The 279,501-nt window shown below is 40.6% G+C and overlaps 27 protein-coding genes across 43 annotated transcripts in view; 11 read left to right on the top strand and 16 right to left on the bottom strand.

Annotated features, from left to right (window-relative positions):
- Positions 1-16,926, top strand: part of rasa3 (RAS p21 protein activator 3) — a 33,488-nt gene extending 16,562 nt beyond the window's left edge. The window contains exons 6-24 of one of the 2 annotated variants that reach the window (XM_027009387.2): positions 3,600-3,680; positions 3,910-3,982; positions 7,678-7,751; positions 8,081-8,185; positions 8,640-8,796; positions 9,017-9,165; positions 9,606-9,720; positions 9,825-9,899; positions 10,496-10,619; positions 11,197-11,303; positions 11,574-11,651; positions 12,026-12,103; positions 12,335-12,408; positions 13,379-13,485; positions 14,009-14,091; positions 14,568-14,776; positions 15,066-15,169; positions 15,261-15,444; positions 15,884-16,926. In XM_027009387.2, coding sequence (XP_026865188.2) covers positions 3,600-3,680; positions 3,910-3,982; positions 7,678-7,751; positions 8,081-8,185; positions 8,640-8,796; positions 9,017-9,165; positions 9,606-9,720; positions 9,825-9,899; positions 10,496-10,619; positions 11,197-11,303; positions 11,574-11,651; positions 12,026-12,103; positions 12,335-12,408; positions 13,379-13,485; positions 14,009-14,091; positions 14,568-14,776; positions 15,066-15,169; positions 15,261-15,444; positions 15,884-15,959 — 2,053 coding nt within the window. In that variant the 3' untranslated portion in view covers positions 15,960-16,926. Of the gene's footprint in view, positions 1-3,599; positions 3,681-3,909; positions 3,983-7,677; positions 7,752-8,080; positions 8,186-8,639; positions 8,797-9,016; positions 9,166-9,605; positions 9,721-9,824; positions 9,900-10,495; positions 10,620-11,196; positions 11,304-11,573; positions 11,652-12,025; positions 12,104-12,334; positions 12,409-13,378; positions 13,498-14,008; positions 14,092-14,567; positions 14,777-15,065; positions 15,170-15,260; positions 15,445-15,883 lie in introns of both variants that reach the window. The other variant, XM_027009382.2, reaches the window with a different exon arrangement.
- A 1,321-nt stretch (positions 16,927-18,247) lies between these two features.
- pros1 (protein S) lies at positions 18,248-28,608 on the top strand. 2 transcript variants are annotated; one of them, XM_027008993.2, is made up of 14 exons: positions 18,248-18,664; positions 19,416-19,573; positions 20,110-20,134; positions 20,562-20,645; positions 20,855-20,977; positions 21,300-21,425; positions 23,484-23,612; positions 24,427-24,670; positions 24,783-24,969; positions 25,423-25,587; positions 25,694-25,862; positions 26,220-26,356; positions 26,779-27,007; positions 27,834-28,608. In XM_027008993.2, exons 1-14 carry the CDS (start codon positions 18,586-18,588, stop codon positions 28,025-28,027), a joined length of 2,049 nt encoding a protein of 682 aa, XP_026864794.2. In that variant the 5' UTR covers positions 18,248-18,585; the 3' UTR covers positions 28,028-28,608. The 2 variants fall into 2 exon arrangements, with proteins under 2 accessions (XP_026864794.2, XP_035390545.1); XM_035534652.1 differs by having other exon boundaries at positions 18,571-19,573.
- A 91-nt stretch (positions 28,609-28,699) lies between these two features.
- gas6 (growth arrest-specific 6) lies at positions 28,700-41,219 on the top strand. Its single transcript, XM_027009006.2, has 15 exons — positions 28,700-29,863; positions 30,116-30,276; positions 32,476-32,500; positions 32,626-32,688; positions 33,573-33,695; positions 34,593-34,712; positions 35,293-35,418; positions 36,762-36,883; positions 37,081-37,199; positions 37,415-37,604; positions 37,748-37,912; positions 38,994-39,168; positions 39,333-39,475; positions 39,774-39,981; positions 40,221-41,219. The coding sequence occupies exons 1-15, from the start codon at positions 29,806-29,808 to the stop codon at positions 40,370-40,372; spliced, it is 1,950 nt and encodes a 649-aa protein (XP_026864807.2). The 5' UTR covers positions 28,700-29,805; the 3' UTR covers positions 40,373-41,219.
- A 600-nt stretch (positions 41,220-41,819) lies between these two features.
- LOC113577611 (transmembrane protein 255B) lies at positions 41,820-50,721 on the bottom strand. The gene is made up of 8 exons (XM_035535105.1): positions 50,470-50,721; positions 50,167-50,229; positions 45,329-45,418; positions 43,385-43,465; positions 42,786-42,871; positions 42,424-42,583; positions 42,150-42,299; positions 41,820-42,050 (listed from the first exon to the last, which is right to left on the bottom strand). The coding sequence occupies exons 1-8, from the start codon at positions 50,719-50,721 to the stop codon at positions 41,820-41,822; spliced, it is 1,113 nt and encodes a 370-aa protein (XP_035390998.1).
- A 1,640-nt stretch (positions 50,722-52,361) lies between these two features.
- Positions 52,362-70,104, bottom strand: cenpe (centromere protein E). The gene is given in 57 exon segments (XM_035535104.1): positions 52,362-52,670; positions 53,361-53,626; positions 53,769-53,862; positions 53,947-54,044; positions 54,185-54,297; positions 54,370-54,516; positions 54,822-55,025; positions 55,153-55,359; positions 55,943-56,158; positions 56,428-56,622; positions 56,816-56,932; positions 57,028-57,108; positions 57,233-57,388; positions 57,541-57,762; positions 57,862-57,978; positions 58,079-58,162; positions 58,393-58,485; positions 58,588-58,737; positions 58,851-59,063; positions 59,194-59,409; positions 59,493-59,711; positions 59,938-60,099; positions 60,223-60,303; positions 60,433-60,519; positions 60,620-60,838; positions 60,919-61,099; positions 61,101-61,210; positions 61,480-61,560; positions 61,657-61,729; positions 62,062-62,288; positions 62,434-62,592; positions 62,822-63,046; positions 63,176-63,471; positions 63,658-63,740; positions 63,742-63,808; positions 63,913-64,090; positions 64,198-64,329; positions 64,414-64,482; positions 64,632-64,706; positions 64,910-65,119; positions 65,459-65,506; positions 65,682-65,961; positions 66,303-66,405; positions 66,519-66,666; positions 66,758-66,910; positions 67,033-67,152; positions 67,248-67,377; positions 67,690-67,777; positions 67,919-67,970; positions 68,170-68,244; positions 68,324-68,391; positions 68,569-68,650; positions 68,754-68,873; positions 69,018-69,136; positions 69,246-69,335; positions 69,425-69,537; positions 70,036-70,104. Coding segments are annotated over 57 exon segments (7,893 nt in total). The 5' UTR covers positions 70,092-70,104; the 3' UTR covers positions 52,362-52,545.
- Positions 70,105-71,577: 1,473 nt separating this feature from the next.
- Positions 71,578-76,721, bottom strand: grk1a (G protein-coupled receptor kinase 1 a). The gene is made up of 7 exons (XM_027009970.2): positions 76,020-76,721; positions 74,228-74,355; positions 73,753-73,910; positions 73,431-73,514; positions 72,976-73,100; positions 72,103-72,304; positions 71,578-71,870 (listed from the first exon to the last, which is right to left on the bottom strand). Exons 1-7 carry the CDS (start codon positions 76,719-76,721, stop codon positions 71,578-71,580), a joined length of 1,692 nt encoding a protein of 563 aa, XP_026865771.1.
- A 932-nt stretch (positions 76,722-77,653) lies between these two features.
- Positions 77,654-80,026, top strand: LOC113577520 (potassium-transporting ATPase subunit beta). Its single transcript, XM_027010214.2, has 7 exons — positions 77,654-77,765; positions 78,713-78,841; positions 78,960-79,073; positions 79,205-79,410; positions 79,508-79,570; positions 79,673-79,762; positions 79,849-80,026. Exons 1-7 carry the CDS (start codon positions 77,654-77,656, stop codon positions 80,005-80,007), a joined length of 873 nt encoding a protein of 290 aa, XP_026866015.1. The 3' UTR covers positions 80,008-80,026.
- On the bottom strand, positions 80,019-90,849 carry tfdp1b (transcription factor Dp-1, b). Its single transcript, XM_027010200.2, has 12 exons — positions 90,651-90,849; positions 88,945-89,055; positions 87,779-87,845; positions 85,885-85,991; positions 84,440-84,567; positions 83,060-83,219; positions 82,797-82,943; positions 82,567-82,635; positions 82,302-82,453; positions 82,050-82,216; positions 81,612-81,666; positions 80,019-81,165 (listed from the first exon to the last, which is right to left on the bottom strand). Exons 2-12 carry the CDS (start codon positions 88,954-88,956, stop codon positions 81,018-81,020), a joined length of 1,212 nt encoding a protein of 403 aa, XP_026866001.2. The 5' UTR covers positions 88,957-89,055; positions 90,651-90,849; the 3' UTR covers positions 80,019-81,017.
- Positions 90,850-94,273: 3,424 nt separating this feature from the next.
- tmco3 (transmembrane and coiled-coil domains 3) lies at positions 94,274-104,630 on the bottom strand. Its single transcript, XM_027008949.2, has 13 exons — positions 104,548-104,630; positions 103,311-103,756; positions 102,368-102,547; positions 99,392-99,586; positions 99,108-99,236; positions 98,856-98,948; positions 97,646-97,832; positions 97,414-97,531; positions 96,818-97,013; positions 96,398-96,548; positions 95,769-95,848; positions 95,499-95,648; positions 94,274-95,123 (listed from the first exon to the last, which is right to left on the bottom strand). The coding sequence occupies exons 2-13, from the start codon at positions 103,734-103,736 to the stop codon at positions 95,010-95,012; spliced, it is 2,019 nt and encodes a 672-aa protein (XP_026864750.2). The 5' UTR covers positions 103,737-103,756; positions 104,548-104,630; the 3' UTR covers positions 94,274-95,009.
- A 40-nt stretch (positions 104,631-104,670) lies between these two features.
- On the top strand, positions 104,671-110,764 carry dcun1d2b (DCN1, defective in cullin neddylation 1, domain containing 2b). 3 transcript variants are annotated; one of them, XM_027008970.2, is made up of 7 exons: positions 104,671-104,759; positions 106,850-107,066; positions 107,673-107,841; positions 108,099-108,229; positions 108,599-108,681; positions 108,793-108,889; positions 109,123-110,764. In XM_027008970.2, exons 2-7 carry the CDS (start codon positions 106,892-106,894, stop codon positions 109,200-109,202), a joined length of 735 nt encoding a protein of 244 aa, XP_026864771.1. In that variant the 5' UTR covers positions 104,671-104,759; positions 106,850-106,891; the 3' UTR covers positions 109,203-110,764. The 3 variants fall into 3 exon arrangements, with proteins under 3 accessions (XP_026864771.1, XP_026864764.1, XP_026864782.1); XM_027008963.2 differs by lacking the exon at positions 104,671-104,759 and adding an exon at positions 105,593-105,655; XM_027008981.2 differs by lacking the exon at positions 104,671-104,759 and adding an exon at positions 105,666-106,073.
- A 549-nt stretch (positions 110,765-111,313) lies between these two features.
- adprhl1 (ADP-ribosylhydrolase like 1) lies at positions 111,314-121,885 on the top strand. Its single transcript, XM_027008938.2, has 8 exons — positions 111,314-111,759; positions 113,708-113,872; positions 114,003-114,128; positions 114,343-114,483; positions 116,548-116,675; positions 116,979-117,111; positions 117,269-117,434; positions 118,607-121,885. Exons 1-8 carry the CDS (start codon positions 111,546-111,548, stop codon positions 120,660-120,662), a joined length of 3,129 nt encoding a protein of 1,042 aa, XP_026864739.2. The 5' UTR covers positions 111,314-111,545; the 3' UTR covers positions 120,663-121,885.
- Positions 121,886-123,118: 1,233 nt separating this feature from the next.
- On the top strand, positions 123,119-135,603 carry grtp1a (growth hormone regulated TBC protein 1a). Of its 2 annotated transcripts, none has more exons than XM_027009176.2 (8): positions 123,119-124,275; positions 127,597-127,748; positions 128,238-128,396; positions 128,643-128,767; positions 130,759-130,855; positions 132,060-132,232; positions 132,459-132,644; positions 134,130-135,603. In XM_027009176.2, exons 1-8 carry the CDS (start codon positions 124,187-124,189, stop codon positions 134,220-134,222), a joined length of 1,074 nt encoding a protein of 357 aa, XP_026864977.1. In that variant the 5' UTR covers positions 123,119-124,186; the 3' UTR covers positions 134,223-135,603. The 2 variants fall into 2 exon arrangements, with proteins under 2 accessions (XP_026864977.1, XP_026864984.1); XM_027009183.2 differs by lacking the exon at positions 123,119-124,275 and adding an exon at positions 124,513-124,593.
- On the bottom strand, positions 135,392-142,858 carry lamp1a (lysosomal associated membrane protein 1a). Its single transcript, XM_027009162.2, has 9 exons — positions 142,517-142,858; positions 140,802-140,917; positions 140,041-140,257; positions 139,520-139,681; positions 139,048-139,250; positions 138,804-138,926; positions 138,657-138,723; positions 138,216-138,383; positions 135,392-137,561 (listed from the first exon to the last, which is right to left on the bottom strand). The coding sequence occupies exons 1-9, from the start codon at positions 142,566-142,568 to the stop codon at positions 137,422-137,424; spliced, it is 1,248 nt and encodes a 415-aa protein (XP_026864963.2). The 5' UTR covers positions 142,569-142,858; the 3' UTR covers positions 135,392-137,421.
- Positions 142,859-143,654: 796 nt separating this feature from the next.
- cul4a (cullin 4A) lies at positions 143,655-158,989 on the bottom strand. Of its 4 annotated transcripts, none has more exons than XM_027009696.2 (20): positions 158,374-158,989; positions 157,372-157,487; positions 155,557-155,660; positions 155,167-155,236; positions 154,820-154,893; positions 154,567-154,729; positions 154,292-154,387; positions 154,099-154,181; positions 152,277-152,344; positions 151,829-151,953; positions 151,374-151,566; positions 149,675-149,779; positions 149,390-149,500; positions 148,577-148,662; positions 148,028-148,135; positions 147,500-147,613; positions 147,259-147,364; positions 146,080-146,252; positions 145,667-145,819; positions 143,655-145,399 (listed from the first exon to the last, which is right to left on the bottom strand). In XM_027009696.2, exons 1-20 carry the CDS (start codon positions 158,510-158,512, stop codon positions 145,304-145,306), a joined length of 2,283 nt encoding a protein of 760 aa, XP_026865497.2. In that variant the 5' UTR covers positions 158,513-158,989; the 3' UTR covers positions 143,655-145,303. The 4 variants fall into 4 exon arrangements, with proteins under 4 accessions (XP_026865497.2, XP_026865515.2, XP_026865505.2 ...); XM_027009714.2 differs by having other exon boundaries at positions 151,835-151,953; XM_027009704.2 differs by having other exon boundaries at positions 154,298-154,387.
- Positions 158,990-160,156: 1,167 nt separating this feature from the next.
- On the top strand, positions 160,157-166,492 carry pcid2 (PCI domain containing 2). 2 transcript variants are annotated; one of them, XM_035534696.1, is made up of 15 exons: positions 160,157-160,238; positions 160,562-160,617; positions 160,733-160,822; positions 161,144-161,217; positions 161,505-161,570; positions 161,802-161,843; positions 161,970-162,024; positions 162,530-162,633; positions 163,277-163,352; positions 163,763-163,904; positions 164,063-164,160; positions 164,538-164,611; positions 164,713-164,838; positions 164,996-165,119; positions 165,698-166,492. In XM_035534696.1, exons 2-15 carry the CDS (start codon positions 160,582-160,584, stop codon positions 165,785-165,787), a joined length of 1,197 nt encoding a protein of 398 aa, XP_035390589.1. In that variant the 5' UTR covers positions 160,157-160,238; positions 160,562-160,581; the 3' UTR covers positions 165,788-166,492. The 2 variants fall into 2 exon arrangements, with proteins under 2 accessions (XP_035390589.1, XP_026864585.1); XM_027008784.2 differs by having other exon boundaries at positions 164,060-164,160.
- Positions 166,493-166,644: 152 nt separating this feature from the next.
- Positions 166,645-169,775, bottom strand: prozb (protein Z, vitamin K-dependent plasma glycoprotein b). The gene is made up of 8 exons (XM_027010351.2): positions 169,700-169,775; positions 168,735-168,898; positions 168,451-168,475; positions 168,238-168,351; positions 167,892-168,023; positions 167,530-167,642; positions 167,279-167,396; positions 166,645-167,198 (listed from the first exon to the last, which is right to left on the bottom strand). The coding sequence occupies exons 1-8, from the start codon at positions 169,773-169,775 to the stop codon at positions 166,660-166,662; spliced, it is 1,281 nt and encodes a 426-aa protein (XP_026866152.2). The 3' UTR covers positions 166,645-166,659.
- A 784-nt stretch (positions 169,776-170,559) lies between these two features.
- On the bottom strand, positions 170,560-174,008 carry f10 (coagulation factor X). Its single transcript, XM_027009881.2, has 8 exons — positions 173,927-174,008; positions 173,385-173,545; positions 173,232-173,256; positions 172,950-173,063; positions 172,701-172,832; positions 171,976-172,286; positions 171,505-171,622; positions 170,560-171,179 (listed from the first exon to the last, which is right to left on the bottom strand). Exons 1-8 carry the CDS (start codon positions 173,985-173,987, stop codon positions 170,560-170,562), a joined length of 1,542 nt encoding a protein of 513 aa, XP_026865682.2. The 5' UTR covers positions 173,988-174,008.
- A 641-nt stretch (positions 174,009-174,649) lies between these two features.
- f7i (coagulation factor VIIi) lies at positions 174,650-177,493 on the bottom strand. Its single transcript, XM_035535103.1, has 8 exons — positions 177,390-177,493; positions 177,118-177,281; positions 176,796-176,820; positions 176,432-176,545; positions 176,099-176,236; positions 175,842-175,942; positions 175,396-175,516; positions 174,650-175,305 (listed from the first exon to the last, which is right to left on the bottom strand). The coding sequence occupies exons 1-8, from the start codon at positions 177,448-177,450 to the stop codon at positions 174,650-174,652; spliced, it is 1,380 nt and encodes a 459-aa protein (XP_035390996.1). The 5' UTR covers positions 177,451-177,493.
- A 594-nt stretch (positions 177,494-178,087) lies between these two features.
- On the bottom strand, positions 178,088-181,058 carry f7 (coagulation factor VII). The gene is made up of 8 exons (XM_027010323.2): positions 180,998-181,058; positions 180,690-180,853; positions 180,351-180,375; positions 180,156-180,269; positions 179,579-179,719; positions 178,962-179,089; positions 178,765-178,885; positions 178,088-178,662 (listed from the first exon to the last, which is right to left on the bottom strand). Exons 1-8 carry the CDS (start codon positions 181,056-181,058, stop codon positions 178,088-178,090), a joined length of 1,329 nt encoding a protein of 442 aa, XP_026866124.2.
- A 223-nt stretch (positions 181,059-181,281) lies between these two features.
- On the bottom strand, positions 181,282-184,978 carry f7l (coagulation factor VII, like). The gene is made up of 8 exons (XM_027009869.2): positions 184,798-184,978; positions 183,295-183,464; positions 183,110-183,134; positions 182,907-183,020; positions 182,677-182,817; positions 182,478-182,569; positions 182,233-182,353; positions 181,282-182,036 (listed from the first exon to the last, which is right to left on the bottom strand). The coding sequence occupies exons 1-8, from the start codon at positions 184,877-184,879 to the stop codon at positions 181,489-181,491; spliced, it is 1,293 nt and encodes a 430-aa protein (XP_026865670.2). The 5' UTR covers positions 184,880-184,978; the 3' UTR covers positions 181,282-181,488.
- A 2,663-nt stretch (positions 184,979-187,641) lies between these two features.
- On the top strand, positions 187,642-193,332 carry setdb2 (SET domain bifurcated histone lysine methyltransferase 2). The gene is made up of 11 exons (XM_027009371.2): positions 187,642-188,184; positions 188,310-188,423; positions 188,826-188,921; positions 189,900-189,996; positions 190,093-190,914; positions 191,232-191,401; positions 191,520-191,758; positions 192,101-192,149; positions 192,245-192,426; positions 192,613-192,701; positions 192,936-193,332. The coding sequence occupies exons 1-11, from the start codon at positions 188,172-188,174 to the stop codon at positions 193,051-193,053; spliced, it is 1,989 nt and encodes a 662-aa protein (XP_026865172.2). The 5' UTR covers positions 187,642-188,171; the 3' UTR covers positions 193,054-193,332.
- Positions 193,333-193,472: 140 nt separating this feature from the next.
- LOC113576955 (late histone H2A.2.2) lies at positions 193,473-205,858 on the bottom strand. 3 transcript variants are annotated; one of them, XM_035535054.1, is made up of 2 exons: positions 205,852-205,858; positions 193,473-194,169 (listed from the first exon to the last, which is right to left on the bottom strand). In XM_035535054.1, the coding sequence occupies exon 2, from the start codon at positions 194,158-194,160 to the stop codon at positions 193,738-193,740; it is 423 nt and encodes a 140-aa protein (XP_035390947.1). In that variant the 5' UTR covers positions 194,161-194,169; positions 205,852-205,858; the 3' UTR covers positions 193,473-193,737. The 3 variants fall into 3 exon arrangements, with proteins under 3 accessions (XP_035390947.1, XP_026865154.2, XP_026865162.2); XM_027009353.2 differs by lacking the exon at positions 205,852-205,858 and adding an exon at positions 194,302-194,714 and having other exon boundaries at positions 193,473-194,174; XM_027009361.2 differs by lacking the exon at positions 205,852-205,858 and adding an exon at positions 194,302-194,714.
- creg1 (cellular repressor of E1A-stimulated genes 1) lies at positions 194,771-198,383 on the top strand. 2 transcript variants are annotated; one of them, XM_027009341.2, is made up of 4 exons: positions 194,772-195,105; positions 196,480-196,599; positions 197,156-197,354; positions 197,829-198,383. In XM_027009341.2, coding segments are annotated over exons 1-4 (594 nt in total). In that variant the 5' UTR covers positions 194,772-194,832; the 3' UTR covers positions 197,831-198,383. The 2 variants fall into 2 exon arrangements, with proteins under 2 accessions (XP_035390946.1, XP_026865142.2); XM_035535053.1 differs by having other exon boundaries at positions 194,771-195,105; positions 197,156-198,383.
- Positions 198,842-208,898, top strand: cd247 (CD247 molecule). Its single transcript, XM_027009779.2, has 8 exons — positions 198,842-199,105; positions 206,579-206,676; positions 207,084-207,128; positions 207,211-207,285; positions 207,515-207,544; positions 207,731-207,784; positions 207,979-208,002; positions 208,116-208,898. The coding sequence occupies exons 1-8, from the start codon at positions 199,042-199,044 to the stop codon at positions 208,182-208,184; spliced, it is 459 nt and encodes a 152-aa protein (XP_026865580.1). The 5' UTR covers positions 198,842-199,041; the 3' UTR covers positions 208,185-208,898.
- A 77-nt stretch (positions 208,899-208,975) lies between these two features.
- pou2f1a (POU class 2 homeobox 1a) lies at positions 208,976-225,113 on the bottom strand. Of its 4 annotated transcripts, none has more exons than XM_027009756.2 (14): positions 224,851-225,113; positions 219,907-219,972; positions 219,682-219,767; positions 216,894-217,067; positions 216,430-216,535; positions 215,792-215,883; positions 215,296-215,457; positions 215,060-215,201; positions 214,628-214,764; positions 214,122-214,307; positions 213,924-214,005; positions 212,920-213,223; positions 212,572-212,663; positions 208,976-212,445 (listed from the first exon to the last, which is right to left on the bottom strand). In XM_027009756.2, exons 1-14 carry the CDS (start codon positions 224,894-224,896, stop codon positions 212,165-212,167), a joined length of 1,956 nt encoding a protein of 651 aa, XP_026865557.2. In that variant the 5' UTR covers positions 224,897-225,113; the 3' UTR covers positions 208,976-212,164. The 4 variants fall into 4 exon arrangements, with proteins under 4 accessions (XP_026865557.2, XP_026865564.2, XP_035390944.1 ...); XM_027009763.2 differs by having other exon boundaries at positions 216,430-216,532; XM_035535051.1 differs by lacking the exon at positions 224,851-225,113 and adding an exon at positions 222,012-222,060.
- Positions 225,114-225,496: 383 nt separating this feature from the next.
- dusp27 (dual specificity phosphatase 27) lies at positions 225,497-232,583 on the bottom strand. 2 transcript variants are annotated; one of them, XM_027010086.2, is made up of 6 exons: positions 232,474-232,583; positions 231,336-231,465; positions 230,986-231,122; positions 230,495-230,726; positions 229,939-230,156; positions 225,497-228,763 (listed from the first exon to the last, which is right to left on the bottom strand). In XM_027010086.2, the coding sequence occupies exons 2-6, from the start codon at positions 231,443-231,445 to the stop codon at positions 225,999-226,001; spliced, it is 3,462 nt and encodes a 1,153-aa protein (XP_026865887.2). In that variant the 5' UTR covers positions 231,446-231,465; positions 232,474-232,583; the 3' UTR covers positions 225,497-225,998. The 2 variants fall into 2 exon arrangements, with proteins under 2 accessions (XP_026865887.2, XP_026865879.2); XM_027010078.2 differs by having other exon boundaries at positions 231,336-231,462.
- Positions 232,584-236,786: 4,203 nt separating this feature from the next.
- On the bottom strand, positions 236,787-251,880 carry LOC113577585 (growth hormone receptor-like). Its single transcript, XM_027010317.2, has 10 exons — positions 251,678-251,880; positions 244,828-244,938; positions 242,137-242,150; positions 241,474-241,603; positions 240,928-241,097; positions 240,442-240,620; positions 239,929-240,082; positions 239,469-239,556; positions 238,590-238,659; positions 236,787-237,452 (listed from the first exon to the last, which is right to left on the bottom strand). The coding sequence occupies exons 1-10, from the start codon at positions 251,878-251,880 to the stop codon at positions 236,787-236,789; spliced, it is 1,785 nt and encodes a 594-aa protein (XP_026866118.2).
- Positions 251,881-279,501: the final 27,621 nt, after the last annotated feature.

The raw sequence follows: 279,501 nt of genomic DNA, 5'->3' as shown, positions 1-279,501 counted from the left end.
TTTCTTTAATTTTGTAGCTCAAATTCATTTTCTTAATTCACAGCTTGTGTTGGTAGAGACACCCTGTATGTTTATGGGTGCAGTATTTAGCAGAGATAGATTTTTTTTTACAAGACAAATCCACCCTTTTTTTGTACAATGCCTTCCGAATGAGCTATTCTGAAGAGTGTAGGCCTTAACTTTAAAGCAGATCACTTAATGCAGATAACTAAAAATGGAAACGAGATTATCTCGCAAACAGAGCAAAACACAGCCAAACAGGATTGTTCTTTTGTAAAGCGCCTCTGCAAATCAGGCTGTCAGGTCAAATTTACTCAGTCGTGTTGGATCATCTCATACAAAAGGTCATGTGGTCTCTCCATGAGAGCAAAGAGAGAAAGTGTGAGAGAGAGAGAGAGAGAGAGAGAGAGAGAGAGAGAGAGAGTGTGTGCAAAAGAAACATTGAAGAATCGCTTCAGTTCTGCTGCTGCAGATAATGGTATATTTAGCATAATTCAGCCAAACTGTCCAATAGGACTCTGCCAAGGCCTGCATGCATTAGGGACAGTTTGATTGGCGTGGATGACAGGGCCAGGGGATGGCGTGCCTGGGCTTCCTTTAAAAATGGCAGTGAGTCAGTGTGCAGGCAGTTGTGTAAATTGTTTTTAGAAAAACAAAAGGGTTTTTAGATATCCATCTGTGAACATGGTGTGAAATAAGGCAAGAAAATGTTTGCGTGTAATAGATAAATGTCTAGGGCTGATTTTACATGTAGCATATTTTTGCATCTGAAGTCTCTCAACAACTGTTGTCTCTCAAGAACAAAATCAAAGAAAACTCAATGTCAATAAATGAGAACATTATATGACTGACAAATCAGCATAACTCAGTTGGACAGAGCTGTAAATATTAGCCAACCATACGGTTGGCTTTTTTTAAACCAAAAGTCTTGAGACGTGGATACCAAAGTAGCTATATGCTGCTTTAAGCTTTATAAGGTTTGCCATATGTCTGTTTATGAGAGTATCAGAGTTGTCTTGTACATATAACAAATGTGAACGTTTCAGCCTGTGCAGGGATAGCTCTGTGCATGTGACTGTATAGCTGCTTTTGTGTTTGTGTTTCCTGTTCGTGTGTGCATCTCTCCATATCTGCTGTGAAAGCATTAACAGATCTATGGCTGGCAAGTTTGCCCACACTAGAGCATTGTGGGTAACGAGCGTAGAGACACAGTGGAGCTCGCGGCAGAGCAGATGGACCTCTCATTCATGTCATTTGTTCGGCAGGACAGTCGGCTTATTGAAAAGGCTCAGGGCACGCTGGGCCACTGTATAGAAGTCGCCAGCAACACGTTACACTATATCACACTTACCGTTTGATTTAGCATAACAACAGCACTGCATGTCCTTCAGCGAAACTGTGTGTCATGGAATATTCTTTAGACATGCACCGAAACCATTTCCTTCCCTAAACATACAGCAGTCTCCACACATTGAACCATCTTTGAGAAGCAAGGGTCACCACCCATGCTCGCAAACAGGCACCATCTTGCAGAGGTTCGCTCCACTCCTAGTCCTCCACACCAGACTCATCGGATTATTAATTATTACAAATTAACGTTATAAATTATTAGTAATTGCGTAATTATTACTGTCGGATGTCCCGTGATGGCCACCACGATCAGGTGTAGCGTGGGGAACTTTGCGGGAAGGTGGTTCTCCGGGAGGCAGGCTACTGGACAGTGCTCCAGACCCATGGGGCAGGTGCGGGGTAAAGCTGGGCTGAGCTCGGTCCACCAGGCCCATGGAGGTGATAGGGGCCTTATATAAGCAGGCGTAGAACGCAGGAAGTGCACTGGTGTTATTGACATTATAAACCCTCTCTGTCTTTGCGAATGCTAAAAGCTTCACTCTCGCCCACGTCTCACCTTCTTCTTTGTTTGCTTTGTTTACAGGACTCTGTCTGTGGAAATATTAACGCGTGCCTTTTTGTATGTTTGTGTCCAAACCTGAGTCTCTCCTGGTTAAGCACGAATAAGAGAAGTGTGTGAACAGGCGTGTGAGTCACCCAGTTCTGTGTGTGAGTGTGTATGAGCTGTCAGGCCCGACTGGCGGGATATTGCACTTTGCGTAATGTGGTGTGATGATGTCACATAGCCCTCTGCGTGGGTGAGATTTGGCTACTGTCTGAAAACAACATAAGCTCTTTCATTGCCTGGGTACTGCATCAGCAAAGACTCTCTTATTGGCTAATGGCTTATTCTCTTTCATTCAATTTTCTTGTTTTTCCATGCCAGTCTTACATGTACGGCCTTTTTCTACTTGTGTTAAGTACACAGATTTCATAAACTTAAATGATTTTGTAAGGGGTCATTGACCAAGTTACAAGGTGCAAAATCATCAAAGTCTGGACTGATGCAAGTGATGTACTGTAATACACAATACATTTTCTAGTTGTGGGTTAATGAGATCAGGCAGACCAAGCATATTCATTGACTGAGCATACATTTAGCAGTGTTGGGTACAGTTTGGTTTTGAACAGCTGATTCAGGAAAGCTACTGGCTATGGTTTTACAGTGTAAGCATAGTGCATTGTTCAAGTGTGACAGTCCAGTCTTTATTCCTACCTGTGATGGACATGCAGGCAGTATGGGGTGTGTTTCTCATAGAGGGCTTTGTTATGGAACCTGGCGAGGTGCCAGATGGCTCAGTGCACAGTGTGTGTGTGTGAGATGACTCTTTGACAGAACAGCTTAGGGAAGCCCGGAAGACTGTTCACAGCTACATAGATAAAAATATATTTGCAAATGTTAGTAGAAACGTAGGTCAGTAGTAATGAGGAGGACTCAAGGTTCCTTTTTTATTGCTGTTTAATTAATAAACAAAGTCAATGGAGGTGGAACGGAAGTTTCAAAAATATAAACTCAAAGATCAAGGAATCAGTTTACATATTAATGATATAATGGATTTCTAAAATCAGATATACATATTTACATCCTTAACTTCTTTAAATAAGATATGTAGGGAGCAAAGTTGAGAGGATGTAAATTCAGGAAGTGTGACACTGGATCTCCCTGTAGTCTGTCTCAGTCTGGACTGTGTCTCAGTCTGGACTAGTGTAAATTCCAAATGTCTTAAGTTCCTCTAAGACTTGTGGGTCTGAATCTGATTGGCTCCAGGCTCCACTGCCCAGGCAGCAGGGTCCAAAAATAATTGGGTGACCAGGCTACGATGTGCCTGTCTGGTCAAAATGGCCACCATCTGTTTGTTTCCTTTGGATATGCAATGACTAATTGGGCAGTTAGCACAAACCTTTGGGTCGGCAAGCTGATGCTGACTGGGTTTTGCATCATATATTGGAGGAGATATTTCAGGTGCTTTCTGTCAGAGTTTACTGGTATTTCTTAAATACTACTCTACACAAACATAGCTGTCATGGCCTACCTTTCATCCAGTCTTTTTTATTCCCCAAAGGAGCTTCAAGTGTAATTTTTAGATTGCAAAACTGCTTTAACTATTTTACTATTTTAATTTCACTTGTAAAGCATCATTTAGTGCAGGTGCAGCACAGACTCCACGATTAACCTGACAACTGTCCACTGTCTCTTTTCTCTTGCCCAGAGTCTTGGAGTGTCAAGACCTTCCTATCGTCAATGGCCAGTGCGACCCATACGCTGCAGTCTCCTTACTGGGGCCTTCCAGGTAAAAAAAAAAAAAAAAAAGAAGATGCTGTCAGACCACCAAAAACTCAAATTGCAGAAGCATCACATTTTGTTAGGCTGGATTCACAGAGGCGATCATAAGTGGTTAATCCAAACCGATGGCCGTCTCGTCTGCTGGGACATGGGTGATGAGCGCATGCCGCATCACGGTTTGCCCTCTCTCTCTCTCACTCACTCTCCCTCCCTTCGGGATCTTTCTGGCCAAACAGGTCAGAAGCCAAGAAGACCAAGGTCAAACGGAAAACCAACAACCCTCAGTTCGACGAAGTGTTCTACTTTGAGGTAAGAACTTTCAGAAAAAAGAAAGGGGAAAAAAAATGGTATGCAAGCAGTTGTTCTTGGACAAATATTAACCACTAGAATCATTCTTACACTTGTGGGAAACAGAGCCTGAGATTTTAAGCATGGCCTTAAGATGCAGATTGTGTTGCACACAAGGGTGCTTGGGGCACTTAGGATCCTGTCAATAGGCCGGTGTTGATATGTGGACAGAAGACAAATTTTAGCCTGTGTCCCGCGTTTCTCAGCAAGGAGACCCCGCTGAGAACGTTGGAAACTGTTTAATCATGACACAGACGTGGAGGCTTGATGCAGGTGTGGTTGCGAACACTGTGCTGATCCTCTCAGTGGAACTGTAGCGGAACTAAAGTTTAGGTGCGCAGATGCTAGCTCTTACCAACGTTTCAGAGATTTGTCAGGGATTAGATGTCTCATTCTGAATCCGAGCCATAGCTTTTAACCCAAAGCTAACAGTTAGTTTTCCATTTCAAATGTGCCCACACCCTCATGGCTTCCTCAGGACAGACATAACAGTGTCTCCATACAATACAGAAACCAGACTGGGAGATACGGGTCTGTTTACAAACAAGCAAAATGAGCCAGGCTCGAGCGGTAGGCTTACACTGTTTTAACCTGATACCCACCTTCAACTTCAACACTTTGAAGGTCGGCGGTACGGATTGTGAGAAGCGATAAGTCGCGGTATACCGCAGTAAGAAAACCAGAAAACGAAAGAGCAGGAAAGAGGGGGAAGAAAAAGAAAAAGATATCCACACCCTTGCGCTTGCTCAGCGACGCTTTCGTTTCTGAGAAACCACAGCGCGGCTGTTGATGTTTGGACTCTCCAGGGAGTGTCGGCCCTGCGGCAGCCCCTGCCCCTGCAGCTGTGAGCGCTCCTGAGGGGAGACGGTAGCGTCTCGTCTACGGCCATGTGACAGCTCTCTGTTGGCTTTCGTTTCCTCCTCCTCTCCTCTGCACCGCCCCGTGTACTTTTGTCCCGGACAGAACGGTTTGATATCCCCCCCCATCGGCCCGCATGCACATACGCGCACACACACCAGTGGACGCGAGAAGACAAGGCCGTGATTGATTCAGATGCTGTGAGACATACAATCTGCTCAATTGATCTCTTCCCCCTCACAGTCATGCTCTTTCCCACACACAGGACAGGGTTCAGTGCACCACACACACACACACACACACACACACACACACACACACACACACACATGCATGTACACACACACGCACACACGCATGTACACACACGCACACACGCTCACAAACACACACGCACACACACGCACGCACACACACGCACACACACACACATACACACACGCACATACACACACGCACGCACACACACACATGCACACACACACATGCACACACACACACGCGCACACACACACACGCACACACACACACACGCACATACACACACGCACGCACACACACACACATGCACACACACACACGCACACACACACACGCGCGCACACACACACGCGCACACACACACACGCGCACACACACACACACACACACACACACACTGGACCCTGCAGCTCTTTGTCCTTCACAGTTAAACTGCTTTAATTATCCTGCCACATACATCACCACCAACTGCCAGAAGGATGTGAGATCCAAAGACATGACCTCCCGCAGTTGGTGACTGAGGAACTGAGTGACGTGCGTCTGAGATCCGTCTGATGCAGGCTTGCTTAATTAAACATAACATTTTTGGAATTGGGACTTTGGAGTTATGAATTATAGCCACTGTCATCATGCAAAATCTAGAACACTCGAGAAAACATTATATGTCGGTTCAAGTGTCATGTTGTGTATTGTTAGGATATTAAGATTGTAGATCAAAATGGACACATCTAAATCTTTCTTGCTTTAAAACGCAGTTTGGAACTTAGACTATTTTGGGTTTGTAAACAAAACTGAAATTAGAAAGTGAGTCCGAGCTACAATTCACTAAACTTAATATAAAACTACTAAACTTAATATGAGGCACCAGCTAATTAAGATATGAATAACCACCATGCTTCCTGATAGAAAAAAAAAAAAAAAAACACGTCACAAGAAATTTTATAAATCATGCAATAAATTTCATAAACTCATAAGGAGAAGTCAGAGTGTCTTGCAGCTTAGTTTTAAATTATATGGTCAACTGAAAAAATGCATACATTATGAAATACCCTGCTAGGTCAGCTACTTTGCTACTTCTTTAATTAGATGATAAGCTTACCAGAACACAAACTAGGTCTGATATTGCTCCTTAATTAAATAATCAGTTTAGTTTGTTCAAATGTTTTTTACTTCTGTTGAAATAACTATAGAAAGACAACTTTTAGACACAACTTGCACATGTGAGTCTGCTAATGAAATGCACCTGACTTCAGAAACAAAGATCAATTATCAGTTTAATGATTCATTTAGAGTCATCTAGGCGGAGATTGAGTTGGAGGACTCCAACAGAGCCTAAGGTGTCTTATAGCTTTCCAAGACCTTCTGCAGATCTCAGCAAATACAGCCTAGAATGGCTCAGAAAAGCCCTGCCCCATGGGGCTGAGGTTTCAGGGGTGACTGGGAACGTGTCGAAAGGGAAGAGACCCCGGGCAACCGGGGCTGGAGCTCCTAGACTGGCGTTCCATCCCTGAACGCTCTCCGTTGAGAGAACGGTAGTGCAGAGATAGCCATAGGATTCAGGAATTAGGAGAGAATTCGAATAAAGGTCCATAAAGCTAGGTTTATGCAAACGCATGCAAGGAGCCTCGTGTGGAAAGTTCAGCATGCCAGTAAATCAGCGGCTCTAAAAACGCCACATTCAACATTCACATGTGCGTCACCCAGACTGTTGTCTAAATTAATGGCTAATATTCACAGACCTAAAGTGCACTCCATCAATGACCATGCTACCTAATCAAAGAAAATTTTGATTGGTGTGCTGTGAGCATAATAACATTGAAACATCATAATTTCGTAATGTTTAAATTGAAATCCTTTCAGTGTTGCGCAATATGCCCAAGTCAGAAACCCAGACGTCTCTGTAGTTTCCACTATTGTCTGTGTCTCACTCACCAATGAGTCAGTAGTTACATTCACCCTCCATTCAAAAAACCAAATAACTGTTTTCCTAGCGTTGACAGCAGAAGCTAGGAGGGAAGTTGACTTCCTACGTCTCGCTCTCAACGCGTCTAACTATAGCAGGCTGACGTATCAAGAGCCATTGTGCTCTTTTCTTCACGGGAAATCTGTCTTGCCCCAGCAAGGCCCACTACAGGCATGGTCGATCCTGCTACACGGCTGTTTTTGGTGTCGTGTTGCCGTGGGGGGTGCCAGGCGCTGAAGGTCTGGGTCTGTTCATTCCTTCACGCATTTTCTCAAAGCAGCCAAAGCATGAGCCGTGATTCCTTCCCCTCCTGATCCTTTGGCCAGATGTGCCTACCTGGCTCGACCAGTTTCACCCTGTGTAATTATAAGCCTTCGTGTCAGGAAAGGAGAGGAACAGAAGCAACTCAATGGCGATAAAAGCAAACGATTAGTTTTTTAAAAGGAGCTTTTTAAAAGAATTTAACATAATTCAGAAGTATACTAATATAGTAAAGTATAACCATCGTATTGTGTGTGTATGTATGTGTCGTTTACATATTTTTAAGGAAGTAAAACATCTGTTACTCTTCCAGGTCACCAGGCCTCTCAGCTACACCAAACGGCAGTTTGATGTGGAGGAGGAGGATGTGGACAAGCTAGCTCTCAGGTGTGTATGTGTGTGTGTGTGTGTGTGTGTCTGTGCACGCACACATTTATCTAATATAGTGCATTTTAGTTCAAGAGATTACAATATATATCAATGAAAAGGGAAGACCAGCAAGGAAAAGGTCCTGATACTTTGTGTGTGCGTGTGTGTGTGTGCGCGTGTTTGTGTGTGTGTGTGTGTGTGTGTGTGTATACACAATACACAAACATACAATATTTCATTAGTGACATTATGTACTCACAGTTTAAACAGGCAGTAGGCATTTTGTCACTAGGGAAGGGTGTGTGAGCATGTGTGTAGGGTCTAACTTCTGTTTCTGTTTCCCTCAGGGTGGACCTTTGGAATGCCAGTAACCTGAAGTTTGGGGATGAGTTTTTAGGAGGCGTTCGGGTACCACTCAAGGTTTTGGGCCAGGCAGGGGTTCATGATGCATGGTAAATGTATAACTCACCTTTGTACACATACAGCAAAACAATGTCAAATAACAATTTTGGGCTTCATTCAGAACTATTAGGAACTGAAATGTTTCAGTTTTTCATGTTGTGTTGAATAAAGCCATTGTTAGTGATAGATACCTATACGTAAATAATTTAACGTCTCTCTCCCACTGTCTCTGCCTGTCTCTCTCCCACTGTCTCTGCCTGTCTCTCTCCCTCTGTCTCTGCCTGTCTCTCTCCCACTGTCTCTGCCTGTCTCTCTCCCTCTGTCTCTGCCTGTCTCTCTCCCTCTGTCTCTGTCTGTCTCTCTCCCACTGTCTCTGCCTGTCTCTCTCCCTCTGTCTCTGTCTGTCTCTCTCCCACTGTCTCTGCCTGTCTCTCTCCCTCTGTCTCTGCCTGTCTCTCTCCCTCTGTCTCTGTCCCTCTGTCTCTGTCCCTCTGTCTCACTCAGGTACTTCCTCCAGCCAAGGGACAATGGCAGCAAGTCTGTGAAGGCAGATGAGCTGGGCTCTTTAAGACTCAACATCGTTTACACGGAGGACCACGTATTCTCCTCAGAGCGCTACAACCCACTCACAGAGCTGCTGTTACACTCCGCACATGTGGAGGTGTGTGTGTGTGTGTGTGTGTGGTGGTGGGGTGTTTAGGGTTAAGGCGTGCTTGAAGCTGTTACTGACATGATCATTGATTGTAACGCTGGTACTCCTGTATCTTATCTAAACACAACTAATTAAGGGCTTCCTAAAACATCGGTAACACGTGGTTAAGCCATAATTCGTGCAGACACGTTTGTGTTTGTGGCGGTGACCAGGGTGTGTGTGTCTGCAGCCTGTCTCTGCCTCTGCGGCCCACGTCCTCGGGGAGGTGTGTCGGGAGAAGCAGGAGGCAGCCGTGCCGCTGGTCCATCTCTTCCTGCACTACGGCAAGATCGTGCCATTCGTCAGCGCAATCGCCAGCGCTGAGGTCAACCGCACGCAGTGAGTTCACACACACACACACACACAAATGCGCACAAGCATGTGCCCCAACACACACATGCATACGCATCCTTAGTCCCACACACACACACACACACACACACACACACACACACACACACATAAGCATGCATGCAGGTGTGCACACACACTTACAGCAAATAGTATACAAGCCCATTCAAAAAGTTGCATATAGCCTGGCTGGCTATGGTTACAGCAGGTACCAATAGCCCTTAATTATTTTCACCCAGTGTTTCATTATCAGATCACTCTGACGTACATGGTGGCTTTTGCATGTAGTCTGTTTTCAAGGGCACCTGAAGTCATCTCAGTATCGGGGTTTGTGGGGCTGGAGATCATACTTTGGTTTCAGTGGTACATTATTCATTTCAAAGTTGGCCCCGTTTTGCAGCAATACTGTCTTGCTTTTCCACTCACAGGGATCCCAACACGATATTCCGGGGCAATTCGCTGACGTCCAAATGCATCGACGAGACTATGAAGCTAGCAGGAATGCACTATCTCCAGGTCACTCTCAAACCCATCATTGATGAGGTGAGTGGTTCTCTGTGTAACCCTTGGCTTTTGAGTTAGTTCACTCTCTCCTGCACTTAGTCAGGTGGAATTTTTATTGAATGTGTGTGTGTGTGTGTGTGTAGATCTGCACTGAGCACAAGCCTTGTGAAATTGACCCAGTTAAGCTGAAGGAATCAGAGAATCTGGAGACCAACAGGGTGAGTCACACGTCTCTCTCACTCTGCATGATTATGAGAATGTGCGCGTGTGTGTGCGTGCGCGCGCGTGTGTCTGTGTGTGTGTGTGTGCGTGTGTATTCTGTCCATGTCTGTGCATACTCATTTGAGGTTAAGTGGGTAATAAACTGCACATGATCCTGGACTCTTATTTACTAACTCAGCGATAGCATATGCTAAGCAGACGGCTTGCTAGATACAGTTGTGCAGAAGTCAATGCTGGATGTCACAGAAGGCATTTTTCATTTCTGTTTTAATAACTGTTTACTTCACAATGTTAGCAATGTTCCAGCAGCACGTTTGTTTCAAGTTTCAAGTTTCAAGTTTGGTTTATTTGTCACATACATAGTCATACACAGTATAACTCGCAGTGAAATGGTTGAGAGTTCTCTGTCCAAAATGAGGAAAAAGAAAACATGGGTGTGTGTGTGTGTGTGTGTGTGTGTGTGTGTGTGTGTGTGTGCATGCATATATGAGTGCTTACGTGTGTGTGTGTGTGTGTGTGTGTGTGTGTGTGTGTGTATATGCATGTTTGTGTGTGCGTGTTAATTTGTGTCAATTTTTCCGGCCGTCCTCAGGAGAACTTGCGTCAGTACGTGGATCGCATCTTTAACGTCATCACTACCTCCGGTGTCAGGTGCCCCACCGTCATGTGCGACATCTTCTTCTCGCTCCGAGAGTCCGCCGCTACTCGTTTCCAGGGTAACCACTCACACATGCGTTGTGACCTTGAGCTAGGCAGAATGCTTCGAGGCATAAAACCAACCACCTTCATTTATTAGGTGCTCGTTGCGGTAACTGTTTCACCCTGACCTAGGTACAGTCCTACTGTATTTTTTACAGCATGCAAAGTTACTGTTTGAGTAGCAGAAGCTGAAACGTCATGAAAGGGCAGAGTCTTCTTAGAGCCGTTCAGTCAAACAAGGGCCATTGATATCTGTTCACGAGAAGTCTCCCAGGAGATTACCACTAAAGAGGGCTTTCACGGCCCCTCCTTCATCTCTTTGTTACTCTGCATTTCCTCCTGTGTTCTCATTCACCCTGGCATTCATCGGCATATAGCGTTTGAAAGCAGTGACAGATTTGCATTGTAGCGCACAGCGTCACCTGCTGGATATTGGTGCACACTGCAGTGAATATGCACAATGAACATTGGAAACATAGTGTGATAAGTGGGAAAGAGATTCATTGATAGATAATGCTAATAATAAAAAGGAGGTGGATGATAATGATGTGTGTGTGTCTGTGTGTGTGTGTGTGTGTGTACATGTCTTCATAGTGGACCAGGACGTCAGGTACACTGCAGTCAGCAGTTTCATTTTCCTGCGTTTCTTTGCTCCTGCAATCCTGTCCCCTAACCTCTTCCAGCTTAGACCACACCATCCGGTGAGTGTGCTCTCCAATTATTATACTAACACAACACTGACTATTTGCTCTGCTTTACAGATGGAACTTTACAAACAAAAACTTTACAAACAGAACTTTACAAATGGAACAGATGGAAACAAATGGAACTGGCAGAATGTACTTATTAGATAATGTCTCATAACTGGTACCAGTGTGCGAAGTGGGTGCATGCTTGCATGTGTTCGTGTGTGTTCATGCCGCCAAGTGTCCTTGAACGTTTCTCTCTCTCTCTCCGTTTTCTCTCCAAAGGATCCTTGCACATCACGCACTCTCACACTCATCTCCAAAACCATTCAAACCCTGGGAAGCCTCGCCAAGTCCAAATCTGTAAGTCAGGAGCAGACCATCTGTAGATGGTTTACTCTTCATTACATATTCCTGGAAAGCCCATGTGTGAATCAGGTCTAGAACACCTGATTCATCTTATCAGCTAATGATCATGAACTGAATCAGCTCTTCTTGACAGGTTTAATGAGAAGGTGTCAGATCAGGTTTAATAGGTTAAGGAGAACACAGCCTTGCAAGGCTCATGAGTGGCATTTGCTCATACAGATCAGGGTCTCCTTCCTGTCTTGCAGAGAAAATTGCCGTCATCGAAATGTCTCGCCTAAAGGATTTCAGCATGCTCAAAAAAGCATCTTGTAGGTCACTGAGTGCATGGAATGTGCCAACAACACCCTCACCTTGTCTCTGTTCTCCAGGCTAACTTCAAGGAGAACTACATGGCCGTGTTCTACGAGTACTTCAATGAGCAGAAGTACGCGGACGCTGTGAAAAACGTGAGTGTGTGCTGTCCCTGGGTTTTTTGGGACGTTTTTTTGTCTGTTACGCTGCCCAGACAAGGATGGCTCCCATTACCCAGTCCTCATCTCGCTCTTTAAGGGCATTTCATAAAGTTGTGTCAGCGTAGAGAAAACTGTGGTTTTCTCTTAAGAAACCCATAAACAACAGTTGTTAGCAGCAGCCGAGAGTTGTCTCACAGTGTGATCTATTGCTGTGTCTCTGCGCAGTTTCTCGATTTGATCTCCTCCTCTGGGAGGTGGGACCAGAAGAGCATCGAGACTCCGATCATGCTAAAGGAAGGGTGAGTGACGTGGAACCCCACCTCCATCTTCACTCCGGCACTTGTGTGGCCTGTTTCTTCCGGCTTCACAAAACCACGAGCATGATCCCTTAATCGCTGCATTTCTCTCAGACCAGTGTTTCTGGAATCTGAACACAAATTCACGCCTTTGCAACAGAAGAAACTTTTGTATGCTTGACTCTGACAGCTGTGTAATCTCGAACAGCTGGGCCCTGTGTGTTGCTGCAGTCTCTGCCGGTACGGACCCTTTCAGGCATCTTGTGCTTGTGCTTCTCTGCTATGCGCAGTAGTGTTGGACTCTGCGAGGGCCTGTTGTCCAGCCCTGTTGTCCTCTCTCTGGAGCATCTTCTAGCCCTTTCTGCACCTCTGAAATTTGTCAAGAGTAGAGAGCATATTGCAGTAGCAGATGGAAACAAGACCCGTGTTCGCTCTGTCCCGTGTTCATTCTGTCGTGTTGTGTTTTGGCCTTGGCCTGGTTTGTTTTTGATAGCCCCGCCTCCGTCTGGTTGCCATAGAAACTGACTTATTTGGTGTGGCATGGGCCAATCAGAGGATCATTCTGCAAGTCTATGAGAAGCTTAGCTACAGCACCGATTGGTCTTCAGAGTTGTACTGAAGTTCTCAAAACCATTTGCCTTAATATGTAATAAAGTTGTATTTTGGTGGACACTGTTTTTGAGACATTTAACCCACATCAAAACAACAAAGAAGAGAATGTGAAAGACAGAAATTAGTTTAAGAACAGTGCTTTTTAGGTGTAAGCAAGGCACAAATCAAGTTATTAAATGGAAGTAATGCTTGTTAAATGATTGCCATGTCATTTGTTTATTTATGCTAACGATCCCCAGAGGAGGAGCTCTTTACATTAGGAGGGCTTGGTAGTCATTTTACAGTATTGATTTTTCTGAAACATGCTCATTAACTCTGTGTTTTCTCATCTTCTCCCTCCTCTGCCTCTGTAACTCTGTAGATTTATGATCAAACGAGCACAGGGGAGGAATCGCTTTGGCATGAAGAACTTTAAGAAGCGATGGTTCCGCCTCACTAACCATGAGTTCACCTATCACAAAACCAAAGGTAACGCCAAAGGTTCGTCTGGGCTCTTACTCTGGGCTCTTATGCTTACTTACTTGTCTGGGCTTGTGGTAGCTCTCACAGTCCATGACAGCTTAGACAGTCTTTACATGTTTTGTTGTATTGTTTGTGGTTTCCACACATAATGCGTCTTGTTTTCTACTGGGTGTTTCTTGCATTTTGATGTATGTGTGTGTGCATGTGATTTTTCTGTTTGGCGATTTCACACTCCAGAAACGCTCCAAATGCACATGCTTGTAGTTAAATTCCATAGAGAATAATTAAGCAAAGATACAACAGATTCAATCCACTTCTTACCATGATATGCCTTGAAAAAATGTTATACTCACACTAATGCTGATTGAAAATGCAGTTCCTATATAATGCATATGTAAACCATGCATATATGCAGTCCATTTTAAAGCCCTGGCCACTATAGAATTCCTTTCCACATTAGTATGTACACTGACTTTAAATCTCCAGATTTGAATGGTACCTCTAATGTTGCTTTGTCCTTTGTGTTCAGGTGAAGCTGCTCTGTGCAGTATCCCTATTGAAAACATCCTGGCAGTGGAGAGATTAGAGGAGGAGTCTTTCAAGATGAAGAATGTAAAAGCAAATTATATACATTATACACACACACACACACACACACACACGGGTGATTGCATGTCAGCTCACTAAATGTCCAAAAATGCCCTCAGGCAACTAGTAACACATACTTCCTTGCCTATCCTTTGTTAAGTTGATACTTAACAGTTGATACTTAACAATATAATCCCCTGGCTGGTCCCAAATTAGGTATATTGAGCATTCAGGTTTGCAAAAGTTTGCTGAGTGTGTTTTATACAAAAAGTTTCAAAAGTATCAAAGTTTTATTTGTCAGGTACATAGTCATACACGGTATAACTCGCATGGTATAACTTTCTGTGTCTGCTCTGTCTGAGCTGAGGGGACACAGAGATACATACAGTATATGTATAATATTATATATATATATATATATATATATACACATACATACTGTAACCATGGTTATTCATACACTGCTAAAAAAATTAATGCTTTCTGTCTTTGTCCTGAAGATGTTCCAGGTCATCCAGCCAGAGAGGGCACTCTACATCCAGGCCAACAACTGCGTGGAAGCACGTGACTGGATCGACATCCTCACCAAGGTCAGCCAGTGCAACCGCAAGCGCCTGAGCACATACCACCCCTCAGCCTACCTCAACGGCCACTGGCTCTGCTGTAAGCAGTCCGTAGACTGCGCCCCTGGCTGCACGCCATGTACTGGGTGAGTTCGCACTGCCAGCCTGGGCTCACTCATCCCAAACCCACTGGAACTACAATTTGTTGAGCTACTGAATGGGCACATATCTTTAAAAAACGTTTTGTATCACTGCAGCAATTGTACTACTTCATGCTTCTTGCCTTTAGCTCTTGTTTTCTCTTGGAGAACCATTATAGATGTTATAGATTCGTTTAGTGCTCAGAGTCACGGATAGTGGTCATCTGCTGCCGATAAAAACGCTGGTATCGGTACTGCCCGCCATATCCTGTGCCGCTGTTGTGTGTCCATGCAGTGGCCTGCCAGCCAACATACAGCTGGACATCGATGGTGACCGCGAGACGGAGCGCATCTACTCGCTCTTCAGCACCTACATGTCCAAGCTGGTCAAGATGCAAGGTGAGCCCCACCGCGCGCGTGAGCCAAGATTAACCGCTAACGCCGTTAGCACTCGTTCGCTGACCCTCCCGCCTGTGTGTGCCCACTGCAGAGGCGTGCGGCAGCAAGTCTGTGTACGACGGGCCCGAGCAGGAGGAGTACTCGAGCTTCGTCATCGACGACCCGCAGCAAACTTACAAGACGCTAAAGCAGATCATCTCTGCTGTGCAGACACTGGAGCAGCAGCACGCCCAGTACAAGCGCGACAAGTTCCGGAAGACCAAGTATGGCAGCCAGTAAGTACCGCTTATGATGTTACATGTTGCAGTGTTACATGTTACAATGTCACATGTTACTCACAGATAACAGAGACGGGGTCAGAGGCTGGAGGTCAGATAATGCAGAGGTCTGAGGTTTAGTGCTTTACCCAGTTTACAGCAATTCCCTTAGTCCATCAGCTATTTACTGACCTCTTCATGAGCTGACTCAGGTGTGGAGGAGACAAGAAAACACTGAGCAGAGAAGGGACGTGGCCTTCAGGCAAAGTGCAGTTGGCCCCAGCAGTGCAGATGAGTTGGGACACACTCACTTTTAGCTGAACAAAATAACAAAATCCAAATCGGATAAAGGTAGGCAGCTGATTAGATTGACCTGAGTGATGGCCAGCTGGCCAAGATTGGCCAAGCATACCAAGACTGAACTACAAACTAACCTGTCGTTTCCCTGTTTGTGCAGGGAGCATCCAATTGGTGACAAGAGCTTCCAGTGCTATATCCGTCAACAATCAGAGAGCTCCACCTACTCGATCTGATTCTTCCCACTGCCACAATGCCCTTTTCTCTGCAATGACTATTCATCATTGACACAGTAAATCATGATTGAAAGAAAGAATTCGACAGAAGAGTGAGATTAAGCAAGAGTCTCACAGGAAGCTATACCACGTTCCTACGATGTACAGACTCGGTTAGCAGCCATGCACTTTAATTGTCACACATGCCCGGGTGACGCTGTAGCCCTGCCTTGTGGCACGTTGTAGAAAAGTTTGATGTTACCTTTGTTTATGAAATGACAAAAGAAGGAAAGAAGAAAAAGAAAGAGTTTATGCTCTCTTTTAAGTCTTTAGGACCAAACTACAGGTCTGAGAATATCTGCTTTTCACTTTGTGTTTTTCCATCAGTGGAAATCTCATTGGCGCATGCCTGTTGGTAAAGGCCTTGCACACAATCCCAGGTCAGGAAGCCCAAAGCCCGGCTGGTCTGAACTTTGCGATGCATGGCCACACCTTCATTGTTTTCAAATGAAGGTACATCTGTTAACTCGAGGTAATATTTTTTCTCACCTGCCAATATAAGTGTAGCCAGGGTATTGTGTAAAGTTCTCACGGAAAAAAAAAATAGCCCAAGATAAAACAAGCAGGGGATTAAATCTTCTGAACTGGGATAGCAATTGGGTCAGATATGTGATTGGGAGGACCTATCTGAATCAAATGTTACATGTAACCATTGTTTGTTTTTCTTTTAAACACAATGAGATTGTTTAAGAGACACTCGGATGTGATGTCATTGTTTTGTTTGTGAAATCAAGTCTTTACTTGCTTTTGGTCATCTGCACCTTTTGCATGTTCAGACTTGTTGCAGTATTGTTCCATACTTTTGTGAACATTCCTTAATGCAGATTCATCCACAGTGTGCAGCTCAGCCAAATATAAACCCAGCTGAAGGAGTATGGCACTGTGAGGACTATAGTTGTGTGTGTGTGTGTGTGTGTGTGTGTGTGTGTGTGTTATATATATATAAATAAATATATATATATATATATATATATATATATATATATATATATATATATATATATATGCCAAAATATCACATTCTTGAACCATTTTAGTAAAACAAAGTTGGAACTGGGAAAAGGTTCAGTATGCCTAGCTGGCTCCTGGCATGACACTAAACTAACGATCTCGCCACCAGAGATAAGACCAATTCCAAGCCACTTTTGTACAATGCCCCTTTCTTAAACCAAATTATTTGTACTGCTTAGATAGCTAAGTGGTGTCCTTTGGAAACAGACACTTGCCCTTTGGAAGCAGACTGCCACTTCCACCAATGCCAGACTTTTTTACATTTTTGTTGAATTTGATTTAATTTGATGTACTGTAAGGAATGCATTTTTAAGTACAAAGTGTACTGTGTGGGGGGAGGGGGGATTTGAAAACTGTGGGAAATAAGTGAGAATTTGTGTGGGAGTGATTGTGCATTGGTCAAACAGTCAAATGAGTGAAACATTGATGATTAATTTCTCATTTGAAAATTTCTCGCCTTTTAATGAACTGCCGTACACTTTAATGTTTCTGTTTCCTGTTACCATAAGTGTTCACTCACATTTCATTTTCATTTGTGACATTACAAGTGTTTTATCCATTTGTGTATGAGGTCTCAGAAATGTAATGATTTCACATTTTCCTGACAATTCATTCAGCAATGCATGTTTAGTATGAATATATTGTTTTAATATAAGTCTCACAATGTTTCTGTTGTCCACTCCAAAAAAGGTCCAGTATTTATTTTTATATCACAATAGAAAATTTTGTGGTTGAAATAATTTGATTCTAAAAGTCCAACTGTAGTGTCTTCAGACACACAGTATAAATGATGCAATAATTTCATGATCAGTTCATTTACCAATACCTGATCAGTTACAAATTATAATTGATAAATAACTCATCTAATCTATATTCTAACTTCAATAATTTTCTTCAAAGTGAAACCTTAAAAATGGAGAATAGTGTATTTTATATAGAGAGTATTATTACAAGTCAGATGTGTACAGGTCAAATGTGAAATGAGTTAAAAAATGGATCCAGGTTTTTTGTTTTTTGTTGAAATGAAGTCAATAACAATGAAACTTTGTCTGTGTTTTTATTGTTTCTCAGTGTTTGAATATTAACGCTGTTTTATGACACTGAAAACGTTTTACAAACGCTTTACAAAAGTTAAATGGACAATATCTTAAGGGGGGGGCGGCAGTGAAAACTAAATTGTTTGTGGCGGTTACGTCCTGTGCTGTGTGGTTGCGGGGGGAGGGCGGATAAAAGCTAAAATGCAAACAGTCCTTATTGGCCCTTTAACAGATCCTACTATAGATATGCAATTTAACTTAATGTACTTGGATCACAAACTAGGTTTCGTCAGAAACGCACGCAACCTCGGTTACAGTGTTTTGCGTAATAAGCCTGGGCTAGTGTAAATACAGGGTCAACAGCATGCAGGCTGCGCGCAGTAAGGCGCTTTGGGGCCGGACGTGACCCGTGCGCGACATTCCCTCTATCGGTCGTCTCCCAGCTCCTCTTGGCGAAGCAGCGACAACATTTTCAGGAAGAATAAAGTTCCTACACAGACCCGAACTCGGCTGCCAGGATTTACAAGTCTACCTTGAATATGTGGAGAAAGAACGCGGCGTTGCGCGAAACTCTCACCGGCCTCTTGCTGCTGGCTACGTTTTGCGATGCCCACCAATGTAAGTAGTAACCAGTAACCACAGGGAGTCACAGCACCGCACCGCACTGCACTGACTAAAACGAGCCCTCGCGGTGTTACAGACTCGTTCCACTTCCTTAGCAGATTTTTCTGGTTTGAACTCGATTCATATCTACGTAAAGTTGCACTGGATTCCACGTTTCCATGTCACCGTTTACCATCGAGACGTTGTCTTATGGGATTGTGAAGACCTAAATATTGGATATTCCTAAATAATATGAAACTATTTTATAATGCTGCAATATCACACAAAGTCGGTAAAGCATGGTCCATTTGCTATGCGATGTTAGTCTTTTGACGCAAAAACGTCGTTAAGTGCCACCATTATGGTTAAAGACCGCTAAACGTTTTTTTTGCGCGTTGGTGTTGCCAGTCCCGGCGTCGCCAGAAACTTCGCTGCTGTGGCTTAACTGAAAACCAGCACGTGGTGTCACGGTAAATCCCTGCGTAAACGGACGTGCTTAATCTGGTCAAACCTGTATGCAACTTTCTCCTTTTCTGTTTCATGTGCCTGTTTATTCCCTTGTTTCAGCTACAGTGAGATGCCGAAGATCATATCCCCTTCCCTATAAACCTGAAATTTTTATTCTCGCAAAAGCTTGCAATTTGTAATCGTATGCGAATCAATCTTAGTTCCGAAACCCAGTCCTTTTCTCCGTCAGACCAGCTGTTTTCTATACGTTTAAAAACAGCATCGTACTGTAAAAATAATCCCCCCGTGGTTTTTCGAGTCCTGGCGCAGAGCAAGGCATCACAGTTTCTAACGCGGCATCGCCGGGCAAACTCGTTGTTTGAAGAAAGAAAAAAGGGCAACTTGGAGAGAGAGTGCGTTGAAGAATTGTGCAGTAAAGAGGAGGCACGGGAGATCTTTGAGAACATCGCTGAAACAGTAAGTGGTGTTTCCATGGGTCTGGCGATGCTCTCATGAGTTTTGTTGTTTGCTGTTGTGATTTTGTTATTATATGTCTTGAATCCTAATGTATCGTAAAGTCTGCGATTTTATTGACTTCAGTGATGTGCAGTTTGTGTACAGCACGTCAGTGATTGCGCATTATCGATAAAACGCACTTTATCTCTGCCTTCAGATCAATGAACCGCTCCATGCTGATGACGCATTTTGTGCTATTTATGTGTGGTAAAGTCACGTGACTAGTTCTCTGGACAGTAGTGCAGAACATCAGAAAACAAGGGGCAAGAAACAGCTATAGGCCTATTTCCATCTTTCTTAAATTATGTTGGGTGACTTGGTTTAAAAAGTAAGTTGATTAACTCATTAACTTGTCAGGCTTGATTAACTTGTCAGGCTTTAAAAAAAACTCTTGGGGACCTTTAGTTTTTATATTATTGTAAAAGCTACAAAAAGCAAAAAACAAACAAACAAAAAAATCCAGTCTAATATAATGATATCTGACTTGTTTATTTTAGGACTACTTCTACCCAAAATATGTTGGTAAGTCATTATTTGTCTTTACATTAATCCTCAGTTTTCTCAAATTCTGAAGAATTATATCAGACCTACATCTTCATTATGATAGTTTAAATAGTCAATACTAGTCTCAGAAGGCCAATTCAGTTGCATTCTTAAATTCAGAAAAGTAATGTTACATAGTAGTCTGTACTCTCACTGTGTAAAGCCTTGCAGAAAGATTGTAAAATTAAATTGCAGAAACACTGAAAATCCTGATCACAATGTTTTTTAAACACTCCAGATGTTTCGCTGTGATTACATTACACTGTGGTTACAACATTACACATTAGCACAGGCTTTTCCTTTTATCCACTTACTGTGATGTCCTGATGCTCAATTCATTAACGATGCCACAGTTGAGCTCCTTTAGGTAAACCTGAATAGAAAAAACGACATCTTTGTGTTTTAGAGTGCCTGGGCTCTCATCGTGTAGGTATAACCAACTCGGGTGCTGATTCTGAGATTCTTCAGGACCTCCGCAGCTGTGTGAAAGGTCAGTCTTGTTCCTGGAACTGCCATGTCCTGTTGATATTGACAAAACATGGGCAATGAGATGAGACCCAAATCTGCTCCAGAGGGCCAAGCCATTAATGTATTTTGTGAGATCACTCTTGCCAACTAATAAGCCTTCAAAGTTTTGACATGCCATAAGAAGTGCTGGGCTTTTCGTTGGACTGAGATGTTCACGGGCGTTGTGTGCAGAAATCACGGACCAGTGCCAGCCTCTGCCCTGCCACAAACATGGGTATGAACGTTGCTTGGACGGCCATGCCACTTACACCTGCATGTGCAAGCCCGGCTGGACAGGCATGCACTGTGAAGAGGGTGCGTGGACCCTGGTCCCTGTCCCATCAATCACACAGTCACAACATAGACCCATGTGCATCAGTCAGTGTAAAGAGCCATGTTCCAGACTATAAACTCACAAATACCATACAATAGTAAAATTATGATTGCTAATTACCATAGATGGTAATAAAAAATTGGGGAGAAAAATATATAGATTCATATTGTATAAGATGTCTATTTAGATTTTTGGAGACTTGTTGTACAATTGGTAAGAATACATTCTGTTGGCCAATTTGGGTAACTAGAATTGTTGGTTAATCAAAGTGTAAATTTAGTTTGCTTTGTTGTTTTCTAACAGACATTAATGAGTGCGAAGATCCAGAGTTCCTCGCTGGTTGTAACCATAAGTGCTTTAACGTACCTGGGAGTTTTCGTTGCACATGTGAGGATGGGTTTTACCTGAAGGACAACATCCACTGTTTAGGTGAGACATCCCACATCTGGAAAGCACACAGATCTGAGAACAACACCAGAGCTGGTCAAACACGCCTCACACCCACAAAACTTATGTCCTTGAGCACTGTATTTTATTATAATCTCCCCTAAATTAAAGCTCAAATAAGCACTCCAGCAAAAAACCCTGGGACAAATTAGTGGTCATCCCAGCTAGGAATTTTATGTTGCAGGATTGTTCCTCTGAGGGCCTTTTTCTTGGTTATCAAAATATTCTATACAATATTCTTAGAATGTACCAGGTCAAATGTATTGAACATTGTGTCCAGTTTTTTATCATTGTATTTAGCATTGAACACTGTTTTGTTACCAAAATGTTCTACAAATATTGTTACAGTTGAAATTTTCCAAGATCGTTCAGTGACCAGTTATATAAAAAAAACTGTGTTAAATAGGCGTTCAAATAACAATGCAAGGAGATCAATAATAGTGTATAATGTTAGGCATGTTTTTGCAAATGTTCACTGTTATATTAGATTTTTTAATTTAGATAAGTGCTTTGTCATAATTGATAAGGATGATGTGACAGGTGCGGAGAGGGAGACAAGAGTGCGGAGTCTCTTTATTCTCCATAATAAGATAAACAAAGAAGTGCAGCGGTGAGATGGCCAAAGAGCAAACGCTAAAGCAAAGAGCTGGCAGTAACACTTGAGGTGCTGGGACGCACCACTAACACCTGGGTTGTCTAGTCACAGCAACGAGGAAACAGTGCGCAGCACTGGACAAGCATACTTGTGGGCTTAACCTGAAGAGAAACCAAAAGACAAATAAAGAACAGATGAAGGCAGTCAACAATCTGGGACTGGGAATGGGGAAGACACAGTGTGTGTGTGTGTGTGTGTGTGTGTGTGTGTGTGTGTGTGTGTGTGTGTGTGTGTGTGTGTTGGTTAATGTGTGGGTGGTCTTGGGTGTGTGTGTTTGGGTGTGTGAGTGGCAGTGGGCGTGTCCCTTGGGCTGGGTGCCTGGTGCACCATCACAGATCCTAGGATGAAAGTATAGTGAGGCAGCCTATTTGCAATGCATTTGGCCTAAAAGTTCTGTACATCCATGTATTGTCCATTTGTAGACTGCCCTTTAACTGCCCACTGGAATTCCTTTCTTTGTAGGTGTATGAAGTACTCATACTTCTTACTGGTCAGAATATCTTCGGTAAAAAGTATTCGTAAGCTGTAAATGGCGTAAACCATGTCCTTCACCCAGCTTTGGTGGAGCGCCTGATCCAGATTCAGTTGACTTCCCCCCTGTTTCATGCTGTCAGCCAGCTGGATCAGAGCCCCAGCAGCTGTTTCAGGAATGCTGGGATTTTTCCTGTAAGAGCAAAACACAACTCCAGCCGAGCTATGTGGCCACGCGTGTCAGGAGACCTGTTGAGATAAAAACATTTCCATCTCCATCACACACACGTGCAGACGCACCCCCACACCTACACTTCTATTATGTGGATGTTTTGTTCTCTCAGACCCCACTGTCCAGGGTAGCAGATTCAGTTTAAAAGTGGCTGATCTTTTGTTCTGTAAAATCCCTGTAAAAATCACATATTCCATATACAATACATAAACATGTAGCGGAGCTCTGATATACTTTACATAATGAAATTATAATAGCACATTAACATTGATATTCATATAAAAGCCTTTTCATATAGTATAGGATCTGTATGTAAAAAGGGCCATAATAATTATATATAACCAACATATAGAAACACATGGTCATATTATGTGTACAGACTTTTTGCATGAGTGCTGTAACAGTGTTTTCCAGTCCTTGACCTCCATTTGGCTGGGTGCCTCTTTGCTTTTACAGGAAACAGCCCTTTCGACATAATGTTGCCTGTTTACAGCTCAACATCTGAGAGACATTAATATGCGTTTGTGCGGGTCTGAGGCGCTGTTTATCATGTTTTGGTGGAAGAAATGTTTGCAGCCGAAGACTGAAGTCTCTGGAATGTGGGCAAACCCGGATGTGTCAGTAAGATTTTGAAATAATGAGAGTAGCCACATGTAGTGTCTAATCCTTATGTCACCTCCAGATATTAACGAGTGCAGACTTTACCCCAGCATCTGTAAGGAGCCGGCCAAATGTGTCAATACGCCAGGCGCGTATGAATGCCAGTGCCCCAAAGGATACAAGTATAACTTTACCTCCCATGAGTGCCAGGGTAAGAGAACACACACGCATATGCGCACACACAAACACAAAAAATGTTATGTAACAACTAATGTTTGGGTGAAACTCCTCACCTCTTATGCTCTGAATTCCCCTGTGGTCTCTTGGATAAATGTTTTCATGCTTCATGCTTCCCTGTCCTCTCTGCTCCTCCTGGTCTGCTGTACCTCCTTGGTTCTTTAGAAAAAGAGAGTCCAGCCTTCTAGTGCATAGCAGAAGCCACACAGAACTCCAGCCTAGGCCACCCGGGTTCCTCCCACCTTCTCCAGCTTAACATCACTTGAACCCTATACAGTCCACTGACGTCTGTGCCCATGAGCACTGGCAAATTTGCTATAGACCTTACATTAGTGGGCTTTCACTTCCATGCACATGCACTCCATTCACCACTAGAGGGCGCTATACGCCAGTTAACACTGCTTAAGCATCATGCATGTCAGAGCAGAACTCATTTTCTGGTCTTTTCTGGTGTTTACACTTTCAAACTGCATTACAAATATCACCTCAATGGATGACTCAAGTAGTGTATATAGACCAGCAGGCCCTATAAACAACACAGCATCATTGGGACCTTACCACTAAGGGACTGATATTTGCATGCGTAGCACAGCGTCGTGAATAAGACAGCTCATGACCAAGGTATTTTTTGAGATCACATAGCTAAAACTGCAAAATATACACACAGGAGAAGCAAACGAGCATAATATGGGTTAAACATAGTATTAAATTTGGCTCCGATTTGCAATGTATTCTTCCCTTCTCTGCTGTGGTGACTGAGCCCCGGCCTGTGTGCATGTGCTGGCCAGACCTGGACGAGTGTGAGCAGAACATCTGTGAGTTCGACTGCACTAACACACTGGGCAGCTACTCGTGCCAGTGCGACGGGCGTGTGGGCCTTAAGCTGTCCGCTGACGGGCACACGTGTGAGACCATCCCTGTGTGTGTGCCACTCTATGACCACAAGCACGGGGAGATGCTCTACCTGGGTGAGCAGTTCACCGGGGGGCCGGTCATCTACCTGCGCTTCCGCCTGCCTTTGGAGAACAGCCGGTGAGGGGAGGGCTCCACCCTAGGGCTGAGCCCGCTGTCTGAGCTTTAGACCAGGGTGGGTGTTGGGTCGGGTTGGGGCCAGTAAGCGTCTCCCTTTGTTTGCCATGTCCAGGTTTGCCGTGGAGTTTGACTTCCGGACGTTCGACCCGGAGGGCGTAATGCTGTACGCAGAGTCGCTGCAAGATTCGTGGTTCATGTTGGGCCTGAGGGGCGGCCGCATCGAGGTGCAGTTGAAGAACCAGCACTCTGTCAAGGTCACCAGCGGAGGCAGAGCCATCAACGACGGCCTATGGCACGTGGTGGGTGGTGACTCGGGTGATGCTCGTGCGTGTGTTTATGGGCTTATAAACAGCTTGTTTAACTAGAAAATAAAGTTTGACGTCCGTTGTTCAAAATTCTGCTCAGGTTTGTAAACTTCCTTGCTCTTGTACATATTTGATTCTTTATACATGGGTCACACAACTTTGGTAAGATGCAGAGCTTGTTAGAAATGTACCTAAAATATGCTCGAGCATGAAGGCAACAAAGTGAATTGGTAAATTAAACACATTCACGCAAATAATACTGTATATTTCAGAGATGTCAGTGCACGTAGTGCCCTGATCTTACATTATATACAGAGTAATAGACAGCGTAATAATTGCAGAAGTGCTGGTTATAAACAGCCCCACAGAAAGGGCCTGTTTTGGGGTTGAAGCTTAACCGTTTGGCTGTGGTCCGCTGTTTCTTCTCTGCCGTGCACTGATTCCCAGATCTCTGTGGAAGAGCTGGAGAAGAGTATCAGCGTGAAGCTCAGCAAGGAGGCGGTGCTGAGCATCAGCAGTCCGGGGAGCCTCTTCGGCACCACCAGCGGCAAGCTGGACACCAAGGTTTACATTGCTGGCTTGCCCAACCGTAACACCAGCCTCATCAAGCAGGTGCGTGTCTGCCCCAGCCGGAGCGCACACACGCGGACCACGGTTATCTCGCAGTGCACCTCACCTCAGTAAACGTGCACGCGCACGTGTGTGTGTGAAACTTCAGATCAACCCCAGGTTAGACGGCTGCATCCGTGGCTGGAATCTACTAAACCAGGGCACCTCCGGGGTGAAGGAGGTCATCCAAGAGAAGGAGAGCAAACACTGTTTCGTCTACGTGGAGAGGGGCTCCTTCTTCACGGGGGCTGGGCCTGCCTACTTCAACATCGACTACAGTGAGCGCCTGATGCCAATCCACGCAAATGATGTTAAAGTCGGCAAATGATGTTAAAGTCGGGACTGATCTCTTCAGTCCGACTTCAACACTCATACAGCTGCACTCACAAGCTTCCTGCATGGAAGCTGGTTTCCTTCTGAGTTTATTTTCATTATCCTATTTTGATTATCTGCTTATATACAATTCTGTGTAATTGTACATGTAATGATTTTTTTGATCCTGTAACAACATGTGTGCACATTATGTAGGTTTATACGGTTTAAATCAAGGTTTACCATGAAAAGTTGTAAATGCCTGAGGAAAAAGTGGCCCATGCCCCTGTCACTGTGCTGGGTTCATGTGTTTGTCTGCACAGGCAGAGATGGGCAGTGGACAGTGGATGTAGAGATGGGCATTCGTCCATCCAGCAGCACGGGTGTTCTGTTCACCCTTGTTACCAACAACACTGTGCCCCTCTCAGTCACCGTGGTAACTCAGGGCTCCATCGATGCAGTAAGCATAGTACATTGAAACCTCAACAGGAAAAACCGTATATATCATGACTTTGGTTATAAAGCATATTATTTCGTACATGATTATTGTCCCTTTTTGTTGTATGCCATTGACAAATATAGAGCTTAAACAATATGTATGTTTTAATATGATGGACCACATTTGTTAGATTAATCTTACTATCAAATGTATATATTGATTCTGTAACAAAGTACTGTATATGGGATATGTGTTTCTTATAGACCTTTGCACATGGGTAACCAACTCTTACACTTATGACTGTACGGCCTAAATGTTGCTCAAAGCCATGTGTAGTTCAGCACTTCTCCGTCAGTACACCCCTTCGTGAAGTTCCTTGGACACACACCTCCACACACACACACACACACACACACACACTTGGCTTCTCATCCCCATCTCAGGACCTGCAGGTGTTTTTGGACGGCATTCTCGTGGCGACGCTCCAGTCACTGATGCTGTGCTATCCGGAGCACTTGGTGGTGAGAATGCAAGTGACCGCGAACAGCCTCCAGCTCTCTGCCAACTCCTCCAAAGTGTCGTATGCCGATGCCGAGCTTCTGGGCCAGGCACTGGCTACGCTCAACACCACCATGCAGCAACCAGTGGACACCTACATCGGGGGACTGCCAGGTGGGTGGAGTGCTGCTGCTTACACTGCCTTCAATTCAGTCACTTGCTGTGTGGGGACGACCAGGCATAGCTAACACACACCAAGTCACCACACAGCACCGCGATTTGGAATGTAGAGAAACTGTGCAGAGACCATGGAAGCTGATTACTCGGGCTACTGACTCTAAAACACACCACTGTAAAAAAGAGAAGAAACAAAAGATGCACAGTTATGTTATGGTAAGTTTGTTAGCCATCCTCTTAAACCCCCTAGCAATGAATAGTTTCGGACCATTGAACCTCTGAAGGCTGAAACATGGTTTAAGGTAATTGTACACCTAGTAGATGCACATGCAAAACAGGTGCACCTTATATAGTGGCCAGTGAGCACAGGTGCAGCGTAGCTGTTTCTGAAAAGGTTGGTAGCAGGCAAATCCTTTTAGTCGACCTTAAGCAGCTCCCTGTCAGCACTAGTCCATCCTGAAGATGACATCTGCCGTTATTAATCCTTTGAAAGCTACTAAAAGAACTGGTCTGAACGTGATCATGACATCTTTTTAGTATATGCTTAATGAACACATGAAAGAAATATTTAAGAAAGAGAAAATATTTAAGACAAAGCTATTACTACCCATAGCCCTACCTACCACGGCAGAACCCGATGAGCTGTTGGAAAAGAGCTGAGTAGGCGGAATTAAGATCCTCATATCAGCATTTCCCGGAAATGGGAAACCGGGCCCTTTCACTGTGGATGTTTGTTTAAGCTTTTCTCTCCCCATCTGTTAAATGTGTAGCTTTCTGTCCGGCACTAAGAGGTGATCACTTGAGGTAATCCCTCTCTCCACAGATCTTCCTCTCTCCGCTACGCCAGTCTCAGCCTATTACCACGGCTGCATCATGGAGATCCGCGTGAACAAGCATCTGCTCGACTTTGACGAAGCCGTCAGCAAGCACAACAGCATCAAGTCTCACTCCTGCCCACCCGTGCATCCTCCCGAGCCCCCCGGCAGCGGGCCTGGTCCTGCCCCAGCCCGGAAGTGACGGGACCAGCACGGGCGCAGTGGAGAACGCCTGCGTACCTGCCCTTATTGCTGTCTGTCCGGTTGTGAGAGGAGATGGTAAAAGGGAGAGAGAGAAAAAGAAAGACAGACCCAAAAAGGGGGTCTGGAGTTTTCCCTCTTTTCCTTTTTGTGGATTTTATTACACATGCCATATTGAGAACCCTGTGAATATTAATGATACACGCTGTTATCCTGAAGCTGTTGAAGGGCATTTCCTTCTGTATATTTCCACTGTTTTAAAGAAATAGCAGTTGACGCAATATGGAGCTGAGCTCTGATTGGTTTAGAATATGTGTTCCGATTGGATGTACAGAATAAGACAGATCCAATTTAAGATTTCTTAAATAGGATCACCCAACTTTCTATTTTTAAACGAGATGAAGAATAGTCCTTTTTACACAGATCAGTGAGAACACAAAACTTAGTTGGCTAGAAGTGTTTACCATGTACTGTGTAAACAAACAAGTTTCTGTTGTGCGTTTTACAGGTTATAGTGGATTTAGTGGTAAAAATCTATTGTGAATTGTAATAAAGTACGAAAATCCAATGTTTCCAGAAAAATCAGTCTCTTCTGATTTAATTGGATACTGGGTGACAGGAGGCAACAGTAGAGTGATCTGCATACTGGAATTGCTTTTCTGCATCATGTTAATGATAGCATAGAACATAGAATGTTTCCCATTTTAGCCTTTACAATTATGCGTTATGCCCTTGTGTAATATTCATCTGAGAAACATTATAAAAATAAGGGGATGACTTAGCTGGTTGATTGAAATGTACCATACGAAGAACGGAAAATCATATAAGCTCAAAGGGAAGAGATTAAGCAGAGTACAGCATTTTGTCATGTACAGAAAAGTGGAATATGGCAGATGAATGATGCAGCATATCAAGGTGTTAGTGTGTTGCGTGTTGCTGAAATCGTGGGCCTGACTCATGCCTATGGCAATTCACGTGGCATTGATGTGTCTAAACGTTCATGCCAAGCGTTACCCAGGGGTCTCTCAGCAGAGACTCTAGGATTCAAGGGTCTGCATACTAGGACCTGACACAAAATATTAGACCTTTGGTCAAAGAACCTGGTTGTGCCTTACTCTGTCTCATCTCCTACCCTCCCCACCCCATCACCTCTGGATTCATATCGTTTAATTAAACATTTTAAATAAACCTCATTAGACCTATTGCACAATAAACCTAACACCACTGATCTATATTATGAAAACTATTTGTAATGTGTTATATCGGAACCCGCACCGACTATGGAAATTCTTGAGTCATCTTGTCTAATAAATCTAAAGATAAAACCTCATTAACACAGAGATAGAGTGATGGGCTTGGATATTTCTATGTTATTCATAATAACTTGGCTCATTAACGTGAAGCTTCCAGAGTACTGCAGCAATAACCGGACCGTGAGCTGGCGCTCACTGTTTTGCAGGGGAAATTTCTGCATTGGGAACTCCCTGTCGTCCGCGCTGCAGTTTTAACTTTCCACCAGTAAAAATCGTCGAATCTGCTGTTCGTGTTTTGGGGCAGGAGAGACGTGATGAGGGCAAACTAAGCCGAGAGAGCGGAGAGTGCCGAGCTCTGTCTGTGCCGTAGCGCTGGTGGTGTTGAGTGGCTGTGGTATGTGGCTGGGTCTGAATGTAGCGGTGTAGGAGACTCCCCCGCTGCGGAGGGAAAGCTTGCGCTGCGCGGTCGGTCGCTACGTCTGAGCCACAGAGGGTGAACTTTGCCGAGCTTGACGCAGAACCAAACATGCCACTCGCCTCGGGTTCCTTGTTGATCCTCATGTGCGTCGCCTGCTCGTCGGGGTGTAAGTACACAAATACTAGACATTTCAGATGTTGTGGTTGCTAGAATAATCTGAACGGAGGACTTTTCAAACAAATGGGAAGAACAGCAGCTAACATTAACAGCAAACTCTTCAGGACACTCGCGCACCAACCAGTCCAAAGAGTGGACCTCAGTAGTTGCTATTAACAGTTAGCTAGCTGGTGTACGCTTACTAATGTGCATTAGCTATATGCCTTAAGTGTTCTTTACCTGGACAAACCGTGTTTCGCAGTGTCCTTGTCGCCTGAGGAAGCTAACCAGTTTTTAAGAAGAAACAGAAGAGCGTACCAGGTTTTTGAAGAAACGAAACAAGGGCATTTGGAGAGAGAATGCGTAGAAGAGATATGCACCAAAGAGGAGGCAAGAGAAGTGTTTGAAAATGACCCTGAAACGGTAAACCTCAGCATCTTTTTTTCGCAATTCCCGTTTTATTGTGCTTAGTGAATTGACTCAGCAACCGCACACATGCTGCAAAGCTGTAGCGATACTATGGCAAAGTGTACACGGGACACGGCAAAAGTCACGGCAAACAGCTGTGTCGGTGCCTGCTCTCTCTGCTAGCCGCGAAGGACCTTCGGTAGGTCTGAGCTTGTGGCGATGACAGCCGTCGACCTTTCGCCCGAGCTGAGCACTTCATTCTTGGTGCCTCGTCTAAATTCAAACGGCGATTTTCTTTCGCCTGCAGTGCATGTGTTTTGCAGCAGAGTGAATGACACAACTTCCCGAAAGTCTGGATGATTTAACGATGCTGTTTTCTGTGTCCGAGCACTTGGCACTGAGGGACAGTGTCGTGTTTGTGTTGTAGCCTCTGGATGATCTGTGTGCAATTGCTTGGTGCGTATTGAAATATTTAGGAGTTCTCCCATGATCCATTTTGATCCTTTATGCACTTTCCCCTCAGTGTTTAAGACCTGTGAATAGCTGGATCTGAATTGCTGCTCCGCAGAGATCTGTAATACCCATCTTGCTTTCACTTTTTCAATTGTAATTGCCCAATCTCATAACAGACTTTTTAAAATGCTTGCGCTCATATGCGCAAAATGTAAGCCCCATAATCCAACTGCAATTAGAGCAAGGATTACTGCGACTTTTTTGCCTACTCGCAAGCAATGGAGACAGCTTGCGGTTTATTATAATTATCTTTAATAGTTCATTACTGTAGACTGAAAATGGCCTGTTTAGGAAGGAAAACAGTGATTTATGCAAATGAAACAAGTCTATAGTAATGATTATTGACATGAAAGAGACCAATGGTGGAGCAGTGATGAGTGCAGTGGATTGGAATGTGTTTTTAATCATAGATAAATGCCTGATGGGTGTCCCATGTGCTTATATCTGACGTGTTATTTGCCCTACACGTAAGAGTATTGTACCCAACATACAGATTAGGTAGAGAGTTCCTGAACGGACTGTTAAAGTAGTTCAGACATGGTTGTACTGTGATTAAAAGAAACCTTTGTATTTTTTTGGAACAAAGATAGATCCCTTTTGATCCAGTGAGGTGTCAGGGCTATTATTAGAATGCTTATAATCATATTTTAGAGGGTTTTGCATCAGTGGTCCCACCTGAGAACTAAATGAGAACATTGATTAGAAAGGCACAAGTGAAAGAAAAGGGAAAAAAAAAAACATGATTGGGTGGGACAGAGTTTCTCCTCTCTCATATTTCAGTGAACGGAGACGAGGGAAGCGGAGTGTGCAGCACAGGATGAGGATTAAAGTGGGTCCTCACCCTGTGAGGATGTGCTTGTGTGTGTAAGGCTACAACAGTTTACATACCTCGTGTTCACTGTGTTCGTGACTGTGTGTGTGTGTGTGTGTGCGCGCGCGCGTTTGTGTATGCCTGTCTGCGTGTGCATGCTTGTATGTGAGGAGGCGGGGTATTGCAACTCCTCGTGTGCATTATTAGTGGTGCATCCGTGCAGTCGACGCCTTACTTGCCGGTACTCTGACTCGGCATTTCCTTGGGAATGCAGCAAACGCGCAAGCCGAACGGTTGCCGGGAGACCGAGCGGTTGCCGCGTGGATGGAGAGTGCACCGGGTGATGTGCCCTCCCTGTCAGCTCACGCTGTTGTTTCAGCCGCTTTAGGACTGCAGTGCTCGTGCAGGTGCTGAAGAAAGTGCCGTTTTCCTCTCGCGGGATGGTAAATAGTCTGCGTCGAATTAATGACTCATGATGACAAAAGCTGACTTGGAAATTCACAGAAAGAGCCCCATGTAGAAATCAGGTCAACTGCACAGCATGCCACGCCCCACAGGCCTACAGATGTGTGTGTGTGGACTGGGTGGAATGATGACTGTCAGAGGCATTTTACACACTATAACTGGCTTGTTTTCTAAAGCAACACTGATAAGAGTCCCAACGTGTTGGAACAGGAGGAGGGTTAGATTAAAGCTAAAATACAGGGCATCACTGCACTATCACAGCATCGGGGCTGTTCACAAACTCATGTCAGAATTGTGGGTTTCGAGGTAGAATGATAAATATCCACAAATGTTAATAGGGAAATATTGGAAACATAAACTGTACTGTACTATTTAATTAATCGAGTCCTAGTTACCTAACTCACTCTTTCTTGGTACCTTTTCAGGATTACTTCTATCCCAAGTATTTGGGTAAGTCATGAAACACTGGCCATAATCTCTTCGCTCTTCCCAATGCAATGGACAGAACATGGTGTGTATTTACCACTTTCGACAGAGGATGTCATCACTTGAGAACCTTCCTTTTGTCTGTTTAGTCTGTGTGGAGAAGTTTGGAAGTGCAGGCAAGAAGAAGGAAGACCTGGTCACCTGTGTCCACAGTGAGTTGACATCGTGCGCCTCTCATTTCCACCCTCTCTCTGTCCGTGCCGTTCTCTGTTCCATCCGCTCTCTCGCTCGCTGGTTTATAAATAGCTAAACTGGAGAGCAGAGTTCTGCAGCTACAGCTGCAGTGCAGTGGCGCTGTGAACAGAGTGAAAGAGGCATTAGGAGGGAAGGGGAGGGGGGTGGGGGGGGTGGACCAGGAACACATGCAGAGGTCCTTGCCGGTTCCGCTGTCATTGACAGTCGGCGCCAGCGCAGCCTATCAGCTTGTGAGAAGATCAGCGGCAGTGTGTGTGTGTCAGCGGCACTCTGAATGAATACAGTCACGCGTGGTCTGCGTGTGACGCAAGCTCGCAGTGCTCGCGTGTGCTGGAGGCTCGTCCCTCGTCCCAGCCCGAGTGTTTCTGCTGAGTCAGAGGCAGCGACAGGCTGGCTCAGAATCATGAGCTCTGATTGGTTGGTTTTGTTCCAGCCTGGAATCCTGACTCAGAACAGAGGATGCTGTGAATTTGTAGTATCCTTTTCTCCCCCCACCCTCCATTTCCATCTCTCTCTCTCTCTCTCTCTCTCTCTCTCTCTCTCTTTCTCTCTTTTTCTTTCTCAATCCCTGCTCAGGCATGCCCAGGCTTATCTTTAAGAAATGAGCTGATGCAGTGTCAGTAGCACACCAGAGGCACTACAGATGTGTGTGAATGGAGTGATGAAACACAGTCCTTTAAGCACTGCACAAGCTTAAGACGCAGCTGCTGAGAGTGAAGGGCGGAAGAAAGCAGAGCACTAGACGCAGTTTGTTGTTTTCATCCAGTATTGCCTCAGCTGGATGACTTGATCTCAGCTCTGGCCTCTCTGTCTCTCTCATTCTCCCTCTCGGTCTGTTCAGACATTCCAGACCAGTGTTCACCCAATCCGTGCCATCACCTGGGGACGGTGCGCTGTGAGGACAAAAAGGGCGAATTCCACTGCCACTGTTTCACAGGATTTGCTGGCAACACATGCGAGAACGGTGAGAGTCACTAGTCTTCATTCTGAAAGGATGTCCAGCACATGATACAGTCAGTTACAGATATCCATAGAGAAGGTAAATCACCGTGCAGTGCAAGACTGCTGGCAGACATGAGTAATCCTATCTCGCACCTTAATGTGTAAATTAGAGATGTAGCTATGGTTTATTGGTGGGGAGGGCAACTGAAAGAAACTGCCTAATGCGGAGTGTCCTCTGATGTCCTCTGACTTGCATGACTGCACGTTTCCCTCGTCCTCTGGAAGGTGTCTCTTCTCTCCCACTCCCTTCTGTTGCTGCAAGCTAAAATAATGTAGCTTTTGTTAGCTGATTAACAATTCTCATGGTATTTGTAGTCCAGGCTGTAGTCCATAAGTTCATTTACCGAAAAGGTCGGCATGTTGGTTCATCGCGGTGGTCACACCTACCGGCACTGCAGAGTGACTTTCTCCCAGACACACACACAGAGGGAGAGAGAGAGAGAGAGAGAGAGAGAGAGAGGTGATTGTTCCACTGCAGTGCTTTTGCACACATCCACTGTGACTCATGCCTTCACCTACAACTATGGAATGACGAGCAAGATGAAAGGGTGGACAGAGCAGCTTTTCTAGTGCTGAGCATCACCTCACTATGCAGTCAGTCGTGTCTCAGATGTTTCATTAATATCACTGCAGGAGGTGTTTTCCTATACAGGTTCAACTGAGAGGAACATGTGAGACAGTCTGTACCAGCCTCAGGTCTCCCTAACACTGAGTTACTGTATTGCCATGCTTCCTTAAATCCCAACCCACAAACCTGGTCCAGTCGCAGTATGTTTGTTTAAACCTGATTTGTTCAGATAAGCCCTGCCCCTTTTAAGTGACTGGCTAACGTAGGTTTATGTTCTTCTCTTATTGGCAGATGTAAATGAGTGCAGTAATAAAAATGGAGGGTGTGATCATGAGTGCAGAAACACGATGGGAAGTTACCACTGCTCATGTCACGATGGTTTTACACTGTCCGGTCACCACAGGTGCCTAGGTACGTCAAAGGCAGTTTGGTCAGACCTGCCAGTCATAGTGATGTCTCTCTTCTCTGTAGTCTGCAATGATTGCATGCGCAACATGTGCTAGTCAAAACAATAGAGAGCAAATTAAACCTTCTGGGTACTTTTGGTCTGAAGTACTCAAACTGAAAATAAAAACTTTTCCAAGTTTTTATTCCCACACCCTGCTTTTTAATACATGCCCAAAACATATTTATAAATCAGTTTCCAAAAAGTATTTTTAATAAATTACATATCCAAGATAAATTTCAAGCATTTTCCCCAGATAAATTCAAATGTTCAAAGTGTTTATTCAGTCCAGATTTTTTTTTTTTTTTTTTTTTAGATTTCCTTACCCCTTGATCTTACATTTTAACCAAGAACCTGTAATACAGTAGACGGCCAGCATTAATACAGCTTTATTATGTGTGAAAGGTCATTTATGTGTGTTATGAATGCATCATAAATGAATCATAGACTAAAAGATGACATATTTATGACCTATCTGAATTATCCAGCTGTAAACTGCTAGGCTTGGCATCGTGACACCATTGCATATTCCTGACTCTGTTCCAGATTTTGATGAATGTACAGATATTCCTGACATATGTGGTACAGCACAGTGCAGGAACACAGTCGGGAGCTACGAGTGCCTTTGTGACTTGGGCTACGTCTATGACAACAAGACCAAAGCCTGCCTAGGTAAGTCAGAAGCACTACCTTTGCTAAATGCTAAGGACTAATGCCTTTAGATGTGGGCCTGCATACTTGTTGACACAAGTAATTGAATGTTAGGAATTCTGTCCGGGGTGTAGTGGTTTTTGCATCTTCAACACTGTTCATTTCCCTTTTGAGAAAAGTAGAATATCCAGAATAGGGGAAAGCCACCAACTTAATTCATGTCTTAACAGGCTCCTGGCTGTTCCCACACTCCCATGTGCAGGGTGGCAAAAACACAAAGCTCTTACACCAGCTTTCAGGGAACATAATAGGTTACGGTTTGATTATAGCCTCCATGAGGAAGGAGCAGGACGTGTTTTGAAAGTGTAAGGAGTCAGATCCTCCTGGCACAGGTATAAAAGTGCATGTTATGAGCACTAATCAGTCTTATTCATTGTTCCACACTGTGGGCTGCCAAAGAATCGCATAGTTCATCGTTCCCAAGCTGTGAAAAATTTCTTTGACCGCATATACGTTAGGCCTGCTTGAGGTGCTGTTGGCTTTTCCCTTTACTGTCGGCGCTCGTCTTTTGACCGTCTGCTCCCTTCCCATAATCACAAATCCAGTAAAACCAACCTAAATAAATCCAGTGACATGTATGAATAAGTTTTTCTTTTGCACACGTGTTGAAGATGAACTGCACCTTTGCTCATCCTTTTCAGTTCCGCGTATCCTTGTGTGCTGAAATATTCTACTCTTTTCAGTCTAAGCATTTGCTGCAGCAGCCATCACCATAATGAAATACCAAGCTCAGCATCTTAACAATTCTTTGGAGGGAGGCAGATGAGATACATGAGAACTAAATCTGAGATCTCATTTTGCAACCAAGCACATGATTATCTTTTAATGCCCTGTTCCCAACATGCAGGAAATAGACTCTGCATTTCTAAGGCATGTAAAGTTACTTTTACACTACACTAACAGACAAAAGGAACAATGCTGTGACCCATATAGCACAAATACATGCAAGTCTTACTCAAGGATTGCTGTTCATTTCTTCCAATCCTAAACATTGGTTTAAGGGTTGATGAGGTTACATTTTATCCCCAGTTTGCAAACAGAAAGCAAAGAGGCAAGTGTGTGTGTGTGTGTGTGTGTGTGTGTGTGTGTGTGTGTGTGTGTGTGTGTGTTAAACCTATTAATGTTAAAATGGTTTGTTTCTAAACAGTAAGCTATAACCCAAAGAGGTTATTTTGTTGGAAATGTGGAAAATCACAGTTTTGAATGATTAAGAACCATGTTTCAGGCTTGTCTACAAGCTTAGTGCCTGTTGTTGCTGTCTGGGTAAAGGGACTAATTTTATCGTTATTCTCACAATATAACAGATGTGGATGAGTGTGAGTTAGGCGTGTGCATGGAGGAGTGTGTTAACACGCCTGGGAGTTTCCACTGCTTCTGCGATGGCCGGCAGGGCAAGAAGCTCGGGCAAAACTTGAGCAGCTGTGAGGTAACGTTTAAGCTGATGTCATCATCTTGTATGACAAACCTTTACTATTGTGTACATTTACTTATACTCATAATATCTTCACAACAAAAATGGTGCTGTGACCCTGTAGGGAAAATGTGGTGTGTTCTATCCCCTTTATCTGCTTTTGTATTATTCGTAACTGTGTGTGCCTACTCTTATACACGCACCCTTTCTAGCCCATAGAGACTTGTTTTCCACTTGACATGAGGAGGAACTCTCGCTCCCTGTACCTGGGCCGCATGTTCAGTGGGACACCTGTGGTCAAGCTGCGATTCCGCCGCCGGGTTCACACTGGGTGAGCATCTTGACTCCATCAAATCTCCTGGAGTCCCCACGTATGGCTTCAAGCACGTTATGCAGACACACAGCACTTAAAGGTTGTTGGTTTTTTTTAAAGATGCTCTTATCTGCAGCACATGGAATAAGGCCAGTAGAGTGAAAAAAGCAAACCTATTACAAATAACTGTCCTGTATCTCCATTTAGTATTGACCGTCTCTTTTCCTACCCAGCTTCACGGCAGACTTTGACCTGAGGACGTACGACTCGGAAGGAGTCGTTTTCTTCGCGGGTGGTCACTTGAACAGCTCCTGGATCGTGCTGGCCGTCCGCCAAGGAAAGCTGGAGCTGCAGCTGAAATACGGAGCCGTGAGCCGCGTTACCAGCAGCGGACCACTGGTTAGTGACGGACAGTGGCATAAGGTAACTGCACACCGACGAGTTTGAGAGCGCCCGAGTTGGCTTAGGTGGCGTGGCCCAAATGCTGTATACTATGTATTGGGGCTATTCTAAACATAGTGGACAAATCTGTTGCTCCCACTTACATTTCTTCGACTGGCTTTCAGATCTCAGTGGAGGAGCAGGCACGGAGCCTGGTGATAAAGATCGACAGGGAGGCGGTAATGAAGATTGCGGTAAATGGAGATCTGTTTACTCTGAAGAAAGGCATGCATGAGCTCAACCTAACCGTGGGTGGGGCCCCCTTCAGAGAGGACGGACTGGTTAATAAGGTAATTGTCTAGATGTGAAGTTAGTCTGTTAAATTTATCTTTACCTTGTCTGTGTTTTGTTTTCCATCTCTGTTTCCTACTCCGTGTCTTATTTTAGTTACTGCTGCTTTATAGCTTGTGTTTTTTGTTTCTACCCAAGAATGTGGTATTCAAGACTGCCAGAGAATAAGCATACAAACTCCCTTCCAAAGTAAACAAAGCCATTTATAAGTGCAATCTAGAACAGCATGCTTCCTTCTGCTCAGACTACTGGCCTGAGATTAGAACACATGTACAGGCACTGAGGCATATGGCACCATTTGACATTCATCATTTACGCAGGTACACAAGCCCAGTTTACAGAAAGCCATCAGCAATGTGCGGTATCTCATGTAATTCACAAACATGGAAGACGGGTTCAAGCTCAGAATTTCACCCTTCGAGGCAGAGGCATCGAGCAGTTCTTTGGGAGGTGCTGCTCACTGTAACTGCGAGCACACTTACACCATTGCTCTTGGTGTTGGCGTTCCATAAGGCTGCCTCTGGTGGGCTGGACTCTGCCAGTAAGTCTGTGGTGTCCTGCCCAGTAGAGCCAGTGGTCAGGATCTGCTCAGCCTTTGCCACAGGGCCTTCTACTTACGGTTACCTCACATCAGACCAAAAAAATAATCAAATGTAAGCATGGCCAGCAGCAGGTGTGTGGATCAAGATTTTGGGTCCCGCACATGTTGTTCATTTCCATGGACACAAACTGGGACACAGCCGTGTGAACAGTTGTCTGACTGATTTGCCAGTAAGCCACTAATCTCCTATAACCAATTTTCTTCAGGAAGCTGTTTTTGTCTGCATGCATTTCCATTTGTTTTTGGTCAAACAAGTCAAATTCTGACCCATGGTCGTCCTGTAACAAAAGCTGTTTTGTAGCAGTAAAAAAAGTGTCCATTGCAGGGGAAATGTATACTTCCCCCCCCCCCCCCATGTTTGCACACTGCACCTCGCACTGTACCCAAGGTTTTTGGAAGCGTTTGGAGAACAGATTGCTCAGGCCTGGCCTCGTGTCTGACCAGGGTTCCTCCATGTGTCTTCTTTTATTGCACTCCAGTTGAACCCACGTCTAGACAGCTGCATGCGTGATTGGCACTGGCTGAGTGGCGAGGACATGTCCATCCAGGAGACCATCCGCTCCAACACACGCATGCAGTGCTACTCTAGCGAGGAGCGCGGCTCCTTCTACCCGGGTCAAGGGTTCGCCTACTTCAACCACAGCCATGGGGCAGGTGTGCACATGGAAGTTTGCTGATGTCGACTTAGATTAAACAAATATGTACCAGATTGGTAAAACTGACACAGGCACGTTCCAGTGTGGCTTTTTGTGGTTTATGCTGCTGGGTGCAGGGGGTGGGCCACACACTTGTCACTGACACCCCTCCTCCCCACACAGGCTACACGCAGGCTCTCAGAGTACAGTTGAGTCTACGGCCCGCCTCTAGCACGGGAGTTCTGTTTGCACTCGTCCGCCAGGACACCGTCCCTTTCTCTATCTCCCTTTCTGACTATCACACTGGGAGGAACGAACGGGCAGAGGTGAGTGTATTTTTGTGGCACTTGTACAGTCGAAACTTGTACAGTTTCTCAGCAGAGGCCTCTATTATTTGAGATTATCCAAGGGCATTGGGAAAACTGTAAGGCCTGGCTCTTTTTTGCTGTCAGAACAGAAGGAATATCTTATCACGCACCTGAGTTCATTCCATTCTGTATCTGGCTCCTTTTGTAATGGGAAGTTTGTGGGCCAGACCACACGGACAGGGCATGATATATGAGATACAAGTCCAAAGTGTCCTGAGAGCTTAAGGTTCATCTGACATCATCTCCCTCACGGCAGTACGTGCTGGTGTCTTTCGGTGACGTGATTGTGGCCAGCGCCACCATGCCCCTGTGCGACTCGAAGGTGCATATGGTGAGAGTGAGCGTATCTGGCAACAGCACAGTGCTTGAGGTGGATGGGCAGCCAGCTCTCTCTGAAACTCTGGAGCACCTGGAGCCTCTGGACCTCTCATCCTCATACAGCACCTTTATCGGAGGCATACCGGGTAAGGCTGAACTGAGATCAGTCCTGTGTGGTGTCTTTGTTTTTTTTTTTCCTTGCAGTGGCTGAGTGAAGAATAGAATTTGGATGAAGGTTGTGAGGCAGTGATGTAACTGAACTAAGTATTAAATTCTTACCGTGATGATGAAACTGTCATTTTAGTGAAGCAAGTTTTGTTGGTATGGTCTTCAGTTCAGTTGTGTACAATTTAGATTGAGGATAAACTTTGGCTCTTCTCTACAGATGTTTCTCTGGTGTCCACGCCGGTCTCAGCTTTCTACACAGGCTGCATGGACGTTATGGTTAATGGCCGCCTGTTAGACCTGGACGAGGCCCAGCACAAGCACAACGACATCCGCTCTCACGCCTGCCCTCTAGTGAACCCCCCAGCGTAAGAGGACCAAGACCAGTTTGAGGCCACAGCAGATGCAAAGGCCTCGTTTCTTGAACCTAGCTTAAGCTGACCGCTGGAACCAAAATGCCTTTGAAAGAAGACCTTTGAGTCAGAGTGAATTTTAGTTCAAGATTAAGCTTAATCTGGGTCTTTAGGGCTGTCACTACAACGCCTTACAGAGCCCCCATCCTCTCCACTAGAACAGTGCCCTAGTTACAGCAACACTTACACTTACCTTTCCATATACGAGTTCTGTTTTGTCAAATCGCCTCTGGTATTCTGCATAGCCACGACCATTCTGCATTCTCATTCTGCAGCACTGCCCCCCCCCCCAAATTACAATAGTCCCCCCTCCAACAGCAAACGTATACACAATCACAAACACTGTAACTGGTGTATTTATATTAGACTCACAGACACAGGAAATGTATACTTGCATTATAGACCCGAAAAAGCACTGCGCCCCACACACGCAAGCTACTGAGAAGAGAGTGCGCTGTAACATACTGTATATGTAAATATGAGTGTATATTGCTTTTTTTTAGGCAAAAGCAAAAGATCAAGACATCCAAGTACTTTAAGTTCTAGAATGAAAAGGTCTTTAGTCACCAAAGGCCTAGTAGGTGCTCCATGTCAGCGTCATTTTGATTTTGAGTTCTGTCCCTCATTTGTTTATTTGTTGTTTTTAATCTTCTGTATTATATATGAAGTCTGTTGTTTTGCTGTCTCTCTCTGCTGTGGGCTCCTGGTGTGTTCAGCTCATGGGGAGATCTTTAGTCTTCGCCGCCTAACTGGAGACTTGAGTGCTTTTTGGGGGATAAATAAAAATAAAGGAGGTTGTAATAATACCTTTTGAACTCTGTCCTACATTCACCGCTGAAGAATATCTGTTCAGGATTAGTGAGCAGCAGAGACAGCTAGGTTTCAGATTTTACTTCCAGTTTCTGTTCTGAAAAAACAATGTGGAGGAAGAGAATTCTGTTGGGATCACTCTGTATTTTGTCATGGTAATACTAGATAAAGGTCTTCTTCATGTTAATGTTCTTTTGTTATCTTAATTCTAATCCTGGATAATGTTTTAACAGGAAGCAACATTCCATAAGTTTTTAAAATGAAGAGAATGTTTTGAATAGCTTCCCTTTCGGACCAAAGACAACACCCGGTGTAATTAACAGATGAGTGTTGGTAATGGTTTCAGATCAGTCTGCAGTCAGCTAAGAACTGGACAGATGAGCAAGAATTCTGATAGACCTGCTCCTGTTATTAGATTCGTTATAGTTCTGATACATCTGTTCATACACTCACGAAACTACTCTAGTTTAGACCCTACTAAGAACTACAGATCCTCTTACTAGGAACTATTGTTCCCTTTCTAACATCCCAGAAAGATGTTGGAAGTGGAATGTTTTAGTGCTATCCTTTCATGAGGGAAGTGGCTGGCAGTCTTCTCAGCAAGCATAGGGTGGCGGCTTCTCAAAGGTTCCTAAAGCCTGTCCGTAGAGGGTGGGTGCGTTGGGCGTGAGCATGTAGCCACCGGGCTCCTGGCTAGCGGGCTGGGATGGAAGGGTGGGGTTGGCGCTGCCCTGGACGGGCAGCTGGCCCTCATCTGGGGGCGGCGACGACCCGGCCGCCTCGTGGCTGGACTGGGGGGCAGTGGGCCCTGCGTAGCTGCTGAGGTGCTGGAGGTGGAGAGAGAAAAGCACGGTTAAAAGTGGTATTCCTGGCTGCTTCGGGCCAGGGGTTGCGGGCTTCGAGGGGATCTCTGCCACCGACGTTACCTGCAGGGGCATTGGGTAGTTGGGGTAGGCAGGCAGGGCCTGGCCAGAAGGGCAGAGGCCCGTGTAGGTGATCATATGCTGGGTGGGGTTGTAGAGGATGTGAGGAGGAGGGGCTGGACTCGGAGACGTCTGGCTCTGAGTGGCTGGAGCCTGGGGGGGGGGGGCAGTGATGGCAGGAGATCAGCAGTGAGTGTGCTTTACACCAAGAAAGTAAAAAACAGACTGAATTTAAAAAAGGCACAAAGTTCTCTCTGTGGAAGGCAAAAGGTCTCACCAGATCTTTGAAGGCTCCAAGGATGGCAGTTGTGAAAATGCCCAGGAAGACTCCCAGTACGTTGAGCACCACGTTGGACCATAGCAGCCTGTACAGGTGCACCACGTCCCAGCAGCTATTCACACCCGTGAACGCATAGTACGGGGGGCGGTAGTCTGAGCTAGAGACGTGTACACACACACACACACACACACACACACACACACACACACTTGCTTTGCACGGTTTAACCTTATAATGGCCTCCTTTACTTGCCTCACAAAGTACAACGAAGCCATTACTAGCTCAAGAGCAATAATACGGGGCTTAATGTGGCAGCTCTGTTTTGGAAGGGAGCTATGGGGTGTAAGAACAGAGCTCACCTGTCGCAAGTGTATAAATCACAGCAGTAGCAGCTGTTGCTCCGCACCTTCATCTTGCAGTCTTGGCTATAGGACTGACACATGACCTGGAGGAGAGGGTGAAAGACAGGGAGACAGAAATTAGAAACAAGTTGAAAGTACATATTTTCCTTCTGTAATGATCTTAATCACTCCCTTTGGCACACCACAAATTAAGAACAATGGCAACTTTTTACCAGCAGAGGGCACCAAAGGGCCTGGTACGCAACAAAAAACCGCAGTGTCTACAGGTATAGAAATCGACCCCACACCATCTGATTTTAATAAGAACTCGACGCCCTTATGTGTAATTAGCAAAGCTAACAAAGTCAGTATTCTCTCTGTAAAGCCTGCAGAGACCATATCCCTTTACAGGTTTAGTGGAGGTGCCATGTTTTAGAGCACCGTTTCCCAATGCCACATGCTCTAACCCAGCTCCTAGGACGGTGGCACCAGACATTTTGTGCTGTGACTGGCTTGCTTCAGGGATCTGGGCTACAGCAAAACTGTGGCTCGTCCAGCGGGCCCTGAGGATGGGATTGGGAAACCCTTGTACATGATACATTCCGAGGGGTGCATACCTCAGTCTGGTAGTTGTCATACAGGTAGCCTGTGCCACTGGTATAGAACTTGCACCTGCCCTCCATCAGAGGCCTCTGGTCCTACAGCAGGAAGAGAGAGAGAAGAAAGAAGGAAGGAACAGTGCTGCCTTTAGAGGCTGAGAAAAGTGAACAACGGCGAGATGAATCAATTCCAATTCCTGCAATTAAACCTTTAATGGGCTTTTTGAAATATGGAATGTCTGGTCGTAAAGCGCAAAGCAAGCAATGCGCAGTCCAGTATGTGCTGAATGCAACTCCAATATGCTGTTTAAGTGAACATAAGAGCAACTAAGACTTTTTTATTGCATGTCTATGTGTGTGTGCATGAAAAGCAGGTGCATACACACATATGCACACACGCTTAACACTTTATTGCATTTATTGATCTAACGGCTTAAGCCTCTGTGTCTTCATTTAAGGAAAACATTCTGTTCAGGACCCAATGCTGCAGATATTACTTGACTCATAGTGGATATGATGTCGTATTCAATCTCTCTGAACCGAATAAAAATTGGAAATAGCCATTATTCATTCTAGGACTACCACCGTAAACCCATTTTTATTGATGTATATAAATCCAGTAAACCAGAAATGAATGAAGAAATGCAAGTAGCTGATAAAACCTGCTGACTAACATTAAGAGACCTCAAGCACTGGGGGAGAATAGATCTGCACTGCTCTCAGACACCACATTCACAATAACACAAGCCACAGTTTACGGCATTACACAGCAGATGGATAGGCTAAGACTAAAACTAGTGTTGGACTAAAGCACAGCTTCAACAGTAAACCTCCAGAGAAAAATCACTTCTGGTCCGACACGAAGTTTCTCCAAGTTAAGCTTTATCCATCACTGAGGACACATTTTTCTTATGAAGATTATTGGTGTGTGTATCCCACTGATGAAAAGCTAGCATAACACTGCCATCCATCTCTGGCCATGGTTGTCCGGTGCTGTCAGCACTGGTTTTAATGGGTCATAGAAGGTTTCTGAGATAAGTGTGGCTTACTGCTACGAATGGGCAAATGGCACGAAACTGGCATTACCCGGTAAGATGATCACCATCACTCCCTCAGTGAGAAGATGTAAAACCCACGTTTTTAAGCCCATGCTGTGAAAGTGTAGCGAGTAAACGGCTGAAATTCAGAACATCTACTGAGTAGACGCTGTTGTATTCCAGTCCCACTGTGTGTTGTGTTTGGTCGATATATTTGTAACTTTCATACATTTCAAATGTTCATAAATTTCATATAGTGGAAATAATGTCTATGAAAGTCTACTAAATGGACAGACCAAAAGTCATCAAGGGGGATCTGAGCTCAAAACTTTATTTAACTCTATTTACCAATCAGAGAGGGGTTATGATTGGCTTCTGTTCAGATAATTTTCAGAATGATTCATAGGTAAACTAGACTTAATTTTTTTTTCCTGTAAACACAACTTGGCCATAAAGTTATGGAATTACATGGCTCTTAAAACGATGTGGGGGGAAAAATGCTGACAGTTATTTTCTCATTATTGGGATTACTAAATAAACGTCTCAAGGACGTTATTTCAGGAGCCAGCTTGGGGAGGTTAAAGGGTAGCACACCATGACGGCTTCTATGGTGGTGCTCCAGACCGGCAGGAGTTACAGCTAGTGGGCTGCATGAGAGATGTATGAGACTGATCAGTCTGCAGTGATGTGCTGAAGAATGATGCACTGACATTAGTGTCACCCAGCCAGACACGATGGCATTCCAATTTGATTATATCCACAAAAGGAATCGCACCAGCGTGCCCCCCCCCCCCCCCCCCAGCACTGCGGTGACATAGGGAAGAGAGGGTAGAAAAGGTATGTGTGCGTGAGGTCTTGGAGTTTTTGCAGTTCTGTTTACCTACTGCATCATCACACAAGCAGGAAATTCCACTGCGCTACTCACAATGAACTCGGCAGCGATGATGCCATCCACAATGGCGCACAAGAAACAGGCGATTACTCCCAGGCTGATGAAGATGATGGAGGCTACCAGCTGAAAGAGAGCATGAGACATACAAAGAGACAGATTAGGGGCAGAACAGCAGAGCTAGAACTCATGATCTGTCCGGGCAATTCCGAAGTCTAGGTAATTGTAATTGTGCAAAGAATAAGACATCAAAGATTCTGTCGAACTAGGATACATTCATACAGGACCAAGCCCTCTCAGTTAGTTAAAGAAACCACAACCTAACAAACTCTTCTCAGAGGTCATCGGGTAGGCATCTAATCTCATTTCCCACTGCCAGACTCTACAAAAACACAATGGTGCTAGATATTGTATGAGCTTTATTGCATCACTACCAATCAAAGATGATAAACAGTGCTCAGTTAAACACCAGTTGTTGCACAGATGTTCCCTATGCAAGTCATTATGTCAGTCATGGCTGTAAGGAGCTGCATTCTTACCTAATACAACTATCGTGTCTCTCTGACCTAATACAAGCTATTATGCCTCATAACAACTCTCGTACAGTTACATTCATAACAACACTCGCTTGCTTCTCTTGCCAACTCCCTCTCCTTTGCTGGGTGATGACTAGAATGTGTGGATGTGCACCCAAGTAATAAAGTAAAATGTACAACCTTTCGAAAACCACGCCTGCCAACCCAGGGCTTTAGGGGCGATTTACGGTCCAGCAGACCAAAGGCAGCCTGAAGGTCAGCAGTCCCGCCAGGAAAGGGTAGTCTCATTCCGCCCAGTCCACGTCCCGTCAGTCTCGCTACCAGTACCCAGCCTGTGCATGTGCATTTCTCCAATCATCGCGTTTAACATGCACACTCCTTTGCTTGTTCGAACATTCCCTCACACAGTGCCGGGGCCCTTTTAACCAAGGGACACAAGTATCCTGGAAAAAGTGGCAACCTTCCAATCAGATGGAAAACTCCACGCATAAATTCCACCTCTCCCAAAATACTCTGGTCGGTTGGGAACTTTTAATCAAGAGTGGTTTGTAGTGTTAGATCATTAGCGGACGACGGACAGCCGTGCAGTAAGAGCCACTCATCCATCCTGCCAAATGGAAGACATTACGCACATGTGAGGAGGCATAAGATGAGCTAAAGGCCCAGATGTGGCCACTCCTGGTCCATCTGGTGACTTGCCAGGTGAGACATACACTATAATGGTGCCATGAAACCTGCTAATTCTATTGGAGGCAGTCGGGGGGGGGGGGGGGGGGGGGGGTATCTGCTATCAATGTGCAGACTGCATGAAGTGGGAGTTTTAAATCTCAGCGTGATCTATTAAATACCATAACCTGTGTTTACAAGGGGAAAAAAACTACTGATCAGGCTTAGACTACTTAGGTCTAACTGAGTGTATGCATTATCCACTGGTAAGACTTACTGCTGAGATAAACTAAGCTACGCATCTGAAAAACAAACCATGTGGAATACAACTCCATGTTTCCCGGTATTAAGATCAGGTCGGAAGATGCACCCAAAAGCTTACACCAGAAAACCAGCCTAGTCTGAGACATTAGCATTTGAGAATCTCTCTTGCCAAGGTAAACTGCAGGACATTACTAACACTCCAACACCGACGCAGTTGCCAGATGCCAGCAGACGCCATCGCAAGCAGTGTGCCGGCGATGCTAGCTGGGGTTCTCTCAGCCACTCGCTGCAGACCGTGATGATTTGGAGTCCAGCTGAAGCCCACTGGGCAGCTGGACCTCTAGGGCCAGTGAAGTTAATGAACAATTTTCAGTGGGGGCTGTTTGCCGTGTGCCTGGTGGAGCGGAAGCCAGCGAGGTCGGGGAGGAGGCCCCAGCAGCTGTCCAATAAAACACACACTCGCACTCCTCTCCTCTTAACCGACCTGATCCCAGGGCCCAGCCAATCAGAGTGCTCTGTTCCATCTGCAGACACTATAGAGGGCTGTAGAGTAAGAGGGAGGAAATGTTGCATAACTGTTTCTAACAGTCCAAGGGCAAACGGAGCCGAGCGGTCAAGTGATCGATTATCAGTGGTCGCAGGCACAATGAGAACTGAAGACGGGAGGCCGGGTTTGGACACCTGAAGAGAACATTGCTTTGGCCGCAGAGTGACCAAGAGGACGGGTAAGTGCTGGCATAAAACACAGCAGAGGACACACAAAAGGAAGCAGGGCTTATGGGAACTGGTACCGCCACAGATCTGAGGTCTGAGTGCAGCTCAGCAATAGTAGACGCCGGCTCCCAATCTTATACAAGTGAAATATATAACCATTAGCTGATGCGACATACAGTAGTGTGCATAAAGAACTTTCAAAGAACAGTGGTAAAAGGCATTTAGATCAATTGCTTATGAAAATGTTATCATCGGAGATTGCTCAAAAGAAGAGGGTCACTCTAGCAGCGGTACTTCTCATGGTTTTTTCTGCACCAAAACGGTGTAGAACACGACACTGCTTTAGTCTGCGTCTAATAGCAGCACGTTTCAAATAACTGACCCCATTAATGTTGTGAAGATGTTCGCAGTTAAGAATGGCTGTTCTTATGTCAGTAGCTAGTAGTTTGTAATGGGTAATCAATCCCAACACATTCAAGACAATTTTGGTATTTTGCCATTCATCATGATAAACTGTCCTCATCCTGATTTCTCTTAGTCTTAAACAAGTCTGACAGGCTCCTCTTTCAGCTGCGGCATTCTCTCCCCAGTAGTTTGAGGATGCCCATATCGTCTTCTTGAATCTATGGGTTCACTTCCTCCCCCCTGTAGAGGCTTCATGGGGCTCCAATATCTGGCTCCACTAGTGTCCATCACCTGTCACATGACACTGGTTACTGGGCAGTATTTTAATAGGGGTTATTGCAGGTTAATGTTTAAATCCTATTGCCACAAGGATAATTTGATTGTGTATGTGTGTGTGTGTGTGTGTGTGTGTATATAGCATAACATTGTGTAAAGGAATGCACGTGAGACTGGCTACATAAGCATGTTATACAGGAGTGAAGTACTGTGGATTGTATTTGTACATGCGAGAATGCTCAAGGGGGACTGTGGGATTTGGTTACGGACAATGCACCTGCGTGTGTGTGTGTGTGTGTGTGTGTGTGTGTGTGTGTGTGTGTGTGTGTGTGTGTGTGTGTATGGAGTGTATGCATGTACCAGCACCTCTGTCATTAAATTTTAAAAGGTGTCCTGGGATCAGTGCCGAGGAGGTGGGCAAAGAGATCAGGCCTTAAATCACACATAGTAGAGTCTCTCTAAGCTGCCACAGTTGGCAAGCCACCTTTCTGATGCCATCACAACACCAACAACCCTACTGTGGTGTGGGGTGCATCAGAGACTGTGGGCAACAGGGATTATTTAAATAACTTTTTATAAACAAAAAGCTTTTAAGTAAATATGGCAGCTTGAGTGCATCAGTGCAATGGTGCAACAGTGGAATAGTGCGCATTCGTGCGAGTGCGGGACCATGTGCACAACTGCCTAGTCTAAGGTTTGTGTTAGTTGAGAAAGAAGGATGACATGGTGATACAGCAATTCAGGTTACACCAAAGCCAGTCATCATTAATTAATAAATGACAACTCCAATTCTGTGGTGACTTCGAGAGGATGCTGTTGTTACAGCAAGAGTATATTCTGTCTGAGTATGGCTTCCAGCCAGCGGTTTGTCTTCGTTTCTACATGATACTCTCAGGAGGCTTGGTGTAGCACATTTTGTGGGAAAGCTACAGTAACACTGAGTTCTGACTCTCCTTTCCTAAATTAAGTGTTTTTTGCATCCAGCATCATGTACATATACAAAAATCCATGCCTGTTTACTTGAAGCCAAAACACTTGTCTACTTTTTAATATTTGTGAGTGGATGTAGCTAGAAGTGCATTTACCTTACATCAGAAGGTTCTATTCACCCGTGTTTGCTGGAAAAGCCTACTCAGAATCATCTCACTCAGAGGGGAGGCAACCACTGCAACCTGAGCATCAGTGTTTTCCAGGAAATCCAGCCATTCACCAATGCTAATGCAATTTGCTTTCTGTTCTTCCTAAGCCATCAGCCAATCACAGTGAATGTTACTAACTGCAATTCGTATCATACACCTGAAAAAGCGAGGCCCATTTAGCCACTAATTTTATTTGTCCTATACTTCTAGGTTAAAAAATGCCATCTGTTTGCAATAAGATCCCATCTTGTATTTTTGTGTGTAGCACAATCATTACAATCATCCTTCTCTAAAATAAACACAAGTGACAAATCAAATTGTGATTGGTCTTTGTGACTTTGCCTAAAACAGCTGGGTGTATGAGAAGGTTAGAGGGAATTACAGAGAGGAAACCACAAGATATCAATTAAACATTGTTCCCTATGACTACTTTTTGTTCCTGTCCCATCTGCCTTGTTTTTAGCTTACCTTATTTTGTAAATGAAATAAGAAAAACACTATCCTTTGGTTGCTAGACTAAGCCAAATAATTCAATTTCTAATTTTTAATACTTACTTCACAACAACCTACAATGCACATTTAATTTATGGCACAGCAATTGTGAAATTAAATCTATTGTAACAGTAATCCAAAAATCAATTATACACTTTATCATATATCATAATATATGAAGACAAAACTAATATACTGATTTGTTATTTCTATATATCTTATAAATGAGCCAATGTCATTAATATCAAGTCTAAATCATAAGATTTGTTGTCCTATCCATCACTGCAAAATACAGGAAAAATACATTTAACACCACAGAACACCACACTCAGCATCTAGGTTTTACTGCAGAGATCCAGAGCAGTGAAGAGTTGTTACTCACCAGGGGTTTGCGATTCTCCACTATATTAAGGCCAACAATGCCAAGGAATCCTCCAAAGCTCAACTGTGAAAAAATGGAACAGACGTTTCTCAGTTACAGACAGTCCATCTTAGGTCCCAATCTTCTCAACAGAGCCCCCTTTGCTAAATACAATAGAGAAAGATTGTCAAGCGCGTATATGAAGTTTGGCAGCCAGCCAGCTTTTAGTTTTGTTTTAAAAGAAGACAGACATGTCCATTAAACCGGTGAAACCGTACATAAAGCAATCGGGTTCGCCTCTTCCCCTTGGCATGAGGTACTTACTATGATACCAGGGTAGTATCCAGATACGTGAACGGTGGCAGTGCGAGTGTCAGACAGGAGACCGATCACCAGCACAACGGCGGACAGGCCAAGCAGAGCCACGGTGGACCACAGTGCTGTCCGACGCCGCTGAGCATACTGCACTGTGGGCAGACTCAAGGAAAACACACACGCAGCAGCAGCAGAAATGCCATGATGACCGACATGCAGTTTGATGCATGTTTTTGTTAACAGATTCTTCGTGTGGGTCATATCGCCACACCCGAGGTCTAGGCCAATTAACACGGGTCAGTGCACATATGCTGTACCATTACCATTACGAGCTCAACTTTGAAAAACAACTTTAAGACACTTTGCAGCACCTAATAAAAAAAAAAGGCTGTAAATCTAAGTTATGCTGCAGCACAACAAATCAGTGAGGTGTCAGCATCAGATTAATAACAGTTTCAAATGTATTCAGGTGCTGGGAATAAAACAAGGAGGCAACTATGATAGAAACATTCAACAAGATCATTCCTGTACAACTAAATTACACAGTTAATAATTTGTTTTTCCCTAGACAGGTATGAAGATATGAAAACTGCAATGCATCAAGAGAACATATCCATCCCGGACTATATCATTATTTTAAGTAGAAAAAGTATTATGTTGAAAAATTACTTGTATACACTATACATTAGACAGAATAATGACAAACAGAAATTGAGCCTCTTTCAAGAAACGAGTTATTTTTTAAAAGTATATATAGATAGTAGTCAGGTTCAGTTCAACACACGCGTACTAGTTTTCCTGAACTTAATGTGGTTGCAGTGGGGCTGCACATTGTAAGCCTAATTTTAAAGATTGCTATGAAGCGATGGACCGACAACCAAACAGATGACAATGTAGTGAACCATCAAAACGCACGGCTGACTCCAATGAAACGCAGACTAATCTGACTGACCTTTCAAGGACACATAACTGTTTAATAATAGTTGATTGAATAGCTTACGAACAATTTAAGACTAGATAACTCCAATAAAACATTAGTGCCAGTTTCTATCACTTAAAAATAAATAATTAATCCGTTTGATAGTCTATTAAGTGTCTACAATACTTCTGCGCTACTTACACACAGGGTCCACATCTGCGGTTGGTTGTACTGTTGGCGGCTGCATTTCAGTCGTTTTAACGTCCCAACGAGGCAAATTTCTAGACAAAACGTAGGCCGAAAACGGGTCTTGCTACAGTGCAATAGTTTCAGAGAGCTAGTGGACGTCGACACTGACGCGCAAATGGATATGGCGCTTCTCAGTTTCCATTGAACGCGTGCAGGTGCAGTGGTCAACCGGAGCTCGGGACTATCGTTTAACGCGCGGGCGCGACCTGTACCCGGGGGGTGGATTAAAGAAAAGGTTGTACGGTTGTGCCCCGGAACCCCCCCCCCACAAATTATGTTGCATTCGTGTTACTTTTTGCCCGATGTAAACGTTCCTTCTGGATCAATGGCTGCTATCTAGTCTCACTCTACCGCAAGTCTGTTTTCGGAGAGAACGTTACAATCAGTTATGTTGATGCAGGGTTGACTCAGAAAAACAGAACTAAATGTTTACATTTAACAGAACTAAATTAGATAAAATAATTTGGAGTTCACTCAGATTCACGTATTTAATGTTTTTCCTAAACTTTTATGACCCCTAAGCATTTTACTGTCTTGGTTCGCTGTAACATATCTTAATGAATTAGGAATAAGCACACGAAGTTTTTGATCCATTATTTGTACTTTTACTGTAACATGACTAACGTCAGATTAAAATATTAGCAAGAGTTGTAGTTGCTTACTGAGGTCCTGCAGTTTTATTTTAGGATAAAAGGACGCTGGAATTAATGCGTCATTTTTACGACGTCTCTGCTGAAAACTGATCAATTTAGTGACGTACTGTACAATAGAAAATTAGCAGAGAACAGTTTATTCCACATTGAAATATAAACAAGTCACATTTATAAAAATACAAGACTTAAGAATTTTAGTACACAAGACAAAAACTAAGGCAGGTTAAAATAACTGACATAACGGAAAGAAAAAAAGAAATCCAATCACTGCGTTGGACAGCCATTTGCATCCATATTGGTGTTGGCTTTCCGGGGAGAGGAGTTTGGAATATGCCACCAGTTGTCTTGGTTTGCCTCGTTAGAGCCAACAGCTGTGCTGGTGCTGGCATCTAAGAAAACACAAACGGATAACTCCAGATGATCGACAATATCTTCAACAGTAAATACAACTACAGGAGGGAGAGGGGGAACCTTTTGAAGGGCTTTATAATGACTAACAATCAAGTGCTGAAGCATCAGTGGTGATAGGATGAGGCTACAGTACAAAAAATTATTTTTATTTAAAAAAATTGTCTGGTCTGGTTGCAATTCAATCATTTTATTACTGCACCACACCTACATTGAGTGTGTTGTTAAATTACATGTCATGACCATGTTTCTGGGAAACCAAGGCCTGGTTATTTGAAAAAACAAAGGACTGTCCCCCTTCTCTGACTCTTATTCAACAGATCAGCTAGGCATCAAGCCCTTCATGTGAACAGAGAGTACTGTGCAAGACTGTGGAACTCAGCAGTGGAGTAAGACAACTATGCATTGGTGTGCAACCCAAGTGTGGTAGGGAAACTTCAGTGCAAAACCACGACCCTTCAATAAATGAATGACCGAATGAACATTTTCTTTTTCCCCTGAGCACAAAATATTACCCTCATCACTTTCAGAAGAATCCATAGCTAGTTCAGCTGGTATATGTGAAACATCTGATGAGAAAAAGGCAAAGTGACAAACCTGCAAATAACTATAACACTATTTTCAAAGGCCACAAGAGGAGGACCAGGATACACACCAAAGCAGCTACATACCAGGCATTGTTCCAAGGTTGGAGTTATCGAAGAACTGCTTAGGGCACTTGAGTGACATAGGCTCATCCCCGGCACGGATGTCAAAGAACTTGCTTTTCGGTGAGTCAAGGAAGGCTTTCTTGGGGGAGTTCACCTCACTTTCCACCAGTGGGGGCTGCCGCTTGGTTGGCGTGTGTGGGGTCTGGGGGGGGTCCTTCCTGCTTCCCCTCAGTTTGTAAGCCCTGTTCTTCCATTTAGTGATTTCTTCTTGTTGCTTGGTCAAAAGGCTGAAAATTAAAATTATTGTTGGTTGTTTGTTTGTTTTTTTTTAAACACTTTATTTCAAGAGTATACGTCATTGTTACTACAAACTAACTGAAGTGCAGCTATTAACTTTAGCATTCAACACAGATTCTATTCCAAGGTTACCTTTCAAAGTGTGCATTTTTCTTGTGAAGCTCCTCAATCGTTTTCTCTTTAAGGCAAGCAAGAGCTTTGGTCTGGGAGCCGTCACTCTCCATGACTGCAAAGAATAGTGATGGCATAGCAATTAGCTGCTTAACAGGCCCTTCAAATCAGCTTGGGAAGCTGTGTGAAGCACCCTTACATGAATACTCTTCCTCCTGCTGGGTTTTTCTGAGGGTCTCCTTCAGCTTGCGGATGACCTCTTCTCTGTGCTCCAGCATTGATTTTAACTGGGTTATTCTAGAACATGTTAGCAAAACAAATCAGCTGGCAGCTAACCTTAAGTTAGATCATTACATTTACCATTTCTCTGTTGGTTCAGTACACCAGCGTCGACGGAGGGTGAAATGGATGCAGTAAGAGAAAATATTGACCCTCACTCTTTTTCATGGCCTGTAGTTACGGCAACGTGATCCAGCTCCATCTTCACCAGTTTATCCTTCATGCCCTCCATTTCAGCAGCAGTAGGTGGCATCTTCATCTTTGCCAAGGCCTGGACGTTAAAAGAAAGGTTAACTGCATCATCTAACAGTAACAAATTTTTAAAACAGCAATTAACACCTACCTCAGATTCTTTCAATTTTGTCTGCAGGTTCTGAATAAGGACCTCCTTCTCCTTTAGATTTGAGCTCAGTTCTTCAAGCTTCTCAAGGTGTTTCTGGCTGGATTCATCTGCCTGGACCTTCAACTCCTCCATGTTCTGCTGGATCACCTAATGGGCACAATTATCTTGCTCAAAAGTCGTCATGTCTAATAACAGAAAAATTCAAGCATAAGAAAAACATTCCAGTGTGGTTTAGTTCTAAAATCAGTCTGACGAGAACAAATCAAAAGCTGCTTCTGCTATAAATCGCCTATGATCTCATTTGGCACAAAAAAGGCAGCATGTCTCCAGGGAAAATGTGGTCATTGTGGACTGGATGCTTAACTAAGTCATCAGTGCCAATAGATCAGAGTTTAAAAACAATGAAAAAAAAAGCAGATATTATACAAGTTAGAATTCATTCACAACATTACCTCCATCTGTTGTTGTGTCTGCTGCAGCTGAAGATGCAGACTCTGCTTCTCCAGCAGTAGTTCAGCCTCAATCTTGGGCCGGTGGGTGCTGTGTGGCGGCAGCAAGGCCAGGCTCTCCCTCTGCTCATCCCTGAGCTTCTGCTCTGACTCAGCCGAGGACGACCTCAGCACGGAAACCACAGCATCGTCCTGGTCCAACAGGCGCTGCAGGGTGAGAAGTCCTTCAGTCAGCAAATGGTATTATACATATGAACATTTCAAATCAAGTAGGAACATGCTTATGTAGATCTTCTGTCAGTCAAGCAAATTAGAACTGAAAGGCAGGCCATACTTGGCAGACTGCTCTCTGACGTTCGGCCAAAACTGTGCGGCGAGCAAGTTCCTGCTGCAAGAACTCGAGTATGGCTGTGGTGTCAGCAGTTCTGGCCAGGGCCCTGCCCTTATCAGCCACATGACTCCGTGCCTGATGTTCATCCGAGATGGTGAGTGCTTGCTCAGATACACGATCTTCCAGGACCACCAGAATATTGTTCATATTCTACCAATGACAGACATGTACAGACAACCTTGAAGCATGGCACAGTAAAGACTACAGAGAGGGACAGACAAGTATAAAAATGGTCTAGTTTCAAAGCACTAAAATTCTGATAATTGGCATCATCCAAAGTAATTTTACATGGTCAAAAAAGAGGCACGGTCAAGAGTTTTAGCTAAAGTGCTTTACTAACTGATATGATAATGTCAGTTCTCCACTGTCAAATTTCTCATCAGCAATAGCTCAGTCTTTCTAATTTAAGCATAAAACAAGCCACTTATAACTTGAACATCACATAACAGTTGCTGTTTTATTAGGATGCAGTGAGTCCATTTCATATGATGGTCAGCTAAACAGCACATTTAGCTTTTGTTCCAAGGTTTACAATACCCTGTGTTTACAATGAGCATTTTCTTTATTAGATAGAACATTCAGAGACATATTACCATTGTTCCATTAGCAAGATATCCACTGATGTCTATAAAGCTATGGACCCTTAGTATTGGGCAATTTTATTGATCAAGCTACATCCGTCACATTCTACCGGACTCGATCCATAGTGCAACAGACGTGCAGTTACACTCACCTGCAGATTCTGCTTGCGTCTTTCTAACAGCTCCAAGAGTCGCTGGTCCCAAAACTCTTGGAGGTCCTCCTGTAGCATATGGAGGGGCTGCAGGGGAGCCTGAGCTCGGCGAATCAACACATCCTGTAGTCTCCTCTCCTCAAAGGAGGCCACATCACTCTGAACTTGGAGCATAAAGTGGGCCTTATGGTGCTGTGCTGATCTCTTTAAGGTCATCTAAGGGAATTGAGAAAGAGGTATAATAAATACATTTAAAATGGATAAATTCCTTCTTTATATTGGCTGACTAGCTGCACCTTTGAGAAGAAAAAAAATCTTAGAAATATTAAATACACACCAAATCGGTAAGGAGTTATATATTAAAATACACACTAGTCGGTAAGGAGCTAAGGCTTACAGGATTCTTTCATTCAATTGGATAGGATCTGTTAATGGAGATGGTGACTACCATGTTATGGTTCAATTTGTTTGACACTGATTCTTACCGCAGTTCTCGCAAGAATGTCATTAAGCTGGATTGTTTTTTTTGAAAGATCAGCAAACACTGTTCTGTGGGATATCGGAACATATGGCAACAGCTGATAGATCAAAGTCCCTTCGTTGCAGTTGTGGCCATCATCTCCAAGATGATGTTTGAGGGTCGGATGGTCAATGATGCTCTGAAGCTTCATGAAACCAGTCTTAGGGAAGGGGTGTTAAAAATATACATAATTTGAATGAATCCAGTTTGTTGTATTTGAAAATATTCAAATAGCCTAGTATTGCCTAGAAACACTGATTCACACACATGTTGATACATCTAGCCACAGTGAAAACATTAATTGCTAAGCTAGTAGAGGTAAAAATAAACAAAATTAATTTGTGATTGCTTACTTTAATTTTCTCATTAAAAGATCTGATCTCAGAAACTGCTTTCAGTGCTCTTTGGTTAGAGGACACAGTGGCCTGTTCATTCACATTAGTGACTGTAGCATTTACGTCATGAAGAGACTGTAAGGAGGGTGGGAAACATTTATAAAAATAAAATCATCAAAACACAAACAAATTCATAACAGAATGAGACAAAAGAAGCTAATTATATAAACCTGGCTCAGAGAATTCACTTCAGATTCAAGAAGCATTTTTTGCTTTTCTAATCCTTGCACTTTTTCCTTTGTGTGCATCAACTGCAGAAAAAAAAGAAGAAAGCAAAACAATCCTCAAACCCTTTGACAAGGACTTAATAAATGAGGTGGCTTTTAAAAGAATCCAAAAAATATATATATAAAAAATGCAATGTTGCTTTTATACCTCCTCAGTTTTTATATCCAGTTCCCTCCTGAGTTGGTCACGCGCTTCTGTGACCCCTTTCAAAATCTCCAGGTGCTGCTCTGCATTAGTCTCTTCATCCTGTAGTTTGTCTTTGACACTGCCAAGACACTCGACCTCTTTAATCAACTGGTGTCTCTACAAATTGATAAACCCCATTTAAGAGAACAGAAAAGCTTTTCATAAGCAGCAAAGATGGGGGAAAGTAACCATTTTAAAAGAAAAGAAACAAAAATTCTTAACATAATCAATATACACAATTGTTAAAACAGTAAATCCATGTTCTTTACCATTTGTTCACTGTCCTTCAAATCAGTACTCAGCTTATCGCTTTCAGCTCTGGCATGCTCGAGCATCGCATGGAGTTTCTCGTTTTCTTCCTCAAGAGAAGTGAAGCGAGACTGAAGAGTCTGCAACTCTGTGCTGAGATACTTAGTTTCTGAGCTTTTTTCTGTCACAAGTTGATCCCTCAAGCCTCTCAAGGACAAAAGATCTTCATTCATTTGGCTCAACTATTGGGAGGAACAGTAAATAAAAATAAAAATAATGAATAGAACATTAATGCCAGTTTTTTTATTAGTGATTGTAGCACTGGCAAAAGCATGAACTACCTGTTGCTTAAGATGAGATTCCTTTTCAGCACTTTGGGTCATCAGGTCTGTGTTCTCTTTCTGCCTCTGCTTCAGCTCCTCCTTGGTGGAATGAAGCAGGTTTTGATAGGTTTTTGACTGAAACACAAGGAAGTGATCTTAATTCAGTCAGTCAGTCTTCATGGCTGAGGGTAAACACACCTAAATTGGGCAATCCCACTCATTTAGAAGGACTTACCATTTCAGCAGCCTCCTGGAGATCCTTTCTGAGCACTGTTCTCTCATTCCTCAAAGAGTCAATTTCCTCCCCGAGGGCCTGCATCTAAGGAGAAGCATAAGGAGAACATTTCACAAGAGTCGGACAAGAAAAAACTTAACGTGTTAACAGTTTTTTTCTGGTCTGACTCTTGTATCTGAACTCAAACAGCACCCACAAAAAGTATTGATCTCAGGGTGTAAGGATTTGACCTGGTATCTTGCTTTGTACCCAAGTTTACTTTTTAAATAAATAAATAAATAAATAAATAAATAAATAAAAATATTTCCACTGACTTGTTGAAGCTGAGCTTCTTGCAGTTCTCTAATGCCCTGTTGTTCTGAACCATGAAGTTTATTGTGCTTCATTTCACCCTGAACTTGAATGAGCTGGGGGGGGGGAGGCAGAGATAAAGACAGAAAAAGAGAATTTGAGTATGCATCATGTGGAAGTGAGGGCTACACTAATGCTACACTAATGCTTTACTATACCTCTCTTACACCTTGCAGTAGCTCCTGGAGGTGGTCTCCTTTTTCATTAACATCATCAGACAAAGCAGACCCATTAAAGATGCTGCATGAAGAAGCTTTCATTGACACATTGGCTGTCTGAGTACTCTGAAGATCCATCAACTGCTTCAGCTGTAAATGCAATGCAGTAAAAACAGCCGAGTTATCAACAATGTTAATGCTCTTCCTACAAGTACGGAGGCAAAACTTTACCATATAATTACTGAAAGCACTTGGTTCCTTACCGTCTCCTCCTTCTTATCCAGGTCTATCTTAAGTTGGTTCTTCTCCTCCCTCAGTCCCTGGAGGACCTGCAGAAGCTGGTCTCTCTCTTCAGTCAAACACGTGATGTTCACTTGAGGGCTCTCAAAGTCATGCATGCTGCATTTATCGTTTTCAGCCAAAAGACAATCCCTCTCAGCGAGAGCACACTGGACTTCTTCCCTCAGCTGCATCATCTGCAGTAGAGAGAGAGATCGATATTTAAAGCAACTGGAGTGTTCATTTCTATGCATTGGTCAAACAAAAAGCACTGAAATTTCTATTTTACACATACATGGACACAAGGAAAAAGCACACTAGACAGACCATGTCATCCTTCTCCTCAAGTTCTTTCTTCAGCTGGTTCTTCTCTTCTCTCAGACCCTGCAGTATCTCCAGAAGCTGGTCTCTCTCTTCACTGAGAGCATCGAGGTTGGACTGAACCATTTCCAGTGCACTGTTCTCCATATGGTTGGTTCTCACACACAAAAGCTGGCCTCTTTCAGTACATGCTGACTGAATCTCCCCTGTCAACTGCAAAACCTGCAAAGTCAACAGTGCAGTTAAGCATGCACTCATTCCACAATAATGAACAGCTTCACAAAAATGAACTCTCTGATTCTGACCAGGTCATCCTTCTCCTCCAGGTTTCTCTTTAGTTGGTTCTTCTCCTCTCTCAGTCGCTGCAGTATATCCAAGAGTTGGTCTCTCTCCTCAGTGAGTGAGGTGATGTTTGCATGAACCCTCTCCAGCTCTGCTTCATTTAGGTTATTTTGAGCATTCTCAGAGAGTAGTTTGTTCTTTTCATCACACACAGCCTGGAGGTCTTCACTTAACTGCTTAATCTGGTAGTAGTTGAAGAGATTAAGCATTAGATCTCAGGAGTCAGCAAGCAATATAATATTTTAATTGAATATACATATGTTGAATTGTTTTTTTTTTAATTAAATAAATAAATAAATAATAATAATAATAATAATAATAATAAATGAACACACCCAAATCTCCTGACTATTTTTGTAAACCACAAAAGGGTCACATTTACACTGCTTTGTATCAACACAAAAATACCTGAATTTTCAAATCTTCCAGAAGTACACCCTCATCACCATTACCAGGATGGCTGAGTTTGAACTCCAGTTGAACCCTCTGTGATTCTAGGTCATGTATTTTGTCCTGAAGCGCTTTTATATTCTCCAGTGCCCCTCTCAATTCAGCTTGATTTTCAATCATCTGCATCAAATTAAAACATAATAATATATAATAAAGCAATTAAATAGTAATAAAAGCTTCTTTTTTATCCTCCGGTCTAGGTAGAAATCCTATACATAAATTCATAAAATCATCATCATTTACCATCTCCACATTTTCCTGAAGATCTGTCTTCAACTGCTGGTTTTCCTCAGTCAGTGCTTCTAGTCGCTCCTCCAGCTGTTGCTGAATGGGATTAATAACAACCAAAACCTTTTAACATACATTTACATGTGCACACAGTCACCCAAACAGAGCCCACATCTCTTAAAGGACATACATGTATACTTTTCAAAACAGTTATTTCATACGCACTTGTTGAATAAGATTGGCTTGCACACAGGTAGTTGCTTGGTCCGAATTGTTCTCATTCTGCTTCAGTTTATCCTGGACCTGCATGAGCTGAACAACATGCATCTGTCAATTCTAAGTTCCACACAGATGCTACATTGTCTTCAGCCATTAAACCCCCCAGCTCACACCCACCCACACACCCACACACCATGTGGTTGCTCTCATCTAGCTCCCTCTTCAGGTGGCTTTGCTCTTTTCTCAGGGCTTGGACAGCCTCCTGAAGCTGGTTTCTCTCCTCGGTCAAGGAGTTAACAGGTGCACAAAGGCTGTCCCCCTCCGCAGGGTGGTAAGCTCCCAATGTCTTCTCAGACAGAAGCTTTTCTCTTTCACGACGAAGCGATTCAACCTCTTCAGCGAGCTGTGTTGACTATAGACAAAATCACAAACAATACATATGATTCGGCATTCCAAATTTATGAAGGGCCATATATAAACAACGAAACCCACCTTCTGGTTCACCTCGTCCAGTGATGCAAGCAGTTTGTTATTTTTCACTAAAAATTGCTCCATGTCAGCCTGGGTCTTTGTGAGCTGTTCAGTGATTTCTGTATGCTGCAGACTGAGCTGAGCCTCCTTCAGCTGTGACTCGACCATTTCACTCTCCATTTTGACAAGCTCTTCCTGGCCTTTTCAACCTCTTTTGCAATCTGGCATTTTCTTCAGTCAAAGTAGTTTGAGTAGTCAGCAGATGACCCTTCTCATCTTTTACAGCACAGAGTGCTTCTGTGAGCTCATCCACCTAAGAATAACCCATTGATGTGTAAAGTGCAAACCACAAACTCAAAGTGTGGTTCATTAAACAGTACATTTTACTTCTTAGCAAATGTAATTCAAGCTGTTTAACTTAAACAGAGCCATACTCAATTACCTGAACATCTGCACCTTCTACATTGTCTGCTTTCATAATATTACACAGAGGTTTTTTTTTAATAAGAAAAAGGCAAGAGACAACCTACAGGACAGTAGGTTCTACAGATAATGCAACATGTCTGAACTCTGGAAGCTCACCTTTTCAGACATGCCCTGAAGTTCTTTTCTCAGCTGGGCATTATCCTGCATCAATTCTTCAGTCTCCTTCAGATCCTGAATCTATATAGCAACAGAAAATTAAATTGATTTATATGCTCTATTCGTGTGTTCCAAATTGGATTCCCCACATCATGACTACAATACGATTTCACAGACCTTTTGAAGCTGAGACTCCTCCTCACTACTACTACCTGCACTTGGTAAGCTGCTCTGCCTGGAAGCAGGTGATCTGAAGGAAAATAAAAAATTAAAATAAAAATTAAAAAAAAGGGTGGGGGGGGGGGCATGTTTGTACCTTCAGCAAGGAACATTTATCAACAAGTCTTCCTGTGCCAAAGCTGGCTTTAGACATACAAATAAGTCGACATGTAAAGATCGAAGTATTACACTGAGCTCACGTTAGATTCTTCCGAGGTTCCACAGGGTTTGGAAAAGGGGGAGAAAAAAAAAAAAAAAAAAAAAGACACACACCACCTATTTAGAAACACTGAAAACCATTTGGAAACTGGAAAAAAATGCCAGGAATCAACCACCAACTGAGGAATTCACACCAGTTTGTACAAGTTCCACCAATCCCTTACCAGTTCATCTTTTTCTTCCATCTCTTTCTGCAGCTGGGCCCTTTCCTCTCTTAGGCTCTGCAGTGTCTCTTGAAGCTGTTCTCTTTCTACGGTTAGAGAGCCAATATCACACATCCTTTCCATCTCCTTGGTGTTACTAAGGGTCTTCTCAGAGAGAATGTCTCTCTCTGCACAGACAGACTGGAGTTCCTCCTTTAACTGCTTCACCTGGTACATAGATACAAATAGTCCACTTTCAGGCACTAGGAATATACCAACCGATACAATATTTAGTTAAATAAAAATAGTCACATGATGCAAATAGTGGATTGTGCAATTTTTAAATTCTCAGAGTAACTAGACAGAAAAGAACCTGAACGTGTAGATCCTCAACGAGGCTGTTATTGGTTCCATCGAAGTCAGAGAATTTGGACTCAAGTTGGGCTTTTTGCTCTTCTAGCTGAACGATTTGGTCTTGCTGCACTCTCACCTTCTCCAGAGCTGTCCTCAGTTCTTCCTGATTTTCAATCATCTGCATTGAGGAAAAAAAATCTTAAAATTAGGATTTACATTGCTTTTTACAAGTTATGAATCGTAAGGATTTTCAAGGATCATCAACTCCAAACAAGTAAAATACAATATACTGCACCCAGTCAAAACAATATTTAATATATCATGGTGTCCAATGCTTTATTATGATCAACAGTCTTAAGATCAGTAGCAGGAAAAACATATGCAGAGACCTACAAACAATAGCATACCATCTCCACATTTTCTTCCATATCTCTCTTTAGCTGATCTCGCTCTTCTTTCAATCCCTGGACGATATCCTGAAGCTCATCTCTCTCTTTATTTAAGCAGTCTACAAGTAAGCCGAAGATCTCTGGCAGATCATCTGTGCTATTCTGACCATCCACTGCTTCCTCAGACATACGGCCATCTCTTTCACGGTGAAGAGATTCAAGTTCTTCACCCAGCTGCACAGACTATAGGAAGACAGTCACATTTGATTACAAACTGGTAAACAATATTGAGACTTTGAGGATTTTACACAAATGGAGAATAAATACATTCTAAATAAATAATAAATAGAGCACACACAATAAGAAACAAACCATCTGGTTAGCTTCTGCCAGGCACTGCGAAGACTGTCATTTTCCTTTAAAAAAGTGTTCCAGATCCGTTTGGACCTTTCTGAGCTGGTTTGATGTGTCTTTGTGTTGTTGACTCAGCTGAGCCTCCCTGAGTTCTGCCTTTGACAAATCCTTTGCCATTTTAACAAAATCTTCCTTTGCTTTTTCAGACTCTTGTTCACCTCTCTGATGTTCCTTAGTGGAAAGGACCTGAGCAGAGAAGAGACGGTCCCTCTCCTCTCGAACAGAAGTCACCTCTGCAGTGAGCTCAGACACCTAAGTTAAAAATAAATCATTTTTCATAAAGCATTAAAGTGCATGAAAGTTTGTAGTTGACCAAATCACACAATATTCATTTTATACCAATAACCAACTTGCTGGATTAGCCTACGACAAAACGTATAAAATGTATTGTTATTTTTGCCATACATATCCCATTTAACTGCATGAATGGTTCTCACCTGTCCTCAACAAATCTCCAACTTGGGCAGGAAGAGCCTCCAAGGCTTTCATTTCCTCCATTTTCCTCTGCAAATCACTCTCATCCCCTGGCTCTCTCAAGCTCTTTCTTTAATTCATTAACAGTTTTCTCCAGCATCAGGTTGTCCATTACATCTGGGAAAAGACAAACAAAACTTGTGTGATTAATAAAAAAGGAATTACATCATAGACCTAAGATTTATTCTGTTGGATACACAATGTGAAGTACCAGCACCCACTTTTAGGAGTTTTGCCATCCAGAAGAGCAGTGAGCTTGGTGTTCTCATCAAAAGCAGAGAGCAGTTCTTTCTGAAGGTCAGCCTGCATTTTCTTAAAACGGGATTTCTCATTCTCAAGTTGGCTCCGCAGGCCTTTTACCTCACTCTCCATTCGGTTATACTCTGCAGTCAAAGTCACCTGATGTGTAGGAAAAACCATGCACTCAGATTTCAAAGAATAACTAAAAGAAGGATATCTGCAGGAATATGGAGAAAGGTTTGTTTTGAACTGGAGAAGATCCTTACGTCTCTCTCCTGGAGGGACATGTTCTCACTGCGCAGGAGAGCCCACTCCTTCCTGGTCTCCAAGCTAAGACCCTCTGCATCATCTAATGAACGCCGTAGCTGCGTTACCTCCTGGACTAGATCCTTACCATTCTGCAAAATTGTGACAACAAATTATTTAAATTCCAAAGTTACATTTGGAAAATCTTAAGCAACTTTCCATACATGTTCACAAACCATAGTCTGCAGTTCAGCAACCATGTCTTCTTTCTTTTTCAGCTGCATTGACATTAGCTCCAGGTCAGCCTAAAGTGCAAAAATAAAAAATAAATTATGGTTTGTCTAAAGGATTTAACTGTTTCATGCTGAACATTAAAGTGGTACCAGTTTCAATGTACCATGCAAGTTAAAAATAACTAGACAGAGATAAATAAATAATAAACAAACAAGCTTACCTTAAGCTTTCGGGTCAGATCTTCTGCATTTGCCGAGGCCATTTTTAGTTCAGAGATTTCAGCCTCCAACTCTTTCTGAAATATTAAAGGAGGCAAATGCTCAAAAGAGTAAAATAAAACAGATACTGCACTTGTATAGAAAGAGGTGATGCAGACATGCCAATGAAAGCAAAGAACACATTCTAAACACAGACCACATAGCAGTGAAAGTGTCCAAATACAGGTCAAGGAATGTAATGTAGTTAAAAAAAGGAAACAAATAAGTACGTGCTAAGGACCTCATAGTCTCTTTTGCTCTCTTGCTCTAGTTTCTCAAACTCATCTGCATCTTTCCTCTCCTCAGCGTCTCTCAGGAGTGACGCTTTGTCTTTTAGCAGTGAATCTGTATCTCTGACTAGTGCCACATTGTCCTGCTTTAGTCTCTCCATGTCTTCAGTAAGAAGCTCGAGGGTTTGTTTCAGCATGTCACATTCTGTAGCAATAGTTTCCTGTTCAGACACACACAGAGGAAAAAATAAATAAAAAATCAAAGTAAAATTAGTCTAAGACCAAATAAGAGGCGAGTTGCATGGTTTGGTCTGTTTGGATTTTGCAGTTGAATTGAGGGTCAGAAGCACAGATGCAGTCACACAGAGCATGTTGCAAATGGTGCGGTAGAAATAAGGCTACAGTCACAGAAACTCGCATTCAGAGCCTTGTAATGGAATACACTGGAAAGGACACACCCACCCCCACAATTTACAAAGATTCCAATAAACTTGCTCAAATAAGAGTCCTCTCTTGTTTCTTTACTTTATATTATTTTTCAACTTTGACAGACCACTCACCCTTTCAAAGCTCAGTCTCTCACAAAGTTGGATGGTCTGCCCAAGGTACTGTAGCAAAAAAAGGTTAGTCAGGTAATAGTTCAAATTTTGAAGAAAAGAAAAACGAGAAGGATATTTATTTAGTTACAAATGACACTCTGCTACATTACTGTGATGTATAATGTATAGGTTAAAAGCTACTGACAAAAGTTTACTTTGAAAGCCTATTCACAACTGGCTCTACCTCTTCACAAGCACTGTTGACCTTGTCCTGTCCTGAAGACTTTTCCAACTCTGCAACCTTCAGCTCCAGCGAAGAACACTTCTCCTCAGCTCTTTGCTTCTCTTGCACTTCCAGGTCTAGCTGCTGTTCCAGGCTCTGCAAGCGTTTTTCAACCTCGTCCATCTTTTTCTCCAGGGCCAAAGCTTTTGCCTCAGCGCTCTGCTTCCCCTGTGTCTCCATATCCAGCTGATGTTCCAGACATTCAATTTTGAACATCAGCTGTGTTGAGTCAGGGCAAACACTGAAAGGACAGGGGGGTGTGTTAGTTCTCAGCTGAAATCCTGTACTGAGGCAATGTGCACTAACACAACCAGTAAAGGGGTAACAAGTACCAAAATCAGTCTAACAGATTTGAGGTACTCTCGTTAAGGCTCTCTGATGTTTATTTAGTCAACTCTGAGCCTTCTTTTCTGCAATTGCTTATGTTTATTGGTGAAATGGTATGCTTGCGATGGGTGAAAGCTGCAATAATAAGCCCCACAACAGAAAAGGCAAAACAAATCCTTATATAAAGGCCTGGAAATTCACATTTCACAGGAACTTGGTGTTGAAACTGTTGCTGGGATGCCAAGAATTTCTCACCCCTCTGCAGAGCTACGCATTGTGACATTACTCTGGTTCATCTCCATATCAATGGAGGTATCCTCGGTTGTATTGTAAAAGCATCTGTCATAGTCATCCACGTCTATAAACACAAGACAAAAAAATACATAAATAAAAACACTACATTGGTAACGGTGTTAATTGTATACCACCTTATTTTTTAACATTTTATCATTTATATAGTAGAAATTCTACCTTCTATTTCCTCATTAACAGTACTGTCAGCTCTCCTCTTTTTGAAAAAGGACTCAGCAAAGCTCATCTCAGCATATCCTTGCTCTTCTTCCATTAACTTGGCTGAACTTAAGAGCTTTCCACCCCACGTCACCCTTCTCTTGGGAACCTTTGGATACAAAAAACAAGTGTCATCCCTGGTCATCGCCACTGAAAAACAAAAAGGGAAACAGTACTGAGAAATCCTCTAAAGTGCTTACCTTTTGAACTTGGACCACATTTGATGCTGTTACTAACAATTTTGTCAGGTTCCTAATTCTATCTGCTTGCTCTCTCTGGAGTTGATCCTTCTCTTGAAGGAGCTGACACAAGGTTTCCTTCTCGGTCTCGGTTGTTTGGGTGACTGAAGAAACCTGAAGAGACACAATAAATGAATACAACACCTAAAAACAAGCCTTCCTAGAGAATGGCAAATTTCTGTACTTGGGCAAAGAAGGAGAAAAGAACAAATATCAACAACAGAGATTTGACTTGCCTCCTGAAGGCGTCGCTTCAGGTCCACAATCTCATTACGATACCTTCTCAAAAGAGCACCATCATCTGAGACCTCTGTAACATGAGGGTCATTTTTCATACGCTTTGCTGCACTAGCAAACTATGAGAAAAGAGACACAAGCCATCACTTTCAACTGATTTCCAAGACCTCTTTTTAAAAAAGCATTACGTTAGTGAGTGTGCCTTTGAACCTACCTGTAAAGTGCTTAGAGTTTCATCTACAGTGACAGGGGTGATGGTGCAAATGATGACCGTTTTAGCATTGCCACCCAGAGAATTTTGAAGAATGCGGGTTAGTTTGCTGTCTCTGTAGTTTGTGAAACCCCTTTAGAATGAAATATTTGGATGTTTAAAGACAAAGAGAACTACTTAGATACTTATCTATTCTAATGTATCTTTTACTGTCTAAAGAAAGCAATAGTATCATAACAGCCAGCTTTTAAATACAATTACGAAAAGACAAGATATAGATGGAACTAGATGGAAAAGGCATCTGCAACAGTTTAGGAAGTATAATGTTTAAGGGTCATTTTGAGAAGACCACATTTTCCCCTCTAAAAGTTTCTTGTGACTTAAAAATACAAAAATAAATAAATAAATAAAAAAATGGCAGGGAGGGATTGCTTGCGATTCATACTTCTGGCTCTCATCAGACAATTTCTTGATAACTTGTCCCAAAGTGAAGAGACTGCGATTGATATTGCAACCCTCTTTGAAACGGGCTCCTGTAACACAGAAATAAAAACAACCACATAAGTATTTAAGTCAAAGGCTTTAACCTGATGTTTATAATTCCTGATTGCACTGAGTCAGGCAAGACAAAAAATTATGCACATTAAAAGCGACTTCAAAAAGCAACAACTTACCCTCTGCTCCGGTCTGACTGGCTCGTTCAGCCCCAGCAAGATCCACCAAATTCTAGCGCACACAAAAAAACAAAAGAGAAACAAACAAATAAATAAAATTTATGAACTATTAATTCCTTATTACGATGAAAAGATGGATATTAGTTGGATTACAAATAGGTGTTTCTGCATGATCACACTTGACACTGTTCACATACACCCACAAGTTACTCAGAGAAATTCTTATTGCAATAGCCTTGAACTCAAAGTACCAAATGAGAAACGATGATTGCTCCGTCTACATTTTCACCAGATCCGGGGTTACTTCTCTCTCTACTCTCCAAAATCTGGCAAGAGAAGTTACATTTTTGAACTCGCAGCAGAACACCATGGACAAAAGCCATTTATATTCATCAGACCACTCACCATGCGGAAAATGGTGTGAGAGCGACTGCTCCTTTGGTTCATTTTTGTCTTCCCATAATGGCGGTTTTCTGAGAAAATAAAATTGACAAACGATAGTAAGGATGCACTATAAACGCAACACTGAACAAGGTCTGTAATTAAGAGTAATGTATAAAACACAAAACTCTGTCACAAAGGTTATGAGTGTACTGGTATGATGGTAAGACAGGTTACGAGCGTAACGGTAAGACAAAGAAGCACATTACTTTCTCCTTTCCGGATCCAGGACAGGGCTTGCTCCGGAGACGTCACCAGTTCTTCCGTCAAGTCAGCCACATAGACATTTTTCTGTTGATGCCCAAAACAGTGAACATAAAGCCTCCAGATGCATTTACACTGTGTATTGCATAATACACGATCGTAATCTAAAAGTAGGGACTACAACACTCACATAGTTTCCTTCACGGATTTCCAGTGGTTTTCTTTTCCAGCTGTCACACAGCAGATCTGTTACTGTTTCGTTGTAAATTTCCATGTAGCTCACTCTGAGAAGAAACTCTTTCTTTGGACACTAGGCAGATTGACCAGAAAAACTTTACAATAAAACTTGATTTTATGGACACATGTTAATCATACTCTTTGAGAAAAATAAATGTTAATTTATGCTAGCTAGCAAAGCAATAGGGTCTGTGTTTGTATGTTTGTTTGAACTTACATTTTTAATTGTTTGAAAAACATCCGTCATGGCAAGAGGTATCACCCCAGGGATATGGTCACTGCCCATCATTGTAAAAGTCTTACCAGAAGAAGTCTGACCATAGGCAAATATAGTTCCTGTAATGGGGTGGAGTCAAAGGACAATAATAAATCAAAACATTGTCCAACATATAATGTATGACCTTATGTTCTGCAGAACAACTTGTAGCAATCCTTTAAAATTTACCATTGTATCCTTCAACTGCAGATACGACAAGGGGCTTGGCTATCTCTTGATAGAGTTGACTGGTGGACTCGTCTGCACTAAAAACACGGTCTAAAGGTTCAGAAAATAAAGAAACAAGCATGTCACAATAATGACAGTCGATTACCATACTCACTCATAAAAATGGAACACTACTTTACCAAACCCAAAGCCTTTGGTGAGGTTGCCATCATCGTCCACCTGGTGAATAACCTGCTTGTCAGCCTTCCAATAAAGCTGTACAGGTTCTGCATTCTCTGCTGTTGCCTCCTCCCTACAACATCCCATAAACACCATTTGATCTATGCAACACTACATAAGATATGGGCATCATAGCACCAAAATACACATAAAAAAGGTAGCCAACGTTAGATTTCATTTCGCCGTAGCTACGCTAGCTTGCTAGATAACAAGATAAACCATCTTAGCTATGTTGTACTAGTTTCTGGGGCTAGAAACCTGGAAGAAACACTACGGAAACTAGCCAAGTAACCTAGCTAACGAACGTTAGCGCTACGCCTGTTAAAATACTGACACAATACTGCAAGTTCTATATAAATGATTCTTGAGCTAGCACTGAAAATTATATAATTATATTATATTTAGCTACCGCTAGCTAACTAACGATAGATAACAAGCTAAAATACTATTCTATTCTAGGTTAATAACTTATAACGTTCACGAATTAACTAGCTAAGATACCTAACCGGAGGCACTCGCTGAAAGCATTGGAGCAAAAAAAAAAAAGCTTGCACTACAAAATATTTCTCACCTCTTGATAAGGGGTCTAACCCTAACACAAACTTTAACAGCTGACTCTTCAGTCATCTTTTCCTCATGCCCGCTCCTTCCTGACGATAAATTAAGTGGCTAGGTTAGCTAGCTGGTTACCAACTTAGTAACTTTACTGACCAGTCCAAATAGCTGTATTCAAACTTGTGCGCCGGTTACGGTTTAAAATTGTTATCGACATGTAATTGGACAACGTCATCAGACATCCGTCCTATCCCCATGCTTTTATCAGCCGAGAAGGCATAAAAAATAAAAGTCACCTACAATTAACTAATTTAACATGTCTAAAAATAAATTATTATAAAATTATGTTATTATAGTTAACGTGACCCTTTTTTATATATAACGCGGTGTCTGGTGCGTTAGCGTAACACATTAATATCGTTATATAACTGACATTAATAAATACATTTTAAAATTTGAACTACACGAGACCAGTGTATTCTTACCAAAATATTTATTTGAAATAATAAATACACCACCCAATATGTAATAAAATGTGTACCTCTTCACAAAAAGGTAGACTGATTAACCTTGTGTAGTCACAAACTAAAATGTACCTCACACAAGCATTTTCTATAGATCTATATTTAGCCAACAACACATTTCTTTAATTGCTTATTTCTTCACAACCATTTAGAAATTATTCTTTTCCTTCTTGTGCTTGTTTAAATAACCTTAAATCCCCCTGGAGATTATAATAAGAAAATAACTAAATGAATGAATATTAGTAAAACATTTTGAGCTTTGATTGAATATATACACATCTGAATTGGCATCAAATGCAAGGTTAAAATAATGTGAGAAATATGGCAAAAACAAATTATCATGATAACAATAACATATTGTCATAGTGCCATCACTAACATCTCAGTAACACAACAACTTTGTTAATATTTATTAACAAAGTCACTTCTTTAACCTTGGTTATTCTGAACCTAAAAGTTAGGCTCAGACTAACCAAGGTTAAATAATATAAACATCTAATAAACATCTAATAAACATCTAATTTTGACTATAGTTCTATGGGTAAGAGAAGCCAATAATATTTTGTAAACATGAATATACACACAAAAAAACTGACACTTCTTTTTTTCAGGAATGCCTTTGACATCACTTTTTCAAACCGAAAAACAATTTAATAATTTACCCAATGTAAACTTGCACCCATTTAGCTCTACAGTAACAACATATTTCAATGAGAAACCTACAAAGATTTCCCTTCTTTGATCCATAACCATCCTTATGTTGTTCATGTTCATCAAAACACTTCAGTATTGTTAACACAGTTAAAAAGTATAATTCTGAGAATTTAGAAAGCAAAGGATTTGGAAGCTCACTGGTTTACCATTGCAGAACCTCATTAGAATAACACAAATACTGGGATAATACTTTTTAGTCTATGTTTTATGACGATAATGTAAAATAAATGCAGCCTCCTTGTACTGGACATTGCGAATTTCTTTGAGTTCATGACAGAAAGCCAGTGAATTACTGAGAAGTTCTCTTTGCATGGACATGTTTATGACACACTACAGGTGGAAGACTTGGGTGGCTGCTCCAGAATGGACTCACGCCGTAGGTCACTGGGCACTGAGCCCTCAGGACCCCACACATTCATCTTGCCAAAGATGCCCATCTCAATCATCTCCTCCTGCCAGGGTATGGGGATATTTCCAGAGGCAAACTCGTCAAAAAGCTTTTTATCTGTGTTTTCCAGGATGACCCCTTTCACAGTGGAGAAGGCACCAACATCGTCAAGGTTCTTGGCATAGACAGTTTTCGAATCAGGGACAAATGGAGGTGGTAGAATTCCTGTGAGACGAGGCAAGCGACTTAACTTGGAGAAATTGAGACACGTAAAAAAAATTCCCCAGACTGACAGTCAGGAACTATAAATGGAAGCATATCTACCCACAGTTAAGACGAGTTCAAAATATAGTATATTAGTCACCATTATAGGATTCAATCTGAACAAGAGACACTCCAAGCTGGGCTTTCCCTAAGCACATGGGTTTCAAGAGTTACAAATGCCATTCTGCCATACCTAAATTAAGCTTCCTCCAGTTGATACTGCGGAAGAAAGGGTGAGCACGCAGCTCATCAGCGCTTCCATTCTTGAAGCCCATCCTTTTGTCCACCTGCTTGGCTAGCAAGGACTCACATATGGACTTGGCATTCTCACTGAACTTCTCTGTGTAGGTTACCTGGTCATTGAGGATACGCTTCTTCACCTCTTTGTTCTCCACCTTGCAAGAAAGAGGACATGCTTTTCTTTAGTTTTGGTATCAAAAAACAGGTGTTTGTTTGCTTTGTTGAAGGTAATGTGAACATCAAAGATATCCTTAGAATAAAAAGCTTTTGGAAAAAAAGTTTAAAGGTAAATGATATTAAGAAATTGGTTCAATTAAATTCCACTGCAGAAAAAACACCTTTCACATCTTTTATAACTGGTCACATTGCGAGATGCAACCAGTTGTCATCACACAGTTCAAATCTTCATGAAATGCTAAAGCTGGAATTTTTTAAATGACATCCCTTTTTCTGACACAGCTAAATTTGAAGATCTCTTAGCAAAGAATGCAACATAAAATACTTTTTTAGAAATACAGGGAGTTCTAATCACATATCTACAAGTGCACCTACAAATTAATTGTGTCAGTTAGACAGAGCTATAACTGCAGGTCATGTAATATTGCTTACATCATTCTCTCTGTGGACTTGAGTTAGAAAAACTATGGCCACTCACATTACTATGATGATGATGAAATAATGATGATTAGAAGGGGAACATAAAAAACTTAAAAAGCCTAGGCCTATCTGAATACTACTCAGTGTGAATTCTTGGTTTGAAACCATTTTAGATTACAACTCATTTAAATTTGTGTCTGGTAAACAGGACCAGTGTGTAGCTAGTTACCTTCTCTCCTCGAGTCCTGAAGGGACCTTTGGCAGCAATGAACTCATAGACAGTGACTCCAAGAGTAAAGTAATCTACCGAGTAGTCATACTCTTCTCCTCTCAGAAGCTCTGGAGCCATGAATCCTGAGCTCAAAAGGCACAAATCAAAGGTCAGCTCCCATCTCCTCATTGAAAGGGCCTCATGAAAATGCAGGATTTTCACATCTTCAGGCTTTTTCTTGTGAACACCATATTGGTCATTTAACTGGGTTCACTAAAACAGGGGTTCTTTACCCTATTTTACTATCTGCTCACTCTCAGTGAAGATCCTATACTAGTGATGACTACAGCAGGCCCATAGATTAACTTTTGCCTTTTGAGGGTCTATAAACATCATTACAATTATTAGTATCTAGAATAAGGAGAGGCACAATAGAAATAGGAGGTTGCAACAGTTGTATAGCCACAACACACCTGGAGTCCCAGCATAGCCCTTTGTCTTCTCCTGGCCATCTTTTAACTCCACAGCAAGACCAAGGTCAGAGATACGTACGTTACCTAAGAGCAAACATCAGTACAATGTCAAACAAACGTCAGAGATTGTACTCATAGCAAAAAGAACAATCACTGAAATGTTGACTGTATATTGTGAGTGCATTAATACTGTTTGTAGTGTACCTGTCACTTTTATGCTTAAGTGATTGCATAGCAAGTGACAGACATGCTTTCACATCTCATCTCACAAGCTCCTATTAACAGATTCTCATTGTAGTTTGGAAAACACTGATATTTTCACCTTCATTGTCAAGAAGAACATTCTCTGGTTTCAGGTCCCTGTAGATGATTCTTTTCTGATGAAGGTGCTCCAAGCCTTGAATGATTTGAGCTGTATAATAGCATGCCCTGGGCTCATCAAAGCCTGGATTATTCTCATCTACGTTATAGATGTGGAACCTGAGACATGAGGAAGTACAAAGTCTCATGTAGCATTAATTATAAGTACATCAGTTATTGAAGAGAAGCTTGAAATGATCTAATAAAGTGTTGAAGGTTGATCTAAGCATTTCCCATTGTTTGTCCTGTAAAACATTTAGTCTTTCCTATCCTAACACAATTATCTTATGAGTTGAATCAGGTGGATTGAAGCAAGGAAACTCCTACCAATGTACAGTTTGAGAATTCTTCAGGACCAAGATTTGTAAACATGGATCTAATGGTACTCAGGGCTGTGTGGCAAGAGACACACAAGGTCACAGACAACTCATCCTAACCTCAGGTCTCCTCCATTCATGATGGTCATGACCAGGCAAAGCTCTGTCTTGGTCTGGAAGGCGTAGGCCAGGGTAACGATGAATCTACTGTGAACACGAGCCAGAATCCTTTTTTCCACCATGGCACCCTACGAAAAACCATCATGTTTAAGTGTTTCGACATGTAAACAACATTTTACTCTAATAAGCGCTTCATACTTTTTCATTGTTGGTGTCATCTCCCAAGTATTTATTTTGTGCAACATATGAGATACATGAAGCATTAAGGAAAATGGTAAGCCAATATTTAAATGAAAAAATGTAGACCATTGCGATGGAAGACCAACTTTGAAGTCTAGTGCTTCCACCCTTTGCCCTGGAACATGGAGGATTGCTTGGTAACCGTACTGCAGGTTCAAGTGTTGGCATGTCCATCCAACAAATGACTACTTCACATGCTAGTCTGATTCTAGACAAGCAAGACTACACATAAGCATGTAACACTTTCATTCCTGCTGGTCATTTAATTATCTGGTCATTTTAGTTTCCGATAAATAGTATTCACTGTTAATTCACACTTCAGAAAAGGTACCATTTGTCATTGCTAATATTTCCAAACAACAGAATATGAGGTGTGAAATTAAGATTTAGCCATGGAGGGCAGATTTGCCTGTTATGTCATCAACATCCCTTGCATACAGGGCCTTCTGAACAAATCTATTCTATCTTTAAATGTGTTTGAGTTGGCACTTCATAATGAGCTCAGCTGTTAATGCTGCAGCATATCTAACACCACATGCTAACTCTCCTAGCACAGCTTTTATCAAGATAAACATTACAGTATTCCAATTAGCATACAGGATCTATTATTAGGCCTCAAAATATAGTAGATCCTATTCATTGTTTTTAAAAAAAAAAAGTATATTTTATTAAGTTTCACCTGCTAAAGGCTAATCTACAAAATCTTAAAGGGTAAAAGAGCTTATCTAAAAGCCTAAGAACGTAAATTTTGTAATTTCCCTTTTGATAATCCTTTTCATTTTACATATTGATGTAGATATTAATGTAGACAGAATAAAAACTTAATGCAATTTTTTTTTAATTAACGGTATAGATTTGAAGAACAAGTTCTATTGTCAAGATGTTTATCCCAGTTCTTTTATATTAAAAATATACAAAAGAGGTAGTACACCATGAGGAGATGCTAATACTTAGATCATACAAAAATAGATCACATTCAAATCCATTGAGCATTTTATGTTTCTAAGCAGCTCTTGTAAACTGGGCATCCATGACATTCAACTGAAGGTGAAAACTGATAGCATAAGACTATTTGGCTTTTGGTAGATTAACCATTCAGTGGAGTGATCTAATTAAAACAAATCAGAGAAAATTATAAATCATCTGCTAAAAGCCCATAAGGTTTAATAAGTTGTGTTAGGGCAGAAATCTTGTGTTTTGGACATTGCACTCTAAAATAATGGATTTGTCACAAAATGCATTGCCAAATCTTTATACAAATATCATTTAATAGACATTTTCCTGTGCTATCATTATTGTAATAAAAGTAAATGCACTGTCAAAAACTAAGGCTATCCAAAACCTTAAAGTAATGGCATCAGTTACCACCTTCTCTGATGCATTGATATGTTTGATGGAAAAATGTATTATTTTGAACATAAACCTTCATTCAAGGAGTTTCTGGCAGAACTGATAGTACATCATCAACAAATACTTTGGCATTGGTTAAGGTAATTCTTGACTTTGAGCAACCCGAAATTTAACTGATGTATGTAAATCAGATGATTCTCACCTCAAAACCCTTCCTTTTCTTCAGCCTTTTTTTATTTAGTTTCTTGCACGCGTAGAGTTTCCCTGTGGCCTTCATCTGGCAGGCAGACACCTCTCCAAACCCCCCTTTGCCAAGCACACGAAAGTCCAGGAACCAGTCATCAGTCATGGGCTGCATCTCCAGCCACTTCCACTGTAAGAACCTCTTGAAATACATGCTTTCCAGGTAAAAGGTGTAGGGAACTTCTTTGAGGAAGTCCATAACGCAGCCTATGATGTCAATGAACAAATCATCCGAAACACTCTCGAGCCGTTCTTTCACCTTGGTAATGTCGTTTTCAGGCAGAAAGGGGCAGAAGTGCTTGGCTGAAGGCTCCATGTAGCGCTGCAGGATCTTAGAGGCCTTATAGGTGCGATCCTTGTCCTCAGCCATGTCATATTCCTCCACATTCTTCCATAGGCAGCAGGGCGCCTTGAACTCATTAGATGACTCTAGATATTCCTGGAAAAGCCGTTTGCCAATGGGCTGTTCTACACAGATATTCTTGAACTGGAGGTCCAGTATTTCCCTGAGACCCTCACACTCCGTGATGTGAGGAAGCTTGAGCCTGGAGTGGTACTTCTTGTCCCGGGTAGCTGCTGGGTTTGCCGTCCCATCAAAGCTCCCACGGGCTGAGATGTATGCTGAATTTGCTACTACTGTAGTCAAGCCACCAATATCCATGGCAACAATGCAAGGGGTAAACCTGGGTGCACAGGTGGTAAGAAAAAAGTGTCAGTGTCAAGTAGTAATGTGATAAAAAGTCTAACCAGAGCAGTGTGAAATAAGTGGAGCTTAGCGCTACTCTCCAAATGAACAAGCAAACATTAAAGGAGCAAACATTAAAGTCCCCCAAGAAATTAGAAAGGATTGGTTTGTGTGGGATTCAGGAACATGGAAAAAGTAAGGATCTAAGCATGAGTGAGACCTGAATCCAGTTGGTGGGGTTTGGGGTAGATAGTAGTCTGAGAGATTTAGTCCTTTGCCTCACACACTCAGGCGCAAGGATCTCACTGACTCAACACCTTTTACAAAGCCTTTAACTCCATAATACCTTCCCTATGTTAACCCTTAAGAACTACTACACAAACATTGCTGTGAGAATAAAATGAGTTTGAACATCTCCTGTAATCAATAAACCACTTAACAAAACTAGATAGATATGCAGGATTCTTAGTGACTTTGCTTACTGAAAGATTTCCTTTGGTGAATGTTCAAGCTAAAGCTGAAATGTGGTGTGCTTCACTCTATGATAAGGTAATAAAACTGTACTGAGATTCAAACCAAGAGGTGGTTTCATGGCCTTATCCAAGGCTTCAAGGTTATCAGAGGAAACACTTCACTTGAATTCACAAGGGTACCTCTGAGTGGCTAGTACAGCCCACAAGAAATGCACATGAATTGGGTGTCCTTATCATTGTATATAAAAAGATAGATAAGACAAGCTCAAGCATGCCAATAGCACAACATAAAGAAGTCAGCAGAAAGGCAAGGGGCCTAAGGGGACAGGTGAAAGAGGACAATTTTCTAATCAAACTAAACTAAATTAACTAAACTAAATTACATGGTTCAGTAAAAATTATTGAAAAGTAGCAGGTCCCAGCAAAACTTTCAACATGGCTACCCTGAAGGAAAAGAGAACTTGTGGCCAAAGGTGTCGAGACTTTGGCCACTTTGTCTGGAATTCTGATGAAGGGACTTTCATGGGTAGAACACCAGAGAAATGGGGTACGTACTGCAGTTTGTTGTTCAGATCTATATTAATTATTATATAATTTCCACATAACCCCACATTCTAAATTTTGCCCTTTTCATTTGTTTTTAAAATTCTTAATTTCAACTTAGAAATTCTCCACTGAATATGAAATTTTATTTATATTATTAATAACCATTTGAAGATGAAAACAACTTGGTCAAGGTGTGTTTCAATTTTACTTGAAATACAGAAAAATGTGTTACATTTTTGTATAGTACCTAAAGGCTGCATTTAGCTGACCTTTACTAGAATAGCTACACCCAAACATGTTCTAATGTGAAATTAAGACTGTTAAATTTTTAAGTGTTTGTAATATTACTGGTTCATAAATCCAGCTAAAAAAAACCAAACAAAAAAAAAAAAAACCCACCCACTTCTTTTGACTGTCATGTCCATGCTGTGTAGGAAGTCTATTTGTTTTTTCTTACATTTAGCTTGAAGATTTATTTTGAATAGACAGATACCAGATGCCTGGAACATATTTTTTTCTATGATAGATCCCTTGTGAGCATATGCTGACTAGCTTTCAATGAAAAAGTAAATTTCTTTTTTTGGGGGGGTGTTGATAGATAAAAACAGCTTTCTGAACCCCTAAGTGACTCATGACAAACTTTATGGATCTGACCAAGCTTATGCTGAAAAAAGGATATAAAACATGACATTTCTTTTACTGAAAGAGTAATATTATGATATATTAATGTGCTATATAAAGAGCTAAATGTTACAGATTTCTAGTGAGAGTCTGCTAACAGGTAACACGGATAAAAGCAAAAATTTGCAGTTGAATATTGAGACTTGTCCGCTTTAGACTGCTCAGGGATGGTTTACCTATGCCAAATGAGCACAGTATAGCACAAGGGAGACATGAAATCAGAGCTAAGTGCTATATGATATAAACATTTTTGACTCTTCATTACAGTGTACATCAGCCTCTATTATGTGGCATTCTATGTGGTGATGACAGCTTTGTTTTCCCTGGCTATCTACGTGCTCATGTACACATTGAGCCCATATGAACCAGACTACCAGGATCGATTACAATCGCCAGGTTAAAAACCCCTTAAATCTGTATAACATTATATTCTCTAATGCTGTATTGACTGAAAACTTAGCAGTTTTCACTGCATACTGTTTTCAGGGTAAATATGTTTCTTGCCATTTTACAGGAGTAATGGTGTGGCCTGACACATATAACGATGAAGTGTTAGAGATCACTTACAATATGTCAGACAAGCATAGCTGGATGAAGATGTCCAAGTGTCTTCACAAGTTCCTTAAACGTAAGCATGTGTTCTTAAAAAAATACAACTCAAGCAAGCAAAAAACAAAACAAAAAAAACCAAACAACACACACAAGAATAACTAAACCTACCAATGAGGGATAGTGAGGTTCTTTTGCTCTTTATTTCAGCTTACAATGACACCATACAAGCACAGTGTAATCATTACAACTGCACAGTGGGCAAGTACTTCTTCCAGCACCAGTATGACGCTCCTAAACATACAAAGTGGGCCTGCCCATTCTACCAGAGCATGCTGGGTAAATGCTCTGGCATTGTCGACCCCACATTTGGTTACACAACCAACCAGCCATGCGTAATCATCAAGATGAACAGGGTATGATGGTGCAAGAGGAAAAAAACAAAAAAAGAAAACAACACTCCTATATTTTTCTTGTTTAGATTCAAATCTAATTATTCAATCTTTCCTTCAGATCATTAATTTCCTGCCAAACAATGGTACAGGAATGGCTCCATATGTTAACTGCACTGTGCTGGTGAGTGTGCATGAGTTGAGCTTTGAGTGTAATGTTTGCAGACATAATGGAGACATGAAGTTCAATGAGCAGTATTCATGAATGTGCTTGTGTGAATAGAAGGGTCATGAGAACGTTCGTGGGCATGTATACTACCCCTTGAATGGGACATTGGACCTCTCGTACTTCCCGTATTACGGCAAGCTGGCACAGGTAAGGCAGCCAAATGCATTATCCTTTGCATATTTATGTTCCTGTTAATTTTGTTAAAGTTGATCTTATGTTGCATTGCTTTATAGCCAACTTATGTGAACCCACTGGTGGCTGTGAAATTTGACCTCGTCAATAAGAGACGTGCAACGATCCAGTGTAGGGTGATGGCCAACAATATTGCTTATGAGAACTTCTACGACCATTATGAGGGAAAAGTGACCTTTGATTTAAACGCTTTGAGTTAGTTACAAAGAATATACTTGGGGTTTAGTCTTTTTTTTGTGTGTGTGACATTTAAACATCAAGATTCTTAATCTTGTTCTGTAAATCCCAGTGTAGAAAGAATGACCTTGAGCACTGGGAACAAACCTGGATGCATCACTCAAAAATGTATTGTGTTCATTTAAAAATGTATTTAAAATGTACATGCTAAACAAAACGCTTGCAATAAAGATATACATTAGCCAATCTTTCATTGAGAAACATCTGAAGCTTAAACTCCATCATAGTAAAAATACATTTTTTAAAGAAAGGTCTTCCTAATATAAGAATACAGAAGTCTACAATACCATTTTTAAAACAAATTTCTTCTCAGCCCATATAAGAATTGTATTTTCTGTAGCACACTTGTTCTGCTGAGTTATAGAAAATGTAGAAAGAATCTTGTCATTTCCAAATTAATTCCTTAATTATACATGCTGTCTATAAGAAAAATAAAATAAACCTTACAAATTTCACCCCGGGTGAAGTGTATTCTGCTGCAGTCTTTCTAAAAACCACCCAGGTTATTCAAAATAGTTGCCTGTATCAAAGTGAAGCAAAGGTACAAAATTCTGACATATCAGATTAAGGGGTAATAAAGTCCATGTGGTGAGTCAGATCACATTATTATACATCTGTGAATCTTTGGAGAATACAAGTGACCTGTACAAACAATCATCCCTGCCGACAAAAGGATCAAAACAGCATTACGCTGTTAAGGAACATAGCTTTAAAACAGAAGAACAGAGCGTGAAAATTTGGTGACAATAACAGGAAGGTAGCAGAAATACCTATTTCATTTAAGTACCACTGTGGTCCTGCACAAAGCAGCCACATGTTGCTGTGAAGACTGTTCACAGTGGATGGTAACTCACTGAGCTTGGGTATACAATAAGTAGGGTTCCGGAGGCCCCAACAGAAAGATCAGAGACGTTTTGGCTCTGCCCAAGCCCCATCATGTTGGAAGCAAGTCAAGAAAAATGTGGCCCAGATGCTAATCTTCATCATCATTCTCATCAAAGTCCTCTTCCTCCTCCTCCTCATCCTCCTCCTCCTCCTCGTCATCGTCCAGGAAGGACGCGGGTGTGTCACGAGAGCTGGTGGAATTGGAGCCCATGGCAGCAGAAGCAGCACCATTATCACTAACAAAAGATGAAGACCAGTTTACCAATGCAAACGCCATTTCAGGGCTGCGGACAAGGTGGTGAAAAGGCAGCAAACCTCATCAGGGTGTTGCAGCACCTACAGTGCTGATCACAAGCTTGAACTGTGTGATAAGCACATTTTATATTTTTATATATTCCCTAACTTTCTCTACCTCAACACTACAGCTCCAAGTGTGCGTCAAGCTCCTCACAATAAGAAAGTCTAAGACATGCTCAGTTGTGTATTGAGTATTAACTCATTCATTCTTCTACATTATTTTGCATATTCAACCAGACAGTGAAGTACCTTTTTCTTTCTTGGACACACGAGACTTAGCAAACTGAACAACAAAATCTTTACTGTACAGCCGATATCTGAGCACATATCTGAGTGAAATGCGAAAATGCTGCACCAGTGAACAGATAAAGCCCAGGAAACTCACCTGGTTGTACGAGAATAGCCTCCATTAGTCTCATTCAAGGATCCCTGTGCCATTTCTAAAAAAATAAATAAATAAAGTGAAAAAAAAAAAAAAACCTTAAAGGTCTCAAAGCACATTTACATAATGGCAGAAGTGTGCAATATTTCAAAAATAGGCCACGAATGATGTTTCTGCCTGTACAACATAAGGCACTACTTGGAAAGACCAAATGTTTCAGTTACTCAGTGACTAACTTGCATTCACACACACACACCCACACACACACACACACCCACACACGGTTTGAAGTGCCAGAGGATCTGAAGTTAGTTTCTAGTAAAGAGGCAAAAACAACTCACGTAAAGTTACTATATTATTGGCACCTTTAAGTGCATTCCAATTAAAAAAATCTATAACAAAACCAATATATTTTGAAAGAGAATGGGTTTGGTGCCCAACCAATCACGTAGGCTTCCAGGGCTTTGGGGACTAGGGTGCGTGCAATCTTCAGATGTTCTGGGGAACATCTGCCAGCCTCCAGGCCAAATGCCATGCCCAAGCGCTTCAGCACCTCAATGTCATCATGGATCTCAAACATGTTGTCAAAATTGAAGAGGTACTCAAACCTGCAGACAAATACATGAGATTGAGATTTCTGCTAACCATGAGAGACGGAGAGAGCATGTGAATGTGAGACAACAAGGCGCTCACTTGTCATTGGAGATACTACAATCAATGATGGTCCTCTTGCTGGTATTAATGATGATGAAGGGGAGGTGTATGACTGTGTTGGGTGGAGGAGATCTATGGTTCTTCTTCTCTGCCTCTCGATTCCTCTGCACCAACCTCTTAAATGCTATTTGCTAAAAAGAAATTCATAGGTTCTATAAAGGGCTTGTGATTAGGAACCATAGCACATGTATAGCTTCAATTCAGATAAACCTGTACACACTTGGCTCATGCAGTGCCTGCATACCTGTAGGATAAGCTCTTGAAGCTGAGCCTGCTTCTGCTTGATTCTCTCAATTCTCTTCTGGCGCTCGGCCTTTTGTGAAGGAAGCAGAGTGCACGTCACAGCACTATACAGAAACCACTATCCGCATGCAGGAACTATTTATGCATACCTCAAACAGGAATTGTTCTGAAGAAGACTGTGTGTGTGAGTGAGTGAGTGAGAGAGAGACACTGTACATGCAGATCTCTAACCTCCAGGTCCTTGCATTCCTGAGCAGAGTTGGTGGGGAAGCCTATCCATTTGATCTCCTTTTTGTCTTTGGAGATAATGTTCATGGCCATTAGGACGTTCAGTGCATCATACACACGTCTCCGGATGTTTTTCTGATCGTAAACATGCTGAGAGAACGGAAAAAAAGAGGTGAAACATAGAACATCAGTTAGTTCCTCAGACAGGAGATCAAAATCTCATCATGGGACATAAGAGACCATGGGAAGCCATGTCGATAACCAACCGAGTCGTTGGGAGAGACGTTGTCGGTAGAACTCAGCTCTGCCACCAGCTCGTCTGCTACCTCATTATAGGAGGTGATGCCTTTCTTCTGGACCTTCTCACACACCTTCATGGAGAAATGCCTCAAGCCTTTTCCATTCTTGTCCCCTTTTCTACTGCGACTGAGGGAAGAATAAAGCACAAGGATGAGGCTAACATTGGACAGGAACTATAGTAAATAAGTTATTTGTCGTGTGTTTTTGCTCCGTACTCCAGCACACTGGACTAGAAGTGTGGTTAAAACACAGCAAGTGAACTTCAATTCAAGGGCAGTGCCATCTATATTGGGTAAAACATATCATGGACTTTTTTTTCTCATTTGTGTTTTTTGTCTGCGTTGCTGTATTTAGTACTTATATGATAAAGTAATCTAAAAGGCTAATACCATTTCTGACATGGAATGTTATCGTCTTCCAACAAAAGGGCCAAATAAGCTTCAGTGCAGAAAGCCACCAGAACACATTAGAGACATGGGTAAAGCATGAACGTTTTGACATATTATTAAGAAGCAAGAACTCACTAATAATCTTAGCAGACCATGAGGCCCATAGTAGTGGATAATGGAAGAGCAATCTAAATCATGAAAAGAAACTGTTGAGTAAAAATCAGAAAAATAGCCAAGACGTTGGTATAGCATTTCCTCAAATGGGTTCATGACTGGAAAGGAACAAGAAACTAAAACAAACAAGCAAGGCCTGACGTACCAAGACTAGGCTTCATTGAAAATTAATTTTTATTTACTGAAGACAAGTCTATTGAAGACAGGACTACTGAAGACATGACTACTCCCAACACAAACAGCAACTGGCTGAGAACCACCAGAGAAACACATGGTCATATTTATGACTCACAGACATCAGGCAGTCACTGACTGCAGCAGATTTGCAACCAACTAGACAATTTAATTCAAGATTGTTAATTTAGCCAATGATTTATGGTCCCCTAAAATGGGGCAACTACATATAAATATGATTTAGATAAAAACTAATTAAATCAAAGCTTCCCTATTTTTGAGTCACAATATTTTTGACATTATACCCACTAAAATAGCTGCCCAAATTATTCAATTCCCCCAGCAAACATCTTAAATTAAAATTCATTACAAAATAACACTAGCTTCCAAGGCCAAAGACAAATAAAATAAATTAAAACAAGTGTTCTGGGTACAGAACATGCAATTTTTTTATTATCCATGTCACTCTCCAAATGTTGACCAATGTTTTGTATATTAGTTTCTACATATCAAGTTTCGCGAAGGAGGGAAGCTCTGCTGGGAGGCGTCTCACAGAGCCAGGTTCGGAGTGGGGCCAGGGAAGGCCGTGACACTGTGGGCATGACTCACCCCGTGGACCAAGGTGAAGACTCCGGGGGCTGTGATTGCGGAGTGAGGAACTGAGCACTCGGAGTCCGGGGGCTGGTGAGCAGGACGGTGCTGCCAGGGGCAGTCGGTCTCTGAGGAGTACCAATCACCTAAAGGCAGGACATGGTACTCAGTACAGCTATACTAACATACAGCAATGACATACACAGGTTGTAGGGGTCACAGTGTAGTTTTATTGCTTGCCTTCTTAGGTAATTATACTGAATGTTTTGTTAGAAGTGATACAGATTCATGAATCAATGGCTTTAAAATGGGATTGTGAATTCTGAGGTCCAGTACCTACACTAAATGCCCTTCTGCAGTGTTGCTGACAAAGCAGTCCAAATGTCCTTCAAAGCTGCACTGTGTAAATGGAGACTGTGACTACATGTTGTGATAAGAGAATTCAAAACTGTAGAAGCGTTAAACCAGGAATCTTGGGCTGGCAGGGTAGTGAGGTTGTGGGAGGGTTCTGCTTTGCAACAGAAAGTCCTGCTGCTGAGAAGAGGGAAACGACAGGGCAGTGGTGGGGTGTGAACACTTCCCGTGTCATGTGATCATAATGAGGAGGAACTCTGGGAGGAAGGGGAGGAGTTTCAGGCCTAGTCCTACTCTGTCTCCCAAACTTCAGAGTTACATTTAAAAAAGTTTAACATCATTTTTTTTTTGGTTAAATAAAATGTGACCATATCAAACATTGTGATTTTTTTCCACAGTAACTACAAAATAAAATCAATAAACAAAAATTCCACAAAACCAAACCTCCCATCCCTGTTCTGCAGGTTTCTAAGTTACACAATCAAATTTGCATAGTTAGAGTTGGTTGGGTCGTGCTAATGAAATGTTTCCTCAATACTTGAGAGGAAATTAGGTCCAACTATTGAATTATAACAGTAATTTTGCCATCTTAAGTATCATATATATTCCCATCTAACACAACACAGAGGTGGGACACTGCAACTTCCTGCAGTCACACCCTGCCTGCCTCTGGCCGAGGGCTTGTCATTAATAGAACGATAATACTGACGTGGGCTCTAATCCCGCTGACTCGAAACTTCTGTGATCAGCTTAGGGTGGAACTCTCCCGGGTCACCTCACACAATGTTAATGGAGGACTTTGTCGCTATGGAGACTCACTACACCATTCAGAGAGGAAAGAGTTGTGACAGGGACCATACTGGACGAGCAGAACACCAAGACTCCCACCGTGAGAAAGGCCTCGCTCTGATTATCAAGGGCTGCCAGTGGGTGCTGCTGTCTGAAAAGGGGGATCTTGAGAATGCAAAATGTCATCAAACAGCTGGAGTCTCGTGCTGCTACTGCATGAGCTTTCTAAGATCCATTGGCCATAAGCTGTCACTGGAGAGCACATCACTACTATTAAGAGTACTGGGCCACAAGAAACACCCCCATTAGCAGTGTCTTACCATGTGTGGCACTACGTTCACGCTTGTGGTAGCCAGCGTTTTGGGCATTATCTGTTTGACTCCGGTAATGGAGGGATGGATGTTGACGAGTGACAGGATAGCAGTACCTGACAAGGAGAGAGCAGAAGTTGTATTGTCTACCAAATCTCTTATTTGGTACATCAAATACTATGCAAATCTCAGTTGTGTGCTTAGTGAACCAAAGAGTTAATATGTAGCATAAGGTGCACAAAAAAAAAAAAAAAAATTAAATGTTTTTGGGTTTTGTGAATGGTGCGGAGAGTAGGGTTCTGTGTTTTGTGTTCATGAAACATGCTGGATGACTGCCCTCTGCTGGAGAAAAAAAACAGTATGCTAATATTACAGTTAACACAGTAACCTAGGCTTAATAAGCGTTGCTAAGGCTATTAAGATACAAGTTAACAGTTTGTTGAATGGCAGATGAAATGTCCAAATCTTTGAACTCTGTGCTACTGTTATCTGCTTCAGCCTCTTAGCAGACAGCACAACTGTGACTACATCACACCAGTGGTCAACCAATATAATCAGCAAACCAATATACCAGTCTGATATTTGCCTTTTTTGGGATAACAGCATGTGCCAAATAACAGCATCTGCCAATGACAATATCTCAAACCCAAACCAAATTAAAACAGATGATGGCAGTGGCTGGAGATGTATTGCTACTAGACTCACTTACCTGTGAAAATGGTGAGAAAACTGACTTAGATTTCTAGTTTCCATGCTTAATTTGGGCTACAATAACATTTTACATTTACATTTTTGGCATTTAGCAGACTCTCTGATCCAGAGCGATTTACAAAAGTGCTCTGTCATTTACTCATAGAATGTATCCTAGTCTGTACAGTAGGTTAAAGTTCAATATACCTTTGAACAGTATTGAAATACAGGGATCAAGTGCAAAACAAGTAGAAGCTCAGACAAATAATATCAAACTATACTGGCTAGAGTTTCGGTTAACCAGCAGGTGTAAGATCAATGGTCATTCTAAATATTCCACAATTGTATGTGAGGATATCTAATATAATTTTAGTTTCCCAGCCAAGTGCCTCAAAAATCTAGTGTTAGTTTCTTAGTTTTGCTAAGATTAGGTAAATTATGTGGCAAATAATATGGCCAGTAGGAGTGGCAATCTGTGCTATGGGCTAACTAGCTAGCTATCCTGGTCCCTTGGCTAATGTTCCTCAGCGTCTGTTGCTACTAACCATCCTGCACTGGTCCAGTAACAGAAAACATGTCCTATGAATACTGCACTAGGTACAGGAAAGGAAAACCCATCCTACGTAATCCTGCACTGGGTCCAATAAAGGACTAATTTATTTCAGCATAATTTCTCCCATTGTGATGTAAAACAGGTCATCCTTATGTTGCATAAAGTTGAGGTAAGACTTTGTAGTGTTGAAGATTTAGGCTACTATCAGATGCCAATTACTAACATATTTAGATGAACGTTCACTGAAATCCTACCAAGTATGAAGCAACACAGGCAACTCACTGTAGTTAGTGTGATAAGATTCTATGAAATATAGCATCATTTATGACAAGTTACATTATTTTTTACTTGGCAATGTCAGTAGAGTAAAATGTATGTTTAATTAATAGTCTTAAACTGTCCCTCAAGTCTGTTACTGGGCACACTGCTTTCTAAGAATATGCATCGGCATTAGCCCTTGAAAAGCCCATATCAAGTGACAACCACATTTCACAGCACTTTTAAAGGTAAGGCTAACTGTCAAGGAACAGAAATGTGCACCTGGAGAGGTCATGACCATGAACCTTTGAGTTAAGGGCTGCTGAACAAGCAACAAGGCCCCAAGTTCAGTGATTCTACATCTGTAACAAAAACTACTGAGTTCCAGACAGGTGTACGCACCTTTTCCAGGACTGACGTTCTGAGTGTTGAAAACCTTCAGCTCTCTACTGCTCTCTTTTAGCCCAGCCTTAGAATGTGAAAGTGTTCATAATTAGCATTAAAGCCATACATCAACAATATCATAATCCATCAACAAAATTATACGCTTTTGTACCATGTCACAGGCATCCATGATAAACCCAAAAATATGTGGTAGCATCTGTACAACACTAAGGTTAATAATCACAAAGGTCAGCTCTCTTTACTCCAAATCTTTGCTATATAGGCTACGATTAGTACACAAGGTCTAAGCATAATCAACTTATTTTGCACAAATATCCAAACTTGCCTTAGAATCATTCCAGGTCTGGAAACATCACAAACTAATCACAGAAAGTGAAAACATGTTCACTACAGTCCCATGGAAAACACTGGAAACACACTGGCATAAACGAACACAAGTGAAACCGTTCACTACTGGACATTTCTGACCTCATATTATTCATATTATTATTATTCATAATTTTATGGTTGATCACATCTGGTTTGATCAAGCATACAAATATGATGACCTCACGTGTTGTGTTTTGCTAGAAACTGCGTAACATGGGAACAACACTGCTTCTAAAAATTTTATATTATATATATAAAGACAACCATGGAGCACAACCAAAACCAAGTGAGAGTCACACGTGCAAGTTGTGCAGTTTTGCTCTGAGTGCCAACGGTGGTCACACACACACACAGAAGTGGAACAAAAACAGTTTTCTCTCATGGCTACATAATGAGCAAGTAAAACAGTACTGCTTGCACAAGGGAAAACTTGTATTCAATATTTAATAACCCTCAGCACCTCTTGCTTCACTATTCAAAAAATATTTTTAAAAAGGAAGTTAACTTTCAATAAACATTTCCACAGCCAATGTGCCGTACAGAGAAGACGAAGTGAGGGCCGTTTTTACCACATGCCTGTGTAACAAAGGCAAACTATGTTATATCGATCAAGTTATGAACAGAGTGAATAAAACTAGTATTCAGGAATGATTCAGAGAAAAGAAAAAAGTGTCCAATCCAAACTGTACATAGATTACCAATGAGCTAAAACATTTGACGTTGAATTTATTTTTCTAGCCTTTCATAGCAGCATCACAGCACTTAACACTACAATAATGTTCAATGAAACTTACATCTTTTGCCATTGTGTCAGTCTCTTGCTGATATTGCAAGAAGGTCTTTTCAGCTGTGTATCTTTGATCCCTGTCTGGTCAACAGTAAGAGAAACTTAAGACCTTTCACATCTGTTTAAAGAGAAATGAAAAGCGGATTACACAGAAGACGTAAACAATTCTGAAATGCATAAAATAATTGTTTTTCTATAGGTTGCTACTACTACTACTAGAATAATTGTTTTCACTATTATAATTAATACCACAAGAAATTGCTGGAATTACCTAGATTAGTCAGGATGTTGACAGTATACAAACCAAAAACAGCAATTTGTAAGAGGGCCTATGCACATACTACAGCATTCTGTGAGATCAATATCGCAAAATTCAATATTGCAAGAATAAGCAACATAAAATATATTGTGACCTTTTACTCTGTGGTAACGTTACTCATTCTTTGAGGAACCACATTATCAGCTTTCGATACAGCTGAAACGACCGTCTGAACTTCAGGACCTGGTGAAAAGCCTCTCTCTAACCGCCAATGGGTGCTTATGGGCTTATTCTCGTTTTTGCTGTTATCAAATCTTCTCAAAATTGCTTCGACTGTTAACAACTTGGCCAAGAAACCTATTAAGTGTCAGTCCCACTCGATGACAGAATTGGGAGCAAGAAAAGCAACTCCTGTTTCTCAGCAGTTAATTCCTCACAGCCCATCTTAGTAAAATCGTGGCTGTATATCAAAATCTCATTAGTAAATCAACATGCCAATAATTGTATTCAAGGAAAATACATTTCTGTTTCAGGAACTTTAGCTAGCGAGCTATATTTGCTGGGACGTTTTATAAAGTCAGATGTGTCGGCAGCATTTAACGGTCCTAGCTAACCTAACCTAGCTGTCCTGCCCCAGAGGAAGAGGGGGCTAAATCCATACTCCACACAGGAAGCATAAGTGATACAAAAGAAAATAATCCAAAAGTAAACATGTTTCTTACGAACCAAAAAGAATACAAAGTGGCCCATCCGTATTTTCATAATTTTGATCGAACTAAATGCCTGACCTACAATTTCGGGTCGTTTGTAATTGTCAAGTTTCACGGAGTAACGTTAGTCTGTTTTAACTTCTCTGTGTAACTGTAGCTAGCTATGTTGGCCACGAGAACCTGATCCAGCAGAGCCTTTGCTAGCTAGCTTGAAATAATGCCGAAATGAAAACACAAGCAGCAGTAAATTGGCTCCAACGCATCTCAGCGCAGAACATAACTGCACATGATCCCATACAAACCCCTATGGGAATACAAACCCCCTATGGGAAGTAACTTTAGTTTCAACATCCACTCTACATAAGGAACGATAGTTCGAAAGGACGTGTCCAGCTAGACAATGCAAAGAAATTTAGCTCGAAATTTAGTTTAATTTTCGAGAGAATAGTTTATTCCGGTTATCATAACAGTGGTAGCTAGTAGCCTAATGTTAACTTGCAATGTAAACATAGCTTAATAAACGAGGATCTAGCTAGCGTTGGCTAAGTGACTATCTTTGCTCTAACTTAAAGGAATAAAGTCGAAGGTTGAGAATAATGTAAGACAGTGGGTTAGAGAGTTATGATTCTATCTAGATAGCTAGAGTTAGCTATCCAAAAGCGAACGTTAGCTAGCTAGCTAACTTAGCTTAAGACAAATCACCTGAGCTAAAAGGTTTGATAGAGGCTGATGTGTGATGTCTACCTTGGCTATGTTTCCACGGTTCATGTCCTCATCATAACTCGCAGCAGTCTACTCTGGATGTCGCTGCGAAACAAGTTATATCAAATTTTATGCTGGTTATTACTGCTGACGCGAAATTAAGCAAGATAGATGGCTAGCTGGATTAGCTAAACAACTCTTAGCCCAGCTATATTGTTGAGTTAGCCATCAAACTAATCTTGGCGGTGTCCTGCGTTGGTGTTTTTTGATTGGATATGCATATTGTGACGTGTAAACGCTGTCAACATTATGGCCCGCCTCCAGTGTCGTTTCAATTTTTTGCGCGCCTCCCGAAACGGGTCCCTTTTCTTGTGTGGAAAGTCTTGTCGATTAGTGTGTTTAGATCTTCGGAGAGGAAATCTTGCCAATTGAATTGCAATCACATGGAAAAAGTGCAATACACACGACATTACTTTTCAATACTGTTTGTTTTTTTTTAATGGAAAGAACCATGTATTGTTTTCAGTAGAGGTCAAACAACGTGAAAACGTTAGAAGAGAGGCTTTGCTTTCTCGCACTTACTCTGCATGTTGCTATTGAAATGTAATGGCATGTGTGTATTGCAGTTCATGTTTTTCTACTGACATGATTATATTTCACTTTGGCACAAATTCCTCTTCATACAGACGCTCCCATTATGGTTAAGTTTTTTCCCCTATTTTCTTGTTACGTATTCCACATCCGTATGTTATGTAATAGTCAGGATCCAAACACTCCTCCTTATCCAAAAAGCAAACAATGGCAGAACCTGTGAATCTTTACATGATCACTTCATAATGTAGTGTGTCACAACTTAGGGCCCAAAAAGTGTCTAAATTATTTCAACTCCAATATAGTTATTACTGCAGCTGTTCTCCTAGGCAGTATATTCAAGAGTCCAAGCATCTGTAAAAAAGAGCAAATATACATTTGCAGTGATTTAGAAGTTAGCAGCAAGGAAGCTATCTAGATGGCATCTAAAGATGATTTGCCATATTCTGGCTGGGATATATCTAACAAAACACAAGACGTACAGGACTACAATAACTTTGTATGCAAATGAAGATGAAAAACTAAATATGTACAAGCCCGGTTCTGGAGCACTAGTGAAGTTAGGCTAGTTGACATATAATGAACTGGGTAGCTACAGAAATATCGTTAATATAAAAACTGCACTATATGTGTTCGAGATGGTGAGGGTTTCTATAAAGGTACATCACTTGTGAATTTCCAATTGCCAGAGACATTTGTCTTGCTCCGATGTGAAATGCATCTGAAAACAGATGAAATTGCAGTCAAGAGAGTCTGAGATGACACCATCCAAACACAAGGTTAATAATTAATTTGCAATTGATGATGATTTTTGCATGGATGGAATTATTTGCTTAATGTTATGAGGTTTAAAGCTATTGCATTAGGTGAATTTGAATCGCATTTATCAAATGGTGCTAACGATGTGCTGTAAAACCACCAAAAAAATCATGGTCCTAAGCTTTATCTCTACACAAAAATCTGAGTTGGCCAGACATCGACTGACTTTTTCCGAAACGTTAAAATAGTGGTGTCCAGGACACTGTGAGGCCAGATACTGTAGGATACACTGTGAGGTTTTTAAAAGCTTGGCTAAAAGGTGTGCTATAAATGTGCTAATAAAAGGCCAAGTTGTGATTAGCATTCTCAACTGAAACAATCTAAATTGCTATTATTCATTTTATTACCCATTTACACTATTTTATTAAGTGTAATACTAAATCAGTAACTATTCAGTGATATTGTATCTTGAAAAAAACATAGGGAAAACCGTGGCAGCACTGGACAATTAAGTGTAATACTGGAGGAAATTAGACTGATGGGGTCAGTACAGATGCAATGTGAGCATTTTGTAGTTTATCTGTTTCTTCATCCTCACCACTGGTAGGGACTATTTGTTTCTTCCGTCTATAAGGTGTGGGTGAGGTAGTCTGGGAATATGAAAATCTTCCCCACATTCCATGCATATCTCATTGGCACAGCAGCATTGCCCTAGAAGTTGCAGTTTGGAATGAAGATTTAGAGTTGCTGTTTGGAATGAAGTTTTCATGTCTGTTAAAAAAAATTTATCATGATTACTTAAGTTCTTTATTAGTCATGTGCACAACAGTGAAGTAGTCACTGGCAAAACCTGGCAAAATCTTAAATAGGCTCCCCCTTGATCCCTTCAACAATGTTCAAATGACATCTTTAGATAAGAAAGACACAAAAAAATAAGATATAATATAGTGCAGAAGTTAAAATATAGTAATAAAATGCAATATAGTGCTAAGAATAGCAAGTGTACAGGTGTAAACTGTAATGTAGATGGCTTGTGTATTAATGTGAATGCATAATGAGAACTGGCAAAGGCAGGTAATGGGATGTAGACAGTAGTATGAGCTGTGCTCTTGCTCAGTTAATATGCAAACCTGTAGCCACTTCAGCCCCTTGTCGATACCCATAATTAGATAACCTTAGCTGGTCAGCATAGGGGTTTATATGGGTTCTACTCTTAACTAACTAACCTAGGCAACAGACATGAAGTATTGGAAGGTATTTTTGTCTCCATCTTAACAAGCAAATAAATGACACAACTTTTAACTATGTTCACAACTTTTCTCCTTACAAAGCAATCATCTGGAATAATTGCAATGTAATTGTCTGAAAAAGTCCTTATTTGTTTGATAAATGGTTTAAAAGAAGCATTATTTTTGTTCTTGGCTTGTTTGAAAACAATGGTAATTTACTAATATGTGAGTGTTTTGTGTGTGTTCATAATTTTCTAGTATCTGCAATTCTGTTGTGAATGCTCTACCTTTGGGTTTAATATATTTAAAGTACACAAAGAACTGTAATGCCAGGACTTCTCTTAAATGGTATCAATTTGATTGACAAAAATGTGATACATTTGTACACAACATATATACTATTTCACCAAAAGGAATATGCTATTGTACAGGAATTGTACAGGAAAAGGCCAGATTACTTCCTTATTAATATTTTCAAAGAGCCCCATTTCAATTTCATGTATAATTGACATGTATTCTTTATTTTCTTATTGGAATAAAGAAAAAAAAAAAACACATAAGCATGTAATGAATAAGGATTTTAATGTTGCACGACTGTAGAGCAATTCTTTAGGTTACTGTACTGTGCACAAGTTACGTTTTATTATTGTATACAACTGTACCCATGTACAATCTGAAATGTAGTCGTTACCCATGTAGTCTGAAGTGTGCTCCCACCAGCACTAACTCAATACTATTGCACAAAATCTAATCTAGGAAATATTACAAGCGATGTCAGTTCACCTCCTTCTAACAAATAAGTTAGTTATTCTTTCAGTTTTAACCTAATGCAATTGAAATCTGAAAATCCTCTCTACAGAACAGAACCAATCCCTAGAGTCAATCAGGCAGCACCAATTAGCTCATATTAGCTTCTTAAAAAGGACAACAGAAAGGAAATAAGGTCATATATTTAACCATTGTTCTAACCTTTCCTTCTAAGACATTTACAGTAGGCTATAATGTTGAATGGGATTACCCATGTATTTTCATGTTTTCATAAGAGAGTAAGATTGGTTTACAGAAGGAACTTCTCACACATTCAGATACAGATTTTGAAAAATAATTTATTTGACATTCAAGAAAATTAAACACTGCCACTCCTAAAAGTGGCCACGTTCTTTACATTAGAGGACTGGAATGTGTTTGACATTAACTATGCACTTTTCCTCCATTGCAGTTTCATTCCTTCATGATCTTTATAACAGTCTACAAGAATGTGCAAACTACATGTGCAAAAATCAATTCGGAGATTTCAAAGACTGATGCCACTGAAAGAACGAGTATGCATTATGCCCACTCGTACGTACATGCCTCATGTGATTTCAGCCAGGTTATTTGCTAGTGTGTATCTTGGCATTGGCTGACATCAGCTGATATCAAGGCACGTTTAGGCGCTTCCTAGTATGAGTAGAGTAGCTTGCAAATCTACAGGAATAAATAGAGATCTTTATACAATATTAAAGATTATGCGCTCAAGCCACAATGCAGACACAGATATGGAAGTCTGGGTCATCCTTTGTCCTTTTGTGCACTCAACTGGTCAGAGCTCTAAACATGCCCCATAGCAGAAGGAGGAAAAATGCTCTTACACACCATGATTCTAGAATGCGTGATGCAGCAGGGTTCCATAATCCCAGAGGGATCAATACCTCATAGTGTATTGATCTATTGCGATACAGTTTCTGTGCGTCAATGCCCAAAGACCTCACTTCACAGCCCTTGCTATACCACAGCTTTCCACAGTAGTACAGAGGTAGGCCTCCTCAACACCGAGGGTGGGTCAGGTGACCTGTCTTTTCTCATTCCTAGGAATGCATTTAAGAGTAGCAGCTCTCCATAGTACCGGTGCTAACAGCAGACTTAATGTGGTGACGCTGAGAACAAGCAGGTACACCTCAAGAGAAAAAAGGAGCATGACAACATGATGGTAATGTCTTAAAAAGACAAGTAAGAATGTAAGCATGGAGTTAAAGCTGCTCAAAAAGATATAAATAACTCTGAAAATAGAAAGCTTGCCAAACCAATCTTCTCCCTCAAACTAAATTTGCGGTGGTGTGCCAATCCAATCTAAGGTAACTGGATTCTCATAGTCCGTTCTCAAATTCCAGCACACTTTGGCTAAAGCTAACTGCTAACTTTGTTGTTGGAGAAAGATAAATGTTCTAACCGAAAGGCAAATGACCTAACTGATTAGTCTTAGCCCTAATCACTTAGTGGTAAGAACTACAACTACAACAGTACACTAAAAGTTTCTAGTGCCAGGGCTCACCTCTCGAGAGATAATGCCAGCTCTGCGGGCACGGCTGCCCAGGACAAAGGAGAACTCACTGACTTGTGCCAGGCCAGCTGATACCAGCCAACGAATGTGGCGGGAGCCGGGGGGAAGGATGGTTGACAGCACCAGCATTGCCATGACAAACTTGGAGAGGAAACAGGGAATTATTGAACAAGACAAACAGAGAAGGAAAACTCATATTGATTAAGAAAATGACAAAAGCACCGACAAGCCATCAAAACCGATTAAACAGTATGCAGTTACCTTCATGACCACCAGTGTCAAGGTTAACACCAGAAGGATGGTCAGCTCATAAAGGACAAAAGTTGGGAACACGTGCAGCCCTGTAAGAAGCAATATACAAAGTTAAGTATTTTTCTATGTTGAACTAATCTCTTTCAAAACATATGATGACTTTGAGGTGTCTGAGAAAATGCAAAATGTCTTCATCTAACTTCCCCTAGACATTTAACTATGGGAAAGTCCATGGTGCCACATTCACTTTTAAACAGAACCATATCTGCTAACTCAGGATAATGTAGACCAAGTGGCAATACATATTTGACTAAGCAAGTCGGCTGTCTGCTGAAATGACAACCACTGAGAACATTGGTGTTCCTAAATTGAGAGTATTTTCATGGATTTCCTAAACTGAAAGTGAGCAGACCAGTGATTTCTGATCTTATGGTGGACCTCATCAAATTGTGTTCTAAATTTTATTAATTTCATAATGCACTCACTGTGTTCCTAAAGAATCGTAATTTAACTGAAGTGAGGTAGGGATTTTTAACCCTAGGAAATGGAAGAGCTTGTATCCAGAAAGTATCCAGGACAGGGATACTCAGCCACTCAAACAAAAGCCGAGATATTATTTGGCCTTACAGTGCACTCACCAATAGATGCAAAGAAGATAATTGCCAGGAAGTCTCTGATTGGCTCAACACAGCTTGTGACCTCACTGGTGACCATGGAACCTTGTGAGGAAAGGACAGCTCCAGCAAGGAAACAGCCTAGCTCCATGGAAATATCCAGTAATTCTGTCACCTGCACAATTTAGGCATGTTACATTTTCAATGTGTGAACCTACTGAGGTAGAACTGTAACAACCAAAGAAGTAGAAAATTTGTGAATATTAGTCAAGTCTTCTCAGCCACTATGGTTAGTTTGCCTTTCCAAAGAAAGGAGGTTTTACAAATGCTTAAAGATAATATTTATTCTTATACAAAATCAATAAAGCCATCTTAGCTTTACCTAGGTCCTGGCCAAACCACTGACCGTGTTATTTGTGAGATGACGACAATTGTGACACTCACTGTCAGCATTAAGAACACAAATGCTGTTGTCCCCAACACAAGTATCTCTTTGTTCCCTTTGCTCTCAGCATGTAGCTTTCTGTAGAATGGACCAATCAGATGAGCTCTGAGGAGCCAGCAGAGCAGCAGTACAACAGCAAGGGAGACTAGTACTTGAGCCAGCAGCACCAGAACATGTAAGCCTCCAATCAGAGCACTGCAAAAAAAAATGAAGCAACCAATCAGATAGAGAGAACCACTCAATACTGGGATACTGAATGCCAACCAATAATAATAAGTCTGGCCCGAAGGTAATTTTATACTGATATTCCCATTGACTATGCTAATTATTTTGGATCCAAGCTCCAGAGAAACAGCTTGGGTGTTTAGTCCTTTAAGAGCAGTGTTTGAAAGTTACACCACATTATTAAATAGGTTAGTTATGTTTATTCTCAATATAACTCACTGTTTTGGCAGTACACAATAAGTAATTATATTAAACACTGCAGGGACAGCATGTTGATATAAGGAACAAACAAAAGAACAGTTATGCTGAGGTCAGAAACATGTGCACAGATGTACAAAAGAAAATGCTGTGTGTGTGTGTGTTTATTCACCTGTCTATGTCTCCATTGCTTGCTTGGATAAGAGTTGGCATGACAGCGATGAACAGACCCAGCTGAACATCCTGCATTACCAGCATTCCTAGCAGGACACTGCTATAGTCCAGTTCACCTACACAAACACATACTTTCAAAATCTCCATAAATAATTATGAATCAAAATTCATCAATATGCACACACATTAGGGATTGGTCTCTTCAGAACCTAAGACCTACTCATTTTTACCTTCTTTATCTCCCCTTGTCCCACCAGACAGAAACCGTGACACAAGAGGAGTGCTGGACAGTGATAGACAACTGGAAATGAAGACAGTCTGAGTGGGGTGGAGCCTAAACATTTGTCCCCACAGAAGCCCTGCTCCCACCATGAGGAAGCTAAGGTAGCCAGAGCCTTGGACAGAGATTTTCCAGACCTACAGGCACAAAAGCACAATATATTTAACTGTTTATAAATGTCAGCTCATAGAAGAGTAGCTTCACAGCCCTTTAAGCAGTAACCCCGTATTGAGTCATCATCAGCCGGGATTTTTCACTTTTGAGCTTGGTCTGTTGGTGCCATCCAATCATGCAGCTTTATGTAAACTCAGCCCAAAGTGTTTTGGGGAAAAGTATACACCATTACAACCACAATAGACACTTCCTGTCTACATGAATACCATCACTGATGGAACCTACATGAAAATATATGACCAGATATAATCTTTATTTATGTAAATCAACCAAAACATTTGCTTTGAGCACCACAGTTTTTTTTTGCTTTGTTTATCAATATGCTACAGCACTGGAGAATGTCCATTGATAAACACCAATAACATTTGAATCCAGTTAGAGCATTTTAATTATCATGTTAAAAGACAGAAAGCTATCAGTAATCCAAAAATAATGGACAATGACAGTTTTATTTTGCTGTAGCAGCTTATTCCGATATAGCTGCAAACACCCAGTCACTGCTATCTGTTCTGGGTGTTTGTCTTTTAGTCTGAAAAACCAGTTTTTTCTAACCCACAAATAATGACCACATAAAAAGTCAGCCATAGCTAACTAATCTGAATATCTCACACACTCCACCTTTAGTAACAAGTTATAACAACATTTCATTAAACTGACAGTATGGCAGGAGCCAACAATGGGTACTCAGTCATTACTTCTGACATTCTGGTGAAGTCCAAAGACTTCAAAAAGACTGCTCTTTCACAGAACAAAAAGGAATGACAGAACTGCCCTACGATTAAGCAGAAAAGTAAACACGTAATTTTGAGGACTAAAAACATGGGCAAATCTGTTTGCCTTTGCACAGAGTAAGAGAGAAGAAAAACTATTTAAGAGAGGAATGCAGACTTGCGAGTACTCCACAATGTCATCTTGTTCAGAATATTAAGCCAAGTATGCATGCTACGAAAACATGCAACCATGATGTCATCCAGAAGATTTATCACCTTGTGGAGTCGTTCAGGTGAGAACTCAAGGCCAACCATGAAGAGGGTGAAAAACACACCCAGCTCCCCCAGTGTCTCTACCTGAACCATGGACTAGGGAGACAGAAAGAGAAATCTTAGAAAATTCATAATCCAGACAAATACACATTAACACCCCCCACCCCTCCACCAATACACTTCCCATACTAAAATTATGACTTTTTAAGTAAAAAGAAAAAAATGAAGAATAGCAGGGGGCATTTTTGAAAATACCTGAATGCTGTTGAGTCCTGAGGGACCTAGGAGAACCCCACAAACTATGTACCCAAACATAGGAGGCAGTTCCATTAGAGTACACAGCCAGCCACAAGGCAGAGAAAGCATGACCACCGAAACCAGATCCTGCAAGAGCAAAACACAGGCCCTGCCTTCATGCGGTGTGCTGAGGAGTGGTGCCACCCCTCCAAGCACACTCCGTTACAATCTCAGCACATGGAGAGGACTGGTAACTAAACCATCCTTTGGCTTTGAATCTGGATGACCAGGGGTGAGCAGACCTTAATGAAGTGGTGGTCAGCGCGAGGAATGGTGGAGTCCCGGGGCTTGGTGAGGACGTACTGGTTGTTCTGGGAGTCAATGAGCATGCTCAGTCCCAGGTCACTCTCTGCCACCAGCCGTGACACATTCCTCCTCTTACTATCCTCTTCATCCTCCTCTACTCTCAGGACTGCCTCCACATTAACACCCTTCATCTGCAGAAGAGCACAGATGGAAAGAATTAGGGAGGGGACAAGCAGATCAAGTATTCAAATACAAATTTGTACAGTTATGTGCAAAATAATAGCAGTCCAACATCACTAATGTATTTAATTACTGATTTTGGCAGAAAAGACAACACAACATGGGGGAAAAAAAAAAAAAGGAAATTCATGACTAGGTGTAGCCGAGTAATGGGCTACCAACAGAATCAACAATCATGACATGCACGCTGCTAATTGGGTATAAGTGACTCATTTAATGAAAGGGGCGTGTTCAAATTAATAGCAGTGTGGAGTTCAATTAATGAGGTCATTCATTCTATGAAGAAACAGGTGTCAATTATGGCCCTTATTTAAAGAAGGAGGGCAGCAAATGTTGTAACCTGCTGGTTTTAGCCTTTGCTCAGTGAGTAAAATGGGTCGTTCCAGACATTGCACTGAAGGAGAAAGAACTTTGATCAAGAAGTTGATTGGAGAGGGGAAAACAAAGAAGTGCAGAAAATAATTGGCTGCTCAGCTAAAATGATCTCAAATGCTTTAAAATGGCAAACAAAACCAGAAACACGTGGTAGGAAAAGAAATACTACCATCCACGTAGATCATAGAATAACAAGAATGGCAAAGAAGCATCCAATAATCAGCTCCAGGGAAATCAAAGATGATCTTCAGTTACCTGCGAGTACTGCAACAATCAGAAGATGCCTACGTGAAGCCAAACTATTTGCAAGAAACCCTCGTAAAGTACCATTGCTGGAAAAAAAAGACGTGTTGAAAAGGTTACAGTTTGCCAAAGAATACATTGACTGGCCTAAAGAGAAGTGGTGCAACATTCTAAGGACAGATGAGGGCAAGATTGTTCTTATTGGGTCTAAAGGCCACAGACAGTTTGTGAGACGACCCATAAACACTGAATTCAAGCCACAGTACACTGTGAAGACTAAAACATGGAGGTGTAAGCATAATGGTTTGGGGAGGTTTCTCATACTTTGGAGTCGGACCCATTTATCGCATACCAGGCACCATGGACAAGTCTGAATATATCAAAATACTGGAAGAGGTCATGTTGCCTTATGCTGAAGAAATGCCCTTGAAATTGATGTTTCACACCAGCAAGCAGGCAACATCCTGGTTACAGACCAACAAGATTGATGTTATGAAGTGGCCAGCCCAATCCCCAGACCTCAATCCGATTGAGAATTTGTGGAGTGACATCAAAAATGCTGTTTTTGATGCAAAACCCAAGAATGCAGAAGAACTGTGGAATGTAGTCCAGTTAGCTTGGGCTGGAATATCTGTTCACAGGTGTCAGATGTTAGTTGACTCCATGTCACACAGATACAACTGAATATATTAGTTCAGTGATCAACAGAAAAGCTAAAATATGTAAACAACTTAGTTGTTTCAGGAATTTACACCATCAAATTAATTAGTAACTCCATGTTGAAAGCTGGAGATATTTTCCTCAAACATTTTTAAAAGTGCTGCATGAAGCACTTATCACTTAAATTGACAATGTAGTCTCAAAGTAGTCGATTTTATTCTTATATTAATTAAAAAACATTTTTTTAGACACCATCACAAAGCTTCTTTACAGAAGTGTCAAACTGAATGAAAAGGCACAGCTAGGACGCTCACAGTTTACTTAAACAGTTCTCGATATTTGCTTATTTGCTTTTGATGTCACATTTATTCTGCCCATTTTATGGTTTACGCATAGTATTGTGATTAGACATTTCATTAGACATTACACAATTCTCATTATAGCTTAGAGTGTGAATATTTGAAAGATTGAATCAGTCCCATATTTAGCATTTTGGATTTTCCAATTCTTTGCATTCTCTCTTCCCTTAAAAGGTGAAGGAGGCAAAGCTGGATAATAACATATCTGACTGTTTCAAACCACTGCATACCATTTAATGTCACTCAGACAACAGCAATGCCTCAGTATTGGTGCCATGGAGTCACAGAACAATGACAAGACAAAACAACAAGATAAAAAACAAACAAAGCAAGGACATATGTAAGAGTAAAATAAGTAAATGTTACGTTCCACTGCCCAACTGTGGTATTAAGATCACAGAGCATAAGAAGGGTCACACTTATTCAGTAGTTAGCTGAACTTGGTCAGCCAGACCCTGTATTGGAAGACACCAGACTACAACTTCCAGGGCAAAATGAATGTTTGCATTCCTAATAGACAAGACTGTAAGCATATAGGAGAGAAGAAAGAACAAACCTTGACTGCTTTTTTATTTTTGATGAGTGACCGCCACTGGATTATTTTTAACTCATTTGTATTCTTTACTTAATTTACATGATTATCTTGAGTACTTTCCTTTAACCACCTTTGGTGCCAATCAGAATCGAATTGCAAAATTGATCCTGTAGGATGATTTTCCCTTGGAAGAAATCTAAAGAAAAAAAACTGTGCTGAGAAATGCTGAGATTTTATTTTTTGATCCACCAACTCTGACATAGTGAGGAAAATACCCAACAACCCAATTCAATAATTTGTAATGGCTTTTGAACACATTTAGTATTTATACACTAGTTTTAAATTTGAATACAAGACAGAAAGTGTACATTTATTAGGACATTATTATTATGACAGTGATAAGTCAGTCTGTATTTTTGTTGTGGCAGTCTTATTCTTAACATGGCATCCTTGCTTAAGCCCGACTTTCAAACCTAACCAAGAGACTATATCCAAAATACATCCGGTCACATGGATTCTTGCTGTAAGCCCCTCCATATGTGACACACCTACTGGCTTACCTGCTTGTTGTTGTCAAAGACGTGATCTTCGATCTCCTCCTCCAGGCGGTCAGCAGCCCTCCGCACATCCTCGAGGATCTCGTCCAGCATGGAGAGGGTCTTGTTCTGGTCCTGTGCCACCTTCAGTGCTTCCTGCTGGTGCTTCTCGGCCGCGACCAGCTCCACATACTCCTGCTCCTCCTGTCGATAGAGTGTGTTCACTCCATATCAGAATGAGCCCAGACATTCAGAATCAGTATGTCTGTGCAGTATGTGCAGTGTGAGAAAGTACAGACAAGGCCAAGTACTGGAGCATATATACAGTATCTACAGAAGCCTTGGACTTCAGAGGCTGGTATCAAGAAGATAGGTGCTAGGTTCTGCAAAGCCACCTGAATCTCCTCTCCAAAGCAAACAATTCTTTGTAATTTTATCATAACAGAACAATCACTCACTCACAATTACACAAATTTCACTTGTATCTGGCAAACAGTCTATTTTGCCAACTAATGCTGTCTCTAGTCAAACTGGGTGCTGTCCCTCAGTGTGAGATAAGAGGTTGTTCAGGGGGGAAAAAGGAAAAAATAAATAAATAAATCAAACCCTTTAGCACTTCAATAATACACACCAACACCATGGCATTGCTAAAGAGACACCAGTAAACCAGACCTACCTGCCTATGATAGCTACTTCCTGTGTCTCAAGAACAATCTATTAGTCACCAATGATTAACTAAGAACCAATAACTGAAGGTTGCTGATATAATAATAAGGAACTCATTATTAAGTTAATTTAACCTCACCAAAGACCTTAAGTTAATTTAAAAAAGGAAGGAGTCTACTGAGCCTACTGAATCAAACTACCATGTCCTCCATTCTTCAACAAGAATTTCTTCAATGGCCAACAAGATTGTGCAAGATGACAGCCATTCTACAGACCTTACTGCTGTGGCGGCCGACCTTACTTTAATGGCAGCCTCCCGTAGTGCTTCCAGCCTCTGGCGGCTGCTCTCTTTCATGTTCACCACATCCCTGAAGTCACCTTTGAGCACGCGCTGCAGTCCAAGCATGGCTTGGAACACGGATCTCTCACTTTCGTTCAGCTCCCTCTGGAACACCTCCAGCGTGTGCACCTGGAAGAGCCGCTCTGCATCTGAGAGCGCCCGGTCTCGCCCTGCTGCTGCCGCGGCCGCCCCCAGCTTCCGCACAGCGGCGTTCTTCTGCCGCAGGAGGCCTGCAAGCCGGCGGCAGTTCTCCGACACCCACCGGAGGCCGTGGTTGGCAGCTGCTCCCTGGCCACGGTGCAGCTTGATGGCATGTTGGGCCACCTGGTCGCCCGGGTGCATAGCCCCCACAATGCCCAGGCAGAGCAGCGTACACAAGGTTTGCATCCAGTCAGCTGTCGTTTCAACTGCAGTGGAAAGAGAGCATGTTGGGAAGGATGGAGTGTGTGTTTGGGGCAGGGGAATAAAGAGTGGAGAGAATAGCAGTTGTTAAAAAGAGCAAAAAAATTGGAGCTCTTTCAGGAACTGTCAGACACCTGGCCTGGGGTGGCTCAGGTTTGGCAAGCTAAGCTCATATAGGTGGGGCCCAGTGCTCAAACAATGAAAAGTCCCTGCACCTTTACAGCCCTGTGATTTTCTAGTGTTTCAAACACCATACCTGTCACACAACAGAAGTTAATTGCATCTAAGGAAGGTCAAGGAAATTACACCCTCTACCAGGAGTGGGGTGAGAGGTTGTTGGCCAAGATATGGAACAGAAACTGGAACTGAATAATTAAAATTACCGGTTTTAAGCTGCTTTGTAAACTGCAGCTCTGTTTGATTGAATACACGCATGGCAAACATGCTTAAACACACGTTAAAAGTCCCCAAACACTTATCCTACATGAACACTATGTTCTATATCCAAGTGAGAAGTTGAATATGGATACATATATCTTATTCACTAAAAAGAAATTTGATCTGAATTCACCTTGAGCAGTCCTGTCTGCTCAACTGGAAAGATGTTTGCGGTAAGTTTGGCAAGTAGCATAAAAAATGTGTGTTGGGCTGACGACTTATCAGCTTTCATTCATTTAATCAAGTCTCTAACGTTAACTCTACGAGGTATCAAAACGACAAGGCACTTACATCATCTCTTCTATCTGAAAAAGTCAGGAATAAGGTAATGGCGACAAAAATAAGATGGATGACATACCTTGAGGAATTCGACGTTGTCTGCGCAAACCTGAAATCCTCAGTACATGAAGAAAACAATCGGGCTCTTGTGTTGCCACTCCTCTCCAGACGCCACATACTAGCTACCAGCCAGCGTCGGGGGTGACTGAGAGCCAAGTTTTGCGGCACTGGACCTAGCTTGCTTGCTAGATAGCTAGCTAGCTAATAAGTCCAGTTTGTTCAGTTCAACAGGTAAGTTAACAACTTTGCATTTGATTGTCATATTACTCGGCAATTGCACATTCGTTGTACGTTATCTGCTGACGTTCCGAGAGAGAAACTGAGTTTGCGTAAATGTCTTGAGAACATAATGTGCTAACTAACTGACTAGCTTGTTTGTGTTGCGATTCGAGTTAAGCTAACGGATTCAGCTGACAAGCCAACTTACGCTAGCGATAGCCAAGTTAACATTTGTTTCAACAATTAACCTAAAGAACTGTAAACATAATTTGAAGTTTTTATACATTCTTTACAAATATATCAATCGAGCTTGTAATTATGTTGCCCACTTGAGTTGTCATTGCTTATGCGTAATAGCTGTGTAATTTATTTAGCTAGCTAGCTAATTAAGTCAAACGTGTTCATCACTTCCGAAACAAACCAAACCGATTGGGTGGCTAAGGGAACTGTAATGTGGGTTATGTAGTTTTACCTCGAGCTCTAGTTACGTACAGCGCTTGTAAATAGTATCCATGCTAAATATTAAACGTTTAATTTGCTAAATTGAGGCAGATTACGTTTATTTGGGGAATTCCAACGACTTCGGATCACAACTATGATCAGACTACAGTACACTGTAATAACCCGTTTCATGTATTAAGTAGTCCATTTTATTTGTTAGAAGTGTAGTATGTGTTGCTAATTACTGTTAAATATGCATTCTGGACAATATTTTACCATCAGTCTCAGATGACAACAGCACGACATTGAAGAACTACAAATCCCAATGCTAGTGTAAGATGAACTACAAATCCCAGTGCTAATGTAAACAAACACTCCCGTTCTCTAGCGCAGTCCCTGTAGGTTCCCGCGCATGCGTACAAGGGTCTGTTGGCTATCAAGTTGGTCAAACAGCGGGTGATAAAATGGTAGGTAAGATAAAAATGGTAAACGCAAACTTAGATGCCAGCAGGGACAGAGTTGTACGGAACGCGACAAGTGCATTTTATGTGCCCGAGGAAGTTTGTTCGCTAGATAAAGGGAGTTGTCCCTAGCTTGTGTCGCATTGTCACTGTGGTCCACTGTAGCAATTTATCAGAGACATGGAAGGTCAGTTGTTGGTATTTTGGGAGCCGACACTCGCACTTGCTCCCTACGTACCGTTCCCTTTTTGGCATACCGCTTATGTGGGTTAGGGCAGAGGGGCTGTCTAGACCTACCGACCAGTGAGTTAGGCCGACGGTTATTAATGCCGTTGACGAAGCCGGGTGGGTCGGGAGTCAGGACCTGCAGGAATTCTCATGTTAACCCTCTCGCACGGTAGACGTTAGAGCTACATTTGCACAAGTGAGGAGGCGTAAACCGGCATTCTTATTCAGCTACGGAAACAGAGATAAAATGTTTCTTTTGTCGTGGTAACTTAAAGCGACGAGCAGTGCAGGCTGTCAAATGACCTGTACTTTCTTCATCACAAACGTTTGGCGTGGTGGCCAAACGGTATTTTGCATGCTTGGGTTCCTCGTGACAGCCGTCGTGCCGGTGAGCTATCAACGAACCTGTGTTGCGTTTCCATGCCCTTTCAAATATATCTAGCTATTGGTCAGTAATATAGCAGATGCTACCTGTAGTCATGCTGTGGTTTCATTGACCTGTGTTGAGGCTTGTTACTGACGTCTGCTCACAATGAGTGAATGCTTTCTTCAGTCGGCGGGCTGGTTTTACCTGGATGTTTTGCATCAGCACTGGCCGCAAGACTTATTTTGGAGTTGCTAGCTTACTTTTACCGATGGGGCAAAACTTAAACCAGGGTTTATACGAGTACCTCCACCCTACCCCTTTCTGTTCTGTCAGGTTTATTCTTAACTAGTGTCAGTGTGTTCAATGACAGTCATTAGCATTTAGCGACATTAATGTATTAACATTTGTCTTTGACGCAGTTCTCTTGACTTAAATCTGAGAGTTCCTCATAGAGCTCATGGTCCTATATATATCATGTCTCTAAGATCAGCAGGGGGCCCCAAGACACACACACCACATACTAGTCCACTTTTTCCAGAAAAGCATTTCAGGGAATCCTGAGTACCCAGTCGTGTACTTCTTTGTGTTGTGCATGTTTCCTGCAGCATAAGCTGAAGTCTTCACAGAAAGACAAGGTCCGCCAGTTCATGTCCTTTACTCAAGCCGGGGAGAGGACGGCTGTCTACTGCCTCTCGCAAAATGACTGGAAACTAGAGGTGGCGACAGACAACTACTTCCAGAACCCAGATCTCTACTACAAGGAATCCATGAAAAGCACAGTGGACCGAAAGAAGCTGGATCAGCTGTATAACCGATACAAAGGTAAACAACCTTGACCTTATGACTTTTTATTTTTCTCCTTTATTTCATCCATTTATGTCCTGAAACATTGTGATCGTCATCGACTAGTGCTATAGGCCTCTATGCATTTCTTCTTGTAGTTTGACTAGTGTAAGGTTTTAGTCATGTCTATGTTCATTCCATAATACCTAAAGATAAATTTGTAGATGTTTCTAAAATTAGGTTAGAGATAGTGTGTCAGTGATAGGCTTGCATGATGTAGATAATACTATATTGTGATTAGGCTATATAGCTACTTATTGAAATAGCGATATGCCTTGCGGTACAATCAAAGATTGACCAGTATTATTTTAAACAAATTTATTTTTTAACTACTTCATTTGAATGCAGTGATTGATTAAAACGCTCACAGGACACTGTATAAGCTCTGGATCTGGTCAGTGTGCTCATACCGCAAAATACACAAAACATTTGGTTTGTTAGAAAACATATTCAAATATTGTAACCATCAGTGATATTAGTAACCATAAGTGATATTAGATATTAGGGCAGTATAATAATGATTCTAAGCAATATTTTGTGTAGGGTGGAAATAAAGCATACTTTCTTATACGTCCTCTCCTATAGACCCACATGATGAAAATAAAATCGGAATTGATGGCATCCAGCAGTTCTGTGATGACCTCACTCTGGACCCGGCCAGCATGAGCATTTTGGTAGTGGCCTGGAAGTTCCGGGCAGCCACCCAGTGTGAATTCAGCCGGAAAGAGTTCCTGGATGGCATGGCCGAGCTTGGGTCAGCAATGGCGTTTTCTCCATCTTGACTTTTTGCTGGAAGTAAAACATCTCTATCATCATCTGCCTAATATTTTTAGTAGTGTTTGATTTCTTGGAGCTTCCCATATGTGAAAGTATTACATTTTTGCCATCATAAAACTATTGCAAGCTGAAGCAAACTCGTGCATTCTCACTGAATGGAATGGATGGATCTGTTGGAATTATTAATTCTTATAAATATTATGATGTCAACCTTTACCATGTGTCCCTCTCTAGTTGTGACAGTCCTGAGAAGCTGAAGGCCATCTTACCCCGACTAGAACAGGAGCTCAAGGACTCGGGCAAGTTTAAGGACTTTTACCAGTTTACCTTCAACTTTGCCAAGAACCCAGGCCAGAAGGGTTTAGGTACGTGTCATATGGCCTCAGCCTTGACCTAAAAAAGGCAAAAACCAGTGCAAAAAATTGCTTTTAATGTATATTCGTACTGAGTGTATGATTAAGGGAACAACAGCTAAATGAAATTGCCCAGTGCTTGTAGAAGCCTCTGCTTCTGGTCTCAGATTTCCTGTTTCTCCTAAGATGGTTATCCCCTGCATCGGGGTTTCTGCTATTGTGCTAACATAACTAGTTCTGGCATAGAAACAAGGGTGCTGTTGGTTTGTGGTGTTCCTGCCTTGTCTGGCCTGCGCAGTGGGTCATTGTCTGACCCACTAGCTGTGGCTCACTCCCTGCACTGCACCCCTTTCCCTTTAACATTCGTCTCTCCATACTCAGATTTAGAGATGGCGGTGGCTTATTGGAACCTGGTGCTGACGGGCAGGTTCAAGTTCCTGGACCTCTGGAACAGGTTTCTACTGGTAAACCAATAAAACTGTTGTTAGACTGCATACAAGGAATAAACTTTGTACAGTCAATTTTGTCACAATGAATTTAAATGACCTTTCGCTCATAATTCTTTACTCTTGAAGGAACATCACAAACGATCTATCCCAAAAGACACATGGAATCTCCTTCTAGACTTTGGGAATATGATTGCAGATGATATGTCCAACTATGATGAAGAAGGTGAGATTGTCTGATCATACCAGTAGAAAGACTTGCATACAAAACCTATAGGTTTAAAAAAAACCTTTTTTTTTTTTTTTTTATACAAATCGAATGAAGCAAACCTTTATTTTTTTAAGTCAGCTTTGTTATATACCATTAATACACATTGTAAAGACATAAAAAATTAGACAACATTAAAATGGATACAGGATGTTAAAGTTAAAGCTTCTTGTATTGTCTTTTCTTTTCAGGAGCGTGGCCGGTGCTTATAGATGACTTTGTGGAATTTGCTCGGCCAATTGTTACAGCAGGCAAGCGCAAAAATGTATAATCACCATCTACCTCTTGGAGAGGGAAGTGGCATCTTATATCAGACATTTTTTATTAAAAGTAAGGAAAAGGAAACACAAAAAATATAAGAGACTTGTAAGTTGCAAGTCTGTGTTAACAAACTTGGATTCAAGAACAATTGTATAACTGGTCAGACCTTATCAGGAATGAGTGAGATTGCATCAAGCACTTTCGCCACCATGGGGCGACAGCGAGTCAGCTCCAAGTCATCAGGCTGGAGGAAACCCCGCCTTCCATCTCGAGTCGCCCTAGCCTCAAGGTCATTTCGGCAATGGACATCATAACCCTGCCTTCAGTCACCCAACATATCGCAGCCGGGCAGCAACGGGTGTTCTATAAGTGTTGACAGCATATCAACTCCGAAGGATGGAGCCCACGAATGGGTGTATTGTAGGATAATAGATTGTGCATGTTATTTGTGATTGGTGCACAGTATTAATCTGTGTAAAGCAAACGGAAAGAACGAAGAAATCAGACATCTGTATCTGTCAAGCAGTGTCGTGTACATTCCCCTACAGTGGCACTGCGTGTTACGAACAAATTTCTAAGTGTAAAGTTCGGATCTGTTGTGTACAGCAGTGTAAGAACTAATCTGAGAAATGAGATCCAGTTTCGTCAAGCAACAGTCAGAAAACAACATGCAGCAATGCTCAGAACACCAGCAGAAGTGATATTGCTACAGTTGTAATATACTGTATGTAATAGAGATATGTAAAGACATATTGCTACAAAAGCATATAGATACGTGACATTTATTAATGTGATGAAAGTATTTGGACTAATCTGTATCCAAAGCTTGTGCTTTTTCATTTGAGAAGTCTAACCTTTGTTTTTAACTTTGTTTTAGAGTCTTTTCTTAGCAAAATTCTTTTTTTTTTTTCTTCCAGGTTTCAAATTTATTCACACAGCTCTTAGTTGTTGTTATACCATACTTATCACACACCTTGCAAAATATGCATGTTTCAACACAACAAAAAAAGGCAAAACATTTAATGTTAATTAGGAATTGGTCCCATTTGAAATTTTCAGACTCCTTTAAAAACACTATTATAGAGATTTTGAGAGAGGATTTTGTTTCAGTGAATATTATTTGTCAGTAATTTGTCCCCCAGACTCCTGAATCTGCAAACACTAGCACACTACAGTTCATTATCTAGAAGGCTTTTCTTGTGTCCTTTTTGATTGTATTTATTGCTTTTTTTATTTGCTAAATTCTGGACAAGGTGCTATGGTGTTCTGGATCTCCTCACTTAATTGTTACAGATTGCCAATGTTGTCCAGCTCAGTGTGTCGGACATTCATTTCCATGTGAAGGAAGCAAGCCTCTGTGTGGTGATGTCCTCATATGCTCCATCTTGCAGAGTGTCATGTGTTTTGACCATTGAGAAGTGGGTAGTCAAGTTCAGCTCATCAGTCAGTATTACCACTCATGTAAATAAAGATTATTTAAATAAAAAAAGCTTTTCTCCATTGTTAAACTAGAACCCATTTGTTTGATTGTGGTGTATGGAAGGTGTTAAATAAAGCATGTTTTTTAACAAACAGTGGAAAATCTTTCCTTTCGGGGGACAAATGTCTATACTTGTATTTAGTTTTGTGTCTTTTTGTTATACAGTCTCATGTGTTATGATGGTTTCTTTGACATTAACTTTCCTGATCAGAAGTGAATAGTATTTCATAAGATGTCAGTGTCTGTGGAATTTACATCAGCTGTCAGCTGTGTGCCAGTACAGGTGGAATTGAGCACTAGTATCATGTCTGGGCATTTTAATCATACTGTGCGATGGTTTCTCAGAGCAGGGCATAATCAGGGCCTGACTCCAGTAATGTTCCATTCTATTCTTGTGCATTTAAGAGAGGGCTTAGCGCTGATCCTAGACCAGCTGATGGAATCGGCTTCCGCCCTGGAGCCATGGAGGATTGCCTTTTTAGGAGACACCTGATCACAGGCTAGCATAACCACACAAAGAAAGACTGCTTGTTGATAAGGCCTTGATGGATGAGTGTATTTGTGTGTGTGTGTCTATGTGGGGGAGGAGGGCGGTGGGAGGCGATGATGGGAACCTGGTGATTAGGAAGAGTGGCTGGGAGGGGAAGAGAGAAAAGGGTATTTGGGAGTTTTTGTCAAGCTGTGGAATACAGTATTGTGCTTTTGGAAATCAAGGGAACAAGAGTCCTATCTGAAGCTTTAACTGGAGAGTGAAGAAGATATTGACATTGACTCTGGGCAATTAAGCCGAAAGGCTGAAGTGAGCTTACTCTGGTGCTAGTAAGCTGAAGTGGTTTCCTTCGATGCTTCGGGTTAAAAACCAAACGGCCTTTGATGGAGAAATTTCAGACTGCAATGGTACTGAGTGCCGTAGGAGATGCCCTGGGATACCGCAAAGGCCGCTGGGAAAACTGCACCTCAGGAGCTCAGATCCAAAAGGAGCTCTCGGCCCTTGGGGGGCTGGAGGCTCTTAAGCTGGACCCAGACAACTGGCCTTTGAGTGACAGGACATTGATGCTCATGACCACCGCAGAGGCCCTTGTCACAGGTATGGACACGCCCACTCAGGTGAGAGGGAACAAGGTTCAGAGCAGTACTGTTGGAACTGCTGAAACCTAAATATGCAGGAGTTGTTTGTTTCTTAAGTATGTGTAGAGGAGCAATAAGTATCATTTTTATATTTTTCTTTATGAACTAAATAGTACTAATTAAGATATAGGAATTTTCTTCTACGAAATGTTACAAAATATTATTTAAAATGGTCACATAGCTGATTTCATCTATTTAATAGGACACAGGAAAAAAAAGGTCACTTTTCATGTCCTACCAAGGTGAAAAAGAAAGACATTAAATCAGATTCTGTATATTAAGGCCTCAATTCCACACCACCTAAGATTAAAAGTACTGTAAAGATATACTAGCTGGACTCTCCACTTTACTCTGCTGTCTCTGTTTCTGTTGGAGAATATGAGAGACCTTCTTCATTGTTTAGTAGCTTGTTAATGACCTTGTGGGATTTGTAGCGAGACACACCTACGTAACACAAGGCTGAGTCAGACTGTACCAGCAACAGGTCTTCCAGAGTGACTTATTTAGTGTTAAAACTGTAAGCTGCTGTATTTTCTAATGTTCTTTCTTAATGTTTAAGTGGGAAATTCCACTAGGTATTCCTAACCCCCCCCCCCCTTTTTTTTATTAAGTGACTTATTTATTAACACTTCTTTCTTTAATTGTTAAAAATAGAAGAAAACCGCAATCTTATTAAACATATTTAAATTGATATGGTCTGAAAGAGATCTTAGGTGGAATGTATGCTTCTGTTTTTGTTGGCTGTGTGAGCACCTGCCAAAAATAGCAGCTCTCCTGTCAAACTCTTTCCAAGTCACACACCCACTATTATCTCTCTCTAAAATGCGCATCACTCATAATTCAGCAGTGTGTTAGTCCAGAGATCAGATCATGTATCATAAACAGTTGATGACATTCTCAGACATGCATACGCACCCCAAAAAACAACCCCTCATATCTCAGTGCTCATCTATACTAGAATACATCTAGGTACGAATTCCCAATTCTCCAGTCACCCAGTACATTGGCATCTTAATGCCTAACTGTAATCTACATCACAGCAATATATAACTCAAGCTATGTGAGCCCTATAATCCCTTAAAGACCTTGATGTAAATCCATATCCACCCACCTCTGTAACACACCATGGGCATGCACCATGCAGCTTCTAAACTCTAGTAGATTTCTGACTGCAGTTGCCAGATGAGCTCAAAATAGAATAAGTGCGATCTTCTGTCAGAGCTGTTCAATGGCGGGTCTGGGCATGGGACCCTTCTCATCTTCTGTGTTCAAAGCCTGCTGTTATCCTAAGAGGCACAATGACAGGTTCTGTGCTGAGGACCCTGCTTATCTGAATTCCAACACTGCTCAAGCGCTGACGGTAAATGATATGGCTAAGCCACACAGAAGCCAGCAGGCTGTGCTGAATCCTCCAGGGGCGTAAACAAGCAAGACTTCCATGCTCGAAGTGGAGACCAGAGCATGCTTGAGTGGTCTGCACTGCGTATCCTCAGGTGTAGAAGGTTAACTGAATAATAAGTGCACTTATAATAATGCCCACACCTTCGTCCATGCCTGCTGGTTCTGTAATGGAGCACAGAGGCCTCTGTGCGTTCCTGGGCATGGGTGCTCCCAATAATGCCTGGGAAGTGTCCCGCCCAAACACGCCTGTACCGGTCTCACATACACATGTTAATCATAGCTAAACTTAGGCCAACACACTGTGGCTCAGCTAGCTGGATTGCTGGACGCATGCTAATACCACATGGGAGCATCGAACTGGAGAGCCAGAGAAAGCATGCGTCATGCCCTGACACCTGCTCCTTACCACCGAGAGCTTACTTTGTGAAAAAAAAAAACATCATGCATGTGAGAAAAATGTCATGCACAGCATATCTGACACTACTATGTTGTGTTATTTTACCAAGATTACTGGTGTTTAGAGGATCTGTACAGAGAGCTGGTGAGGCTGTACGTGGATGCAATGGTATCCCTGCAGGGCAGAGCCCCTGACCCCAGCACAGTTGAAGGCTGCGCCCACCTTAAACCCAACAACTTCCTGCTTGCCTGGCATACGCCATTCAACGAGAAAGGTACGAGTTCATCTCTAGGGTTGATCCAGCCAGCAAATATCTCAGTACAGTTAATCAGTCCTTCTGTATGTGCCTGTATCTATTGCTACAAAATCTAAATTTACTCATGCGAGTTTAACCGTGCCTCAAGGTTCCGGCTCTGGGGCAGCTACCAAGGCCATGTGTGTGGGCATGCGCTACTGGCAGCCCGAGCGACTGGACACCCTGGTGGAAGTGAGCATCGAAACAGGCCGGATGACCCACCACCACCCCATAGGTCAACGCTTACTCTCTCCTTGGAGAACTTATCCTTATGATAGTGCTGATAGGCTAGATTCGAATAATTCCTTCACACTAAAGCCCCATCCTCCTTATGCCCTGTTGAGCCATAGCGATGGGCTGGCCAAACACATGGGTCCTTATTCTCCAGCAGCAGTGCAGTCCTGTCACTCTGAATGCAGGTGAGAGTTACAGTGTAGGTTTTTGTGCAGGGTTCCTGGGTGCTCTGTGCACTGCCCTGTTCACCTCATATGCAATGCAAGGCAAACCAGTGGTGACCTGGGGCCGTGATCTCATGAAGGTGACCCCCAAAGCTGAAGAGTACTGCAGAAAAACCATACGACACTTAGCAGGTGAGGGCCTTATGAAAAGGTGAGGAGTGCATGTGAGTGTATACCTGGGTGTGGATGTGCATGTGTATAAACATGTGAAACTGCAATAACAAGCTCAAATTCTAACAATTCTGACAGTAGGTCTTATAAATAATGAGTGCCCAAATTTCAAAAACATACTTCAGTATATAGTACACAGTTTACCCCTGGCAGAATTAAGATGTATATTATTTTAGGAAAATAGGAGCGACTCTGAAAAACATCCTTCATTAATATAGGAATATTGATCAAATGAATCACTCACAGAACTGAAATTATATGGATTGCTCTGATCAACAGTTTACGTACCCCTGAATGTTTTGGCTGATAGCAGACGCTAATTTTAACACTCAGGTTGAGATACCAATGAAGGATAAGTATCCACACCTGTGCCTTGTTTGACTGTAATTTGTGTCTGTGCATAAACAGTCAGTGAGTGGCTTTATTGTTGAGAATCCCTTGTGCCTTTTATTCAGACCTTCACTGACTCTGCTGTTACTGAAGCCTGCAGAAAGCTAAAGAACTGTGAAGAGCTCTGCAAAAGTAGATCTTCACAAATTTGCAAAAGGAAACAAAGGGGTGTGGTTGTTTGACTATACACAATAAAGAGTTCCTTGAACAAAAATAGGCTGCAAGATAGCTCTGCCAGAGAAAAAAAAGCCATTGCTGCTTCACCACCATCAAACAGCATGCTTACAATGCACCAAAGAACATCTAGAAGACTCAAAACACCTGGAACAAAATAATTTGGAGTGATGAGACCAAAATGGAACTTTATGGCCACAACCATAAATGCTGTGTTTGGAGAGGAGTTAACAAGGCTTGTGAAGAGAAGCGCAGTACACCTGCTGTTAAACATGGAGGCAGAGCTCTGCTGTGGATGCTAGCTACAGTGGCACAGGGAAATTAATTGAAATTTATGGCAGGATGAACACAGCATCTTATCAGAAAATACTGGAGGAGGATTTGCATTCATCAACCAGGAAGCTGAGTATGGGCTACATGATAGTGATCCAAAACATAAGGCCAAATAAACCCTTAAGTGGCTGCAGCAGAAGAAAGTTCTAGAACAGTAATCAGTCTCCAGACCAATATCACTGAGGAAACCAAAGAATTTTCAGGATCTGAAGTCTTTTTGCCAAAAGGAACAGGCTAATTTACCACATGGTTAAAGGGCCTCATTCACAATTATCACAAAAGATTGCAAGCTGTCACTGATGCAAAAGGGGGCAATACACAATGTCAAAAACTAAGGGTATGAAAACATTTGAGGAGGACCATTTTAAAATGTATTTTATTACTATAGTTTGTGTATGACTGTGCTATTCTGTTATTCTTAATACTTTAGTTTGAAATACATTGTTGTCTCCAAAACAGTACCCACCTTACAAATAAAAATATGAGAGTAAATGTATGCACAGTAAAACAGAAAACAAAGCAGAAGTGAGGGACTCGAGTCACAAATGTAAGCACTTCAGTCTTGCCCGACTAACACGGAAAAGACTTGACTCTGACTTCATGATCTAGAAAGCAGCATTAGAATGCTAATGTTAGCTATAAAACTATAGTTAAGTTTAAGGTATGTTAGATTTGGCTTCAGATCAATTGGACTTCAGTTTGTGAAATGTTTTTCATGATTTTCTAACCTGGGCTTCTGATGTGTTACTATTTTTGAACAGACTTCCTGATTGAGTTTTATCTATACTGGCTACAGTTCCAGAATTAATATTAATCTAATTTGATTTTCATGGGTCTAAACTAGATTTCTAATGATTAGATATAAATGTAAGATTATAATGTGGGTTAAATATTTTGTCTCTGTTCTGTTTGCTGTCTACAGATATGAAAAGTACATCTAACAGAATTTCGTATCATATTACGCTGCAATGACTTGTCTTGTAACAGGGACTCGACTTGTTTGATTCTCACCACAATAACTTACTGGAGACTTGCGTGTGACTTTGCCAAAGCTGATGCTTATTCCATGTACAATATTTGTGATATGTGGATTAATTGTGTTTATTTCTTTCTCCCCTACCTTCCCAGAGTACCAAGAGAAGTGGTTTTACTTCGAGGCCAAATGGCAGTTCTATTTGGAAGAGAGAAGAATAGAGGAGGAGGGTCAGAACAAGCCCCTTTTCCCCAAGTGCTACGATGCAGATGAGACCGATAAGGTTCAGTCTTTTAGATGGCATGTGTGAGATTTTGTTAGTCTTTGGCCACTGTTCAAGCATCTCCCCCCCCTCGGCCACTCGCCCAGATTAGCAGCGTTCAGCTAAGCAATGCTTTTACCCAGTGCATCCTTAGGGGGGCACCACACTTGTAAAGTTTAAGTTTTTTTTTTTTTTTTTTTCCATCTTTCATGTCTGGACCAGTGATGATGATGATGATGATGATGCTGTTATTGTTTTATTATTATTATTATTATTATTATTATTATTATTATTATTATTATTATTGTGCTGTGTGTCTCCTAGGTGTATAAACGCTGGAGCTCAGAAGGTCTTGCGGGGCACAGGGGCCATGACGCTCCCATGATCGCCTATGATGCTTTGCTGGCTGCAGGTTCTGACTGGGGCGAGCTGTGTAAACGGGCCATGTTTCATGGAGGTGATGCATCAACACCAAACCAAACCACAATTCATTACTAGGAACCTACTGAATAAGAGCATGTATGTGGACAGAGATGGGCAAAAGCCCATATATCTGTTGTCTGGGATCCAACTTTAAACACTTAATGCATACAGCTGACACTCTCTCTGTTCAGGAGAGAGCAGCGCTACGGGGCTGATTGCTGGCTGCCTCTACGGGCTGCTCTATGGGCTGAAGCAGGTGCCTGCAGAATTGTACCAACACCTGGACAAGAGGGAGAAACTAGAGGAGCTAGGAGCTAAACTCTACCATGCCTCAGCTACTGAAAAAGACACAGAGAAGTAATACCTCGCCTCTCACTATCTCGCTCAAACTGGAAGTCCACAAGGTCATTGAGATGCTCACTCTTCCCATGCCTGTACCTAGCATCCTCCTCTCTATGACCTTAATTACTTAGTCGATTAAGAGACTAACATCTGGGGTGTCTTTTTATAAAGTAATTTTTCTCAGTATGCTGCATTCTTAAGCCCAAAGAAAGGATGGTCCAATAGATTTTTCCCCCTCTCTCCTATTGGACAGTCTTGACTTTTGTCTTGCATTATCTGGCTAAGTGGGAAACCCTGCTTTGTGAAATACTCCCAGGCCTCTAAGTCCTGCTATCTAAGCTACTGTAACTAGAAGCTAAAAAAATGCACTGATTTGTTAATCATAACTCACTAAAAAAAAATGAAAATCTGTGTTTTAATTAAAAATAGTTAATTGATCATATACTCATGGAAAAATGTCAGTGTTAAAAGAATGAAGAACTGTTCACTGACAGTATATTATTTGACTCAACTGACATCTGTGCACCACAAGATTGTGGTGTGAAGTCCATAACTGTCTGGTTGGGTTGAGTACTTTTTATGTGCATGTGCTGGTGCATGTTTATAATGTAAATTAATTAAAAAGGTATTAAAGACAAAAGACCTTAATTTGTAGCAATGTGATTTCCTACCAAAATCATGTATTATTACAGCTTATTAAGCCACATATGGAAAATCTTAACTATCAGCTTGCTTTTTAATTACACAACCTATAAATATCTATAACACCTTTCATACTACATGATTTACTGCAGTGTTGTGAGAAACTTGCATCATGCATATATATGTGCATCATGCAATGCCTTTAAAAGATCAGATGTGCCTTCTCATTTACAACCAATCACCCAAACTTCCTAAAAATAAATCTAGTAACATCAAGAACTCTTTGTAAGATTAAAATGGTGTCTAAATTGTGCAGTGAGAAAGGGGTTTAAGTAACATTAGTAATGGAGAAATCCAAGCATGATTACAGCAGTGGACCGTCTCCTACAGTATAACCACCATAGTGTCCTCATTCCTGCCCTTGCCACTTCAGAAGACAAGTGCAGATCTGTGTACATTGACTAGCATTGACTAGTACAAATACTCTATTGAGGATGTTGCTTCTCCATTCTGTGTACAAAGAATGGCCCTTTTATTTCAAACAGACTAGAGCAGGAGGGGCATCAAGGAGCTGTTGCTACGGAGACAACAGTAAATGGCAGGACACTTAAAAAGCTCATCTCGGATCGCTCTTCTAATCCAGTGTTCAGGGAGATTCTGGACAGTCTACTGCAGTACATCACCCAAGAGCTGCCCAGTGTGACTCTTCGGAGCCAGGAGAGGCCAACCAAGAAAATAAACATGCGTAAGTACGGCATGAAGATGGGGAGTAATGCCATTCGTCGGCCTACTGCTTTCCAGCTTCTGCAGTCCAGGTTTCTACTGGCCTCTCCAAAGCCAGCAGTGACCTACAGAAGGCAAGTGGGCTCTTTGAACTTAAAAGGACTTCAAGCAACCAAGGAACCGGACAGACCCATTAGTGATACCGGGCGAGGAGTTAAGATGGGGAGATCCAGGGTACAGGATATGATTGCCAAGTTTGCAGCTATTGAGCATAAAGAGAGGGAACTCCAGACTAGGAAAATGCAAGGACCACAGAATTTAGTCAGACAGATCAGCAAAAGCCCCACTTTGTCTAACTTGATGACAAAGTTTGAAAGTCTGGCAAAGGTGCAGAGTAGAAGTGGTTTAATTGAGACTAAGGAGAAAAAATGTAGAAATGTGTCCATTGGAAAAGGCAAGAAAGGACTGAATAAAAAACAGAAATCTCAAGATTTAGGGGTTCTTGACCAACATCAGCATTTACTGCAACAGATGAGCTACAGTAATACTGAGGACCAGCACAGTACCCTGCAAGCAGCAGAAGGGACACAGTGCAGTTCACCTGAGGAAGAGGTCTTTGCTTTAGAAAAACTGATAAACAATGGTGTGGGTGTGTTAGGGGAGACTCTGAATCAGCAGAAAAATAATCTGAATGCAACACAGCAGGAAGTGAGGTATGGAAAAATAGAGGCAATTTACTTCACTGCTGCAGTGGAGAACTGGCACTTAGAGCTTGACTCTGCAATTGTAGTGATGGGTATTCCACAAAGGGGCTATCTAGCCACGGTCTTACCACAACCTGATGTTCAGTCACTAGCCACCTCAACAGGCCCTCTAACAGAGAGTGTGGAACCTGATGAAAATGTGTGGGTGGCATCTGGCCTGTGTTTGGACCCACCACATGAAAAAAAGCCCAAATCGACAACCACAGTTCAGAGTTCAGAAATGCTACCACAAAACAAAGAGCTCCTCTTTATGGAGTCCACACCTCCACCACCGAAAATATCTCCAGAGACACCATTACAAACCTTTAGGTCTTCGCCATCTGAGACTGCAAAGGATCAACAGGGATTTTACACTGGTACACTACTATTTGCTCCATATGAAAAGCAAGACTCGCCAACTAGGGTCCACCAAGATGTGAACTGTTGCAAAAGTTCCATACAGCCTCATAAGTCTCAGCAAGACATAAACGTGGACTGTCACAAAAATCCTATCCATCAGGCAAATGGCAAAGAACAGAATGTTATGGAACTGGAAATGGAGGAGGGCCAAGATGTTGCAGTGAAATGGCATACAGACTCTTCATTCCCACACAGAAGCCATGGATCTTATCCACTGGAATTGAGCGTCGGTGTTCTTTTAGGGGAGATAACTAAACCCCTCATCACTGATGGCGATGATCTTGCACCATCAGCTGAATCCACAGCCTCTTCATGTCCATTCCTTCTGGCCCAACAACCAAAGAGCACAACACTTGAGTGTTGTGAAAGCCATATGTCACAGCACCCACATCAAATGGAAACCCAATGTGCAGAAAATGTGTGCCTTGATTCAGTATGTCAAGATGGCAGTGACGATGAGAGAGACAGCCTAGTGTTCAGTTGTGAAGATGTTGAGACAGGCGGCAAAACACTGGAACCAAGGATTCCTGACCACAATCAGAAGACACTGAACAGGAAGTTCAGCCAATTCATTTCAGAAACAAAGGAAGAGAAAGAGAGCCAACCATCCATGAGGGACAGACCAAAATACAGGACATTTAATTACAGTGATGTACCTGCAAGGAAACCTTATATGCCTAAGACTATTAGGTTTACTGATACATTCAACTTCTGACCCTTTCAGTTAGGCTCCTTCCCTGTACCTTCTAGTATTTCAGCTCTCTGCAGTCCAACTGCTGGTCACCAAAATCAAAGCTCAGTCCATTGTTGGCAAGAGATCAGTGATGAATCAAAACTGAATTTGAACTTGAATCCCATCTTCACTGATGAATCACCTTGAAATGCTCAAAAAAAAACATGCTCAAGAAAATAAAACACAATAACATTCCTATGAGCCTATTAACTCAAGACATTATGCACAATATGAGCACAGAGAAAAAAAAATCAGAGTAACAGTTTATATTATATTCACAATGATTATTAAATAAGAGTGTTATCTCATTTTCTCCAAGTATCGAATATCAATTTTGACTCCACCATCCTACATAGCACTGCAACTACTAATATGTACATGTCCACTTGTTTTCAACAGAAATATTTAACACTAGTAAGGAAAACAAGCACATTGACCTCAATTACTGTGTTTTATGTTGCAAAGTAACTAAAGTGATGTAATAGGGATTCCAGCTGGTTGCTCTGCAGTACCAGCTGGACACCTACTCTAACTACAAGGATGGTAAATATTCACATAAAATACATGTGCTTGTTATCTGGATCTTTGTTTACGGCTTTAGGGTTTAATGATTTCAAAAATAAAATGTCAAGGTGAAACCTTCATGTCTCTTATACAGTCTTACGGTGTTTTGTATGAATAATTGTTTGTACAGCTATTTAATGAAACACACCATGGGCAAATATGCCCATGGTTCATTCTAGTTCAGAGCCCTTGAATACAGTGAAATATTATGTTGAATCAAATATTAAACTTATTTTTTTCAATATTTTGTTGTAGGCAAACTAATTAGTTGTTAAAAAAATCTTTATTAGTTGAACAAAGGGTTTTGATAATGTCTCTGTTTCCATTTCCAAGTTGTCATCAAAAAAAGGAAACTATAGGCCCAGAGATCTGTTCCTCATGGCCCTACCACGGGGCTGCTCAAGATGCACTGACTCGGGGTCATCGTGGCTGTAGCTCCTTCGCAGGGGTCCTGTGTTTTTTGCAAGGGCATTACTGGGTAGTACAGAACATGCAGCAGTGATGTTGCATGCGATATCAGGTGCAACTTTCAAACTGTTTGGACACTTTATTAGGCCAAAGGTCATTTTTATTTGTAACCTTGTTCTTACAAGAGCTGTATTATCCTATTAATGCAGATTAAAGAGCTGTCTGCAAACATATTCTGTGTCTCCTAACAGTATCTCACCATAATGACCTGTCAGGAAATATGCAATTAAGTTGTGCATGATTGCTTATTTATCAGTTTACCGTTATCCATAATTGCCAGACATGTGGTCAGTCTTCCTTGCTTGGATTCTGAGCACAAACTGGACCCTTGAGCACTGAGCCCAACCATTTTGCCTCAACATTTTGATGCAACGGTTGGAGTCACAGTTAATCTGAAAAGTGTTTATTTATTTCAAGCGTTTCCAATTATTTCAAGCATGTTCATAGAGAGGAAGAATTTGATGTTTTGCAAGTTTTGCAATATTATTCTGCTGTTACAAACTCTTATTACACATATCTGCACATTTATGATATGAAACAAAGTAATTGTTGGGACCTGATGGCGCCTTAATTACTGCACAAATACAGTATACAGAGGAAAATTGGCTAACTGTTAATTACTTCTATATTTTTGCAAGAGTGATTTACTTGTTCTTTATTATATAACAATATACACTAAATATTAGGGTATGGAAACTGGATTCTAGCTGGGATCTTCTATGATTCTCAGCAGGATATCCTTAATAACATGCACACTCAAAGCACACAAGGGTGTGTCATGTTGAACAAACAGGGCAACTGAATAGATAGTCTAATTACTGATACATACACGTTTTGACTAGTCTTAAAATACATAAAAGTTAAACTTATTTTTGATATGTATGGGTCTTTGTATTGGTTTTGCATCGTCTCTAGAGTAAATTAAAAAATGTAACATTGTTTAACAACAAAATGAAGCAAAATGTTTGTTGTGTGTCACAGCTTAATTAGTACTAATTTATAACTTTATTAACTGACCCAAGTTCCAAGTTAATATGTATAGGATTACCTTCACGAATAGGTTATGTAGTCCATTTTTGTTAGACATGTCAAAAGCCTAAAAGGTCACTATTCGACTTTCACAAAACTGGGAGGTGACTCAGTAGAACGACAATATCACATGATACCTGCAACACTGAGCAAAACACGGATATAGCTGCGTAGAGGTGGATCAAATTTTAATTGTGAACAGCAGGTTACAATGTTTACAGTAAACTTCAGCAGAACCCTATAGACTCATCAAAGCTTCCATCCCTGGTGTTACTGCGGTGATAAGATTATCTCATAGCGCATGTACACATTGAAAATAAAGCAATAAAGAACTGTACATTTTCCGTCCTTCACTGAAAGGGATATGGCGGGGGGAATCTTTATTTTTATTTTTGGCCATGAGGCAAAAAAAGCGAGAGCCACGAAGCGTCACGGTGACGTACTGATGGGTACGATGCTAATCCACTTTCAACCACTGTTGCCCTAGCAAAGCTCGGAGGAGACGGGGTTTAGCGTGACTGGGACAACAGACATCCCAGGCAAGAAACGTCTCATGGAATTGGAGTGAAAATGAAATATGCATAACCATAAGAAAATTGGGACTAGGGACCACGTTCGTGAATATTCAAAGGAATAATAAGCAGGCAGCCTAATAAACGGTTTTAAAGAAGGTTTTACAAATTCTGTAAGACGGACTAAGTATGGCAGCGAAAATAATAACCTCGCCTACGTACTTGCCCTTAGCTGCTGGAGGATCACCGTAAGTACACCTGTTTAAGGGCGTGGTGTAGAGTGCAGAAGTCCTGCGAAAAGCCGGTAGCCCTGGTAAGTGGGGGCGCCGCGTGGCAGTGAGGGCTCTCGGGCTGTTCCGCCTCCAGCTTGATCGGCGTCTGCCCTTGAGCTCCCGAGAATTCATCGAGCATGTTGCTTTACGAAGAGTGTGAAACGGGGGAACCAACGAATGACGTGGTAAAATGCGGGTTGAATGCCCGCCCGACTGGATATATTAATTAACTAAAAGTTAAATGTTATAAAACCAGTTGCGAAAGACTGCACCTCGGTGACCAGACGTGGCCAAGTGTAAGCTATAAGATATCGTCTGTCTAGCATAGCTTACCAAGTCTGTGGTAACGTGGAAGGGTTTTCAGTATTTACTTTTATCGTAGCTGTCAAATTGGCTGTTTGATGATGACGTGAGTTCAGCAGAAAAAGACCTGGTGTTTACTGTTACATTTCTAACACTGTTGGTTACGTACACATAAGCTCGATGCTTTCTTTGGACTTTTGCTGTTCATTCATGGTACTAATACTGACTGGAGTAGCTCGTGTTCCCGGCAGGAGCTGAAAATTTATGAACTTGATTTTTGGACTTGGAGCCTATCGTAAATATGCACTCAGGAAAGCAGCGTATCGTGATCTGCCGGTAAATAACCTGCGAGTTCACAATGGACAAGAAATGGAACGGGACCCATTCATACCATCAGCCACAGCTTCGCGTCAATGTACCTAGCACGGCGAAAGAAAGAGTTTCTAGGTAAACTATTATTACTTTATTTCGTTTTAAAGATGCTTGACTATTCATTCTTTAATATTACTATTTAACACGAATGTTTTTTTCCCATCTGTACATTGCCCCCATCCCTATGCGGTATGCTAGAGCGCTTTGCACATGACGCTGAATGTTTATATTAATTATTCACAGAATCACTCACAACTGCATAAAGATTTAGTCACGCACGTATCAGTTTCCTTTAGTTTCCCAAGTCCATTGCTTTTGTCACAGTGTCTTAATTATCTAGTCTTTCTGAATGTGAAAAGATTTATCTGAACGGACAGCTCGCGTGTTTTCACGGTATGTTGAATATTTTGTTGTTGGTCGTGGAATGACTAACCCTTGGGCTTCAGTCTTTTCTTCTTAGGCCTAGACAGATGGTAAGTGCATGTACTAACCGTATTGTGTAAAAGTAATTTAGTATTGCTGGTACTACCTCTGCAGGAAACTATGCAAATAAAAAGACTATGGCTAAGGCTGTTTTTGTCGTCGCCTTCACACTTACTGCAGGAATTCTGCTTGTTCTGTCTTCTCACAAAACAACACGTAAATGCGTTTAAAAAAATTAAATAAATAAATAAATTGATTACTTTTTAAACATTTATAATGGACTATATAATGTTAAGCAAAGATTCAGCCAGACACTGAAAAATGGAGAAGTAGACCGTTATTAATGTTGTGTGCAATGTTCCTGCTCTCTCTGCTGATGCTACAAGAGTAGCAAAAGTGTGTTTTCTGCCTCCAGAGTAGACATGCTGGTGTCAGCGAGTGTGTGTCTCCTGAGAAAGTTCCTGTTAGATACCTCGTAAGAGTTAAGAGTTAAGACCAGCCTGTTTGGAATTAAATTCGTCCCATTTGGAATGTGTCCAGCCTGCAGGAATACATACGTGTGGAGAAGGAGAAGGAGGCAGTGGTGCTGTCTGCCAAACTGCACAGCTTAGTGAGGCAGGCATACGCCAGTTATCCCAAAGAAGAACAGCATCATTTAGCCACAGAAGCATAAGACTCTACAGAGGAGGCAGAACGAGGGAGTTTCTGGTTTTGGTTCATTAGAAAGGACGAGGAGTGGGGGAAAAAGTTCAAATCCCAGGGTCAGCCGAAGAGGGTGATAGGGAGATGTCCCTGCCACTGCTCCTCCACCCAGAGATGTCCTGGGATGAAAGGAGTAAATCATTGATGAGGGTTGGAGATGCGCAGGGCAGAGATCGCTGGAAGGTGGATCTACCCATGCTTACACCTGAGCACTTTTATTCCAGAGACCCTATAACATTACACGAAGCAGTTGGCACCGCTAACCCTGGAACGTGGCAGATGCTGGGTGAGCTAAGGTGATCCTTTTATCCCAATGCCACACTCTATCGACAACCCTTGTGCAGTGCTGGTGAAACTTGGAATAGCGCAGAAGAAGTGAGATGAGTAGTGACAGAGTGGAGACTCCCAACACGGCTATTACACAGAACATGCACTTAACATGTTTTCTAATTTTTGGGATAACATTTTCATAATGTTCTGGCAACACTGTATTTAGGTTAACATTTGTTGATGTTAGTTGGCATTCCTAAAACATTCTTGGAACTTAAAATCAAAAGTTCTTTCATGAGCCTTCATCAAAGGTTGTGTTTTATGTTTGTTTTTAATAACAAATAACTTTTGGTAAAAAAAATGTTATTGTCTGCTTGCCTTAGGGTGCTTTTGGGTTTCATGTTGCATAACTATAAAATAATGTTCCCAGATGCAATATTTTTTCAGTGACTCATAAACACTGAATGTAATTTATTTTAATGTAATTCATTACTCCCCCGAACACTCATTTTCCCCATTCCTTCAATTTCTCATAATTAGGTACACAGCATGGCAATATGGGAAGTACTTCATTAGTCCTATGCAGTCTGCATGGACCAATGAATCTCACAGTGAAGCTCATATTTATAGATAAAACTTATCAGTACCTCAATGGATTAACACATGTAGTCATCTTTGTGGTCACTTGTCCCACTAACATGAGTTAGCTAAATGTTAAAGGTGACTGAAACTGTTTAGTTCTGCTTCTATTGTTGTGGTACGTTTATACTGTTCTGGTGCGGTTACGCCTGTTAACACTCGCCTCTAAACCCCCAACCTCCCCCCTCAAAAAAATTGTCACTGGCAGCCTATGGACCGTGTTTTGCTAAGACAAGATGTTGGAACCCATTGGGGTTGCTTCCCAATCGGGTTTGGAATTTTGGAGGGACATCCCTTGTGAATAAACACTGGTAGTTTGCATCCTTATCCTTGAAGCACAGTGGTAAAAATATAAGGCGATTATAGCACTTTTCTGCCTACACAAAACTTCTTTGCTCACTGACTCTGTATGTCACGTTAAAGGAGATGAATGGGACACTACTGATATATACTAATTATTGACACAGCACTTTTGATAAGATGAGTTAAATTTTCATGTATTCAGTTGTAGGAAACTTCACAAAAACACAGTTTCTGATTGGGTAAACTTACCTTTGTTTGGTTCATTTGCATAAAGTTAAACTGGGCTCAGCTTCTCACTGTGCGGCAATCCCATGTTTTGACACAGTGCTTCCATCATGTACTGCGCAGCTGCATATGACACAATCAGTGCTTCCTATTATAAATGAACAGGAAGTTTTGGGATGTGTAGCCATGCTGGAATAGTGTTAAAGTACTAATGACTACATTATGTACTTACGTGGCTTTTTGCCCACGTGAAGCATTTTTTAATGTCTGTGTTTGGTTCCTGCAGTCCACTAACAAAAGGCAAAAACAGGTTCTTTTCCTGCATGTCTACTCATGCTACCTAGGTAGATGCAAATTTATTTTATATGCCACCATTATCAGACATATTTCTCTGGACTTTTAATAATGAATATATTTTCTACAGTTTAAAGCTCAACTCGCACTTGCCAGCTTGCCCTTATAAACTGTCATAAGATTAAGACCCATGATAAATTACTGAATATAATCCTAGCCCCTGAAAACATTATCTGAGATGGGTGTCAGCAGTCCACAGGCAGAGAAAATTTCCTTTCTTTGTGTTTTTGTGTCAGTTTGTATGTGTGTGAATGAACGCGAAAAAGAGAAACAGATGCTGCATAACCAGCCAGGCCCATTCCAGTTTTGTTCATTGTGTTGCCTTCCCAACTCTTGGTTGGTTTGATCTCAAAAATCAAGTTCGTGATCTCAAGCTGTCTTTGTGACACTGCACCTGTGGCTCTAAACTGCCTAATTCGTTCACATAGATGCCTTCATTCCTCCTTGCACCCGCCCTTAGCAGTGTCCCTGTCTCTCCAGTGTGGACCCATATGGGTTTAAGAGGTCTGATGACTTCGATTACGAGTCTTATGAAGAGTTCATGTCCGAGTACTTGGTTGTGCTCACCAGAAGGTCCATCAAGTGGTCCAAACTTCTACATGGGAAAAGCCAGGTCGAGAGGAATGTGAAGGGTGAGTGTGAGCCGCATCTTCAAACACGTACACACACACACACACACACACACACACACACACACACACACACACACACACACACATACACACACAATGTATTTATATGAATGCAAGTTCTATATATTTGGTCCTAACTCATTTTGAATCAGAACATTGAAATCTTTTCTTGACTTAGAGCTGTAGTTCATGGTTCCAGTTCTGCTTTCTTATGGTGCATTTACTGCTCTAACTCGCCTGATCCAACTCATGAAGAATTTGGTATTAAGTAAATCAAATGAGATGAGTGTGTCAGAACAGGGAAACTGCAGATGTGTAGAGCATGGAGTCCAAAGGAGTGAGACCATTGTCATAGAGCCTAATGTCTCAGTTCTTGTGCTGGAGTACCGTTGATGTGTATGTAGTATTCCCCCTTCCCCAGACCATCTTACTCCATTTGTCATGTTCTGAAGTCCTTCAGCTGTGATGCCGTGTGCCCCTATTCCACAGTAAAGCGCTATATTCGCAAGGGAGTCCCGAATGAGCACCGCGCCTCAATCTGGATGGCAGTGAGTGGCTCCCAGGAGCAAATGGAGAAGAACCCAGGCTATTACCAGTCCTTGCTCCAGGCCCAGCATGACCCAAAGCTGATGGAGGCCATCCATACAGGTTTGCATGCCTACTCCTTGCAGGGAAATTTGAGCTCACTGCTGTTTGATTTTACCCTTGAATGTTTGTTTTTAAAGGCATGGTTCTGTCAAAAGATTCTAATGTAACAAGTGTTTAATGACCACTAGTTAGCATGATGGAATTTGTATAACACTAATGGGTGACTATTCACCTTCAGTCATCATTAGCATTAGCCTTGGATTAAGACGGGATCATTTTTATAGTGCAGCACATATTTGCCTACAGATTTGCACAGGACCTTCCCGGACAATGTCCAGTTCCGCAAGACGGCTGACCCTTGTCTGCAGAAGGTCCTGTATAACGTACTGCTAGCATATGGGCACCACAACAAGGATGTGGGGTATTGTCAGGTAAACTTTGATCCACACATTTCAAACATTGCTGAGCTAGGGAAAACTCTCCCACTGCTGGCTGCACAGAGTGTGCATGACTTGTTCTCAAGAGTAGTACTGAAAGTATTGGTGATGGATAACCTTTTGAAGCTCTGGAACTAATATACCACCTATTCACAAGTTAACAGAATTCCCTTAATGAAATGTCATGAAAAGCTTTAGTCAAAACACTACAAGAATTAAGCAGTACAGTATCCTTCTCCTCCTGTCTTAACAGCAATGTTCAGAATGGCTAGTTTGAGTGCCTATTCCTTTAAATGATAATGAGTTATCGCCAAAGTACTTATTGGCTTATCTTTATAGTCCTTAAAGCAGAGAAGGTCTGTGCTCCCCCCACCACACTGGCAGGGTGTACTGATACGAGTAGGTTCATGTTACCATTACATTTGTTGAGCATGAACCCACGGCTGCCAGAGAAAACATAGCAGAGCAAGCATACACCTATATGCTTGCTCTCAGTGTTTGCTCTGAGGTCCACTTTCTACCGATTCTAGCAGCTACACACCCCCTAACATGCATACCTACATACTGCAAAGCATGCCTAATTTACCAAATTATGGATGGATGTAGAGCATATTTTCCCCTAGAACAACATGCTAATGTCGTTAACCCCTGATTAACTTAGTGGAACGCATCTTACAGACACTCAACTAACAAGACACTAATAATAACACTAATAGTGTTATTGTTATTGTGGACCCCACAGCAAGTAACACCAATAACTTTATAGAAAATTGCATATATTATGTAACAGTTAGTGTTAGTGCTACGTGGCCAAGGAGTTATCATAATTGCTTACATTTCCCTCATCAACAAATTTGACAGTTGACAGTTGGTACTGATCCTGCTTTTATTAAATGTTTCATTGCCAGTCCTGCGTTTTACTGACCCAAGTTGGAAAAGCAGACACAAAGTGGTTAGCACACATACAGGTACGTGAGGAAGAGTTTTCTGATTGGCTGTTCATTCTAAAATTCACTCAGACATAATAATATAGACATAAACTGCATGTCTGCAAGGGTTTTTGTCGCATTGTTGCTTTGTCTACTGAGGTAATGTGATAGGCTAACATATTTTGCTACATGGAAAGGAATTTTGTTGTGCTAACTGTCTAGAGAGCAGGTGGAATATTTGTCATTACCTTGATGTTACCATATGCAATTTTAGGGAAGGAAGATACTGAAGAAGAAATGGGAATTACTCAGAATTTAATACACTCGTTAAAAGAAGCCTGCACCTTTTGTGAAGCAGTGATGTCCTTTTGAGTTATTTTCTTTTGTGCAGGTGCAGATTGTATGTGTGTGTTGCTCATCAGCTGTAGTCCGTTTGGTGTGTTTGTGTTTGTGTCAGTTTGCAGTGTCCTTAGCTCTTATTGACGCGTCTAAGGGAACCAAATATAAACCGTTTTTTTAATCTCATTCTCTGACATAGGCAGACCACAAAACCTGCCTGGTTTGTCTTATTTCACAGTTTGTGGGTTGGTAGGCACTCCAGATACCCAAATGTATGTGCGCTAGCACTGAAAAAGTATATTTTTCATAACGCGTCCCCTTTAAAGCCTGCCGTGCTCAGCTTTCTGGTTGAGTGCTGTCGTGTCTTGTGCAGGGAGTGTAGTGAATCTGGTGTGGTTTATGATCATATTCTCCTCCACAAGAGGAAAATATATCTTTTTTTTTTTTTTTTTTCTTTCTTGACAATATAAACTTTTCAGAGATGCCCAACGTCTAATTTCCAATGCAAATAAATTCACAAATTTGTTGCGTGCCACCTAGGCTGTTGTAACCATAGTTTTTCACTGTGCTAAACATTGCATCAAAGGTAGATTCCTTTATTGTGTCATGGGCTGTGGTGCTTGCTGTTCCTGGTCTGAATGGGGCTCATTTCTATCGGACTGTTTCTGGCCCCTTCTTAATCCACACTCTTCACCTTCTTAATCCACACTCTTGCAGGGTATGAACTTCATTGCTGGGTATCTCATCATTATCACCAAAGATGAAGAGAAGTCCTTCTGGTTGATGGAGGCCCTTCTAGGCAGGATACTGCCAGGTTTGTGTAATTTGTTCTGGTGGAATGTAGGCACGTTTGTTGTTAGTGCAATAAGGTTACTAAAGGATGTATACACTCTATACATGTAAACTCAAATAATAAATTTTAATCCCTGTTTCAGTAGTTAACTTCTTTCATGTGTGGAAACACAGCTGGAAACTATATGACAAGTTACACTCAAGTGACTTCTAAACGCAAAAGGAGTTCTGAAAATGTGTGGATTATAATTTGCAGTTGACTGCTATAACAGTTTATTAGGTACGGCTATAGTGCACAGTGAGTACCTCACTGTAATGAAAGTGTGATGCTATCATATTTGTATTCCTGTAGTCATATGAATCAACAAATTAAATTATATTTAGAGTGCAGAACGTTTATGAAGTCTGTGTGTATCTCACCACATTAAGAGCTTTTATAGGTTACCTATGCTGGAGTCGTCAACTTCTTCCTCTGTAACTGTATGCTTGTGGTATATTTAACAGCAGCTGAGGCTATGAATGCATGAGAGTCAACCTGTGTTGGTTTAGGAGACTCTGTCAGAGCTATTTTAAGCCCCTCCTCTCGCCTGATGGGCTATGAATAAACCTTCACATGGGTCACATGATTCTGATCTGCAGCAAGACTGTTAGACTTGAGCCACACCCCAGTGGCAGGGGCACATCTAAAGCTGCCCTCAGAGAAAGTGCTCGTCCTCTGATCCACATTGATTTCCTTTCCCATATTTAGCTCTTTTTTCCCCATGAGGGAAAAAAATACAAGTGTATATCATTTACAAGTATTGAATTAATATTGTATTTTCTTTTTAAAACCATTGTCCTAGTTTGAAGATCCCACTGCAGTAAGTATGTGAGTGTGACCTCAGTACCACTATTCTACTGGTGCATCTGGCCAGAGTGAGCGGCCATGCCGGACTGTGGAATGTCCAAGGGCATTCATGGTATATATTGGTAGACTCTGGAGAAAATCCATGCATCTGTTTCCAATCCTCTATGAACAGTTTAAGGCAGGAGTGTCCTGAACTCCTTCTCTGTGCTGCTCCTTCAGTTGGCCATTTATGAGGACTTCATACACTTTAAACAATCATTTTGAGATTTTGAAGTTGCACTGGCTTTTCTTCCCATCACTTAAAATATGAATTGTTATGCAAATAAGAGCCAAAACTTGACCTCTTGGGCTCTCTCTTGGGCTACCTCTAATTTCTTAGATTACTACACACTGGCCATGCTGGGTTTGAAGACAGACCAGGAGGTGTTGGGTGAGCTGGTGAAGGCCAAGGTGCCCACCGTGTGGCGTGCCATGGTTGAGCACAACGTTATGTGGACGCTGGTGGTATCACGCTGGTTCATCTGCCTCTTCATCGATATCCTCCCTGTGGAGGTGAGACAGTGACTACCATGTCCAGAGTGCTTACATGACAATGGTGAAAGGTAGCAAAGTAATAATTAAGACAGAAATGTCCTTTGAGGAGAATGCCATGGGACATTGGGAGACTCTGACCGGGGGAGTCAGTCCTGGGGCTTTAAACCAGGCTTGTCCCACATAAGACCTCCCCTGAAAGTCCTGTATCATAGGTCCCAGTGACATTTCTCTGTGTTTATCCAAGACGGTTTTGCGGATCTGGGACTGCTTGTTCTATGAGGGCTCCAAGATCCTGTTCCGTGTGGCGCTCACCCTGATACGCCACAACCAGGCCTATATCCTGCAGGCACAGAACCTTCCAGACATCTGTGATCGCTTCAAGCAAATCACCAAGGGTGCCTTTGTGGAGGACTGCCACACTTTTATGGAGGTTGGACTCATATGTGCACTCATCAGTCAATTAGTCAATAACACCATTTACGTTAAAAACCTTGTAGATTTGCAGTGAGTCAGCCCATAGGAAAATTGTACTGCTCAGCAAACATAGTTGAATCTAACTTGCATCTCATTTAGATCTTATTTTGGAGATCTTTATTGTCTTACTTTAATCTGTTACAAGAATGATTGATTCTTTTCTTTCTGTGGGGCAGTGGCAGTGTAAAGTAGCCTAAATCACCTTGCAATATAATTCATTTAACATACAAAAAATGCATTTACATCTATCTACAATAACTGTTAAAAAACCTACAGTATGTATTATGTAATTTGTAATCGGAAGATTGCTGGTTCAAACCCTGCCACTGTTGGGCCCCTGAGCAAGGCCCTTAAGCCTCAATTGCTCAAGTTGTCAGAATTGTAAATCGCTTTGGATAAAAGCATCAGCTAAATCTTGTAAGTGAAGTGTGAAAAGTAGACCAACAGTTAGTGTTTTGTTCTTTTTAAATATAATTATGCAAGTTGGCCTTGTGGCAGAACAGAAAACTGTGTGTCTTTGTTGAGATCTCTACTGAAATTCAAGAAGGGTCAGATAATCTCAGATGTTGGTGGTCTTTTTTTCTCAGGTGGCATTCTTGTTCAGAAGTCTTCATTTTTTTTTCTATCACATGGCATTTCTGTGGAAGAGAAAGTAGATTTATTTTCCTAAGAGAAAGCCCTTTTTTTTTTGTTGTGCATAATTTAGCACTGCCATTTTCTAGTCCTCCATCGATAGTTGGTGACCTTAGCTGACTGGATGTTTATGGGTGATGCATCACTCTCAGTACCTGTGCTAACAACAATTATTAGTAAAAGGTCAACAATTATTCTAACAGTTATGCTAATAATAGTGTCCGGCCAGCAATGGCCTTGTCCCGTGGACAAGACAGATCAGTGATGAAAGGGTAACTGGGGATTTTGACTTCGTGTGTAAAAGATGGGCTAAAGTGTATAAAAGATTTCAATATGTACCATTAAGAGATTTACACAACAAAATGGCCAGTGTGTGTAGGTAAAGGGTGGGTGTTTCTATTTGCCTGGCAGGCAAACGCATGTACAGAGAAGACTCATTGGCTTTTCTGACTGCAACTGCAACACACACAAGTTGACAGTTTACTTTTTTTTTTCTCATCATATGATTAAGTTGGCCACAATAACATTCCCACAGTTTTCCTGGAAAAGGTTTCGAGTGTTGAAAGCAAAAACGTCCATGTGTCAGAAGTTCCAGTGAACGGTCTATGTGGGTAGCGCAGAGTTTGGGCCAAGCACCATGCCACTGGTCCTCTTGTTTTGCTTTCTCTGCGCCCCCTTTACACAGGGGTGGCCCACAGAATCATCAGTCCTACGTGCCACAATAGTTCTGAATGTCAAGATGATTGCACTCCAGATTTCTCTCATCTTGTGTATTTTATAAATTGTGTTGTTCTCTTTTTGTTGTTAGAAAATCTTCAAAGAACCTGGAAGCCTCTCCATGGCAACGATCATCAAGATTCGGGGGGCATGTCGAGCACGGATTATGGTTGAAGAATCTTGACCCTGCCCCCATGCTGGCCTAGCCCCGCCCCTCAAGTGCTCCAAACATTCCAGCCTATTATTTGCACTTTCCTTTGTTTTCTGATACCAGACTATTTAGAACCTGCTGGGGTTTATCTATGAAGATGAACATATAGGAAACTATTTTTCTTACATTTCTAAATAGAACCTGTGTAGAGAATTACACTATAATGAGCAAATAGGGCCACATTACATGGGACTGAATTTTGTACAGCATTCAGATGGAGGTACAGGGCATATGTGCTTATTTTTAGTGAATGTGTATCCACTCTAATAATGCCATCTCTGTGCAATGTTCAGCAACTAAATGTGGTCTAGTTTTTGCATATGGGAAATGCAGTCAGTAAAGGCAGCCTAATCCCAGTGACCTTTTGCGTGGTGAAGTCTTAAAGGTTTGAGCTTGATGTAGCGATTTCTTTTTTTCCCCCTTCCTTAAGGGTTGTACACCTTTTAGTTACTTTGGAAATTTCTCCTGATAGACACTTTTGGAGTCTATGGAATTTTGAAGACTTTTGCAAAACCAGAGAAATGAAGGTTCATTCTACTTTGTTGTGCACTACAGGTTGATGTTCAAGGGCTTTTATCTGAGATTTCCCTCCATGTTTGAGCTTAACAAGTCTTGGTACTTGTTCAGCATTTCTCACTACAGATTATACATATAGTTGGCATCAACAAGCTCATGTAACCTATACAAGTCATGAATTACCAGGTTGTTTGTGTTGTTCAGAAATCTCATCCATTTAATGTGTAAAAATCAGCTAAACACTGCAATGATAAGAGTTTATTTGAAAACAACTGCTGGAATTAAAATGTTATACCTCTACAGCCTTCAAGGTAATTGCTGCAACTTCCAATTACTATAAAAGGTCAATTTTTTTCTACTGTCAAGAAAAATCTAACAGTGACTTACATATTAAATATCTTAGCTAATTGGCTAAGGATCAGCTAGCTGTTTCCTGTACATCCCAATGGATCTCTGTACATTCAAAAGGCAAACTGGTCCTGATTTAATGTATTTGTTCTACACTACCTATGTACTGGTAGATTTTATTATGCAATGCAGGTGATTAAGGTGTGATGCAACTGAAATGTAGCTCAAATGTTTGTGAAACCATTGTAATTTCTGTAATTATGGAACAGGAGGAAAAATGTGTTGAATTTCTTTTATTGACCTAACCCAGATGCATTAAAAAAAAACATTCTCTACAAAAGTAAGAGCTCAAATCACTGCAATTTATATGAACAAAACACCAACCAGAAGGGATTGGATGCACTGGCATGTTTTGAAGGCTTATAGATTCACACCTTATCAAATAAGCTGTGATAAAACAAGATATCAGCATTAAAAAGAAAAAAAAAAACAGTACATAGTTTACACTGACTTCTATTAATCTGTTTTCTCAGAGAAAAGATTTATGGGCTGTAACAAATTATAACACCTCCATAACATAATTCTAGCACACTCACAGTACACAGAGTGGTGCAGCATCCCATTATATTACAAAACCTGATGGCCAAGAGTGTCTCCATGTCAAACGTACATCTTCTGAATAGGTTAAGTTTTAAACTGCTGATGAAACTTGAGAGCTTGCTGTCCTTTAAGAGAACCCTTGGCAGTCTCATTTAGTTTCCCTCCTCCGAAACTTGACAGTTTAAAACTGCTGTGTAGTGCTGAGTATGCATCCCAGAGAAGCACATCTCCATGGATACATGAACAAAAAGGTCATAACATAAATCACCTTAGTAGGTGTGCAGATAATGATAGTTGTGTCCAGAATTTTCCCTTTTAACTAGAGAGTCTTCAGTACAGTAAAAATGGCCTCCACCAAAAAGAAAGCCAAAGAGGGGAAAGCAAAATTAACACAAGTATTTAACCATGCAATCTTGTCCACAACAACTCACGTTTACTCCCTCCTAATCTGTTCAAGGCCCAAACACACAGCGGATAACTGAATATTGACTGAGCAAAATGTCTTTGGTTTGGAATAGCCTACGTAAAAATACATGCAAAGGGCACACTTTGGATGTCTCAGACGTAGGCGGTGGTTGTTTTAGCATTTAATAATCAGCCAAATAACTGAAAATTGCAATTATCTTCATGAGAAGTATGCATGGATCTATGGTGTTAACAACCTGCTACATCTAGTGTGCCATGCTCATTGGCTTGAACTGGGGGTGAAGGCCTTACTGAATGCTTTCAAGGGGCAGCACACAGACTCCTTGGATCTCTGCACATTTTCCATGAACCCGAGTCTTCAGAGTCTTGAGAGGGATTTCCTGCATGCGATGCAGGAATGGAGAGACCAGACACAAGCCCTCACTTCAGCTCAATATTGAGGGAAAACACTAGCAAAGGGGCTTCACTTTTTATTGATGCCATTCCCCATCTTGACTGCTTGTTTTGTCTCTTCTCCTTACGTGGACGTTCACACCCAGACACGCTGTGCTCGTGCCCAAAAAGCTTTTTGCTTCACCTAAAACCTGTGCCTCATTCTCATGACTGACTGGATTAGATCAAGATTGGATAGTGGGTCAGACTGAGAATGACACTAAATGAACACAAGAATTCCCAGTCCTGAGCCACAGTTCTATAACAGCACTCAAAGCTCATGTACAATGTAAATGTTAAAATGATCTAATGCTGTGTAAAACCAGTTTAGGGTTTCTGGGAGTGACAAACAGGAGACTGGACTGGGGTACCTTGAATTAAGCCACACTGTCCCTCTCTGGCAAGAAAAAAAACCTTAGTCATTTTATAACTTAAATGTTAGAATACCTATTTACACAACATCAATTCTCAAAAAAAATTCTCCTTAAAAGTTAAAGACATGGTGAAAATGTTTGTAAAAAGAACAGAGTTGACCAATAAACAGGATGCCATTTGAACTCCTAGAAGTGAATGTAATTTACAAAATGGCTGGGTTCACATGGCTGGAAACAGAGCTGTTAGTAACATTCAGTTTACCCAAAGGCCATGGGGGCGCAAATGGGAAAAGTTCAACGACAGGCAGCAAGGTACTCACACTCATACACGCACACACACCCACACACAAACACACACACACCAGTCTTGTCAGCACAGTCCCAGCCAATCAATAGTAGCGATGGCCTTCCCCTGTACATGAGAGCCAGACAGAGGTCTTGACTGGTGCCCATAGTAGTAGGAACGCCACTGGAGCTCAGATGGTCTGGTAGCCAGCGTGACTCCTCCTCCTGCCGATGAGGTAGGCTATGAGGACTATGACCACGAGGCCAGCCAAGGCTGCGCCCACAATTATGGGGATGAGCACACTCTCCTGATCCATTGAGCACACGTCGGCTGTGGAGTGAGGTGGAGAGAAAGAGAATGAACAAAGATGAGAACCATTCGACTATGGAGTCAGATAACTCAGTCAAGGTACTGATATCTGGGTATTGTTTACTGGGATGTTTGCAATGTGCACTTTCCTGTCTGTGGAACATCATAGTATACCAGTAGACTTAATTTCTATTACTTATTAAATATTAATTTTCCCATTCTACACTTATATTACAACACTACTGATGAGATGAGAAACTGTCTGATAAAAAACTGGTGGTATTTTTCCTGATCTTTTGACCTTGACACACTGTCCTGTACATGTGCAGTTTGAAAATATGGACATGAGTATGATCCTCTTTACACCAATGCACACTGGGAACTGCATTATAACTTCCTCTGAGTGTGATGGCAGACAATATTTCTGGGAAATTCACAATGAGCCATAAACTGTTGCCTCATCTTTCACTCCCTTTCACCCTCTAGTAATGACACAATAAGTACATTATCCAGTGTTCACGCTAGGTTTTACAGCAGCTCAGTGCATGACTGTAGATTAACTAATGGTTCCTACTGGAAGGGAGGTCAAAGTTAATAAGGATTAGTTCCTAGGCTAAAAGTTCCTGCTTAAGACTGACTGCAACATATGGAGTAGTGGTAGCAGGATCACTGTACCTGATCCATATTGGTTGTCTTTGACCCCAAAGGGTTGCACCCACACTTTGAAGGTGTTGAGGGAAAAATTATTTGACACAAAAATGATCTGTTCAGTGGAGCACATGTATGAATGACCCAGAGTGCCTTGCAGGTAGTCTAGAGTGCTGTTGCTTATGATCAATGAAACTGGAGAGAATGGCAAAGGCACACACACACACACACACACACACACACACACACAGTAATTTAATTAGAATTCTTATGGGAAGCTGGCACAGTTACAAACTAAATAAAAATAGACACTACCGTAAAATTTTAAATGTGTTGTGAACCTACAGTTAAGGGAAGTGAAACTTTATTATTAGAGCTATTGGACAATAGCGGGAACACGACACTGCTGTAATATTTCAGAACAGTACTTTTACAGGTCATGCGAGTCCTGGGGGGCGTGTCGCTTACCTGTCAAGTCAGGCCAGGCAGCAGACAAATTTAGAGCACTGAGGTAGTATTTACTGGTGGTGGTATTCTGTGGGAATAAAGAAGAAATACAACAGGAATCCAGGAGCGACTACAGAGGACGTGTTTGTGAGCATGTGTCATCCTCACCAGTGTGAATGTGAAGCTGAGGTTGGTGAGCCCCTCTGTCAATAGTAGAGTTGCGGCTGTGGAGTCACATGACCCCGAAGCTGATGTATTATTGGGCTCCAAGTTCATTATGCTCTGAACAGTCTGGGAAATTATGAACAGTCAAAGCTTAGCGACAACACATCCACACTGGAACGCCAAAGCTGGTACTGAGTTGTCTGAGCGTGCGCATATGACTCCTTGGTCATGCCACACACGTCTTTACCTTGTTCTGGGACTTGGAGTAGTATGTTACATTAAGCTGCAGACCCATTCTGGCCAGAAGGCAAACGGTTCCATTGGTACCAATGATGCTGTAGTTCCCAGGCTCTGGGTTGCCGGGGGGGACAGGGGAGGGGCTTGGGGTAGTTCTGGGTGATATCGTGGGTGCTACGGTGGTGGTGGGCTGATCAGCAGAACAAACAGTCTCTGAAGGAGCCAAAACACACTTACATTATACGGTAGTTCTATGAATTAGACTGTGACTACACAAAAAAAATTTCACAACAGCTCATTAATAAAATACGATAAGCTTGTAATAGTCGTCTCTACGTTGTTGAGGCATGAGAAAACCAATTTACTAAGAGCTCAATGACACTCATTCTCCAAATACATGGAAATAATAACTGGCCTGTCATGTAGGTAACATCCTTATGACAGGGTTGCAATAATTGCAGTGATTTAAGACAAATGGGTACCGTCAGTGCTGAGGTTGGCACTGCTCATGTAGGCCTCCATCCTGACATCAAAGAAGGTGATGTTGACTGCCTCCAGATGGACAATGGTGGCGCTCAGACAACGGTAGGTGGTGTTCAGCTGCGCCGAGATCTCAGAAGTGTTTGTCACCATGGTGATGACATCTGGGCAAATAATAGGGGCTCCCATGTAATTTAATTTTTAAACACTGGTAGGCCTGTAGATAAATCCTGGACCTAAACTAGTAAACTCAAACATCTTTTTTTCTGTTCACGAAGCTAGATTTAAGTATTTCTGATTTTTTTGGCATTTAAGATTAATGTTTATAACAACCATTATATTGCCAGTCCTATGCAATTCTCTCTCTCTCTCTCTCTCTCTCAAACTTAACAATTGCACTTCTTAGAGAAAATCAACCCCTACGCCAATTTAAAAATTCTGAATTCAAAACGTAGAGAAACAATTCTACTCAATTCTATTTTAATTCTAACTATATTCTACAAAGGATTGGAGCGTTTCTCACCCTTGCTGGAAGACCGAGGAAAGATAGCGCTGTCGCTCAAGTTGTAGCTCAGGCTCAGGTTGGCTACTTGGTACAGGAGTTGGTTGTGGGAGAACACCAGGCCCAGAGAATGGCCTTCACCAAAGACAGCCAGCAGCTCCGGGGAAACCCCTGCCCCTCCGCAGGAGCTCCCACTGCCCACTTTTGCCGAGGATGGGAGTGGCACGGTCACTGTGTTCTGCAGGTGCCATGGACAGCATATCACAATCAAGAAACTCAGTGCGTTCAACCATGACAAACAGACCGCTGTGTGCGTTTTCAACTGAGTTTGTGAAACAAAGGACCACGTGTAGCATCCATACACCTACAACAACTGTGTGATTCCACTCAGAAATACTAGAAAACCATTACATGCAATTTCCTTGTAAGTCATATATAGCCATTTATAACTTCACGTTGACAGCAGGAACTATTATGCACGTATTGGTAAATGATTACAAATATCTGTAGAGACTTTACGATAGCTATTTATGTGTTTTACTTATGCTATTTAAGTATGTAATTGTGGTGCTTCAAACAACATTACAAATTGTGTGTAGGAGAAATAGTTATTCAGGCAGTTATTTAACAGTTAGCAAAAATAGTTGAACCTCTTTAGATTATCACTACTAATAACGGTCTTTTAATTAGACATTCTGGACCATTGCGCAGAAGTTTAATTGAATGTCAGTTTCAAATATAGTGTTAAAACAAGTGTACAGATTTATAATTTAAGACCATACCGTTCCATTGGTTACTGGGTATGTAATGGAGAAGTTGGCAGAGAGCTGTGCTTTGATACATGTTGAATTTCCATCTTTCACCTCAAACATTACAGCATGTCCCACAGCAAACCAGCCTGCAACAGAAGACACACAAATATCGATCCTTTATGCTCCACAACTTAAACACCAAATCCATGCATTGAAAAAGTACAGAAAATTGTATTGACATGATACGGAGTGATAAATATTAAAGAACTGCAGCTTGTGACCACAAGATGGCGCTAAACGCTTTGATTTTGAACGAACCAAATAGAAATTCACTTTCTCCAGTTACACTGGGATTTCAGGCTGAAAGCCAAAAACATTACCCTTAGTAGTCAGGTTTGGAATAACGTAAACTAGGCGCCTCAACACGGTAATATTAGCCACACAACCCATTAATGTACCCTGAGTGAAATGCCCACCTTGCTGTCTAGCTGTTTTGCAGTGAAACGATATGGAATAACATATTAACACCAGGTCATGAGATTAATAGAGGCCAATAATAAAGTATAATACGTCTAAGACGAAGAAAGAAGTCACTATTAAGGTGTCGACGAATGCAGTAACCCGGGAATGAGGAAATCCTGAACCAGTCCGGCAGTGTACATTTAAAAACACCCGGACGGCGTTACATTACAAACAACAGAAGCGACAACGTAACTGGGAAACTCGAAGAGCAGCTTTGCGACACGTGACTGCTGCCCCAAGGGCCCCGCGGCTTCAGTGAGATCTTATGACAACCAAAAATGTTACAACTACTGAATGAAAAAGAAGACACGGAACAACATAATATATTGTTAACATAATGTAATAAAATGTTTGTTACTTAATACAATCAGCCGATGTGGAGTTTGTTCAAATGGTTGCAATAAAATAAGCAAAATCAACGGAGTCTTAAACCAAATACAGACTTTTAGGTAATAAATCGTTGCTTTTTAAAAAAAATAAAAACAAAACAAAACAAAGAAACACAAAAACAAACACACATTGGTCTTGAGATCCAAGAAAAGAAAGCTGCATTTAAAGACTAAAGCCTCTGGCGCACAGAGAACACGATTTATCGAACAGTCGGTGTCACCCACACCGAAGCCTTTGCCCGGTGAAGAGCAGCACACAGAGGCCACTGTGCTCACGGCGTCACGTGACGCGACCCGACCCAGAACAATGGAGCGCTCGGAAGGCTCGAACGCGTCCGGCAGCTTCTCAGACCGGTGCGCCCTGCTCGGACGCTCAAAACACGGAGCAGCATCGAGACGCACACACAGTGTGCACGAACGAGATTTGCTTTGTTTTTCCCCCAAAACGGATGGAGATTTGTTTAATAAGTTAACGCCACGAATTGTTACCGCACGTTAGGCCTACTGGTGGGGCTCTGGCAAGGATACAAACACTTATGGCGTAGTTTGAAGACACAAAACTGCAAATGCGTGCTCATTTGTGCCCTTAAAACGCCACGAGAGAAAGCATTAGTTACGATCAAGGATGGGTTGGTTTGTTGCACGGAGCCTGATTCGTGAGGCGACATTTCACGCTTGAAGATCAGAACAGAACTGCCCGGTATTGTAATTAAAAAACGCAATTACGAAATTAGTGCTTCACCATTTGACTATTTATTTAACGAATTTGTTTGTTTTCCCATAAATGTATATGGGGCTACTTTATTTTGGCAAGAATCGCTCGTCATTACTTACCTAGCACAGCAAAACAAGCAATCGAAATCGCCGGTAGTAGTTTTTGGGTCATGTTTGGAGTCGTTACTGTAAATAAGTCACGCGGAACAGCTATTCGTGATCAGCGATCAGTAAATTCTTAAGCACCACCTTGTCCCGGAGTCAGGCGGTGCGTCTTGTGGTCTAGCTTAGTGCAGGTTTCCTTGTCGATTATATATCCCCAAATTTTCTTTCGTTGATCACTTAATCCTCAAATTTCAATGTCCTGGCCTTTTGTACAAGAAAAGTTAACGGCACTGCAGACAAGAGCGAAGCCCACTTACGCCCTCAGTATCAACACTGAGAATGTTCCGAGTCATGTGAAACAGACTTTAGATCCACCCAGGAGAGTCACGTGAGGACAGAGCCACACGCCAGGTCGAGTTGACTTTTTTTACACTGCAAATCTGATTTATAAAAAAACAAATCATCTATATGTACTTGTTGTTTCTAGATTTTAAAGCGCAGATAATAATAGGCAAGATTCAATGATTTTGTAATAATAACAAAGTTTATTCCCTCGGTATACTCTATAAATGAGAGTCAGGAAATACCCAGTTTAAAAGCTGCACACGTCAGAGGTTCCGCAAACCCAACGCACCTTTCGCAACGTGCAGTTCTTGTGAGTCCCGCGCGACTGTGAGTCGGGCTGTTTTCCGAGTCGTCAGCTGACTGACACTTTCTCATCTTGGTGTCGAATCACGCGTTCTCATCACGGCAACGTAAATTCATCGCCATTGTAAGAATGTCGTGATGAACATCTTGGGGCACCACAGTTGACTCTCTAAGGTCACGCAATTCAGACGACACGGTGGTATGCGTTAAAAAAGCATGACTGTCACTCTACTGTTACCGCGCCGATAATTGCGCCAATCTAAACTTCGTCACGAATGTACCTTTTCGCTTTAGTTGGTACTCTGTTTTAACACACGGAGAGCACATTTTCCTGTCTGTTCTAAAAATTCAATGCATCTACAATTTTGCTCCAAACAATATCTTTGTAGTTATGACAACCACGTTAGATAAGGCCGTATGTTAAAAGTTCTGACAAATATATAAAAGAAACATAATTGGATAAAGTCTAGTGAAAGTATGGCTTACTAGCTTCAAATGCTACAACTTGCTTAAATATTTTTAATCTTGGCACGTGTTTAGAGATAAGTGGTTAGTCTGCCATACCAGGATCCGTTTTTGCAATTGATCTGCAAGTGTTAAATCATAAAAACTTTAGAAAACCATTTCACAACTATATGAGACACCTACAGGCCTTTGTTCATTTTGCTGTGGTCCTTCCCTTGGTATGTTTATTTAAGCAATTGCTCCCTAATCCAGGATAGGAAATTAAATTAGTCTGACCAGAATAGAAGCCCGGTCTACTAAGAACACAGTACTATTGTAATATGAATTATAATAGTACTGTGTACAGCATGCAGATGTCAAAACCACTGCTTAGCACAGCTAAGGTGCACCCCACAGTTGGGATCCAGATTTGAGTCCCAGTTGTGGTATGTGCCACTTGGTGCTGGGAGTCCTGAGGACACATTTGGGCATGTTTTCACTGGGAGAAGGAAAACAGCAAGCTTTGAATAAAATATTAGCCCTCCCTGTTTGTGAGTGTTTCACATAGCTATGTAGAAAGTAATGCTCTGATTAAACAAACCAAGCAAACCTCCATAATGCATTACATCCTAGTTTTTGCCTTCACACCCTGCAAACTTTGAATAACTGCCAGACTATTGGTAAATTCTGAAAGTCAGAAAGAAAATTGATATATATTTTTTGTGCAATATGCTTCCTAATAGATCCCCACACACTCACACAGATGCTCTACTTTGTCACACCTAGAGTCAGGATATTCTAATTAAATGATTTAATAGTTTGATATGTTTTTGCACATACAAATAATATAATACCCTGGCCTACAAAATCTGATGATCCAGAGATGTCGGTCAGCATATTTAGTGGTGAATTAGAAGAAAACAAACCTAACACGCAGATACACACACACACATCCGTAACAGAAACACACACAGAAAGGTGCCTTGTTGAGCCGTAACAAAGAATCGCACACCTTTTTGTCACTTTTTTCTTTTATCATTTCATTTGGTGAAACCTAGAGAATGTCATCTTGTAGAGTCACACTTCTCAGCGTATGCTTGTGTGTTAGTGTGTAAAATGCTTATTTTCCACAGATTTCCATAGCCTGAGAGAGAATTGAAACCCTGAAGCTAACAGGACCTGCTGCCATTAGTAAAAGAATCTGCACAACTGAAGTAACACTGTCCTGTTTTCTAGTAGCAAAATGACAGATGCGCAGTCAGAACCAACAACTCAACTATGAGTTTAAAGAAAGAGAATGAGAGAAATAGAGAGCTACTCAACATAAAACATCTAGCATAGAACAGACTGATCACACACGAATCGCAACCAAAACTCAAAAAAAAAAAAAAAAAAAAAGTGAGGCGGAAGAAGAAAAAGTGCTTATTTGTGGGAATCATCAGCTCAGCACTCGCCTCTCTCAGTCCTCCAAGAGTCGCCCCTTAACCCGAGCGCTCCAAAATTCAGTACTTCCCCAACACCAGCCCAGTTCACTCAAACAGGGCATGGGGGTTAACTGAAAAGTGGGTTCTAGGCAGTTCCGGGGCCCATCAGGAGGAGAAGCCCTGTTGTGTGCGGTGGGGAGAGGAGGTAAAGCAGGGACTCATGGCCCAGCTGAACAGCATGTCCAAGGGGTTGGCCAGCACGCAGCTGGACGGTAGGGGGCGGAGCTCAGGCCACGTAGTGGTACTGATTGGGGCTCTCTTTGTCTCGCTCCATGTAGTCGCGGTCGATGAGGGACTCGATGCGCTTCTTCAGGTCTCCTGGCTAGCAAGCAGTAGTACAATTGTGCAAATAAGAAAGACCGAGTTAATGCAATGAGTTGCAATATGTCCATATTGTGGCTAATGTAAGGGGTTTTGGTTATTTTAGTGGTTTTGTTTCTCATCTGAGCCAACACATACTATGCATCTTAATCACAGTAGTCAACAGCACTTATTTAAACCATGCCATGCCCTGTTGCTGGACTTGTCTGGACCAGTCTGAGTCTAGTCATTAGCTTACATGGTGCTTGGTAAAACCACAGAGTTGTACCTTGACTGGGAACTTGAGCTGGTTGTAGAGTTCTGACACCAGCAGGTTGTGGCTGAGGGTCTTCCTCATCTTCATGATCCTTACCACCGCAGCATCAATCTGGTACTGCCTGTCCTGGAACACTCGCTCTGTGGTGCTCACCTGTTCCTCCACCTGAGAAAAAGACAGAAAACACAAACATGGAAGGAAAGGAACAGGGCATAAGAAAGGAAAGAACAAATGAAACAGACAGACAATGAAAGAAAGTTAGAAAAAAGTGTGGGGGGGGGGGGTCAACAGAGACATGGCATATGAGGGAGAGACAGACGGTTACAGAATGAACATTGACTAAAATCTTGAGGAAAGCCTGGGACCAGAGGAAGGAGGTAAGAATTCGGCCCGTAGGGTCACCAAGAGATCAACCAATGACCTACCGTCTCCTTCATCTGAATCTGGTTGATTTTGATACGGAACAGTTTGTGTTTGAAGTCATTGTTGAAGTTGAAGCGGTCTCCGTCCTCCACGTCTTTCCCTCGGGGATTCTTATTCAGTACGCGTGCTTTCCCACAGGCCAGGGATTGCAAAGTACGTCGCAGCTCACCATCCTCTGAGGAAACATGATACCAGTGTATTAGTTACCATTTAGTTTAAATGGCACCTCTGAAGTCGCACCTGGAACACATTAACATGCAGCACATATATGAACCTGAAAATTTATTGTAAACCAAAAGCAATAGTGTTGGGTACATCCACATACTTTAATATCTTAATATATACACTTTGTTTAAACCTTTCTTGAAATGTTAGAAAACTGAAAGAACTACGATAATAAAAATTAATTACATGACATTCTGATTGGGAAACACTTAATTTCCGATTTACCAAACAACATTACCACCGACAAAGCTAGAATTGTTTATTACTTCATTATCCAAGTCCCTTCTGGCAAACCCAGGACAGGCATCCCCATTTTCATTACATGTACCTGGATTTCACCTTTCGCTTTTTCTTCAGCGTTTCTGAGTTTAGAGTCAACATGGACCCTGACAGTGAAACCACGATGCCCGCAGATTTCTGCTAGTGCCTCTGGGGTTGCGTGTTCAGGTGTTTCACTGGCAACAGGTCAAAGTGGGTATGGACGGGGGAGGACTGAGCTGAAAGAACTAGTTCTGATCAGCATTGACAGTGACATGTTCTGCCCTGCTTATCTTTCATAGTTATGATCTAGTAAATGTGACCATCAAAATAGCACAACCTTTTGCTCTTTATTTCTCAGAGACCATTTCTGTTGCAAGATGTTGAAACTATGAAATGAGAAAGGGAGTGCATATGTATTTAAACACACATTTTTATAGCACTATGCATACTTTACAGCAGAATATATGAAGTGTGACAGTAGAACAGCTCTTAGATCCTGTGCTAAGGATGTTCCAATCAGAACAGGAAATAAAAGTACCCACCAAGGCCAAAGTTCCCAAGAACTCCCCATTCTCTTTTAGATCATAAGTCAAAGATGATTCTTTAACTATGAAAATGGTTACGAAAAGGAAAATGTATACAAATTAGTCAACAGGGATTTAGTTTTTTTCTGTTCTTTCTTCTTCTGTTTTTACCTATCCCAGTAGCTGTGTGGATCTCTTCTACTGTAAACTCCTCCCCTTCGTTGAACATGAGCAAGACAAGAGTCTGGAATAAGGACACCTGCAGCTCCTTTTTACCCTGCGCAGATGAAGAGAGCAAGAGGGTGACTCAGCATGTACCCCAAACCCAAAAAAACAGAATCCTTACAGTCTGAGGTTAACAAGTTCAAAATGGAGCATTTCCAGGTCATGCAGTAACAGGTTAGAGGTGGACCTCCTTAAACTCAGCCTTGAGGACCGCGTGACCCAGTGTGGGCTGCCACTGGAGCTTCCGTCCACTGTGCTTCCCCAGATAGAACATCTTGAACACCTCCTGGAGCTTCACCATCTAAACACACACGCACACCCTCATTTTCATAGTATTTTGTTCTCCGTCTCCTTCTCTCACACCCACACCCACCTCTCATGTACTCATCTGAAGATACAAGCTACCCTTGTTGTCCCACACTAAGCAGGTGCAGTATACAAAACCACTTACAGCCACAAACCAGCTTGACTCTCAATAACCAGCTCTTTGCAAATACAGAGGTGGTAATTTTATGCACCAACTGAGAACTTATAACTGGTATATAGAAATTATATAACAACTGAGCATAAAAGCATTCTTGTACTGAAACTGCCACAAGGTACCTCCTGTTTACTTTGACCGACAAATTGTGTATTCCGCGAATGGCAATTTTGTGGACTAAATATAGTGGCTTGAGTAATATTCCCTTTTCTAATGACACACACACACACTGACCTCTGTGGGCAGGTGGACTTCCATAGGCGTATAGGTGGGCCAGTAGCCCATGGTGAGGATGTTGACAGTGAGCTCTATGTTGCTGGGTTCACTCTGGTTCTGCATATACTGATGATTGCAAGAGACAGAAACTGATCTCAGCCAAATGACAAACCAAGGCTTCATTCTTGATGATACAGCCTGCTGACCACATGCTACAAGCTGGTGCCTTGCTGAAGCTACTGCAACACCTCGATTCATTCTGTGAAACTCTGACTCCGAGGCAATAGGGTTATGTGGACGAGGGTAACATAGTGGAAAAAGCCTCATAATTGCATAAAATGAACTGGCTTATGCACACAGCTCTTTGGAATCAGATTGAAACCAGGAGAGTTTGAGGAAAATGTTGGTTTCACTGAACAATATGAGCTGGTTACTTCTGTCTAATTCACATCTGAACAAAGGGGGGGAAAAAAAAAACCCAGGCAAAAGTCCAAACCAATGTTTAGGTGGAAATTACAGAGATCCTCATTTTGTCCAAATGCACCCACTTTTCAGGAGTGTGCATACCTGTTTGAACTGGATCATGATGTCTTTAGAGAGCTCCATGTCTTTGAACATGCCTTCGAGCTTGCTGGTGAAGGCCGCACCACACTCTGCAAGAGACCATAACTGCATGTCACAGGACCACTTTTCAGATGACACAAATGACTGCATAATAAGCTGTACTCCCTAAGCATGTGCTTCTGCTCATGGATGAATGTCTCCATCTGGACTGTAATTTGAGCATGCTGGTTTTTTAAATTTTTTACACAAGCTTAAGAGTTCCTCAGGGCAGGAGGTAAAGGTAAAGACACAATGTGATGATCAGTGAGATCTTGCTATAGATTAAACTTCAATTGCGATATGCGAGCTTTGACATTTAACGTAAAGTCTGATGTAAAAAGTAGCCATTTATATAAGCAGTTTTGACCAACACAAAATGAATGATGCAGTATGATGATAATACACAAACTGTCAACATTTATAGAAAAGTTATTTTCCTTCAGAAAATATTATTTGTTGCCAGTGTGACAGGAACTCTGCTCATGGAGCATGTGGTGGCTGAAGGACAGAACTGCTGTTAGATCACCTGCAGTGTGCATGCTCTCGTGTCAAACCACAGCATATCAGCTACTTCCTGCCATGTGACCGGAGGCCTTATGCTTGTGCAACCTGACCTCTGTGCTGGGAAACACAGCTGCAGTTTCCATCCTTAGTGTCTGTCAGCTACAAATCCAAGTCTGTGTCCAGGGCGTTTTCCTGTAACATCCCTTCCAAACACAGTGATGTCTTAAAGTCGACAGGGTAGAGATGAGGATCGGTGGGGGGGGGGGTCCCTACCGTGCTTGAGTTTGGACAGCATGGACTTCTCTGCATCCACAGAGGCACTCTTGCCCACCAGCAGGCGCTTTGCTAGGTCCTTCTTGTAGAAGGCTTCAAACACGTCCTTGCCTGCAGGAGTACACGTGTGATAAAACTGAGCCTTGGAAATGCTGTGTCTAGGGCATACTGACTGATGTTGGAAATACAGTTGTCAGGACATAACTGTGCAACTGTTAGTCAATCACAGATATGGTTTTTAAAAATTTCTTTAAAATAAATTCCTAAAAACATCCCACTCCCTACCGTGGATAAAACGGAAAATGATCATTATCTTGTCAAGGATTCTCTCTAGTTCCTCCTCTGTAGCTTCTTTGTTTCCAGCTCGCAGTTTGGAGTCCACATATTTGGCTGCAGGAAACACACAGCCACATACACACAGTGAAAAATCCTTCCTTTGATGACTCAGACTATAGTGAATGATCTAAGTGCAATGTTTTTCTATGCTTGAACAGCATAAATTTAGTGACAGAGGGAAACACTGTGTTCAAATATTGTCTGATACAGAAACACTGCATATTTAAAGGGAACCTATTATTTAAATGTTCATAAGTTTATTTTTGGTGTCTACTAAAATATATTTTAACACATTATTTTCTCTACACATCTCTATTCACCCTGCCTGGAATGCCCTGTTAGAGCTCCTGTGCCTATAAATGCTCTGATTGATCAGCTTGACTCTAGCCAAGCTTGCTGTAAGTGGGCAATACAAGGATTGTGTTACATCATTGCATCATCTTGTAACAAACAAAAAGGCTGGTATTCCAACAGGGCATTTCAGGCAGGGAAAACCTGGAAAAGCATAACGGGTCCTTTTAAACAAATGTAGCAGCATTTTTGCAAGTGCAATCATGATTCTCCACTTAAGCAAATAGTGTCCTTCCACCTCAACACCAATCAGCAGTGTAAGCTCATTCTGCCTTCGAGTTAGTATGTTTATATTAGAATCATGTCTCACATATCTGAAGCTGCATGCTGCCCATGGAGTGTCCCTGCCATACAAGTGCACCTCACAGGCCATGGTCCACATCAAAATGAAGCTCTGTTGAGAGTGGCTGTGTGCTTCTAACTAGCTGACTGACTGTAGGATCTTGTGCACCACTGAACAGGCCTAAACTGGAGGCTCCTTACTGCTGTACATAAATGTGAATATAAATACTTTATATGCAAAATGCTTAGCAGTTTAACTAAAGGCAAACCCAGAAGAGAATATTTTAAATCAGGCAAACCTAACCTGTCCACTACAGTCTGCTTAGTCAGCTGCAGAGCCATAGACAGCACCAGCACCTCTGGCTGCTCTGTCACAGGCTTGAGTGTGTGCACAGGTTCATTTATCTGATAATGGCGGTGGTTTTTTTTCTTTCCTCTCTGCTGCCTCCTCACACAATTTAATAGCAGGACACAGTCCGGATGCACCAGAATGTGCGTTACATGTGCCATTGCTAATTGCAAAAACATTTATTTGCTCATGCAAAACAAGAACAAGAACAAGAACAACATTAATAATTTGGTTAATGGCTGCTTTGTTGTCAAGAACAGGTTGTTCATGGAAATTAAAAAAGATGGTCTCTCAAAATAAAGGTTCTTTAGATTTAAAGTGCACACCATGCCAGATGGCTCTACATCATAATGTTAAGAGAGCTCAGTGAGTTTACATTCCCATGTTGGATATCATTCATTTCTACAAAAATATACATTAAAAAAATAAAACAAAATAAAAAAATACAATTCATCCTGTTTATGTGTAAGGCAATTCTTTGGGGGAAGAAAAAAAAAAAGATGTTGCACAACAAAAAATAGTTATGACTTCTGCAGACAAAGACCAATACAGAGATGCAGATCAATATAAAAAGCAAATCAGGAGAGAGGGAAAGGCAGATACAATAAGAAATAATGAAAGTGGGAGAGGAGGAGGTAGAGCCCCTGCCCCATGCCCCGCCCTCACCAATGAGCTCGGCTGGCTTGTTAGGCCTCTTGTTGATGAAGCTCTCGAAGGCCTCCTTCATGGCATTGATGAAGGTCTCGTTGCGCTGGAAGCAGCGCTGTGCCACATGGTCCATCTTGTCCTTGAAGTCCAGCAGCTCCTGTACCATGTCTTTGTCCTTCTCTGGAGAACCCACCACCTCGCCGCCGAAGCTCTGTGGGAGAAACACCATGCTGACTTGGGCAGGAAAGGCCAGCTGGGGCCAAGCCATGCTTTCCCACCACAGGGGAGATCTTGTTCCCTGTTTAAGACTTGAGCGTGCATGTGTGTATGTGTTTTTCCAAAGTTTAACTGATTTTTGCTAACTAAAGAGGTCTGCCAAATAAAGATTTCTTTCCAAACTGATTAAGAACAAGAATATATCATACACAGCAAAGAAATTACCCCAATACATGTGGTTTAGGGTGTGTGTGTACCTCTACCTTGATGTAATCTCTCCAGAACTGCAGTAGTACAGGCAGCCCTCCCTTCACCTTACTAAAGAGCTGGTACAGCAGAGTCAACTCTGTCACGCGATTCTCATCCAACAGAGTGCTAAGGCCTGAAGGCAGCAGAGCAGAAGGAGATTTGATACACACGTAACCCCCCCCCCCTCCGCACGCGCGCACACACACACAAACACACGTTACCCCCCCTCGCACACACACACACACACACACACACGCTACCCCCCCCACACACACGTTACCCCCCCCGCACGCACACAAACACACGTTACCCCCCCCTCGCACACACACGTTACCCCCCTCTCGCACACACACGTTACCCCCCTCGCACACACACACACACACACACACACACACACACACACACACACACGCACACATGCGCTACCCCCCCCCCCACCCCACGTTACCCACATACCTTTCTGTAATATGGCAGTCATGTGTTCACCCAAAAGTTGCTTCTCTATTGCAGAGATCAGCGGCTTCCTGGATAAAGGGGGACATTTAACTTGTAGAACTTTGAATGCTGCCATTTAGGATTGATTTTATATGCAGCTTGTAAAATGTTTATACACTTGAATATATTTAGTTTATTAACTATAACTACATCATGGCAATACCTAGAGGCTACCAACTTTTTCAGTCAGTTCTACATATTCTATGAACTTAGCTGATTGTAAGTAACGTGACTTGTTCTACTGCATCATGTTTGTGTTCAACCCACACCCCCAAAGAAGTCCAGCAATTTTTGAATATGTTGTGTAATGTTATATGGCCAAAAGTATAGCTATGGACACTCATTAATGAGTTCAAGTGTTTCAGCCACACCCACTGATAACAGGTATCTAAAATCAAACACAGCTATGCAATCTCCATAATACCACACCGGCAGTAGAATAGGTCATTTTGAATGGGTCATACTGAATGGGACGCATTTTAAATGTAGAAGTGTCATTGGATGCCACCTTTGCTACAAATCAACACATTGTCAAATTCTGCCCAGGGTTAACAGTACGTGTTATTATTGTAAAGTGGAAGTGTCCAGGAGCAAAAAAAGCTCAGCAATGAAGTAGCAGACCATGCAAACTCACAGAGAAGCGCTAGTAAGTTCTGTAAAAATCATCTATCCTCTGCTGCATCATTCACTTCAGAGCGCCAAATTGCCTCTGGAAACAACAGCAGCACAAGTACTGGGAGCTTCATGAGACGGGTTTCCATGGCTGAGCACTTTCACACAAGCCTAAGATCAATAAGCACAATGCCAAGTGTCAGCTGGAGGGGTGTGAAGCACGCCTGCACTGAACTATGGAGCAGTGGAAATGTGTTCTGTGGAGTGATGAATCACGCTTCACTATCTGACAGTCTGTTGGACAAATCTGTGTTTGGTGCATGTCAGGAGACCGCTATCTACAGTAATCCATAATGCCAACAGTAAAAGTTGTTGGAGAGGTAATAGTATGGGGCTGTTTTTCAGTGGTTGGGCTAGGCCCCTTAGTTATAGTGAGGGGTAATGTTAATATTACAGCATACAAGAAGCATTTTAGACAATTAAATCCACCTTTGTGACAACAGACTGGGGAAGACCCTTTCCTGTTGCGGCTTGACTGTGCCCCTTTACACAAAGCGAGATCATAAATACATGCTTTGACCAGTCTGGTGTGGAGGAACTCCAGTAAGCCTTCACAGTGGCCTGAGCTTAACCCCACTGAACAGCACTAGGATGAATTGGAACATTGAATGCAAGCCAGGCCTTCCCATCCATCAGTGCCTGACCTCGCAAATGATTTTGAAAAAATGGGCACAAATTCCCACAGACACAAGCCAAATTCATATGGAAAGCCTACCCAGAAGATTGGTGGCTGTTATAGCCACAAAAGGAGAGCCAACACCATATTAGTTCCCATAGTTTTGGAATGGGATGTCTAAAAAGCTCACATTAGGTGTGATGGTCTGATGTCCACATACCGTTGGCCATAACTCGCATAAACAGTATGCACAAGCACATTTTCAGTATAGATGTATATTAGCATCTCATAATCTGAAAACCTGCCTTCTGGTCACTCATTAAATACAAGCAGACACAACATACGCAGGTTATAGGACTCAAGTGGGGGGGAACCAGTCGTGGACTACAACTTACATTCGTTAAACACGCCACCGTGTCAGCCTGTTGAATACAGCTACTGAGTGGGTGCACCTAATAAAGTTAAAGTTATTGAGGACACACAGGCACAACTCACTGAGTGCTCTGATCTAGGTAACTAATGACGCGATCATTCTCCTCCTCCAGCCGTCGTGCTACATGATGCAGGTATTCAGGGACCTGAGGAAAGCAGAGAAAAGATGTCTTGGGCATATCGGCGTATGGCGGAACAACATATGGCGCAATTTCACGTGTTGACAGACAAAGGTGAAATACACGAAGCCATTTACACTCACGTCCCTCTCCAACATCAGTCTTTGTCCTTCTGCAGCATACAGGCAATTGGTCTCCATTAGAAACCTTTGTTCAAATGACTCCTTGTACACCTAAAAGAGGAAAAGGACAGCGATAAGATTTAAAAAAAGCAACATGTGCAGTATAATCCAGCAAACTCTTCTGTCATTGATCACAATTCTTGTAAAAACCCAACACTGATATTTTCAGTATCGCTGCTGTTCTTGAAAAAAAAAGAGTGATATGACATCGTCAAAAAACCACCAATTACCTGCAGGTCTGAGAGCATGCCCAGCAGGCTGCGCAGGAGGCTCCGGTCCACAGTCTCACCATTGCGCTCTTGCTCGATTTGCTCAAGAATCCCTTCCACTGTACGATTCTGCACCACACCATCGCTCACAATGTGTGTCCGGAACAGCTCCAGCCCTGTGTCCCTATTGCATTGCAGGCAAAGTCATTACTGCTTGAACACAAGGACCCAAAGTCTAGAAAGACCAGGGGATGTTTCTGATTGGTTAACATACCAGATGGAGGGCAGTAGGGAGTTCTGGAGTACGTATGTGCGATCCAGAAAAAGGAAAATGCTACGAATCATGATCTGGAGAAACAGAGATACCATACACATCAATACACAAAAACATCCCTGGATATTAGAACACACTTTAAAGGATTTTATAAATAAAAGAGTTTTTAGTCAACTATTTGCCCACTGTGACTCTTGTAGTTTGTGATTTTCGTTTCTTTATTCCTGAAATTAGCCCTGACTGTTGAGGGCAGCAGGGAGTTCATATGTGCCGCAAGTTCTTCAACTTTCCTCAAGTCCCCTAGTCACAAGGATCTCTCAGTACCAGCTTTTATGCTTGTTCCTTACTGTTTGTCTGCAGTGGTCCTGCCAGCACCTGTTCATCCTCTTCAAGAAAGATAGATTGTCCAGTGAGTCTGTGAGAGCAGGTTAAGTTCTTCAGTTCCACCATGGAGACAGACTGATTTATTAAAGCATCTGATTCTTCACCATGTCTTTCTTAATAAGTTTATCAAGTGGCAAAAATAGCACGACGCCGCCCCCTAGTGGAAGATCATATGTACTGGGGTTTTGGATGTGGAAAGGCAAACAAGACGTTATCACTTACTAACAGAGGCAATACAGGAACAACCATCAGGCATAGTCAACTCGTACACATTTTCTCTCTTCTCTGCTCTCTCATGCGCACACACACGCACCTACACAGGTATATAAACACCAATATTCAATAAAGGATATTCTTTAAACTGCTGAATTTGAGCTCGGACATGATCTTCACACACTTGACGGAGTTGTTTGTATAACATGGGTGAAACCTTGTAAGAGCAAAGATTCTCCACTGCCTGAAATAAAGAGAGAAAATAGAGAGAGAGAGAGAGAGAGAGAGAGAGAGAGAGAGAGAGAGAGAGAGAGAGAGAAACACATGCATAAGGTGTAAACAGTAGTATTGATCAGTACAGTGAGACAAAGTTGGCAAACCTATTTGATAAGAAGAACACAAATGTTTAATAATCAGCCATAGTGTGCAGACTCTGGAATGTTCTGCTAGTTTACTAGATTAGAAAGGACACACCAGCCAAGCCTGCGCAGCCCCATTTGCCACCTACCACTACAGGCAATGTTACAACACCATATGGCACAACAAGTAATGCTGTAATCAATTTGGGCAGATGAAGCACTAAGGCAAAAATCTGAGTGGGCTCATACTAGTAGTGAAGGTTGAAGTTCAAGGGTAGGAGGTCATAATGAAAAAACAGGTGTCAGTATTCCCTCCTTTATGTACCTAAAGCTTTCTGTACTCAACAGTGCCTTTTTGTCATACTCCTAATGTCTCTTGAACAACTTTAAGCATGATTCCACTCACATAGCCTTCACAATGTCTTACGTCTATGTCTTAAGAAATACCAATTGGATATATAAAATAATAATAATAATAATAATAACATAAATCTCCATGTGGCTCTGCAGTTTTATTAGTCACTGCTGCCAAAGCCTTAATTGAGCAGTCTCTGACCCCTGACATTATCAAGATATTAACCTTGTTATGTTAACTATCAGCAAAGCTGCGAAAGTTGTGAGCCAGACCGCTGCAAATGCAGTAAAACATTAAAACTCTCAGCAGTCAACGAAATCCTATATTTATTTCAAGTTAAAGATCATTAAATTAATCTGAGGTATTAAAGGAGTACAGGCCAGCAGTAATCTCTCACCATCACAGTAATAAGGTGATAAGGTCAAAAATAAGGTCATTGATTTAGAAGATTAAAGAGCAGCTACTTCATAGATATAAACAAATATAAACTAGCTGTAGATAGCTCTTTACATAAGAACTACACAACAACATTTTAGGACATTTGTCAATTCAGTGAAAGCCTTATGGTACAAATGACAAAATCTCACATCATGGTATAATCAAATTTCAAACACACCTGATTCAACTCATCAATTCTTTACCAGGAAGAACAGTAGGTGTGTTAGAGCAGGGAAACTGTATAACACGGCTTTACGTTGATTTTAATAAAATCAGCACCTAAAAATCAATCAATCTAACAAGCCACATTTTAATTAAAGATGTTTATTTATTATATTATTACATTTATTACTACATTTGATGTATACTGTGACACTGATGTACCATGTAAAAATTCATACAGGGCTTTTGGGACAGTGACATTATGGCTTGGTATTTATTTCTTTGGGGTTTTTTTAAATTTATTTTTTATTCATTTTAATATTGAAAATCAGAGAGCCAAATACCATTCTAGATGTACTAATACAGTTTAATACAATAAATATTGAGTTAACATGTGTTTATTATTAGGCTACATAAAAATGATCAAAGCACAGAATTTACTTGGCCCTATGAGGGACTCTTTCCCTAGTTCCTCAGATGAAACAAAATTTAGGAAACACATTCATCCTTACTTCCTATGTAAGGCTAATCTCCCATTTTGACTCTTAGATTATGTGGTAGGCCCCCACCAAACTAGTACATCACTGCAATAATCTGAGACTGGCCTGTGTGTGCTTGCATTGGATCCACAGCTGATCTACCTGATACAGCTCCTCCAAGTTGTACTTGATTGATGTGCTATTCTGAATGGCACCAACGGCATCCCGCAACTTCAGCCATGTGTCTTCAGTGTAGGTTTCTGTCATCTTGGGTCTGTCTACACAACACAGAGCAAGCCCTCTCAATGTGAACAGAGGAGACACATTTTGGCACTGATGTCTCTGCTCACCAACATGTGTGAAACTATGTAATAGGACAGCAATTGCAACACACACACACACACACTTCTAAAAATCACTTAAAAACACAGCAAGCAGGTAGAAAAAATGTGTTTACATATAAGATTATAACCAAGTGTTTTTAAATAAACCAAAATACACAACAGGTAGGAACACTGCGCTAAGTAAAACAAGAATAAATGTCAATAAATTAAAACCGCAACAGCAGCAAGAATGAGCTTCGCTATTAAGAGCTTCAACGGATGTAAACACACTCAATTTTACAATTCAGTATATAGGTTTGTAAGCGATTCATGAGTGAGAAAGTTATCAAAAGACTATTCTGCAGATTGCGTACATTTTTAGCAAGATAAGCGGCAGCCTGTCACAATATATTTGAAATATGATCGCTTATGCAGAACCAGCAAATACTAAATACATATTTAATATAAAGCTAAACATATCACTAAACTCCCTGTACGGCGACGTTTTTGGAAAAACAACTGCACATCTCACTCCAAAACAAGCAGAAAGCAATTAGGATAGCAAGCTATCAGGTTGAAGACCGTTTCTATTTGTATCTCGCCAGGTTAGACAGAAACATATAGCAAACTGATTCAGCTGAAGTACACAAATACACATAGTATTTAACTGAGGTTACATACATACACATTGGCCAAGGTGGCAAACATAAGATACTTTTTGCTTGAAAGTGTATAGCTAATCTTAGCTTAGCTAGCTAGTTAGCTTCTGTTATCCAGCTAACTAGCGTTAGCCAACTTAAGCTATATGCCTTTTCAGACAACTTACTTTGTAGCTGCTTACCTTTGAAGTTCTTAATGACCAATTTCTTTGAAGCACCGGTTTTGGAAGCCATTGCGGCTGGGGTTTTTGTTACTCCATTGCTGTTTTCTGCCAAACCAGAGAAGTTGGCTATCTTGTTCTGTCGTATGTCTTCTGCCATGATGCCCAACTTCAAGCTAGCGAGATTTTTTTTTTTTTGCCAAGGAGCTACCCCAAATCTGTCAGTTTTGTTTGTCCTCAGTCAGACGGGCGGCTCAAATTCAGCTTTAGTTTCTAGCTTTAAACGCGATAAACAAAATGATAACCTAGTGTGAATTCACTGAAATATCTATTTGTGTGTGTGATCTGACCGCATCAAACGTGTGTGCCAATAGCTGACAAAGTTGAGTCAGGGAGGAACCAGCACTGAAGCTCTTTGGTTCACTAAAGTTAGCCCGCTAGCTAGCTAACTACAACAAAACACAACAAAAAAACCCCCCGTAAATAATACCTGACCACCGGTCGTCGCCTCATGCATACTGCTGTCAGCTGTCACGTAGCGTGTTCGCGTAATATTTTACATTGAGACAACACACTCGCCAATAATAACTGCAAAATGTTCATAGCTCACGCTAATTTTCTCCAAACACCATAACAAAATGGCCAGGATTAGACAAGTGCATCTTGGGAAACTTCCTTTTTGTGCGTTGTTTACTGAGGTAAATTCCCCGGGGATTATAAACTATATATCTAGGACATCGCAATGTGGTCCTAAATTAATTATAATGATACTGACCCTGTGGTTTAGTAAAATAAACAAACAAACAAACAAACAAACAAATAAATAAATAAATGGTAATGCATTTCTACAGCTATCGAGTAACAATATTTTTTAGGAGTGAATTTTAAAAGCTAAAGAATTTCAGCACCATGGAGAGAGAAACAAATAAAATGGTTCACTCTGGTGTGGCTCTATGCAGTTTCTCTGATCTAGGCTATTTTATATGAAAAGATTCAAATGCTAACAGTAATGGTACTTTTTTTAAGCTCAGAGGAGTAAATCACATAAGCAAAAAGCGATCAATCGTGCAAAAATCATCTGAACAAATATTTGAGTTAGAGAATGAGGTAGAGCTATTGTTAAAATTGTTATAGATAAAATATCTTTAAAGATAAAGATGTTATATTTGACCTTTTTTTCTCTTATTAATAAGGTTTAGTGCTTAAACTTCTGGGAGAGGGTGTCTGATGATTGTGATCGTGATGAGGATTATGACAGCAAGATAATGATGGAAATAGTTACGGGAACAGGGTTAAACTACAGTGCTAACAAGGATGACGAAGATGTGTGATGACCAATATGAAATAATATTGCTTCATATAATACAAAACGTGAAGATAACGTCAGCGGTCAGCTGACTGCAATGAATGATCAGCTTTTAAAAGTTTTGATTAAGGCTTATGTTATAAAGATCCTTGTGAATAGCCTGGTTGTCTGGAGGTAAGGGTGTCTTATAATTGTGTTCGAACACTGACACAATCATCTTCTCCAAGACGTTCGAAAAATATTTTTAAAAAAGAAAGCTAAGTTATCTCAGTGTGTTGAAGACAGCTGAACTGAAAAAAAAACTGTATACAAAGACATGTGCTCCTAAATCCCTATAAGTTTAATTTCAGTGTATGAATAAAAACAATTATTTATTACTGCCTAACCCACGGTCGTGGACATCGTATGTATATTGCGAAACATGCACACGTACACAAAGTCTTTGTTCCCCCAAATATGAAAATGAGCGAATCTGCGTTATTCAAATGCCTGATGAGTGTGCCCATGTGTAAACAGGAAGTACTTACAGGTTTGCATTGTGCACATTTTGCCGCTCACAGGGTGATGTGAGACCTTAAAGGTGGCTATTTATTTTACTTTGACTACTAATCATATGCATGCAGCATACGTTTAGTCATGGTCTCATGTCAAAACAACGAGATCAGTTTGATAATGACTGGATTTTAATGATGAGCCGTTTTGGCTAATATAGCTAGCTAACTTGGTTAGCTAGTGCACTTAACAATACGATTTACTTTCCTTGTCTATTTGGTGTTTGCAAATGTTTGTTGTCCTTGTCAGTAATTTGTTAAAGCTGTCTTCCGATATATTAGGTTACGTTAGATAACTAGCTAGCAAGCATAGTTGCCTCATACCGAGTGCATATGTTTCGTTTTTTTGCAGATCCTTCTTCCAGAATCAAAATGGCTCATATCACGATTAATCAGTACCTCCAACAGGTGGGTTCACTTTCTACTGAGGAAAATCGCTAAAAGAAAAACGTGCTAACCGTCGGCTTTGCGAACATTCAACGGTTACAGCATGTGGCGCTTATAACAAGTGTTGCTTGCTTAGGTGCTGGAGGCAATTGATACAAGAGACGGCGTCTTCTGTGCAGAGTTGCTGTCATTCAAACACCCACACGTAGCCAATCCACGCCTGCAAGTAAGACAATTATTTGTCTTTATGCCCTATATACAGGCTATATTTCCTCACGATTTTGATAACGACTGATTTTGAATTTACAGTTTTTCTGTACATGCCGATACGTTGCGCTGGTAATCAATCAGATAACTTTGTGCTTTGGGGGAGTTTTCTAGACCTGATCCTGTTCTTGAAATGAGGGAAGCAAGGTTGCCCAGTGTTGAATTGGCATGGAATTCAGAATTGGCACGGCACCTCTGTAGAAGAAACTGATTTGAAGTTAGCTGAATCTCGACTGAAGTGTCTGAGACACACATTCTCACCCTCATTTTATGCTTGTAGCTTTCCAGCCCCGAGGACAAGTGTCAGCAGGTGCTGGAACCTCCCTACGACGAGATGGTTGCTGCACATCTCAGGTGTGCTGGTCACATGTGTTTTCCTGCCCACATCCTGCTGGGCCATGCACTTCATGGAACGGTTTTATGCTTTAGTTCAAATCTGCAGTGTTATCTCAGTGGTTAAGGTAACTGGTAACCAGAAGGTTGCCAGTTCAAGCCAATCCACCCCTAGTTTGGTGGGCCGCCTGAGCAAGGCCCTTAACCCTCAATTGCTCAAATTGTATTCAATCATATTTGTAAGTCGCTTTGGATAAAAGTGTCAGCTAAATGCCATAAATGTCAAGGTCTGATTTGTCTCTTTGCAGGTGTACATATGCAGTGGCCAATCATGACTTTGTGGAGGCCTACAAATGCCAGACAGTGGTGGTACAATATCCTTCTCTTGGAGGGAGTGTGCAGCGCATGAATTAAGCAGTGGAGATAGTGGCCCGCTGTGGGAGTTTTACAGCTATGGGGAAAATGTTCAGGGCTGGTATTCGCATATCTGTCACTTTATGATCGAAGACTCCGTTGCAGCATATGGTTAGTCTCACAAAGAAATCCTAGATTGGGAGTTGTTTTATGACTGCAGACCCCAACAGCTTTGCTCCTTAATGTCATACATCTTTCCTGAAAGCATTTCAAGCTCACAAAGAAGAGAACTGGTAAGTGCCAATTGCACGTGCAAGCTCTTGAACAAAGATTGCATAGATACCAACCAATGTTTGAAGTAGATTTACCATGTAAAAGTTTAAAATTACCATACAGTAAATCACCTCTTTTTTTTTCAGGGCTTTGCCAGTAATGTTTGCTGTTACGCTTGACCTGAGAATATTCGCCAACAATGTAAGTTATACCTTTTGGTGTCATTGGGGTTGGGTTGCAGGGTTATTCCCTTCTTGCCCACTCATTGACCTCTAGACTAGGTTCTTTAGCTTTGATGTTCAATGGATGCAAAATCATATTAAAAGCATCTTAGTTTTCCAGTGTTAAGCTTGAGTATTTAGATTTGTTGGATTTTCTCAGAAGTACTGGTTGTACATAATGTTTAGATCATAGGAGCACCCCGAGATATGCACAATGCACAGCATAAACCAAATTGCGTTTCAACAAGTAGAAGAGAAAATGTTAAAAATATTAAAACCAATGATGATTGTAATGGTGTGGATAACTGTATATAATGCAACCACATATAAGGGTTGTTCAATGATTAAAACAGGAAAAAAGTTGGCTCAGGACTTGATATCGGTGTTGCCTACCACAGTGGTATCAGTGTTGAGTGCCACTGGCCCCTCCTGTTGTAAGGAGGCATTGCTGGCGGTTGTTCCCCATGGCTGTTTCCTGTGGGCAGGCGGAGCAGCAGTTGCTGAAGAAGGGGAAGGGGAAGGTGGGAGACATGTTGGAGAAAGCAGCCGAGCAGCTGATGAGCTGTTTCCGAGTGTGCGCCAGTGACAAGTAAGCACAAACACACTGCCTGGCCAAAAAAAGGCCGCCACCTGTATTTTAACTAAGCAAATGGGTAAGAACCTCCCATTGGATAATTATTGAATGGGTCATTATGTTTCTGCTGGCAACAAGTTATTTAGCCCTAAATGATGTAGTGATGTAGCTTCTCATTTGTTAAACGACCATGTCGAAAGCCACATCCTGTGGTCGTGGAACAGATGTTAATCTGTTTCAGAAGGGCCAAATTATTGGCATGCATCAAGCAGAGAAAACATCTAAGGAGATTGCTGAAACTACTAAAATAAGGTTAAGAACTGTCCAACGCATTGTTAAAAAGTGGGAGGACAGTGGGGAAACATCATCTTCGAGGAAGGAATGTGGTTGGGGGGGGAAAAAAAAAAATCTTGAATGATTGTAATCGGTGATCACTTAAACGTGTGGTGAAATCAAATTCTAGAAAAACAACAGTAGAACTCAGGGATATGTTTAATAGTGAAAGCAAGAGCATTTCCACACGCACAATGCGAAGGGAGTTCAAGGGATTGGGACTAAACAGCTGTGTAGCCTTAAGAAAACCACTTGTATGTATGTGTATATATATGCCAAGATGAATAGAAATTTGCATGTGTCTCCTGATCCCTGTCCGTAACAGTCGGGCCGGCATCGACGACTCAAAGAAGTGGGGGATGCTGTTTCTGGTCAACCAGCTGTTCAAGATCTATTTCAAGGTGAGTGTTGACATGCAGGTGTTCAAGTGCTGTGGAACATGTTGTCAGTATGTGTGACGAGGCTGAGTTCAGCTTGGACGAACGTTCTCTGAACCCTTGAAAACATTTACAAAGGTATGAACATATTAGTACACTGGCCCTGGAATTTTCCATTGCTGTAGAAAGTGTATACAGCACTGAGCAGTTGGGTCTCTCCTGAAAGTGTGTTCAGCTGTGCTATGTCCCTTGGTGTAAGAACAGCCTATGGCATGTGAAAATGACACTGCAAAATGACTTTCATTGTGCTTTTGTAAGTTGCTCTGGATAAGAGCGTCTGCTAAATGCCATAAATGTAAATTTGTTTGTGTGTGTTTTTTTTTGGTTTTTTTTCTCCTTTCTTTTCTTCTGTGATCTGTAACACTCTTCCACAGATCAATAAGCTGCACCTCTGTAAGCCTCTGATCCGGGCGATTGACAGCTCAAACCTCAAGGACGACTACAGCATGGCCCAGAGGGTCACCTACAAGTACTACGTGGGCCGCAAGGCCATGTTCGACAGCGACTTCAAACTGGGTTTGAATCACATCTCTCGTCACACTTTTTCCTGCAGAAAGGCCAAAGGCCATTATAGCGTCTAGTTATTTTTGTCAGATATAATATATGTTGACAGCTTTGTGTGTGTGTGTGTGTGTGTGTGTGTGTGTGTGTGTGTGTGTGTGTCTCTGCAGCAGAAGATTACCTGTCTTTCTCCTTTCAGCACAGTCATCGCTCCTGCCAGAGGAACAAGCGCCTTATCCTCATCTACCTGCTGCCTGTCAAGATGCTGCTAGTACATACACTCCAACAGAAATTCACCATACATAGACTCCTATAGACATTAGGCCCATATATAGACATACATTGCACATACACTTCTATGGATTTACACTCTAGATACACTCCTATAGACATAAACCATTCATACGCCCATGTAGATATACATCATACATAAACTACAAATACATAGTGTATAAACTCCTACGTACGCATCAGTTTTGGAAAAGATTTTACAGGTTTTTGTGGGGGTTTTTTTTATTTTATTTTAATTTTTATTTTTTTATAAATGTTCAGCATTTTAACTGAGATGATGGTATCTGTTTTGTCTGCTTTCATTACTGAATGCTCTGAGTTATGATGCCTGCTGATTTTTTTTTTTTCATTGTGTAGGGCCACATGCCCACAAACCAGCTGCTCCGGAAGTACGACCTACTGCAGTTCGCTGACGTTACCAAGGCAGTGAGGTCTGATAGTCTGTTCTTAAGGGTTCGAAAATGAAGCACGCCATAGATTGAGTCACCCAGTTGTGGTGCACCATCATCTCGTCCTTTCTTTCTCTCACTAGTGAGGGCAACCTCCTGCTGTTGAATGAGGCCCTGACCAAGCACGAGACCTTCTTCATCCGCTGTGGCATCTTCCTCATTCTTGAGAAACTAAAGATCATCACCTACCGGAACCTTTTCAAGAAAGTGTGAGTTGACTGCAAAGAGTGAGCATATCTTTGAAATGGGGCTCAGTAATTTGGGTAAGAGATCTAATGTTGGAGAGTTGGTGGTGTTTTTGTTTTTACCAATATTGAGAATTAAAGCCCACATAATCAGTATCTCTCTCTCCTGCTGCTTTTCTAGGTATCATCTGCTGAAGACTCACCAGCTGCCTCTAGATGCATTCCTGGTGGCTCTGAAGATGATGCAGGTAGAAGAAGTGGACATTGATGAAGTTCAGTGCATCCTGGCCAATCTCATATACATGGTGAGATGTAGCCGCTTGGTCAAGGCAAACACATAAACACACACAAAGCTGTGTCTGGCATGACTAAAGGTTTACCTGCTTCTTTCCTCATTTATTTGTTCTCATTTTTCTGCTCCACTGAGACCTAATTTACTTGCACTTAAACTCATGTGCTTGTTTGTCAGAGACAAAAAACAGCAATGCTTTGAGAAAAATAAAACGAACCCACCAGTTATAAAATGAACAGCTGCAAAAGCCAACTGTGGTGGCACTCTACTGTAATTTCAGACTTACTCATTGGAAATTGCAAGGGAAGTGTTTGGCTTTAATGCCATAATCACAGTGCAGTTTCACATTCAGAGTGCTGGGTTGCAGAACCAAAGCAACAGAACACATGGTATTCTTGGGAGCTGGTGGTGAAAATTATAATTTTTTTCCCCCTTTAACACAGTTTTTCTGCATTGAATTCTCTGTACTTCAGTAGGCTGGGATCCTTTCTGTCTCTGGCTCACACACACACACGCGCGCACACAATCTGCACAGCACATATTATTTGTGTAGAATCTAACCATATTTTAATGTAATTCTCTTTCACTCAGGGTCACATCAAAGGCTACATCTCACACCAGCACCAGAAACTGGTTGTCAGTAAGCAGAATCCTTTCCCCCCATTGTCATCTGTATCTTAGAGTAGCTTCCTATCTGTGTCTCCTGATCTGAGGTGCTAAGTTGGATATTGCTGCAGTGGAGGAATAATGGAGTTCTTGTAACCGCAAACTTCTATTTATAAAATGCCACAGCAACAAAAGAAACCTGAGTGACTGAGTTATAATGTTAACCACTCATCCACTTTAAGGCAGTTTCAGTAAAGTTTGTAATAGGATGTCACTTTCACTTTTTTAGAACACCGCAGTTGTACACATTTGACACTATGAATGAAAGGACAAAACATCTTTTCATAACAGTTTGCCAGTGTTGTTAAAATGTTAAAATGATTGGCTTGGGAATATAGGAGGTTTTCAATATTTCATTTTATTTGTCTGGAAATCAGCTTTGCGACTATGGAGAAAGTCCTTTCAGATTGTGGACTGGAGAGAGAGATTTGGTGAAGTGTGTCAGACTATGCGGTGACTGCCATTGAAAGATTACAACCAACCTCTCTCAAACTTTTAGAAAAAATGCTGAAAGTGTAAACATTTTCTGAGTGTTTCTTCAAAACCAAATGTTCATAAAAGAATATTGTAATATTTTGGCATGTAGAATATTTGGTTCAAAGGAGCATTTGAATGCAGAAATTTGATTCAGCAACCATGTTACAAAGCATTTCTTTCAGATTTTGTATTTTCTCGTTGTTTTTATTATGTAAAATAAATGTATTATGATTTTGTACAGTGTGTCAAGTTATGTGTGATATATTAATGGTAAAGGTCAGCCAAATGTTTTTATGGATTGTGCGCAGCAAGGAAGTGTCCCCAAGAATGGAAATGATACCACAGTTTATTGTTAAAATATACCAGTGTTTGATCTGGGAGGTCATTAGTTGAGTTTTTGACTTCATATGTCATCTCTGTTCCGCCTCAGAAATCATAAGTAGTTGACGTATCCATTGTAGATAGCGTGAGACTTTGGTGAACACTAGTCCCTGATTACAGTCGTTTTCAGACACAAAGAGTCCAGTCAGAAAAGCTGTGTTTCCTTCCACTGTAGCAACAGGAGTCCCAGACTTAAGATCACACTTAACCTTTCTGAGCTGTAACCTTTTCCATGGGATAAGTGCTGGCTTTTGTTCCTCCATACAAAACATCTTATTGGTCAAGGAGAAAGTCAGGTTGAGTGTGGCATGGCAGTCATCCAATGAGACATATGAAGCGTGACTGTCCCCACCCACCACCACACCCTCTCTGCCACTTTTCATCAAGATGTTCTCACTGAAGTCTTTCTCTGGGAGGCAGAGGGGCATAGTGTCCAAACCTAGGATAACTGGCTCCTTTAGCATCAAAAAAGCCAAGTCGTCGTCGGGATGACCTGATATGTACCTCTTATGAAGTGTCTTATGAAGGATTGCCTTTGAAGCATTCCGTTTTTCATTTGATTGGCCTGCTGTGAGAGTTACAAAAAGTATGTGTAAACTATATGTAAATATAGGTAGGTGGGTGTGTGCACTTACGTTTATTACTCACCAAAGACCATGGAAAGGTCTTTGTCTGCTGTCCTACATCCAGCTGTAGTTAGCACAGACCTCTTTCCCAGGATTGCACCGTGACATACTACTTCACCATTGCCATCCACAAAGGTCACCTACCCAGCAAAGGACCGAGCACCTCACCATTTTTATTGAGTTACTGGATGAATTACATCTGTACGTGCTCTCTGTACATGATATCATTCATTTTACCTGGATACATTGAAGTCCTTATAGTCTTTTGCTCACCTGCCATGGACAGTGTCCTTGGGGACAGACCTTGTTGCTGAGGTCATTTTGGTTCATATTCAGACTTGCAGAAGTGTCAGAGGAGATGCCCAGGTTCCCACAGGGGTTCTGAACTAAAAGCATGGAGGATGCAATCATTCATGAAGAATCCTGGAGAAGCCCTGCTGAATTGGGGTTTGCTGTCCCAAATAGGTTCATCATAAGAACGGTAGCTGTTCCCGAACCAGCTGCACAAATCTACTCGAGGCTTTAAAATGCCTGGGGACCCTGATGTAAATCTGTTAACAGCCTCATGTTTAAAGACAAAGCAGTTTATTAGTCTGACTTGATATGGTAAAACTCCAGAGCATAAAAGTGCAAACCTTGAGGTATGCAGCTCCTGCCGTCGCTTTGAAGGCTGTAGCCCTTGGCACAGAAACAACGGAATGATCCTTGCATGGGCTTGCAGAAGTGTTCACAAGCCAGAGGGCCTTCTGAAGGGCATTCTGATATATCTGCAGGAAGAACAGAACTCACATATCATGAACACTTAAAATGAACACTTATTAGGAACACTAAATTACTGGTTAGCATTGGTCCAATTACACAATCCAGGTCCACAGCAGCTCAGAAGACCATGAGACAAAGACAAGAAATTTGTCCATTTGCCTGTTTGATCCAGGGCTGATTGGTTGTTAAAGCCTTGCTAAAACAAAACAACTCAATTACCCTTTTCACAGTTGAGCCCAATGTACATGTCAGGACACTTGCAAGCGTAGCCACCTATCATGTCTTTACAGGTGCCACCATGTTGGCAAGGATTAGAGTCACACTGGTCCCCATCTGTGATAACGTGAACACACGTTACCGACTGTAACAAGACATGCTGATGCTTCACTTCTATTCATTATTCGATGAAGACATAAGATAAGTAATGCTTACCATAGTATATTGTCCAAAAGTTGTCCTTTAGAGGGATCAATCAAAATTAGTTTTTAGTTAGCAAAACGGTATATCGAGTACTCATGAACATGTTACAAGACATACGGCAGAGGTCAGTTCATACCTAAATCTGTCAACTGATTTGAAGGAGAATGTGACATTGCGGAGTGTGTAAGAGTTTACCTAAAACGAACCATTGTCATTTAATCTAATCTTGACATATTTTTCATTGACATAACTGGTGCTAGTACTGTCAGGCACTGAATGTCTAAGACAAAGCTTACTGTTTTCTGGTTGTCCTCGAATACCTCTCGGACTTCTTCTTTGTTACACTTTTCCTCATGGCATTCTCTTTCCAAATTTCCCTGAAAAAATTCCTCCCAAAAGAATGCGTTGGCACGCTTATGTCTCTGGAAGATTGTGTGGGCTTGTGGGTAAGACATGAAAACTGAAGTGGTAAAAAAAAAAGGCAGACTGTAGTTAGCGTCAACTCCATCCAAGAAAGGGAAAATGCCACTAAATGAAAATGTTACGAATATCTGATAGGCATCGGTAATGCTACTAACATTAAATGTTACAAATATTCGGTAGGCATCAATAATGCCACTAAGGTTAAATCCTATGTATATTCAAAGTCATTGATAATGCCACTAATGTGAAATGCTACAAATATTCAAAGGCATTGATAATCCCACTAAAGAAAAATGCCACTAGTATTCAGTCAGCAATGATGTATTTTTACCAGGCTAGTCTGACTAAATCAGGTAAAATTTCAGGGAACTTAAAAAAGAATGCAGACCTATCATCTAACAGTGGCAGAGGTTTCTGTGAATTTATGATGTGGCATGGGAATACAATTTAATTTATTGAACTTTGACCTACTTAAAATAATGATATGTAAAACACTGGAAAAAACCTGTTTTATTTCATGGCTGTTGCTGCTACCTTATCCATGCGCACACAAGGGTACCTTATCTCATCGGTTTGGTTTAGGATAGCCACATTAAATAACCAACATTGTTCAAAAAGCTGAATCTAAGCATAATATAACTTCTGAGTATAAGCACAATATAGCTATGAATTTATAAAATATTGTTGCATATTGTTTGCCTTACATTAACTTTAACTCCTCTTAAACTGTTCAGGAAAGGAATGGCAAAAGAAGGGGGTTTTAATAAATTGCTTAATTAAATTTGCATGTGGTATATTTAGTTCTTTGAGTTTAATGTGTCTTTTAATGTATCTTTACCTGTTTGGTCAGCGACGGTCAGGAAGTTGTTGCTGTGCAGGGCAAATAATAAAAATATCCATATATAAGGCTCCATCACAATCAGGTAAATGACAGAATGCTGTCGTGCTGATAAACGTGTTCTTTTGCCTTTGACTCGGTTCCACTGCCCACATCCACTGTTACTCCTCTGGTATATTTTTTCAGGGTTTCATAAACACGAGACCCATCCCAAGGTCTCTGTCTCTTGCTTTAATTAATGCATGTGCAAACAAAGGTTCTTCTCCTAACAGTTGACAAATGCTGACAATTTTGTACTATAGCTGCAATTAGAATTCTATCAATTTTATATGATTAATAATGATTTATCATTATATCCTTTCAGATTGAAAAATTGCCTTTCCTGTATTATTGGATGGAACTGTATACAGTGTACTGAAATAGTGGGACGACTGCTGCAAAAAATCGGGGATGAAATGTCCTGTAGAACTTTGCAAACAAAACATACTATGAGTGAACTCTAATCTGCAAACAGCCAAAAATGTCAACATTTGTGTAACAAAGTGCACAAATCAATGGGTTTGGACTTCAGTCCCTGCTATTTTTCTCTTTATCTGTACTGCAAGAGGGGTAAAAGAACTCAAATCTTACACAGAATACATTCATTGCAATATATATTAAAGCTGTTTGTTAAAAGATAGAGATCGATGTGTGCAATGCACAAACTCCAGTAACAGTGGAGATAGTTGAGACAGCAACAGAAAACAACATAGAGAGACATAGAATCTATATAATCTTTATTTTGTTGGCATTTGTTTGGAATAATTTTGCATCTCTCTCTCTTTAATGCATCTCAGTTTATTGGCCCACTGGAAGTTTCATCATATCCATATCACAGGTGTATGTCCAAGCACCTGCCTCTTTTTCCTTGCTGTTACAGAAGCTTTCTTTTTGGGCATAACCTTTTCCATGACGGCCTCAATCCACTTGATATACTTGGATACCTGCGTGTAGACGCCATACTTCCCCTTGCGAGCACAGCCCTCGCCCCAGCTCACGATGCCCGTCACAAACCAGGTGTCTTTGTACTTGGTGACATGTGGGCCTCCACTGTCGCCCTGGCACGCGTCCTTGGTCTCTTTGTCGTAGCCGGCACAGAACATGCGGTTGCTGATCTTGAACTTGGTGGACTCCATGCAGGTGGCCCGGTCGATGAATGGCACGGTCAGCTTCTGCAGTATGGTGGACTGCGGGCCGCCTTCGTAGAGGCGGCCGAAACCGCTGACCATTCCATCATCCTGCAACATGAGCACGCGCTCAGCAAAGTCACGATCGGGCAGGCAGGCAGAGAGGATGTACTTGGTGAACTTAATGGGCTTAACAAGCTTGATGAGAGCAATGTCGTTGTGGTAGGTTTCTGGAACGTAGCTCATGTGCACAAGGACCTGGTCGACGGCGTGCGTCACCTCGCGCCCTTCTCTGATCATGGTGTCAAACTCACCTGTTACAGACACAAAGACATGCATGCCATTTGTTTGATAGGGTCTACATTTGTCAGTGGAACAAGAACAAAGCCATTACAACAACTGTAACAGAGTCGAGGATACAAATACCTAAACAGCACAACTTATTGGTAAAGTAATTTATGCCAAGCCAAACTTTCCTGGAGCTCCCCAGAACATTTTATGCATGGTTTCAATTTGACAGTAAGAACTGATTTAAATCTAGAGTACAGATGTGATTTTGTATTTAAAGTTAATGTTCTCTCTCTCTGTCTCTCTCTCTCTCTCTCTCTCACACACAAACACGCACACACATTAGTCTACCTAGAATAACCGTGATGGAACGAGATTGGTTCATGCAGTGAGCTGCAGATAGAATGAAGTATTCATTTAGAATGGTCCCACCGCAGAAGCCGATCTTTTCCTCATTCACCAGAAGTGCCTATTTAGGACAGTCACGCAACATGTTGGAGAACAATGAGAGCAAGACTTTTAAAAAGGTTAAACTACAACTGAGTTTTTCATAAAGCATTGCTGCTTTCTCTGAGCGCTTAGGCAATGCTTACAACATTATATATAGTGTATCAGCTCCTATAACAGCAGCATGAAAAGAAGCAAAATTTGAGGCAGGTTGTGTTAATGCACTGTATCATTGCTAGCAGAAAATGTACCAGTGAAGATAACAATGATATTCAGAGTGAGCTATCTATCAATTATTTGAACACAAAGCAGAAATCTAAGTTGTATCATGACATAAATGCTTTTGAATATTCCGCTAGGAGGTGGTGCGTCTACCTGCCAGGGGCATTCACCGGGTGGACAATCGTCCCCGTTAACGATTCTCTTGTCTCCAACAACTTCTGGAAGTACTGGCTTCTCTGTTACAGGATTATCCAGCTCATCCAGGTCAAGTCCAAACAAATTATCCGGTTCATTCACAGTGGTATTAGAAGCAGCTTTTTTTGTGGTGGCTTGCACCAAATTTGTTGCATTTGTACCCATGACATGCTCTTCATCAGCATGAACATCAGTGACATTTTCTGTGGGGTGATGTATGAAAATACTTCGGGTTGCCTTGGGATACACATGTCCACATTTGAAGGGATCTATAATGAAAACAAGTGTTGAAAAGGATATAGACAAGGGATGGTTACTCGTGCTAATAAATCTCAGTTAGCTGGATCAGGTGGTGGGGTATTAGGGCTGAGAGTAACTTATATTACTATATTAATACTTATTATATGTTACATTTATATAGTGCCTTTCTCAAACTCAAGAACGCTTTACAGACAGATATCAACTTACAATCACTCACACATCGATGAGAAGTGGTAGCTAATTTGCACACAACGTACTCTCAGTGTATATAATATATAATTACTTATAAACTTATTATTATTACTTATATTATTACAGTATTATATCTCTAGGACCCCTTTTTGTAAACCAGTCACTAAAGATGAATGCTTTTAACGAAGAGGGGATGAATTACTGTCATTCTCCCCCAGTCTCCCTCTTACCATCAGATTTGCAAGACTTCCCATCTGCAGCCAGCTTGTAGCCTTTGACACAGGAGCACACCGCCCTGTTGCGCTGCACATTGCAAAAGTGCTCACAGCCTCCATTCTTGTCCTCGCACAGCTGTGGTATTACTGTATTCAGAAATGAGGTTTTGGTAATGTGTGATTTTCCCAGAAAGCTGATCTTTGTGCATGTGTCAGCAAAGAGATGCGGGACAAGGCAGGGGCTGTGATGTCATGACCACTTACCGATCTCACAGTTGTACCCCTGAAACATGGCTGGGCATAAGCAGGTATATATTTTTATTCCATCTTTACATATACCAGCATTGAGACATGGCTGGGATATACATGCATCTCCATCTATGAAGACATTGACGAAACAAAGTCTTAACTTATCAGTTTTTGGGCCTCTGGATTTGACTAAAATGTTGACATTTCCTAGGCTATTTGATTGATTCAGACCAAGCCAGGTGCAAAAATCTGATCATATAAATGATGAAACAAAAATCATCCTTGATTATCACATACCTACGTACACATTCCAGAACTCATCCTAGGGAAAGGAAGAGGACAGAAATGCTTACAATGCCATGTAGTAATGCTTACAATGCAAGGACACTAGGAGCAAGTGGTCAAAATGCCAAGGAGCAATGGCAGGAAGTGAAGAGTGCTATGACATACTGTCTTTTCATTGTCCTCAAAGATCTCTCGGGCCTCCTCAAAACTGCACCGCTCCTCATTGCACTCCCTCTCCATGTCGCCTTTTTTCAGCTCCTCAAACAGGCTGTTGGCCCGCCGGTTTCGTGTGAAGACCTGGTTGGCATCCTTGGTCTGGAGGAAGACTAAGGACACAATATTTTATCAGTAATAACATCATATGGGGTCCTTATTATTACTAATACAGCATAGCAAATAATCATGAACTAGGCTGATATTTCAGAAATATTATTCTGGCCTCATCTATTGTAAAGTTTCACATGATCCATGTGAAGGAATATGTTGTCTTGTGGGGCATTTGATTCCTAATATAATACTAACTGGTAATATACTAACTATGTGGTATGTTACTATCATATAAAACATTGTTAACAATGGCATTGGCATGGTATTAGCTATTCAACACTTAAAAGAGAGCTGAATCTCTACAACAAATAGATCTCTCAAACAGGAGGTTAACATTAAATACTCACACCACAGCTCCTTCATATTAAAAGTGCACTTACCCTCAGGAGTGACGTAGTGTACCAGAAGTAGACATATGAAGGTCTCAAGGACCCAAAACATGGCAAGTTCTTATCGTAAAACACTTCTCTGTAAGAGAGGAGTAAATTCTGGAAGACAGGAACAGGAGGTCAATGACCTGCACGAAAAATGGGAGGAGTAAAAGCTACAAATGACTCTGAATAATAAGAGTGGGAGGCAACGTGAGCCACCCATTACCATTAATAGACATTAAAGGTAAATGTTATTTGCTGTTCTGTAGGCTACAGGCTGAATACAATTTAAAATTGTACAAGTACACCCCCAGTTTAACTCTGCTTATCTTAACCAATCATATCAGCATGTTGAGAAACAGTGAACCCAAACTGCTCTTGGGACTCTGCACTTATATTTATGCTGTGTGGCTACTCATGCTGCCAGTGAAGATGGCTTGTTTGAATGGAAATGTCTGGAAGATCCAAATACTTGCATAAAATGGTATCTTATTACATTTGTAAATCTAGTATCTACATGACATATTTGTGAGTAATATATCATTGTTGATCCTGGTATGATGAAAATGAAGAGTGAATTCAATTATACATAATTGTTCCCAGTATATAAGACATTTTGTTTCTTGATGTCAAGGACACAAGATTAAAATAACTCACAAAAGAGTCCTGTAATGACAATTGAATTTTATTTCAGAAAAGATTTTAAAATTATTCAGAAGCTCTAGCCTAAAATCAGTTAATGATAGATTGCTGAGGTGCAGGCTCAGCCTTGGCTGTGGTATTTATAGTTTTGATGAATGCATCCAACTGGGCAGTTGGGGTGGCCATGATCTGCTGAATCCAATCCAGGAAGTTGGAAACTTTGGTATATATGCTGTAGAACCCTGGCTGGGCACAGCCTTTTCCCCAAGACACTATCCCTTTGAGGAAAACCGTCTCCCTGTACTCTGTTACCAGGGGGCTACCGTCACCTCCGCGACAAGACTCCTGGCTACTCTCAAAGTAACCAGCGCAGAGCATATTATCAGTGATATTAACCCTGCTAATTCTGGAGCACAGTGGCTTGGGTTGCAGCGGCACGGCGAACCTCCGCATCAAGGGGGAACCTGGTCTTTTAGCTCCCTTAGAGCCTTGATCGTTGCCACCTTGCGTGTGCCGGCCCCACCCACTAACAGTGTGGAAGCGGATGGCGGCTAGCTCGGCCTCTGCAAACTGGGCCGTTGGCAGGCAGACAGGAATAGTGTATACTGAAAGCTTAGCTTGCCCGCTTAGCCGCAAAAGAGCCAAGTCGCTATCCATTGAAACTGGGTCATAGTTCTCATGGACAATCATATAGGATACAGGAAACTCTTGCTCTGTGTCTTCCCTCATGTCAATATTATGGTCACCTGGTTAAAAAAGAGTTTAAAAAGCATTGAAAATGTATATCCTCACACCTTTTGCTTGCAAACATGTCTCCAAAACCAGTAATGATATACCTGTTATAACCTTAAAATGTGTTATATCTCTTTTATCCACACAGTGAGCAGCTGTGATGACCCAGCTAGAGTCTACTAAAACTCCTCCACAGAGGTTTTCTCCTTTGTACACCAACAGTACCTGAATGGATGAAGTATAAAGATGGGCAATATACTAATAATATCACAACATTTTCAAATATCCAAACAAGTTACAATACAGAGACATATTTCATTCGATTTTTTTCAGTCATTTCTGAACAGACACAAGCGATGTGTGCTTCTCTGATGTTTAAGTACACCTGAGAGTTAGTTCAAACTATCACTTCTATTTGAAAAAAAAAAAGATATGATAATGGCACAGTTTGATTCAGGTCTATTTATGGACATAATTAGAAAGACCTCTATAATTTATGGATGTATAATTTATGGATAAACTGGCATGGTCTGACACATGTGTAGGTTACCTGCCAGGGGCAGTGGCCTTTGGGGCACTGGTGTCCACCAACAGACTGCAGCATAACAGTATCATTTGTCTGAACAGGTACCCTCCCGCATGGATAATGAACTACAAAATCCAATGACACAAACACAACAGATTTTGACATTAGTTTACACTTCATCTAAGTCTGTCTGTACATTTCATGCCCTTAGAGGCAGACATTTTCACTGATCCATTTATCTTGTTCCGTTGACTTGCGAATTCAAAGAGGAATTTTCACACCTTGAGCATTGCAAGATTTCCCATCTGCTCCAAGGGCATATCCCAAGGCACATGAACACTTGTGCTTGGGGCCAGAACCATCACAGAACTGCTCACAGCCGCCATTCAGATATTGACACTTCAACTTATCCACAAATGCTAAAAGAGAGGATAGTTGTTTTTGTGGGGCCTCAACTGAGAGGGATCAAGGGAATTTTAGATTGTGAAAGTCCATGCAGAAACACATAACCTATGACATCTGTAAACAGTAAAAGCTTAAACATTAATGAAGTAATTAATGGGAAATTGACTCGTGAAAGATGTAAAATCTTGGATAAGATGCATTGCATTTACCTTCTTCACAATATTTGCCCTCGAAGCCCTCTAGGCATTGGCAGATATAAGAGTCTGCCAAGAATATGCAAGTCCCTGTGTTTTTGCATGGGTTTGTCAAGCAGGGCTCCCGAGCTGGGATTAAAATACAGTCCGATTTACAGCATCATGTAAATTTCCAATTATTTACACATGATGTAATCATAATGATAAGAAACTCAAAGCAGTAGCGCTGTGACCTTTTACAGAATTTTTTAAAAATCTCGTTTGCACAATTAAATACACAAATCACTCACAACTATTGTTGACAATTCTACAAAATTCCCACTAAATCTCAAACCACAGTTAACAATGTTAATTATTGATTTTCCATAAGAAAACTCACCATGGTAGCTCAACCAAAATTCTTTCTGTAAGAAATCAAATTTTATATATATATATATATATATATATATATATATATATATATATATATATATATATATAAATAATTGTAAATTATTTATAAAATAAATTATATATATACGCACACACACACACACACATATATATATATATATATATATATATATATATATATATATATATATATATATATATATATATATATATATATATATATATATATATATATATATATATATATATATATTAAAGCCTCATTTCTATGTTAATAGACGGGCAAATTAGTCTCGTAAGTAACCTACCGTTACAACGTCGTTTTCGAACACTTCGCGCGCCTCCTCATAATTACACACTTCTTCCATACACTCGCGCTCCAGGTTGCCAGATCTCATTTCCTCGAACGTGCCTGCATTTGCTCGCCCAGAGCGGTTCAACACTGCGCTAGCGCTTTGCTTCTTCAGGAACACTGGGACCAAGAACGCGGTCTCAGTGAGGGAAAAACAAATGCAGCAAAATACTAAATACTGAAGGTACAGCACGGAACATCGATTCGAGCGTCAACCTCCCTACTTACCTGCCCCAGATACTGTAGGGCAAAAGAAAGCTAAGAATACAACAATTGTTTGTGGCTTCATGTTACTCTTCTTTGCCCCGAGCTGCTGACACGGTTCTGACAGTCTATCGGTAGTAAGCACATTTACCGTTCGATCTACAGTTCAAAGGCTCTTTTAATGCGCAAATGTGTAGCTAGTGTAATTCGACTACTCTAGCTTCTTTAGTTGTTAAACCTAAAATAAACTAAAATATGATCATGCAAAATAACTCTAATATAACCTGACTGGAGCAGTTCATAGTGAAAAGAGCATGTCTTCTGATGATAAAAAAATAAAAGTTTTATCCTTCACATCTATTTGTTACCACACCAATGAGAATCGATTGTTCGATTTTCTTTAGCCCGGAATGTCTAACACAGCCCCCTGAACGATGATTCATTTGGTCTGAACTGCCAGAACTTAACACTAGCACAAAGCTTTCATATCAAAGGTGTATGCATGTACATAAGAAAGATGCATTTAGTTTGACACTTTGTCACGTTCCAATTTTTGAAATTAAGATGTTGCATATCTTTTATTTCTGAGCAAATGGAAACTAAATGTAGTTAATATATACAAGCAAATTAAGCACAAAAAGATCAAAAGTGTAAATAGAATGAAACAAAAGTTGACATAGCACTGTTATACTGCAAGCCATATCATGTTTATTCTGGTGATTTTATGCCAGTGGTGCCTTTGTTGAATTGACAACTGGTGCCAAGACATGCTTGTCTATCCACTCCAGGTAATTGGACACACGTGTGTATATGCCATAGTGTCCTGGGCGTGCACATCCTTTCCCCCAGCTCACAATTCCCAGGAGAAATGTAGTGTTTCCATAACGGGTCACCAAAGGTCCACCACTGTCACCCTTGCAGGAGTCTTCTTTACCTTCAATGTAGCCAGCGCAGAACATGTTATCGGTCAGCGAAATATTGCTGTCCTTCACGCAGTCTTGCGTGCGAATCCGTGGCACGTCGAGTTTCCGTAGAACCCGTGAGGTAGGCCCGCCCTCACTACGCCGTCCCCATCCGCTCACGGTGTGAAGGTGGATGGCCCACAGTTCCCGTGTGGCAAGGTCTCGGCGAGGAAGGCACACAGGAACGGCATATGTGCTGTAGATGATGGGCCGGTGGAGACGCAGAAGGGCGATGTCGCTGTCCGCATTTGCTGAGACGTAGTCGGGGTGCATGATTATCTCCTGCACTTCTATTGTCTGCTCCGAACCTTCATTTATGTCAATGTCATGCTCGCCTGGGTCAGATAAAGAGGGCCAGCATGGACACTCCAGTTCCAGACATGTGTTGTAGCCATACGCTACCAGCTTTTATTGGCAACCACTGCCGAGTCACATACCTGCAACAATCTTTAGAAACTTGACAGCGAGCTTCTCTAAACAGTGAGAAGCCGTGAGGACCCATGTGGGCTTTATGATCACACCACCACAGAAGCCCTTGTCACCATATTTCAGCAAGACCTAATGTACACATGCATCAGTGTCAGCAGCATTTCCTAAGGCATAAGTGCAATTACAGCTCTACAAGTGTTTTTACCTGCCAGGGGCAGTGACCTCTGGGACACTCTGTGCCTCCTACTATACGTGCCCGTGGGTCCTGCTGAAGGTCCTTATTTGTACCAGTGTTGCCTTGAAGAAGTGGGACCTTGCCACAAGGAAAGAGCTCTGAAAAAGAGTGATGAAGAACACAAGTAAGGAAATATAGTCAGTCGTTAACAAATGCTTAAATTGCCATACCCTCAAAGACTCTTTTAACCTACCCACAGATAACATACATTTTTCAAATGGTAATAAAACCAAGGTGCTTCAACTAACTGTTTCATAATTTGCTTTTGCTGGCATTCTGCATCAGTTAAAATGTGCTCCTATAGCTTTAATGACATCTTGAAGTTTCAGGAGGTATGTTGCTAGTATGACATTCTTTCATACCAAAAACTTTCATTTTTTCTTTTTACTTGTAGCAAATGCATTTCTCACATTTGCCACAGTACACCTTGCCACTCTTATTTGTCTAAATAATTATGACTTATAATTATGATTTATTGTACATTTTGGACAGTTATGTTTATGTCCAGTTATTCTCAGTCTAGACTGAGAATCACTGATTGCTCCCCATTTGTGGCCTGTTGGGTACATGACTCTTAATATCCTCACCATTGGTTAGACAGCTTTGACCATCTGTCCCAAGGAAGTACCCATCTGCACAGGAACAGCTACGTGGCCCCTTTCCCTCCGCACAAAAATGGTCACATCTGCCATTTTTATGAAGGCAGGAGTCAGGAATTTCTTTAATTACTAGAGAAAAAAGGACAAAAAAGGAATAAGTAACACTTTGGTCTAGGTGCTGATCTTAAGTTTGTGTTACTAAAATTAGGACTGTATTTTGTAAAGGAGCATGTAAAGCCAGCCAATAATTACCAAAAAACCTGACATTAAATAGTGGTTTTGGATCCATTTTGTAGCAAGTCACACTGCCAGGAAGCATTGCTACAGTGGTTGCCTGTAGCAGGTGTGTTATTCAGTTCAGCAGTCTGTGATTCAGAACTGATCTCAGACTAACCAATCAGAATCCTGTATTCCACAGAGAAGTGCAATAATGTACATTCAAAGCCCTACACTGTAAGAATCTTCATAAACAGCTGACTGTAACAAAACCTAAATCCTGTTCAAGAGACATTCCTTTGCTCTAATAATGAGTGCATATAAAAGCTGAGTATGAGGTTGACCTTACTGTACTCGCAGTCACGCCCAAGGAAACCCCGTGGGCAAATGCATGTGTACATTTCCATTAGTTGCATGCAGGTACCGTTGTTTTTACATGGCCTTGACAGACAAACATCTTTGACTGTTGAAAGAACAAAAGCTCACCATCGGATAATGAGAAAATGGACATGTTTGGTAAAAGGTTAGTGATTGAACATCTTACCATTGTATGTTTTCCAGAATTCATCCTGTGGACAAAGAATCTGGATTCAAATTCACCAATATTCCAGTTGCAGCCGCAATAATATCAGTGTATAGGCTTATTGCAATAGCTTAGTCAAATTCCAGTTCACATTCCATTTCAAATTTCTATTTGAAATTGATGGAGTTTCAATAAATTAATTTTCAGATGTAAGTTTTCCTAAGCATTTGAAGCAGTTTTACAAATGAAGGCCAGTTAGCTCATAGTCATTCCAAGGTTCAAGATATACATCAATATAAGGCCAATAATAGCAGAATACATGTTTTGTGTGATCAACATCTCTGAGTTTCTAATACAGACCGTAACTTCTGTGTGTTCAAACACCTCTCTGGCCTCCTCATAAGAGCATTTTTCCTCTAGACACTCCCTCTCCAGATCACCCATCTTCAGCTCTTCGAACCAGCCTAAGTTTGCTCGCTTAGTTCGAGCAAAAACTCTGTGGGCATCTTTCTGGCTCACAAACACTACAGCGAACACAAGCAATGTGGAAGTTGACCAAAAGTACACAGAGACACAGTTGTGCATGCTTAAATATAGAAAAACATTCAGTGCTTCTTGATTTGCTAATATGTGATTTAGTCTCATATGTACAAATACATACGTTTTACCTGAAGCGGGATGACAGCAGTGTAAGGCCAGTAGCAGGAAGAGCAGAGTTAGGAGTTTCATGTTTGATAATGCCTGGTGCTATGGTCAGGCTGCCTAGTCCTCACATCTAAAAGGTCCAAAGTCTGCACACTCTGCACCCTTTCAGTATAGGCTAAAAGCCTGTCCCATACCTATAATACTTAAGCTTTGAAGCTCAGGCGGGGATAAAATTCACCACAACTCAATCAGAAGATCAAAGATGACCCTTGTTTATCAAATTACAAAGTTAACTTTATTTGTGGCAATACTTTACAAATTAAAAGGTACAATAATACATGTATTTTAAATGTTGTGAGAAACAGAACTGGTATTTGACACTAAAAATAAAATACTCAGTATTCATCATTGTAATACTGAATCCACTCAAATAAAGATTTAAGATTTTATTTTTTTAAATATATTTTAAGATTTTTAATTTTCTTCAAGATCAGTTCTTCCCCAACAAATCCATTCATTCTTTAGCCATGTTGTTTGTAATCCACTCCACAAAGACGGCCACGCGAGTGTAGATACCATACATATTCGCGCGAGCACAGCCTTTCCCCCAACTCACTATGCCCGTCAGGAACCATGTGGTGTTGTATTTGGTTACCAGGGGACCCCCACTATCCCCTTGACACGCGTCGCGGCCTCCCTCCCTGTAGCCAGCGCAGAGCATGTTATTGGTCACCCTGAGACCAGAGTGGGCTTGGCAGCTCACCAGGGGAACCAAGGGCACCTCCAGCCTCTGCAGCATGAGGGATGGAGGCCCGAACTGAGAGAGTCGGCCCCAGCCACTCACGGTGGAGGTGCGCACTGTTTTCAGCGTGCGATCAAATGTGCCTTGTGCTGGGGGGAGGCAGATCGGTATTACATATGAGTTTAGTGAGATGTTCCGGCGCAGCCTCAGCAGGGCCAGGTCGCTATCAGATGTCGTGAAGTTGTACTGTGGGTGGATCAACACCTTTGACACTTTTCTTAGCTGCTCTGTGGCCTCCTTCACATTTCGGTTGTGCTTACCTTAGGGGTAGAGGAAAACAGGTACATGGATGGGGAAAAAAAAAACAAAACCATTGTGTTTCCCTAAAATCTCAAAAGGAGATAAAAGTAGAGCAAAATATTACATCTTGTTTTAAATAGGGGAAGGTAAGTTTTAATGTTTGGTATAACAATAGAAGTATAATGTGTACGTGTTTAGTGTCTTGTGAATTCTTACCTACTGACACTTGTAGTTTGGATGGGTGTTGTTTCCAGACGCAGTGAGCTGCTGTGAGGATCCATTGATAGTCTAGAATAATTCCCCCACATTTATACTGGCCTTCATATTCAAGTAATGCCTGTATTAATTAACAAATAAGGACAGAGAACAGTGATACTCAACACAAAAGAACTTGAGGATAATAACACTCTATGTGTGAAATGTCAAAATCTGTTGATAATAGTGCTTTTGTCCTGGTGTACCTGCCAGGGGCACTCTCCTTTAGGACATATATGTCCTTTAACAATCCTTGGGCCAACGTTTGTCACATCTGTTCTGCCACAAGGAAATTTAACTAAGGAGGGACATTAAAAGAAAGAAGTCAAGTGTGATTTGGATGAAAGCATGGAGTAACATTCATATATGAGACTGTGACACACAAGGTGTGCCAGTGATACACACCTTGTGGCACACAGCTGCTGTTGTCTGTAGACAGGCTGTATCCAGGAGCACAGTGACAGCTGGAGGTTAAATCTTCAGCCTCGGTACAGAAGTGCTCACACCCTCCATTCTTATATAGACAGCCATAAGAATTAAGTATTTCTGTGGAGTAACCAACAGTGCCTTATAATTTGAGGAACAAAATTGCAGTTCAGCCTTAGGTATCTTCACTTCTTTGGTGTTCACGTTACCTTTGTCGCAGTTCCGTCCCTCAAACATGGGTGGACATATACAGATGTAAGTATTTGTCTGAGTGTCACAAGTGGCCCCATTTTGACATGGCTCTGATTTACAGTGGTCCACCTCTGGAGACACAGCAACAAGTCAAGGCAAACAGAAATAAACACACCATGGACTGTATTTCAGTCACGTTCACCTACAGTCATTACTGTACCTGTGTAAACCCTCCAGAACGCATCCTGAAAAACAGTAAAAATGTATGAAAGATAACAACAGATTTATTCCTCTGTCCCAGTGTTTATCATGTTTATAAAATATCTATTTTGACAAATAGGCCAATAATGCTGTTGTGGTGAACATGCCGAGGTTAGCTCAACTGCTGATTTTAGCTTTGCCCACCAGTTGGTCAGGTATAGAGAAGATCTCCCTGGCCTCCTCGTATGAACACTTCTCCTCCAGACACTCCCTCTCCAAGTCCGCCAATTTCAGCTCCTCTATGAAGGAATTGGCACGACGATGGCGGTTCAGAAGCACCTGGCTAGCGTCTGTTCTGCTCAGGATCACATGGGCTACCAGGAAGAGATAGAGAGAGACCTGGCTTCAGCTCGTGTAAAAATCAAAGGCAATCAAATTACATCTAGTTGTAGTGACTGATCATTTTCATCAGTGAGGTTTTCTAGAACGAAGTACAGATGTAGATAGCCTGGTTGTTTGGTATATATATATATAAATGTATAAACTAAAAAAAATACATATATATATATATATATATATATATATATATATATATATATATATAGCTAAGCAACCGAACATAGTAGTGGTGTATAAACATCAGAAGAGGGACATAGTGATAGATATGGCCATCCCAAGTGATCCCAAGAAATATTTCTCAAGCTTCTTGTGTTCCATTTTCCTGATGTTGCTTTCACTTGAAATGATGTGAAAAGATGTGGAGGGTGAAGGCAACTGTGGTTCCTGTGGTAATCAGAGCACTAGGGGCTGTAACCCCCAAACTAGGAGAATAGCTCCAACAGATCCCAGGAACAATTCGGTCCAGAAGAGTGCCATCCTGGGAACAGCTAAGACACTACGCAGGACTCTCAAGCTTCCAGGCCTCTGGCAGAGGACCCAAACTTGAAGGAAAAACACCACCCAGAAGGCGAGTGGGAAATTATGAATTTTATATATATATATATATATATATATATATATATATATATATATATATATATATATATATATATATATATATATATATATATACACACATATACACACACACACATATATACACACAGACAGATATATGAATATATATATATATATATATATATATATATATATATATATATATATATATATATATATATATATATATATATTCCAGGGAGCCGTGTATAAAGATGCAATAAAAATGAACTACACAAGGTTTCCAGCTAAACATAATGCAGAATGTTTCAGACAGAGGTTCTTCATCAGCAAAGTACTTTTCCAGCTGATGACGGACCTCTGTCCAAAACATTCTGTTTGTCTGGAAACCTTGTGTACTACACTGCAGTTTTTACCACACACACGCACGCACGCACGCACCAACATATCTTTTATTTATCTTTTAAAAAATCCTGATATACTTTTGAGGGACTGTTGCTGATTTTCAACTAAACTAATTTAATGTATTTTCCTCAATGTTTGGCAATAACACACAGTAAGGACAAAGTACTCTCTTTCAACAGGACTAGTAAACATGCATAGACAAATATGAAATTTTACTAAAAGACCAGTCAGACAGTTTAGTACGTATGGAAAGAAGTGCACTCTTGACTTTTGGGTTCTTCAGACAATCATTCATAGCTTTATCTGGATATATACAACTTAACAAACCAACGACTCGCAGCTTACCCGCAGGAACCCCAAAGCAGGATGGCAAACTTAGCAGTATAGTGAAAAGACCAAGCTTCATTCCACACAAACTCAACTCCATTGTGCTACACTTCAGGTTGAACAGTTTGATCAAAGTTTGGCACTGTTCCTCTGCGAAATCACTGGGGTGCCTGGAAACAGAAAGTGGTTGGACTACACTACACCTTCAGAGAAGAGGAGCACTGTTAATCGAGTCAGCAGTAGGTGGTGCCATTCTCCCTGGGAGGAGGCTTGGCAGTAGACAAGCCCTGTAGCACCACATGGCTTGTTCTTTGATTTCCATTAGTGACACTGTAATTTAGAATAGTGGTAGTATCATGCAGAATGGAATTTATTTATTGTCATAAAAGAACATCAAAAAATCAGAATATATTTCCAATAACTCTCAGAAAGAGCAAGGTTTAGTCTTCAGTTTTCTGAAGAATTCTAGTCACAAGCTATTGCTAATAACTAAGTAACAACAACATCTTAGCCAGGCTTGATGCATTTGAAGAAGGCAAAAATGTTAAATAACAAATTATTTCACAGATCATTCAGTTTGTATGTTTCCAAATTACAAATAATTGCAAAAGACTAATTTGAGAATGTGATGAGTATAAAATACCCTGGGAAACTGCAAAGATGCTAAATAACAGCAGCAGAATATGATGCACCACTAATGGTATGCTGTAACCAATTAAGAATCCCAATAAAGAGTCACAATATACATAATACATCTAAAACCAGACACTAAAATATGTTAGAATGAATGGAGGTATACAAAAAATACATATAGGCATAAAAATGTTCACTATAATGGATTCAATTATTAGCACATTGTCATGTTGGGTTTTATAGCACCATAACAGTCTATCTAAAAATAACATACAAAAGGTGCTTCTATATACAAGCATGTTCCCATGGTATACTTTAACAGAATTAGAATGCTATTTTCTCTGTTAAATTGAACATGCTGCTGTGAGAGAAAAATGTCTGAGTGGAGGTTGGAAACTGCATATTTCTCGTGGGCACCATTTCCTGTGTAATTGGAGTTAATGTGTGTAGGAGCAAAGAACATGTGCAAGCATATTGAACACAAAAGCTGAAGAAAAAAGAGGAAGAGAGAGTCCTTTAACATGACATTTAACATTATTCTCCAGATTCTTTAGGATATTATAAATGTCTTCCTTTGCTGAAGACCATCTTTCTAGTCCTGTAGCCCCACAGAAAGCTATCCAGAGTTGCACAACTGCTACAGTTCTCAACTACAGAACACAGACATGAGTTGTATCATATACAAACAGAGCGAGCCTCCACTGTACAAGCACACAAACTCAGCATTATCTTATGATTAAGTATATGAAATGAAACACTCATTTCACCACACACCTCCACAGTTCATGTTGGTCAGGATTCCCCTCTTACATCAAAGCATGAACTAAAGAGAAAAGGGTACCTGCCAGGACATAATGAAAGGGTTATGGGTGTCACTTCTGTTCCATCACATTAAACAAAACAAATGCCACAAAATGAGCTTTAAAAAATGAAACAATATATATATTTTTCACATGTTGCAACAGCAAGGCGTAGGCGTTGTTTTTTTGTTTTTTTTTTGCATGTCGTGTTGCTTTTTCTTTACTTTTTAAGTGGCTCTATAAGCAGTAGTCTCAAAACCACAAGAGTCACACAGAGAACCCTTATGTCACGTATGTGTTCATTATGTGAACAGAAGACACAGAAAATCACAGCACCAGAGAATTAATTTTATAGCTTTCCTTTTAATAGCTTTTTATAGTTTTTATAACTAATTTACAATTAAATGTTATTGTCTTTGTATAATGAAGACTATAAAAGTAGTTAAAAAACAACAAAATCAATAACAGCTGATAATAAAGAATGCCATTGTTATCTGGTAGAGCAAGTCTAAATCATGGAACAGCCAAGATGAACAGCCAAGATGAAGCTTTTACATCGAGCAAAAATAAGCCAAACCGAATAGCATCTTGGATAATACCACTATTTAAAAATGTTTATGCCCCACACTTTACCTCACTGTGGTGAAGTGGTGTGAGGCTCTAGCCAATTAGTGGGCGAAGGATCAATGGAATGACTATGAGTATTGTTGTTAGTGCCAGGGGTGGTCAGCAATGGCACGTGATAGAGAGCTGGCGTCTGTACAAGTGCAGACTCAGCCCACAGTGCATGTACTTTTGAATAAACTTCTTTTCAAAAGCCAAATATAGGTTTCTATTCATATTTTCATTTAGTGTTGCATTTATTATATTAAAGCCTTCTTCCATAGTCGTCCGCTGTAGCCTCCAGGCAGTCTCTTATCTACTCACAATTCTATCCGTTCACGTACTACGTTCACGGTATTAAGTTCGTCGACGATACAAAATACAGATTCTCAATGTTGCGCAAGTTTATGCTACAAATCTTCCACAGCAAGATATGATAGATTAGGGGAAATCGTTCACAAACGGTAACATGCAATTAAAATACATTCCATGTAGTGAAAAGGAAAGAAAAGCATGCAGTGTGAAGTTAAATTACGTTCAACTGCAAAACGTTTCCTCCTTAAATCTGTACCAGTGAATATAGTCTAGCCTAGTAGCCAAAATAGTATTTTAAGAAATTAAACGTGTATTTTACTAAATTGTGCGCCATATGTTTAAAATACTTTAACCTGTTATTGTGTAGATGTGCGAGTATCTTTATATATTTTTTATTTAGTTAATCAAATAATTTATTCTTTCGCGCAAGGTAGATTTTTCGTTCATTTATTGCTTTGGACTGACCTTAGGTAGAAACCAAAATATTGAATTGCATTGTGGGAAGGGATCGTGCTCGCTTCATTCAATAAAACAATCGAAACTGACTAGAAGTAGCTGCCTCAGCTCACTGGATGTAAAAGTGCTAGACATTTGTCCTTTTGTTATTTTAGGCCACGCTAGAGCACAAGTCGCAGTATGCTTTGGAATGTTGCATTTAATACAAGGACTATACAAATGACTGCAATATAGCTTACCATGACTTCCACATAAACACTGCTAACTTAAGTCATTAGCTAGCAAGCTAGCTGGCTATTTTGCTTGTTAATAGTTTTAGTTAGCTAGCCTAGCTCGGTAGGATACATACACAAGTTAGTCATCCAGCTTTTTCGGAGCACTAGCGTTTGATTTGATGCCATTGGTCTATGTCCCTTCGCTTTAGTTAGTATAGCAAACAGCTAGCTAGCGAGCTAGCTATGTATATCTTTAGCTAACTATTATGTTTATGTCGTAAACTAGCTAGCTAACTGGCAAGCCTAGCTATAACGTTAACTGAGAGAATAAGGTTTTGGTTGATACAGTACGATATTCCGTTAAATTGAGATGTCTGATGTTGGTAAGCTAAATTTTGTTCATTCGCTCTGGATGAATAACATGTTTGTACGAAAAGCTCATTTTGGTATGAAAATCGTTTTAGGTATAACATTTGTAGTAAAACAATAAGTGTAAATTGCATTACAGAGAACGCAAAGTCCTTTTGGTCTGAAGTGGATGTTGACTTGGCGTTTGAGGAACTACTGGAATTTCTCATATGTCTAAGAGATGCCATCAAAAATAACACAGCCTCAGACAAAGGTAAACAGATAGGCACAGCCACAACACTAACCAACGATAGAACTCATGTACAAAATGTAGGTAAAAATCATATTTATATATGTTGGTTATGATAACTTTACCCCCATATTATTACTGTCCCTTTTGTACACAGTAAATATTTTCACATATTCACCATTTCACACACTAACTTTATTTGACAGATGCATATCTTAGTACTATATGAATATTTTTGTTCTTAAGTACCATATATGTTGTGGCGCTATGATAGTTTTACCATACGTGCCAGTTCTATACTACATGTTTATTTTTCACTATTGTATGTGTGACATATGATTTATATAGCTGTTAAAAGACCTTTTAAAATATGAGAAATTGCCAGTTTTCAGACAGACACCGCTACTGTGATAAAACATTGTTTAGGGTACATCCAGGGCATGAATGTCATCCTGGCATCTGGGGTGTCACTTAATACAGTCTTGAAGAATGACTCCTTTGAAGAGGTGCTCATCAGTGAAGGTATACTCCTGTTGAACACTAAATGTGTATACATCTGTTTCAGACTGTTCCTACATCCACCAGATAGGGCTTACCCCCCCCCATTACTAGAAACATTAATCATTTATTAGAAACACTTTGTACGGCTAAGAGTGTAAGACTTTGGTTCAAATTAGACTATTTGTTTCCATACAGTTTGTTTTAGCAGTCTTCCAACTCAATTAGTGATCAGTTTCTAACCACGAGACTGCTGTTGGCTGTATATTTTGGAGCAGCATACCACTTTCAACCAAGCAGTGACATTAGCTCTGGCTAGGTTGTTCTACCTGGTACATTCGTACCTGCGCAACAGCCCTCCTATGACAGTATCACTGCTGTCTTTGCCAGCCGAACAATTTCTGGTGAGAAACTGACCGCTTATGGTTAGTGTAGAGAGCAGTTGACAAACTGCCCATTGCAACAGCTGCGATGAGCAATATAAGATAGGTGTGCCTAATTACTTTATTAGGCACACCTACCTTAGATTTCTCATCCCATCTGTTGTCCATGAATGTCAGGGTGAGGCAGGTGTTTTTAATCAAGTGGGTGAGTGTATGTGGCTTTGAAAGTGTCTCCTCCTCTTTTTTCTTAAGAGATTTTACAAAATAGTAAGTAAGGTAGAACTGAACTCTTTGCGAGTGTGTGTTTTGGTATAAGCAGATTATAAGAACCCTGTACATGTGTCAGTTTGAGGTTTTGGAATCTCTTCAGTGAGGTTTCCCACTGTAAGCCTGCACCTGCTTCTCCATTTGGTCCTTTCTGTTTCATATGGGATTTCTTTTGGTTCCACTGGCCCAACCTTAAAACTCAGTAATATCATACCACTGAAAAAATATACTGCTACACAATTCATATATGGAAAATCATGATTTATATTTAAACAACAGATTGAATGGGCTTCTAAGGTAAATAGGGATATCTTCTTAACGTCCCAGGCTCTTAATGTCACTTTTGTTATAGATATACTGACAGTGTCTGTGTCAGACTCTCACTATACTCAGCTGAAAATGAAGGATGGACCTGTACCAGAGGACATCTTAAACGAGGACAGCTCAAGGTTTAAACCCTATTGCAGTGCTTTGTTCTTGTTCTCTAGCTTTCATAGTCCTTTTTTTCTAATTTGACCAAACCTCTTGGTTGTGTTTTTATGCAGCGGTTCAAGGAACCTGGAATTCAGTTCGGACAACAGCCAGATGTCTTTAACCAGCAGAAATGATGCTGTGTTGTCAGGGAAATGTGACTTTTCGAACCACATGGTTCAACTGTCGCCACCCAGCCTTTCAGCGGACAACCACCTGGCACCCCTGTCGCCTGTCCAGGTTTCCTACCAGCAGCATGACTGCAGCCCATTCTGCCTCTCTCACCTGCTGCCTCACACGGACCGTTTTCCAGGTCAGAATCCCTTGAGAGTACCTCTTCTCTGTCACTTCCAGCGGCACTATGCAAAGGCCAGCCTATTTGTAGGGCAGGAGACAGAGCCCAAAGGGGAGGAGCTGGACTTGGAGGTGAACGTGTTCTACAAAGCCCCATGTGGGCGGAGCTTGCGTTGCATGGCCAACGTGCTTCAGTTCCTGCAGCAGACAGAGAGCCTTGGAATCCTACAGCCGTCGAACTTTAGCTTCGAGCCGCAGGTGCTGTTGGACCGCCAGGCTCAGCCTGGACCGTCTGGATTCACCCCTTCGCTTCCAGTAGCCATCTTGTTTGAAAGAGACATAAGCCGTGGGGCAGAGGTGGTGCCAGTTCCCCTGTGCAATGACGTGGACGGTGTCCGGCCGAAGGAATTTCGTTACCGTAAGGAGCGCTGGCCCCACGGCTGTTTTCTGAGCGTGTCCCCGTTTTTCTTGGCCTGCTGTGACTGCACAGACGACTGCGTGGACCCTCGGAGCTGCTCGTGCCTTCAGCTCTCTCTGAAGGCTGGGGCTGACCCAGGCCAGCTTTATGCTTATCAGCGGCTAGACGAGCCCTTGCACACAGGGTGAGAAATCTAATAGTGGTGGTTCGTCTGTTGACCTTCATTAAATGTGGTCATGGTGAAGAGCAAAAGTGTATGTGGTGGAGAATTTTGGAAGTGTGAAAGCTTGAAAGTACAACAGCACAACCCCCTAAAAAGGGTTCACCAGTAAAGTACATGCAGACCAATGTTACAGAATCAAGACAAAATCATACTTTTATTTAAAATCTCCTTGTTCTGCATATTGTTGTGCAGATTGGTGAATAAACAGCATTCTTGAATACATCATTGTTTACATGTATTACCTACTCTCACATAATGTCCATGTAACATTTTGACAGACTATATGAATGCGGCCCTTGGTGTGGATGCAATCGAAGTGGATGCCAGAACCGTGTGGTCCAGCGTGGACTCCATGTTCGTCTGCAGGTGTTTCGCACCTGCGACAAAGGGTGGGCTGTGCGCTGTCGTGATGACCTCGACAAAGGGACCTTTGTCTGTACTTATGCAGGTGTGTGTGTGTACAGTTGTGTGTTGTTTGAACAATTAAATCCTCTTTTGCCATTTTTTTTTTTTTACCATGGAATTGGAAACAAGTGTGTGTGGAACCCCACCCACTTCTCCCTAAGGTGTTGTCCTCAGGCTCGAACGGAGCTTAGAGGAGCCTGCGTCCTCTAGGAACCAGAAAGAGGAGCCAGTGTCTGATGATGAGGTGGAGGTGGTGGAGGAGTGGACCCTCCCTGCAGGGCAGCAAAAACCAGCAAGCGAGGCTCTGCACACCTCTCCTCCTCTCTACGTTCCTGTGATTCAGCGACCTGTTGATCAGCCCGCAGTGGTGCTAGATGGAGAGCGGGAACAACAGTGTTCAGTTAGTTACCCCTGCCTTCCATTTTAAACAAGCTCTTTTAATATCATTTAACAGTTGATCCAACAGTTTTACTCTTAGTGGGGGGGGGGGAATGAATCCTTAAACTGAATTTATGTATGATGGATGACCTTGTGGACTCCATACAAATCTTTCCCCGCAGCTCTGTGTGTTATTTAAGATTCTGAACACAATGTTTGATAGAGGTGCCAAAACCCAGTGTATGTAATGTATAGACACTTGTTTGTCTACAAAATGTTCTATATGTTCAGTTTCTCACTTGTCACTGCACTAGTAAAAGCCTCCCCTGTTTATAGTCAGCTTATGGACATATTTATGTTGCAGGATACACAGGAGGAAACAAACACCTGCTCACCTGATTCCAATAAAACAGGTGCAAAAATTAATGTCCAATCTCATGAAGATTGATGAAACTTACAAGCGGCACATTCATAATCCTGTAATTTTTGTTTGCATTTATGTTAAAAGACCGGGATGCTGAAGGAAAAGTAACAAGGAAGAAACTCCGGCTAGATGGTAACGAGGGAAAACGTGACCCCAGCTATGCAGACCAGACAGTTCCTATAAGACATGTACCGAAAGAGGCCTCTCAGGAACAAATGTATTACCTTGACGCTTCGAAAGAAGGAAACGTGGCAAGGTTTCTTAATGTAAGTATAACCTGATCTACAGGTGTAGTGCATGATTTATTTCCTGTAGATAATATAGTTCAGTATATCTGTTTAAGCTACTTTTCACAATTCTTGTGAAAGGAACTAGCATTTTTACAACATATGTTTAATACAACTGTTGAACCCCATAAACTATTTTTTTACCTTTTGTTTTTGACATTGCAGCATAGTTGCAATCCAAACCTTTTTGTCCAGAATGTCTTTGTTGATACCCATGATCCCAAATTTCCAACCATTGCCTTCTTTACATGCAGGTAAGATCCTCATGAATCTAGATTCAGCCCACCTCATAAATTAAGAACAAAACAGATTCTGTTCTTAATTCAAGAAGTTGGCTGAATCTCTAGTTTAGTCACCAAAGTACCCTTGCATGGCTCCTTACAGTTTTGTGTATTATTCTTGGATTAGTTTTCAAAAATGTCAATATTTAAATGCTGTATGAGCTGTGAAAGCTGCAAGTTGTCTGACCAGTTTCTGTGGTTTCTCAGACCTGTAAAGGCAGGAACTGAACTGACCTGGAACTACTCCTATAACCCAGGAAGCAACCCTGAGCATGAGGTGCCATGCCTGTGTGGTTATAACAGCTGCCAAGGTTGTGTCATCTGAGGATTGTGCAAGCACAGAGGCAGGTGTTGCATGTGCTACTGTGGCTCAGCTATGTGGGCAGAAAGACCAAATAAGCACAGGAAGCCTGTATAGCCCTCTTATGAAACCCCACCCCTATGGTGAAAACACTGAGGACAGGCCTAATCTTTCTTTAGATATGTGCAAACATCCAAGCTGTGTTATCATTAAAGTGGACTACTGTTCCCCACTGTAACTAAAGCAATGCTTTAAGAAGCTTTAACAGGTGCCATCGCTTATAGGAGCTGAAATAAACTTTTTTTTTTATTTAAAAAAAAAAAAAAAATGCATGTGTCTAAGTTAATGTCAAATACAAACGCACGTAGAAAGTGGGTATATAGTAGGATGCCCTTGAGTTGATTATGAAAAGTTTTTCTGTAAGGGATATTAAGTCAGAAGTCAAAGAGCGCAGTGGTACGACTCGTCGTGGGGCTTTAATTCAGTAAAGACAAGTTCTGCGGAGGGATCCGGGGCCTCGATGAAGACAAAACGCTTTCCTCGGGGAGGAAATTCATAGTTCAAGGATCAAAACATGCGAACTCCAGTACAAAGTTTAAGACAGGCTTCAGTGGTAAGCCTGCCCTAGTGACCAGTCATAAGCCAAAAATACACTACTCAACGCTTTAATTTGTGTTTTTAAAAAAAGTGCAGATATTCAAAATAACTTTAAAACTCTTGAGATTGGATGTCTTTGCTACTGTTGGCTTCACGCAGAGTCTTGGTTTTCTTCGGGAGTAGTTGGGCCTGGATGTTTGGAAGAACACCTCCTTCAGAAATTGTGACTCCACCTAGAAGCGTGTTCAGCTCGTCGTCGTTCCTTACAGCCAGCTGGATGTGTCTGGGAGCGATGCGAAGCTTTTTGTTGTCCCTGCTCGCGTTTCCCGCCAGTTCCAGGACCTCTGCGCATAGGTACTCCAGAACGGCTGTAAGGTACACAGCTGCTCCGTTACCGATCCTGTGGGCATAGTTGCCCTTTCTCAGGAGGCGTGCGATACGACCAACTGGAAACTGAAGACCTGCCCTGACTGAACGAGACACAGGCAACTTGGTCTTGGCAGCTGCGATGGTTTTCTTTCCACGTCCAGACATGATGCAAATCTGTACTAACATTAATATAACATAAAATTAGTGTTTAGTGAGTTTTGCAACAGCATCACGAGTTAGAAACTAGCGCTAAAGACATAACCGTTAACCACACTGAACAATGTATAAATTCAGAGTGTGGGTTACCTTTCAGTAGTAGTTGAGCTGTACCGGGGCTGTTTAGCAAACCACATAAAGTTGATAGACGGCCGAGAATGTTTTATATTGTTAATTTATAATGAAATTCACCTGAGCAATCACTTTAGTTCAGCAGTTGGACGAGAATAGTTAATTAAAGCTAGTGGCAGGAGACTTTTAAAATGCATCAGCTAAATTAACTTAAGACTTTGAATTTAGGCCGAATTACACATTTAAATAAAAAAACAATAAAAATGTAAATGACATTTACAATTAAGTTGTTTTATTTATTTTTCTTCTTTAAACATATATGCCATGTGTTCCATATAATCTGCACAAATTTGTCGATGTGTAAAACATTCTGCGGAAACGTTTGCTGTGCTTTTTGTAGAAGTCCGCAAGACATGCACAACGCAAACGCTGCTGTCACGTTATTGCATTGAAAGTGGATGGCAGGTCACCGAGTCACGTGACAACTAGTCATATGACCGCCGTGTACACAACATTAGCTTTGCGTGACGCGTGCAGTACAATTTTGGCATGACGGTAACGGAGTTCGTACTATGTTTGGTCTTTATGGCCATTTCAGCAAACCAGTTCAGAATCCCTCCACACGAAGAGGTGGCGAGGATGGCACGGTTTGTCATTAACCAGTGTGACTGGGCCTCGATGGCCACGATCTCCACGCATGACCCGGTGAAAGGACAGCCCTTCTCAAACGCTTTCGCAATCAGCGACGGGCCAGTGGGCTACGGGACGGGAACTCCATACATGTACCTTACACGTATGGAGATCTCCGTGCAGGATTTACAGGTGAGGACACAAAGCATCGTATTATCAAAGGAACAGAGCTAGACAGTTAGATACGATAATGTAGGCAGTGCTTCAGCAAGACGGCAGTCGCATGAAATGAAGTAAAACGATTCCATACTTCTTTTTTTTTTTGTAGAAATCTAAATGTTTGATACAAGATAGTCAGACTGTTCACACCACTGTATCGCGTGAAGGAAATGATTAGAAACTAATCCTCTAGCAGAATGCCATTTCTAACAAAGCCCACGATTTATTCAGAAAGATTGGCGAAAAGTACATTGGCCGTTGTGACCACCACACAAAGACCCACAAGTATGTGGACTGCCAGCCACATTTCAGAGTTCTATGTAAACATAAAATATATAGTGCATACCGTCTTTTGTACAAGCTGAGTTAGCTAAATGAGTTGGCTAAATTAGGCGGTGACCATGACGCAGCGGATTTTTCCCCTTAACTGGTATTATCTGCGCTCGCGTTACCAGAGCAACCGGCACGTAATTCACGTTACCCGCTGACATAAACAGCTTTTAGCATTTGTTACTTTAACTTTGTGTAGTAGTGCGGCTGCCCCCCCCCCCCCAAAAAAAAAACCCCGTAAGAGGATTGTAATATGTATTAGGTTCATTAAAATGTTTGTTAAAAATAATAATTAACCAATTAATGGGTTAATTACTAAGCCAATATATTTTGTGATGTAATTAAGAGTTAAGGTAATATTCCATTAACACTAAACGACTTTTTGGGAAATCGGGTTGCTGTGGTGGTTAATTAAAGTCTTGTGTGCAATATAAGTGCAGTATAAGCTTTTTCCTGCTCCTGTGATATATAAAACATAAGCCCACTGCAAAATGGCGAACTCGCGGTCCTGCAGTCCACAAATGCGTGTGCACGCAAGGAATGCGAGGTTGTAGGGTGCCCCACTTTTCATTACGACAATCAAAGGTATACGCGACCTTTAGCGAGGACATCAATGATGCGGGCTCAGAAACGGTCTATTATAAAACATTCCGTGCAATACAGGACCACTCGAGTGCATGATTTTGTCAGGCACTCTGAGTTTAATGGCAGAAAAGAAAATATTTAAATGCGAGTTTAATGCATTAAATGCTGTTAATTTATTATTAGCTAATAAGTAGGGCAAGCGCTACAGTCAAAACAGCAGGCAGCATCAAGCAACTGCGATATGTGAGACTTTGAGGAGTACCAAGAGGCTTAGGTGCCATTTGGGATTAGGCGATTGAAGAGCCAACAGGCTGCAAATGACTCCTGGGTCTAATTGAAGTCATTCTATATAGTCTTTGAAACAGTGTTATTGTGCATTATTGTGAAGTGCTGAAAAGGACTCCACAACAAGTCAGAATGTGTGTTCCACAGGTGAATCCCCAGGCCTCCATGTCTGTGTCGCTGGCCCAGACTCCCTTCTGTAAGCATCGTGGCTATGACCCACAGAGCCCCCTGTGTGCACATATCATCCTTTCTGGCTCCGTGGAAGAGGTAAAAAAAAAAAAAAAAAAAAGAGAAGGAAAACATACCCAGTTTTTAAACAGCCATAATTCGAAACCAGCTCTTACATTGCTGTCCTGCTTTTAGGGTTGCCAAAGATACTGTTGCACTTTTTACAAGCTTTCCCAGGACCTCTAGACATTCTGATGTCTCACATCAAAGTGACGACCACAAGGGTTAATACTAATGCTCTTGAGTCTCTGATTATACTTTTCTTTCCTATTCATTTATAATATCTGTAGTGTATTTTATCACAGGTTAGAGTAGTGATTCATATTAACGGGCATTGCAAAGTTACTTCCTGTACAAGCAACAAATTCAAAGTTATTAAGTACATATCTGTAAAGTAAGGCTGTAGATTAATTGCAACATGAAAATGACACCACATGAACACCAGCAAGCCTGCATTTACTGAAGTGGTTTAAAAACTTTTTTTTTTTAAAACAAAATCCACAAAACTGGTTAGGATCAAGATTCCATATGTTTTTAAAATCCAGATGGGTTGTGTGATTGTCACCTACCAGAACTCCATCTGTATTGTGTTTAGGTGAACGGGACAGAGGCTGATGTAGCAAAGAAAGTGCTCTTCAGTAGGCATCCTGAGATGAGTGACTGGCCAGTGGACCACAACTGGTTCTTTGCTAAAATGAACATCACCCAGGTTTGGGTGCTGGACTACTTTGGCGGTGTGAAGATGGTGTCGCCTGAGGACTATTATAAGGCTACTCCATATAAGAAGCACCATTGTAAGTGAATTCCTGTTATTGAAAGGATTTGTTGTCCACTTGGACATCCTAGTGGCAGATCAGCTACACTGAAATTGTTTATGCTTTAAAAAGAGAGGTCTCCATGCTGGCAGTGTAACCTTGATTTTATACATACCCAGTGTGAAGGGCTTGTCACTACCAAAGCTTTTATTTACATCATCCTTTTATTTATGCCACTGGTCACTACAGTATGGTATTACACCAGTATTGCAAAATAATCATGAGTTAGCAAAATTTGACAATATTTCTCTCAACCAGACATAATATAGTATGTATTCTGCCTAAACGCCAGTCATTTCAATCTTGTCTTTATTGCAACACCCCATATATACTCCACTGCTTGCTCATATCTACAGATGGTCGATATAATTAAAATATTCTTATTACATTTGTAATGTTTCATTTCACAGTTTTGTGTCTACATGTTAAACCCAACTTCTTTTTTTTAACTAGGACTTGTTGTTCAGCAGTCCTGATTAAGAAGACTTCAATAGATCAGTGGGTCTTTTCAGAAGTGGCTCCCATTAAGGGCACAGTATTTGGTTAAATGTGTGCTTTTTTCAGTTTGAGTAATGTACTTGCATTTTACTGAAGGCTCTGTGAAGTACATGAGCAAATGGTATTTTTATACATATGTTTTATATGCATATATATTTTTAAACAATGCAATTTAATGCAATTCCAACTTTAGCAAGAATTTGATACGTATTTGTACACGTATAGGGCTAACATGGTTGGCCTTAATCCTAATATGTTTGTTCAACTGGATAAGTTGACCTGTGATCAATTTTTTGCATTTTGTATGTGATTCTTTTTCTAGCAAGACTTTGCATTATGCCTCATTTGGTGTTTATAGATCTAGCAACGTCTGTTTCATTCAGTGACTCTGGTTTTCTTACAGATTCTCACATGTATTTTTGTTTAAAAAAGTGTTAGAGTGAAAATGTTTGTCAGACTGGGACAGCAGGTGTATTGGAATAAAGTTTTAACTGATTCAGATAAACCACACTGTCGTGTTTTGTTTTGTTTTCTTTTACATGTATTATACGCCTTTAATCAGCACGGAGAAGCCATTTTGTTGGTGGCGATGAGTAAAAGTTCACTGTCGTGGGTCGCTGCTCTGTGCTGCACCATACCTTTACCATATTTTCACATAGTGTAGTTCACAGGCAATGAAAGTGGAGTAAGCTTTTTAAACTCTACAAAAGGAAAAGGTTTAAAGGTGTGAAGGCTGCGTAGGGAGACCCCTCAGCTGCTTTGCTCTTCTCGTGACCCTTGTTGCTCACAATGTCGGCTACCCTCCCTTCCAGTGCCATCTCACAACAGCACAGGAGGGGCTCAGAAAGCAGGCCACAAACCTTTAGGCAGCCATGTCGTGTGGAGGTGGGGGTGGGGTGGGGTGGGGGGGGGGCATCTGCATTACCAGGTGGAGCTCAGAGGAGCCACTTCCTGTCACTAGACGGAGCTCAGAGCTTCAAAGAGGCTGTCACGTCACCGAAGCTTACCACACAACAGAGTACAGAAGTTATTCGCCATCGCTCCCCTGCACCTGAGCACCTAAACATCTAATTTTGGACTATCCGTGGTAGGACTGTTCATGCTAAAAATACTGTTCTGGACAACTAGTGCAGACATTGACTGTAGTGGGGATATCTGACTCGGAAGCATGAGGCTTCAAAAGGCCTGCGTGTTAGTGCTACTGATCACTCAGATTTCTCTAGTCTCAGCAGGTAAGACCTTTTGTTTGCTATTGCCACTGGTAAAAAAAAAATTTGCTTCCTTTTGGTTTTATCTAAATTGTTATTTAGTTTTACCTTTCCTCAGTATGAGATTTATTAAAAAGTGCAGAAAAGAAATAGAAGCAGGGTTAATGGGCTCCTTTACTGTGACGCTCAAGACAGCCATCTTTGTTGAAATTCAGCTGGTGTCTGTTGAACGTTTAAAAAAAGATTATCCAATTTGATCTAAAAAATCAAGAAAATGGACAAATGTGTTCTTTTTTCATGTCAATAATTAGGACAGAGATGAAACCTCTCAACACCGTCATGTTTAAACCTATACTTGAATGCATTTGCTTCTTTTTTTTGGTTGGTTTTGCGTGTAAAAGCAATTAGAGCCTTGTCAAGTAGTTTGTGAGGGCCTTGACTCTTTCTGATGGCCAAATTAAGACATCTTGTGTTGTTTATGAATGGATATGCACTTGTGTTTGAATTTCTGGAGGTTATCTTGAAATTGTTTTCTTTCTTTTCCTCTAACAACCTATTTAGAATTTTGCATCTAATAGGGAAATACATTCAAAATGAATTGATTAAACCCTACAATATCTTTTTATTTTATTTAATTTTTTTGCGAAGTACATTGCAATGATTACTGTGTCTGACAACTCCAGCTGTTTCAAATCTCAATCTTTGGAGTGTTGTTGCTTTTTGTATATAAACAATCATCTTTTGGGTGTAAAATAGTCAAACGTAGATTAGGTATGCAATTTTTATGAACGCCACAAAATGTAATACGTTTACTGATCTTAACAACATAATTATTGTGCATTATGAACTTGTGTAAACTGAAAATTAAATATTTTGAATAGATAATTCAACTAAGATTCATGTTGAAGGGATTTTATGTTTTCGCTCCCCCAATAAGACCCATCAGTTATATACATTCAGTTTTATTTTCAGCCCTGACTGCTTAGGAGCAGCACTAAATCTGTATACATATTCTCAAACTTTTCTCAGTGTCTTTCTTAAACTTGCACAAGTAATACAGATTATTACACTTTTTTAATGATTGCCTTAATTGGTTAATGTGTAACATTATGTCTCATGCCAAAGTACCTTGTCTCTAAAATGGATGTGTAAATCTACAAATAGTACTTTATTGTGATTGTGTAATAATAACACTAAAGTTGTTATTATTATTATTATTATTATTATTATTATTATTATCAGTATCATTGACAGTTAGACTCACTGACACAGTGGCATGGTCAAAATGTTCTTTCTGAAAATGCACAACTCCCCTTTCTAATTGAAATGTATTTGTTCATATACAGATTAATACTAGAAGAGTAGGAGTAGCTCAGTGGTTAGGTCCATGACTTGTAATTGGAAGGTTGCTTGTTCAAGCCCCACCACTGCCAAGTTGCCACCGTTGGGCCCCTGAGCAAGGCCCTTAACCCTCAGTTGCTCAAGTTGTACTCAATCATAATTGTAAGTCGCTTTGGATAAAAAGCGTCAGCTAAATGTAAATTTACAAGAACTTCAGGGGACTGAGAGGTGTTTACATGTGTCAATAGCTGCTTTAAGCTATTGCCCACTTTCAGAGAATGCCAAGTCAAAAAAAAGAGAGAACCTATTTCATTTCTTATATGACATTCTAAAAATCCTTTCGTTTTTGTCTGGAAGGTCACAGAACAGAACCACAAAACACATTTTATATTCTAGCAAAATGTGTACAGAGTAGATTAAACAGATGCAGCAATACAAACATCTACACCTATGTTGCAGGTCTAAACATGAATTTGGCTATATATGTACTTGATGATGGTTGGTAGCGCATATTGAAGTTTTGAATGGCTATTTGTTCAGGATTACTTTCATGCAAAAAATAAAACGTAAACAAATAAAATGAATATGAGAAAATTACACTGAACCCAATTTAACCAAATGGGTCCTAGCATTCTTTCGCACATAGCAAACTCTTTGAACGGCTAACTAAAACTACAGAAATTGTGACACAGTGATGCAGTGCTTTTGCAAACCATGAAGCTCCCCAATTATAAACCACAGTAGCATAATAAGAAACAAAAGCTTTGGAATCTTTAGTCACAGTCATCCGTGCTCTCTGCTTCAAACTGCATCACTGTTGGGACTATTTGTGTTGCTGTGTCCAGAGAAAGCCCGCTAAGTGACACTTTCCACCTGATCTGAGGCCAGTCTTGAGGTTTCTCATAAATGGTGCAGGATAGGCTTTGGGTAGAAGAAGCTGGTCGTGGATTAGCCTTAAGACAAGACCTCTACTGTCCTTACTCACAGAGGAACTCTGTAGGAGGGCTCTTTTTCCATCTGCAACCATGAATAAAACATGTATTGAGCTGGTGTTACTGCTATCTTAAAAGAAAAGGTCAATCACAAATATGGGAATCATGTTTCTACAGGGGTTTGAAAAGGTATGCACCTCTGTCAGAATTATAAGACATGTTTCCAGTCAATGTTTATTTTCAACACACACACACACACAAACACACACACACACACACACACACACACACACACACACACACACAGACAGAGAAAGAAAGAAAGAAAGAAAGAGAGAGAGACAGGGTAAGATAAATTACACGCGTAATGCATAGCTGGTTTTTTTTTTTTTTTCCAGTAGTTTTCCGATAATAGATTTTTGCTTGCAAATATTTTTGGTAGATGATCAACATAGTAATGGAAACATCAGATCAACAAGGGTTTGCCATCTGAAATGACTACTCCTTAATAAAAATAACGAAACACAAAAACCCCAGAAAATGAATGCACATTGCTTACCTTTAAGATTAACCCTACAAAGGTCCTGCTAGCAACACAAATGATGTGTGTAGATGTCCTTGACATAATATGGCAACCCGATAATGTTTAAAGAAATACACATGAGGAAGAGGGGAGAGCGATTAAAAATCTTTCTTGATGGCCTAAAAACAATCACAGGATCTACTTTAAGTTTTCAATTTAAGTGATCAACTTAATTCGTAGCATTAGCATTAAAACTGATAATCATGAATCCATTGCTATCAGTTACAAAATCCAGTGGTACAAACCATTTCAGTATAGTCACAGAGATAGATGGGTGGACGAAAGCTTGATATGTCTTTGGCCACTTTTTTTTCCGCAGCAGAAAGGGTTTTAAGATACTCAAAGAAAGGTCTAGCAGAATGGCGATGTGAATGTGATTAATCCATTCTGCAATAAATATTACTGGCTTAATATTTTTTTCATATGTAAAACAGAATGCCAAATATGACAGTAGCGACTCTGAAGATAAAAGAAAGTCAGATGCCCTATTAGTGATGTATTTATATCCTATATCATTTTAAATGCTGTTTTTTTGTACTTGTAGATCATTTAAAATACAGTGTAAAATAGCAATACCAGTGTGACTTGCATAATTTCCTTCATGTACTCATCCTCTGTGCCAATTACACGACAGAGCTGTCTTTCTATTAATATCTTTCTAAGTTTCCTATATTTAGGAAAATGTCATTTTTGATCTGTGGGTGTTGCAATGTCAGTTTACAGTCAATGACATCATTCAATTTTCATTTTCTATAAATCACCCTCAGTTTATGTTAAAATTCCAACAGTATGATGATCAATGTCTCAGAAACAGATATAAGAAGGAGAAAAAGTCTTCATACCAAAGGTCACACCTCTTGGACAGACCTCATCAGATTTCATATTATTCTTGATTCTGGTTATTTTTCACAAATATATGGGTTTTAAAGTTGCAAAGTGCACTGTTCAAAAGAACAAAAATGACAAAAGAACAAAAATGGTAATTTTTCATTTTACACACACATTTTAATAAAACTAACCATCCAAATATGATCAAAATCCAACAAATTGGAATAATGGTCTAAATATGTTAAACTAATAGTCTAAATATGCAAAACTTAAATTAACTTAGCTAATTACATGCATAACAATAACCAAATGTTTCAAAATTGTCTTTGTACATGTGGTAAAGGCACATATGAAGATGATGAACATGAACGTGAAAGCCACTGAGCTTCCTGTGTCTGATAGGAGACCTATCTAAAGTAGCCTCACCAAATGAGAAAGCTCACATAAAATGACATTATGGTGGTTTCCTCATACATGCTCCCATCTCGCTCCTCTACCTCAGCATCTCAGTAGCTCTGACAGTGAGAAGAAACTACTGTGAATGCACAAGTAAAGAGCCTTGAGCCAGTATGGCAGTCTAAAAGCATTTCCTTTTAAAGCTGTTTTCTAAAGTTGTTTATGTTACTTTTTGTCGTACGTTAAGATGGTCTCTCAAAAGTAATAAAATCATTTAAAAAATGTTATTGCGACATGGTATTTGCTTCTGGTGGGGCATTCAACATCCTACAACAAAAGCATTCTGACACCAGTGAGGTTTATGAGGCTGAATCTTGGCACAAGAACTTTAACAGGTGCAGTTAATTATTGAAACCCTTTAAATCTTTTTAACTTAAACTGAAGTGCTGATAATTAGTGACCATTTAAAATTCCAATCACGTGAAAACGCAACATTTTAAGGTTGACATAAAAAAGTTATATTTTCTTATTAAATTATTCTTACAGATAACCCACAAAATTATTTATTATAAAGTATCTAATTTCAGTAGTACCCCTTAATAATGAAATTCTTATACATTTTCATTTACATTTACGGCATTTGGCAGATGCTCTTATCCAGAGCGACTAACAAAAGTGCTTTGTCATTTACCCATAGCCAGCGTCCTAGCCAGTACAGTAGGTTAGAGTATAAGATACCATTGAACTAGAATACTGTTGAAATACAGGAATCAATACTGATGCCTAGAAGTGCAAAACACATAAGCTCTATAACACACAACATTAAGTACAATAAACAATGAAAGTACAATATACCCTACAGTAATAGCTGTCATTCAGTATTGTATGCCACTGTTTTTCTGTTCCCCTACGTGGGTTTAACAAGTTTAGACGTATAAGCATTATTTGCTCTTAAGGCTTCTTGAAAAAGGTTAAGTTAACCACACCAGTAGACCACTGTGGTTGGTTGAAAGGAAGGTATAATCTTGACCACAACCTATACAGACAGAGCCATCCCAAGCAAAGCGATGCAAAACACAGCAAGTCAGTCAAAAGTGCACCTACAGCTAATGATCATGTGGACCTGTCAGTGACATTACATGTAACGATCACAAGGTATGTTTAAACAACCAAACTAAGACACAGGTGATGGCCTGCATTCTGGAACCCTTCCGTGCATGCCACATGTGGCCGCATGATAGTCTATCAGGGTGGACGGTGAGGAAGCTTATCAGTTCAGTGCAACATTGCCAGACCTGTCACAGAAGGAATCAGCTCTTCATGGACAAGGACAGATAAGGGTGAAACCACAGACACGCCAGTGGTGCACCTTCATAGATCAGGTCAGAAAAGTGGGAGTAGGGCTGCTCACATGAAAGAAGATATCTGACATCAAGGTGTGGTTTGGTAATCGTGTTGCTGCATTGCATAATATACATAGCTCTGACTACGATTGCCATAGAAGAACTAGACTGTGGCTTGTGTCTCTGAAAAAGCATCTGAGCACACAGCTTGTTGTGCCCTGCAGCCTTCCTACTCTAATATAACACACTCAGTCCAATGCAGAGTCCTCACAAGCATCTTATGCAGCCAGGAGCACAGGAATAGGGATCTGAACTCTGGAGGGAGATAGATCTTTAAGAGCAGACTTGCGTATACCTGACATCAATTGTCTATGATGGCACAGTCAGTTTGGCTCTTTCAAGATGCTGCTAAAGAAACTCCTTTGTATCCTGAATACTTTCTCCAACAATGCAAATGTTGCTAACTGGAAGCAACTACCGTATCGTTTTATGTAGCTGTTATTTTTGGGAGAACTATTTAATGTAGTGGCAGGTGTGTAAAAAAGATGTAATGTTCACAAGTACCATTAATATCATAAAATACGCTTAAATGTAGACTGGACCAAATTCTGTATCTCATTCTTGAATCTTCCTTATTCATTCTCCTCTGTAATTAAATCACAAATAAATTATGGTTGTTGGATACCCAGATGTAATCAGATCTGAAAATGGATCTTTAGGGACGTTTTAAGGAAGCTGATGGTAGGTTTGTGTGATAGGGACAAGACAGAATGAGGAAGCAGACTCTGGAATCCTCAATGCACAAATGCATATAGTCATTCCAGCCTGCTTTACGTATTTTCCATATTTTCCATGTGTTTGTTCAGACAAAGAATAAATGTATGATTATACACTTATATACAACTAAAAGGTAGGGACCTCTCACACACAAAATGTAAAAATTACATAAATTAATAAATAAAAAAATCGATAAAACACAAAACAAACATCTAAGACGTCACAGGTTACAACTTTTTCCAATGACACTGCTGTGGAAAAAGAGACTATATATATTTACTGTGGTAGCAGCAACAACAACAACAACACAGACCTAGACAAATCATCTTAATAACTTCACAAGATTGTTATCTGTGCATGAGCAGTAAGTCACACCTTTTGAAGACCCTTTTTATGCTCTGCATCGTGTGACACTGCTATCTTCAAAAATTCACCTTCATGTGAGCGTAGGTGTATGTTGTAAATATGTCCCACATGAGCCTTCCTCCTCCTTCCTACCCTCTCTCTCTGTCTCTCAAACACACACACACACACACACATACACACACACAGTCAGTTACACCAGCTTACCTCGGAGAGAGCGATGCAGCTGAGGAAACCACTGAACTAGAAACTGTGAGTCTCACCAACCGCAAAAGAGTTGGTGGATCTTACACACCACTTACACATGCTTGAACCTTGCCTGTGTGTGAGTCAGGTTGTGCCACATTTCATGGGTATATTGTGTATACATTAATGGATTTAATTATGTTTACTGTCTGTTTGAAAGCAGCTCCTATTCCATGTTGATATTTAAGAAATAAGGAGTAAAGAAAAAATTATCTTGTTTAATTTCGAGGAGGAATATTTTAAGTGTTTGCCCACAGATAAAAAGCAAAACAAACAAAACTAATTCTATCACATATATTCTTGCATACAGTCATACACTTAACGCGTGCCAGTTTACAAAACAGGCAGTGTAGGCACTGGTCTATGGGCCCCGCCTCTTTTAGAGGCCCTGTGACAGTGGATTAAAAAAATCGTATTAGGAGATAATTAGATTTCGACTGCCTAGGGGCCTCCACAGGGTTTATTATTAACTGCATTTAACCTTGAATTACAAAATCACATTCCAAAATACTCATGGAGAATTAATTTGTAGTTTTATAGTCAGAATTTCTAGTTTGTTGTATAACACACCCACACAACAAAAGTTCTTCATATATGAATATATAATGTTTAACAGTTTTAGTTTATGCAATTGAGAGAGTAAAATATCATGATTATTGAAAACTTGTGTGATTGCTCTTTCTCACAGAGGGGAACTTTCTCTACGACCCCAAATTCTGCTACATCCTAGATGTGTTCCTCTTAAGCTATGGCATCATAATCACGGGCCTGTTTCTGCGGGAGAGAGTGAGTTCACACTCCTTTACCAATATATTCTTTTCAAAAATATACACCTTAGAACAGCTTTCTAACATTTTCAAATATTCATCTGACACACTGATTTTTCTTTTCCAGTTTCACTGAAAATTTAAAACAATAGTGGAAGATGTTAGGCTAACACCTACATTAGCATCTTTGTTTTCTTATGTCAGTGAGACTATGCACATTTCCAAAATATTTTTGTTAGTAGATCTATAGATTGCAAAAGTTGTTATTTGACTTGGTCAGTAGCCTTATTATTTATGGACAAGTCAGAAGCCTTTGACTGATACTCAAAAAAACAAATCCAGACATTAAGCTACAGGAGCTAAATTAGATTAATATAGAATAAAACAAATTACCTACATTTGAGTATTTTTGTTTTTTTTTACCAGTACAGGAAGCCAAAAACTAAAAGTCTGGATGATTCTGACTATCAGGTAAGTATTTTCCACTCCTAGACATCAGACTAACTGCTGTGTTCATTGCAAGCCGTTAATCATATTTTATATAATTTTTAAGGTACTAAGAGAGGGAAACCAAATCACTTATGACAGATTGAGACAGAGAGATGCTGAAGGTGGACGTGCCCATGGGGTGAGTGGGTTGAAATAGTTTTTCACTGATTGAACGGTTAACCTGAATGCCATTTTGCTATCCAACATCAGAGTGTGTGTGTGTGTGTGTGTATATATATATATATATATATATATATATATATATATATATATATATAATGCATGTGACAGTCAAACTGAATTTTAGTACCAATTTCTAACTGAAGAATCCAACTATGTTGATATTCACTCTGTGTTACTACATACAGCGTCGCAGACCGCAAGAGGACACATACACGGTAAGGACCCCTCTCAACAGTTCATTACCGTAACCTTTTCTAATTGTGAGACAGTTGCGAGAATGTGAGGGGGGGAGGGAGGAAAAACAAACAAAAAAAGATTTCCTGGTATTGGCTACTACATAAACACATTTCACACAGGTTTAACTGAAAACCTTATTAATGTGTTAACGTTTTCATTTACAGCCTCTGCAGAAAAAGCCAGAGGACCCATACAGAGAGATCCAAGTTAAGAAGGATGTACGTTTGATTTCTCAAATTTTCTGAACATTAGTTGAATTGTTTAATGCCCATAATACTAGAATGACTGTGGAATGGTTTGCTGAAACTGAGAGTTTAGAAAGTTGGGGATTTAGAATATGCAGACAGACATTTCCAACAGGGTGTTTGGGAAAACATATTTAGAGTAACGGGCATTTTATTGCTCTCCACAGCGTCGACAGGATCAGGTGTACCAGGTGAGCAAATGCCATGTTCTCACTATCCCACTTTTATTGGAACAGGAAAAATTATATTTAAAACAAAATATGGCTTAATAATGAATATAATTTTTTTTCGCTGTCTACCCCAGGGTCTGAGTTCTGCTTCTAAGGACACCTACGATTCTCTGCACATGCAACCTCTGCCTCCACGTCGCTAACATGTTAAGCAGTGTTCATTTGTAACAAGTTCAATCTTGCATTCCAAGTTTCACTGCTGAAGAATGTGGAGTCTCTTACTTACCTGTATAATAAATCAATCCCCAATTTACTGTTACTTCGAAAACACCATTTAGCTTTGTCCGTTCAGTTGTATTGAGTTGATTTGAGACTTCTGGTAATGTATGGACAACAAAGATGAGAATGTCTACTACCATGTGGAAGAAATCGACTGATGTTAGAATTCTAAACTGCCCCTCAAAGCATTTTTTTCAACTTATCTAATTCAGTAATGTTTTTAACAGATCAACTTCAAAACGAATTTTAAGCAACTTTGCAACTGTACTTAAATGTTGAAAACAGAAAAAAATATGTATACCAATACATGCTTGAGTAGAACAGCTTCTTACAGCTCATGTAGCAGAATGTCAGGGGCGGCGCTGTTCTGGTTTCATGTGGTCTATGGCAACCCATATGACAACATATCTAGCAAAACCAATGTATGAGCACCAACAAAGGAGGGCATGAAAAGGTTTCCATTTAGCTCTAGCCGTAGTGTGTGCACACACCAATCAGCTACTGTGCTGTGATGAGGATCAGGCAAGGAATGACTTATTTGGCTTTTACAGATTTCTTTTTTTTGTAAGTGATGCTGATATACTGAGAATTTCTGTACATTTGATGTGAAACTGCTTTATTTTTCATAATGTATAAAAAAAAATATATCCCTCTGTGCTTTAGGCATAATTAGAGTGGCTTGCAATTATTGTGCCTTTTACACTCAAGGACAACATTTTGGTAACACATTGAAAATGTTTTAATGATATATACAACTACATCTTCCATAAAGACTATGCAATAGACATTAAAAACAAAAACAGCAGATTACAGTATTAATACCAGATGACCCAGTTTGTTAGGTTAAAACACTTTTCATCCACTTCACCTTGGAGAAGCCATTTTATGAACAAAGCTCTTGAGAATCTTATTTGTGTGCAATTTGTGGTGTTGTGAAGAAAACCTTTGGTAGCTTTCCTCTACCATAAAGCTGAAAATGATACGCATTCTGTAGTGACAAAGTAAAACCCTAAAACTGATAAGGTTTACATCTGAAAATAAAGATAGCAATTACCGTGGAAGATGCACATTATAAAACCTGCATGCAAAATACCTCGTTCCTACACGTACCACTGTTGTATAGAAAACCATGCATTTGAAAAAACAAAAAGTTCAGTAAGTGAATAAGATGTTAAGTGACAGCAACCGAGTTACAAAAAAAAATGTAAAAAAAATATATAAAAAAATCGGAATTTAGAAGCAAAGACAAAACACTAAAAAAAAAAAAAAAAAGAAGAAAATAATCTTTGGTATTTTCTCTAACAGCAGTAATGAAAATATTTGCTTTGGAGCAAAGCTTGAAAAAATAAAACAAACACCAAACACTGCTGCTAATGAGCATCAGCAAGGAAATGTAATAAACACCATATGACGGTGTTATAGTGACATCAAAAACCGCACAGTAGCACACAGAAGGAACACTAAAAGTTCTGTAAAAACTAAATTCTTGGGAGGGCATTTGTGCTCATGTGTTTGTGAAGAGAAAAGTGTTCTTGATGTCTCCCCTAAGCAGCCACACAGGAGAGGTGGCAGCTCTGGGTCTCAATCACTGATCAAGTCTTTGGTATTTCTCTTGTGTGCCATTATTTAAAACACAGGACTACAGTGGAACACGAAAATTTCACAGGGATGATGAGAACCTGAAGTGAGTCTTACTGACGCTCTTTATTAAAAGTTGCCTGCACTCCTCCTCCCTCACGGCAAAAAAAGCCTCAGGTTTAAGGCTTAAGCAAACAAACAAGGACAAAGCACAATATGATTTAAATTTTTAAGGCATTTGCTCCCCCGCCACCATTTTTTAATGTGTGTTATAAACCAAATTAAACCCCCCCCCACACACACGTATGTTTTCTTTCATTTACATCACACATGCAAGAATGTGAATAAAACCTGATCCAGGAGAGAGGTGGGGATTCCTGCTGCTGGTTAGTAACACTGGTAGTAGAAAGCAGCAGAGCAGAAGGTATTTGGCATGTAAAACAGGGAAAACAAAACCCACCAAACACAAAATAGTAGTACTAGCAATGCAGTAGTATTTTTAATGCATTCATTACCAAAACCAGCACTATGAAATAACTTTAGAGAACTGACTCATGCTGAGTTTTAAATCCAATTCAAAGCAATTTCTTTTCAGGATTATTCTAGGAGTTATACTCAGCAAGTCGCAAATTTTTTTAAATCCCTTTTGTAACAACTCGAAGGGTTTCTCAGCTCATCCCAGCAGTGGAGAGGGTGTGCGATAGCTCTCTATTCTCATCAGTATTCTTCTGAGGAAGTACTTCAGCGAGAAGTCAGTCTACAATAGTCCAGTTTCCAAAAAGTTAATGATTTGTAATGCTCTATAGACACATCTAAAGCCAAAAAGGTAAATCTAAATTCTGAGGACCAACAAATTCAGAAAAACATTTAGGACAGAATTCTAGAAAATACCTTTCACATCAGTATTATGCTTCAATATTAAATGCAGCTGAGGTATTTCTAAAAAAAAAAAAGTACTTGCTACAAAGAGCACAGGGCCAACCCATGTCTGGTTGGTTGCTATGCACACAAGGTAATTGACCTCAGCTGATTAATATAGATATGATGCTGAATGCACGCACGCATGAGATTTGTCATCTCTATTCAGTGACTGTATGATGGTTATCTATGATTACATTTAGCAGCTAGGGGTTCACTTTGGTTGATGTTTCTCATATCAAATCAACTTGCCTCAACACAACAACAGAAATGCCCAGCTAGAATACGTAAAGTTGATCTGAGAGAGATTATAAGCATCTGTAACATCTTACTCCTTGCTCATGAAATTACAATAACTGCTATAATTACTTTAGCTGTCTTCTTTCAGCAATAGTGATGAGACATTTTTGTTTGGCTGTTTAAAAGATCCAGCTACCGAAAGAGGAGGAAGCTGACCTCAGCATCTGTAAGTACTAAAAATCTTGCTCAAACAGATCTTCTTTAAACCTAATGTGATAACTTACCAGTTAAATGTACAACTGGACACTATCAAGTATCACGAGTTGCTATATCTTAACATAATAAATCACATTTACTTATCCCTCATCTATTTAACTCTCAGAATCAGTGTTGTTTGCAGACATTGTCTACCCCGAGTGACTATCACAGAGCTAAAAGTAAAATCAGTGTTTGCAGACAGAAGTTGAAGAGAACAAAAACCACTTGCATTGCTTAGAGAGACACTGTTTTAAACCAGAGCCTCTGTGATTTATTACTAGTTTTAAAGCCTTCTAACCGAGTTTATAAAGTGATGCAATAGTTAGAGCAATAACATTTTTAAAAGCCTCACACAAAAATCCAACCAGACAATTTGCAGTTTCATATCTAAATTAAATGATAAAATATATGAAATGATCTTGGTTATAAATCTGAACTATTCTACAGTGGACCTGCACAAGAGGCCCAGAAATAAAAGGAACCTTTTACAAAGTGAAATATAAACTCTGTTGTGCTGAGTAATCTCATTTAAGGACAATTGAGTAGACATCAAAAATTTTCACATTTTTGGTAGAATCTGTAATTAGAAATATTAGATTTTAGAAATTGTTTCAGGAAAAAGACCCTCCAAACCCATGCAAAAAGGTAAAGATATTAGAACTCCAGCTGCTTACCCAGCATGTGTAATAATAGTACAGAACTACTGTACAGTTAGAAAAGTAATGAAAAACCCATAAAGGTCCTAAGAAACAAAATGCCAAGACAGACAGTTGGCATTGTCCACAAAAACAAAGGTAGCCTCCTGCCATAAGGAGAAGGACAAAGATAGTAGTAATAAAGTTTCAATATTTGGTAATAGCAAAGGGATTAAATAAGAGTCTTAAGAAAAGCAAGGGAGCAAGCCAAAAGTTCATTGAGCCTTAGAGGCCACAGTGACGCTTTTGACTGGCAATGCTGTGTGAGCAATGGAACTCTGGTGTGCCTCACTCGTCACCTGTAGGTTGAGAGCCCCGCCTGCAGCGCCACCTGCAGACAGCACATTGGTGGGGAGCAGTGACAGACTTGAGGGGTTGAAAAGAAGAGGAGTTGTCACCAGGCTAGGACCTGCTCCTCCTGCACTGGTGTTGGCAAACAGCAGGTTGCCATTTCCATCGATGGAGGTTATGGGCAATGCACCCCCAGATGCAAGAGCTGGAAACAAGGTAAAACCATTAACTTTTTAAGAGACATGACAATTTTTAAATGAATGAAACTGATTTTAAAATGTGCCCAAATACACTGAAGCCTACACAAGGAAAACTTAAAATATCCACAGACCCTGAATAGTGGCCAGTGTGGTGGTGTTCATTAGCGCTGTTGGATTCAGTGCATTACCAAGAGCTGCTGGAGCCAAACTCAGCAAAGCTCCCCTGGCAGAAACCACATATTCAGCCATTAACAGAAGGCATTCGTTATAAATTCAATTAACAGAAGGTATTCATTATAAACAAACACACATGGAAGTGCACAATCTCTGTTTACACCAAAGCACTCCATATCACTAACACACACTGCTCTCATTTGTGAATTGCAAGGCTCATGAAAAATGCAAGAAGTTTGTGCGAAAACATGCATAACTATATATCCTATGCACAATTACACACACTTCCACATTCAAAGACTCACCCCTGAGTCAGTTGGGAGGGTGCAATAATTCCTGGGTTAAGGCCTGCAGCTGCTGCCACAGCTGCCAGGTTAGCCCCGCCCAGCCCCGCTGGAGTCACCACAAGCTGACCCTGTGCAGCTGCTGTTGCCATGGTGGCACCAGTTTCACTCGTAGCAACCATATCCTGCTTTGAACTGCTCATAGCCGCTGCAGTGGCAGAGGTAGTAAGCGATGGTGATGTTATGGTAGGAGCTGGATTGGCGATAGCAGGCGCCAGAGAGATGACTGAAGGTGTGTTTGACGTGACTGTTCCTAGAGTTGTACCTGGAACCAAGAAAGCAGGTGCAGAATAGCAATTGTCATTTCTTGATTGATTGTATGGTTGTCTACAAAGCCACTGTTATCAAGCTTTTTAGAGAAGCTCAACCTCTACTGCTAGCATTATATTACAATGGGCATTACTCTTGGTCAATTGCAGGTTACTTGTGATAGATTTTGTATAAATGTTGCATCCAGAAAAATGATGACAGCAGAAAATGTGTATCGTGTGTAGTTATTTGGTTTAAAAATATCAAAATTACTGATTGGTACTTTGCAATATACCTTAATATTTCACTGGTAGAATAAAGGTGCCAGCATTCCTTCTTTAACTCATAGTAGAATTTAAATTTTACAATGAATCCCTGTTGATTACTTTTAAAAACACTAATTCTTATTCCTTTTGTTTTGTCAAAAGTGTGGTAAATATTTGTTACAAATGCAATTTTAAACAATTCAGTGTTGCAGGATGACAAAATTAACGTAGCCCGTATTTCCTTAGTTACAATTTTGTGAATTTGTTCATTTCCCAAGCCAAAGTCAATGCCCAACTAACAGAAAAAATGACAAGACAAATAATAAAATAATACAAACAATTAAAGTAAAGACATTTCTATTTATCTTCATATCTCAGCGTAAAGAGGGTAAGGAAAAGATGTGAACTGGGTGTAAAAGTCAAGAGAGTCATATATATATTTGAACATACCAGTGAGAGTGATGCTGGGGACAGAGGCAGTGTTCAGAGGGAGCGCTGAATTTGCAGTCAGTGTACTTGAGGCACTGGACACCTGCAAACATTCATGATGGAGAAAAGAAGAAGAAGAAAAAAAAAAAATTCAGTGGATGTGACTGGACAATCTGAGGCTAATTTTGACCTGCTGGTTTTAGGTCTACAGAGACGCACCACTGGTGTGGAGTTGGTAAAAACAGTTTTGATGGGGGTGCTGGGGTTGCTGCTGCTGCTGCTTGGAGGATTGATCCTCTTCTCCTTCTGCCTGCGGTTGCAGAACCACACTCTCACCACCTCCTTCTCCATGCTGAGCTGATCTGCGATCAGTGTGATCTCCTCAGAGGTAGGCTTTTGGCTTTGCTGCAGAAGGGATACGAGTTAATAATGTCACTATTAATAAAGATGACTGACAGTGACTATTCATCGGGCATGAAAGTCTGCAGTTAGCATGGTTTCCTGTGTGGTACCATTTTCAGCTGAGCTATGATGTTTAAATATGTGCTCATTATGTGCTTAGTCTTTATATCCCACATACCTAACAAGACACAGCAAAATGCAGATAGAATGCTGTACACCCTATGGTTTGCTGTTACTATTCCTGCTAAAAACTGTTAATAAAGAGGAAGTGTTACTTGTCTTCTTTGTTAAGCCTGACCCCTAGAGGTAAAGGAGGAACTGACCTCCAAAAAGCTTTTCTCCAGTGCAAGGCGGATGTTGGGCTCAATGCTGGTTCTCTTCTTGCGGCGGCGGTTCATGCCCTCACAAAGACCTGGAGACAGGTCACTGGGACTAGAAACTGCAGTGTCTGTCATGTTCTCTATAGCAACAGACAAAACAAACAAACAAAAACAAACAAAAGCACAGAAGAAAAGCAACAATAAGCATCTGTAGACAGTTCAATTTAATAAGTGCCACTTGATAATGAGGTTTGTAAAGTCTCATCAATAACCTTGAATTTGAAGTAAATAGGTTATGTAGGGATAAGAAAACGTTAGACTCTTCCACTTCATCGATGTCACCAACATATGGAGGTATAAATGTCCCGACTTGAATTTGGATAACAGCTACTGAAATTTTACAAGCAAACATTTGTGACTAAAAGTCAGACAGACCTGCATCATTAAGCCACTTCTCCAACAAAGGTTTGAGCTTGCACATGTTCTTGAAGCTTAGGTTCAGGGCCTCGAACCGAGATATAGTGGTCTGGCTGAAGTCGTTGCCGTAGAGCTTTCCCATGGCCAAGCCCACATCCCCCTAGTGGTAACAAACGCAAAGGCATGATCTGCAAGTATTGGGCACAATGTGAGGCCCCAGTCACAGAATGAAATGCAGTTGTACAGCAACATACCTGAGTAAAGCCCAGTTTAATTCTCCTCTGTTTAAAGTTCTTGGCAAACTGCTCCAGCTCCTCCAGGTCACTGGCCTCCTCCACTATAGAAACTTCCACACGTTTCGGAGGAGGCGGGGCAGGAGCTGGCATGGCAGCTATCTTCCGTGTGGGGGTTGCTGCCTGTGGAGAACAAAAAGCCAGACCTCCAGTTCCCATGATGCCCAAGAGTAAAGTAGATGCACTCAACTAAGATAACAAACCATACCACAGTCAGAAAGTGTGATGATAAAGGAACCTGTGGTGCAGGGTGCTGCCAAGCATTTTTGTTGGGGGTGGGGGCTGCAACAAATTCTACTAATGGGTTCTGCTTTGAAAGGTGCTCTCTTCTGCCTAGTGTTCAGTAGATCATGGCCACAAGCTCAAGACTCCATATGAAGTGCTCTGCCTCTGGATGCAAGATGGGTGACAAAGTGTAACTCTAGTGCAGGAATATTGGGGATTTGTAGGCTCTGACCTGTGTGGTTACAGCAATGCTTGGTTGAGGCTGCAGGACATGGGGTTGACTTTGAGGTAGTTGTGTCAAAAGATTCTGGGCTTGAAGGAGGCCTGAAAGAAAAATAGGCAGAAAATAAGATTGAGACAAAATGAACCAAAGAGGACCAAAGTAAATAAATCTCAAATTTTAAATCTAAAAAACATGGGCGCCAATGCTCCTGATCCAAATTGGTACAGACCTTCACTCAGTCTATATCTACATCAGGACTGACTCTCCTATATTCCTCTCAAACTCTAATAAACCATGTCTTGCACCACATCTCAGAAGCTTATAGAAAACTGGATTAGCACGATCAGGTGTGTTTGATCATGTCTTGCACTAAATCTTTCACACAGTACAGTATTGAAGCAGCACCTGAAACACTCTAATCTTGAATAATCTAGACTATATTATATATATATATATATATATATATATATATATATATATATATATATATATATATATATATATATATATATATATACACACACACACACACACACATACACACACACATATATACATATACATATACACACACACACACACACACACACACACACATTGAAACAGAACATGATCTATTCTATGTGTGCTGGAGCATGCGCTCATACCAGTCTGTCCTTGAGGTGAAGGGGAGATGATGAACTGGGCAGGCTGCAGCTGGCCTGGCTGTACCAACACAAACTGCTGCAGGTTCAGACCTGAAGGCTGCAACTGCTGAAGTTGACCAAAATATATACAGCAAGACCAGGATAAGAAGGGGAGAAGGACAGGGTAATGAAATTGAGAGAGAGAGAGATCAAAAACAATCCAATATCCTCTCCATAGCTCCCTTGGTGATTAGTTATCAGTCTCCATATGCATGAATGCAATTACTATGCAAGCTGACTAGGCACACTAGAATGTTTAATATAATAAAGCACTATATTAAACTAGGACTTAGACCCAATACATATATAAGGTCATTACATGGCAGGGTGTTGCTTTTTAAAATTTCTTTTTAAATTTGTTTTTACTGTTTATATCATTTTGATCTTTTTGTTGCTGATCATCTGAGGTGGCGGCAGTCTCTTACAGATGCGATCTGGATGGGCTGAGAGAGGGGGATGTGGGTGATGGGCGTGGCGGCTGAGGTGGAGATGTTTGCTCCGGTGGTGCTCTGCTGGCTGGCTGACTGCTGCACGGCTGCTGCTAAAAGCTGTGCCTGCTGCATTAACAGCTGCTGCTGCTGCGCCGAGCTCAGACTCAACTACACAGAGAGAAGACAGTGCGCTTCTTATATGCATGTGCCTTGACAGTTTTTTTTTTGACATCCACGTAAGCACAGTAAAGCATTGACAGGGTACAAGTATCCTGAAAATCCATTTTAAGTCATCTTTTCATGGCATTTGCCCTTGCCTGGGCCACTTACAATTCATGAAGAAGCCGGTTCCATTTTCTCAGAATGCTAAAACACAACCACTACTGTAGTGTCTTTTAATGCTTGAAGACATCAAGATGCTAAAAGGTTAAAAGACAACTACTGCAGTTCTTTGGCAGATTTTGGTTTCCATTTCAGTGAAATCACTTTCTGTACCAAAAATGGAACCACTACATATCTTTACTCTCCCTTTAAACTCCAAACAAGAATAAATAAGCAAAGAATCTAACATTTAGTTCTGCACCAGATATTACATAAGAGGCATCCACTAGTCAGATTCAGATACAACCAGCCATTCCTGGCAGGTTTTTTGCTTGAAGGTGAGGGTTGAGGAGTATTCACACTGATGTGCTCAGCAAACTTTAGTCCATATATGACCATGATGTGACTGTGGTAACCACAATGGCAACCCTCGTAAGATTCCAGTTAAAATTAACCAGGACATGATGGCTCCACTGCAGCAATCAGTGATTATCAGAGTTGAAAATGAATACAAACAGCCACAAAAGGAAAAAAAAAATCCCCCAAGTAGTCTACTGGGAAACAAAAAGTCACCAGTTTCTGTGTTGGCATCACTAACACAGCAGGAAACATTCTCAACTGAAATTAGATGAAGCAGCAATTTGTAGACAAAATGACCTTTTGTGGAAAGCAACTGTAAGATGATGCCTCTTGAAGGCCATACTTGCATAAATATTTCTGTGTACATATCTGAGAAGTGCACTCTCCTAAAGGGTGTTCTGTTCATGAGGTTAATGTGTGAATTAATCTGACAGTCTTGTATTAAATAGATACTGGCTGTACTTCAGTTGTGTCTGTACTGGTATGCACTGTTTTGTGATCAAGGAGGAGCTAAATTCAGAACACTTATAGGAAGATTCTTGTCCTGCACATAATGCACCGCCATCCCAGACCAATTATGTTCCCACTAACCAATACTAATGTCAGAGGTCTACCATTTCATTAAAGCCTGCCTAAAAATTAACACTTCGTTAATGTTAGGATTTCAATGTAATACATGTGCACACTCTAGAAAGACACTTTACAGTGAATTGTTATCCACGTTATTAAAGCTATAGCTGGTGCACCACCAACAGTTACAAATCAGTTAAGTGCACAGCCAAACCATTGGCCAAATGTATTAAGTCAAGACTGAAATAACACCAGCACTACAAATATAAACCTGTAACACACTCACAAAAAAATTACAATGTACCTGTAGAATACACAGACTATGTATAATGGTTCAGGGTTGATTTGATACAAACATTAAATAAATATCAAGCTAACCAATAAGGCTTCAAATGAGTATAACTTGGATATGACCCTTTGGCAAACAGACTAGTAATAAAGAGAAAACAGTAAACACAAGACTTCTAAAGTGCACAATCTGTAAACTATTTTAGACTAAATAAACCTAAATGTATATAATACCAGATGTATGCAATGACTTATGGCATGAGCTTGGGAATGCAACCCTAACTATGAATGAAAAGGGAATTCCTGTGTTCAGAGAGAAGAAAAAGGTGTTGTGTGGATCTAGGTGCTGCAGATACTGCAGGCCAGTGTTTTTTCCAGTATTCAGGACACCTACACAGACCAGATTTTTATTCTATTCCAGCCAATCATACACATGAAGCAAATAATAAGTGCAGGGGAGCTCTTGATTACCTAGCAGAAGTGTGTTGGGAGTTTGAACAAACCAAACCGGGCATCCAATAACTGGACTGAACACCTCAGCTATAGACCACTCCTAATAGTATTAGGTACTAAATTGTTGACCTGCATAACAATTTTTGAATATTAGAATTAGAATCTACATGGATGTGCAAGCATTTCACACACTCAGATGTGAATGGATGAAGCCAGGAATATTTATGGAAACTTTCTGCTGCTTCCTTGTCCAAAATCCTTTGCATTTCAAGATCACTGTCATTTTGCACAACCTGATTTATGTAAAAGTCATGTTCGATGATGTCACCAATGAGCAGGAATAGATATAAATTAATGGTGATAAAAAAAAAAAAGAATCACATATTAAGTGTAGATACAAAAATTCATGCAAGAAGTACAAGTATTTGTTCTACTTACACTTAATAATCGAATTCATTATGCAGTGCATATCAATTCTGCATACATTTCAATATTTGCCTCCACCTGTTTGAGTGACTGCAGCAGTGTTTAATTAACATACCAATCTGATCTCTCATTCTAAGAGATTGTTTCTAAGAGATAATGACTGCCAAGACTTTCTCAATAAATTACTCTGACTGGTCTCCAGGGCAAAGGACCCTTTTCCATGGAAACCAAAGAAACAGTGGTCACTACCGTGCTAGTCATTTTTAGACTATACATTTATGTAGAGCATGCAGAAAGAAAAAATAACTGTGAGCAATGAAGTGGGTCCTTTTTTGAGGTGGTGGATGTTCAGTGGTAACATTACCTGTTGAAGTAAGGCCTGTGTGCTGATTGCACTTGTTGCTTGTCCATTTGGTTTCTGCTGTGAGTCCAGACCATTTGTTTGAGCAGCTAGAGGGAAAAGAAAAAAAAAAAAAAAAAAAAGTGTTAGACACCTTACCCTGCAAACAAAAAATAAAGGAATCTCACTCACCCAACCCCAGCTATATACAAATACAAACCAACAGCCCCACACAAAATAACATTTTACCTTGGACTCTATTCATTCCAATTTCCATGGCAGTTTTACGTGATTCTGTTGGGCCACTTGTAGAATCTGCAGTGGATAAACACTGTTTATTGAACAGTCACCATGCCTTTTTGTTACTGTTGCAATTTTGTGGTCTTGGGCAGTGAAAATCAGATTTTGCAAAAAGTAAACACAGAGCCAAAGTGAATAATTTATCCGCATTATAAATCCCGACTCAAAAAAAAGATTTGTCTATGGATGGACAGGGCATGTCTCTGAGGAAGTACATCCAGTGTCTGCTTTCCAGATCAACAGCTCCTCAAATTTCATTTGAAACACTAGCAATGCACTGATTTTGAAGAATTTTCATCTGAACGAAGCTCATTAGTAGTCTAAACTTGTTATAGAGATTTTGATAATTCATAAAACAAGTATGCACAACAAACAATGACCTTGAGGTAATCACAGCAAGCACCTAAAACACTTCCATACCTCTGCAGTCATACATGTGGATTCATTATTATGTTTGCAAGCTCTTCTGACAAAACAAAATCTGAGATGAAAGAAAATGAACAAGATTTTCATAAACTATTGATGCTTCCCTCATGTGCATACCATGATGTTTATATTTAAGACAATACAAAACATAAGAAAAATGTATTCAAATAACCATTAATAACAATCTGACAAGATAAATATTTATGCTACAGAGCAAGTTTGATCCCAATCATCAACCACAGAGAAGACACTTACAAGAAAGTTCTGAGTCCAAGACCTTTTACAACGCACACACCTGGCAAATGCACTCTTCAATTTAATCTCTCTTAATAATAAACTCCCAAGCAAAAACTTAATTCCCAAAGTAATCCACAATACCATTAAAAATCCAAATGATGTTTAGTAACTTCACATCAAAACATTCGCCTGCTCCTGTACTTATTCCAGAAGTAATGAGGCCAGTTACAAATGGTGTGTGGAAAAGTTACTTCCCCTTACCAGAGTGAAATGAAGACAAAGACTGCAGCTGGAACTGTAGTATCCATAATGAAACTTAATCAGTATTCAGCTGATTAAAGCCGTATGCAAATCTTACACCCCGTTGCTCGTTAGCAGTGTGTGGCTTTGAAGTACTGCAAGCAATTCATTTCGGAGAGATCTCTGAAAGCTTTCTGCATAATTCAAAACTTTCATAAATATTTATCAGCTCATTAGCATATTAATTGGATAGCTTTTAGGGTAGGGATATGGCAGGCACAGCAGCGAGGGAGAAGTAAACCAAGCCCAATTACCACCAGAGTGTGACTGTTTTAATTAAGGAGAGAGGAAGAAATCTTTCCCAGAAAGCAACCTCAGCCTGACAACACTGTAGGAATTCATTATCCAACAACCACTGTGGCAAGCCTCAAAACAACTCAGAGGAACAGAATTATCTAACTTACACACCTCAAGGTATGCTATGCAAAAACTCCCAACTGAGATACACACAAAAAAATAACAGCATACACCATCAACAAACAAGCTTGAATTTCTTGTAAATAGCATGTGAAGGAAGCTACACGAAAACACAAGTTGACAGATTGCTTAACCATCTGATGCAATGAAGTCAATTCAACTTGACAAGTTTTTTTTTTTAATGACCGTTTTAAAGTTCGCTGTCTTCTAAAAACCAGTATGTGGTCATTTGTTCTCCATTCTGAGCCCTCTAAAGAATGATGGAGAATTTGGAGTTATGAGTGGGTCACTATGTTCTCAGAGTGAGTGTGTAGATGAATGGCAACACATGGTTAGATGTAAACCTAGAGCAGAGTCCCATAACACAAATGCTAGACATACATTTACTTGATGGAACTACTTCACGTATGCCTGGCCTGAGACTAGGGTACATTGTCCTGTACATTTCAGGCCCAAGTGCTATTATAAAATGAACATATTCCTTAATCTGGAAAATGATGCAAATCTGACAGGCTTAACTATGCCTACCCATTTACTTATTCCTTAATGTGGTAAATTGCAAAATGTCACTAAACAGTGCTTTTTTTAAATTAAAGGATCATGGGTAACCAAGATATGAAGTCTAAAAGGAGCATGCAATACCCTGCGGTGTAAATGCCTAATTCACATCTCACCTGAAGTCAGACTGAAACCTGATCAGAATTTGCAGGACCATGTGTATGTGTGTGGGGCGGGGCAGTGCTGTCCAAATTTTTAATATATATATATATATATATATATATATATATATATATATATATATATATATATATATAAATAAAACAGCTACTGGTTTTCTGTTCAGCCACTAGGACATTGGTTCAGATGAGGAAAGCATAAAGTTTCAGCCAGAAGCACTTTGTAGCTGAAAAAAAAAAAAAAAAAAAAAGTGGTAAGGGAAACAAAATTTACATACTGCAGCAGTGAAAGCTTCAGAATCCTAACCGACACACAATGCATTATGCAAATGCTTTAATTAATGCATATAAAACGAGCATTTAATTAGCCTTCTGTGCTATTTGAAGCATAATTGAAAGAAGATAAGTAAAGAATGTGGGCATTATGAATAAGGTAAAGAGCCAGAGACATTAAGTATGTAAGTAACAGACATTTAAATGTTGCTGTGAAGAAAAATAAATTAACAGCTAGCAGCAAGAATGTGAGTGACTCCTCTACAGGGTTGGTCCAAATTACCATCATAAGTAATAGTGAGATCTTTCTGAATATTCATATTCAGTAATCAATTATGCCAAAATATGCTTTCATTGATGATAAAAATTTACTTTGAGGGGAAAAACTCTCTTTTTACATCTAAGCCTTGACTTGCTGAATTATTACAGATGGGTCAATTCTGAAGATAATCTGCATAAACAAATGATGCATCAATATGTTCAGCTGGTAGGTTTTACTGTTAGCAGGCTGTGTAAAAGCCTAAATTGATGCAATTTCCTCACCACAACAGTCAATTTACCAAGCATATAAACACATCACTTCATCCTCCAAGGCAAATGTGTGGTCTATCTCTTCTAAAACTGAGGTTTGCAGATCCCTTAAACAGTAGCGTTTGTACTGCTGAAATACTGAGTGTATGAGTGGAGATGTGCAAATATGCAATAACCTTTCTACGTAGAACCTTTTTAAAATTTTCTGTGATCACACTGGATTTTAATTTTTAGCATTCATCGCTTGGTCTAGTTCCACAGACCTTTGCACAAGTCCCAAGGTACACATTTACACATTTGGGGCTCCAGCACGAAAGAGCATGTTCAACAGCATGGTAAAAAGAAAAGGGGGGGAAGAAAAAAAAAGAAGAAAAAAAAAAAAAAAGTTACCACTGTTGAGGAAGGATAAAAACAAATAAACAAAAACAACCACTGCCCTTCAACACTTAACATTGATACACAAGATCATTGAAGACAACCCCAGTTTACGTGGTATCTTTACTTAACGACCATGCCATGTAAAGTTCAAACTTAGTGAACTTTTAATGTCCGAAATACAAGGTACATACATTCACATATTGTGCTTGTTCTGTATTTGGCCTCTTTACGACTTGCCAGAAGTTATTTTGAGCGATTCTGGAGCACTTCTCCCTCGAAATATAACTGCCCTGAGTTTCAAGATTTGCATATGATTTTATTCCATTAAGTTACTTTCATGCAAGATAAAGCTAGAATTTTCACTGCAGTAATTTTTATTTTTAAAGTACGTAAATTTTAACGTTCTTAGTGAAAATATGGTCCGAGCCTGACTATGATTCTTCGACACCAATAGATGCTGGGACGTAATTAAAGGCGGCCAGCATTTTTAAATTCACGTGTACTCTGTAAACGTTCTTCTCCATTTGCTATGAATTCAAATCGAATAGAATTATTCGAATGAATTAATCATTCATGATCCTAGCCTTTGTATAAATGAATATTCACAGACAACTTTGTATTTTGCATAAGTATCATACCAGCGTGAATGTCCTTTTTATAATTAAAAGAGCTTTGGATGAATTACGGAAAAACTAATTTTTTATTAGCACATATACGACCAGACCTGCGCTGCAGCTTGAGATACCAGCATACATAGCTAGCTAGCCATCTATTTAGTACGATGGCTAAATACAAAGAGATCAGGTGTTAAGCAATATTTGGACATAAATCTGAAAGAACTGAAAACTTGTGAATATGATAGTTATCACTAGCTAGCTAGCTAGCAACGATACACAGGCTAGGCAGTTAACCTAACCTAGCTACTTAGCTGAGGAACTGAAGAAAACCACTTCACTTTTTTGCATTACACACAAATATTGCACAAAACAAAAAAAACGAAAGATACGTTTACTACAACTGATGTTAAATATTTCGCCAAGTCAGCTAACGACCATTTTGCCCACATGAATGTTTTGCTAAAGTTGCTGCCTTACTAGACATATAGGTAATTAGCGCTAGCTAACCTAGCTAATTTATCTTGGTTATTTTGTCCGTTGCCCTACAGCAAACTCAAGCCGGACTACGAGCGCAACATTAGCATGCTAGCTCGCCATCCAGCAAAACGTTCCCCGAAGCAGCGCGCCTGCTAACTAACCCAACTCGCCAGCGTTTCAGAAAAGCATTTGTTTGACGACTTTCCTCGACCCAATTTGCATAACTAAGAGTTACCGGAAAAAAACTTTCAGCGCCTTAATTAAAAAGATTTTGGTCTGGGCAGCCAATGAAATGAACTCGCTGCGTGAATATGTAACACACATTGCACTACATAAGGACAGAGTTTTGGTTTGTAACTTCTCTAGCTTAGAAGCTAGTTAGCGCTCATCTTATGCTACCTAGCTAGCTAAAGTAAGCAATGTTATTGTTATTGGAAAAAAAGTCTTTCGGTCAATCCAGGAACAAGCTGTAACTGATTTCCCGGGTACCGCTCTTTGCTCATAGAAGTAGATGATAGGAAAAGCGAAATGAATATGAATATGTAAAATGTAATGATTACCTGCTCTCAAGCGCTCATCTTGACTCGCTGATCCTATGTTCGCCATTTTGAATATTTAGTACAAGTCACAACCCATCCTCGATGGCAACGGCAGAAAATGCATAAGATATACCCTTCACTCACTAATTCTTTTAAACACACCTGTCTTATTTTCATACAGATTTTTTATACGTGTGTTTTACGACGTTTATTTTTTTAAACTAACGGTCCAATCCAGTTAACTATAGTGACCCAGACACAGTCTATATGGAAATGCGGTTTAGAATACGGTATTACATACTGACGGCGGAGTCAGTTGTGTTGTAAACACGAATCCGCCTTTAGTCCATTATGCAGACCTAGATGTCGTCACTTCCACGCAAAGAAACCGTAGTCAAAATAACGTTTTAGCTTGTGAGAACACACACACTGTTATAACGAACCTGGCATGCATTTAAATACTTGGTGCCTTACTTATCAGTATGATATGACTATGTGTGCTCTTTGGGACTCGAGCCCATAACCTTGACCATTTGTTGTGCTCGCTCCAGCGGCTGAGCTACATGTTGCTTGTAGTTTTAATGGTACGCTGAAAACATACAGTCAAAATGTCAAATTCATTTTGTATCTTACAGTATAAACCTTATTCATTTACTAACACGTTATCGTTGCTTATTTCATTTTAATCTGGGTTACAGATATGTTTATTTATCTTCAGATCATAGATTTTAAAGCATTCTAAGCATTTTAAAGTAATTGTTTTCAAGAACAAATACAGTGAATATACAAGAGACATGGTTTAAAAATGTTTTAAGAAATTAATGTGGCTTTAATGTTAAGTTTGAACATTATTATTATTATTATTATTATTTATTTATTAATTAATTAATTTATTTTTTACCGTTTTGCAAAGTAGTCTATGTGAAGTACAATAGAATATTGGCATAGTTAATATGGACTGATCATCACTAATTACTGAGGGTTCTTGATTCCCAATGACATCACTAAAAAACCCTTGGTCATTCTGTGCTTTTAAAATTTATGCTCATACCATTTATATGATGAACCAGAAGCATGTAGGTAAATTCTCAGGTCACTATACTATGAAATTTGTCTCATAAGAAACATTTAGATTAAGTCCCTCTGGAAATAAACAACAGGGTGTTTTGTTAGGAGTCATTTCTTTTAGTAAGTGATTTTTCCTCCTTTTGCTTCCTCCATGCAGCAAGGACTTCATTATCTTGTGACTCCGCTGCTACACGTTCTCTTGCCTTTTGTCTGATCCGATTGATAAAAGCAGATACCTCCTCATCTTCCTCTTCTTCCTGCCTTGTCCTATTTTGTCCTGCTATGTCACTGTCATCAAATCTTGAAGAGTGAGTAAATTTCCGCTTTGCTGAGTATTCCTGGTAACTGTCTTCTTCCTCTGTGACATGTCTAGAATACAGTCTTCCAGTTCTGCAATGGCTAGGCTCTGATGTTCCATTGCATGAGAGGTCTGGTCCAGGGGGCATCCTCGTGGAATGATAGTTGAATTCTGGACTGGGATCTCTGCTTAAATCAGAGTCAGTGTCAACCTTATATTGGGAGGTGAATCTTGAAGCAATGTCATAGTCTTCTTCCTCACCTTCCTGTGCTATGACTGAACTTCTTTGGCTTGGAAAATCGAACTCTGAAAGCTCCGGAGGTTCTTCATACGTTGACCTTGACATGCGAGGCTCAGTTATATCTTCACCATAACGTCTCGGCTTACTTGTGGGGGGTCTTACATTTTTCAGCCATTCATCGATACTGCAAGTTGGGTTTGCTGAGGCAGGAAGGTTGAGTATTCCCGAACGGCCGTAATCTCTTTTGGGTTTTTGTTTGTCACAGGTGAGGGCAGATGAATCTTCAGTGTTAAATCCATTTGATTTAGATCCTGAGTTTCCAAGGCCACTCTCATCCTGCTTGTCTTCATCCTCACCCTTTTGCTTCTTCTTCTTATACAATGTGCTACGCTTATTGTCTTCTGTAATTTTCTTCATCTCATAGGAAGCCATCTTCTGTCTCATATCGGACTGAATTTCTTTCTCCATTGTATTGAGTTTATGCAGGTTTACCTGGTCTTGGAAGAGACTGTACAGGGGTACACTGGTGGTGGTGATCTTGCTCCTGCGGGAACCTAAACCAGAAACAGAGGAAAGACTAGATGCTCCACCAGCAGATAAAATGGACTCTGCCCTTTCACCTGTTACAGACGTAGCCCTACTGCCAGCAGAAAACACTGATTCAGCCTTATTGCAGGATAACAAGCTGGGGTATGATGTTCCACTGAGCATAGAGGTCTTATCATCATCCACTCCACGTCCAGGTTGAACAGCTGAGTTAGCACCCAAACTGAGAACTGACCCTGCTCGCGATGGAGGAAGGCTTCCTCCTATTATCATTTCTGCTTGCTTTTGTCTAAGGGTTTCATTGACCACATTTGCAATCCAGTTCTGGATGTTTTCTATGTTAACCATTTGTTCTCCATTGGGTCCCAGCACCGGGGCGGGTGGCTCAGGTGGAGCAGGTGGGACAGAGGGCTGGGAACATGTGCTACGGCCTGATAGGACAGATGATCTGCCACTCAACATGGACATGTTATCATCTCCTGCAACACTTGCAGAAGGGAAAGCACCAGCACAGAAAGCAGACAGTGGGATGCAGCTACCACTGAGTGAGCTCTCAGTTTCCCAGCCACACACTGATTGGCTCTCCTCTAGTGTTTTTCTGGAGCGCTCCAGTATTTCTTCTCTCCGCTGTCTCCTCTTGACTGTGGCTGAATCTTCTCCACGACTCATCTCTAGAATTTCATCCTTGTTCTCTTCACCACCATATTTCTTCTGTTGCTTCAATTTCCATGTCTGATAAGCTGTTAAGTTGATGTCTTCCAGAGAAGGAGCAGGGGTTTCTGCCTCACCTTCTTTTTGCTCCCCACTGCCCTTTTCAGCCTCTGTTTCTTTCTTGTTCCAACCAAACTGTATTCTCTTGATCTTCCAGCGCTGTAGAGGGGTTAGATTTTCCTTGTTCTTCTGACAGAAGTAGTACATGGAACTCGAGTCAGAGAGTATGCTCTTCACATCATCATCTATCTTCTTTTGGCATGCCTCAGTGCTTGCATCCTCATCTGTTTCCTTGAAGTGATATTTTGCGGTCGCTTGCTCCTCAATCTCTCTGAGACGTTGCTTCCATAGGTCAGTGTAGCTGCTGCAGCTTGCGGTAGACATGGAGTCGGAGGCGGGGCAGTGAGGTCGGCGTTTGAGCCTCTCCTTCACCATCTGCACATCCTCGCTGGTCACGCTCTCCAGATCCTCTGGCCGTGGAGCGGGACATTTTCCTGCCTCTGCAAGAGTCTCATTATCCTCCTCCTCACACATTAGTTGGGCCTCCCACCATTCCTCACTCTTGAACTTCTCATTCCGTTTTTGCCACTCCTGAATCATTTTGTCCACATCTTCATCTTCGTCCTCTCCGTCTTTCCCAGGAAGGGAAGGGTCTTTTGTAGTTGGCCTTTGGTCAGGCCTGTTCGGGCCTCTGAGAAGGCCAGCCTTGAGGGCTGCAGCAGCAGCAGAGGAGGCCACACTACTCATAACACTCATGGTGTCTTCCTCCTCTTCCACCATGATGGAGTTGGCCTTGACTCCAAACATGCTTTCTTCCTCATCGAGGCGAGCCCGAGCATCAATTACAGAGCACTGGCTGAGAGTATCATCATCGTCATCTCGCTCTTCCATCAAGGTTTCATTGAGCTCGCGCAGCTGCTTTAGGAAGCCCTCGTTGGGACAGATTGCGCGTTTCTTTCTGATTTCCATCAGTGCCTCCATAATGGTCATGTTATGAAAGATCATTAAATAGGCAGCAACTAGCACTGCTGAACGACTTATTCCCATCATGGAGTCCACCAGCACTTTACCTGTGAATAAAAAAAAAGAAGCTTAATGTGTCTTTCAATATTTGAAATGACTGGCTATAAATGAAATAAATAGGTCACACCCACTGACAGCAAAACAATTGTAATTGCATCAAAATGAAATTTAACAGCAGTGTTTCAAATAGAAATGTTGAATAAATTTCCCTCCCAACATCTAGAGTAGATAGCTAGTATTCGTTTACATTTTGCTCTTGTTGCACATCCACCAAGATCCACTGCAGCTTAGGCCACCAAATTTAGAAACTTACCCAACTGAGACACATAACTCTTGATATTTTCACCTTCTATTTATAACAATGCTGCAACCTTATCTTAGCAGACACTTTAAGGTTGCCTCTAAAATTGTTTTGTGTTGGTGATGTAGTATAGTGGTCTATGTACAAACAGACTTATGTGTACATAACTCTGTATACAGTAGTTTACATATCACTGACTGACATGAGATGACTTTACTTTATCCTAACCTTTTATTTTTTTTTGATGTATTTGTTAAAGTTATCAGTGAGTTTCTTCACCATACCTTTAATTCACAGTTGACTTTTCCTGCTGTCTCTAAACTAACTTTTCAAAAGTCCTTTCCCTGTTTTTTTTAATTTTTTTTAAATTTTATTTTATTTTTTTTACACATTTGTAATAACACCTATGTGCTATTGTAAGAGTCCCACTCCCACTTTCATCATTTATAATCAGGGTTGACCTCACCCATTAGCTAACAACGCTTATATGTTAATTGTGCTCATCTCTTTCCAAATCTGTCACACCACAGGCAGACTAAAACGGGTAAGACAATCATTTTTTGTTGCTTGTTTCTTTACTGAGTGTTTTGTCATAACCCTTAACTGCTCAGTTGATCTGTATGTGGAACTGGAACAAAACAAAAAAACCTGAATTGACTTGGAATGATCCCCAAGAATGAGATTTGAGAACCCTTGGTCTTGCTGGTGGTATTTGACCAAGTAAAAGAGCTTATAAAATTCGTGTCAGGATTAGCCTTTTAAAAGTGCTTTACTTGATGTGCTTCATTTTTTCTATGACAGGGTATTGATGTCCTCTTTCAGGTATCGCTTGACACAGATATCGTGCTTTAGTTTTGCCAAATGCTCATATATCTAGAGAACCATGTATGACTCACCCCCCAAGTCGTTACTTTCACTTACCCCTATGAGTCAGCAAGGCTTCATCCAGAAACTCAGCACATGTTCTCAAATGTGGTGAGATGTCTGCATCAGGGAAATCGTCAACTTCGATGCCTTTGTATGTAATGTTCATTCCCTGATAGAAGCTCTCGCTTGTGTAGACTCCAGTCCCATGGCCTGCATTCAAGATGTGAGTGATGCCAAGACGCTTCAGACGAGGTTTGTTGACTGCTACTGATCTGTAGATTGATGAATGCAACTGTATTTAGTCTTAGACACAACTTGGATTTTACCTCTGAAATGAAGTTTTTGGCAAATTCCTTTCTCAAGCTAAAGATTAAATGCCTTTGTTTGAAATGACAGCAATAATGTGGCCTCTTCAATATTGCATGAAAGCACACTTACAATCTCTCTGAAAATCTTATAGATACTACAAATAACTGATTTTAGAGGAGCACCCAAGACAAGCTTAAATGCTGGCTGGTTAAACAATATTTTCATTAATATACTTTGCAAAAACTACAGTTTGTTTCATGGTCATATATCACACAGAAGTAATGTTTCTGAAGTGACTCACTTTTCTCCAATAAAGATGTTAGGCCAGACTTCATCCACTGGATTTATTGGGGACTCCAGGCGGTCCTGAACCAGAGCCCTCTGGATGTCTAGCACACAGGGTGTGTTGTATGGGCTGCGGTCATCAATCATGTCCTTAACACGGTTGTACAGGTCTTCTACCATTAGCTGCTCTGCAGTCTCCAGCATGCTTTCTGGAGTTGAAGTCAACTTTATCTCTTTGGTCTTCAATTCTGAGAACAGAGAGAATAATAAAGAAATGCTATATCTGCTAACTCTGACTAGTAATTTTTTCATCTATGTAAATCTATTTCCAAACATGAAAAGAAATCAGGTGCAGTATCAAAATGTTAAAAATTATACAAGTTTTAGTAATTTTGTCATGGCGTTAAAATTCTTTATGGCACTTACTTTATTATTTTCATTATTCTTTTAATATGATTACTGTCATTTCATAATTCACAACTCAATTATAATACAAAATCTACCAACCCTCATTGATAATCTGTTTGGCAGCAATAGCTGAGGAGAGGTGAATGGGATCCATGAAGATGCTCTCAGCATCTGACCCAGAAATCATAGAGAACCTGTCTGAGATGGTAGAGAAACAATCTGACACCATGGAAAAACTGGAAGGAAAAAGAGAGAACACACGTTAATGATCAAATCGTACACTGACCACAGTGGCTCTGAGAAAGGTGCTTAAGTCAGTAGTAGAAATAGAAAAGCAAGCAGGGACAACAACTCATGTATGAATGTAATGCATTTAAGCCAAGCATGTCTGAGGATATAACTAGAGATTGAGATGCAGTTGTATGTAGCAGAAAGACAGGGTATATAACCTTGGTGAGGCACAGCGTAGGTAGTGGGACTGGACGTCTTTCACTGCAGGAGTTCCGTCCTCGTCTGGAACCTTTTGATCTGTGGTGCTTTTGTCAGTGGATGAGGCCATGATAACAGTGTCCTCTTCTGCTGGTCATGAGAGCAGCACATATATTTAGTCGAAACCTCAAGACTCAATCACATGAATGCAAGTGCAGAGTACGTAAGAACTAAAAACAATGTTGAAGAATATGGAAATATTTCTATTATCAGATTATCAGAATTTACTGATAATAAACTCTGATGCAGTATTTTATAACTTCATATTGTCATTATGTATGAATGTAAGAATGACAGAGCAGAAAAAAGTAGAATTCACATGATATCAATATAATATTGTAATATTGATTATACCATTATTATATCATGTTATAAGCCTGTAATTTTAACATTATTATGTTGTATCTTAATTATTGTTTACACATAAAGGACATTCAATGTGTTTTAATCATATACATATATGCCATAGCAAAATATGAACTGTATCAAGGGTAAAAGCACTTTAAGACATATTTCTGGTTCATCATGACATGGAAGAAGAACTTGTTTTCAAGAAGTGGTTGAATTCAGGAATGCACCAGTTATTGACAGACATTGTGATATTAATGTCTGTTGTTTAAAGAAGGTGATAGAGCAAGACACCATGTTAAAAAACTATTTTGTTTATTTCATAGGTACTGTTTGAGAAAAAAGACATACCAGTTCATTAAAGTAGGATAAACAGTGACTTTCTTTCAAAAGGATGAATTACATTAGTAATTACATTTTTTTTTTTCAGATATTTTTCTCTGGATAAAATTTAATTTTAATTAGCTGGCATTTTCATCCTGATCTAGAACAGTTTAAGTATATATTGTTGTGTAAATGTGTTGTGATGGTGTGTTTGTCAGAGTGTCAGTGCCTATATATAGCACAAGGACAGCTGAGAGGACCCTTCTGGTACAGAGGCCTGACAGACGAGGCCATGACAAGGAATGAGTGAAAAAAGGAACCCAAAGAAAATAAAAATATTCAAAACACCATATTTTTTTCAGCATTTTCCCTTCAAATTTAGATCTACCTTTATATCAAACCAAATACAATAAATGTAGCTCTTACCGGCGAGGCTGAAGCAGGCAGTAATATCTCTGGTAGCAGGGTGGGGTCTGTCAGCAGAAGTCTAAAGTTGGAGAAATGAGTCTGCCAACAGAAGTCTAAAGTTAGAGGGCTCCTCACCCACCCCTCAAATCAATCCCCAGCCCAGCCTCAACCCTTTAATGACCTGCCGCTGACATCATCTTGGGGCAGGGGCAGGGTGCTCTAAGACACTGAAGCATTACGGCAGCATGCTGGCAAACCCAGTATGCCAGTGCTACTGACACTTGACGCATCATTTGTCAACTTATTTTATTTTTTATTGTTTTTGGAATATGTAGATTGCTGCAATTTCATTCCAGAATCAATAAACTTCTATTTAATCTACATAGACATGTATTTATTTATAAACAATATAAATACATATCTATATGAGGAAATGTATTTGAACACCCTGAAATACATTTATCTAAAACATAGGACTTGTTACATGACTACTTTGTGTTTAACTAACACAGAATATGCTGTAAATATGTCAACACACCCTGAGAGACATTTTTATTCCCAGTTTGGGTATTCTAGAACAACATTCATTTCTTACTTAAGCGTTATTTCACCTTATGTAGGGAATCTTTTGGTGTCATGTTTTAAGTAACATGTTTTAAGTAACAGTTTTCTACACTACAACTACAAATATAATGGGAAATTTATATTTAACACCTTCATGCCTATTAAAGAATCTATATTCCCTACTGATGATGAGAAGGGGTTATCAACATTTACAGTTTACAGAGTTTTGCATGGTTTACCATAATGGATTTTGTATCCACGTATCTATTTAACTGAGATCAGCATTGCTATGATAATTGTTTGATAGTGACGACGGCAAAGGCTCCTAACAGTCTTACAAATAGAAATTTTCATGTATAAATTATGGCTTCTTAAACCCACCTGTCTTACCTAGAAATCTTCCAAGTTTTTTTTTTCTTCTGGGCCTACATAAGGAATGTAAGACTGGAATAATAATTTTGCCTGTGTGTTACAGAGGTGAGAGAAGTCACTGGGTTATAAATGTTATCTGCAGCTAACAATGGTGACAATGCTGGGTAGGCTACTATTTATAATTTGGAATGTCCACAGACAAAAGATAGCAACCTTTGGCAAGAGTTTTTTTAATGTTACTAACAAAAAACACACAAAAAAACCCCTTGAAACTAAAAAAAACAACAACTCATGAGCATGCTAACAACGTTCACACAAACTTTGCGTCTTTCACAAAATATGCTGTCAAAAGATGGCAAAATGTCACAATCCTATAAACCGTCTATGATCTTACACTTTATCAGCAGTCCTTAAAAACATAATTAAATCTACATTGTCTGCAGCTCTTGATTAATTGTGGAGCACCAGGGGTCAATTTAATTCACTGCTCATTGTTTAACTGGGCATGGGCTTGGGCTTCATTAAAATAATCATTGTAATGTTTCATTCTATTACCTGATGTTTTCCATTTTTATTTTTAATATAATATACAATACATATCGCTATCTACATTCGCAAATTATAATAATATAACCTATTAAGTGCAAGGTTTATTTGTACAGAACGTATTGTTTTAATTTGGAGAAAATGCCAATCTGACAGGCGTCTTTCTCTTAAAGTCATTATTTGATATATGGTGCCCTCTGCTGGAAGAAAATTAATTGCAAGGTAACGGCACAGTAGCTATGCAGATCTACACCCACTTTGCATTTTATTGGAAACATTTATTTATTAGAAGCATCTTGTAGGTGCACAGTTTAATACTATAGCTTATCTGTCTCTTCTATTTGCACATTTCTTGTTAGCCATCCCCTTAACACTGGTTCCTGACCTCAGGACAACTGCTGACTTCTAAACCGAGCAGTGACAGTGACACATATAAAATCTCTACACTGCAGTGTCTCAGACATTTTCTGTCATGCCATTACAGTGTCACTACTGTGCCGAAAATGGTTTATCACTCAAATAATATAAAGCCAGCAATGGTCCCTGTGGCCAGAAACTGCTAGGTTAGAGAGGTCCTGACAAATTAGGTGTGGCATCCTAATAAAATGTTCAGATAATGAAACTAGGGACAAGTGAAATAGACATGTGGTTAGAAACATAATATGGTTAGAAACAATATCACAGAAACTTTAGTAGGCTGTTTGATCGTTTATTTCACTACATGGGAATCCGTTTAGACAGAGAAACAGGAATCCCCCCCCACAGAACACACAAAAAAATGACAAAATATATAAAAGCATTTGGTACAAGTTCCTCAGAAGTGCATTTAGCTCAGTCTTGAAAAGCCCTGTAAATGCAGGAGAAACTCATACAGTTAAGGCACAGACATCTGTAAGCAGCACAACACAGTGACACATTACAGAGGAACACTGTGCAGAACGCAAATGCAACGGGCAGATAACGAGCAAATCAGGGAGAGTGAGCCTTGAAAAAGAGAGAGTGGGAGAAAGAGAGAGAGAGAAGGAGGACAAAGGGATGAGGGAGCGATTAAAGAGAAAGGGAGGAGAGACAGAGCATAATACAGTGTCAAAAGATCACCCGATACAACTTCAAAGTTTATGGAAAATGAGTGAGATGTAACACAAATAACAGTGTTGGCAGTCTCTCTCCATCACACACGCACACACACACACGCACACACACACACACACACACACACACACACACACACACACACACACACACACACACACGCACGCACAAACAGTTAATAAGTAATTATTGTCTGTACATTTCATTATTGTTAACAAGAATCTGAAGTAGTGAATCATAGCCAAGTGAAACAAAGAAACAAAGAGAAAAAATTATTTGGGAAAAATGACCCACGGATATCTTGCCTGGCTCACACAATGTATTGTTTTAAAAGGCACCTCACTTTAAATATTATCAAGACAATTAGCACACTGCCATAATAAACAGGCCAATCATTCTTATCACATTTTTGGGAGAATGATTGTTTAGCTTGTTTGAACCTATGTCTTCATATCTTCATAACATGAACCATAAATATCAGATTTGTATCATACCCTGTTTAAGACTTATCCATGTAACCTTTCAATAATTCATAAGTGGACTATATATAATTTATGTGCCTTCGAAATTTATTTGAAGTTAATGGTTGCATATAATAACAACAGCTCCATTGTTCTTGTTAAGCAGCATTTTAATTGTCCCCATAGTCATGATAACTTCACATTTATCACTTGCTTTCTTTAAGTAGATTAATATCTTAATATTAATATATCTTAATATATCTTAATGTGTACATCAAAAATTGTTAATCATTAAGATTTTTTTCTACCAGTACTATCATTGCCACTACATATTGTGCATTTATTGCATATGGTCCTGTCATGAGGCGTATTGTGTTTATGTAAGGCAAGACCCAGTCTTGTCTACTGGCAAGGCTTTCTCTTTGTATTCTCTCCTGTGACTGCTGTAGACTTCTTGGTGTGCTGACATTGACAAAACCTTGCTTGTTCACCAAGAGATGCATTTAAGAATAAGATTCCTACAGCAAATCCCACCCACAAAAAAATTGTGATGCAGCTATTATACATGCCATTAAGCACTGATTACAAATACAACAGTATTAATAAAAGGCTTTATTTTTTTAAAAACTAGGAAATATACCCATACTACCCTGCTCAAAGTTCAAGCTCAAGCTCACATTAATAAGCACTGAGGCGTGTGCTAGGAGGTAATCTCCTCAGTTAAACTCAGCTGGGAATGTCTGCTTCAGAGAATCCATAAAGGGTCCATGTTGACCTTGCTTCATAAAGTGTGTTGCTCTATTTGCATTTGCATCACCTCTCCAGACCTGTTCTGTACATACCAATCATTACAGACATTACAGAGACTCTCTCAGTGCAGCTACTTGTGTGGTCATGCCAAGATCATTTGTGTACTCTTAGTGTTTGTTTCACCATTTAGCGAGACTGATTCTGACCCTGTTTGTAACTTTGACTCCAAACCTATACAACTCTGCCTCTTGCCTAACCATAACCCTAACACTACTCAAGCCTCATCTGCACATTACACTAAAACATCCAGAAATGTCCAGAGAATCAATCCATTGCATTGGTAATGCTCTTTGCTATTAAATAGATTTATTTGGTTACACTGTACATATTATTATATGTGTAGTGTGTATTGATGTTTTCACCAGAATGTTGGTATAATTGGTATGCACATATATAGTAAGTATGTTGTATTTTACATGTGTTAATATTAAGTCCTTTAGGCAACAGAGTACACCACAACTGGTGTATAATGCATTTTCATAATTGCTAGCTCCCATGTGTCTGGTGGGGATGTATTGATACAGCAAATTCACTCTGCTCTGCCTCCCCTGGGCTAACTGGATTAAAACTGGCTGGAACTTCTGCCTGTTTCTCCAAGTAGACCACTAATTGGCTGTTCTTCTCTGAGTCCTCCCCCAGTTTCTGTCTCAGCTGAAAATAGGGGGTGTCTGTGATAACATTTGACACACAGGGGACTAGATGCACTGCTCCACTAGGTGATACTCTGTTCACACAGGTGTAGAAGTCATGAAAGGTGGGCGGAGCAGTGGTAGTTAAAGATGCAGAGTCGAGAATCATGCTGTAGTCCATTCCTGGGAATGACACAAGCTCTGGCTGGGTGTGGCTTGGCACTGACCACACTGGTGAATTGCTCTCAGCAGGCAGGGCCACTTCCAAATCCTTGTTGTAGGGGTGCTCTTCTCCATACACCACAGGTGCTTGGCAGTAATCGGAGGGGCTACTGACGGTGAGAAGCAATTGCTGGCTCTCAGGGGGAGTGGCATCGTTGTCGTGGCTGGATGTAAGGCTAGGTTGAGGCGGGGTAACCTCCTCGTCCATGCTTTCATGGCACGAGGTCTCCTCATGGTACTGAGAAGACTTATAGCCATACAGGGATGAGAAGTGAGAATTGATCTCATCCATCTTCCCCTTCTGGAGAGAAAAGATGGAGAGAGAGTGAGATACAAAGATACAAAAAGACATGAATAAAAGAATGAAACAAAAAAGAAAAAAGAAAGAGCATAAGGAAAAATAAAACAAAACAAAATCCCCAAAACAAAGTTGGCAGACCAATCTAAACTTTAAAGTCTTTTTTAAAAACATTTTCTAAACTTGCTTGAGAAAACATTTTCAGATCAACAGCTGAAAACATTTTTCCCTTTTAGTGACAAACACATTGGACAAATTTAAAGTGGATATTTTTATTGCACCTAGACAGATAAAACCATCAAACCACACTCCATACTACTTACTACACTCAATATTACTCAAACATACTCAATACTACTCACTATACTCTATACAACTCACTTTACTCTATAGTTGTAGTCTAAAGGCTAGAGAAATGAGCTTGGAACAAAATGGTTGCCAGCACTGTGGCTGTTGTGTGTGTGTGTGTGTGTGTGTGTGTGTGTGTGTGTGTGTGTGTTGTCACTGCCACAGATAGGTTGAATATAAAGACTCTTTTGCTTAAATAAAAAAAGGATTATATTTAACCCTACATTAAAATTACACTCAATCTACCTCCCTTTTAGAATTTCCTACAATGTGAATCCCTTTTTTGTAATCAGTAGTGCTACAGTTTTACTCGCTCTCATGTTATGCTGTCATATGCTATTAATTTTTAGATGGATAAAAGCTTATGCCAAATATGGTCTGGAGTTGGTGATAACCGACTGTTTCATTTTTGATACTGCATATTCTATAATGAACATCTGAAAATGTTGAACAGGCTATATCACTTACATGTTTACACTTACTCATCTGATTTGCCCTCTAAATATACTCATGTATCTCTGAATAAAGCGTGCTTGCTTCTCAGCATCTCTGACACTGTGTCAATCATAAAGTGTGTCCCAGGACTGTGAAGAAGGACAGCCAGACCCAGGTGATGCAGATGGTGGGACCAGAGGTACAGGGTTATGGAAAACGTGTGTGTATGTGTGTGTGTGTGTATGTGTGTGCGTGTGTGTGTGTGTGTGTGTGCGTGTGTGCATGCGTGTGTGCGCGCACGCGCGTGTGTGTGTGTGTGTCTGAGGATGTCTTGTGTGCCTTATTGAAGGTCAGTACCTTCAGAAGCATGGGATCAATTCCTCTGATGCATGGCTTAGGGATGGGTGGGATCAGGTAAGCTTTAATCCTGTTGGATGGAGGAAAATTAAAGGTTTACAAGTCCTTCAGAGAGACTTGCTCTCATAGTGGTGGATGCACATGTCACACATAACTCACACATGTATGCATACACACACACAAACATCACTGCACTTAGTTAGAATGTATATTTTTATAGACATTGCTCAGCTAGCTACAGAAAATGTTCCACGGAGGTTTATTCCAATTCCACAGAGGTTTATCCCATTAATATAATATTATATTATATTATATAAAATAATATAATAATGAATATATAAATATAAAATACAATTAATTATCATAAGTTTTTAAAGGTGGATTTATTCTTGAGGCACATTGGTCACAACCCTATACATTAATACACACTTATGCATGTGTAAAAACCTGTGAAACCTTGATAACACTTGCAAAAACACTATCCATCTTCAAACTGATGTGTCTTATTCTGTTTTGGGGCTTTGCCTTAATGAATATCCAATTTGGGGCATTAGTAGATAAGCAACAAGGATGAGGGTATGAGAGTGGATTCATGACCATTAGAATCTGTCAAAGCTTTGACCTAATCAATGGTGGGTGTTAATTTCATGCGATGTATTCTAAAGGCTTTTATTAAACTTACAACTAAACCATTGCACTAAACCTACAACTAGACCCTTAAGTCACTGATAAACGTAGTGACGTTAATTTTAGTTTTGTACTCAGTAGTCCATTTTTTCATTAGAGATAAAGGAAGGGGAATTGGGTATTTATGTTTCATGGACATGCATTTGACGTTAACTGACAGTGTGATACCAGTGTGTGAGAGCTAGCCTTCACCTCTTTCCTTGGGAAATGACCCCTATCCCGATGATGAACATGGTCGTGACTCCAATGGCAATTACAAGAATCACCACATACACTTGCTCTGAAAGAGGGAAAAGATAGAGAGAAAGAGAGAGAGCGTCAATGGATACCTTGACACAAATATTTGAACCATTTCAAATCAGATATTGGTACTGCTGGTCACTCCAGATATGTCAAGAAGCTGTAAGTGTGTGGTTATACTGTAGGTAATTACAGTTCTTCATTCAAACAACAGTATTGCTAAGCAGAAGTCAAGTGTGTGTTTTCAATTTAACATGTACAAGAAACATCACATTGTACTTAGAAATGAAAAGGTCGTCTGCAAACTCACAAGCTGTACTTAAACGTACTCAGCAAAATACCCTTAACAAGTCTCAATAGACTCATGGTCACATGTGAGTGCATGTGTGCGCGCACGTGTGTTTGTGTGTACCTGACAGTTTTCTGGGAGGAACAATAAGCATTAGTGTTGAGCTCCACTTGCTCCACAGATTGCTGTTTTGTGAGCGGCAGCGCACTTGTACTTCATAATTCCCTACTGGCAAGTCCAGTAGCTCCAGATAAGGCTCACGCAGACGCTCCTTGACCTGTAGGGGGAGACATACGCACAGGCATATACACACATACACACAGAAACACAGATAATACACTGTTGAGGAAAATCCATCTGTGATTTCAACATTTCGGAATCTGAATCTTTTTTCACATCACAGTGCCAGCTATCTCATTCAGTATTTCAAGAGTTCCCCTAAAAAATTTGTAAAAAATAAAATTTTTTAAAAAGCAGGCCAAGCTGCAGGATGAAACCCTGTAGCATGTGCTACTGCAGAGTGTATTACTGAAACATTATATGCATGGAAACCTGCTGACTATTTATTGTGCTTCTTGTGTATTCAGTCAGAACCCTCCCCACACCCATGACCTTTCTCTGCTTCAGTCTCAGTACCTTCCATTTATTGGGCTCAGGGACATGTCTGAACCGCAGCTCAAAGATGAGTGTGATCCACCCGCTTCGTACGTGGGAGGCAATGGGGTACTGCCAGGACACATGGGCCGTGCGACCAGACTCGTGGTTGCTGATGTTCAGCAAAGTGTAGGTGAGGTTGAAGGGTGGGTCTGTCTCCACTATGGGCGCAGGCAAGCAAATGGTCAGAGGCAAGAAGAAGGAAATGACTGTCTTGACACTTGGACTTTGATGAAAACTTTGTGGGAACTGTCTGGAAACATGTCACAAAAGAAAGGGCAAAACTGGACTGACAAGCCTGCACTAACCTGCAACATCAGGCTAAGCTGATGTTGAACAAGCAGTTAGAATCTGCAGCTAAACATATTATTTGTTGTCAGACAGATACACAAAAAGTATTACCAGCCTACCAATAGTGCACAGGGAGAGTTATTAAAAACTCTTTCCAGTCAACGATTTCAGGCTTACCGATGTCTGCCACATCCAGACAGCACTGCTCGGAGGTGAAAGAACCTTTGAGGCTGCGTGCAGTCACATTCATGCAGAACAACTCCCAAATGACCGTGTGCTCTTCATCAAAATAACAGCTGTTTGCACCTCCACTCACATAGTCTGGACATTCTTTCGGTGACTTCTTGCTAAAATGCAAAACAGTAATACATTACACTGTGACAATAATACATTACACAGCACAACATATTTTCGGGTGAAGTAATTGCCATGCCTGGCATTGTAGAACTGATATATGTGGAACAGCAAATCCCGGTTCTATCTAAAGTACTGCAGGATCAAGACTTGTAAAGATAGTTAGGCAGTACTGTGGGGAATGCTTAATTAAATATATATATATATATACATATATATATATATATATATATGTATATATATATATATATTTCTTTAGTAAAGGTTACTGCATCAACTGCAAGAACAATGTGCTTAATGCTAATACTGCTGCACTAATCATATTAACTTAATCAGTGAGCTTGCTTTAAATGTCACATCATGCCTTACCCAATGGTGTACATGAGGCTATAAGTCAAATTGTCATCGCCCTGGGGACCGTTGTCAAGGGGATGCCACCAGCAAGTAAAGGTCTCCATGTCTGGAGAGCGGCAGTAATGGATATATGGCCTACTGGCATCTGCAAAAATAATGAAGCAAATCAGTCTTCAGAGGTGTAGGTGGTTTGAACAGTTCATTAGGTCTAACTTTTGAGGTCAAGGAAACCAGTTTCAGTTTATTTTTAATATATTTTCAACACAACCCAGGCCAATCTAGAATGGAGATATGTAAAATGGATGAAGTCTTTAAAACATAGCTCTGTATTAAAAAAAAAAGCTATCTTTCCCTTATTGGGGTAATAACTAATAATCCTCTTGGTGTCAATGCAGGCTAGGTGTAAGGTCTGCAGTTTCACTGGCCTAAAATCAGATGTACATCTTTCATCTTCCAGTCAAGGTAAGACTTCAACGTGTGTGGCCAGTGGCACAACTAGAACTAGATCTCGAATTAGAATTATGTTGGTTTCATTAGTTCCTTGGTTGTCAGGCCAGTTTTCACAATTCACTGTCAGTAGCTTGCAGGCTAATGCCACTAACAGTGTTAATCTGTTTTGGAGACCATGTATTTATGAAGGAAACCAGGAATAGTTCAGTGAGAGAGTTTCAACCTCACTGCGTAGCCATGTGCTACACAAAGAAATGAAGGGGCACAAGCAGCCTTTTATGGAAAAAGCAAACGCTTTCATGTCTAACTTGCCTAACTGCCATGTTTAGTAACTGTTAATTATCTGTCAATTATGGGAATAGATTGAAATAGATGTCTTGGTCTATCCACAATGATTTATAATTACTAGGCCATTAAAAAGGGTGCATCAGTATCAGGTGTGTGAGCATTATTTTTCTGCTTTATATAAGTGAGGATGGAACTAAAACCATCTCTCAGAGAGGCCCTGTACAACTCCACAAGGAGACAATGACAGAGATACATGACAGTGAAATATATGCAACACTTTAATATGGGGGCAAAATTGTCCAATAATACAAGATAATAATAAATGATCTACCCTCCACTATATGACACTTAATTGAAGACTAATCCACCTTCCACAAATCAGTGTGTATAATGCGAATTATTTCATTTTGCTTTAATAATCAAGATGGCATAATTAGGCTTGATAAAGAATATTTCCCATCGTTAGTGATCAGTGATAGGGTAATGCAGTAATGATTAACACATTACTGTAAATTCTTGTACTCACATAACAGTTACTGACTAAAAATAAATGTTACTTGCATTACTCGTGTGTTTCTAAGCGAACAACAACAACAAAAATGCACAAGGTTTTATAGGAGGAGACTGTGTTTCCATAAGTGGAGACATTATTGCAAGTAAATATAAAAATATTAGGCACACTGTGAAGTGAAACTGTGGAAAATACATAATACCTACACAAACTTTTTATTTTCAAAGAAACTTTATCATTAACAGTGAATGCTGTGACTATAATAGCACTATGCAACGCACAGAATTATGATTGGTGTGTTTATGCTGTTATTACAGTAGCACAAAACTGAGCCTTCTTTTAGGTTTCAAAATTATAGCTCCACACTCTTGGGCTGAAAAAGGTCAAACCCAAACTTCAAGTTAAGGGTCCTAACAACAAATCAGAAAATAGTCAGAAAACGGATATGAACCACAAAACTGCACTCCTGAGACCCGTGCCGATGTTTGCTCATCACTGCTCGTTGTTGCAGTGAAGTGTTTTTGGAAAAAGCTGGAAACAGGGAAATGTACTTACATAGACATGTTGTACATAAAATAATGAAAACATTTCAATGTTTTGATATACAATTCCCACTTGCACATATCTGGGAATTATTTATTTGAAGTTGAGACCAGAAAAAGCTTAATATTTTGCAATTTTGACTTTGCCCCCCCGCCCGCCCACCCTTTTTTCTTTCTCTTTTGGCCGTGAGTGTAAAAGTGAGCTAAGCCAAAATAAAAGAATCAAAACTATGATGCCACGGTGATGAAAGCTTCTGTACTTTACAGACCAACATGCAGCAAACACGTTTGTTTTATCCTATAAAGTTACTCCTACAGACTTTAACTGTAGGAGTCCAGTTGATTCAGTGATAAATATGTTTTTTACTTTTTAAAAATAATAATTTACACATAATGGTGGACATTTCCTTCTTCCTATCATTATTGGGCATCTCATAGACAATGCACACAGGCTTGTTCCTTTTACATACATACACACACATTACAGCATTTCTTTCTGCTATGAGTATTTATATCAGAGACGATCACTGTGCTAGTGTTCTCACAAAGCCTGATGAAAGAGCCCCCTACCCCCCACTTTTCTTAAATTCGTGGTGATAAATAAGAAATGGCTTTATGTTGGGCCAGTTCAATAAAACAGTAGCCAGACATGTAATGCAGACGGTGTCACAATGGGACACGCACTAGCACTCGCAAACAAAGTCAGGTAACAGAGCACGAAAGGCTGACCGAACCCAAGCTCTAAATGGCCAGAACAGGAGCCTGTACTCAGCACTGCCTCCCACCTGAGCTATAAGGGGCTGTACAGGGCAAGCTACTATCTGTGCCAGTTCAAGCAAGGCCAATTGAACTCCCGACATTGCTGACCACTGATCCTCAGTTCTGCACTACACAACCACTGTCTTCTTAGGTTTAATGCAGAGCTGTATTTTCTAGGCAGTTACACTGTATTGCTGCTTAATTAGCACATTTCTGAATGTTTATATTAACAGTTTTGTATTGTGCTTGTGGCATATTGGCCACTGGCTTGAAAAGACAGAGAGCGACGGAGAGCGCGGTGAAGACTGCCACGATTCTGTGTGCCTCCCTGCATCCTGTAACGTACTTAAAAATGAATGTTTAAAGTTGTTTTTATAGTTGTTGATTTTTCTTTGTGGGCTGATTTAGTATATCGATGTTTTAGATTTGAATATATTCTACAATATTAGAAGTTTTTGATGTCTGCTGGTTTTTTTTTCTCCAGTTAATAACACTCCTCACGTGTTTCTGTTTAGTTTCTTTCTCATTTCTGCTTGTTTGCTAAGTGTGAGCTTTAAAAATAAAGTGCTTCCTTGAGCAGAAATGGTCTTCTGACTCTTCTTCAGTGCCAAGACTACAGTATGTCATGCAGTCAACTTCTGAGAAGTAAAATGGTGCTTGTGCAAAAACTGTGTGACCATGTGCATTATGTCTGATCACTGACGTGCAGGCCAGGTCCTGACCGGCAGCTAAGTGCCATACTCTTCCGTGCACTCGCCCTCAGCACAAGTGCTGTGAAGTGTGAGGACCTGCCTTCTCCACTGCTATGGCCTGACTCACCTTCCTTGCAGGTCGGAGACCGCAAGGATTCCTGGGATGCTACCACGACGGTTGACCAGCACAAACAGAGCAGGAGTCTCATCATCGCTCTTCAACTGACAGCCCAGGAGCCTTGACAAAAGAAAGCAGGCATGTGTTAGACGCAGAAAGAGACAGAAGAAAGGGAATGGTTCTAATGTGGCATGATTTCAGTCATGGGATAGATCATACGACAAGTCTGTCAGACCTATAAGGGGCTGTTTATGGCGAAATCAGTGAAACACTTACACACACACACACACACACACACACACACACACACACACACACACACACACACACACACACACACACACACTCACACACACACTCACACACACACTCACACACACTCACACACACTCACACACACACTCACACACACTGTTTGCACATACCTATGAAACACTTGCGCATACATATGAAACATTTTCACATAAATAGTGTACTACTTACATTTGCATATCATATTTTACACTTGCATATACACGCACTTGCACATTCATTCACTGATGTGTAAACCCTGAGTTTAACTATGCTTGCATGTATGTGTGTGGCATGAACATCGTCATGTCAGCGTCTAATTCAGATTATATGACAGAATGTAGATCAAAGACACCAATGAAGGAATATTCCTGCAGGTCCAACAACATTTTGTACAACTCATAGTAGGGCTGCCAAACGTACCCATGATCTACTTTGACAAGGGATCATATTAATCAATGTTTGGACCTGGGATTTAATTGACCTTTGGATTGTTTGACACAGACATCTTATTGGTGTCCTACCAGTAGAAAACACTAAACACTTTAAGCAAATTTTGGAATACACTCCCAGTGTAGCTAGTGAGAACTATGTTCAGATAGTTTATGCTCAAAGATTCAAGCATTAATTGAATTATAAATTATGATATTATATGATATGTAGCCTGTAAACCTGTTGGTAACCACATGGCTATGTCATACCATTAGGCTACATATTCAGAACGTATATCTCATCATCATTCATTAGAATACACTCCCAATATCAATGACATTTGTTTTAAATATTTTCTAAGGTACCGTAGCACATAATCTTATTATTTTTAATAGTAGCTATTTCCGATGAATAACCTGCAATCTTAAATCAATTTTTAAATTTCCATAACTCTTATACCAGCACATATAGCTCATTTACAATTAAACAAATGTCAGACCGCTCTATACCTTATTTTCATGAGCGGGTTTTAACATTGTTAAATATCTGCCTTCCTGTTACAAAGAAATGACTTCCAGGCACACTGAAAATTGTTTACACACACACAGCCACACACATACATGCAAGCATAATTAAACTCTGTGTTTACATACCAGTGAATGAATGTGCAAGTGCATAAGTGTAAGTTGCCTAGTCATTTAGTCTGGCACAATATAAACCTAAAACTCAGATTTGGCTAAAAATGGAGGTGTCCACAAATAACTATATGCAATGACCTGCAGGGAAATGCAACAAATCAAAATTTAGATTCAGTGCACATTCTTATCAAAAGTAAACTATCAAGTAAACAAAAACAATCCAGTGACATTGTTGGGCACTCAGGAGCTATGGCTTGGAAGCAAAGCAGCACCAGAAAGTTTCCTAATGCATTATGTAGGCTGTTAGACTTGTAAATCCAGATATATGATATAAGGGTGTGTGTGTGTGTGTGTGTGTGTGTGTGTGTGTGTGTGTGTGTGTGTGTGTGTGTGTGTGTATGTGTGCATGTGTGTGTGCTCTGATAGAGATCTAGTGATATATCTCTTTAAGTGTGTGAGCTAGGGGTAGCTGCCCCGCCTTTAGGAGCAAGCCCTGAAGCAGTATGGATCAGAAAGTTAAAGCAATTCAAGCCATGCTTGAGCCTGCTAATCCTCTCTACCAAATATTTACTCAGTTACAGCGATCCCATGCAACAACAGAACAATGGCACGCACACATAACTCAAACACAGCATGTAATGTATGTGGGTATGTGAAACTTGTCTGCTAACAAGGAGAACTGAACCATGCTAAAGTGCATTATGGTAGATGTTTTCAAGAAAGTCATCTGGTCTGGCTAGGGAGCCAGAGTTTTGTTCCATTCCAGCCCCTGGCTCTCTGCAGCAGCTGTAACATAAAAACCCCCCACAAGGATCTACAAGGATTTAGAGATCCTGCTTTATGGCAAGATGAGCATTTGCGTTAAGAATTGTAGCACAAGAGTAAATATATTTAATGAAATGGATTTAATTAAGTAAATCGATTAATGAATTTAATTGATGCTAGAAAGGCACTTTATAACATTTTTTTATGAGTATTAAAAATGGCGTGTGTGAGATTAAACTAAAGCATTAACAACGGTAAAAATCAGTTATAATTAGCACTAGAAAGAGGTCAGAACTTCTTTTAAGTTGTGTTTGGTCTACAGTAGCACACGTTCCTTCAAAGCTCGGCTCTTAGCTTTGAGCTGTGAGCAGTCGGGCCCTGTGAGACTCTGTGAGAGTCTGCCCTTCCGCTATGCTGAGAGGCATAATAAAGAGTCAAAACGATGGCAGATTTGCCCCTTCATAACTGTCCTCTGCTTTTGTCACTAGACTGTGCCAAACATAATGCATAATTTCCTCTTTGTCTGCTGGCTTGGGCATTCGTGGAGGCCCTTCTGAACATGAGCTGAGGTAAAACCTACTATTGGGTAATTCCCCATTGCTTGCAAATGCTCCCGACCAAAGCCGTCTCACTTTTAAAGACTACCCATATCTGGCAGTGCTCTTTCTCCATAAAGGACATTCTGTGGTCAGCCTGCTATCTGTACAATGCCTTCTCTGTGTCCCAACATCCTAGCTGCCAATGGTGCATAAGGATTGTGGTCAAGCTGCACTCTCTTGAACTCTAATGTTAAGTTAAATAGCCCAGCTTGGCAAAGATGCCGTGTAGTGTCAGATGGCACATAAAGCTACACCAAAGGGAAGCATTTCACTCGACTGCAGTGAACTCTGGCTAACTCCAATTCCAATTCAGATTCCAAAATGGGCACTTTTATACATGCTTATAGACAGTCACACACACACACACACACACACACACACACACACACACACACACACACACACACACACACACACACACACACACACACACACACATTGTTTTGCATCGGACTAGTGCTGAAGTCAAAGCTCACACAAATAAACTATGCACTTCTGTTGCAGTCTTGCACATTATCCTACTTGCTGCCAGAGTACTGTACTAAACCAGCACTGTACTCTGAACTGTTCTGGCTGCTACCGGTGACTGCTATGTTCAGGGTAGCATATCACTGATGGCTATGCACAACTCGCTTTACATATGCCCAGTACTGTGTACTGGACTAAATTGCACTGTCTACTCATTTTGTATTTTGTATTTGTCCTGTCCTGTATTCATTATTGTTTATTTAATGTTTATTTAATGACATTTTTGCACTATATTGGACTGTTTGCACTTGTGTAGCATGTTGTCTGTTGCACTGTTGTTTTGTGTTGCACCATGGTCCTGGAGGAACTCGTTTTTGTTGTGTACTTGTATATAGCTGAAATGACAATAAAACCTCTTTGAACTTGAACATGAACTTTGAACTTGAGCTTGGGCCTCAGATGTCAGCAACCCAAATACTCCAGATGGGCATTTTTTAAAGTTTCTTTAGGAAGCCAGACTGGTTGTCAGTAGCTCAAGGCACAACTGTAAAATAATCCAGTCATTGTTATAAGGAGATAATCTTCCAAACACATGTATAAACTCTTTTTTAAGAGCATTTAGATGTGAATTACAATCAATGAAAATTGAATTGGGACAACAGAATGGGCTGGAATTTACAAGAGCTATTGAGTTCACAAGAGTGTAACATTGACTAAGACTGAAAAGCCTTTATTAATGTAATATAATATTTTTTTTACTATTTGCCAAGAGAGCAAATAGTAAAAAACTTTAAAAAATTAAAAATAGTAAAAAATAAAAAATAGTAAAAAACTTTAATAAAGATCTGCTGAGCCAAGACAAATCCCAAGATATAAACTTAATTATGTTGCAGTTGTGAATATGTAAAGTAAAATTAAATTAAAATGAAAATAAAAAAATTAAAATGATAAAATGAATCTATATATGACTATTTTGTTGTATATAGTTTCTACTTGGTCTGTCGACTGTAAGCAAATTCTAGAATAATGCTTCAAGCCAGCACTTTAGATGCAAGTTGACAACAATGTTCAACTTGACCGTGTTTTTATGCAGTGACGTCTTGAACCAGTCATGTGTTTTCATCATGCCCCAGTGATCAGAAACACCAAGGGGCTATTGTATTTCATCCCTTTTTCTTTGTTCTTCATTCATGGAAATTGTATTACCAAACATTCACCTGGCTGTGGTTAAAACTTAACTCTCAAAACTCTTCTACCTCTTTAAAGGTTAAAGACAAACAAATAATATTTTATTGTAATACCTTGACTCATTTGTTAGTGCAAACTCCAGCCAGTTTCAGCTGCATTTGTAAAACTATAATAATAAAGTGCTAGTCAACAAAATGATGTCAGATTATCAAGTGTTAATGCACTTTTTGCACTGCACATCATAGATATACACCATAAGTTATAATGGTAGGCCATAATCACATGGTGAATTATGTGCATTTTGATCTACATTTAAACTAGTAATAATAATAATAATAATAATAACTTCAATGTATATGGGACCTTTCACAAACCCAAAGACATTTTACATTATGAGGAAAACAACAAAAAAAACTAGGTAGATGAAGTGTGCAATAGATGAGGAACGTTTTGAGTAGAGCTTTAAAGGAAGAGAGGGCAGAGCAGGGCAGAGCAGTCACAAGAAACTGTGCGAGAGAGTTATAAAGCTTAGGATCAACAGCACTGAAAGACGTGCCACCAGATGATGAAAGACTTGTACATGGGACGATGTCCAGCAAAATGTCCAGTTCCAGAAGATCCGAGGGAGTGGGAGGAACAGTGAGCACAAATGAGGTCAGTGTGATGGGCCAAGACTATTAAGGCTTTGAAAATTAGCAGAGATTTATACTTTATATGCCAAGATACTGGTAACCAGTGAAGCTGATGGAGGTACTTGTAACCAGTGAAGCTGATGGAGGTACTTGTAACCAGTGAAGATGATGGAGGTACTTGTAACCAGTGAAGCTGATGGAGGTACTTGTAACCAGTGAAGCTGATGGAGGTACTTGTAACCAGTGAAGATGATGGAGGTACTTGTAACCAGTGAAGATGATGGAGGTACTTGTAACCAGTGAAGCTGATGGAGGTACTTGTAACCAGTGACGATGATGGAGGTACTTGTAACCAGTGAAGATGATGGAGGTACTTGTAACCAGTGAAGATGATGGAGGATGGGAGTGAAGTGTTCTGAGCACTTGGTAAAAGTGATTCTGGCTGCTGAGTTTTGAATGAACTGAATTCAAATCAATGCGGGAGAAAACTAAGGTGTTCTGGCATCAGTGTTGCTGAGCAGAGGGCGGAGGCTTGCAATATTCTGCAAATGATAAAATAAGAGATGAGGCTTGAATGTAAGTGAAAAATGAAAACTAAAGCCAAGGTTGTTAATGACTAGTACTGATTTAATAGGACCACCGTCAACATTAACAGTGAGACTGGAGAAGTAGGAAAGGTCCTGACCTGATTTAGCTACTCCAGTTCTTTATAACACATGCCTCATGCAACCTGCTCACTTGTCAGGACAGTTCTTGTACGTGTGGCCCCACTGGAAAAAATAACCTAAAACTCTTAAGCTTCCACTTCTGACACAAGAAGACAAGGAAGAAGTTCTGAAATGCATCCTCAATTACCAAAGCTCTTGAGATCTGGAACTGATGTCACACCCATGTGTGCTAAGTGAATACCAGACAATAAGGTGAAAGCTGAGACTGACTGTGGTGTGTACCAGGGCATTGCTGACTGTACTACTGAACACAAATAACAATTTTGTCACGGATTGCCCCTCCCTGGTTTCCCGGTCGCCCTGGCTACCCTGTCCTGTGCTTCTGTTTTGTTTTACTTCCTGGTTTTTGTTTCCATGTGCTTCCTTTTTTTTGGTTTTACCTTGGTTCCACTCTTCATTGACTGTTAGCCTGTCCATTTCTCCCTTCAGTTTTCTTGTTTTGCTTTTCTTTTTGTAATCATGCATTCTGGTTCTGTTTGTCTTGGTAATTTGACTCTGGACTGTCTTAATGACCCTGATTTTTGCTTTGCCCCTAATAAATCTTGTTCCTCTCAGTGCTTGTGTCCATCTCATTATCGCTCCATGTTACAGAATGACCAGCCCATAAGGGTAGCAGTGAGAGAATGAGGTTTGTGGCTGTTTCACTGGCACAAAATTCCTGCTATTTCTAAGAAGTCCAAGTTAGCTATGTCCCAACACCATCAAGCCAAAAACAGCAAAGCCACCGGTGCTGCAGGTAAAAGGGCATCTTTCTGAGATCAGCAAGGGAAGTTTCACTTTCAGTCTGCTTTTGCAAGGAGAGCCCAGATACAATGGGTCTACCCATCTTGATCAATGCTACAGGGAGGAGCAGCCTGCAGTGCAAAATGTAGAAACATGGAAGGAACATGCAGAAAACCTGTTTTATGGTACTCGGCTAGCTCTCAAGTGCCACTGTGAGCTTCCCATTCTGTCTCTGTCTCTGGTTTCATAGCAGTCCTGCTGGCCACCCAGCCTGTTCTTAGCACCGGCGTTGTAGATGCCAGCCAGCCTGTTCCTATCCCTGGTGCTGTGGATGCTGCATTAGTTCCTTTTCCTAATCCTCATGCCAGGCCTGTTGCTATGGCCTGCTTCTGGACCTGCTGCCATTGATCTCCTCTGCGACTCTGGACCTGCCTCCGCCAGCTGCCACCACCCCGTGTTTCCCATCTGTCCCGCACTCGTTGGTGCCTCCCCGCCTCCTGTGTCTCCTGTTTTGCGTGCCCTGTTTTTTTTGTCTTCCCCTGTTCCTGGCTTTAGTTTCTGTTGTGTATGTGCCTATTCCATATAGCTCCAGTTCCATATAGATTCCCTCTGTTAGCCTGTCCATTTATCCATTCAGTTTTTGTGCTTTGCTTTCCTTTTTGTAATCATGCATTCTGGTTTTGTTCTTCTCCTTCGACTTAATGTAATTTGACGTGGTCTTAATGACAGTGATTTTGGATTTGCCCCTAATAAAGCTCGCTCTTCTCAGCATTTGCATCCATTTCATTATCACTCCATGTTACAAATTTGCTCGCAGATTTACTGAGAGTTCTTGTGAAAAACACACGAGTCTCTATATGCATTATTTGCAGTGTTTACAGTTTACAAGTTCATACAAATTTAAAACACTGAAATGTAAGGAAGGGAGTTTAAAGGACCATCCTGGGCCCCCCACTCTAGACTGAAGTGCACAGGTGCGTGGGAAGATGTTTTAAATTGGGGGGGCTTGCATTTTCTCTATATGGGTGCTAGTGTGAAAGCCTAGATACAGGCTACAAAGACTGCATAAAGCCTACACTAACCAAATATATAAAACTATAAATGTAAGCCCAGTAGAACAACAAGCAATACCCAGTAAATATCTGAGTAACCATGCAGTATTGTAGCTACTTTGTAAAAAGCAACAACAATAAGGGTATATGAATGTTAATGTGTTTATTTCATTTTGCTGTTCAACCAAAAATGTTTTTAATGCGATAAGAAGTAGTTGGACATGTTTAATGCATTAGATGTAGTCTGACTGACTCTTGAAATTGTGCTGGATTATTCCATGGAAACGTTTAGCCTAAGCAATGGAATCTTTGGAAGCAGTATGTTCACAGCTATCAGTACTTTTAGTGAGCAAAAGCAGAAATGAAAATGACCAGAAACTGTAGCTTGTTTATTAAATGTAAAATGACTTTGTGAATGCTTGTCTGCATAGTTATGTGGATGGCAAACACAAAACTTCATTAAAGCTCTGCTATAGCTGCCAACTTCATTTATATGAGCAATGAAGTGGGGGGTGCTGCAGACCTGCCCCTCTCCCACACTAATGGATGTTTGTGCTATTGTGTTTACCATTTTTGGAAAGCAAAATGTTAAACTATGTAACATAGCAGAAAAAGCATTTGTCATTGCAATTTAATCAGCTTTTTTATTAAGAAATTATGTGATTTCTTTTACCATCACAAGGAATGAAAAGAATGAACAATGAATGATGCAAAATCACATTCAATATTATGAGCAAAAACAGCAACTATATATTCTTCCATTCTATCTAGACTTTTATCCATATAAACAATGGGTTGGCAATACACTTAGGGTCAGATTACAACTCACAATATGATGTGGTGTTAGATGGTTGAGTGGTGTATGATATGGCACAAAATACACACACACACACACACACACACACACACACACACACACACACACACACACACACACACACACACACACACAGAGAGAGAGAGAGACAGAGAGAGAGAGGGAAAAACACATTCTCTCTCATTATACACACATCGATCAGCTTTCAGCCATCATCCACAATGCGTGGCATTATACTGTGCTCAACATAAAAGTACATAAAGCTTCTAAACTGTTTAAAATGTTAGAGTGGGATTATAGCACTGTTGATTCAACCTGTGTAACACTCATCACTAAAAATCAACAGTCTTTATATCTGGTACAGTTACCACTCACAGCAACAATAGCTTGCTAACAACTAAGGATCCATTCATATGGCAGAACAGAGCCTTCAAACAAATCTGCAGGTAAACTACAAGAAATCCAACTGTGACAAGTTGACAAGAAGGATCAGAGTGGATTTTTATGGTGGTGTTTAAGTGGGATTATATTATTATTTAAGTACTCTTGCCCTTAATTAATTATTAACTGTTAATGGATATAACAGTTATCTGTTACTGGATATAACATATCATTATCATTGAATATGTATTCTGAAAATTCAGGGGATCAGTTCTGGTTATGTGCTAAAGTTGCTAGCTAGCTTGTCTGCCTTTAACATTGCCTACAAACACACTCCAGTAACAATAAATTTGTACATTATACCAAAATATTTATCTGACCATAAAATTACCACAGAAATGGATGCTTTCCAGGTTTTAAAATTTTAATCATGGTATAGAGGAGAGATTTCGTCATACATACTGCTTTGTGCACAGTTCTTTACAGAACATGTTGAAAAAAATTGCACTTCAGAGGAAACATTCCAGGCATCATGTGTCAATTCTCTCAAGACAACTAATCAGAAGAAGGGGTGCAAATGTGAATTAGACGATGCTCTCAAAGTCAAAATGAATTGGTTAGAAAATCATATTAGCTGTGTGGGAACACAAAGTATGAAGCTAGCAATCTTGTACACAATTTAAAAAAAAATCAAGCTTGAAAAGAGGTGTCCATTTCTATGGTAATTTTATGATCAGATGAATATTTTGGTATAATGTATAAACATGTTGCATAGCAATTTGTTGCTGCTGATGTTCAAGCCAGGCAATAATTAGCAATGATTGAGAACATACCAAAACAGAGACTCTGAATTGCCAAAACAGACAACCAAATATATTCATGAGAGTAACAATAAATAATACTAGCTAAATAACTAAATACCTAATAATGGTGAAAGTAACAAATATAACCACTACTTGGCAAAACGTATCAAAGGCAGTTTTCTCACAGTTTACGTGTGTTTATTTCTGTGAAATCTGTCTGAACGTGAAAAATGTACACATTGTTGTAGCTACAATATTAAAATTGAAAATGTATCAAAGGCTGATTGATAAGAATAATCTTAACATTAATATAGCTAGCTAGCTACTGTTGAGAGCTCACATTTTTAAAATTAGGGTAAAATTTTAATATTGAACATAAAAACCTTTTGGCTAGAAGATCTCTCATTTTAATTTGTTTAACTGTATGAGGGGTTTTATGAGCTAATGCTAATGTGTATTACAGGTTCTTTGTTTTAATTAATATTTTCATAATCCTCAGACATGCATGTCTGTGAATAATTTTTAAAAAGGGTAAAGGCTATTTTTATTAGCTAAACATTTACTCCCAGTAGCCTGCCAGTTATGAGTCTATACAGTACAGTATAGTTATGCCATTGCCTAAAATGGCTTAGCCAACTTGTTATTTGGAATACTGGTTCACTTAAATTCAAATTCACTTTCAATTTATAAACCAGTGTGCTACCTTGATATAATTTTCTACAGACAACATTATATGTTAGAATTTAAAAGTTGTTGAATATCAGAAAAACATTTTACCTTCTGAAGTAGATAGTTAGGTGCAATGTCTGGAATGAACCTCTTCATTTTGTGTGCACTTTTGACAGTCAGAGATCTGTCAACTTGGCAACAATTCAAAATAGGCTAGACCATAGGAAATACTGTCATGGTAGGCCCATGGAGGGACACGCCCACTGCTGCACATAACCACACACAGCACACACAGCACCTGCCCCAGTACAAATCACCTGTTTACTGATCATACTCACCTGTTCCTTGTTTCCCATGTATTTACTTAAGCCCATAGGTGCTTGAAGTTGGCACTGCAGATTAGTGGACCTCTGAGCGACAAGCCACAGAGTTCCACTGCAGAGAGGTGAGTTTCCTGTGGTACATAATTTGGGAGGGCTCCGTATGCATGCAACCATGTAAGGTGGAGATGGTGACTGAATGGCTGACACCCCAGATGCACTGGGAACTACAGTGGTTCCTGAGGTTTGCCAACTTTTACTGGAGGTTCATCCGGGCCCTTAGTACCCTGGCCAGGCCTCTCATGGACCTGCTCCGTGGAAAAGTGAAGCGGCTAAAATGGAATTCCGATTCTGAAAAGGCGTTCGAGGACCTCAAAACTGCGTTTTCTAATGCTCCGGTACTGCAGCAACCTGATCGCACTAAGTCCATCATTGATGAGGTAGATGCTTCAGATATGAGAGTCAATGCAGTGCTCTCTCAATACACGGGGAAGGAGGGCAAACTAAGACCGGTAGCCAACTTCTCTCATAAACTGAGCCCTTCAGTATGCAATTACGGAGTCAGCAATTGGGAGCTCCGTGCCAGGAAGCTTGCATTCGAGGAGTGGAGGAAATGGCTGGAGGGAGCGTGGCACCCCTTCACGGTGATCAATGATCACGATCACAAAAACCTGGAGTACCTCCAGACAGCAAAAAAGTTTGAACTCCAGGCAGGAGTTCTCCCGGTTTGTATTCTGGATCACCTTCAGACCGAAAGGAGAAGAACATAAGGGCGGACGTGCTCATTAGGCATTACACCGCCGAGGTGCAATCCACTAATCAAGAGCCAGTGCTCATTCCCTGCTGCTTCTTGGTAGCTGTGTGATGGGAACGGGACCGCAGCATCGAGGCTAATCCCCATCCTCGCTGCCCACTGCATCGGCTCTACATCCCATCTAGACACATGGGCACAGACCTTGTTGGACACAGGAAATCCCAGGTCAACATGCACTCCCCAACTATTGAGTGGATGCTACTGGTGGCTAGCAATGCACAAGGACATAGTCAAATATGTTGCAGACTGTGCATGCAGCAAAACACCATGTACTCAGCCTGCAGGTAATACCCTTACCCCGTCCACAATGCCCCTGGTCTCACATGGCCATCGACTTTGTGACTGGCTTTCCTGTCTCCGAGGGAAACACCACCATCCTTGTTGCTGTGGATTGATTCTTGAAAATGGTCCAGTTTATTCCCCTGAAAGCACTACCCACTGCTCTGGAGACAGCTGATCTGCTCTTTCGCCATATCTTCAGACAGTTCGAGCTTCCCAAGGACACCGTGTCTGGCAGCGGGGTTCAGTTCTGTCACAGTAGGCCGGTCATCCAGCAGGAGGGACACACCCACTGCTGCACAGAAATATGCACAGCACCTGCCCTGGGTCCAATCACCCATTTACTGATCATACTCACAGGTTCCTGAAGACGGCGATGCACATTAGTGGACCTCTTAGCGACATGCCACTCATTATCACAGTGCTAAGCCTACACATTAAATCTCTTCTGTTTTCTTTATCACTGCATTGCAGCTTACTTGCATACTTTGAATAATTGAGAAAAAAGACTCCTTTGTTTCACCCTTGCCTCTCTGTCCCTCTGTGCCACCAGCCTCACAAATATATTTCTCCATTCCCCAAACAATCAGTGTTTTACACAGTTTCATTAAAGTTACAGGTTCTGAAAAAGTAAATAGCTTACATTAAATGTTAACTATTGTTGTATTAAATGTTACATTATTTCAAGGAAAACTGCAGGGCTTCAAGAACTTATTCTTACCATGTATACTAAATATACTTTGTAAAAAGAAAAAGGAAAAAAAAATCAACAAGTTAAATTTAGAACATTTAAAGTAGCAATGTGCAAACATTTTTAAAGGCCACGTAACATTTACAGAACATTGCATTCGAATGTTTTCGCCTAATGTTGAGAACTTTTCTATAACGTTACCCAAATTTGTGGGAACATTCCTTGGAAGTTGGGAGTAACCCTGAGATGGCAATTTCCAAATCTCCTGCAAGTTTCAACTCCTATCTAATGCATCAGATCCAGTTAATCAAGTTCTACTGGAGTGTCTGAGCACTAGTATAAAGTATTTTAAGATAGGAGATGAAGATAACCCATAACCAGTTTGTATTTTTTTCTTTCAATAATAATAGGTAATTAATCAATTAGCAATAGGTAATTAGACCTGTTCTGGGTCTGGTGGAGGAGAACAAATAGATCCATAATGCGTGATTAGATTCAGGTGGGTAAATAAAGATCTGAGAGGGGATGATTAGACATGAAAGTACAATTACTAATGACTGTAAATGGCTGCCTCACTGTAACATACATGTGCCTTCATGTAAATATCAACTATTGACCCTCTGAGTCCTAACACATCAATGGTGATGTGAAAAAGCATTTTGAAAAACTGCAATAATTAAATAAGATTACACAACAGCACAAAGATGAACATATTTCCACATTTCCATTTGAGTTAAATTATGAATGGTTGTCAGTAGAGGACGAAGGGGAGGAAAGAAGCCCGCTAAAAAGTTACTGGAGACTATCCATGGAGAGCAGGAAATGATGGAGCGGCATACTGTCTGATCAACTCAATGGAATCACACATGTCACCAAAGCAACTATCAACAGACTCTTATTTCACTGGTTGCACAATAAATGGAACCATACAGATAAACATGCATAACTCATAGCAGCCAGTCTGCAGTTAAATATGTAAAGCAGACCTGCACAATGTAGCAAGCTAGCATGTGGGAAAATGTTAATGTTTTTCTTGGCAACAGTTCAGTCCCAGTATAGCTGTGCTACTACTTATACTGCAGTTACATAAACAAACAAATTAAAACTTGTTATTATAATACTTTTAACATAAATTGCACTCATAGAACTGTTGAATAAAAGCAACATCGCACTCAAGGTTGTGCTGTTATACTGAAAATTAGCATGGCTGTGATTGAGTCGTAGGAATAAGTGCTGAAGATATTCAATATCTTCAGTCAATAAATAAATAAATGAGTAAATAAATATCAATAAACAGCACTAAATCTATAATACCATATAGAAAGGGAAAGAGCATATATCAAGCAGATGCTGTCTCAAAATCTCTCATTAACTTCTGAAGAGGAAGGGGCTTTATAGACCAGTCCTATACCAAGGTGTAACATGGTTTGACAAAAGCAGCAATCCATGAACGGCACACCGCATTTCTTGGAATTTTTAATGTTGAACCCATATGTGAGAACATAAGAGTTCTTCTCTTAACATTTGTAAGATCCTGTTCAAGGGTAATACCATAGAATTATCTGGATTTCAATATAAGTCCTAATACACAGTTTCATTATCAACCTGGTCTCAATACCTTATTTAACAAACTACATTCAAAACATTTAATAGTGCCACATATAGCAAAAAAACTTACAATCTTTACATTTAGTAAAGATTTACTGGCCATAGCCTCAAGCAAACATTTTCTGAATGTGTTCAATAGTCCTGCGCAGACATTATGAGCCATACTGGTCATTGCACCATACTAGTGTTTTTTTAAACTATGGTTTTGGTTTTTGTGATGAATTACTAGTTTTAGCAACAAACACAGTTTATCTGTGTCAGATTCCATGCTGAGAGAAGTACCTGTCTGAAAAAAGGATGGCAACCAGTGTGGTGATGGGGAGTCTGACATTTTCGCTGACACTCACTGTGAAGCAACAGTGCAGAACCAAGTCCAGTCCTATGAGCTTCAGAAACATTTGTAAGAAGGTCAGCTTAAATTGTCGTTTCTTTTTTTGGTCAGTTCATGTTGCACTATTTAGCAGAATTTTGTTGAAAAGAGCAGGTAGCACTTTCTGACAAGTTTAATAGGTGGAGTACTGACTAAGGACTGACTAATAGCTGTGGTTTGCAGTAAAAGATCAACATGCAAGGACAAAGACCTGATTAGTAGTCCACACCCATTCTCAATGTGTAACACCTTGCTGTTTCAAGAAGTAAACAGAAGCAAGTAACTGAAATTTGGTCTCGAGGGCTTTGCAATAGTCTCTCTATTCCATTTTCTGTGTTGATGTATTAGATACTGTGACTCATGAACAATAGACAGGGTGGGGTTTTTTTTTTTTTTAGAATAACTTGAATACTCACTGCCTGAAACATGGATCTCATCAAGCCAGAGTGAATAATTACAATCTCAACACAGAGTAAATAATCACCTCAAATAGGGATGCATCAGTTTACCAGTTTACACTTATACAGCGATAAACAAAACAACATTTTATAATGTTTTGACAAGTAATTTTGATTTCCCCATATTATCCATTTTCTGTTTGGTCCAGTATATGGACAATATTCCACCTCATGACAGTGAATCAACAGACCCTCTACTGTCCCTCTGCCAAACAAAGGCCAGTGGGGCCAAAGATGAGATATTATTGGAAATCACACAACCACAAACGTTATGTCTCCTGTCACTGTCGTTCTGTGGGAGGAGGTGGTTGTCCCTGCCACCTTTGGTATCTATCGGTGGTCAGCATAGATTAAGCCAGTGACTTGAGCTCACAGAAGCAGACATGTGACATACATGAGGAAGAAACAGGAATGCCAAAACTGAGGGCGGGAACTGCTGTGTGAGCTTGTGCTGGGGGTCTAGATCTGTCACTGGGAGTCACCATGTGAACTGGAGCATAGTTGCTCTGATGCATGAGCATAGATGGATGGACATAGATGAATGGGCACAGACATAGACATAGATAAACAGATGGACATAGACAGACAGACAGACAGACAGACAGACAGATAGATCGACAGATAGATGGATAGATACAGCCAGTCAGCCAACCAGCCAGATACAGACTGGTAGATAGACAAATACATTTATAGAATTTGACCCCCACTTGTAGCCCCAAACCATATATATCCTGAATAGCTGGACATCAACTCACCCCTCCCCACAGTTCTGTATTGCTACTATGGCAACCACGGTCACAAGACACCCAGGAGATCAATCATCTGCAGACCTAAGCCATGGTGAATTCACAAAGGTACTGGCTTGTTCTCGTCAACACAACAGCAGGTGAGAAAAATCGATCACTTTCACCTGCATTTAACTAATCACTGAGACATGCAGGTATGCCATTAGACAGCCCACATAAACATTTAGGTCACTGGAAACTACTGAACCATTAAACACACATACATACACCCACCCACCCACACACCCACCCACCCACCCACACACACCCACACACACACACACACACACATGCATACAAGATAAAGACAGATTGTCAATGGTAAATTAGATCAGAAGTGCATAGCATTTTAAAAATGTATTTTCTTTGCAAACACCCCAAAATGTTGCAAAATGACCAGAGACTTATACATTCCCACAGCATAAGGGCTACACTTCCCCAGACAATATGTTATGATCTACATCACATGAACAGTGTCAAGAAGGCACATTCAAAAGGCACATGCAGTTTTCACGTAGGTGCATCCATCTACACTCCGCCAATAAAAGCTCTTGGTAGAATAATGAAGTGTAGTAGGTAATAAATTAGCATATTCCCAGCCAATCATACTTTTGCTCTCAAAAATTCCCACATGTAAGTGTTAAGTGCAATGGCTGAACATGAAAACATATCACTTCAATTCCTACCCAGAACATATCATGGCAGAAAGAAACTGAGGTGTATATTCATGAGATGAAAACGCATCATGAGCAAAGATTTAAAATCGCTACTAGGTTGGTATGTTATACCAGTCGCCACCCTCGCCTGCACACACTGATCACCAATCTGCACCTACCAATCACACTCCCCAGTCACCCACTTATTACATTATTTTGTGCACCTGTTTCTGCTTTTCTTGTCCCTGTTTATTTCTGCAGATCCCCATCATCAACACTTTGCATTAGCTTCTGTAGTAGACTGTGCCATGCCATTCTGAGCTTGTCTTGTAAGTCTACATTCTGTACCTAGCTTCCAGGCTTGCTTAGTTGCACGATAGGTTCATTGTGCTACTTAAAGACTTTGTTTTTCCAGCTTGCTTTGTGAGCCTGCTTTCTGTTTTCTTTTTAAATAAGCCTTTGCTTGCTGCTCCACTCATGCCTGGCTACAACTTCCGTGCCATGTCATACTATTACTTATGTTATGTTATGAGCCACCATGACTGCTGGGCATCTTCCTGGTATGTGCCTAATGGCTGGCAGAATCATCAAATTATCCAATTACTCTGGTGGCTGTTAGACACAGCCCTTACAGTTTTTATCTTACATTTTCACACAATACCAACACCTTGCCTTACAGGTGTTGACCTCGTTTACTGTGACCTCCTGTTTTGTTGTGCCAACCCTTCCAGCCCATGAGGTGTGCAGGGCATAAGATGACTAAAACACACCTTGGAGGATATTAAAAATACCAATATATTGCATTTTAAAATATATGATGCATATTAAAAATACCACTATGTTGCAGTAACAATCGGTGTGAAATAGGGCCCATAGAATTTGTCAAAACATGAGTGGACATATAATAGTCCCACCATTTTAGATGACACCCTCAAAAATAATACTTGAAGTGTGCACAAATGAACTGACACATACCTAGTCTATAGTAGAAATGTACACAATGTATGTAATTATGACCACATAACTTGAGAACTGAACAGACACACGTCAGTGTCTTTAACCTCACAGTAGAGGCCTGACTACAAATACAGGTGCTAAAAAGAAAAAAATATCAATAAACCTTACAATAAACACAGGTTTTGTTTAAATAGCTAATATAGTATAGACTACTTGATCCTTAAGGAAACAATTGCGCAGACAAATGAACATGCAAGTTTCTGCCCATATTTCTAATGCAATGGTTGCCTTCTCTGTGTTCCAGGTCCTCAACCGCAAATAAATCCTTTCTTCTCCCTTCATTCAGGGACTGCAGTGTGCAACTCTGCACAACATTTTCCTTCTTCTTCACACCAAATCCAATCCTTCTTATAGATTTTGCATGGTGAACAGGTGCAGCGATCACATAGCCCAACTGAAATCATCAAACTGTGCTGGACAGTCTTCCCCTCAGGACTGTAGTTAGACCCCCGTAACATAAAAGCAACATTTTAATTTAAAGGCATGTAAAGTAGTCTTCCTCATTCATTGTATACATCCAATTTGCACGATAACCCATGAAAAACATTACCAGTGAACCTTGAAAAACTGTAACACAATACAATGTTGTTAAAAGTGAAAAGTAAACCATGCAGGTAAAACAGAGTAATGAACAGAAAGTGGTAATGTAGCGAAACTGTATAAAACATTTGTGTCACTGAGAATTACCCCTTTCCTTTTTTGCTTTGTGAAATGATGCTAGAACTGGTACGTGGCACAGCTACAAGTGTATAATATTTTTTAAACAAATTGCTTTTTATAGTCCATCAAAAGTTTGTTATACTAATCTAAGTGTTAAACTGCATGAGAAATTTAATTTCACACTACTAGAAAATGAGCCTTACATGTAGTCGTAAGATGGGAAATCAGAATTTGTGACTGTAGTAATGTGATTTAAAATGCAAAACCTTGTACACTCCTGGCCTGTGCTGAGTTTCACAAAAACATTGGAAAACAAAGATCATTTTAAATGGTAGAGTGAGTATTACACTGAGCACACACTCTCTCATTATAGATGATCTTAATACTACGATGATTTTAGGAAATGTGGACCTGATCCATAACCAGGATTCCTACATCACATAGTAGTTCCTTCTGTCTGCCAAGAGAGTTTAGTTTGACATATCAGGCAAGATGGCTTATTTATCACACAAATGGACATGACAGCTAGCCGAGAATGACCTGGCCCAGACTGGGATTGTGTGCCTGTGTATGTCATTTTTATATTCACAAAAAAAGTAATGCCAAAAGTGGCCTATCACAGTAGCCTAAAATGGTTAATAAAACAGTTTCATGATTAGATAAGTGATAGATCAGTTCATTTCCAGTGAAATTCAGGTTTACATATGGGAATGTAACATTTCGTAAAACATTTCTGGGCCTCTGTTCTTAAGAACAATGATTCTAGCAATGAAGCAAAAATGGCACAAAAGGTTATCTGTGATTTAAGATGGCTGCTTTTGTTGATAACTGTCCAAAATGATGCTTCTGATTCCAGCTTTGTTTTTTTTTATAAATTAAATGAAAACATTTATGTGAGCAGAATATTTTTAAAATTATTTATATACATACGTAGGAGCTTGACATTTTGCATAATATATTGTATATAATGTATAGACCATACTCTGTGTGCGTGTATGTTTGTGTGGTTGTACATTGCATAGTATTCGTACATACTGCTGACGTCGTTACAACTTCAGGATGCTTAGGTACAATTCGCGATACGTAGGTGATCGTTCCCCGCTCTTCGGCAGCGACCATTATTTAAAAGCGGGTGGGATAGCGCATGGAAGGACTTCCACATGTAAAGGCAGACAGATGAACTCTACTAACTATCAAGGCTGATTCCAGGCTGATACGAATGATCATGAAAAAGAAACTGTGTTCCACGCTGTTCTCGACACAATGGACTGTGACGTCTATGAAATAAAAACGCATCATCCAACAGGCCCTCTGGTGGCTATTCTGAGCGCCGTTAAGCACTTGCGCTTTGCGGGGTAGGGGCACAACATGATCTCTCTAGGGCCATGCAAGCAAGTGCAACAAGTGCAATAAGCCCCCTTTATCTCACTCTCAAACTAGACGCAAGCGCATCTAATCTGTTGCACCTATCTACAAAGCGCATGCATCTCCGTAGTTCATAACTGGTTCATAGTTTAGTTTTATTTCAATTTTCAAGTTTAAAGCCATTTAATACTTATCAGAAAAATACTAAAATTGTCAATCAATACAACTTTCAAAACAATACAACTATACACTTTCAAAACAAAAAATAATAATTCAATAAATACACAAAACTTCAAGGAACGTTCAACTGCATCAATTGAACATTTAGATTTCTAAAAGTCTCAATTTTTTCCATTATCTTCCATTTTCCGAGGACAGAGACCACCTCTAAAGTTATTTTTTAAATGTCTTAATTATGATATTTCGTGGCATTAGAATTGGCACTGACGCCGCGGTCTCTGTACACTATACGTAATTCACGCGCTCTAATGACAGGACATCTCTAGTTGCCATTCCTGATCCGTTCGTGACAGCCTTGATTAAATGATATGAAAACTATCCGTATTTTAACAGATAACTTTGAGATCTGTATACATTGTCCAATAGGTTAAGGTCCTTATTTGTTTAATTCCTTCAGTCTAACATTAGAGACAAAAACATCTGACTTCGAACAAAAGTACAATCTGTGAAACGTAAATCGATTTAATCTAATAAAAAAGCGAATTACAATGACCTCAACAAAACACCAAACAAAATGACAAATTTCAAATTACATACAAAATTACCCAACAATCACGCTAGAAATGTAACCCTTTTAATGCGCTACAGTAGTCTATATTTAGAAGTTCTCCTAATCCAGTTTACCTCCAGTTCATCAAAATTCCACTGAAAACTCCAGTTTTTGGAAAGTGACACTTACCTGTCAGAATCTGTCAGGACTGCTCTGATGGGTACTCACAAATTTCATATACCGCTCATAAGACTTCCTTGTTTAACACACGAACATTCTTGATGATACAACACGAAACGAAATGTGAGCCTTTACCTCTTGTAAAATCTCCCGAAAAGACGCAGAATTCACTGCGGACAGCTGAGTCTAGTAGTGTAAAAGCTACACATATTGTCTGTTTTTCCACCGTTTGATGTTATGGGTGAAAGGAACAACTCGCACGACAGCAAGAGTCCAATGTAACGCCTCAATGACGCGGGCGACTTTGCCTCTACCAGTAGCCAGCATCTGTGAATCCGTGGCTGTATGCCGGCGGAAGTGAAGCGCTGCGCTCCACCTAACACGTCATCTTGTGTTAAAGCATTGTGGACAACAAGGACGCGCGCACAGTCCACTCTGTATGTAGGCTATATGTTGCCCGGCGGACCCCAAATTTGCACTCAGATCGCGTAAAGCTGTTAAACCCCACAGCTGCGTAATTGCGATGGCACTGATCCGATTTGTGGCAGTTTTACATTGCTTTGGTATTTGTGCATTTTTTTTTTTATGAGCTTATTGTATAAATATACACTAATCAAACATAACCCTATTTAAAATAAGGATTAGTTGGTTTAGGCCCCAAATCAATGTAAAATACCTCAAGTGAGCGAATTGCCATAAAACAAGATGCGATCTATCGTGGAAAAACGAATAATTAAGAATCTTAAACTGATTTTGAATGGTTTTATCCTATTAATGTTTTAACAATAATAATAATTAATAAATAAGACTTCAATGTAAAGTTATTAATAATGTTACCTGAATATGCTAAGAGGTAACAATGAAAAATTAAACAGGTTTAACACTTCTGTTTAAACAGACAGGGTTCTTAACTAGAATATGCTGTTTGAATGCCTCTGTATTTAAAAACTTTTTTTTACACGTGTAATCTTTTCTTCTCCTTGTTCACTCACTGAGTCCGCTAATGTAGTAGTGATCTCCCATACTGCACAACCTCATCCCCGACATGGATGCATTCCAAGAGAGTTTGCAGGACAATTGCTTTGGGAACCTTAGCCATGAACAATACTCATCACAACAGTAATGAATGTCATACCATAAAATAATATCTATTCAATAATTAAAATATTTGTTGGTGGGCAAATCCTAGGATCTGTCCAACTTCAAGCAGGCATACCAACATTGATGGGACTACAGAGTTTAATTACTAATTACCCACAGGTATAGAATGTATACCTTTCTACATTATTACTCCATTTACACAGCCACTCAGTTGTCCCTAGCGTCTCTGTCTCGTGTCATGGTTTAACTTTCTCCGTTCCTGTTCCGGTCGCCGTTTTGGTTTTCGCTCTCATTTGCATCACCTGTTCATTGTCAGTCTTAACTGCCCTGCGTTTTCTGTCCTAGTTTGCTAGTCATTGCTAATCCATGCCTCTGTGTTTGCTTTAGGTAGCTGTTTTCAGGCTGTCTGCATTTTTTTGTACGTAGACAGTGTTCTGGCCTTTTCTGTGTCCGTTTATCCTTTTGCTTTGTTACTACGTGTTCCCCTACTCTCCGAGTTGGCTCTATGACGCTGGATTTGCCCCTAATAAATCTCGCTCTTCTCATCGTACGCATCCGCTTCGTGATCGCTCCATGTTACATCAGTGCTTACTGATGTCTTTATTTATGAGACATTATATTTAATATATTGACTCTTACTCTGACTGAAAATGATGATGATTAATATTAAACAATGCAATAACTAGTTAGCCTTAGCTTGCAGTGTCACGGGTGAAGAACGTGCAGACAATGGAAGGAAGCAAACAAAAATCTTCACTTGAAGCGGTTACTGAAAATGAACGCAAGACAAAAACCTAAAACGCAGCGTAACTTCAGTGACTGACAACGGGTATAAAAACTAAACTTAAATAAGTTGAAACATAGTGACACGATAACCCCCAGGTGGTGTGGCTACTGATAGATAATGCACACCACCTGTGGGAAGTGTGGAATAACACAAACAGAAGCAAGTGACAGGCAACAGAAGACAAACGTAAATAAAGTCCACGTGCTCAACGCCGCTGAATTATAGTGGCTTTCGGCAGGGGGGAGACCCCCGTCACACGTAGTACTTGTACATGCACTCTTTAATTTTGAGGTTAATTATTTATTTTACAGTATACACTCCGAGTAAAATGTTTAGCCCTATCATTTTACCTTATGTGAGAAACTTTTTGTCAATTTTAAATCTTTTAAACAAACAAAGGATGCTTTGATTATCTAAATCCTTTGTTCAGTCACTCATGATGATTTAATTTAATGATTAAGTTATCATTTATAGGAATATTTTGGGCGGTCACATAAACTGTCTAAAACTAACTTTCCTTGTAACTTTGAGAGTGAATGGACAGAGTAATGGGGTATTCAAGTCAGATGACATTCAACTCAGAACTGAGAGGCCCAGGAATGATCTTTTTTTCAGCTTAGTAAATACTTGAATTTCTGTCAATTATTCTTCTATATCGACAATTATTCTTCTATATCGTGTGATTTATTCATACCAAATGACTAGTCAAGCAATGTCACTGTCACAGAAAAATTTCCACTGTCAGAATAAAATCATGATAATTTTGCTAGAGCTGTGGTGCGTTCTGGGCATCTCAGTCATTTGGCGTAAGGTGTTCAGAGTAGCTGTCTTAAGTTTGTCTTTATCTTGTCTTGACGTTCTCTTAAACTCAACCATCTTTTAAAATTATCATGAGTTTTTAGTCTTCCTGATAGTAACATGGACATTGCCAGCAACCAATATATGACTTCTCTTCAGTACCAGACTGCAAGCAGTAAAACAGGTAAAGGAAGATCTGTGGCAGCTAGATGAGACAAGAGACATGGAGAAGACTCTGGGGATGCCTTGGCCTTAATTGTTTTTGCAGAATAAACCACTGCACACATGAGGTCAGCTGTGAACAAAAGCTGCTTCTGTTACTGCTCTGTCGTTCTTCACTTTATCTTCTTGTAAATTTCCAACAGGAGCATGAAGGCATGTGTCATCAGGGATTGGTAGCAACATCAAAGACTGGTGACAGTAGGTACCTGGTCTTTGTGTCTAATGTGCGTCTTTCACCGAAATGTCAGTTGACTTTACTGTTTTAGTTTATCAGTGCATGTTCAGTTATCTACTTGTCAACGTTACTTTCGTTATTAAAGAATGTTAAACGTAAATGCTCTGTAGACCTAGGTGACTGAACGTGCATAAAGGTTTATCAGATGTGGTTAATATTACCTTTAACCAATAATATTACCAGTAGTATAGGTCTAATCCTTAGTTATAATGTTTATAAACAGTAACGCCGTGTGTGTCGTTTCAATATCGAGTAAGTAGTGGCCTTTCTAATGTTTCGTATGTAAGAGCATAGGTGAAAATTTCCACTTTCTTCCCGTTACGGGTAGTCTGTCTTGTGTATTTTAGTTCCATGCCATAGTTTTGTTTTCTCCGCTCCTCGTTTGATTTTCCACACCTGTCCCTCGTTTCTAGTCTTGTTAAGCTCATATATTTAAACCATGTCTTGAGGCCTGTGTTTTTTTTTTTGGTTCTTCTTTGTTTCTTTGAATGCGTGTGTTAGGTTTATTGTGCTTGATGCGTTTATGTGTTAGCTTTATTGTTTATTTGATTGTTGGTTTGTACTCCGCGTATCCTAGCCTTCGTGTTTCTTAGCCCGAGTTTTCCCTAGCGTCTTTTGTTAGAGCCTGATTCCCCTGTTTGCCATCGTGTGTTTGTTTTGCTCATGTATTCACATACTCTCCGTGTTGGCCCTATGACCCTGGACTACTCTGACTACGACTCGGGATTTGCCCATAATCTCGCTCTTCTCGCCGCCGCTCATCCTTACAGATTAAATGATCTTGTAAAGCAGATTCTCTGTATGCGTATACTGTAAGTGCATAATACGGTTAACGAGGGAAATGACTGATGGAATGTATATTCGGTTTCTATTCCGGACCACACACACAAAACGGATATACATATATTCACCCTTAAACCTAGAAATACAAAACAACCCAGATCAATGCATGTACCTGTACCTATACATGTGCACCCAATGCATGCACTCGCACGTGTACACAGACACAGCACTCAAATCTGTGTACAACTGTGAACATCAGCCTGAGACAATATTATGGAAATGTTGTTCCTAAATCCCAAGTGAGCTAGTTTTAAAGTTGATCATTAAAATATAAAATAAAGATGCAGACTTCAGAATTAGTAGAAGAGAATAGCTGGTGCTGTCCTTTATTGCATTTAATACTAGCAAGGATTACTGAGGCACCCTCCAGAGAATGTCTAACAATCTGACAAAAAACAATTTTTTTATACATTTGTCAGAAGTGATTATGCATTCATCCCACCTTATTTTACATATTTGTGTTTGCATTTGCACCATTACATCCAAACCATACATTAGTCAATGTATGCAAACTCATATTCAATACCCATACCAGTTGGAACCTGTTACCACCACATTCCAAGAGAAGACTTCTCTTGACCTTATCCTAAAGAAGATTGTTTTTCTATACGTTCCTGAGCCCGGTGGAGAGGTCATATCTTACTTTGAGGTCCACTAAAGCCTACCCAGGATCTTTTCCAGAGCCTCTACAGAGGTCTCTGCCCTGTATGCAAATCACTCTGAAAGGACACAGAATCTCTATACTCTCTTATGTTTTATGTTATTAATATTTCTAATGCAATGTTACAAGTCTTTTCCCTGTCTTTTTATTACCTCATTTCCCCCCTTTCATGACTTTGACACAAACCAATCTACTATTTTTTATGCTATTCTTTCCAAACATTTTAACAAATGTTTAGTGACATATAGGGTATATACACTTATCAAGAGAGGTCTTGTGCAATTTCTGCTTTTTCTATAATTACATAATATATGGATTTTTTAAAAACTGAACAACATAAGCATTTGAAAAATGTGAATATAAATAAATAAACAATGAATAAAAATAAATGAACAAAATAAACACTTGATAAAGTTCATCCCTCATTTCCCCCTGCATGAAAAGCCATCCACTGCATTCATGAGACTGCTGAATACATAGGCCATACCTCTGAAACCAAGGCATGAAGGACTAGCCTTCAGAGGAATAATTTGTTCTGGCCATACATCAAGGGATATGTGAACTTAGGCTGCCACAAGGAGTTCAAGCCAGTACCGTGACAGAGCCTGCCTTAGGATGTTGCAGTGTATACCCAGGATCTTACCCATCCTCGGTCACATGCTTTCCTCGACTGGCTATCATCACTCACTCATCACTCAGGTGATGTCAACCCGGTGGCTAGAACTTGCATACCAATAGGCCCACCAATATGGCACTCTCCCATCCAGTTCATCCACCAGCTGCTAATAATGTGTCCATCCAGTCTCCTCGATCAAATTATTAAACCAGTGGGCAGTGGTAGCTCAGTGGTTAAAGTACTTCACTTGTAATCAGAAGATTCCTGGTTTAAGCCCCAAATTGTCACTGTTGGGTCCCTGAGCAAGACTGACATTTTACTCAGTCATAATTATAATTTGCTTTGAATAAAAGTGTCAGCTAAACGCTGTAAATGTAAATCAGCAGTCTGTCAATGCAATGCGGAACAAGGCAAACTTATGAATTATATCAAGTGAATAAGACCATTGTAACTAAAATAAATACAAAGGATAATACTACATTTCTGATTATAAAAAGCATAATTCAGAGCACAACATGGGTCAAAATGACACAAAATCATCAAGGGTACCAAGACCTCTCCCAACCTGAAATGGATATTCATTTATATTTACAGCATTTAGCAGACGCTCTTATTCAGTGACTTACAAAGGGGCTTTGTCATTTATTCATAGAATATATCCAAGTACAGTACAGTAGGTTAGAATTAAACATACCAATGAACTAGAATACTGTAGAATTTGATGAATGCTGATACCTAGAAGTGCAAAATACATAAGGTCTATCTTAAACAATGATAAGTGCTATAAACAATAAGTGCTAGAGTTTGTTAAACAACATAAACATTGTCCTACAATAAGTACTAAATTAGTCAGTCAATAAGGGAGTAGTGTCAGTTGTCCTTTAAATATTCTGCAAATAGATGGATGTGCAGTCTGCGTTTGAAGACTGCAAGGGACTCTGCTGTCCGGACAGCAAACGGGAGTTCATTCCACCATCTTGGACCCAGGACAGAAAATAGTCTCGATGCTTATCGTCCATGAGACCTGAAGCAAAGTATTTCAAGCCGAGCCGTACTTGAGGTTTGAAGTACTTGAGGTACGGATATTCAGATGCAGATGTGATGTAAGCAGGGTATCTGTCTATCATATACTGGTGGCATCACTATACCTTGTTAAGCAACAAACATTTGAGATGATACTGATTTATCAAGTGCTCTCTCAATTAGACCTCTGAGACGTGGATTAACACAACACCCGCATAATGAAAGTAGGGCTATCCCTATCACTACACCAGAAAAGACACTTAAAATGATATGTTTCCATTTTCAAAACACTGAATCAAACCATCAAGTAATATTATTATCAACACTAGAGTTTTAGGCTATTTCATTGCATAATGACTCTAACTTGGACAATGCTCTTGTAATAGAACCATCAGGTGCAGTATTGGCATCTATGTACACCATATCATCAAAGCTACCTAATACTGCAGCACACTTATGAATAGGATGATTATTGTGTCTTTTTAATGCAACCTCAGGGACAGAAACCATAGAAATGGGAACCACTAACATCACTTTTGCACAAAGACTTGTCCATCCGACTAACAATGTTACATACAGCTTGTCATGACCACATACCCAAACAACATCTGGTACTATCACACCATTATCCCTCATAGGTTGTTGTATAACTAATAGTGACCACTAGTATTAAAATAACAAGAACCCCAAAACGTTTGACTAGCATGATTCACAACCTAAGTCCTCTTAAACAAACCTGTGATCCTCCTGTAGAATAAATCAATCAGGAAATACAGTTGAGTTGGCCCATACTGCCCTCACATCAGTTCAATTTCCATCAATGATGTGGTTGTAACAGCCCGAGTCCTGCAGAGTAAGGGAGTAGGACATACAGACTCCCTTGACGTAGACAGATGTATATTAAACAAACAATAAAGACAATCGGCACTCACATGCAACATCAACGATTAACACAAATACAAATAACATGAATACAAACATGGGCATTGAATGACCCCTAAGCACACTCCTACAGTGGTTTAAATAGAGACAGACACAACAAGACTAAACCAAGTGCAGGTGTGTGCTAAACAACATAGGTGTGGTTATAAATGAGACAGACAATGAAATCCCACTGCACACGGCGGGCTGTATCCCGTGACCAGTGGAGAGGGGAGTGTTCTGTGACAACAGTATGGCTCTGGGGAAAGAATGGTGTTATGTTGCTTAATAAACTTTTGACTGGATGACATATTTTTCATGGTTTTAACAATGTGTGAGCTACCTCTGTACAGTAAAAACCAGAATGGACAAGGTTTACATTTATTACAGTTAGTAGAATTAAAGGGAAGATGACATATCATTGGCTGGGACCTACTTTTAGTGTACACAATACAATTATCTGTTGTTATGGTCCAGGCTGTATAACGTATCAGTATGTATGGCTGCATTAACCACTAGCTACTCCCTGAAGACTTCAAGCAAGTTTTTTAGAGAGTGAATAACACTCCAATTAATTCTGCCCTAGTCCTGTAACTACTGTGAAATTGATCGAATGTGATGATAGTGTATCTTTATCCTTCTGTAGTTGTGTGATTGACACATGTATGCACATCCTTCCATCTTAACCCTAACCAGTTGTTGGTGAATCAAGAACAATACAGAAGTAGTACCTCTAATATTACACAGTCCTGGATGATGAAATTGATGTCACGGAATCATAGTCATTGTTTTGGTCCTAAACATTTTCTAAGTTCAGCGCAGCTCTGGTGGTCAGCGGTGCAGTATGGGCAGCGTTTGGCTCACACCCTTTCTGTGTTGTCAATGTAGGCTGGAGTCTTAATGACTGCTTACCCGCCATTGCCATAGACCATAAAAATCTAATGGAGATTGTTAGTCAGAATCCTCTGAGTGTTCAGCTGGTATTGCTTCTAGTCACTAGCCTGGAAATCCCACTTGGTCCCAGGTCTTTTGCTTGTCCATCTTTTATAGTTATCAGTGACACATGTGGAATGGCATTGTTAGATTTTGTGTACCAATGTTTTGTGTACCAATGTTTGTTTTCCCAGAGAAACCTTGTGTCCTGATTTTCTCACTGGACAGGGGGAGGTGAGCACCTTCTGGTCCAATCACTGAGTGTGTGGCACCTGTGTCTACCAGGAAGAGAGATTTTTGCTGACCATTAATTGAAACTTGCACTTTGGGCTCCCCTACCAGTGAGGTTGAAGTTACCAATTGCAAGTGCTCTCCCTTAGTTCCTCTGGGCACCTTCAGTACCATCCTTCATTGAGGCATGTGCGGCTTATGTGTCCAGCTTGCCCACATGTCCAGCATTATATCTGAGGTCTCTGATCTTGCTGACCTTCTATTAATTGTTGAATTTGCTGATATCCATCTTGCTGGTAAACACCATTAGGTGGCATGTTGACAGGTCTTTGCATTCCTCCTCAGCCTCTACCTCTTCCTCTTCATCTTCCTTTTCCTCTACTATTCACATAAACATAAATTGGAGGCATTATAGGACTTGTAGTTGGCCCTGCTTGAATATTCTGTGCATTGTTGTTTGTGTTAGGGATTGGTTGAGTTACTACTGTGGCTTGAGTGATGTCACTTGGATGAGGATTTACTGGGGTCTCAATTTGTTGCTTCTCTATTACAGTAGCTTAATTTGTTCTTTTTCAGTTAAACCTACAATGTCTTCCAATGCATCTTGACTTCTTGAGGCAGGCTTTTCTTGAACAACATTTGAAAGAGTTTGATTGGTTTCATTTTGATTCCATTATGACACTGCTTCCCCCAGCCACTTTCTTTGAAAGGTGTTGATGTACTCATTGATACATGTTTCTGGCTTCAGTTCCATGTTTCTATCTGACTGGGAACCATCTTTGATGGGAATTCTTGTCTGATAGCATCCCTCCTCTTGTTTCTTTGTGGGTTGAACAGAGTATCACCCCATCCATTCTTGATGTGGTTCTCCTTTTGTGCCATTGAGAAAATGTTTTCCATCCTTCCTTTTCCAACTTTCTGTGACAAGATAGCTTTTATATCTACAGTGTCCAATTGATGCCCATTCTGTGCCTTCTATAAACACTGTAATCCATCTTTGACCTCTACATTTCATGTCTGGCAGTTGTTCAATCAGTCCTTTTAAATCCATAAATGACCATGACACATAAGTCTGTTTGTGTCCTTTATATAATAGTGGACACTTTATAACTTGATATTTCTGTGCTAATTTTGCAGATCCTCTGGGTGCCTCTTCATCTTCACTTTCACTTTCACAGTATACTTCATTAAATCCCATTAATTGTTTTTCCTGTATTCAGGCCTAAATTTCTTTCATAACTTTCTTTTGCATTTTCTCTTCCCTTCTAGCAATCCTTTTGTTCATCTCTGTTGCGGATGCTCTGAACTCTTGAAGCTCTTTTTCATGCTGTCTTTGAACTTCTTGTCCTCTTTGTTCTTCATGGTGAGTTTTCACTTTATCTAACTCTCTCAACATACTTTCATGTCTTCTCTTCACTTGGTCTTCCATTTTTTTCAACTCTTTCTATACAACATCATGTCTTCTTTTTGATTCTATTATTATCTCTTTCTATACAACATCATGTCTTCTTTTTGATTCTATTATTATCTCTCCTTCAATTTGTCAACTTCCATCTGTACTTCTGCTTCAGTCCATTCTCTTGTAGTGAGTACTGGATATAGGATTGATGTGGCTTCTTGTTTTTGGGCATATGGTGGTGGTATCTCTTTCTGTAGTCAAAAAAAGGCTGTTCACATTTCTGCTTGTATTTCAGTTCTTTCTCTTTGAATTGCTTTGCATTTCTTTTTTCAAAAGCTTGCAGTGCTGTTAATTCTCACTGTTTTTCAACTAATTGAGCTCTCTTTAGCTCACTTTTTTTTCTTGCAGTCTGTTAGATCTCTCACTCTCCTTTCCCTTCTGCAGTTTCCTTCTATGGTAGTAAAATGCTAAAAATAAAATATCATTACTCATGCAAATGACATATATTCCACACTTTTATTGCTTGTAATTTGTCTAAAAAGATGTTCATCATATCAAATATTCTATAGTTATTTTCTGAGTTTTCATAACATTACATTTCCAACAGCCATGTTCTGCTTCTTCCGTTACTCAAATGGAGGCCATTTAAATTATTTCCTTCACTATTCAACTATCCTGAATTAATAGCCACCCCCCTTGGGAAGTCAGATACTAAGCTGCTCGTGTGTATGAAATTTCCATTTTTATCTAACATATCAGGTACAGAAATACATTTTCTACCTTTTTAACATCATAATGTATATCGCTAATTAAGAGGGAAATTAAAATAATCTTAAGATGTTCCACTCTGAATTTCCACCTCTAAAACTATGTAATACAGCTGCTGAGTAATTTATATCTGATTATAAAATGTTTTCAGCTCATCACCCCAACTATCTTAACTTGTCTACCAAACAACATTCACCCCCAAGCAATTACTTTTCTTTGTGTCCACAATTTTCCTCTTTACTGAAAACATATATTACAGAACTATATCTATACACACTAACACCCTTATACATTGTAAAACTAAGTCTCTGGTTTGCCATTCGTCTGTATCCCCTTATTCGCAATCTATATGTTTCTCAAGCTGATTATCTCTGCAAATGTCTCATTCCAATTTAAAACCGCTACTATTTTCTGAACAGTCACGGCTTTCTGCTTAAGCAATTCCCAACAATATCCTTGGCTCACTGAATTAATTCTAGCTACCAGTAATGATGTAGCTAGTCTTCTTTCACATATCACTTACCTTTTTGTTAATTATTACATGCGCTTCCAACTCCCTGAGCTGCCTACTATCTCCAGGTGTTGGCAGCGGTTCACCTGCCCACCATGGCAAACGTTCCAAACCTAATACTGCCTTTAATGATAGCTGGTTAAAGCAAAACAAGTTAAACACTGGTATCAATATTGCATTCGCTCCCTTAATCTCAAGTGTGGAAAAGCGGTTTCTGTGTAATTTAAGTTATGCCACTCGGTCAATAGCAAAAATTGGGCATTCTCCAATTCTAACTGCCAAAGTTCTATCCGTACAGAGATCTCTAAAACCATAAATGAGTTCAAATTCCTTGTGTTTTAATCAATAAATGACTGTCCATAAGTTTATTTCATGTGTTCTTCAAAACCAACAATTCTTAGCTGTTTAGATGATCTAATATACCATTTACTTCACTTTAGACAAACAAAATGACAGACTGACTCTTTAAACAAACAAAACGAACTACATTTAACATTTATCTCTTTTGTCTTTTCTCTCTCTCTCTGCATTTTCTCATCTCATAGTTAACTGTTTATTTAATCAAACTGGGTTTTTTTCTATCACTTATTTTTATTTTTATAGCATAGGTTTTTCAAACAGTTATTTAGATTTTTATAACATATTTCTCACTTTATTTTCATTTTTGTACACCAGCCATTTTTCTATTATTCTTTTAAAAAATGTTTATAATGTTTAACAGTCTACTCACATTCACCAACATTCAGTCTGCATTTTCTATAACTCCTAGGCCCAACCACTACAATACTTTGTGAACAAAGGTCTGAAATGTCCAACTATGCAGAACTTCTAAAAGGTGTCTGCTTACTTTCCAAATGCGAGCTTTTGGATATTCCAGCCCTCACACACAGAACGATGCAGTTTTTAAGTCATCTGTCAGTTGGTGCTGATAACGGTGTGGGTCCACAGCCAAAGACCAATAAATGTCTTTCCTAAATCTGCAGTCAGCTAGTTTCAAAGTTAAACATTCAAATATAAAATGAAGATGCAGACTTTAGAATTAGTTAAAGAGAATAGCTGGTCCTGTCCTTTATTGCAGGTTAACATTAACAAGCATAATTGAGGCACCCTCCGGAGAATGTCTAACAATCAAACACAGAACACACATTTTTATACATTTGTCAAAAGTGATTATGTATTCATCCCACCTTCTGTTACATATTAGTGTTTGCATCCATTACATCCAAACCATACATTAGTCAATATATGCAAACTGATATTCAATACCCACACCAGTTGGAACCCTTTACCACCGCATTCCAAGAAAAGACTTCTCTTGGCCTTATCCTAAAGAAGATTGTTTTTCTGTATGGTCCTGAGCCTGGTGGAGAGGTCATATATCTTACCCTGAGGTCCACCAAAGCCTATCCAGGATCCTTTGCTGAAGCCTGCAGAGGCCTCTACAGAAGCTTCTACCCTGTACACAAATCCTTCTGAAAGGACACAGAATCTCTATACTCCCTTATGTTTTATGTTATTAATATGTGTAATTCAATGTTAAGCCTCTTTTCCCTGTAAACAGTCTTTTTATTACCTCACAACCACCCTACATTACAGTATATATACCTGTGTTGAACAGGATAAAATCTCTTGGGAGAATCTAGTTGCAATCTTGCAAATACTGACTCTGCATGATCCCCAGTCTTTGTAAAGGTTGTGACAAAAAAGTCTATGACTAATGATATACTGTCTATCCATGTGAGAGCTTGTTAGACTTTAGTCTTTTAAAGTCTTATAGTGTAGTTAGCATTACCTGCATGGGTAAGAACAGAGAGCTGAAAGACTATGATTGATTACAAATTACAAACACTTGCTCATATATCAAAATATAATACAAAATACTTATATGGGAACAAGTATGTAATTAAAATACAAATAATTTGTAATTACAAAAGTACATTTTATACAAACTGATATCACATTTTATGAAATGAGATCTGCTAATTTCCCATATATATATATATATATATATATATATATATATATATATATATATATACACTACAATTGGCCTAAATAAAGCCTTTGGCTTAATGTAAGTAAATCAGATGACACATCCTGTTGAGTCTAGCAAGCATAATTTTTCCCTCAACTGTATTCTGACCTACCAATACCCTGATAGCTGCCAAACAAATACCATCTATTTACAAATTTCGACTAAGATATTTCCCTGATTGCCTCTATTGGCTGAGACAACTGAGACAGATAGACAGAGAGATACTGCTCAGCCACTGCAAAACAGATCTGGATATCCTTCACTTTCCTCAATGGATTGTATCCGCTGATTTCATAATCGCCTGCAATGGTACTGTTTTGTGTCTGTTCCACTTGTTGAATTGGTTGCTTGTAAAGATGGATAAAGTTGGAGATCTTAGAGGTTTACTTACTTCCCCTCAACATTGCAGGCAATTATGAAATCAGTGGATACGATCCATTGAGGAAAGTGAAGGATATCCAGATCTGTTTTGCAGTGGCTGAGCAGTATCTCTCTGTCCATCTGTCTCAGTTGTCTCAGCCAATAGAGACAATCAGGGAAATATCTTAGTGGAAATTTGTGCCAAACAGATGGTATCTGTTTGGCAGCTATCAGGGTATTGGCAGGTCAGAATACAGTTGGGGGAAAAATTATGCTTGCTGGACTCAACAGGATGTGTCATCTGATTTACTTACATTAAGCCAAAGGCTTTATTTAGGCCGATTGTAGTAGTTTTTTCTACAGTTTAAACCTAGGGATAAATGTCTTATTCAAAAATCAAATACATTAAAATTTCAAATACAGAAATACAAGCTGTGATACAAAATACAAATATTTTGTTACAAATTAGATCTTATTTTTCTTTTCAGCAAAATACAAATTACAAAATACTCAAAATTAGTTAAATACATATAAAAACACCATCTGTCAGTCACAGGCCTTTAGAATCCTAACTGCCCACCCAACCCCCCATTGACACCCCTGTCTGTGTCTGACTGGTTTAGGTTCATCACACCAAAGGCACCAGCATATTGTATTTATGGGCCCAGATGAGTTGACAAATGTATTGTATGGACTTTCTGTTTATGGTCTTGGCAATAACCCCTGTGCCATGCCCAAGGAACTCAACAGAAACAATTGTGAAATACACGATGTGCACTTTAGAAATCTCTTCTTCTGCATTCATCACCTTTTAATGAATGTGTTCACGGGCTGCATTAAAAGCATCAGGACGTTCCATGCACAGAGTTTCATCATCCCCATTTTCTAAGCAGCCCATAATCCACAGGGCTTTGCAGTGATTGCTCTAAGTGCCCTTTGCAGTGTTGCTGCTCTCTGTGCTTGTGCACTGCGACCAAGAGGTAAATAAAACTAAACCAGCGTGAACTTTTAATTATCGCCCTTGTTATTGTCCCCTATAACCTTATGCCACAAGAAAAGAGTAACTGCAGTGGAGGCTACTGTGGTGAAAGATGTGAAGGTAGCTATATAGATAGATAGA

Source organism: Electrophorus electricus, chromosome 16 (genome assembly GCF_013358815.1).
Source record: "Electrophorus electricus isolate fEleEle1 chromosome 16, fEleEle1.pri, whole genome shotgun sequence".
In the NCBI taxonomy this organism is placed as follows: Eukaryota; Metazoa; Chordata; class Actinopteri; order Gymnotiformes; family Gymnotidae; genus Electrophorus; species Electrophorus electricus.
Note: the sequence above shows the minus strand (reverse complement) of the source record. Positions and strands in the feature narration are given on the sequence as shown.

Excerpts from the sequence above, each read along its gene's own strand:
- dcun1d2b (XM_027008963.2), top strand. Across the intron at positions 107,067-107,672 it reads GCTGTATAACCGATACAAAG|ACCCACATGATGAAAATAAA; the intron begins GTAAACAACCTT and ends CCTCTCCTATAG. Across the intron at positions 107,842-108,098 it reads GATGGCATGGCCGAGCTTGG|TTGTGACAGTCCTGAGAAGC; the intron begins GTCAGCAATGGC and ends GTCCCTCTCTAG.
- cul4a (XM_027009696.2), bottom strand. The coding sequence starts at position 158,512 with ATGGCAGAAGACATACGACAGAACAAGATAGCCAACTTCTCTGGTTTG. Across the intron at positions 155,661-157,371 it reads ACTTGGAGGAGCTGTATCAG|GCAGTGGAGAATCTTTGCTC; the intron begins GTAGATCAGCTG and ends TCTTTATTTCAG. Across the intron at positions 151,954-152,276 it reads GACTGCCATATTACAGAAAG|GCCTTAGCACTCTGTTGGAT; the intron begins GTATGTGGGTAA and ends TGCTGCCTTCAG.
- tmco3 (XM_027008949.2), bottom strand. The coding sequence starts at position 103,736 with ATGCAAACCTTGTGTACGCTGCTCTGCCTGGGCATTGTGGGGGCTATG. Across the intron at positions 97,532-97,645 it reads GACAAGGGGAGATAAAGAAG|GTGAACTGGACTATAGCAGT; the intron begins GTAAAAATGAGT and ends GTGTTTGTGTAG. Across the intron at positions 95,849-96,397 it reads TATCTTCTTTGCATCTATTG|GGCTGCACGTGTTCCCAACT; the intron begins GTGAGTGCACTG and ends TGCTTCTTACAG.
- setdb2 (XM_027009371.2), top strand. Across the intron at positions 188,424-188,825 it reads TAACACAGCCTCAGACAAAG|GGTACATCCAGGGCATGAAT; the intron begins GTAAACAGATAG and ends AACATTGTTTAG. Across the intron at positions 192,150-192,244 it reads ACCTGATTCCAATAAAACAG|ACCGGGATGCTGAAGGAAAA; the intron begins GTGCAAAAATTA and ends TTATGTTAAAAG.
- pcid2 (XM_027008784.2), top strand. The coding sequence starts at position 160,582 with ATGGCTCATATCACGATTAATCAGTACCTCCAACAG. Across the intron at positions 161,571-161,801 it reads TGCCAGACAGTGGTGGTACA|ATCTTTCCTGAAAGCATTTC; the intron begins ATATCCTTCTCT and ends TTAATGTCATAC. Across the intron at positions 164,612-164,712 it reads GACGTTACCAAGGCAGTGAG|TGAGGGCAACCTCCTGCTGT; the intron begins GTCTGATAGTCT and ends TTCTCTCACTAG.
- f7i (XM_035535103.1), bottom strand. The coding sequence starts at position 177,450 with ATGAAGCCACAAACAATTGTTGTATTCTTAGCTTTCTTTTGCCCTACA. Across the intron at positions 176,821-177,117 it reads TCGAAAACGACGTTGTAACG|AAAGAATTTTGGTTGAGCTA; the intron begins GTAGGTTACTTA and ends GATTTCTTACAG. Across the intron at positions 175,943-176,098 it reads GAAATCTTGCAATGCTCAAG|TTCATTATCCATGCGGGAGG; the intron begins GTGTGAAAATTC and ends TGGATTTTGTAG.
- adprhl1 (XM_027008938.2), top strand. The coding sequence starts at position 111,546 with ATGGAGAAATTTCAGACTGCAATGGTACTGAGTGCCGTAGGAGATGCC. Across the intron at positions 114,484-116,547 it reads AACCATACGACACTTAGCAG|AGTACCAAGAGAAGTGGTTT; the intron begins GTGAGGGCCTTA and ends CTACCTTCCCAG. Across the intron at positions 117,112-117,268 it reads ACGGGCCATGTTTCATGGAG|GAGAGAGCAGCGCTACGGGG; the intron begins GTGATGCATCAA and ends CTCTCTGTTCAG.
- cd247 (XM_027009779.2), top strand. The coding sequence starts at position 199,042 with ATGAGGCTTCAAAAGGCCTGCGTGTTAGTGCTACTGATCACTCAGATT. Across the intron at positions 207,785-207,978 it reads AGATCCAAGTTAAGAAGGAT|CGTCGACAGGATCAGGTGTA; the intron begins GTACGTTTGATT and ends TGCTCTCCACAG. Across the intron at positions 208,003-208,115 it reads GACAGGATCAGGTGTACCAG|GGTCTGAGTTCTGCTTCTAA; the intron begins GTGAGCAAATGC and ends TGTCTACCCCAG.
- f7 (XM_027010323.2), bottom strand. The coding sequence starts at position 181,058 with ATGAAACTCCTAACTCTGCTCTTCCTGCTACTGGCCTTACACTGCTGT. Across the intron at positions 180,376-180,689 it reads TTGAACACACAGAAGTTACG|GATGAATTCTGGAAAACATA; the intron begins GTCTGTATTAGA and ends CTTTGTCCACAG. Across the intron at positions 179,090-179,578 it reads TCAAAGCTGTCTAACCAATG|AGCTCTTTCCTTGTGGCAAG; the intron begins GTGAGGATATTA and ends ACTCTTTTTCAG.
- dusp27 (XM_027010086.2), bottom strand. The coding sequence starts at position 231,445 with ATGGCCTCATCCACTGACAAAAGCACCACAGATCAAAAGGTTCCAGAC. Across the intron at positions 231,123-231,335 it reads CTACGCTGTGCCTCACCAAG|TTTTTCCATGGTGTCAGATT; the intron begins GTTATATACCCT and ends TTTTCCTTCCAG. Across the intron at positions 228,764-229,938 it reads AGCCTTGCTGACTCATAGGG|GTAAAGTGCTGGTGGACTCC; the intron begins GTAAGTGAAAGT and ends TTTTATTCACAG.
- f10 (XM_027009881.2), bottom strand. The coding sequence starts at position 173,987 with ATGTTTTGGGTCCTTGAGACCTTCATATGTCTACTTCTGGTACACTAC. Across the intron at positions 173,064-173,231 it reads GTTCTGGAATGTGTACGTAG|ATGGAGATGCATGTATATCC; the intron begins GTATGTGATAAT and ends ATGTCTTCATAG. Across the intron at positions 172,833-172,949 it reads GGGGTACAACTGTGAGATCG|TAATACCACAGCTGTGCGAG; the intron begins GTAAGTGGTCAT and ends TTCTGAATACAG.
- tfdp1b (XM_027010200.2), bottom strand. Across the intron at positions 84,568-85,884 it reads TGAACGTAGTGCCACACATG|GTGATTGGTACTCCTCAGAG; the intron begins GTAAGACACTGC and ends TCCTGCCTTTAG. Across the intron at positions 81,667-82,049 it reads CCTGGAAGCCTACGTGATTG|AAATGGCACAGGGATCCTTG; the intron begins GTTGGGCACCAA and ends TTATTTTTTTAG.
- prozb (XM_027010351.2), bottom strand. The coding sequence starts at position 169,775 with ATGGAGCCTTATATATGGATATTTTTATTATTTGCCCTGCACAGCAAC. Across the intron at positions 167,643-167,891 it reads CAGGAGCTGCATACCTCAAG|TTCAGAACCCCTGTGGGAAC; the intron begins GTTTGCACTTTT and ends CCATGCTTTTAG. Across the intron at positions 167,199-167,278 it reads AGACCTTTCCATGGTCTTTG|CAGGCCAATCAAATGAAAAA; the intron begins GTGAGTAATAAA and ends TAACTCTCACAG.
- grtp1a (XM_027009176.2), top strand. The coding sequence starts at position 124,187 with ATGGACAAGAAATGGAACGGGACCCATTCATACCATCAGCCACAGCTT. Across the intron at positions 124,276-127,596 it reads GCGAAAGAAAGAGTTTCTAG|TGTGGACCCATATGGGTTTA; the intron begins GTAAACTATTAT and ends CTGTCTCTCCAG. Across the intron at positions 128,397-128,642 it reads GATGGAGGCCATCCATACAG|ATTTGCACAGGACCTTCCCG; the intron begins GTTTGCATGCCT and ends ATTTGCCTACAG.
- pou2f1a (XM_027009756.2), bottom strand. The coding sequence starts at position 224,896 with ATGGCGAACATAGGATCAGCGAGTCAAGATGAGCGCTTGAGAGCAG. Across the intron at positions 213,224-213,923 it reads CCCCAGCATCACTCTCACTG|GTACAACTCTAGGAACAGTC; the intron begins GTATGTTCAAAT and ends TCTTGGTTCCAG. Across the intron at positions 212,664-212,919 it reads CCCTCCCAACTGACTCAGGG|GGGAGCTTTGCTGAGTTTGG; the intron begins GTGAGTCTTTGA and ends GGTTTCTGCCAG.
- LOC113577520 (XM_027010214.2), top strand. The coding sequence starts at position 77,654 with ATGGCTACCCTGAAGGAAAAGAGAACTTGTGGCCAAAGGTGTCGAGAC. Across the intron at positions 79,411-79,507 it reads TAATCATCAAGATGAACAGG|ATCATTAATTTCCTGCCAAA; the intron begins GTATGATGGTGC and ends TCTTTCCTTCAG. Across the intron at positions 79,763-79,848 it reads ATTACGGCAAGCTGGCACAG|CCAACTTATGTGAACCCACT; the intron begins GTAAGGCAGCCA and ends ATTGCTTTATAG.
- LOC113576955 (XM_035535054.1), bottom strand. The coding sequence starts at position 194,160 with ATGTCTGGACGTGGAAAGAAAACCATCGCAGCTGCCAAGACCAAGTTG.
- LOC113577585 (XM_027010317.2), bottom strand. The coding sequence starts at position 251,880 with ATGGAACTGGAGCTATATGGAATAGGCACATACACAACAGAAACTAAA. Across the intron at positions 239,557-239,928 it reads TCCTCCCAGAAAACTGTCAG|AGCAAGTGTATGTGGTGATT; the intron begins GTACACACAAAC and ends TCCCTCTTTCAG. Across the intron at positions 237,453-238,589 it reads TTGATCCCATGCTTCTGAAG|AAGGGGAAGATGGATGAGAT; the intron begins GTACTGACCTTC and ends TTTTCTCTCCAG.
- pros1 (XM_035534652.1), top strand. The coding sequence starts at position 19,301 with ATGCGAATCAATCTTAGTTCCGAAACCCAGTCCTTTTCTCCGTCAGAC. Across the intron at positions 24,671-24,782 it reads CTGCCTTTGGAGAACAGCCG|GTTTGCCGTGGAGTTTGACT; the intron begins GTGAGGGGAGGG and ends TGCCATGTCCAG. Across the intron at positions 24,970-25,422 it reads ACGACGGCCTATGGCACGTG|ATCTCTGTGGAAGAGCTGGA; the intron begins GTGGGTGGTGAC and ends ACTGATTCCCAG.
- grk1a (XM_027009970.2), bottom strand. The coding sequence starts at position 76,721 with ATGGATATTGGTGGCTTGACTACAGTAGTAGCAAATTCAGCATACATC. Across the intron at positions 73,911-74,227 it reads ATGAATGGAGGAGACCTGAG|GTTCCACATCTATAACGTAG; the intron begins GTTAGGATGAGT and ends CTCATGTCTCAG. Across the intron at positions 72,305-72,975 it reads TCAGGACTCGAGGAGAGAAG|GTGGAGAACAAAGAGGTGAA; the intron begins GTAACTAGCTAC and ends CTTTCTTGCAAG.
- f7l (XM_027009869.2), bottom strand. The coding sequence starts at position 184,879 with ATGGAGTTGAGTTTGTGTGGAATGAAGCTTGGTCTTTTCACTATACTG. Across the intron at positions 183,021-183,109 it reads GTTCTGGAGGGTTTACACAG|AGGTGGACCACTGTAAATCA; the intron begins GTACAGTAATGA and ends CTGTGTCTCCAG. Across the intron at positions 182,354-182,477 it reads AAGGAGAGTGCCCCTGGCAG|GCATTACTTGAATATGAAGG; the intron begins GTACACCAGGAC and ends TAATTAATACAG.
- LOC113577611 (XM_035535105.1), bottom strand. The coding sequence starts at position 50,721 with ATGACCCACACGAAGAATCTGTTAACAAAAACATGCATCAAACTGCAT. Across the intron at positions 42,872-43,384 it reads ATGACAACTACCAGACTGAG|GTCATGTGTCAGTCCTATAG; the intron begins GTATGCACCCCT and ends CCTCTCCTCCAG. Across the intron at positions 42,584-42,785 it reads GATTTATACACTTGCGACAG|CTCAGACTACCGCCCCCCGT; the intron begins GTGAGCTCTGTT and ends ACACGTCTCTAG.
- gas6 (XM_027009006.2), top strand. The coding sequence starts at position 29,806 with ATGCCACTCGCCTCGGGTTCCTTGTTGATCCTCATGTGCGTCGCCTGC. Across the intron at positions 35,419-36,761 it reads CAAGACCAAAGCCTGCCTAG|ATGTGGATGAGTGTGAGTTA; the intron begins GTAAGTCAGAAG and ends ACAATATAACAG. Across the intron at positions 37,200-37,414 it reads CGCCGCCGGGTTCACACTGG|CTTCACGGCAGACTTTGACC; the intron begins GTGAGCATCTTG and ends TTTCCTACCCAG.
- creg1 (XM_035535053.1), top strand. The coding sequence starts at position 194,833 with ATGACGGTAACGGAGTTCGTACTATGTTTGGTCTTTATGGCCATTTCA. Across the intron at positions 195,106-196,479 it reads TCTCCGTGCAGGATTTACAG|GTGAATCCCCAGGCCTCCAT; the intron begins GTGAGGACACAA and ends TGTGTTCCACAG. Across the intron at positions 196,600-197,155 it reads TTTCTGGCTCCGTGGAAGAG|GTGAACGGGACAGAGGCTGA; the intron begins GTAAAAAAAAAA and ends TATTGTGTTTAG.
- lamp1a (XM_027009162.2), bottom strand. The coding sequence starts at position 142,568 with ATGACCCAAAAACTACTACCGGCGATTTCGATTGCTTGTTTTGCTGTG. Across the intron at positions 139,251-139,519 it reads TGCCAACCTCAGCACTGACG|AGACTGTTTGTTCTGCTGAT; the intron begins GTACCCATTTGT and ends TGGCTCCTTCAG. Across the intron at positions 138,927-139,047 it reads ACTCCAAGTCCCAGAACAAG|ACTGTTCAGAGCATAATGAA; the intron begins GTAAAGACGTGT and ends ATAATTTCCCAG.